We start from the raw sequence: 286965 nt of genomic DNA, 5'->3' as shown, positions 1-286965 counted from the left end.
GAGTAAGGTGGCAGAATCACGCCTCTTAACATTTTGACATTGTGTTAATGCGGTCTTTAAGCGGCACTGCGTCCATGTGTGTCGGCACAACTTTAACCTTTGTCCTATAAATACATACAATATCTGAGCCATGCTACTACAAATAGTATTACATTTCACTTTTCTATATTTTATTTTCTAAACTCTTTTGTAATCCACTTGGCTCTTCCAGAACTTGACATATATAAAGTTATACCAATAGACTTTTTACTGATCCAGGGTGGCAAATGGTAACTCTACATTTTAGAACCCAACAAGTATATGTTAAACAAGAATTTTACGATTTGGTAGCATCAGAGGACACATTTTTTGGGGAGTGTTACTGCGGTCGCAACCATTTGAGTGCCATCTTTTGGACCGCTTGTCAGCAGTAAACAGTCACTGGTTAGCAGTTATCTGCAAGGAGCAGCCGAGGCAGAGACCTGGGAAAACTTTTGATCAACTCGAGAGTAGCGAGTTCCCCGCGTTTTACCCTAATTTCCCTGCCCCCTCCACGATACCCCGTTTCCGGTGCGTGTTTACTTTTCCTGTTGCCATTTTGCAACAACTTCCTTGCAATTTGTTTGCCAAAGATTTGGTGGGTGCGGAAACTTTTGGTGGAGTCAGTTGCAGGAGCTGGCTGAGTTGCAGATGCCTTGCCGCTGCTGCAAGTAGCTGATAAAAATGCACGGCTAAAAAAGTGATCATCTTGCGACTTAGAAGATATATAAGGTACAACCACACGTGTTTCTGGTGGCTTTGGCTTTTCACCTTGCATTGTTTTGCATAGCTGAAAGATCCTTTTGTGCCTTTAGACTTTGTTATTCAACATTAAAGTAGGACACACTTTTTTGCAGTGTTCAAGTCTGCCGCATTCCGCCTTTCACGCTTCCGTTGCACTGTGTTTTCCGTTCGTCGGCCTTTTAGCCGTTTCCCCTAATTAGCTGCACCTATGGGATGTGCAACAGGAACTGGCAGCGTGCCGCATCCCAGCAGCAACATGCCACTTCCCGCGCGCAGGCTGACGTCTGCCTTGTGTAACACCGTATCTTTAACCGGACTGGAAATGCCATCTTCGTCCTTATTTTCAGTCTTGGTCACGAGGCACGTTTGGTTCCCTGCCTGCCACGCCTGCTTTTTTGTGCAACGCCCCCGTCATGGGTTGTAAACCGAACACACAGGAAATAAACGCAGCAAAATGACAAAAATCACGTTCGTTTGAAAGCCACCAAAAGAGTGCAGAGTAGAGAAAAGAAATGAAACCGACGAGCTTGGACCACTTCCCTAACAGATCCCAGCGCCCTTAAAGCGTCAGATCATTCGGGGACCTTATTATCCTTTCGATGTATGTCACTCACACTGTTTAGGTCCAATCCTGTGCCCGTGAAGCGCACTGCAAGCCGACTAACCGCTTACAGCACGCATGGGTTCAGAATTTTTGTCACCTTCGGCCAACTCGAGCTCTCCAAAACAATTGCCCGAAATGCGAGTCTGGTGCTCCAGATTGCTGGGAAATTTTTAGGGTGAAAACTGGGCAAATTCGGGGCGACAGTTGGCAAGGAACAGAGAGCACGTGGGCCAGGGGGCGTGTGGCAGCAGTGGCAGCAGTGGCAGGAGTGGCAGCAGCTGACGACGTCATTAGTGCATATTTGTGGCTTTGTTTGCCGCAAAAGCGGGCGGCTGCAGAGCAGGAGCACCTGGCCAAATGGCTGAATGGCCCGAAGGTGAAAGGTGAAAGGTTGAAAGGTGGCCGTTGGCCAGGCAGGAACATGCTCAGAATAATCATTGCAAAATTGCAAATCGCCCAGCGAAAGTGCCGAGGGACTGCAGGTCCTTTATCCGGCATAAATGCACTGAGGATAGACCCTAAATGTGGCAGGTTTCCAGGACTCTTCCCCAGTTCACGGATCCCCGATCCACATATGGATTAAAGCAGCGACAGTCGGTCCAGAAGCTGGACCTCAAAATCGGCAGAAGCTGACGACTTTGCCGTATTCACTCGGAAAAGTTATGCCATATATTCGAAAATTATGAAACATGATTCGAAAAAATGTAAATGTGAATTTTCAAATTTACTTGTCGCTTAACATTGCATTGCACTAGAAACTTTTGATGCATCTATTCAAAATCAAACAAATTAATTCACCTAATATTATTGTTTATAAAGTTTTAAATTTATATTATTTAAGGTTTGGAGAATGCAGATTTTAAATAATTGATCATGTGTCCTTCGGCGCTGGCAAAAAGCAAAATTGCAACCTAGTTATTTTATATGCATACATGAAATTTAAGAGGGCTAAACACAAGCGGCTATAGAGATAGTTGATGGCTCAGACAGAGCGCAGTCGGCCATGTAAATCAATTAAAATCCTCTGGCTGGGAGAGTCCTTGCGCCAGGACGAAACACGGAGTTGCACGCTGCCGGACCAGCAATCAACTATCAATGCACATGGCCGCAAATGTCTTAAGGGCAGGGGCAAGTGGGTAGAAGGAGAATAGATGAAGACAATGTGCAATCTGTGAGCTGTTAGCTGCGGGGCAGGGTACTCGCATTTCGGTCCTCTGGCAGGTTTTACCAGACCACCAATTTTGGTCAGGACCTCCCCCGAAATGCCAGTCCCTCCGGGACCCGGACTAAGTGACAATAAATACGAAAGTTGGGCCATCGGCAAAAGAGTTGTCAATGCAGCACCGTTCGACGTCCTCTGCATGAACTGCATTCTGATGAGTTCTGGAAAATGAGTGGAGAAATTTTGGCGGCGGGAAGTCGGGGGGAAAAGCGGAAAGAGCCAGGAGCGCACACCATCAAATTATGCCACACTCAATTGGCCCTCAAGTGCGCTAGCCAACTTTTGTTCTGCCCTCAAAGGGAGTCCTTTCTGAATGGCCGACGGTTGCCATATTGAAGGGCTTAGTTAGCATACAGAGCAATGTGTATAAAATATTATTAATAAACGTTATATCTATATAACGGCAGTCTAAAATTCCTCTTTGATGTTAATGTGCATTCATTTAATTTGGAACAAATATCATTTGTAAAATCGCTTTTGTTAACGGTCTGAAATAACAAAATATAACAACATTGCATCGCACAAAACGAGGTCAAAATATATAGTGATGGGGATATTTAGTTTCTTGGGAGCCCTTGGTTATTTGAGTTCTTCCTCCTCCCCGAAGGATCCCTCGTCCTTATCAGTCCCCTCGAGTTCCCGCTTGATCGGATTTCCGATTCGCACATTGATGATCCTCTCCTTGTCCTTGCGGCTGTTTCCCTTTAAGGACTTAACAGTGACGCTCAGGACAACGCAAGCCACAGTGGCCACGCCCACGCACATCAGAGCCTTGTGGGCGGGGCGCAGGTTGCCCAGATTATTGCCCAAGTTGCCCAGGCTGCCCAATCCTCCCAATCCTTTGGGCGCAACTCTAGGCAGAATAGCCAGCTGATCCGTCAGGTTGGACAGGAACTTTGAGTAGTCCGACATTCTCGACACTGCAGGAAAATGTAATCACCCAAATTAATGACAATCATTATGAACGGGAAATATTAGACGATTGATCTTTGACATGATCAATGAAATGTTTATAAAAACATCCTAAATGTGTTGATTGGGTTTGGTGAAGTAGAGAGCATAATTACTTTGACCGAGCTGACCAATCTGAGCCAATTTGATGGCCGATCGCTTGACAGCATTTGCTTTACTTGAACACCTCACAGTGCTGAGCCACCGAACTCATACCCAAACCTTCACCTCGTTGCAGTTCATCCGGTCATCCAAGTGCCGAATCAATTAGTCGGCGCACCACTTGGCACTGATGTCCAAATCGAGTGTCACGTCGAAGCCTCGCCCAAATCAATTAACTACTGGATTAAGGACACGGGTAAGTGAGTGCGAGCGGAGTGCCGAGACCGGTCTGCCGATACGTATATATAAATGCGAATATATATATATATGAATATGTACGGTCATTTATATACACATGTATATATGCCTATACGGACAGATGGGTACACACATCTATGCAGATGTCGGGCTCCGGGGCCGAACGCATCATTACTCCAACATCGATTCGAATCGAAGCGCTTGGCATTGTCATTAGTCAGTTGTCAGATTGCGGCACGTTCGCTCGTTGCAGGTGGTGCAGTTTGGTGGCGGTGGTCCGGGGACTTCCAGTACTCCGGGTCGGACTGTATCCCCCGGAACACCTAAATTTCAATCATTCTCAGTACGCCTATGCGTATTCTACACTAGACTAGTTGAAAGAGGTCACTCGAGAACTGATGCTTTTTACACTTATTTTGTTTAGTTTTCACTCACACAAGTTTCCACAGTAGAGTTTCCTTGGGAAAATGTTCTTATTTTTCAACAAAATTATTTGAGATGTGCACTATAGAAGAAAATAAAATGAAGTTAACTTTTTGATCCGTAAGAAATGCTAACATTTGACAGATTTCGATTCACAGCTTACTTTCTATTGATATGATTTCTACGCGAGTTACATTGTTAGCTAGGAAGGACAAATTATGAATCTATGAATGATGAATTGCTAAAACCGAACAACATATATTAAAACCATCCACCAGGTGAGATGATTGTGACATCGGGCAAGTATCATGTGCAGGAGAGCTCGCAGTCCATGTACGAGACCAAAATGTCAATGATAGTCAGGAAGTTCCAGAAGGACGATGTCGGATCCTATCGCTGCATTGCCAAAAACTCACTCGGCGAAGTCGACAGCAGTATCCGCTTATACGGTGAGTTTTTCAGCACCTCTCCATCAAAGTGCCATGAACGAGGGCCCAACAGCAGAGGTGTAACAATTAAGTGCATTCCTCCGGTTTGGTATAAAATACCGACATTTATAAGAGCAATATTCAAATGTATTATTTTATTCAGTTTGGCCAAGGAATATGACCGAATGATTTTAAATTGCTAATTTTCCTTTTGACATTGCTATTTACATGGCCTCCATTGTTTGGCCTGGAATCCGCGAAATGGAACGTATTTGCACCTTTGTTTCAATTACATTTTCTCATTCGCTTCTTCTTTTTTTCGTTTTTTTTTCACGCTGCCCTACAGAAATCCCCGGACCGAATCGTAATAAAAATCCGCTGAGCGGCGGCGGAAGCCTGGATGCGGATGCCAATGACATTTTGAAGCAGAAACAACAAGTCAAAGTCACCTACCAGCCGGAGGACGAGGAGCTGCAGTACGGATCCGCCGAGGATTTCGAGGCGGAAGGTGGCGAGGGCGGGGGCTTGACGCCGTTATCGCCGCACGTTTACTACACCAGCGGCAATAAACCGGCCACACATAAGCCGGGCAACTCCGGCGGCAATCAGCATCTACATCAGCAGCACCACCATCACCACCACCACAACAACCAGCAGCACAGTGGTGGGGCAGGTGGTGGCCCAACTGGCGGTGAGTCGGGGTCACTTGGCGGCGAAATGGGTGGCATCACCCGCAAGCCACCGCCATATTACGGTGGCAATACGGAAGTGCGAGGCCCCATTGACAACAACGAAATGAGCTCAGGCTCCGGAGACTCGCGATTGCGTCGAGGTCACCACTTGCCCATTCTCCTCCTCCTCCCATTCGCGCGGCTCATCCTGGTCAGGAGTTGGCACTGCCGACATACGTTCATAATGGGCTTGTCGCAGGCTAGCCTGCCCGGCCTTTTGCTCAGCCTCTTATAATACGCAGTCTAGTAGAACCACCAGTACATTCGACCGGAGAATCAACAAAGCATCACTGCAGCGAAGAAAGTCGTGGTCTTTGGGTCGGTCCCTACTACAAGACATTCTATCAACCGAAAAGCTAGTGGTAGTGTGCAACACTCAGTTTAAGGATATCAACAACACTTTCATCAACGCACATATGCATCCGAGAAACGCCTACAATGGAGTTAATTGAACGCTGTCTAAAAACTTCGGCAACAAAACACAACACGCATTAAGAGGTTTGCAATTCATTCTCGATCAGATAGCACAAATTATAGTGTGAAGGTCGAAGGTTCTAAGCATCTAACTACATTCATACCAATCGTTCAGCAGCGACATTTTCACAGACAGTTTCTCAGCCGTAATGAGATCGCGTACATAAAACAAACATGTTGTAGTAGAAAATGTTAAATTGTTTATAACGTAAGGGAAAAACAAAAAACAGGGATGGTATTTGCACGCATCCATATTTAGTGAATGTATTTGACGCAAGAATTTCTAGTGTTATTGAGACATTTTTAAGGGGGTTGCACGGTTAATGAATCACAGCTAGCCTAAGGTAAAATGGTTCCCTAAAGAATTTACGGTGAAGAAAAATCAGATTGGGAAATTTGGGATTTTTTTAGAGCTTGATAGCGCGATAGGAGAAAACGCTTTATTTATTGCTTTCAAGTCCACAACTTTGATTGCACTCATTATCAATCAACCCTTTTTTGTTGATTTTTCTCATTTATATTTGGCGACTGTCACACCTTCTTGCCAATTTCCAATTTCCCAAACCGATTTACAAAACTCTTGAAAGGTCAATTAATGTAGAAAAGTAACACAGAACAAGAGGAACCCAATTTCTTTTACTTTGCGTTTGTCATTCGTTGATTTGGGCTACTTCCAGCTGCCTTTTGTTGATTTGTACAACTTTGATTGACACTTGTGAGGTTCCGCGAAAGGGTGTGAGTTTATGATAAATAGACCCAGAACTTTTTCTAATTTATTTTTTGTCAGCAGATTTGTTAAATGCGTTGCTGCTGTACCTTAAAATATAAACACATTTCTTGTTTCGATGCAAATGGTTTACACACAAACTGCGATGCCCTTTAACCCCTTCATGCACAGCTTGTAACCCCTTCTTACCAACTATTTCTTGGTGTTTGCCAAAAGTTTTTCTTTCCTCGTGCTTTATTTCCCAAGTCTTTGCAGAGGAGTGTTTTTTTTTTCTTTTTTTGTGGCAACGTCTTGTCTTTGCAGCTGAGTATGTGTGTGTTTATGCGTGGTGCTATGTATGTGTGTGTGTTTTTTTTTCAAATGTGTGTGTGGCAGCTGTGGGGCACAAGTTGTGGACACAGAAAACTCTCGGCTCCCATCTGCGTTGCATTTGCTTTTGATGAATTACTTGCATGTCAGTTAACCACACACACATCACACCCACACAGCTACGTTTTTAATGAAATGAAAACTTTTTGGCAAAGTGAATTTCATTGTAAGCATACCCAAACCTCGAGACCCCCAAAAACCCAAAACAATCCGCTGCCAGAACTTAAAACTAAAATAAAAAAAAAACAACGGGACAGCTACAAATATACAAAACCGCCAAAAGCTGCCACTGATGATGATAATAAGACGCTGACAACCGCAGCAACAGCTAAATGAACATCGGCGGCAAAAGGCGGCAAAAGACCAAATAAACATGTCGCCAAATCCGAACCCAAATGTGGGGCTGTCTTAGCTACGTTGTTACACATTGCACGGACACCAAGAAAAGGAAGCCAAGCTGCAACGGAGAACATCGGGAACTAGTCAACCGGCAGCCACACTTTTCCTGATGTTGCAAGTTGCTGTTCCTGCCTCCATTGTCCATTGATGATGTTGTTGCTGCTCGTGTTGATGTTTGTCGGACTTCTCATGTTGCTCATGTTGCAGGAAAGGCTCTGCTCTGCTAACGCCCACGTTGGGCGCCAGCTGTGACGAACTGTTTTCCTGCCTTCTGCTCGCTTCGAATTGCCACGACTAGCGCAGACAGTTTGGTTGTTCGTCCCACCAAAGTTATGATTTGTGCGATTGGCAGACCAAACGGAAGTCAGGGTGTCAGATAAGATAAGCTTCATTGTCAGGACACTTCGATAATGGGCTCCGCAACTTCTCAACTTCTCGCCGTCTTCTGCGCGGCGTTACTTCTTCGTCGTCTTTCCCTCGTTGTTCCGTGTCCTCCTTGACAGCGGACCCCGTGCCGGCTAACTGACTGGTCTCGAGCTGCGCTTGCGCCGTTTCCTTATAGGCCGCGGGAACCCGGTCTTTCCCCTTTTTTTACTGCTCGGGTATAAGGCCCCACAAATTTCTGAGCAAACTTCACCCACTGATCCAATAGTAATGAAGACACGTCTCTTCAAGAATTCACCAGCCAGTCGCTGGATTTCCTCTGGAAAGGTCTCAGAAAACATTATAGTTCGATGCTGTGGACGACGCATTGTGTGTTCAAGCTCCTCACATTACTCCAATAGTAACGAATTGTTTTTAACATTTTTTTAGGCTGTTATAAAGCGTTTATATATCGCCTACAAAACTTCGTCAGTCCTAGTTGCCTAGGTTTAATTATTTGTATATGTATGCTCCACGATCCTTGATTATTCCCACTCCTCGGCAGCCTCGACGTTGGAGGCCCTTGTTCAGAAATTCGCCCGCCATTCTTTGTATATCTTCTGGAAAGGTCTCAGAAAACATAATAGTTTGATGCTGTGGACACATTGTTTGAGCAAGCTCCTCCCACTACTCCAATAGTAACGAAGACGCAACCCTTAAAGAATTCGCCAGAGGAAATCCCGAGAATGGCGGGGGATTTTTGAAAAAGGGCCATCAGCGTCGAGGGTGTCGAGGAGTGGGAATAATTTCCGAGAAGCCATGTCGATCGGTTTCGTTTCGTGGTGCATCCTCGTTATATTTGAAAACTGATTTTATTTTCTTGTAATTTAAAATCCAACATTTGGTTTAGAAATGTAAAAACATACGACTTGTAAGCGTAAATTTCATAATCTTTATCTTCTGATCTTAAGAGCTTCAATTGAACTGCGTGAACATGTAGCCTTGAAAATCAACATAAGAATTGAATGTATACACACATGCCTTTCCAATTTGGCTTGGTTATATCCAATATTAGTGCAGTTGTTGCCATACGGACTAATTCTAAGGATGGTGTTGCTGCGGGGATTCTGCAACTGCAACTGCGAAGTTGCTGCTGTTCGTTTCACTCGGGAAGTTGCTTCTGCAGCAGCTTCTTTTGTTGTTATCTCTGACGATGCTGCTGTTGCCACATTTGATGCTATTAAAATAGCGCATCCTTTGTTGTCCTTTGTTGCGTTGCGTAAATAGCACAACAAATATAAATACACAGCAGCAATAATACCAGACAATCATGCACAAAAGGACAATCACAGCGGGAGAAATTACGGTTAATTTGATTTAGTTTAACTGCTCCTGTAGGTTTTGCCAAATATTTTTCAAACATTTTGACTGTCGTTGCACCGCAACTCAAATTTATTGTACGAGTATATCTACTTGTAATATTTCATCCCTTTTTCCCAGTGTACGTGTGCATTTCGGTGCTTATGATTGTTATGGAGCCACAGTTTGAGTTGTTTTTTGGGGCTTTCCGCGACACTTGTAATCAAGTTTTCCTGCGCACAATGGTGTGTGTGTGTGTGTGTGCGTGTGAGTCCTGCCGTCTGTGTCAATCCAAGTGTTCTCTTGCTTCGTGGGCGGGGAAAACAGCGCGTTGAGTGGGCGTGGCGGGAGGAGAAGCGCTTAATTGCTCTATTTGATGCCGTCAAATTGTATTTTAATTTCGCATTTCCCTTTTTATCATTCCTGCCTGTGACTGCTGTCCTTAAGTTGGTTTTGTTTTGAAGCAGAAAATTGGTTTTAATATGCGACGTGGCATCTCGCAAGTGTGTCTCTGCGAATTTTTCCTAAAAAGATCGTTTCATAACAATTGTTTTCCTTCAAGATTTTTCAATGAATTTCCGAGTCAGGCTCTACTTTAATGATATTTCGTAGGCACCTTCCTAGGCCAACCTTATCGTGACTTATAACTGGCTTCGGCATAATTTTGGTGTCCATTCCTTTGGCGTTCTTTTTTCAACCGCCTTTGGTTTACTGCGGCTTATTGTGTTATGCAGTGTGGCGAACTTGTATCTATTTAAATTTTGTGTGTGGCAACATGTTTATTTTATAACCCCAAGGCAAGAGGAAAATTCAGGGGGAGTTTGGGAGTTTGCTTCATGTTTGACGGAAGTTTAATTGAATACACCGCTTACTTGATGGTGGCCGGGGATCGGGGCGTGGCATGGGCGGGGGAAAATGTACTTGTGTGCGTGTGTTGGCCGCAAAACATTTTCCGCATTTTCCGGGAAAAGACAGGACAGCAGCTCGCTAAAACAAATGGCAATCAAGTTGAATTGTTACACACACATAAAGGGGCGTTGGAAGGCGTGGGCAGCGGGGATGATACGTTGCGGAAAGTAAAAGGAAAATATACAGCGAAAATATGAGCAACATAAGTGCGGAGTCTGTCAGCCGCTGGCTGAAATTTACTCAACATTTTTGATTTCATAACGAAATGAGTGTCGTCTTGAATATTCCTTTAAGTGTATATGTATTACGCTGGGGGTGTGAGTATGTGTTGGTGCGCAGCCTGTTAGTGTGCGTGTATGCACTCTTGTATCCCGGTAAATGGCTTCGCTTTATAATGTCTCAATGACTGACAAGCGGCTGTCAAGCAACAGCTGGATAAATAAGTGAAGCACTGTTAAAAACTTTGCCAAAATTACTGCACGAGTATGCTGCATAGGAGCTGTTTACAAAGTTAAGTTGCCCAAATCGAATATTTGTTATGGTATAGTATAGCCCAGTGTAAAGGATCAGAATAGCCCGCTTGTCGATAGATTTATGTACTTTATTTTTAAATTAATTCATTGATCTCTTCTCACAAGGATGGTTCTCAGTTTATTAGTATAAAAACATTTATTTGCCGAGAACATTTTCCACTGATTCGGTTGGTTTACTTGCCTCTTCAATACGCTTCTTTGTTTGTTGCATCACGTTTTTAGACCCCCCTTTTTCTACGTGTTTTGGCTAAAGCCAATAGCCCAGCTTGAACCAAATTTTTGGCTTGCAGCCGTATCTTTTCATCAGTTTGTGATGACTGCCGGGCGGCCGAGCAAGAAATAAAATTAAACAAATACGAGATAACAAGCCACTCCAGCAGCAGAAATTCAATTACAGCTGCTTCAGGTTGCTGGTTGCAACTTGCTAGTTGCATGTTGCTCGTATGTGTGGGCAGCACTCGAAGAACGCAGGACGAAGGACTGAGTTTAGGACACTTGACACTGGGCCCCTCTGGCAACATGCTCGAATTGATTTAATTGAAATTTTATTCGAGTCCTGCTCGGACCCATTGTGCAACAGTTGTCCTGATGCAGTATCCTTTGTGCATTTGTTGCATTTTAATTAAGAGCTGCTTTGTGCTGTCGCTGGAACAATAAAACCAAATCTAGCCACAACGTCTAGCAACCCCCTGTGCGTATATATAGAAATTTAGGTGGTCATACCGTTGCGCTCCGAATAATAGTAATGCCCTAATAAATTGATTCAGTTTTTCTGAGATTTTTTAAAATATTAATTAAAACGCTATCAGTTCCTTGCAGTATTGAAAGTACTTTTTAAAGTAGATTGGTTTACTTACTTATTCGTATTGAAATGACCAATCATTTTTTAAAAAGTTTTTTAAACCCCTAAAGGCTAAAGAACACCCGGCGAAAAAAAAGAATTTAATTTAAAATGTTTCTTTTAAAGATGCACTAGAAATCCTTTTTTTTTTTTTGAAAACAGCAGCAGATGACCAGTTCTTTTGGTTTATGTATAAAGCAAATGCTAAATTCGTATTGGAACTTTGTTAATTAGGGCTTACATTAAATGCAAATCATAGTTATTAAAATGGACTCTACAAGAATCAGAGCCATTAAAGGTTGTTCATATGCTAAGCGGGATATATCTCCCTTTATGGTACTGTACTTATATCAAAAAATCGAATTACACAATAACATTATGTGCCATTATAAGCAGAACTAAATGCTGAACGAAAATAAATAAGATAAACTAGAGGAAATGTTATAGAATCCTGGAATCTTTCGACTTTTCACATTATGTATATAGTTTTGTTGTGGCTAAAATCCATTTAAATGTGTAACAAATAATTTTTCATTTCGTTGCTCTTTAATTACTGTTAGATCTTAAGCCAAAATTGTATATAAGACATAATAAAGAAAAGTTAAAGCTAAAATAAACTGTATATAGTCAACGACGATAAACTGTAATGTGTATTTAGGATGGATTTAAGAATCAATCAATTACGTTCACTCAAAACCAAAAACTGAAGCTTAATCAAAGTTCTCTTGATAAATCTCCCTGAAAAATTTGAGAGCCGCTCTATATAAACCAGCAGTAAACGCATAAAGTAAAGTATATCTTATATATAATAAATAAACAAGCATATATATACAAGACAAATTATATATATTATATGGTAAACGAACAAATTCTACAAATAAAGGACAAAAATATATTTATTAAAATTAATCAGAAAGTTTAAATTTTCAGAGTTTGGGTCGCATGTCAAAGTTTGATCCTAGGAGTTGTAAAAGCAGAATTTTGCATACGACGAGGGGCGTTTGAGGGGTTTTCCAGCTAACAACAGACAAGACAAGACCTCCGACCAGCTGCACCAACAACTTTTCCTCATCCTATCCTTATCTATATTTAGTTGTACAAATCCGAATCTCTCACTCAGAGGCAGGATATCCGTTTCTGCGCCGAGCGGAAGTTGTTGTGAAAATAACACAGCAAATAACTTTTGCCACCGCAATGAGCACTGCACGCCCCCCATCACCCCTTTCTCCATTAACCTTCCACCTACTCTTGGCCCCTCCGAAAAATCCCACGAGCTGCAACACACCCAAGTTGCATCAACTGAGTTGGCATTTATTGGACTTCTGCTACGAGAACGAAAACAATATGTAATGAACCATTTAATTAAATGTATAAATCTTATTAAACTTTTTCCCAGAGTATAGCTCTGACAAAATAAAAGTACTAATACTTAACGGGTTGCATTTTCATTAAAAGGTAATTACAGAACTCAATTATAATCAAAAGAAAACGCAAGACGTAAAAACATTAATTTGATTACAATAAAAGTACAATAATATGTTATGTTATATATATATATATTATGCATCGGCTTTGTGGTTTTATTATTTTATATTTGCAGTATGTGGAAACCAACAGGAATGATAATAATTTAATCATTTTCGCAATTGAATTGGTAGGAAATCTCAGCAGGTGTCTGCTGGTTGGGATTGCACCGAATTGAAAAAACATGGGGGGGGAGTCGCATTGTTATTGAAGCTACTATATACGATTTACACGAGATTGCACTATGTTTGGTTGGATCGTGCATAGACGATACCATCTCTGAGCAAGGAGCTCATCTTATTAATTGCTTACTTATTCTGGCTTCTTAAAGAATTCTCCTTAAAGCGCGCACACCTCGGTCCTGATAAGCAAATTTTCTAATCATATTTTAAATACTTTCACTTTCAATCAGTGCTTTTTCAGCGGCTCCCCATTATGCCACCCCTTTAACCCTTGGCAGCCGTTGCGGAATTCAATGGGCCATGACCGACCGCAGCCGTTGGCAAGAATGAAATGAAACAAAAATTATGCAGGGCAGATGGAGAAGTGTCTAAAAAGGGTTGAAGGTACACAGGGGGAAAATTGGGTAACTTAACAGCTTGGATTGCAAAAAAGAAAACATGGGAAACATTTATTTGTTGAATCATATGTATTTCGTTCGATGTCGGTCTGCAGCTTCAATTCTCGGTTATAAACATTTTTATAACGCGGAAACAATAGTTTTTCTGTCTGTAAGCCAGCCACAGCGTCTTTGCTATCAAAATTGACTTTTAATGAAAACAATTGAAAATTCTCGGTGTCTATGTGCCGGGTCCGAAAATGTTTTCCCATGCGAAAGCCACGGGGTACTTGTCTCAACTGCCGACGGACTGCTCAACTGGCCAAAACTGGCTGCGGTTATTAATTTCAATTAAAGCATTTAACCGGAGAGCCCACCGCCTTTTGTTTACCCAACCTGCCCCGCCCCCCAGCCAGCCTTAATTAAGGCGGGAAAGTGGCGGAGTTTCTGGGGAAATTCCAGGCCATAGGTGCTGTGCTAGGGAACGGACTAATAAAGTTGATTCGAGCGAGATTTTCAGGACCATCAAGCAATTCTCAAAGGAGCCGAGGATCTGTCAGCTTCCTGATAATATCGTATTTCACGAAATCATCAAATTAGCCAGTAGTCAGCAGCAGAGACTGCAGTGCCACCAGCATTTAAAGTCCGCCCAACAAACGGCACATAAACAAACAGATGCAGGGAACATTTGGAGGCCAATGTGCAGGGTGGAAAATTAAGGAATCGGGGCAGGGAAAATTCAAGAGACCATTTATAGGAAGCAGACAGCAGACGGCGACAAGAGAAAGAGTCTGGTCTGGGCTGGCTTTTCGGTTTTCACTGGCTTGGGCAGCAAACTAATGTCGGGCACGCGTATACCAAAGTAGATGCGGTTTATTATGGTGAATGTATACCTGCATTTTGTATTTAGAAATGTATATAACATGATTTCGCGCACTTTAAAAATGTTTCGAATATATTTATAAGCTTTAATAAAATGTTTTTCAGCACATGAAAATCTGTCCCCTAGTAACCCAGTCGATAACTGCAAAAGTTTCCCCAAATTTTGAATATTGCCAGTTCAAACCCATTTGTCTCTGCCGTAGAATATAATTGAGAGAAGACTGAGCCGACAAAACAACGCCTTAACCTTTAACCTCTTCTTTCGGTTGCCCGGAGACACCCACACACGAGTACACGACACCCACACATTGGCAACTGCTTTATCGATAAGTTTGTTTGGTTGTTGGACCGTAGGCCGCCAGAGACTCAGTTGTCAGGAAAGACCAAACCGAAGTGGTTCTTATTGTCAGCAGAGGAATCGTAAGAAGGAAGCACCGGCAGCAGTATGGTGAGCAATAAGTTGTTAAATCACATTAACAAAGCAGTGCACCCATTCGGCCGCCTTATGGCCGCACTGCTTGGCCAGCAGTTTCCGCCTCTATCCGATTTCCGGTTCCATGCCGCTGCTCCTTTAGTCTCAGCTTTTCAGATTTTTTCAGTTGCACTGCAAGCGGCGCATTCAATTTTTCATGCCAAGCCAGGCTGTTGCTGTTGCTGCATATACAAACTGCACTTTGCGAGTGGGCTACAGTGAAGCCTCGGCAAGGCTGTCCTGCTCCTGCTAGTCAAAATGTCAACGCTGGTATCACAGCATTCATTTCAAAACAAATATAGTAGTTAAATAGTTCTGCCTATATAAGTACATATATAGGGAGGACTTATTGATAACTATAAGATTCAAAGAATTCGAAAATATCCCTTTACAGTAGCTCCACTGTGTATTTATAGCAGTCAAGCAGGAGTCCTCCTCTCCAACTCCTGCTTGGTTGTCTATTTTCGATCATTTGTTTATGTATAGACCTGCCCCCAACATATATCCGCCTTTTTTCCATCGGCAACATATATTTATATTTATATTTATATATATAAATATATACATTGCGCCTTTGGACATGCGAAAGCGCGGTTGGCGACGGGCGCAGGCGGCTTCGAAAATTTTTGAATAATTTGCAGTCATAAAATATGCAATAAGCCAGCAGCCAACAGCCAACAGCTGTTGCGAAATTGTTTTGAAAGCCGCGCCATCACATTATTTAAAGCAACGATGGCAGTTGCCCGCTTTCTCCGCCTTTCGCTGCCTTTCTCCCACGTGAAGGGAATCGAATTAAACGTTGTTAAAGGATTTAAAGTGCGAAAAATAGTGGCGAGCTGCAGACGACAATTGCACAGTCCCCCATTTCCATTCTCCAGCGAGGAGAACTCTTTCAATTTGCATAGACAAATGTGGAAATTCTTTGGTGCAAGTTCAGCCGAGACTTCAAGTTGGGATTCCAGCTCGGCTTAGGTCCTTTAAATGAATTAAATAAGATTTTCTCTTGTAACGTGCGTTCTCTTCTGAGATTCTGAGAAAAAATCGGAATAATAATTTCATTCAAACTTATTTTCTTACAGCCGCCAAAGGGGAAGAAGGGCAAAAAAGGCAAAAAATTGCCAGGTAAGTAACGCCGAAGTAAACTGCACTTCAGCATAGATTTATGAACTCACAAATTTAACTGCTTTGAACGGTTATTGAAGTGGGATAGGATATCAGTAATTGTTGCAAAATTCATGCAGTGCCCTCTTTAAGAACACCGGCTGTTAAAGACCCTCCACGAGTAGACAAACTGAACAAGGACGAGGACTGCCCGGCAATTCATTTTCGGAACATTAATGGCAGCAGGGTGCCACTGGGTAGTTGGGTAGTTGGATATCTGGGCAGCCGGAATGGCGGACATTGGTCATTCAGGGCAATTTATAAAGGCCAAGCAAAACAATTAGTAAATAACGATAATCTGCGTGAGGAGAGAAGCAAAAGAGAAGGCGGGGCCCGGGTGCAAAAGGGACGGGAGGAGCGCCGAGGACAAGAAATTCCCGATGCAATTGCTCTGGCGCAGCCTTGCAGTCGGAAAATTTAAAGGCAAAAAATGGGGGGCCAAACTGACCACTTAATTCGCACGAGTGAGCACACTGCAGTTCCCCAAACCCCCGACCTTCCTTCGCTCTCTGGGACATCTAACGCACATAATTGTTTCTGTGCGTGCACTGAAAAACGCTCTTACTCGTGGTACACATGGAAACCCCTAGGTCGTATTATTCAGTTATATCTTAGATTTGTTTAGGCCCTACACTTATCTTATCACACGTCTCTAAATAGTTTACCCGCGCACCGCAACTTCATTCAATAATTACTAGAATGCAATGTCTTTGGTCTTTTTTCCTCCGTGTGGCTTCTAGTTCGTCTCCTGGTAGTCCCGGTGGTCCTGGTGGTCCTAGTAGCCCTTCCTAGGCCAAGTCCTGGCACCAGCCGGCCAACGATGCCAATTACAGAAAACAATTACAACACGGTCTGCTGTTGGGTCACATATGCGGGCAGTGGCTAAGGGAAGGCGCGCGGCAGGGCTAAAAAGGGGCTAAAAAGGGGCGAAAAAGGGGCAAAAGGGGAAGGAGAGGGTAACCAGGCGTGCCGCTCTCATAAAATAGCCATAAGGGCGGGGACCCCCAATATGCGGACTAAACTTTCAACGGACCCCTAGCCCAATATTAGAAAATAACCAAGTCAAAAATCCATTTGGTAATTAGCTTTAATGGGTGTACCACCGAATACTCAAGTCATATCCTTGTTTTCATTCCTAAATTTCTAAATTTCTTCTGCCTATGTTTCTGCTTAGTGCTCATCGATGGAGTGGACACCTCGGCGATGACTCGCGACCAGCTGGAGGCATTTGCCCTCCGGCTAAAAGCGGAAATGGATCGTGAGCGGGAGGAGCGTAACTACTTCCAGTTGGAGCGGGACAAGATCCGCACTTTCTGGGAGATCACGCGCCAGCAGCTGGGTGAGTGAATCCCAGGGGATTGCTCCGCCTTTCCTTTGGCTTTACTAATTGTATTTTTTTTTAGATGAGACCCGCTACGAGCTGCAGCAGAAGGACAAGGAGATCGAGGCCACGCAGGACCTGGCGGATATCGACACCAAGCATGTGATGCAGCAGATGAAGCATCTGCAGTTTGAGAACCACAATAGGCTCGGTGAGGTTCGGGCCGAGGCGATGACCCAACTGAAGCTGGCGCAGGAGCACCATGTTCTACAGGAAAACGAGCTTCAGAGGGACAAGCGCCAGTTGCGCCGCATGCTCCGCGAGAGAATGGAGATGAGCGAGATGCAGCTGCGCCAAATGGAGGCTCACTTCAACGAGAAGCTGCTGTAGGTACAATCGCAAAAACATTAATCCTGTTCTCACGTTTTTTCATTTTCATTTCATTTTCGTATTCTGGCAGAGAGCAGCGCATCACCTTCGAACGCGAGCGCAAGGACAACGAGATGCTCCACGAGGAGAAAATGATCGAGCAGAAGGCCAAGCTAGACCTTTTCTACGGCACACAAATGTTCGAGGTAGAGGAGCGGAAGAACCAGCAGATAAAGGACCTGCAGGACCACCACGACCTAGCCTTCAACGACATGAAGAACTATTACAACGATATCACGCTTAACAACTTGGCGCTGATTGGCAGCATGAAGGAACAGCTAGAGCATCTGCGCAAGCAGGCCGAGAGATCCGACAGAATCGCAGCGGACACGGCAGCTGAGAATCGGCGGCTGAAGGAGCCTTTGGAGCATGCCAATATCCAGTTGAACGAGTATCGGCGCAAGCTGGAGTTCTACGAGCGGGATAAGCAGCAATTGAGTCGCCTCAAGACGCGCAACACTCGGCTGGAAAAGAAGGTGAAGGGTCTCACTTGGGAGGCGGAAACTCTGATTCTGCGCAACGACTCTCTGGTGGCGGAACGGGAGGGACTCAAGGAGCGCTTCAACGACGTGATCGTCGAGCTGCAGCAGAAGACAGGACTGAAGAATGTTCTTCTGGAGCGCAAGATCGCCGCATTGATGCGCGAGGATGAGAAGCGCAGCATCGTCCTACACGAAACGATTGCCACCTGCGCCCCCAATTTCGCCGAAAAGCTAACCAGCCTGGACGAACGGGTGGGCAACATCATCGATGAGAAGAACAAGATCATCCTTGACCTGCGCTATGAGGTAACCAAGGCCCGAAAGGCCCACGACGATCTCCTGGAAACCTACGAGTGCAAGCTCAAGCAGTATGGTGTGCCCACTGACGAGCTGGGCTTTAAGCCCATCAGGAGTCGGGACCAACAGAAGCTGTACGTGTGCGGTCCTGCGGGAATAATCACCGAGAATAAGTAGGATCTGCCGAAGAAAAGTCAAATTCACAAGTCGGATCAAGAAAACATTTCGAGGCGGGCAAAGACGAGGGTACTTGAACCTAAAACCAGAAGAAACAAATCTTACTCAAAAACAAAATGAAGTTAAGGGGACTAGCTTACAACTCTAGAAGCAAAAAGGCAAAAAAAACGATCGAATTATATTTTTATCAACTGGAAAACAATACCGTGGATTAAAGAGAGTGGCAGGATGGAACGCATTTTACTTGATGATCATATAAATATACTCTTGAACGCAAATGGGGAATTTCATCAAGAAGAAAACGAGGAGGAGGAAAAGCCAATGAAAAATCCCACCTTGGTAGTCACAGAAAATGTAAATTGTTAGTGCTGCTTGGATTCTTTAAGAATTTATTCATTCTGTGCCTACCTGGAGTGTATTATGTAACTCAAAAATAATGCGGCAGCAATAAAACGTTTACCAACGTGCGTTGATTATTCTTTTCTATTTGCTTAAGATCTTACTATCTATATTAACTTAATATATCCTACTATCTATTAACCAAGAGATCAAATATACCCAGTAAATGCGAATGGTGAGTGCGGTTCGAATCATTCAGAATTTATTCAACGTTAGCCTAGGGTAGTGTATAAGAAGTATGTATACGTTTATGTATATGCTTATAAAAACCTTCTGGAATACGTTAGCAAGGAGTTGAACATTTTGGAAATTCGCGTACAATCCGAATTTCGACTAACACTAAAGACAGAAAGAGATACATTGATAGTGCGGGGCCAGGGGCGAGAAAGAGAGAGTCAAAGTCGAGCCGTATATTACTGATGATGTGGTTCTTACTAAATGGATCTGTGGTTCGGGATCTTACGTAACTCATCAACGAAAAACTATAAAAAAATCGATTTCGTCTTCGAAACTCCGTTTTCTGAACGCTTCGTGGCTTTAGGCTAATTTTACTATATTCTGCTTCTGTATGGTAAGGTCTTCTTTTAGTTTGTCAATCGATTTATTTTTGAAATAGATATCACATGATGTTTTGCTTCTTGTTGCTGTTTTACTACGGATTTAATTCAATTCGTTTCGAGTCGATTTCAGTTTCAGTTTTGGTTTTATTTTTAGTTTCCTTTAAATTGATTTGATTTGATCAACAACAATAATTTTCATTATTAAAATTTTCTCTAACTGAAATGTGTTTCCTTGGCTTCAGTTTTTTGTTTTACTTTTTCAGTGCTTCAACATTTCGGTGACTTTACTGTTGTTTGGGTGAAATACACTTTACAAACTGAATTGTAACTTTTACAATAAATAAACGCGTTAAATCTAATAATACAAAAATCAATACAATTTTTGAAATTGGAATGCGTAAAAATGTATGTCTCTGCATTTTTCTTACGCATACGCATGTTATCTTAATCGGCTAAAGCCGATAGCAAACATAAATGGATGTAAAATAAATAATAGGCGAGGAACAAATACGTTCGAATCCTTACTCATTTCACTGTGGAATTCTGTTGCGTATCTTTAAATAATTCTTAGGGTCAAAACGTTTAGAGAGGTTAGAACTTAGCCCTAACATTAGTAACAATAAATTCAAAGTCTGTAAAGTGCATACACTCTGCGGTAGTCCATAGATCCTCTCGTCTTCCTACCGACAATCTTATTCGGGATTTACCTCGGGCAGTTGAATACATTATCCGTAATTCTGTTGGGTTTTTGGAGTTCAATCGGTTGGCTCTGCAGTATCAGTTTCATTTTTAGTTTAGCTTTTGTTGTATAGGTACTTTTCGGTTCCGCTCCTAATGATTTCGAGTTTACAAAATATATAAAACAACTTATAGCTGCCTGTTGCGGCTCATGTTCCGGCTTATCTGTTTTTGTATCCAGTATTCAGTATTTAGTAGTTTGTAGTTTTGTATTTATGTTTTGTTTAAATCAAAATCTAAAGCGATCACAACGGTTTACTTCACAGACGCGTGTGGAAACATTTGGTTAGAAATGTCCGTGGAAATATTTCCTATTTTTTTGTCCTTTCGATTTCTGGTTAGTTAATTTTCGATTTCAATTTTCCTATTTTCAGTTGGCTTTTGCTTATCTTCCAAATCGGTTGCTTTGCTTTCTGTACAAGTAAATGTAATTTAATCGTAATTTGAGTATAATTTCACTTAACTAATTTTAGTCAAATTGGTAGCGTTTGCTTGTCGTTTCGTTATTGTTCTCTATTTGGTTTCGGTTCGGCAATTTTGCACAAACCTAATAAATATGTATACTGATCGAGTGTTTGGGGTGAATGTGTTTTGTGGGCTGTGGGTTGTGTATGGCACATTGGGAGTTTTTGTTTTTCCTTTAATTTTTGCCTTGTACGCGTTTCAACTATTTAGCTAATTTAATTCGATTCTATTCGAGCACAACAAAAATCTATAAAAGATCTGAGGCTATAACTGGATTTGCTTAGTGATTGGTGATTATTGCTTTGACTTGGACTATTTTAAAGTTACGTTAGATTAATATTCAATACATAGGCCATACGATTAGTTTATATTTAACTTTAACTTTATCTAAATGCCATAAATTGTGTTTCAGTTCCAGTATTCAATTTTTGAAAAAGTCTAAACTAAAATGAAAGTTTTACTAACATTTTTGTTTGTAAGGCAATTTGTTTGGTTTTTATGTCGGTTTTTTTGTTGTTGCTTGCGCTTGCGATTTTATTGAGATTGTTTTAAATCCAAATTGAATTTAGATTGAGTTCAGTTCAGTTGATTCAGTTTGATTTCAACAAAATTAATCCACCAAATCGAGTAAAAATTACAAATGCTAATACAAATTTCATTACACAAAACGAGCGATAATAATATCTTACTAGCCCGATAGGAATTATGAATTCTGGATTCCGGGATGCAACTATTACAATTAGTAGTACGTAAATATGAATGTAGCATTGAGTTGGCCTGGTTCTAAAACGATTACACACCAAGGGCCTATATATGTTACACGAAAGCGAACGACCAGGCATCAATGAAAGCGAGAGAGATGACCGATGGCAACTAACCGATGGCCACCGTCATTCAACAAATGGAACTGTTTTGCGCCTGCAGTTGTGCGATGAAGTGGTCGTCGGATTTTTGAAGTGCATTTCTCCGCCTAGTAGAACTTATTGCGGACAAATGCGTTAATCACACGCGGAGTGTGCTTATCCAGGCTGCACAACTCTAACAAGTTCTCGTTTCGTCGGCTGGAATATATCATGGAGCGTTGATGCTGCCGCAGGCTCACCATAATGAATCTGTGCACGGAAAGGATGTTAATCCATATTAATTGTAATTACCAATGCAAAACACTCACTTAGCATTGGAGCTTCGCTTTTCGCGATATTCGTCCATTAGAGCAGCCAAGCACTTTGAATTATTTTCCGGATTTCCGCGCGCGGCACCCGGCACGAGTACCAAAAACACGTCGAACGTATTCTGCTTATCCAGTAGCGCCCTGGACAGAATTTCATTTAGCGATTGCCTGACTTTGCCCACCTGCATCGAAGATCAATGGTAAAGACGGGGATCGTTTGTGCACAGTGATTACCTTCTGATTCTCGCAACAGGCCGTGGCCTCTGAAACAGACATCTCCTTTGTCCAAGGCAGCGCCTTCAACTGGCCACTGCGGTCGTGCCAAAACTCCACCGTCACCTTCGGGTCGCTGCGGAAATAGCCAAAAGCCAATGCCACCAGGGCGTCTAAGTACTTGAGCGAACGACATGGACCAGAAAGGTATTCTGGGGGTGTACGTTTGGAGTAATCTGAATAATTAATGAGTAGCCATTTGACTTACTGCCCAGGTAGGCCCGCTCCAGATTGAGCGTAATGTGCAGTCGCCTGCCGAGTGCCTTGTTCAGGCCAAAGGATATCTCGTAGACGCTATACAGGAAACTCGCCTTTTGGAACGAAGTTGGACACTGGAATTTAATTTTTTGTTTTGTTGTTGAGTGATGGATGTAGTAGCAACTGATTTATAGTGGCTTGGGGGGCACACTCACCTTTTTTTTGGGCTTCCTGAGACGCATATCCTCCAGCAGCAGACGCACGGGCGGTACATTGCTCGCCTTAAGCTTCTTCTGGTCCAGCAATTGCTCAGCAAAGGGGCGCACTCGGGAGTGCAGTCGCGAGAGGCGTGGCCATTTTTGAAGGAGTTGCTCGTAGCTCATGCGTGGAACGAGGAAATGCGCCAGCCCGGGGTCGTGAAGCAAATGGAATGGCACATGCTCCCAGCTCAGCGACAACTTCTTCACAATGGGGAGAGCCTGCCCGCGATCCTTGAGGAGCCGAAGCTTCACAACACCCTCAATGGTTTCGCGAAAGCTGGTCAAGGGCGTCAAAAAATCAGGCCACTGCGATAGCTCCTTTGGCGATGATGAGAGCAGCCTTAAGGCAGCAATGATTTCCGGTAAAAAATTGGCATGCCGAAAATGGCAGCGGTACAGCAGGTCGCGATGCGCAGGCCAACGAGTTCCATCGCCTACGGACCAGAAGTGGAGAAGGCGGTCAAGCGATTTCGTGCCATACCAGTTGAGGACGGCCTTCCGCACTGTGCGATTGAAGGGCGTTTTACGTTCGAGCACCTTCTGGACTCGCTTGACCAGCTGGACGAACAGCAGGAGATCCGATTCGCTGGTGATCAGGTCGGTGAATCTATTTCGCACTGCATTTCGCTTCTTCTCGTCTTCGCACGTGGCAAAGAAAACAGCCAGGACTAGGAGCGGCTCGTCGGGTCGGGGAAGGTGCTCCGTATTCGGTCCGCTGCCCAAAACGCTCACCAAGCACTCGACCAGCTCGTTTTCGCTCACTTGGGAGCAGAGTTCCTTCAGCGATGCGAAGTTGTTCTCGACAGCAAGGTCCAGTGCGGGCCTGGCATAGACGGGCTCGTCCGTGGAGCCAATAAAGCAGAAGCGGCGTAGTTTATCAATCGCCGGGATGGTGGAAATGCCAGTGCACTCGCTTTGGTTAGGTTCATCTTTCAATGGCTCATCGTTCAATGGCCGATTGCTAATCGACTCTGTTTCCATTCCTGCAGCTGAAGACGGTAAACTTGGTAATATTTAAATGTTCTTTAAAGATTTTTAAGTCCGCTTGAGTTTTTGTATTTGTGTGGTGTTTTGTGAAATATTTAGGACTACTGTGATTCTCTAGGAATAGGAACATGTGCCCTTTTGAAGGTATCAGCTTTTATTTGTATATTTTCGTTTACCAATTTCGTTATCACAGCTAGGAGTTAAATACTCCTGGCTAACCACACGTCCTGTGCTTCTATTAGTATGCCTACCACTGTGTTTGCATGGGAATGAGCACTTGTATCGCGTTGGAAGGGGAAGTGCGTTGTACTTACATTCCTTGGCATCCAGCGAGTCATCCCGCTCCGGCAGCTGCTTCTTGCCGTCCTGCTGGAACCCCGCCGATCCTGAAGAGTCCGCAAGTCTCGCGCACTCCTTGGACACCAGGACTGACGAGGATGGTCTCCCAGATGATTCCTTCGATCCAAGGGAGCTTGATCCCTTGCCCTTTTTCATGGTAGCGATTTTTGCATATTACGTTTACGCCGCGTCTTCTGGGGATTGGATGGTGCTATATTTCGATTCGCCACGCCCTCTTTGTCTCGATACGCCCAGCGTGCAGCTTTTATCCGTTCGTTTTGTGCTGTATTTAACTCGTTTCGTACATCACTTGTACAGAGCGTTGGCAATTCGCGATAAAAACAATTATTTTGTATATTTTGTCATCGATAATTTGCCTGGATCTATCGAAGGAACAATGTGGCCGTGTGTCAGACCACACCAATTGAGATTTCCCATAAAAAATAAATATATGTATGTTTTCAAAATAAGGTTGAACGCACAATATCTTAAAATTGTGCCACACATATTTGATATTATACAGTTAAATATAATTATTTTCGACTAATCAGGTGATATCGATATATCACCGTCGCGCCGATGATATTTTTCCGGCGCACAGTCACACTTAACAGCTGTTTTTTTGATTTGATAACTCTAGCACTTCAATTCCACCTGGTTTTTCGGGTTTTTTCAAATTGATCACTGAAAACCCGCCAGGAGATGCAGTTCCTCCGCGTGGGTGGTCGTATAACGGCCCTGCGTCAGAGATTGACCGACAGAATTCAGATGCCGGAGCGCTTCAAGGGCACGTTCGTGGAGAAGTGGGTGCAGTACTGGAACGGCCTAGTCAGGGACTACACGGAGGTGGCAGTGGGTGTTGTGCGAGAATCCTACACGAAGCCCAAAAAGGCGCTTCTCTATGGATCGGGAGTGCTGTTCATGTACCAAGCCAGTCTGAAGAACCCAGACGAGGAGGCCTTTATGACTCTGCTAAGGGGTGCCACAAATCGAATGATCACAGTGCCGGTAGAACTCCAGAATCCCGTGTCCGCCGACTATCTGCTGACCTTGGAGAGGGCGATCAATCAAAAGAAACTGCGTCTCCTTTCCCTCGGCATCTGCACGATCCTTTGGGTGGATCTATACGACGAGGACGACTGCACCTATCCGGCCATCTGTGAATACACCAAAGTGGGCGTCTTCAACTTCCACGAACGGATCATCGATGTGGGATTTTGGAATCAATACTGGCGACTCAATTCGAAGATGCGCAACTACGATGTCAACTACCTGTGATCCCACACCACAAAGCTTAACGCTTTCGTTATCCTCAGTACCGTGTTTGCTGCTTAAGTCAATCGAGGGAATACCAATATATGTATGTTTTTAGTACAAGAACATGTGACTAATTCTTTCTCATCGGATTGCGATATGGCTAACTATTTGCTATAAAAATAGTCAATATTTATTTTCGAATTTTAGTAGCGCATACAAATATTGTAATTCGACCACTCCAAAAATACTTTATTCCTCTGCCTCCAGCTGAGCTCCATTTGCAGGAGTGGCTTCGATGATCCTCTTTGGTTTAAACTCCGCCTCCAGCAGCTCTTGGCATTCCTCCAGTCTAGCCAAGTTGTTGATTTTTCCCTGGAAATTGCCCTCTTTGCCGTTTCCCTTGCCCTCGAGAATTTCCACGAACTGGGGACCGAGTTTCCCGACAATTTCTGGATCTCCGCGCAGCACCAGATGTCCCTTGGCACTGCTGCCAGCAAACACGCTCTCGGAAACGGTCAGAAAGTAGAAGATTTCCTCCGGAGCCACCCGCAAGAATGTGTTTATGAAGTCCACCTCGATGCCGTCGCGTCGGTGGAGAGAGAAATACTTCGGACGATCCTTTTTGGGCAGATCGCAAAGACGCTCGGCTTCGGCGGTGGCGTAGCGTTTAAGCAGCTGCTGGAAGTATTTCCGGCTGCCCTTCACATTTTGCTGTAGCTTCTGGACGAGCTCCAAGTGCTGACCGGGTCCACCTCTGTGAAATGCAGATGATTAGTTACAGAAAACTGGCCCACATCCTTGGGAGTCTCACTTTAAAGCCGCTGTTAGCTGCTGTTCGCGCTGAAAGACCTCGCCAAGCTTTACGAGCACCCTTTCGCCCACGACAAAGTGCACCAGAACATTCGACTTCACCTTCTCGGCGTAAAGCAGCTTAATGCACTGCAGCTGAGAAAGATTCGTGACGTGGGTGCCGCAACACATGTTGCTCTCGATGCCCTCGATTCGCACCACCCTGGCCAGACCCTCGTGATCCTTGGGTAATCCCCTGGGAGCCCTGGCATCCTGGAACTCCTGCGCCACCTCGGGATCCACAAGAAGCACCGTAACTTCACGGCCCTCGCGAATCAGATCGTTGGCCTGACGTTCGATGAGGTCCAGTGACTCGCGACTTATCAAATGAGGCGTACTTAATTGAATGTAGGAGACAGAGGATCCCAGGGACCACGAGGTGGTGTCGTACTTGAACTCCCTGTCGAACAGGGCGGTGATCAGGTGCTGTCCTGAGTGCTGTTGCATGTGATCCAGTCTTCTCTGGTAGTCTAGTGTCAGAAGGACTTCGGCATCCTGCTCGAAGCTCGTTGGGGACTCCACAAAATGAACAGCAGTAGAGCCCTTTCTCTGGACATTCTTTACGGGGAATCCGCCTAAGGTTCCGTAGTCGCAGGGCTGACCACCGCCTTCGGGAAACAGTATCGTGTCTTCGCAGGTCACATTGAAGCCCTTGAGTTTCTCGACCTTTCCACTGGCATCTGTCCAATCGAAGGTGGCAAACTCGCTGCTAACGATTTTTGTCTTGAACTGCGGCAAATTAAATCACAGTTATGTAATTAGGTACTTTGCGCTTCATTTGAGGGCTCACCTCCTTCAGGAAACTGTCCTCCTGGCACTTGAACACCATCTTTTCTATAAATCCACGCAATTCCCCGTTCTCGTGTCGAAATCATAAACAATTTATGAGAGGTATGTCGGCATGTGTTCATTAGACGGCTGGTTCACCGCTAGTTCATTTCAGTGATGAACAGAAATTCGCAGTAAATATATTAATATTAAATATATTAATTTCATTGTGGGAACTAAACCATTTTACTGAAACACATTTCGCAATTAAAAGTTTGTATGGTTTGTGGTTTTGAATATTTTATGTATTAGTTTTCGTCACTATGTGGATTGCAATCACTGCTAACACGAAGTTCATCGATAACACTTTCTAAACGAACTCGTTCGATGACCAGTTCATTTTTTAAAAATCACTAACGCTTTTTTCAATTGAATGTTGCAATTGGCTTAATTAATCGAATGAATAGTTCGACATATCTTAAAATTGAGATACTCGATTTTGGGCTTTAGATGGTATAAAATATAGCTGATTTCGTCGAAATTGTGAATATTTTTCGCATTATGTTTCTCCCTCTTTTGTTTACCATCTTCCCTCTCTCTTGGATTCACGTGGCGCGTGGCGCGTCTGCGCTGCTCTTTTCATTTTGCCTCCTTGCTCTCCCGTTGTCGCCTCCCCCGTTAACCGCTATGCTTTTCGTCCTGCCATTCGGCTATTACGTCCTTTGCTGCTCAACAGTTTCCTGCCAACGTCCCGTTACGACACAGCGTTACGTTATCCCAATCAGAATCACGGGATAGCGAAAGGAGCGACGGAATAGGCCTTTAAATAGGTTTTAATGCAACCACCTGCAACTGTTAATCCAAGGATAATCGAACAATAGCCCCCCCGCCCCGCGCCCATCGCGCCCCTTTGTTGGACTCCCTTACTTCGCTGTTTGTTTAAGTGCGACTTCAATTTTTCGCGAGTGTTTGCTTCGGTTATATAAGTGAGATTTCAGCGAGCAACAAAAAAGCCAGTCTAAAAGGATATAGCTCGCCTTTGAGAAGGGCACATACAAGTAATGCTGCACGCCAAAGATTGCCAAAATCAGTATCCTTAAAAGCATGCTCATATAGAGTAATAATGTAGGTCTCCATGGCAGCGATGTAAAGTACTCCCGTACTCCCATCGCCCTGGGAAACACAGCCTACACTAATTGCAGGGCCAAAAAGAAAGTGAATTCCATTAAGCTGCATTAGTAGGTGGGCGGAAAGTGTTCAGGGGGCGGTGGGTGGTTGGGCAGGACTCACTTTGATTGATTTATTGTGTGGACCTAGACACGCAAACCACGCACATGTCCTGCTGTGTGTGGGTATTTCCTTTTGCATGATTTGATTGATGGAAAGCACACGGTCAAAAATACCAGCTATTTGAAATAAGCTGACATTCTTTTCCTAACTATCTGTGTGATAGTATTTATTATGTTTAAGAAATCCATTAAGTAGCATATTTTCGTTATAAACGTTTGTCAAAAATCATTTCAGCGATTAAATAATTACAAAAACATAAAGAAATCCTAAATTGGTTTTTAAAATATGTTCTCTATATGTTCTTACTTTTCAAAATATATATTTTTTTCACTAAATTCATTTTCCATTCCCGTTTTCCTCTGTGCATGCATGCTAAGTACAGTTATTAGTAATACGTATTCCACTAGAAAAAGCAGCCTGCGGCACTGCGATGGCGTCTACTACTAATGCACCGTTATCACCTGCAATTAAGCACTAACAAAAGCACTAAGCCATAGAAAAAAAAAACAATAAAGCCCAGAAATAAACTCAAAGTAAACTGAACGCACAGCAAGGGGATAATAATAATGCGCGATTTATACAGCCACCTAAAAAAGTATGCTACGAAAAATGTCCAGTGAGTTGCTAGTTACCCGAACGCAACACTAGGTGGCGCCGAGGAAAGTGAAATCAGCGGACAATTCGAGAAGCGGAAGCACGGACTTAGAGCACTTTTAGGCAACCACACACACCCGCACAGCACCCACTCGTACACCTATAATACCCTGTAATAAATTGAGATCATAATAATAAAACACAATCATGGCCAACACAGCTCAGCTATTGCGGCGCCAAAGCTCCCGGGATATAATCCTCAAAAGCCAGAAGAGCATCGATCAGCTGGAATTGAGGGTAAGTCCACAGCGCGGCGGGCAGATTGATTGGTATTCAGCGCAAAAAAAAGTTAATAACAGATTAACCTATTAATAAAATATATTCACTCTGGGTACTTTCACTACTTTTTTTCACCCGCTTTGGAGAAAATTCCTTCTTTTTGGCGAGATTACTGAAATCAGTTAATTATTCCAGGAACTCCGAGGTCGCCTGGTGTCAAAGGAGCATGGCGTCAGCCACCACCACCACACATCACTACACCACCAGCCGCTCTATGGGGCCACCAACCAGGGCTTCATGTCCGACGCCTTCGACGAGTCCTCGGAACTGGAACAGGATCCGCCGCCCTTCGGATCCGAGGCTAGCACTTCGAAGGCCAAGGCCGAACTGGTGGCCATTGCGACTGCCTCTGCGGATCAGCAGGACATCGTCGAGGGCGAGAAGGAGGGCGAGGAGCGGGAGAGTTGGGACAGCAAGATCATGTTCCTGCTGGCCACCATTGGGTATGTTTCATAGCCATACGTTAGTAACTATTTAATTCGTTACTTTCAATTTCGCATAGCTATGCCGTTGGCCTGGGAAACGTGTGGCGTTTTCCCTATTTGGCCCAGAAGAATGGCGGCGGTGCCTTTCTGGTGCCCTACTTCATAATGCTGTGCATCCAGGGCATACCGATCTTCTACCTGGAACTGGCGATTGGCCAGCGACTGCGAAAAGGAGCCATCGGCGTTTGGAGCCAGGTGTCGCCGTATCTGGGCGGCATCGGGATCTCATCGGCGGTGGTCAGCTATATAGTGGCGCTGTACTATAACACTATAATCGCCTGGTGCCTGATCTATCTGCTGCACAGTTTCGAATCGCCATTGCCCTGGGCGGACTGTCCGACGAGGCTGTATAAGAACTTTACCTACGACCACGAGCCGGAGTGCGTGGCCTCCTCCCCGACGCAGTTCTACTGGTATCGCACCACACTGCAGTGCTCGGAGAGTGTGGATATGCCGGAGAACTTCAATTACCACATGGCCATTGCGCTAATCGTCTCCTGGTTCTTGGTCTACATCTGCATGGTCCAGGGCATCACGTCATCCGGCAAGATCGTCTATATGACGGCCATATTCCCCTATGTGGTGCTCATAATATTCTTTTTCCGGGGCATCACCTTAAAGGGAGCAGCAGATGGGGTGGCACATTTGTTTACCCCTCGATGGGAAACTCTATTGGATCCAGTCGTTTGGCTGGAGGCCGGCACCCAGATCTTCTTCTCGCTGGGATTGGCCTTTGGCGGTCTTATAGCCTTCAGTTCGTACAATCCGGCGAATAATAACTGCTACAGGGACGCCATACTCGTATCGCTCACCAACTGTGGCACCTCCATGTTCGCCGGAGTGGTGGTGTTCTCTGTCATCGGATTTAAGGCCACGGCGACCTTTGATCGCTGCACTGAGGAGCGTAATGGGCTGTTGGCCCAGAACAAGACGCACAACCTGCCTGTCTGCGATCTTCAAACGGAACTGGCCAATGTGAGTTAACTTTCTCTACGCATATATATGTATATATATATATATATTTTTACTATTTCAGAGTGCTTCAGGAACAGGTCTGGCCTTCATCATCTTCACGGAGGCGATCAATCAGTTTCCGGGGGCTCAACTCTGGGCCGTCCTATTTTTTCTGATGCTCTTTACCCTGGGAATTGACTCGCAGTTCGGGACGCTGGAGGGCGTGGTCACATCCCTGGTGGACATGAAACTTTTTCCCAACCTGCCCAAGGAATATATAGTGGGGGTGAGCTATTCGTGTACATTTGCCACTGCTTTGCGCTGATTTATTGACCTTTTCCTTGTGAAATTTATAATAATTGGAATCATTTCCTTCGCAGGCACTCTGCTTTTCCTGCTGCACGATCTCCATGTGCTTTGCCAATGGGGCTGGGAGCTATATATTTCAGTTGATGGACAGCTTCGCGGGCAACTTCCCGCTGCTGATCATTGCGCTCTTCGAGTGCCTTTCGATTAGCTACATATACGGGGTACGCCGGTTCTCGGACGATATTGAGATGATGACCGGATCGCGGCCGAATTTCTACTGGATGTTCTGCTGGAAATACCTATCGCCCTGTGCGATGGTCACCATCCTGCTGGCCTCGTTCTATCAACTTTTGACCGAGGGCAGTAGCTATCCTGCCTGGATTGGCTCGAAGGGAGCCACTGAGGGCATGGAGTGGCCCCACTGGTGCATCGTCGTGGCCTTCTTCCTCATACTCTCATCCATTCTGTGGATACCGATTGTGGCGGTGCTGCGGTAAGGAGTCAGCCCAATTTTCATGACTATTTCACACACATTTCGTATTTCAGTCTGTGCGGAATCAAGGTGGTGGAGGACTCGGACCCCGCCTGGTTTCCCGAAGCGGAGCTAAGGGAAGTCCACGGCATCGTGCCACACGAGCCAACCGAACTGGAGCGCAGCATTTTCTGCTTCAACATGGACGGTACGGAGGGCATGTGCTGCCCCAAGTACGGACTACCCGAGAAGTCGCTGGAAGAGGAGGAGTAGACAGGAGTAGGAGTACCAAAGAAACGTAGACAACAACGACAATAAAACCAGATGAATTCTTGAGCGAACCCAAACCGAACATAGATGCGGATGATGAAATATATAATGAATCTCGATGTAAATATGGACAATAAGTAAGCACTCACCGATGTTAGGCGGCGTCGATATCAAAACACTCCTATATGGTCCCAAAGACTGTTTGAAGATAAAACGAAAAAAAAGAAACAAAACCGAAAAACTATAATGCAAAGCAACCACAACAAGGAAAATGAAAATAGGAAAATGAAAATAGCAATACTAGGTAAAACTCGACGCTGGATGCGCGGTTTCATTCAAGCAGAAAGCTATAGAAAAGCATTAAAACAAAAAAAAAGGCCGAAATCAATGGAAATATTTCCGCATAACTTCATTAGCATGTGGCCATATATATACGCGATTATTGTTTTCCATTGCCTTTCTTCTTTCGGTTGGTTTTTCGAAAAGGGCAGGGAGAGCGTAGAGTTGTTATATGGCATATGGCCACCCTTATAGGGTCTACATATCCGATTTCGCTATCAAAGAGAAAACGTACAATTGGCCACAAACACAATTTGCTGACTATATACGATATATACATATATGATAACTATATTCGATAACTACGCTGTATCTAGACTTAATTCTTTGATTTGACCATATCATGCGAGGGACATCGGGGCACCACCTATATAGGAGATATATAACTATACAGTGACTATACCAACCACAGTTCATTCTCTGTTGTGATCAGCTCGGCTTTCTGTGTTTAATCCGCTCGCTCGCGTAGGCGGCATCACGAAATCATATCACATTCGAAACTATGCTTAAAACCTAAAAACCACTTTAAAGTCTCAGTGTTTTAGATAATTGATGGGGAGATATGTATATTGGAATATGTTTTATTGCAGTTATGTTTTGCTCTAATCGAAAGTTATACGAATAAAATTACTTGTTGGTAACCGTTATCATCGCCACACTCCTCCATTGTACTTATGGCCTATAGGTATATCTGTAGTTATACACATTACATTATACATTAACATTAAAAGAAACATTAACAAATCGCAAACGCAACCGTTCGAATAGGTGGAAAAGGAACCCTATAGAGATATACATATACATAACTGGAGATGGCAGCTTAAGGTTTAACGACTCATTATAGCATTGAAGAACTCTTATTATACAAATTAACGAATATATATACATATATTTATGTGTTTTGAAATGCAGCTGATGGGTGCGTGAATTCGTTTTGAAACACAGTTCTGGACACTTCTGGGCATTTTTAGAATCGATCAAAAACAACTTGAAAATAAATTCACTCCTCCATGCAGCAATGGATTGCACTGTATTATAAGTTATCCATTTCTTTACGGTATATTTATACATATACATCAATATATTATACACATCTATTTAGATCGAAAGGAAAACATATATTATACATGTATTTAATGTTATTGATGTTGACAATAAAGGAACCCCTACGAAACGAGTTTTAAACCAAAACGAAGGAGATGAGATATATGGGCGACCTTCGACTACCCGCAAAGAATACGCAGATGGAACACTCAGTTGCCAAACTAGCAAATGAATAGTAATATATTTACGATAAACAATAAAAATCACATTGCTAAAAAATCCGATTATTATTACAGAATTTGTTATCCTTATTTTGCTAGCTCGCAAGATACTTCTAATTGATGTAAAATTCTTTCATACGCATTGCACACATGAAACTATGATATAGATAATGCAACGTATCATTATTAACTTATGTTGAACTTGCAACTGATCAGTCATAACAACAATTGCAGCTAAATGACAATAAATAACAAAAACCTAGGTTCATATGGTATTTTAATTGGCCACACAAAATTGGGATTGTGACTCCTACGACTCCTTTACAAATCCTGAATTCATAACAGCTTCTCCACGATTCGTGAAGCTTGGCTAGTTTCTTTTCACTGAATAGAGGTAGTACACAGAGAAAAAAAATGGAATTAAATTGTTAAATGGAGATAAATGAATGGAGAAACATATAAAAACAGGGCTTTTAAGCAACGAACGGCGACAAAATTCCTTAAAAATGCATTTTCAGTGGCAATCAATGGAAGAGTGGCTCTCCTTTCTCGCAGTGCAGCAAAGTGTGTGAGTGTGTGCGCATGTGCAACGGTAATCTGCATTGGCCAACGCCTGCAGCAGCCCTTGTGACTTCAGCGGAGCGCAACAGGCGGAAACAAACTGGCCAAGTGACCGGCCACCGTGCTGGGCGGAGCGGTGCCCGTACCACTGGGGGCGGTACGGGTGGCGGCGGTAAGCACAGACATACATGCATGCATACATGTACATACATAAGTAGTCGTCATCGTCGGACGTCTCACTGCATCGAATTAGCGGTAAATTACAAGCTGCAGCGCCTGTTGCATGCGGCTGCTGCACTCGTACTTTCTGCATACTGCAAGTGCAGCTTTACATTCCGTTGATTGCACACACAAATTCGAGGCGTCTTTCTTTCGGTTTTTCTTTCCTTTGCATAAACACTTTGGTATTAAATATAATTAAAAGCTGAAACCCATTTGGCAATTGTTCAGCCGGAGCGACGGAGTCGCTTCGTGGAAAGTTGTTGCTTATGCTTAAATTGTACATATTTCCAAGGCGGAAATTTCTTGGCGACAAAACAGCATTTGCCCATTTGTGGGCCTCAGAGAGGAGAGTTCGTTTGAAATTAGAATCAGCATGGGGTCAACTCGTTAGCTTTACAGCTCCTCCAGAGATCCACAAGTGCACATGTATGTACATATGTATAGTATATGTACATATGTACATACGGACAGTTGGACGGACGGACAGTACTTATATTTCTTGGTTCGAACTGGACCAATTTTATCGGCGAGCTGTTTTGATTGCCAGCGGAATCGGAATTCCTGCTCGCGAGTTGAAGTCTCAATCGCGGCATCGTCGCACCTGAGCCCCTAAAAACCGTAAACCAGTTTGAGGCCTTGCCACATTCCATCCATGCCACTGTGCCCCGCGCACTCCCGATGTCCCACTGTGCAGCTGTGGCACCAAACAATTAACTTTGGCAACAAACGAGTACTGCGCCGCCAGCAGCAGCAGCAGCAGCAGCAGCAGCAACAATAACAATAACAAAAGCGGCGGACAAGTGCCGACGTCGACGTGGGCAGCGACTGCGGCAGAGGCAGCGCCGTCGACTGCGGCTGCGCATGCGCACGTAAACAAATTCTCAGCGGGGCATATTTGTTGCCCTTTTTCGTTGGGGTAAGGTGACTATTGCACGCATCCTGCAACATGGGCTATGTCAAATAGTTTCAACGCATTTCTGTGCATTTAATAATATATAATATATTAATAATATACCTTAAAAATAATTAGGCAAATGTGTATCAAGTAAATATTCTTAAATAATAGCGCAATAATTGGGATGTATTGTATTTAAGTGTATTTAAACCATCGCCTTGCGCACGCGAAGCGCTTTTATTTTTGTTTTAGGTAATTTCAGCGGCTGCTGCTTTTTTGTGAGTTTCTTGAAAGCAAAAATGAAAAAACCTCAACAACTGGCTTGAGAAAGAGTCGGCGAATGGGCGGCAGACAGAGAGGCAACTATGCGAAGTAGAAGAAGAGGTGAAAAACAATCCCTGGCGAAACACGCCAACCCAAAGCGACTTTGTTGCTGCGGCTTCAGTTGCCAGCGCGATTTTGAATGGGTTGTACGCGCGGCGAGTTCTCAAAAGTCGTGTTTTGTGTTTTCCAGCCGATTTCAAAATATATTCATACTAACTGAAGAATCCCAATGAAATCAGAGATTGTAAACACAGCAACGGAAAACCCAAAGGAAAAACAGACTGCGTGCGTGTGTGCGATATATGGAAAACGCAGCTCAATCAAAAAAATCTCTGAATGTGTAAAACTGTTTTTCCGAATTTTTTGATTTTTGTTTTATTTTTGTGTGTGTCTTTTGGTGAGCTACCAAATGAAAATTGTGTGCAATAAGCGGCGAATGCAGGCCAGCAGCAGCAACAACCACAGCAACAACAACGGGTAAGCGCCGCTCAAATATTTCCAAACAACGAATGAAAAAAAAAAAAAACAGAAATACCAGGTTCAAGTGTAACCAGTTTCCAGATTCCAAAGAGAAAAAAAAAACGGAAAAAACCAAAGTCAAAAATGCCGCGGGCTGAGCGCGCCCAATATTTCAAGTTCCCCAGCCATTTAAATGTAAATCCCGACTCGTTCTTAAGTTCGAAGAACATTGCCTGTCGAACCGAAGAAGTTGCTGCACTAACCGATCCGGCTTGATATGATATGATATCTGCAGCTGATTTCGTTAGAACAACTATCTTTTGTTTATACCTAACTTGTGATGTATCAATTAATTGCTTTTCTATGTATAGAGAATAAAGAAAAAATTAGAAGTGAGCCTCTGTCATAAGCTGCGCAAATTTCAGGGTGTTCAGGGTTTCCCTTTTGTTTACGGCATTCTTTTGCCAGTTCTGTCTGCGTTTTGCGGTTTCGTGTTTATCATTATTATGATTATTATTTTTTCTGGTTTCCCATCTGTATTTTTAGTACGCTGGTAAAGCCTTTAACATTTATATTCGGCATCATCTTCGACTTAAATGTCAAGCTCGTGTGGCGGCTAAAACACACTTAGAGAAATGAAAAGTCAGGCTTTCCACACGTTTTGTAGGGGATTTGTCTAAATTTAGTCTAATTTTTAGTCTAAATTTTAGTCAAAATTTTAGTCTAAATTCTACTTCATATTTATTTTATAAATCATCCTTGCAGAATCAACTGCAGCAACTGCGGCAACAGCAATTACTGCGATCGTATGCACGCGGCATTCTAACTGTAAAGCACTTGGCAACGGTCAACGGCAGAGGCAGCGGCAGCGGCAAGTGGCAAGTGGAACGCACAGGAGCAACATCATTAGCCGGCACTTGATTGCATCAGCTTGGAGCGGAGCCACGAGATATAGGCATTGGATATCTGCGATCGGATATCGACGACCAGATGCTGCAGAACCATGGCGGCAATCACTAGCAATGTGTCGCGATTGGAGCCAATGCGCGGTATTTCCATAATCATTGAATCGCCAGAAGTGGCTGCGGCAACACCACCAGCAGTGGCAGCAACCACAACCGCAACAGCCGCAGAAGCCGCAGAAGCCGCATCAACACAAGTAGCACCAACTGCCAAGAGCAACAGCAACACTGAAATGTCGCTCAAGTCCCAGGCTGGCATGTTGCTGGCATTTGGCGACACAGCAGCAACAACCAAAGATAATTTGGAAACTAGTTACGACACAGCAGCGAAGTCGGCAGCAGCACCAGGGACCACCAAAATCTATCCGCAGTTGCTGCTGCGCATTGGCGGAGAAATTGCCGGTGCAACAGCAACAGCAGCAACAACAGCAGCAACATCGCCGACCATAATCAGCTGCAATGGTGAAATTGCCGCCAGTCAGCCAGCAGCAACAGCAGCGGACACAGCAGCAACATTGCAACACAACAACACGGTGAAGATTCAAATCGAAAGCCAGGGTCAGCAGCGGACTCTGGGCAAGCAGATAAGTGTGGTGAAGCTGAACGAGGGCGTGGAGGAGATGCAGCAGCACTTGTGCTACTTGCTGGACACCAGTGGCCAGTACTCGCCCTGCGAGACCTTGGACAGTGGCACGGGCAGCGATCTGGAGGGTCATCCGCAGCAGCAGCAGCAGCAGCAGCAGCAGCAGCAGCAGCAGCAGCAGGTGAGGTCACCGCAGCTGGAGCTGCATCTGCAGACCACGCGGCTGATGGTCAAGGAGGAGGCGGACCACAAGCACAGCCCGCTGGAGACACCGAGTCCCGTTCCGCAGCGAGCATACAGCCTCACCGATGACAGCGAGGAGTGCGATGAGAGCAGCAACTCCTCGCTGAGCTGCGATTCCCTGCACTCCGGTGGTCTGCTGCCCACCACCCTGCTGAGGGACATTCGGCTCAGGGAACGAGCGTCCGGTCCACTGGTCACCAAAGTCGATGGCAGACCGCTGCAATTCGAATCGGATGGCTATTACACATTCCACGTGCGCGAGCACGAGAATTTCCGCAGTTTTGGTTCCAATTCCTCGACGGAGTACGAGGCACAGCCCTTTTCGGATGAGCAGCCGGGTGAGGACTTTGCCGGCTATCGGGACATCCGGACGGCGGTCAAGCTCCCCGCCAACTCTACGATTAGATCTGCCAAGGGAACCGTCCGTGGCGTCAAGAATCGTGTGCGCAATGGAGTAGCCGCCTTCTTGCAACTGCAACAGCCCAATGTCAAGGTGAGTTTTGCTAATGAGTAAGCAAGTAAATCAAGTTGAATAGTTGGTCTGCTAGTGCAATAGTCTTTTCAAATGGGAAAAACAGCGAAACAAAGCCCACTCAACAATCAAAAGGCAGGGAAAAGTGCAATCTGCACATGAGTTCGGTGAATGGATACATCAAGCGAATTCATTAATTGCAATTACATTTCTGTGTTAAGTGAACAATTTCAGCAATGAAAGTCATTAAATTCACTTGCATTCACCACTGGCACTCAAAATGTATAAAAAATAACAGAAGCGATGTCGTCAAACATTTTAGAAGAGAAGTTAAAGAAGCCTTAAATTAAATTATCAAACTTAAAAATGTTTTCAGTTTCGTTTGCATTAAATTAGCGCATGAGAAATTCGACGAGGCGTTTTTGAATACCAAAAAACTATTATGCGCCAACTTTGAATATTCCGTTTGGCCAGATGATTCACACAAACACTCACTCATTCAATTGCATGTGGGGGTTATTCATTGAGAAAGTTTTCGGCATCGTTATGGATTTCTTTTTTATTATTTTGTGTGTGTAATTTTTGAACATTTTTGTATTCGTTGTTTAACTTTTGTCTTTGGGTCGCTGACTTTTTCACACCTACACTGGCGGATTCAGAGATGCATTCGAAACTAAAGATACAAGTATAGCATGCAGTCAGGCGGCATTATGCAATGCCGATTTGTATGTATGTGTATATATATATGCATATATATTGCATGTGAGGGATCGTTTGTTGGCCTGTGTGAAAGTGAATCCAGACTTTTCGGTGATTCATTGCCGCCTTTTTTTTCTTGGGTTTTCATATTTTTATTTCATTACGATTATTATTGAGAAATTTCTTTCTCGAAAGACAATTAACACCTGACTGCCGCTGTCTATTTGCGGAGCTTGTTGTTGTTGCTTGATTCGCCATTAAGCGGCTCAATATGTCGCATACGCCCTTCATCTCTATATGGATACAAATCCGAAAAGGCAAAAGAAAGCTGAAATGCTGACGGAAGTACGAGGCCAGATAGTCGGCTAGATAAGTTATATAAAGTCCGCCTTAAATGATCCGCCACCTGACTAATTGCAAGTGTCTTTTTGTCTCGTTGTCTTATTTCTCAAACTTTTGATTTCGGGTTTCTCTTTTTGGGAAAGTTCTCTTCTAAATGGGGGTTCCAAAAACAAAACAAAAACCAAAATTAATTGACCCATTTTTCGGTGGAGGGGAAGCGCGTCGAATCGCAGTTTTATTGAGCCAGAATTGGCCACGCTCGCACTTCTGAAATACCCTCGATTTTTTGCCCTGTCATCGGGTTGATCTGGGCTATTGAATATCGCTTTTTTTCTCCCCTTTTAAACGCCTTTTTAATGTGAGTTTGCGAAATCAATTTACCAGTCAGGCGGTATCGAGTTAGCCCTGGAAATTGAGCAACTATTACATCTACCTAATATTGGTATCCGATCCGATTGGCTAAGTGCCACGCGGGCAAGATACAAGATACTTATTCAATAGTTTCAAGTAGCCGTACATTTTCGTTATCTAATTCTAATACCCAAGCTATTTACCACTTGTGTACATTCCAAAACCTCGTTGGCTTTAAACAACCTTCACGATTTCATATATGTATAAAATACGATAACTTTATCATAGGGCTGTCACCCCAATGACCCCTGAAGTTCATCAATATTTCATCCCAGACTCAATCAAATATTTGACTGTCTCATCGAGTTAAATGTCAACTTCTTGTGCGACTCAAACGTTTTTGTTTGGTGATTTTTCTTAGTCAAATTAGCAAAGCCAACCTTGAAACCAAAATCAATGTATAATTATTGCCAAAAAAAAAAAAAAAAATGAAAGATACCAAATTATTTGGCTAAAAACAGCTTGCATAATTTTTCAAGAAACACACAAATTATCATAATAAAGAGCCACTAATGCGTTAATTATGCAACAACAACAGCAACAAAATCGGATATACTGAGCAGACAGATCGAATTATATTTTATGGGCCGCAGCCGATTCCTTTTGCCTTTTGTTTCAGAGACGAGTTTTTTGCATTTGGAGTGGTGTCATTAAAATATCATTTAGCTAATTTCAGTTTGAGCACAGGCACAAACAAACACACACACATACACATTTACCAATATGATTTTGTCTAAGTTTAAGCACTAATCGGTATGGCCAGAAAACGAAAGTTTATGTGTGTAATGACCCGATGACAAGCCCACTTGCACACGAAAGGCCCCTTCCAAAGACCGAAATTGAATCTTTTCCCCAAAAACTGCTATAGCGTTGTGCAGCACTACAGAAAATGTGGCAAAAAGACCCTTCAACAACACGAAATAATATTTGAAATTGCTGGCTTGCCCCTACCACTAATTTTCATATTTAAATTGTAGGAAAACCTTTTAGCTGCTCCCAATTAAGCAAATGAACTTGATGCAGATAAAGAGACAATGGAGTAATATCGAGTCATAAATAGCAAGCTTCAAATTAGATAAAAAGTCATATCTTGTTCTGCTAATACTTATAAAAGTATTTGGGCATTGTGAAATTAGTAATCCTGCATTTTTTATCCAAACAAAAATTTGGTATTGAAGATTCACTTGAAAACAAAACAATCCCGTGTCGAAAAATGTTTTCATTCAAATAACAATGCATATTTCTATGTGCCTTCAAACGAAAGTGAAAATGCAAACGAAAATGTACGTGACTGAGTTTCAGATTTAAAGCATATTTTGGACGATCTTTTACGAGAGTAAAATATATAAAGATACACTTCGCGCAATTAGGCAACTAAAGCTTGTGGGGCGTTAGCTGCATTTCAATTACAATTTGCATTCAGGGCCAAAAGAAAGCCACCCAATTATTGCCAAATTGAAGCTCGTCCAGGGCATGGCGGCAAAATAACTACAAAAAATACCACAGCCTGGAAACTCTGAATACAAAAAACCCAATCCAACCAAACGAAAGTGAAATGTTTCCACTCGGTTCGCGTACGTGTGTAAATTTATGCAAGAAGAAATGGGTTTTGGTGCGGGGGGATGACAGCATATATTTATATATTGCACATATACATCGTTATATATATCGGGAGAGTTGGGTGTGAGAACCGACTTGTAGACAGATCATGGCGGTGCCTCTATTCAATTCAATGCCATAGGACACAAGTGCCTACGTTGGGCTTTGGGATTGGGTCAAAATGAAAATGTTGAATACTTGTTGAATAGATCGATGCTGTGCAAAAGCGAAAAGTGTGGCCGCTGCCCAGCGAAATATAAACGGCAAAAATCCATCGATGGCCATCCGAAGGTCCGCGAAAGTGTTATGCAACGCAGTGTGACGTATTAATTGAGTTTTTTTTTTTTTTGGGTGGGCACAACTTTCGGGGCTCCTTTGAGTCCCAGATCAAAAGCTAGAGATTGCCAAAAACCCTGCCTTGTCGAACAACTGACCTGCCTTCTCTTTCGCTGCTCTTAAAATACAGTTGAAGATAATGTTTTTTTTTGTGCTTGGAGTTCTGCAGAAGATGGCCATATTTTTGAGTTGTCATTTGGCCTGCGGTTCACAGTTCAAAGCCTTGATTTCATTCGCATTCACATTCATGCTTGTGCGCTATGTTTATTTACTTTTCCATTAGATTGAATGGCCAGATTTTGAAGTGATTTGGCCTGCGGTTCACAGCCTCATTCATATTCATTCCCATTCCGCTGGGTATCTCCTGCCGTATTCTCGCGAACATGTTCATTACACTCAGTGGCTTTGAACTCTCGTCGGCGGAGGAGCGACAAATGACGCTTAATGGCAAATGGCCACTATTAATGTACCAGTTTACCAGCTTAACATTTGTTTATGCCCCTCCCGAGCGGCGTTATGTTTGGATATTATATGCCATATATTAAATAACCGCCACCTGAGGCGATCTTGCGACTGGGATCCATGGGACCCGCGATCAAGTGGCAGGGGACTGGACATTCGACGCGGACTTGCAGCTTATGCAAGTGCAATGCGCCGATGCAGTTCGAAAAAGGCAGAGAAGTGGTCGACGAGTTAGGTACCGTGCAGTTTTTATTAGCTCATATTTCATATTTCTGGCAAATAGCTGGCTACAACACTCATTTCAGGATTCAGGATCACGCTAAAGTTTTGCAGTCTGAACTCAAATTTGAAATGTGTCCCAGCTTGCCTCTAAAATTTCGTATCGCATGTGTAATAAATAGCCTTCATTTGTTATTAATTAATTCCAATTCCCTTGTGAGAGTGCTTTAAAAGCGACATTTGCAATTAATTTGATGCCGTTTCTCATGTTCAGATCACATTTCACCATCATAACTCTCTGTTTAGTTGCCAAATGTCCTGCTCTATTAATTTATTTTTCCTAAACCAATAAATCATTGCAAAATTCGACAACTCACTGAGGCAACTAGTCGCCTCGGGAAATTCGATCGAGTTTAAGGTATCATCGACAGTCTTCGCCGATGAAAATCTAGTTAATCAGGCTGACTAACGGAAGAGACCCCCCCACCACCCCACCCACCAAAGGCGAAAAAAAAAACTTGTCGGCCAAATCGAGAAAAATGTTTCGCATTGTGCCAAGTTTTCACTTCGGACATTCATTTGCCGTTTACACAAATTGGCTATGCGTAATTTTCAATTGGATCCGTTGTGATTGCCGCCAGTTAAATTAGTATCAACGAATTATAATGGATGGCACTGAAAGAACCCGTCTGAAAGAACTCTCTATTCCAGGCTTTAAGTGGCATCCGCTAATTAGTATGGCAAAGCAACTGGCTCCGTTTCGTTTAACAAGTATTTTTGCTCGGCAATTAGCGGGCGATTTGTAACCACAATTCTCCATGTGGCTCAAGTGTTTTGGCCAAGGCTGTTACCATTTTGCGGCTCCGTGGGGGGAAGGTTAAAGACAAAGGCGATGGAGCAGGCCGAAGATGCCCTCGATCTATTGGCCTAGCTACAAGTTGGCTTTTGTAACAGACATCTTATTTGGGGCTATGAATCAGCAATCGAGCTCATGACAAAAATGAATGATGCTTATTTTGTTTCATTTTAATCATTAACTGTGCTAAACATTCGATTTTTTAGTTCGGTGGTGACCCCTTTGGCTAAACTTTACTAAAATTCCCAATCCATTAACATTCAAACCAAATTGAATACCAATTTCAGAACTATATGGAGAAGGATCTGGGCAAAGTGGTTTTGTACACCACCAGCATGGGCATCATCAGGGACACATATGCCAAGTGTGCCAACGTCAAAAAGATTCTGCGCACACTGCTCATAAAGTTCGAGGAGCGGGACGTTTTTATGAGCGTGGAGTACCAGCAGGAAATGCGCGAAAGGATGCACGACGAGACCATCCGGGTGCCACAGCTCTTCGTCGAGGGTCAGCACATCGGGGTAATTATATGCGGATATTCTTGAATGAAAATCTAGATCTTAACGGATTCATCATCCGCAGGATGCCGATGTCGTGGAGCGACTGAATGAAAGTGGCGAGCTACGACAGCTGTTGAGACCGTACAAAGTGAGTTCTACTTTAATACTTTCGCTCTAATGGGTTAATGAAATGTTTGGCCGCTTTTACAGTCGATTGCCACTGCGTACACGTGCCAGACGTGCGGCGGATATCGCATGCTGCCGTGCCCCGCGTGCAACGGATCCAAGAAGTCGATGCACCGGAATCACTTTACGGCGGAGTTCGTGGCCCTAAAGTGCATGAACTGCGATGAAGTCGGGCTGGTTAAGTGCCCGAACTGCTGAGGAAAACGCTGCAACGCTTCTTCTATCTATAGTGCTTTTTTTTAAATCTATATCGAAGACATTTTTTTTTTGTACGCAACTTTTGTAGTCGCTTATTATTAACAGTTGTGATATTTGAGAGCAGTTAGAGCCGGAAACGGATGCGAAACGAAAAGGATCGGAACGGAACGGAACGGAAACGACACACACACACTCACACAAAGAATAAAACAAGTTCACATGTGAATCGAAGAAATTTCGAAGAAATAAAAAACGAATTAGACCTTAATGACTTTAACTTTTGACGATTTACAGCAAGTTTTTGGGCACTCATGCAAAAGTGCTACTGCATTGGCCCCCAAACTTATGCAACACTTTCATACGGCTTAGGGGAAGTCCCTCGCAGAAAAGTAGGCAACACACTAGCCCAAAGCAAGCAGAAACGCTAGAGAAGAAAAATAAGTCCCTATAAAAAATTAAGTAATTTTGGTGTTGTTATCAAAAAAAAAAATAAACTAAATATCTTTCTCCGTTCTTAAGTTATAAACTACAAAAAATATAAGGGGAGCAGATATAGGAAAAGTATGTAAAATTCCCAACCCTTGAAAATCTTAGTATGCGTTACTTTCAGAGTCTATTTACCCCGATCATAGTGCCTGTGAAACTAAGTTCATTCACTCATTCCGCATAATCAGCTCAGCTTCTATTGTTCATCCAAAATTCGTTGTCTCTAACTTGCTCGTTAACTGCATTCTTTGGGCTATCTTTCAAGCCCGTTCGGTGGTATTGCATTCAGCTTCAATGGAACCAGATCAGGAGATATACTGCCAGCCGGGTAGTAGGATCAGGTCAGCAGAAGGTGATCAAGCGGAAATGCAACACGCCCTTGTCCTTGATATTCATGATTCAGATCATGCGGAGACGCGTGGCAGCGGCGGATCGAATCCCTTTCCGCAGGACTCCGAGTTGTCGGCTGCGGATGGAGAACGCACCTGTTGGATATGCTTCGCAACCAGCGAAGACAACCCACATGCCTATTGGGTGCAGCCGTGCCAGTGCCGCGGTGACACCAAGTGGGTCCACCAGAGCTGTCTGTACCGCTGGATCGACGAGAAGCAGATGGGCAACCGCCGGCAGCCGGTGATTTGCCAGCAATGCCAAACTGAGTATATAATGGTCTTTCCCCAAATGAATCCCTTGGCCAGGGTGCTGGAGAAGCTGGATTACGCAGTGAGGCTGACCTGCCCCTTTTTGGTGATCGGAATGTTCTTGTGCTGCATTTACTGGGTTGCCGTCACATACGGAGGCATCACTGTCATCCAGGTGGTGGGTCCGGATCGCGCACTTCAGCTGATGAGGAATAAAGTCATCCTGCTGGTGGGTTTCCCCTTTATTCCCGTGGGGCTGATGCTATTCCGACTGGTGCGCTGGAAAGATGCCGCCTTGAGGGCCATGCGCAGCGTATACAACATTCTGCGCAAGTTTCCCTTTTTCCACAGGACCGAGGAGCCAGAAGCTGCACCGGGGGACTTGGATGACTCGAGCGACAGTTCGAGTATATCGAGCAGTACAGGCAGTTTTCCACCAATCCTACGTAGTCCGTCCATTACTGAACCCTTCTACATCTCTCGACTTATTTGCGGAGCCTTCTTTCTGCCGACTCTTGTCACCACGGTGGGAAATGTGTTCTTCAGGAGCATGGACGATCCACTGCAGCGCACCATCTATGGCGGTATTGCCTATATCGGGATTAAGGGACTGCTGAAAATGTACCTCAACCAGAAGTTATATCTCCGCCGCCTAGGGCGTAACGTTTTGAACTACACCGATGGAAACGTAAGGATGGATGATCGGATGAGGGAAGACCCTGCCGACGGTTCCCAGAATCGCCAGGCCAATGCCGAATGACGACCGCCAGTTGGACGGATTTTATGAGAGCATGGATGACACCACGGACACTGAGGGTGGTGACGCGTCCGACATTCAGGTCGTAGTCCAATAAACTTTTATAAACCTTTGGACCAGGGAGATAGACCCATAAGTTTTAACGACGTTGGCAACGAGCATGCGTCATCAGTTTTTGGCATAATAAAGTTGAATTTCATTAACCAGAACTGCAGTAAGGGGGGAATTTCTCGTTAAGGTCCAAATGATTCCTGTAGAAGGGCGGCATGGGGCAGGTTCGTTCATCATCAGGACAGAAGTTGACGTCTATGCAGCAGCAGTAAGTGTTAGTGATCCTATTAGGCACTAACTGCAGGTTATCCATAAAGATAACTGATTGGTTGTGCAGACGGTGCAGGAATCTCTTGAAGCTTTCATAGGTCAGCTCTCGATATCGCGCGCATTTCCTATCATGATGGTGCGGAACTCCCTCGCAGAACACCCAATACCGCTCATTGACCGTTTTCTGTTCGAAGTCTTTTAGCATACGACGAACGGTCGTCGACTTTCGACATTCCGGTTCTCCAATGGCAATGATCGCCTGGCACAACAGTGTGCCCTCCCAAATCAAGGAGCAAATCTGTTAGAAAAATAATCCAATATATATTGCATTTCGAAATACCAATCGAATTGCTTCGTTTTCCCACTAATCAGACGCTCACCTCTGGTATTTGGGCAATCTCGCCGATGCGATCGTTTTCCGGCACATTGCAAATGGATCGACGCAACCAGGGTGACAGGAGTGCAAAGCGGACTTTTCGCATCACCATGGCCGCGAACTTCTTGCGCTCCGCCCAGGAGTAATCCAGCCAGTGGAAGGCGGCGAAGAATATCTCGTCCTCACTGTTGACACACAGCATGTCCTGTTCCAGCAAAGAGGTCACTTCATTGACATCGAACTCGAGAAACTCCCAGGATGCCACAATTGGCAAAAAACTCTTTCGCAACCGCGACAGCATGGCAGCCATGATGTCCTGGCAGCGGAAATCCCTGGCCATGATATAGGTTCGAAAGGCATTTATCTCCCAAATGTCGTAGTCTTCGTTCGACGAAATGATGTTCCAGGCCTGTTTCATCAGCGGCTTCACGCCCAAGCAATAGGCTGCGGCGTAGAATGCTAGCAGATTCTGTTTAACGAGGAAGCTTTCTTCCTCGTCCAGCATCCATTCGTAGATGCGAGCTAAAATGGCCATTTCGATTTTTTGCACTGGTATTTGCAAAAATGGACTCGACAAATTGCGAAAATTTCTGGCAAAGTGGGTGAACACAATACGGCTCACGAAAAGGAACCTCGACTCAATCTGGATCTCCAGGTCGTCGAACCAGCACATCTTTATCGCCTTCCACATGATTTCATTATTACCTGAATATGTGTTAGGTAGTAATCCTTGAATGTAACTAAGCATGTTGCGGAACTTACTCATCTGACCTGTGTGACTCCTTAAAATGTTCTCCGCCCAGGATTCGTCCAATTTGGCGCTCATCGGCTTCCAGATAACCTCAAAGTCGCGGAAAGTGCCCCCGGCTCGTAGGATGGGATCCCCGTCAGGGCACCTAGGTGGGATAGATTCCGCACCTAGCGGAGCGACGCCAATGGAACTGTATTTATTTCGAAAGCGTCTTTGTCGTGAAATATTCAAAACGACGCCGAAATCGGAATCAGCTCTTTTTGGAAACATTACCGGTGGCGGAGGACATTTGAAACTCTCGCTGCTCGCCATGCTGGCGACATCAAGCCCACTGCTTACCGAAATACAAAGCTTTGACCTCAAATTGGAGATTGGCGATAACAAATTGGATTCGGCGACCTGCACCAAACTACTGCTCATCGGGAGCGGGACGATCTGTTCATCTATATAACGATACCAATACCAGTTGGGGGTCAGCAATTTGTTGGAACCCTCCAGCTCATTCTTGACCTGTGCCGACGTCGTTTCTTGATCCTGCTCCGTCTGTCTTAGATACTCTTCCAGTATGTTATTCCACTGCCTTTTCTTCGACTTGTCCAAAAACATTATCACTTGTATATGAAACCAATGCACCAGCGAAGTAATATAAAATATATATATGCACTACAAACAATTTGTTTGTTTGTTTTATTTGCATCAACAGTTTTTTCAAGGCCAACTTTTAAGCAAACATTTTTCGTTTCGTCCTTAAGTTTCACACATGCGAAATTTTATTGCTTTGCACAAGATCTACTTTCACACAAGATATTTCCGCACATAATGGACAATCCATTAGCAATGCAATGGTTTAGTTTGAGTAGCTTCCTAAAAATTGGAATGGCGATTTTTGTAAACTGGCAGCAGGCATTGACTTTAACTTTGGGCTCTCCAGATTTGTCAGAGCTCCGTGTGGGGCATTATCACACAGCTCGTTCAACGTTTCGGTCGACACATTCTCGAGTCAAGCTGAAGCACTCTCTATTCGTAAAACCAGAACAAATTCAAATTGTAAATTTTACTCTGTCCCTTCTTTACAAGTTTTTTAGTTGCCTTTCGATAAAATTGCGTTGAAAAGTGTATTCAAACGAAACCACCGAACAACCGAGCCAGCAGCGGGCATTCCTCAACTTGCTACGAAAGCAATACGCGCCAAGCAAGAAAGCGGCGTTTCGCGTAACAAGCAAGATTGCCAAAGGTAAGTTCATAGCAGTGGTACTAGTACAAGGATAGATTAGTTACGAACTACGAAACCGATTAGCATATTCTAGCACCTACGCACAGTTCCAAGTCGAGCAAGACCGGTTGTAGTAATATTTTCGGGAGACATACTCAAACAGTGACATAACATCAGGATGTCTGACAACTCGGCCGTGAGCTGTGTGCTCAACGTTGTTCTCTGCGGAGCCGCGGGCTTTGGCTTCTACAAGATTGGACCCAGCGAACACCCTTACGCCTTCACAGCCTGTGTGTTCGGCTTCTGCCATGGACTCTTCGGTTTGGTGAGCGGTTTGACCGGCGATGACAATGCCAAGAAGGTCACCGAGACGACCACATCGATCATGGAGATCATCCCGCTGCCGCTGGTCAATGTGGAGCTCTATCTGGCCGCCGAGAGCAACAACATTGCCTTGGGCCATGGACTCTTCATCGTGCCGCTGGCCGTCAGCGTGATCCTGACCTTCTTCAAGGGCGAAAGCGGGGATGAGAGCGAAGGAGGCGCCCTTGACACCCTGAAGACCCTGACCATTTTGGGAAACATCACCTCGCTGGCGTATCTGGCGATCAATGAGAGCAGCTGGAACCTGGGCGGCATGGCCTTCCTGGCCTTCATGGCCAAGTTCGGTGCCAAATTCTGTGAGGAGCAGATCAGCGAGGGCAGCGGCGAGCCGGTGAACTATTTGAGTTGGTCGGGCTTCTACTTCCTCACCGCCATGGCCGTCTCTGGCGAAAAGTAGGCCGAATAGGGGAATCTGGGAATCTGGGGCATTCCTAGCCATCAGCTGAGTCAGCAGTAGCCCATGCATAGCCTCTTTTCCCGAAAGCTTTCCGCCTCTTCCTGGACACCAACACATTCGATCTTGGACGAGCAAGGTGATGAATAAATTATTGGACTGATGCTGCGCTGACTCGTTAATATTTCAATCATTTGGCTTTAATATTTAAGAAATATACATTAATTGGAAACTGGGAAATCGATTCGATGTTAGTTGTTTTCAAATGGGTAGCTATTTCGGCGCGACAAAGAGCGAACACTTTTAATTGAGGCTTGTTTAATTGTTGCGGCATTGCATTCCGCTCGAATCGATACGACTCGATTGTGACCGAGCCATTGGGCAACCAAAAGCCCATTGGCCACGCCCAGGGCTTGCCGCCCCCCGCCCGACAACCGAAGTACATAAGACCTACACCAGCCCGCCCCATTGACAATAAGAACTAATAAATTTTAAGACCTAATGTCAACAAATCGGCGGTAAGCAGGGGCACGCACAATCCGCACAGTGGAGCCCGGCTACCAGGGCAGCCAGCCCTGTCTTAGGGCCGAAGCAAAAGGCAAAAAGCAAAAAGCAAAAAGCAAAAAGCGTGCTCAATGAGCATGACAGCCACAAAACAAAAGCCAAATAGCCCAAAAAAAAAAAAAAAAGTAAAGATATAATAAAAATTGTTGTACATTTTTGGGCCGTGTCTTGTGTCTTGTTCATTGTTATTTTTATGACTTAGTGCCAATGGGTTTTTGGTATTTTTCTTTTTTTTTTTTTTTGGGGTGGGGTTCAAGCCGAAGTTACGTGCTAATTTCTGGCCGACTGACGAAATCGAAACTGAAACTGAAAACTCGGCCCAAGAACTGGTTGTTACAGAAATATTTGTGTTATCGCAGGTAATTGGCTGGCATTGTCTGTTTTTCTTTCGCTTTTCCCCGCCTCGAGAGTGGGTAGTCGTGGCATTGGACAAGTTTTGGAGATCAGGGACCCTGGGCGCACTTGCTATCTGCCGATCACATCCGCTTGCTAAAAATCAGATTGATTTGTGGAGAGCAGGAGAACGGCGCCACATCCAAACTCAAGTGGTATACTAAATATTAAAATGGGCTTAATGTGTGGTGTAACTCCGAGTTCAATAACTCCTTGTATTCGCACTATCCAGTCAGTTCTGTCGCTCGTTTTCTGCTCAGCTTGTTTATCCAAAGCCATTGAATGCGAACTGAAGTACTCTGGGATGGAGTGGAGATATGGCCAGTAAGTTGATTGGTTTTTGTGTCCGCATATGTAGATCGATCGATTGCTGGCTGCTCTGGGGGAAATTAGATTTATTACACCAGGCGATGATTAAGGGAATTTGCGGCAAGTGGCAAGTGCCAAGTGGCACTCCAGATGAGCCGGTGGCCCCTTCAGCGGCTCCACTTGCCAAATAAAGCACTGAGAAAGCCGCATTTGGCATAGAATTGAGAGTTTATCAAAATAAAAATAAAAAATAAAATAATATTAATAAAAAGCATTGCTCCTCAAAAGTATATCTAATTTGTATCTAACAACTTGAAATGGTTTACTATATTTTTAAAGCCCGCGCTTAGTCACCCTTTTTTCTCCTGGTGTACGGGTACTCCTTTGTGGTCTTTCCCACAGCCTCGGAGCTTGAATCTGAACCAAAATCAGAACCAAAATCAGCCTCAGACATCGGCTATATTAATCTCTTGTTATTGTTGTGCTCTAAACAGGCGGCGGAGATGATTAATCGCTTTTTGGCAGCGAGATACTTCGAGTGGCGCAGCCACTGGGCCTGTCTATCAGTATATCAGTTGTGGGCCTTTTGCGGTAATATTTATAGCACTGATCATATCTGCGTATGTCCAGTACATTTTGAAGTCCCCCTACCTCCATACCTCCAATGGCCCTTATCGAACCTGGTGAAGGGTTATGTGTTTATATGCCGCCCCCAGTTACACCTGTCAGCCGGGTGGTTATCTATATTGCTTTAGTATATCTACTCGTATCAAACGATTGTATTTTTCGTCAGTTGCATTCTCGTTTTCCACTTCCAGCTCCATTTTCACCAAATGAAAATACATTTTCCAGGAGCAAGCAATTAGCTGTGGGGAGCGCCATTGTTTATATTGCATCCACGCTTCCCAGTTACTTAATAATGCATAATACCTGGGGGCAATTAAATATTTTATTTGTGCCATCGATTTGGCCGCTTTTCGAACTCCGATCAATAGCTTGGGTTTTTTTTCAGCAGGGAATTCTTTAAGGTAGCGCACAGGGAGAAATAACTGTGAGACTAACTTAAAATCAATTTTATAATGTATTGGGTTTTCAAACTGGACAGCTATGCACACATACCAATTTTCATGCCGTTTTGACACCGATAACGGCCATTTCATCGCGGAAAACACGAAGTTAACCATTTTGCTGATACTCGTACTTTTTTGCACCGTGTGCGCTGCATATACTCACACTCGCACACACGGACACATTTTATGGGCCGCCCGAGGGGAAAATTGGCCAGGTACGAGGTATTAGCATTAGCATTCATCGGGCATTCAGGTTTCGCCGGAGCCGGAGCGAAGAATGCCGGCCTCCCCCGCCGCGCCCCCCTCGCCAAGGTAACAGGGTCTTGGTATGCGAATGCTGGAACTTTTGGAATTAGAATGTAAAGTGAAAGGAGTTCTACGGGTTAATGCCATGCCAAAAGAGTCCCCCCCAGCTACCGCCTGCGTGCCTCATCTTTGGTTTCTTCTCGCCAGTCTTCTGCTTCTTCGTTGTCTTTCTTTCTTCAGCGGACGCCATGCGACGTTTTAATGAATGAGGAATGACTGCATGAAAATTGCCCCGGCACGATACGTTCACGAAAGCAGATATATGAGATGTACCAATGTATATATCTTATGTTCGACTACAGCGGGATGCAGAAAAGATATACCTGCAGAGAGACCCAGACCCAGACCGAGACCGAGACCCTTGGGCTGACTGTGCAAATATGAGTGCCATTGCGGTGAGGCCGGCAGACAAATTATCGCCAGTCGGCTAAAAGGCAGTTAAAGCCTCAAATGGGTCGAATTTTTCATGGGGACACGGATGTGAGATCAGGAAGTTATGCTTATTTTTAGACGTGGGTGGAATTCTCTTCTTTAAGTGAAATAAAAGAAGAGAAAAAGAAATATACAATTGAGACAATGCCAAAGTATTTAAGGCCATCCAGGTTCCTAGCACTTGGCAACATGAAAATGTAAAGTAAATTCTCAAATAAGTTCCCTCGAGATTTCGGCAAATCAGAAGAATATATGCGACTTTAATCCCACACTTTCGAGGTAAAAAGGAGGATAATTGTCTAGCATCCGATCGGATTGGATCGACTTGGATCGGATCGCATAGCAATGAGTGGCGGAAGAAGATTATTAACACAACGAAATAGTTTTCGTGTAGGATTAGTGGGGAATATATTTAGACAGACAGCCAGACAGAAGCGAAACGAGCCGAGCCGCCACTTTGAGGAGGTGGAAATGAGTGGGTGGGATTGGATGGATGGACGAGACGCGGAGAGATGAAGATGTCGCCTGACAACCGCGTGCACTGCGCGAAAAAGAATCCGATTTCAATTAGTGCCAAGCAAGTGCTTTGCATCGTGTTTTCGGTATTAGCCTCAAAACTTAACTATCGTACATTTGATACGATCTTTGTGAATTATTCAAAGCTTAAACGTTATGTGCTAAAAATAAAGCTAAAAAAAAAAAAGAGAAAATTGTATGTTCGTATTTTAATATTTCGAGTGCAAAGAATCTCTTCGTTCTTTCTTCCGCATGTCTGAGTCTATTTTTAAGACAACTAATCGCCCAGAACGCCGACAGCGTCGCCAAAGGCCGCCAACGCAGTCGCAGCCGTTTTCCACATTTCCATTTTCCCCTGCCCACTTGGCAGCTTACATTTTCCGATAGCGAAGCGCATTCCACTTTCCATTTGGCCGAACTTCAATCTCAGTTGGCCAGGAAAATGTCTAGTTGCCATCGGACGCACATAAATTAATTGACATTTATGGGAACGATTTTCTTATCTCCGGGGGGAAAATCCGCAGCGAGGAAAAGCTAACATTGCCCCAAGTTTATTTTTACACTTGCATGGAATTTTCTATTTGTCAGCGGGGACATCTCATAGATACACCTCTCGGCGAGTTTTCCCCGTTTGAAAACGGTCTATTTTATTTTTATACAGCTAAATATTTTGTACACTGCTCCGCTTTTCTTTTCATTTTCTTTTAACGGCAAGGCGCCTTGGAATACACTAGTCAGCAGGGCTACTTGCCAATAAATTCCGTGGGATTAGTTGGAGGTGTCAGCAAGTTTCTCGTAATTCAATTTGTCCTTTTGTTTATTAACTTTTTTTTGCGCCACAAAAGTTGCTCTAATGGAATTAAACCATTTGCTTGCCGTCCAGTGTTGGGTTCATTTTGGCACTGGTTCTGCAATGCAGCAACTTAATTATTGCCACGCCTCCAACTCAGGCCATACCCAAACGCCCACCTCAGCCCCTTGTGTGTGTGCTTTCTCAGTTTGATCAAACTACACTGTACTTGTGTTATTAAATAATTGCGAGTGCTGGGAATTTTCAGAGGAAAAACTCCGACGTGACTTCCGTTGCCATGCGAAAAACTAACCCCCGCCCCTGGGAAATCGGGGGGCTGGAAAATCGAGGGGCCGGGCGGGACCCGGGGCTGTCAACAGGATATGTCTGCTGCGATGTCGTCGTCGGTTTGCTGATGGCATAATTAATGCCTTGCTGTGACAACGACTGCAAATGCAATACGGTATGTTTTTCCACCCCTTTCGGCTTTTGAAGTTTTCCTATTAACACACGCTTTTCCGGTTCGGCCCCAGCGCTTTCCACTCGAGGTGGGAAATGGTGAAATGGTAAAAGAGAGCGGGGGCCACGGAAAATTGAAAACAAAAATGCAACTTTGATTGACAGCAGCCAAGTGCTGCCCACATTTTGGCATGCCGAGTGCGACTTCCAGGTTTTTTCAGAATTTTCAGGAATTTGTAACATTCTCTAGCTTTGAACTCCGAGATGGCCAATTAAAGTGCGATGAGAAAACTTTTTAATTCGTATAGAAAATGATTATTTGAAAACATGCATGGTTTCTAAAGAATTACTATTTTAAGTTTGTTATAATTTTTTTTTGGTTGATAAAACCGCCTTTTGACCATTTCTGGCGAAATTAGCTTGCAAATATTTTGTGGGCGCGCCGCTTTTCCAGCGTTTTCCTCGCCACGCCCCGTGCTATTTTCCAGCCAAGGAAAAAGGGAAGGGCGAGGCCACCCACCAAAATGACTTCGGGCCGTCGAAAGTGAAATACATAACTGAGCAGGAAAATCGGCGTGGCCCAGTGCATAATAGACACATTTTCCGATCTGCCGAAAAACCCGTTTATGCGATCCACTTTGATTCCCAGTGATTTCGTTTCGTTCCATGCCATTTCGTTCCGTCGCTCACCAGACAGACCGTCTGCGGCAATGCGGATGCTTGGTGCGAAAGAGACGGCCTCTGACGAATGAAAAGAGATGGCCAGAGCCGGGAAAACTCAATGAATGGTAGAAAAAAAAACCCCTCTAGCTGAAGGCTGACTGCACTGCGAGAAATCAATGGACTGCAAGCAAGAATGGCCAACAAATGAATGAATATCGCAGTAGATATCCATTCCCGACCAATAAAAAGGCATTTCCAACACTGCAACTTGCGTCGACATTTTCTCTCCGTGTAGTGCAAGACTGGCTTGAATACTTGTACGTAGGCAGCGATTGAGGATCTCAAGCAAAAGCACCACGAATTGCCATGGCCTGTAGTTGGGATCGCTGTTGCAGCCGAAGCCGCAGTCTCTCTGTATCTTTTTCTATGCATCAGATAAGTTAATTGGCCGCTTTGGCCCAAAGGGAAACAACGGCAAGCGTTTTGGCCGTTGATGTTGCCTGTTGCCGCTGGCAAAACTTGTTGCTGCCGTGCCTCTCAATGTGCAACGCCAGCAATTGCCTGCAACTCGTAACCCAGTGACACAGTTTTGATTGAATTGAATTGAATGGAATGGAATGGAGTGGAGTGGAGTGGAATGGACTCGGTTTGTGCAGGTTGTGCGAGCTATGTCCCTCAGAAAGCGATCTGATCGAGTGCCAGTCGCATTCTACACAAGTGTGAATTCTCCTAGAACCAACAGCTATCATTTAAAACTGTTAAGAATGTTTACAAATTCCCTTAGTAATAGTAATACTATGCAAACAATTAATATCATTTTACCGCACTATTTCCCATTGCCCAAATGCATATGTATTTGATTTAACCCATCGCAAAGTACCTTGCCACAATCATTTATTCATCTGCCCGAAATTACCGCACACACACCCCCCACCCCTCGCCGTCGGGTGCGATAATTTAATTAATCCGACATGACAATTCACAAAAAGATAATTGCTAAATTGCCGCCAACAACAATGGCATGAGGCATGAACAACGACAAAAAATGGCACAGAAATAGCAACAAATGCAATGATAAATGATTTCAATAATTGACCAAAAAGGTAAACACAAAAAATTAGTTTGAGAAATTAGTTAGTCGCATGCAATTGCATTGATCGGGAAATCAGAGAGCGTATCACTCGGTGCCCATGTGTGGGCCACAAAAGGGTTAAGCAAACTGGCAAAACTAAGCATTTTTCCAATTTTTTGTTGTATTTCTTTTTTTTTTGCTCTCTTTGGCGCCACAGCAGTTTTCATTCATAAAGGCGTTGCGCGAAAGAGACAGCAGGCGACGTGCGCTGCTGGTTTAACGCACCGCTGAATTTGAGTTTGTGGCCAAAGTCTTTCGTTTTCGTTCCCATTCCTGACCTCGTGCTGCATTTTCAGCTTTTCATCGGAAATTCAATTGTCAACGGCATGCAAAACAGAAGCAGAGACACAGACAAAGACAGATAGAGCTACAGAGAGAGTGAGAGAGAGCACAACTGCCGCCGACAGAGACAGAAAACTGGCCATGCAAGCCGGCTTCAGTGTTTTACGTTTTCAGTCTCGTACTCTCATACCCTCGCAGAAATCATGCCCACATATATTTGTTTAAAATAATCATTTTTTCCAGCACGAATTAATTCTTTAGAATGCAAAGAATTCTTTTCCAATTGGACTCTCCGAAGAAATGACACAATGGTGAGGTGATAGGGTATGCAGTCGTCGACTAACGAAGCTTACTGCACTCGCTGCCTCTGATTTTTGCAGTGGCAGCTTACCTGGCGCTTTGCTCGTGACGTAATTCCAACCCAGGGGGGGAGGGGGTTGCAACTGCCACTTGGCTTTGACACATTGCCAATGAATTGCCAACTTCAGGTACCATCCGTATGCAATATGCCAAGGCGAAATGCAGATCTTGTGGAAAAATCATCTACGTCCCTTTGGTTTGAAGAATTCTTCGCTCGATTCGCTTAACCCATATTTTAATCAGGATTGGCGAACACTTGGCCACATACCACATCGTATCGGTCGCATAAATAACACTTCCAGCGCGTTCAAATGCGATTATTCATTGGTTGCATTTTGGAATGCCGCCGATATGCTAATCAGTTTAAATGGGTAGAAAAGGGTTTTGATGCCGGCAACTTTGGGATTGCGATTCAAGTGAATTTGTCAGTCAGTTTTTCTATCGAATTTCTATAGTAGTATTACATATATCTATTAAAATGTGCTTACAAAAGAAATGTAAATGCGATTTACAAGTGTAAGCTGTGTTTAAAGCTAAAATACTAAGTTTAAACCGTGCATAAATATAAAACAGTAAGTGTATGCTGTGTATAAAGCTAAAATGCTAAGTTTAAACAGTGCATAAATATAAAACAGTAAGTGTATGCTGTGTATTAAGATAAAATACCAAGTGTAAAGGGTGTATAAATATAAATTAATTGTAAAGTCTTAAGAACAAAACGGTGTGAGCGAGATAGAGGAGAGATAGAGGAGAAACGAGGTTAACCAAAAAAAATTGTGTTACATCTGTACATAAAAACCTACTAGTTTTTTTAAAGATTTTCTGCATTTTCATTTCATTTAGTTGCTATACATGTTGAACCAAATGAAATTGTTGCAGCAACAATGTTTCTAAACACATAGGAACACAACCCACTCAAACAACAAAGCAAAAGTACTCACAGAGAAACACTCAAGAGTTCAAAAGAGAGCGTGAAAATAATGAGAGAGAACTTCATATTATCTCATGCTTTAAAAACGAAAACGCATACAATGCGAAGCAGTATTGTTTTCTCTCTCCTCTCTTCGCTAAATTTGCAAAAGAGTAGAGGGATTGAAATGAAAAAAGCTCAGCCGGCAAAAGAAGCTTTTCAATTTCACAATTGCCATTTTCCAAATGACGCCAGGAAACGAAATTGAAATTTCTTTCACTCTACTACGTAAACCGTTCACTCACATTTCGAGACCGCGTAGAATTCTTTCGCAGATTGAGAATTCATTTTGTTCATTCTTTATCAGCTGCTCGGTTAGTTTCAGTTGTTAGGGAATCTTTCAATGTTTCTCAGTTTTTAACAACAATATATCCACGTACAAACTAAACGTTTTAAACGGTACTTACCCAATCACGCACATCATTAGTTGAGATGGTCCTACAATCCACTTGCTCCTGCAAATAAAAATATAGTTATTTTGAAATTAGAGAGCTGTATTACATGTGAAAATGGCCAGCATTTATAGAGCCATTAAAGCGGCAAGTGGGAAAGTTCTCCATGGATAGGGCATTAGGTATTTAGTTGGCCCTCGGCGTGGGCGTCGTCCGAAATGTCTGCGAATTTCCCTCTTTTCCGCCCGCTTTTCTGTTTCTGTCGGCCCGGTCGTGAACGTGAGTGAAAGGAAAACCGGCGTTACCAACAAAATGGGCCCATGAAAATACTAAAAAAAAAACAGAAAAAAAACGAAGCGAAACAAATAAAAGTTGGGGTAGAGAAGACGGGAGTCCCAGACAAATTTAATTGCGGCGGCGTCCTAAAATTTGAAAGGGGGAGGGGGGAGGGGGGAGGGTGAAGTTGGAGATCCATTGATTTTTTCCGCGATTGCCACGCCCATTTGGTTGTGCGAATATTTATGTTACAGCCGTCTAAAGATATACACATACAGATACGGATCGGTGCGACGTCGTAAAACTGGTCCAAATTTATAATTTGACATTTATGCATTCTTTATGATTATTTATTACGTTAATTTTTGATTAAAACTGGCGTCGACAACAACCCCTAGCTCGTCTGACGCCCAAATCGCCGCCCCATTTCCCCGTCCTCTTGATTCATTTGCGACATTTATGGCTCCGCATTCTGACTCAATTAGATGAACTCGGTGGGCCTGGAAGGATGAAGTTCGTGATCTTGAAATTGATTGAAGGGGGTCTTCCACGTATGTAAATACATACATATGTACATTCTGTAGCTTGAGTGGCCGTACTAAGATTGGACTAAGTTTTATTGCTCCGTATTAGGGTAGCATTCGCAGGGCTATGAAATTCTGCTAGCCACACGTGCTGCCACCAACAATTATTCTTACTTTGTATTTCCGAGCGCGATTAATGTGAATTTCGCATTCGCATTGGACTTAGAGACAGGCCAGTGGCATCAAGTGCAAATTTAGCCGGGAGGGGCGGTCATAATCAGCACCATACATAAATTATACAGACAAATGCACACCAGACATACATATACTTCAGCCATCTACTACAGCTACTCATACTATATAGAAGTCTATTATCGTGCATTCGAATTTGAGATTTCTCCCCATGCTTTTCGCTGATTTAATTATTTTAATTTCAAATTTCGCATACACCGCTTTTGGTTTATTTTTTGTGTTGTTTTTTATTTTTGCTTGCTTTATTGCCCGTCCAACATCCGTCCCCGAACTTTGTCAACTGCAGTTAAAATTTATTTCATTTAATATTTCGCGGCGCACGAAGGCTCCATCTAAATAAATTGTACATACATATGTATGTAGGTATGTAAAAAGCTCTCTAAAAAATTAAATGCCTGGCGCGTCTTTTTACATGCTATGCAACATGCGAAAATAAGTCGTAAAGTCATTTTTAAATAAAAGTGCCAATATAAGCAAATGTGTGCACGCTTTTTAGTCGTCGTTCGTTCGAAACAGCGAGTGACGCATGTACATATGTATGTACATATACGTACATCATTTGCACACTCGCCAATCGTGCCCTTGGCCCTCCACCAGTCGAGCCAAAGATTATGATGCTATGGTTAATGTTAATGGGATTATGTCTAGGGTTCATCAGTTCCGGGATACGACGATAGCTTTGCTGCAACCGAGCATTGGGTTCAGGAATAATATCAGCTCAACTGCGATTTGAATGACAGTGGCACTAGGGTACGATAGTTCGCAGATAAGATTACAAATCTAGCGAGATAGAGTTTTCAGCGAGAGAGGGAGAACTATTAGAGATGAGTGGTAGTTGCATAACCAGGATGGTATCTAGTGGAGTCATAATAGAATTAAACAATGGCTGTACTACCAATATAAGAGTCTATTTTTGGTAGCTCGATTGAGTCCTGGTATTATCTTGAGTACACACACACACACACACACAGTTGATACATTCCAAAGGCAGTGTACTGAAACTGAAACCTGATAACAAGTTCGTGATCTCACGCTCGGAAGCAGTGTGTCCAAAAATAAATTATTTTCATATCTGCAATTACCAATTTCCCATAACTCGTGCCCAAAAACTATACATATGCACATATGTATGTGTTATCAATAATGCAATAGTTCGTGGAATTTACACTCAAGTTGTCCCGATTGTTAATTGTTATTATTTTCGTATTCGCCGATCGAAGGTCCGATAAATGATTACACATTATTTTGATTGACTTGGTCCAGGCGCCGTGTGTACTATTATTATTATTATTATGTCTCGGCTGCGTCTTTGTTTATATTTTGTTGTTGTTTTTGCCCAATCGCGCGGCTATTTTCCATTGCAGTGTTTTTTTTTTTAGCATTTTTACGTAATTTTATTTCGCCTTCTACTTTGCCCTGCACTTTGTCACCTTCTATCAGTCGTTTTTTGTTTGTGTTTTTTTCCTGGTTCCTATTTGTTGTTTTCCTTGTGCATTTGGCAAATTAGCTACGCTGCACCCCCCCTTTTCCTTCAGTGTAAAATGTCAACACAAGGGGTGCAGTTATCGTAAATTTCTGTTTGTTTTTCTCGCCACCCATTGATTTTCATTTCCACAATGGGCATTTTGGACTGGGGTGAAAAACTCGATCAGTTTTAGAGCAATTAGTTTTGATATCGATAATAGTTTCTAAATTTGCTGTAAATTCTTAACAATTAGATGTAATAAAACGATTTTCCTAATCGGCTTCCAGACATTTTTCCCGTCGCAATTGCCCCTTTTAAACGGGATACTTGTATGTACATATGTATGTACATATATATACATGATACATACATACACATAAACAAAACAACGTTGGGGTATCTCCTTACTGGCCGCTCATTACTTGCACTTTTCCCTTTGTTTTAGACGCTTCATCAGCATTTCAAATGTGGGAAACGCCAGCGAGCGCCGCCCACCGCTGCTGTTCAGTGGGCGTGGCGATGGAGCGGCGCCAAAGGCAAAAAAAAAAAAATCAAGTGATAAAACCCGAACATTTCCTCTCAGTTACTCGGAAAAGAAAACTAGACAAACGGACGTAGGTCCTGAAATTTATTTTAATTGAATCACTAGTCCGGTGTTTTTCTTGCAGTGCAGCTGATAAGGCTGCAGTGAGAGAGGACATCTGTTAATTAGCCATGCACGTGGCTTTCATTTCTACGGAGCTTTGGCTTGGCGCCATTTTCTCTCGTTTGGGGAGCACGGCACCTTGGCCACGCCCCGCCCGCCGCCCACCGCCCACCGCTAATACAGTTTACAGTTACGCCGAGAAGCGGCAAGTAGTGTCGCTCAATAATCGCATTTTCCATTGCATTTGCACGAGCAACTTTGGCCCTTTGCTTATATGCAAATGCAAATGCGAATGAATAAGTATGTGCATAATATGCCCGCCAAATCGCATTTAAAGGCAAAAGCAAACTGCAATATTAGTTTTACACCGGGAAAAAATCATCGAAATTCATAAACTTTCGCAGCCCTAAGTTATATATTATATTTATATTTTATATTCTTAGTTATTTCTATGCAAATATTTCACTGTATTGATATGTATGTATGTATAATTTTGGTATAAACTTAACTTGTGTATTTTACAAGTTCCTTAAAACCTGCTTATAACTTTATGATGTGTACCTTAGAATACCCACCTCTTTAATGTATCCTATTAAATGTGTTTCAAGATCATTTTGAAAACCCACAGGTGTTCTTTCTGTACCCTTAAAGTTGCCTATTTTTTCTTTCCTACTTTTTGACTTTTTCCGTTTGGAAAAAAAAAAAAAAAAAAAACAATTTGGCAAACAGCATTTGACTACTTGCTGCTGATGCTTTCGCTGCTGTTTGCTGTAACTCCTTTATCTCTGGGCCAGCTACAATACAAATACAACCAAAGTCAAGTTCATAATTTCAATTTTCAAGGTTTTCGGTAAACATTTTGCAACAACAGGGGCAAAACAAAGCGGAACACCAGAAAAACAAAGTAAACATGCCGAAATAGCGCGAAAAGATGGCAAAAAGAAAAAAATGTGCAAAAAAGAAAGAGTAATGTGGGATCGTAAATGGTTGGGGAAATTCGGGCTTGTGTTTGTGTGTTTGTATTTTATTTGACTTGTTTTTTTTTTTTTTTGAATTTGTTTTTATTTTTTTTTTTTTGCCGGCTCCCATTCTCCACTCATTTGTTTTGCTTTGGTCTTTTGTTTACGAGTATTTTATGGCGGGCCAATAATTGCACTGCCACAGTTGGTCCTCGATATCAACGATTAAATACTATAACCACCTGATCTGATTGAACTCAAACAATAAACACAAGTGGTATTACATATGTAAATATGTATATCCGAATTCTCAGTGAAACAGAATTATTACTTAACCCATATCTCCGTGAGCGATCGTTTCGGCAGTTGTGGTTGGGGTGATTTCCCCGCGAAAGGGTTTCGTGGAAACTACTTTCTTAGATAATGAAAACTGGCGCCTGTCTTGCCGGCATTTTGCGATAATTCCCCGACAAGTTGAGAGGTGTGAATACGAGTATGTGAGTGGTGTATCTAGGAATTCGGGCCGAGGCGGAAGGGTATGCCAGTTTACTCACTGCGTTCCGCGGAAAAAACTCACACAATTAGCCAGCGGCTCTTTGAACCCGGCGATTTGATATGCATAAGTTGTATTTGATTGCTACAAAGATAGGTTTATCTATAAATTTGTAGGGGGATAGACAATTTAGCTGTAAATCGACACGAATCAAGATTCCCCCCACAAAGCTGCCAAGTCACTGCCATTGCATTTGTCAAATAAATGAATGAAATGAATTGAAATGAACTGAACTGAATGAATTATGGTTAAATATTTACATTCACACACTCACTGCATTAGTGTGTGTGCAAACTTTTTCATAACAGCGATTGCTACTGTTATGATATAAATCTGACTCAATAACTGGGTTCTAGGTCTAAGTCACAAAGTAACCAATATAGAGGCTCAATAATTGCATAATCCTGTGAACAACTTGATTCACATTTAATTTACGGCGAATAAAAATGTTTGATGAGTACTATTTGTAATCAGCAAGGTTGTGTTGGCTGTAATCTCTGAAATGGGTTCATTTCAATGCGAACTCTCACCTCTGAAAACTTTGTTTTACACAACAGATGCTCTGTCGCTATCTTTGCTTCCGTTTTTTTACATTTCTATATATAATTAGCAATATACATATGTACATATGTACATATATTCCCGATCCGATGCGCTTTCTAAGGCAACTGATAAGAGCCCAGCCCAATGGCAAATGAAAAAAACGCAAATGGCAACAAGATGCTGTTATACTCGCACTATATACTACATTATCTCACTATACACGAAGATGTTCCACACTTGGCTGTTTGGCTATCGCCAGATGAGGATGGCCATCCGCACCACGTCGCTTCCCCGCCGGTTCACGAATCCATGGTTCAACCTCGCACACGCGGCAATTATTTTATTCGCGTTAGTCACTTGCCGTCGCTCCTTTCCTCATGCTTTTACTTGCTTCTAATTTCTTTTATTTTTTCGCAAAGTCTTCGCTTATCAAAATTAGGTCAAACTTGATGTAGGTAGGCACTTTTCGTTGATTAGAAAAAAATTTAAAAAAAAAGCGCCAGCAATTTATGGCCAACTTTGTTACCATTCGCCATGCCAGCATGCCAACCATGCCTTCATATGATTGATAAGAGCGCGCGTTCTTATCAAAATACAAAAACGAAACAAATCAGTTCTACTTGGGCGGCGTCGAGTGGTTGCCGTGTGCGCGGCAATCACCTGTACACAAACCCAGTGTTGGTCAGTTCCGAAATAGTTTGCAATCTTTTTAGCGGATATGTTCGAATGATCTGTTCTGTTTGAAATAATTTACCCATTTTTGAAGTTCAAAAATCGTCTAAAAATCCTAATTTGTCAACTTTCATTTCGTTTGATAAATCTTCTATTACACTAAAAATAATATAAAAAATAACTATAAATTATAATGACTAAATCAGTTACAGTGTGCAAAAAAGTTGGTGCGGATTTAGTTTGCAAAATAGAGACTGGCTCCTTAACATTGATTTGATGTGCAGATAAAATATTTTTGCAATGCGCCCGCTTTTTGAGATAACGGTATAGCTATAGTATTATTTATAGGCTCACGCACACAGACGACAGTCACATGCACTAAATAATGAATTTTGATTGGTGATCATTTTCCGGCTTATAAATCTCGTGTCGAAGTGGGGATTTTTGTTTCGATTTGAAGAGGTTGCCTGCTTCAGTTCCTTGATTTCCTCGTGCAATTTAATTAAAGTTGTAATTCCAATTGCATACGCAACTTATGATGAAGGGCTCAAAATACCAAATCATAAATTCAGCATTGAAGTATACTTCTTTTTTTTTTTTGAGTGTGTGCCTTTGAATTTGCATCTATGTACTCCAGCTTACGTCAGTTATATAAATACATTATACGATTAAAATTCAGATTCAGGGGCACATAGTCACCCGTATCGATTCATATCCGGTGGTCAAAGCGGACAATCTGCCGAAGTGTATTCACGGTTGCCGGGCGGACTTCTCACTAAAATGGCACCCGCCGAATAGTATAAGTTATAGTTATAGTTATTGATCTTATCGACTGCCACACGCTGTGCGCAAAAAGTCTGGCGACTTCCAAGCGACCGAAGCTACAAAATGTCATATCATCCACAAATAATTGTGAAATTCCTCCTCAGAAAGGGGCAATATAACCGTAAAGGCAATTTATTGTTGGTCAAGTTAATCGCGTGCCTCAAGTGGCTCGGCCGTCTGTCAAATTATCAGTTGTTTCCCATTAATTACATGCGCCCCTATCGCTCCAATCGAAATTTCCCAATTTATCGTTACTCATACGCACCGTTGCTGTGCAAAAAAAAACTATTCTGATATTCTGATTTTATTCGCTCAGGGGACTTGCTGATTACGTTACGCACGGGTACTCGCAAATAGAATTTTTGAGCTAATCTCAAATGTTGAGAGTGTTGGAAGAGTGCGCCACTTGCGTAAATATTTCTGATAACGCAGGCAGCTGAGTATAATATAATTATGATTTCAGTCTTGGCAACCGTCGAAAAGACGAGACCAAAACGTCATCGTTATCAGTCGCCTATCAGCACGCATCTTCCACTTAGCTCACCTGCACGGCTTCAACTAGATTCAGCGTGATTCATCCCACAGATCTAGACTTCTTGATTTATCTTAATATTAATATGCAGATGTTGTCCCTCAGAAACAAAGTGTTTATATAACTGGGGTGGACCAGTCGGGTACCTCAATTGAACCATTTACGTACGAAAGTATTTCAAAAAGTATCTTAGCTTTAGAATTTGCAAGTCATCAGTATGCGATAATAACTCGCAGTCACATTTAGTTATCAAAAGGGCCTCAATTATATTCATTAAGTATAATATTTTTAAATAAAATACAATGTTGACTTATGAGGGATCTTAATTTTTTGAAACCAAAGATTTGGTTGGTGAATTAAATGTAACTATTATAAATGTCTCATGCCTAATCTAAAAATAAAAAAAAATTAAATAAAATAAAAAACCCAAAAATGGCTTTGAGGTAGGCAGTGAATTTCCCAGCCACGATCGGTGAATAATGCTGGAGCCAAGTGAGAAGTGATAAGCCATTTGGCGCCATTTTAAGTGGAATCGCAAACGCTGACAGGTTTGGACGATCGGCGATTACAACATGGGGCAATCCATTGGCAGTTGGTCTTTGGATTCTTCGAATCCCCGATCGCGAACCCGATTCCGATTCCGATTCCGAGTCCGATTTCGATTTCGATTCGGTAATGGAATGGATGGTGACCTCTGGGTACACCACAAGTCCCAAACTGACCGCATGTGGCTTCGTATCTGTCACTGCTCTAATGCATGGCATAAATCTCATTGCTGCCTAATTGAAATCATCTTTTTCGAGCTGGCGAAATTCAATTGCCGCAATCGACCGTCGAACGGATCGAAGCGAACCGAGGCTCTGGCTCTCCGCGGCGATAATGGCGGTGATAATGGGCCCCTGCCCCATCGGCTACATGGTCTTGCCCTTCGTTCCTTACACAACCAGTGAATGGGTATTAGTGTGAATGAATCTCTTCTATGGGCTCCTAATGAACTCATTACTTTGCTCCCATGGAAATAGCAATGTTTACAAGCAATCCAATAGGAGCGTATTCAATATAAATTGATTTGTATTCGCCGTTCATTTTGTTTCTAATTTATTGCTTGTCAGTCTCAATAGTTTCAAAGCGCATCTATGCATTTTCATTTGAGCAAGATGTGTAGTTATGTAATTTAAAATACAATTTATTTGGAGATAAGTGCAAAACAGGAAGAGTACTAGTTGGTCTACACCGCTTTTAAACATAAAACACAACATCTGTTTATTTTTACCGCCTCGTTTCACAATCGGCGCCTGTTCTTATCAGTCCAACGACTAATTTGCATTACACGCATTATTTGTTGCTAATGCCAAGCTCTCGGCTACAACAACAAATTGCTGCTGGCGATAAAGGAATACGTATACATAATAATAATTGCTCATACGCCCCACTTGCCAGCACTCTGAATACATAAATATGTATGTTTATAAGTTTAAATATAAGTTTAAATCCGCCGCCTCTTCAACGGGATCGGTTTCTTGCTGAACTGACGCACTATCGAGTGAGATCAATATCTATATCCTCGAGCAGAACCACTTTTTCGGTTGGAAAGGAAAGGAAAAGTGAAAGCCGAAGAACGCGTGTGACCCAGTTTATTTTCTATAATCGCTCAGCATATAGCCCCCGTGCATATACACAACACTACTTATATAGAGGGGGCCATAAATAAGATTACTGATTACCGCCGGTCGTCAGAAGCGTCAGCCTATGAAATCCAATAGCTTTGGTACATTCATAGGTGTGCGTACTGTATCCTAAAGGTATCGCAAGTCTCGAAGAAGGAAACAAATTGAACGGCTATCCATTGATTTGATTCATATTTCTGCACTCAATATGTTTTCGAATAAAAATCAAAAATTCGCAAATGCAAAGTTCTGTAAAATATAAAATGAATTGGAATTGAAAATGGGCTTCAGAAAGTGCATCTCTAAGTTAGAACTCGAACTGGAAAAATCACAATTTGCTATGCTAAACTATTCGAAGGTTGGGGTAATTAAGTGACGTTCTAGGCAATATAATATATGAAAAGTAGTCGAAAAACTTAGACTTAAGCAGAGTAAAGTGGCAATTTTCAAAATATTTACAACGCTGGGAAACACCCGATCGGCATTGCATAGCCATTAATAGATAAACCATTATAAATGGGCGGCAAAAATACAATTTCTGCGGGCACTCGGTACTCAATTGTTTCAAAACGCGACCGACTGACGAAATGACTGGCTGAATGAATGAATGAATGATTGCAAAACACTAACGAGAATTACCCGAATGGCGACGCTTTGCTCAATTTGCATTATGCAAATGACGCGTTAGGGGCCCCCGACCGACCCCCTGGCAACCCTGAAAAGTGCGAACCCCCAACCCCGAACCCCAAACCCCAAACCCTCAGGGACCCACCATTAGCAACAGCTATAGCTGCTAGGAAATATATTTATTTTCATTATTTTCGTATTAAAAACGAAAGATTATTGAGAAGTACGGGAAGTACTAGCAGAGTATCTGGGGCTTCGACCCACTTGGCTATTCACTCGCTTATGTTTGTTTTTCCGTTTAAATGCAAAATGCGCGGCAAATGCGACGCCGGCTGATGCTCGCCTGTTTTAGCTGGTGTAGTTTTTCTTTAGTTTTTCCTTTTTTTTATTGCTGTAATGTGGCAAAGGTCTCGCACGTGTACGCGTCGTACATACACTCAAAGAAAATCGCACACCCACAAGCAAGCACACGATTGTGGAGGCAGCGAAACTATTTTAAATGCTTTAGCTTACAATGTTGCCGGTCGGAAACTGCGTAAAACAATTTTAATCGCACATGCCAGTGGCTCGTGTTTGGCATTCGTGGGTGGGTGAATGGGTGGTGCGGTGCGTTGTGTTGTGTGCTGGTTGCTGGGCGGTGGGTGGTGGATAAATGGGTGGAGTGGCGGCTGAGGCCATGTTTACATCACCCAGACATCGCCATCAACGCGCGTGCAAATATATATTGGCGCATTTTGAACAAATTATTACTAGTGTGCGGCGTGAAATCATTTCGCATCATAATCAATTGCATTTCAGATTTGCTGTTTGCAACTCGAAACAAATGCCATGCAGCCATGAAACTCAAGAGTGCTTAACAAACTAATGTATATACATATATGCACTGATAAAATCTTGAAAATATACTCCTTTTTTTTGCCCGTTTGTCCGTGCCAACGACTTTTTGATTATGTTGAAAGTTTTGCCTCGCAGCACATAAATAAGTATATGTTCCCATGCCGACATCTCCATTTCAGGCATCATCATCATTTTTTATATTCCTGCCAACTGTCATTAGCTTCCTTCGGCCGTGTTATTTATCTGGCGGATGCATAATTGCGTATTATCAGCGTTTTACATTGACATTCTGTGCATTTTTAATGACTTCTTTTGGCCCGAAATAAAGGAATCGACTGTCTTACTGTCTGCCGACAGTATGGAGGCTCCCAATGGAGGGCATACTGTACCGAATGGAGGGATACAATCGCAGATAGCGAATAAAGGCTTAAGTGTACATCATTGACATTTGACAGGCAGACAGAACATTTATTTATATATATATCGTAAGCATATACATATAAATATGTGTACAGTTTGCCACCCTCACTGCCTTAATTTTATGCAGCGTCAAAGAACAACATTTTTCGTATATTTTTTTTGCTTGTTTTAAAATTATTTTTGACTGGATACCCAACTCAAATCTCTCAGTTCGATGATGGAACCTGCACATTTGACAGATACTCCTTTCCATTTAAGTGGGTTTATGCGACTGCAAATGAATTCAAATTAACGCACTTTGCAGTCAGATTTTTGTAGCTGGGTTTTTTGTTGAGCAAACCCAATATTTCGCTTAAGCCGATCATTATCGATCGTACTATAGAATAAAAACAAATTCGAATTTCATGATTGGGCGGAATTTGTTGTTCGCAGAATTTTCAACTCCTAACTTCCGCTTGGATCCGATCCAGAGCCTGAGCAAGACTTCCTGGAAATGGATCTTGGGCCACTTGAACTATATGTCTTATGGACGGCAGCCATGGGAACTGGATGAATGGGGATGTGTCGGCCCGGGCACAGCAAAGTGCCATAAATAATACGAATAATAAAGTGTCAAATCCTTGAGCGGCCGACAAAGCAAAATAAATCAAATCAAATGCGAAAAGAATGCCCCCAAAAATGCTGGATTTTTTATAGTGAAATACACATCCGCATTTTGTGCAATTTGCCTAAAGGCAAGCTCACACAATTGAAACCTATCTTATTGTTCGGTTTATTTTGATCTCGGAACTGGCGCTATTTATCGAAAGATCGGGGCGATTCCCCCGCCAATTTGGGATGCGGAACTACCGCCCATTATCAAGTGGTCGAATTAAAGATGCTCCTCGCAGTCGAATGATTAAACTGACTACTAACGATGTTCAAAATTAAGAACTATGTTTGGTAGCTAGCATGAATAACGATCAACAGCCCGATATTTGGAAGTGTGTTTGAACCAGTTCTATTATTTGCATTGGATGACTCCGGCTCTACTTGACATTTAAATGAAAAAGTTTCTTCGTCAGTTAAACACTCTTAATCACTGAAACATGAAAGAAATCCGAACGAAACACTTAAATTAATTGGGTGGAATGGATGTATTCATTCTAACATCAATAGTAAATCGTTGGATCCTACAATTTGGAGCAACTATTTCATTATTCAACTAATGCCAATATCATTGCCTCAAAAGCTCATTGACCAACTCAAATTGGCAATGGCAATTGAGGGATTTTAGTGCGTATTAATTAACCATTTCCTGTCACATTGTTGCACCAGCCTGTTAACACAACTATTCATTCCATCTGATAGCGCCGATCTTCAGCGTTTTTGGACATAATTTTTTTTTTTTTGGTGACCGCAAGTGTTTTGTATTTGTCGTAAGTGCAAACCCCATTATCCCATCCCAGCACCCGAATGAGGCAATCTGTATGTTGTATATGAATCACGGATCGCTTAGATCTGGAAACTTGTCCGGGGCATTTGCCATAAATCAGGCGGGGCGACAATCGTGTACAAAGCCATGTTGTACATGCCTCGACTTCGGTTTGCACTTGTCAAAAATTCGCACATTTCTGAGTAGCTGTGGTTCGTTTTTTTCTTTTTTCTTATTTTTTTTATTTTTTTTTTGGGCTTGATTTCTCATTTCTGGCTCGATCGGCCTCCAAAAAGTGCGTGCGATGGTGTGTTGTCATTGTCGTGTAGCCGGCAATTAAAATTGGTCCCCTTCCGCTGGCCGCCGCCCCTCGAAAACCCCTCGAACCGCCAACGAAACCCACATGGAAGCCCCTCGAAAGCCCCCCAGAAATTGGCCAGGGCAGCTGTTAAATAATTTATGAAGTGCGTAGGGTTTCTGGTGCGCATTTCAAGCAGCTCGAGAGCCCCAAACGCAGCTCATTTCATTTATTTCACTTCCAAAACTCCGGCCAAATATTTGCGCATCGCTCACGCACTTTTTTTGGACTGCCCCGATCAATTTGGTCGAGGCGTCTCCTTTGCAGATACCCTAATAATAAGGAGTATCTGTGCTACGCCAATCACCAATTTACAAGTAATACCTACGAATTTTCACTGGTTTTTGTGCATGTTAATGATTATATTGCCTAAATCTCCCTTTTCACCGAATTAAAACAATATTAATGATATTTTCAGCACAAATAGAAGAGTATTCACTACTCGACGTCACTATTGATTTGCATTTGTCGATTTTTTTGTTTGGCCCGTTTCAATTTGGTTTGGTTTTGTTAGCCGGAAAATATTTGGCCACGCAGGTTTTTTTTTTTGTCTTCGGTGCGTTCCTCATTAAACATTTTGGCCAAAAACTCACTTGCGATCTGCATGCAAATGCCGCTGATTAGCTGGGGCGCCGAGTTGGCCATAAATCAATAGGCCTTTGCTGCCACACGAGCCACAAAAAAAGTCCGCAAGTGAAGAGTAAACTGGCCCAGAACGGATCCCAAAAAGTCGGGCTCAAAGCCAGCTGCAGTCTGCGGAGAGCGTCTTCGCGATGGTCTGGCCTGCTTATGGTACGGTCTATTCCCCGCCAGATCCGGATCACGAATGCTCGCTCAACCTTGGCGCACAGTCAGGAAACTCCGTCGAGGGTCGAGGGTTGTCTCTGCACTGCTAGAAAACGGGGCTCTAATTGGGGGAACACATTCCCAACATGGAGCAGTATTCGTAACGAAAGCTTTGCACTTTAAGTTGTATGCCAGTTTTAAAAGGCTCTATACAACACTGCACACTTTTTCGCTCAGTGTGGCCAAGGGAAGTGTTAAGCTCGCCACAGAAAGTGGAAAGAAGAGCCTGATTAATTATGAATTGAGTGTCTGAGCCGAGTTGCCTGCACTTGCACTTCTGGCTTTTTTTGTTTCGTATTTTCATATTTTACTTGTTGCACTTGCGGCACTTTTTATATTTTTACGCTTGCAGAGCTCGCCTGCAGACTTCATGCTGGTCATATACATACGTACACATATACATATGTACATATATTGTCTGTGCGAGCAGGGGTGGGGGCCCAAAAAGGGGCGGAGCCGGGGTCAGCGGCGGGTTTTGCAAAGGGGGAGGCACTCGAGCAACAACTTTTGTCACGCCACTCAGTGTAGTTGAAATGAGGAGCGGTTCAGAGGATCGGGCATCTGATATCTTCAAAACTACTTAATTCTCAAGAGTTATGATTAAAGGAAATCAATATAAATAGAATTAAACCACAAGCAAAGGTAAAAGTCGCAACTGAACTAACAAACTGATTGCTGTATTTTCCTGTAGAACCTGGAACTTGGCCCCTGATCCGCTCCTGGCCGCGCTGGTGCACTTGCCACTTCACTTGCAACATGCACTAATGCTCAGCGGCACGTCCCAGTGTCTTTATCATATAAACGGTGCGATTTAAATTAATAATTAAAGCGAGCTTGTGGTTGTGGTCCCCGGTCCGTCTTCAATCGTCTAGGGTCTTAAGTCTCTGGACTTTGGGCTCCGAGTCACGAGACTTTGAGCCATCTGCCGCCGGCAGGTGGATCGCAGGTGGATGCGAGCGGATTAAGCTGCCCACCCTTGATGCCATAAATCAACGGGGACACTGGGCTAGGAGGTGCTCGCTGCTCTGTGCTCAGCCAGATGAGAAGTTGACCGGTCTGGTTCATCGCATCCCAGCGAGCCCATTGAAGACGAGCAAGAGCTCCGACTAGACCAATATATATATATATATATATATATGTACTTGATCTGGCCATTAAAGCTTATTACTCAAAAAAGATCTTGTTGAAGCATATCATTTGGTCAAGAATATCGCGATTTCAAGCAGTTTCTTTAGTTCTTAGCGAAAACCCACATGACAGTTTGTAAGGTTAGCTTTGCCTCTTCTGTCAAATGGGCTAAAGGCGAGTTGACTAGCTCAAAATTTTTCGTTCGTTTCGTCGCTCTCGAAAATCGAAAATCAGAGGGGACAAGCTATGTCAGAAGGGTCAGTTGAAGAGTATCCGATTGAAAGGCACTGAAACTGAAAACTAGAGATGCTGGTCATGGACGCGTTGTTTAACAGCCTGTTGGTGGTCAGTTCCGGCTATGCGATGTACACCCTTCACCCAATTGAAACGCCCTATGGCTATGCAACAGCGGCCTTGAGCCTGGTCCACGGAATTTTGGGGATGGTGCGGGCGGCGAGCAACGACGATGACGAGTGCAATCGGGTGCGACTGATTACGTCGGGCATCATGGAGATAGTGCCGCTGCCCCTGACCAATGTCGAGCTCTATCTGAAGTCCACCAACCCGGGCTTGGCGTTGGCACACTCCTGTTTTGTGGTGCCATTATTCTACGATATGTTGGCCAAGGTGCGTGACACCGAGGACACCTCCACGGAGACCCTGAAGGAACTCACACTGGTGGGCAACGTTGTGTCCCTGCTCTTTCTGGGCGTCAACGAGTCCAACAACATGTACGGCGCCATGGCTGCCATCGCTTTTGGAGCTCGCTACGCTTCCGCTTTCCTCGACTACTACTGGAAGGGACTAGGTGCCGAGTTCACCCTGCTGGCCCACTCCATGTTTGTCCTGCTGATGACCATGACCCTTTCGGCGAAATGAAGACCACTAGACCTCCCAGAAGATAACCTATCCGCATCCAAGGCCAGCGGTTAGGTTCGTTGGCTTTCCGCTCAATAAACTTGCAATTAATGTTGGCAAATTAAAATGCAAAAATAAACATTAATTGTTTTGTCACATTCGCAGCACGACCAAAAAACTTAAGTGTCTCCATCTCTTTTGTCTGCCCCTTTTGTCTCCAGCGCCAGCACTCGACCTCCATCATCCAAAGATCCAGAGAGATCCAGCTGGGGATAACATTTTAGCTTCAATTTACAACGTCAGCGGCGAGCCCCAAATGAGCCAAATGAGCTGATCCCCATTCAAAACCCAAAAAAATAAATAAATAAATAAAAGGAACTGAATAAAAGACTTGAGTTAAGATGGACGTGCTCTTAATATATACAATTAAATACAAAGATGCATGAGTAATTGGGTTTTGTTCTACCGCCTCTCAAATAATATTCAAAATCGTATCCAAACCAGTTGCTAAGAAGTGGGAAATATTTCCGGGAGCGACTCAAGGACATGGCCAAATAAATGTGGCCTACTTTTGGGCGCCGGGAGGCGTCAATCTCGGGGGCAGAATGCTAATATACCGGCGCCATTAAAAAAGAGCGGAAAAGAGCTGCGAACTCGGCGAATGGATAATAATTTATGCATTTTAATTAATTGCCAGTTGCGGGACCCCGTTGCCAGGTTTTTATGATGGCTCTGAGCGATCTCCGGAGATTGGAGATCGGTTTTGCCCCCCTTTGGCGCTAATCATGTCGTCATTTGCATTTCAACGGACTGCGGGGATTCCGAGGAAACCGGGGGGAGCCATATTCAACAGACAAACTCATTTGTGCAATTAAAAGGCGATCAATTTTTTTTTTATTTATTTATTTTTTTTTTTTTTTGAATCAAAGCTGAGCGCATCGAAAATTAAAGAGACAATGTCGCAGATAATTTTAAGGAAGTACGGTGGATAAACCGAACAGTATAGTCGAATATTTAATATTATTAAAAAATATATATTATATTTATATATTATTAAATAATATTAATAATAATATACTGTCAAATAACCAATAATAATGAATTGGTTGGGCGTACACACTGCGTATGCGTAATAAATAATATTCACTGGAAATACGTGCCTATAGAAAACAGTTTACTGTTACAATAATGCAATATACAAATCGATAGAGCTAACTATTTAGCTATTTTCCACTCTATCGACTGAGTACTGTACTGCGAAACTTGTAACCTCTGAAACAATCAAGAAATTTCTACATAAATGCAAAAAATCCAACAAAACACACAAAACAACAGAAAGCGCAAAAGAAAAGGACCAAAATAAAACAATTAAAATGCAAAAACATAGAAGCCAGGAAAAGAGCGCGCTGAATGCGACTGCGCAGCGTTTAGCAAGTTCAAAAACCTGCAGTGACTCAGTCGGTTAAAAAAGCCGGCCGGCATTGGCGCAGTCTCCGATCGGCAGAGCAAAAATAACAAAATAACAGAGTGAAATAAATAAAAAACGATGCATGCAAAATGAATGCGGACATGGGAGAGACGGAAAGAGTGCGAATACAGCTAATGAATGCGAAATGGAACACAGAGGCCACAAATGAAAAGGCCCAGCAACGCACCAAAGATACCCTCGAATGTAAGGAAAATAATAATACATTCTTGAACTTATTTTGGTAAGCAGTATATATCAGAGATGCAATTCTGAAATGAGCAGTGGCATAGAATCAAACTGCAATCCTTAAATATTATATAAAACGTAACTCTATAACTGTATGCTATGCACCAAACGACCAATAATTGAATATGCCCCGATTACCCCTATCCTTGTCGCCATATCTTTAATGAATGCCAGCCAATGTGTTCAAAAAGAAACGGTCAAAATGCGAGGCGACGCCAACGCAACCGACATCTCTCGATATGTGCCATATAGCATATATATATACTCGATCCGTATCTGCATCTGTATCTGTATCCGTATCCGTGTGCATGTGTATTGCATGCTTTGGCGACGGCGCGAAATTCAAAAAAGCTGCGTGCCGACGCAGCTGCGCTTGCGCATTGTTGTTTGACGTGATTTGTTTACGAATCTTAACAAACTGTGCACACAAAATGTTTTAAATTACCAAGAAAAGGCGTCGTCCGTTCAAATATTGTGCGCACACACAAAACACGCGGCTCAGGAATCACAGCTTGCCAATCTATTTGCACTGGCAAAATCAATAATTGCGAAATGATTGGGCGCTGCACTGGGCGAAAGCGATCTGGATGTCAGAAAACTTCAATCACAGCGTATAATGTAGGGACTTTCCAATAACGAATGCTTGGGATTGAAGATTTTTGTTTGTCTTACAAATTTAGCTACAGCGAAGTAGCAATATTTTCTCGCTGTGCAAGAAACCCGTTACAGCCGGCGAGTGACTCAAAGTCAGACACATTCAGATACTACGATGGCGTGGGAGAGCGCAAAAACTAGAGCTGCATTCGCATGAATGATGTGAACCACATAATACTACATGCTATATACACCCGAGTGAATCACTCGATTCGCAGAACTACGACGAATGCAGCTAAATTGATTGTCCGATCACGATGCCGACAACCTGGCCATTGCAAGTGAATGGGCAACCATACCGTGGGTATATACGCGGCTTTTCGGGTTATTACTTCAGATGGCTTTGTGAATTGTGAATTGTGAATGGAATGGCAATGCAGCGAATGAGTCCAATTGTGGGTCAACTAACTTGACCGATTCGATGATGTGCTGCTGGGCCGGCAACCGGCTAAATGGATCCGATAATGGCCATGATTCATTTACTACAATACATTTTCCCATTCATATTCATTCATCATTCATATAAGCTGCGTTACAACTTGAACTTAGGCCTAAAACGACTAAATCCGTTCTTATCAGGCGTATTTCTATGGAATTGTAAATATCCGAATGATATCTACATTTGCTCAATACGCTAATATTTTGCTGCATGATGAATCAGATGAATCAGAGATCCGAAACAGAACAAAACAACGCGAAATGGTTCTAAGAAATTCCAATCAACTTGTAACCCAGCGCCAATGAATCACTTTTTCTCGAGATCTTTGGATCCAAGATAGCAGATACATTTTGGTCCTTGAACGGCGATTTCCAGCTGCAAAATGAAGGCGCAGACCGAAATGCTCTTTACAATTAGCAAACGAGTTAAGTTGGGCAGTAATAAGTTGTTAATTGCGATCTCCCCTTCGAGTTCGAGTTAACAAACATTTCCCTAGCTCATTATGAGGGACCTGTTAACGAGGGAACACTGTGCCGGGCAAACTAGGAAGTTAAGAAAACTGACACCGAAAACTTGTTGCTAAATTAGTGCAAATCATTTGCATTGATTAAACTTAATTCATATCTGAATGCCCATTTAATTTGGCCGCACAATAAAATATGCATAATTTTGCACTTACAGAAAATGTTAACATTTTATAGATTTTACTAAAAAGAAATTCTATTTTTAGAGTAAAATGTACTAGCTTATAAATAGAAAGTCATTATGATGTTTAAAAATAATAGTAATAATCAATTTTAGGTGCGTAAAAATTAAATATTTCACTTTCATATTATTTGCAAATATCATATATAAACACATTTTCTCTGCGTGTATCCTATGTCTATGATGACCATGACGTCATGATTGTTGGAGTTTTTTGGGATGGGCCCTGCACCTGTCGCCAAGTTGGCCTAAACTTGAAACTTGGTTCGTCATTAGTTGGCCACAGTTAGCAAACGAGTTTTAGCGTTTTAGCGTTTTATCGTTTTATAGAGATATCCAGTTTTATATATATGTATATATATTTTTTTTTTTTTGGTCTCATCTTCGCGCTTGCATATTCATCGGCTGTGTGTATATAATTACGAAAATAATCATTATGGTTATGCATTAATTAAATTAGTTATCTCGCCACGATTGTCACATTAAGAATGCCGAACCGACTTTGCTTAAGTTTTCTGGGAATAGTTGTAGGTTTCTCTTTTTTTGGCAGACGAGCCTCTCAAACGCTTAAATTAGCATACATGCATTTATGTTTTAAAAACTTTTCGATGGCCATTAGCTTATTTGCAGATTAAATCTAACTTTGATCGTCCATAAAATGCCTAATTTTTTTAATTTATATTGGAATTGGTCTTGCTAACGAACTGAATATTTACAAAAATCTTTGTAATTTATCACATTTCTGTAAAGTTTCTGTCTTAGAAATACATAGAAAACATACATTTAGCGTTCTCCTAAGATCCTCCTATTTTCGCCGAATTTTCGCGATCTGTTCTTCTTTTAGCTCTGGACGACACTATACATATATGGCAAGTGAAGAATCTTCATTTTCTGTCGCTAGGCATTACACAAAAGGCATCTGACACATTTTCTACACGCCGGCACTTAGATAGAAACGAATGTGAAAAGCGGAAAAGCAGAAAAGCGGAAAAGCGCGCGATGGGTTGGGGAAAACATTTGAAAAGCATTTTCAGTTGTCAGTTTTGTGGGTCGCGGGTATAATATACATAGAATAATATGCGGAATGATGTAGAATAATATGCGTCATTATGACGAGCCTGTGAACCGCTCTTTTCGGCGATCCCAATGAAAAAAAATCTGAAATGGCTGAAATTCAAAACCCGAAAGACCAAAAGAAGCTCAAATCCTCAAAGAAGCCAAGACAAAGGCATTCTCCTTACCTGTACAGCCCAGTAGTTGAAGTGCTCCGCAAAAGGACAAACTTTCATTCAGTTGGCAAACAATAATCAAAGCGTAATGAATGGCCGGGAAACAAAAAGATTCAGATTTATCGAAAAAGCGAAAAGGTGGTTGAACCCCCTTTTTTCTCATCACTACGGAAGATGCTTGTCCTTGTGCTTCCGAGTAGGTAACCGAAATTTGGATAACAATAAGCCAAATAAAGGAAAGCCCTTCTAATGGTACAGTCCCGCCAAAGGCTATGATATTGAAATCACTTGACGGAGTGACATGGCAAATATTTGCGCCATTAATTTGTCTTTAGCTTGAAATTTATATATTTCTATTCCCATACGGAATGATATCTATTGTGAGATTAGATGCGTGTCGATTCCAAACGGGAATGAGACGCGATTCTTGTAGTTTGTACGCATGCCGCACAGTGGACGATCGATAAGTATGATTTAAAGCTAGCCTGCATTATCAAGTGGAAACCTATTGAACCTAAATAACTTAGCTGTATTCAAGTTATTAATTTAAATTGCAATACATCTGGGTTAGGGTTACCACTGTAGCTGCATACCAGCTTCAACTGACCACTTATTATCGAGGTGCCGGCGAAGGAGGACTTATCGCCCCCGGGCGATCAGAAGTGTAAATATTACCCAGACAAACTCGGAGGGTGGCACCCAATGTTTATGAAAACGGTCATAAAACATATATATGTATATGCGTATATATATATATATAAGTAATTTAATTTAAAATAGTCGACATCGTTTATCAGTGAGTTCCCCGAAAATGAAATACAAATATTTTGTCATTTACAGCCTGTATCGCTCAATGAAGTCGGGGTAGATAGCAACTGCCTTAGAAAAAAGTCTGTTTACCTGGTATTTTCATTGCATTCTTATGATACCAACATAGCTTATCTTGGTAGGTAGCAATTGCATAAAACCATGGCCCGAATATTGGGCATATTAATTATCGAAGAATTAATAGGCTTATCCCTAATAAGACATAAACCGAAATGGCTTAGGATCATGACACATGTATCTTACTTCAAGAATTGCTCCCAATCACGCATGTTAATTCCTTTGTATTTTTCCTCTGCGGCCTCTTTAAGTAGATCGCATGGTAGTAGTTTAGTTTCCCCCTTGCATTACATGACGCAATCCCACTCCAAATGCTAATGATCGTCTTTAGTATGGGTCACAGAATCGAAGAGAATTTTTATGACTCTAGATGGGTGGATGGAAGAACGTGCTGAATCAGGAATTCAATGGGTGACCATGGGGCCCAAGAAGTGATCGCAAAACCCATAAAGCGGCGAAGAGTCGAAAAAGGGGGCCTATGATCAGGTGTAAATATGTTGAGCTGCGTGCGGACAACTCGTTTTCGATTTGTCAATTTTTATGTTTCACAGTTACGTGTCTGAGTTTCGTGAACAGAAATCATGCTGTTTTTTTTTTTTTTTTTCGTTTTTTTTTCGAAAGACGAGATCGGCGGCGGCCCTAGAATCTCAACCTTTTTGATAATTCAACGCCCTGATTTTCGGCGGGTCGACTATGATAATGGGTAGACAACAAAAACGCGTCTTTTGCGCCGCCATAAATGTAATTGTATTTGTAATTGTCTGGATTTCTAGAGGCTGTACCTTTTGGCAACAAAAGTTTGAGCCCCTCCCCGCTTGATTACTACTCTTATTTGGGTTACAACGCAAATGCAGGAGCCAGACTACATAATTGTTAATTTCAGTTTGAATACAGTTTAATTGATGCGCATAATTGACCCTTGTCAGGGGCAGACATGTCGCAGCCTGTTGCTGCTTCTCTCTCTCTCTCTCTCTCTCTCTCTGTAGAAAGGGTGCCAGGAACCACCCCAAGTTATGCAATCCCTGCTCGAAATTACAGTGGAAAAGCAATGGTTGTTGAAAATAAATTATTGTATAACCACATTTTCATATTCTTGGAACAATTCTCGAAGCTTTCCTTAAAAGGTGCTCCCAATTCTCTGGTAATTACGCATGTTGCTTGTTGAGCACAGCACGTGCATTACTATCACTTTGAACATATGTACATACATATGTACATACATACATAAGTATTCAACGTAGGGACTTTCCCTTCGCGTATATACCGTTTTCGAGGACCTTCCCTGAGTGTTGTTCTTTTCGCTTGTGCAGATCCTCACCCCAGCCAAAGTATGACAACAAATAGGGGTTATCTCGATATTTCGATCGGCGACCCTTTTCACCTCAAGAGCGGAAGAACGAAGTATGTTTATAAATATTTGACGTAGGAATATACAATACAAACACAAATAAATAATCAGCTGAAAAATGCGTACGCGATTTCGATACTCTTACATGTAGCTGTCGAATGATTTTCAGGTAACAATTTTTCAAATCAGATTCTTAAAGTGCCTGCACTTAATCCAATTATACGGTATATCTCTAAATGATATTTGACGCAATTACGTAATCAAATTAAGCAGCTTATCTGGCATTTATAATGACAGAATGAAAGTAGTCCGCTTCCCACTGACGAACTGCACCACCACGCAGAAGGACATTGAGAGGCACCCACACATTCGCCTACCAAGGACCTTCGACGTCAACTGGGATTTCATATCTCGGCTCCCGCATGCAATTCGCTCTCTCACTCTCTTTTAGATGCTCTCTTTTGCTACACTTAAAACTACTATTTAATTCGATTTATAAAATTGTAGATTTAAGAACATATAGTCTTAAAAAAAAAAAAAATTAGTATTAAAAGTATAAACAACGCTTTAGACAAACTATAATATATAATTCATAAATATTCGAAATATTACAGTTAGTCCTTTACTCTGATTATCCCTGTCAACTAAAGACCCCGTTTTCGCTCCGTGTACTGGCTCCCATCACAGGCCTAGTGGGAGTGAGCGAGACGAACCGGACTATTTATAAAACCAGAGCCTGAGCCGCACTCCACCTCTCTCCCTCTCGCTTGCAGATGCGCCGATTTTCGGTTGCCTGGAATTCTGCAACAGCGCATTTATCCGGTTCTATGGTGTAACGGTTAGCACTCTGGACTTTGAATCCAGCGATCCGAGTTCAAATCTCGGTAGAACCTACCTAGTGGATTGATATATATTTTTGGCTGGGTTTTCCCCTTTTGTTTTTTTTTTTTTCTTGAGGGTCGCTTATCGGTTGGCAGATGATTGACAGCGGTTTGGACCCTCTGCTCAAATACGGTGATGATATTTGACTATATAGTTGGGGAGGCGGGAAGGTGGGCATGGTATATTGGTCAATAGTCGGCACTTCATTGGTCATTATCTCGTTAATCAAGTCGACAAACTTGTCGTTTCTATTTGCACAATTGCCATAGGCCAACCCCGGAACCATCTCCCATTCCCCCAGCGATAGAAAAGCCATTGAAATGAATTCAGGGCGACGTTTATATATATGTATGTACATATAAACCTTTTTTTTTTTTTGACTGCGGTGTGAATTTGATTTGTGTCACGTGATATGACAGGGGGCGAGATATGACATCTTTGTGAATGGTCAGCGTGAGAGACTGGGAATCGAATGGAGTCCGGAGTACGGAGTGTGTCGCGATCCGGGGCATTAACCCAACCGGATTGAAATCATGCAGGGTGGGGGAAAAGCACCGTGGAATCGAAAAAAAAAAGCCCATCGTTTAGCAGTACGGAAATGTAAGTATATTTTCTACCGATTCAATATATTTCTATTCAATATTCAAGAAATATTATTTATAATTTTTTTTTAATTATATAGAAATCTTGCAGCCCTTAATTTGTAAAAAAGAAAAAAATTAAATTCATATTTAAAGTCAATACTAACAAATTGAATTCACCAATATCAATGCCGATACTGTAGCAGATTCATTGAGAGTATCGAATCTTCGCTTCCTTTCGTGTTTGCTTGACAAACAAAAACTTTTTTTCGTTAATTTTTTCTTTTCGGTTTTGGCTCCATTTGTGCGGTTCCGTAATAAATTTTGTTTCTGTGTTTCTTTTTTTTTTCGGCCACACGCGCAAATGTTTGGGGCACAGTTAAGGCCGGCCTTCACTTAGGCTTTTTCTATTAATTTTTCTCGTTTTGCTGGCCTTTAAGCGGCCCTTTAATGGTGGCTAACTCGACGCGCTTGGCAACAGAGGGCCATGAAGGGCTTTGTTAAAAATACGGACTTAGATATTAAATTGTAGAAGCTAAAACAACAAAACCAACGAAAAGACACAACCAAACGCAAAGGCAAAGGCAAATGCGAAACCAAAACCAAAAAGTAAAAGTTGCCCGATTCTACAGATGGCCAGAGCTAAAACTAGGGCCGGAAATGCTAACACAAATTTTCACAAGCGATGGATGAATGGATGTACAGCCAAATGGACGTGGGGTTAAAAAAAAAAAAGCAAAAAAAATATGTACACTTTTTATTTACGCGGACTTGTCGCGGCTCAATTAGCGAAATGCCTACGAGCTGCTTTTGGCAGTTGGTAGAGCCCACTGGACATGGACATGGATGCTCGTCATTATGGATGTGCCACTTACCCCGTGGCAGCACGCGTTCATTGTCTGTCTGAGAAACATGATGAGCTACAATGGTACCTTGTAGAGCCAGAAGTCAGCCTGGAGGTCCTTCCATCCTCAATAATCTGGCAATCACTTTGACATCGACGAATACACCTAAAATGATGGATTTAGTTAGTTTAAATTTGTTACATGGTTGCATGTTTATGTGCGATTTTTTAATTAATTGAGATTTGTACGAATAAGAATGGTATTTTTTAAAGCCTATTAATGATTGCTCGACTTTTTAAGCCGCTTGCTGGGTATACCCCTATTTGGAGTGCGTTGACTGTGCGCCGGCAAGAAAACTGAAACTGGAAAACTAACAAATGGACAGCTGAAGCCGGGGGCAGCATCCCCATTCCACATCCACATCCCTATCCCCATCCCCATCCCAGACACTTGTTCGCCATGCTTTTTTCGTTTTTGGCCTTCTTGCGAGACAATTGTTGCGCGTGTGTCGCCGCTCCCCCCCTCCATTGAGGTCCCCCCCTTCGGGGACCAGTGGCGTCTGCCCGTTACAACGTCCATTCATTTATAACGTATTTCACCATTGAAATGTTTAAATTTGTTTAAGCAGCCAGGAGGAACTGGCGGCAGCCAGGCCTAAAACAAATCGTTCGTATGTTTCTTGCCTCATCTCCACTCATTCACACCAGCCGAACGCATACAGCTGTGTTCAATAACATAGGTATGGTCAAAAGAAGTATTGATTGCCTTGCCTCCGAGATTTTCGCATCTCACTCGTTCTTGTTTTTTTTTTTTTAAGGAATTAATAATACACTAGTGTAACATGTAATTCCTGTAGGAAGTACAAGAACTCTTGCCTGCCTGACCGCTGCTGTCAATATTTCTATGGACTTATAGTCATGTCGTCTGGTTGTCTGTCAGGGCCGGGTATACTGATGTCCAAAAGACATTAGTTCGTAACTTAATTAATGTTTTTGTGTTAATTGCCGGCAGCTACAAAAATTTAGAAAAACTCGAAAATGTTCGACAACACGAAAAAAGTGGGAATAAAAAAAAAATAAAATAAAATTAAATGGAAACTAAGCAGAGAGCTGTAGCACGGACTTGAATGAAGGCATCGGGAATTAAATTGTCAGACCATCGAGGAACAAAACCATCCAACAACTGCCCAAAACCAGCGAGATATCGATCGCGACAAGCAGTAGATATTCCCAGAAAGGCCTACATGGCCCACTAGGTGACCCAAAATGACAAAGATGATCCAAACACGCAGATGGACTGCTCAGATAGGTATTTTTGTATCTTTGGGTGTTGTAGTTGAGAACGACTTGGCAAAATTGATTCCCAAATAGATATTGTTAGGCGCTTTGATTTAAGGCCCCACTTCCTGTGCACATATGGGCCGTATATTTTTTTGGGGCTTTCTTCTCTGTCGCATTGAGACAATAATTCATTTGGGCATTAACTAGATTCGTTTAAATTGTGCCCATTTTTTCGAGGACACACATTAATAATTATACCTGGGATATCTTATCTAGTCCTATATGGACTTGTTTCAATACACATTTCTTATAGCCAGAAATCAGCACAGCTTAAACGCGATAAGAGTCCAAAAGATCTGTTTCAATTATATTGTTTCAGCCACTTAAAAACTCCACGAATCAATCAGTGGTATAGGCTTTCGGGTTTTCCGCGGGCACTTTGACACTTCTTCGCTTGACGCATTAATTTTACATGGCCAGAAGCCCCAGACAAATTAACAGATGCATTATTCATAATGCGGCTGCAGCGGTGATTTCCCAAATGCGAATGGCGGCGAGTGCCACCACCTATGGATATATCTGAATTTCAAAATTTCGGCTACTGACCGCTGTGGCGACGGCGCCAATCGTTCGCCCGATGGTTTCGCTTTTGGACATTGGTGTCATAATATTCGCAATGTACTAGATTCATGCTTACATCTCTTTTTTTTGCCTTTAGTGGTCTAAAAACAGAATTAGTGAGCGGGTAAGCATTGATTAGAAGCGCCCAATTAGCCGATACAGATTTCTATATAGACATATATATATATAGATATAGAATTTACTGTGGCGATGACTTGGCAGTTCGTTTGAACTGCACGCTGCCCACATAGTTGCTGAACTCGCGGCGAGTCATTGAACAAGTGGGTATTACAAGAGGTCGATCGCTTGATACCCAGATCACGCTTTTGGCCAAAGACTTTTTTAGATCTACATACATATATGTAGCAGTGTACAAAACAGCGCACAAATGTCTGGAAATCACTTTAAAATGTGCCTAAATCACCTCAGCAACAATATGCCCCACGGAGCTCTGGCAAAATACCCTCTGCGAATATCGATTCAATGCTGAAAGTCTGACTAAGCCGGCCGGCCGGTGGCGTTGACGCTAACGATGACGCCATCTGGTGGGCAACTACGCTGCCACTGATTTTTCCTTGCCCCCAACACGACCCCCCCCCCCCCCTCGATAGACCATGTTTTATGTAAACCCCTCTTAAGACATAAAAAAAAAAAAACCTGCTTAAGACATCGCTGTCGACGCATTTGGTGCGCAGGTTTTTCCTTTTGGCATGAAAATGCATTAGCCGCAGCGTATGATTCATGCCGTGGCAGTGTCAGAAAAAGGAGGAAAAACAAATGCTAGGAAAATAGCAAGTGGAAGAGCGCCGGCATATGGATTTTCCCTCCCGTTGCCACTGCATTTTGGCCCCGATTTCGCGGGCCAGGCCCAAAATTCATGTATATTTCTCGAGTGCTTTATTGTCTGGCCGGAGTTCAAGTGGATGTATCTACAGAATATCAGGGATTGCGGCTAAAAATGGGATTGGCAATGGCGCCGCTCGGCACTAAAACAGGTAATTTTTGCGAAAATTGCCTTAAATTGATTGAAGTACTTCTTATCAATTGAAACAATAGGCTATAGCAATAATTTACTAATAAGCCATATATATGTAAATTTAGTAACTATTCGAAAGTGTTACTGATTTACATGCAATTGCTAATGTCTGTCCTTCGCTGAATCTCTCTAGCTATTTTTGAGTTTCAAAGTTTTTGGCCGAAACGCTTTCCGCAGAAAAGGGTTTAAATAGATTCAGACTTGATAATGCCCCTGCACGTAGCAGAAAACACGCTCCAACTTTGAAAAACCGGGCCTGGCCGAGTGTCCCGTGTTTCTATAATTCACGGGCAATTAAAAAAACAACAAAGTTCTGTCCGGTCCGGTCCGGTGCGGTCCGCTGGCCTGGCAACAAGTTCAAAAAAAAGAAAAAAAAAATTAGAAACTAAACGTTCAGAAACTATCCGTAAACTTGAGTTCGGGCTGATGTTCATTAGGCGACGCATGCGCAGGTAGGCCTACATTTAATGTAATTATCAATGATTAATGAATTGCTTGAGCAAACATTGTGCGAACGAACCGATACCTTTGCCTATGCCAACAGCTTTGCCGAAACAGATACATTTCTGGGCAAACACATGTATATCTATGGCTGCAGATACAGCGGCGAATCTGAAAACTAGGCCTAATGACCAAAGAGCACCGAAGCCGACCCGGGCCCAAAACCTTCAGGTAGCACTCGGGACATGCAATAAAATAAGGTAAAATATCGAATCCGATTGAAATTAACACAAATCCTAGAGACGAACCGCTCTAATTTCCCCGGCTACAATTAGCGACCTGGCACTTTTGCCATCGTCTCGATATTTCCCACTAGATACACTTACTCCACTTGTGCACTCGAAGAAAACCTAGGAAATTACCATTACAATTACAATACAAAGCAAATATGGCTTAAATGCCAACTTCTTTTCGTGTGTAAACCAATAGAAATTTGAAGAGCTATCCGAACCTTTAGCGCTGCATTTCTTTGGGTGTACTCGGCCCGCCTGGGAGGAGTTAACCGAATGGTCTTAGAAACGCACAACTAATGATTGGAAAACGATTTCTGGGCCGCAATTATGGCAGTCAATTAAGCGGCGTGTGAGTATCGAGCCGTTAAGCTAGTGTCTGTCTTTCACGCCCCCAAACGACGCCGTCTTGGCCCAAAACGAAAATGTAAACCAAAATGCAGACCAGACCCACATCCAGCCCCTGAAAACCGACCTGGTGGCGTCATCCCTCCAACCAATTACAACTTCGGGTCCAAACAGCCGGCGGCCACCGGCGAAACAATCACCTTTAATACATATTTATTTATATAGATTTTGGGAAAGCCAATAATGATTTGAATTTCAAATTGCCCGGCAACACCTATTTATCATTCTCTATTCGCGACACGCGTTCATCTAAAGAGTTCGATTTGTCAAAGCCACAACTCGATTTTTCATTACCAGGGTCTTCTGCAGAAATCTCAGACGGCCTACGGGTTGCATAAATCACAATCTGTGAGCTATTTTTATAATCGAATTATAATTGCAATGAACATATTTTTTAAGCAGCCAGAAGGTAGTTTTTTTCTATCTCATTCCTATCATCAACGTTCTAAATACGTTCGTATAAATGCATATACTTAAGAAAAAGTTGGGCTTGATTTTCACAGATTTAAATTTCAAAGCCATTGGGCAAACCTGATCGAAAATCGCTCAGACATCTGGCCAAAACTACAATGCCCACAGACACGGGCAACAAAACTTTCAAAGAACTGAACGACAAAAAAACCCTATTAAAAATGCCACTTACAATTAACAAAAGGAATAGGAACTGCGTAATGCTTACTGGTTACTGGTTACTGGGTTCTAAGCACTCGTGTGCTGCTCAGCTGTTCAGAACCCAAAAAAAAAAAAAAATCATTAAAAAAAATCAAAAACCGAAACCAAAAAGGCAAAAGAAATACAATCTATCTGCGCAGTTACATAAATTTCTGGTGAGTAGATTGGCTTGCTCCATGAATGGTTGCTATGGATCGAAACGGGAATCGCGGGGAATATCTAAGTTCTGTTTCGCTCTTCGGCCCAACAATCTGAAGTCTAACGCATCGATGATGGAGGCGACAAAGTTGTCATGGGTCAGAATACATACGACAATAAAATTAAGTATCTGTCTTTAAATAAAGCCAGTTTTATGTTATTGGTTTTTTTTTTTTTTTATTTTTGTTTGCCCAGCAATTTAGTAGCATTTCGAATAAGAAGCAGTCATTAACTGTTGTCCATTATTGGTGAATATTTTTGTTAATGAACTTCTGAAAATGAAAAAAAAAAATCTGTATATTATAAGAGTTGGCTTTCGTCAGTTTCGTCGCCTGTGGCCAGTGACAGAGTGTGAATATGAAAAAAATGTGCGTGCTTGAGGTAGTCCAACATTCGGCGGCAGTCGGCAAATACGCATAACAAACGCAATTAAATTTTATAAATATTTAAAACACCCATTTACATACTCGACCCACACATAGATCAAAATGCGGGGGGAGGTGTTGTGTCTGGGTGCCCGGGGTGGTATACACATAGTTGGTCGTTTGGATCGCTTTTATGGTGAATCGCTGGGGGTCTCGGGATCGTATCGTCATGTGCCAACTTGATTTGTCAGGTTTTTTATGTACAAATGTATATAGATACATATATACGTATCTATATATGTATGTACGTATGCAGATACGAGGAGGTCTAATCAAACGACAGCGGGTTGACAATGAAGGGCTCGATTTTGGGCTCGACTTTGGGCCTCAAGCTATGTTTCTGTTTTCTTTTCACTTAATTATTTATGTATTTATTATGGGCGACAAGCGAGCCCTTATAATTATATGGTCAGATGTTTTATGTTTGCTCATGTTTGTACACATACCAACATTTTTGTATACATTTTTGTGGCCCGAAGGAAATTGAAAGTTATTTGCGTTCAGAATTTAATTAGAGAGACTTCGCGCTGAAAGCCACTTAAAGTTGATTTGTGGCCGTGAGGATTAACACACTTTGTTCCATCATAGACCCTAGATTTCTTTGGGGAATCGGAACATCAAGGCAAAGAATTGTTTAAATACTAATAAACTAGGTGATCGACATTCGAAAGGTTTGTCTCTTACTTCAACGTATCAAACAGTCAAAGTTCATTCGCTTTTATAAAATACAACTTTAAAGCTGAGAGTGGCTAACCTCATTTTTAAGTCCTTGTTATTTATGAGGCACAATTCCTGCGCGAGATTTTCGAGCGAAAAAATGCTTGTTTTCAATGCAAAGTGCTCTTCATTCACAGAACTCCCTCCCAGGTTAAATTTTTCTTTTTTTTTTCTTTTTCGCTTTTCGGGACCCTTTGTGGTCTCAACCTGGGTTTTTTTTTTTTGCACAACCTCAACGATCTTTCCTTAACGTCTTCGTATTACTTAGCAAATTAATAACCATAAAAATCTTAATGCCCAACTCGCTCAAGAAACGAAATCTTTAGCTTGCCTGTTGAATTTCTTACGAAAAACATTTCGTGAAGCTCACAGAAATCTACAAGGAAAAAATCACAAAAAGGCACACGAGACAAGAAAATAAATAAAAAAAAAAAATAAGAGCCAAGACACAAAACAAAAATTCAAAATAAATACAAGCTGAAGAAGAAGATTAACAGAAGTGCCGCCATTTAAATTTATTTACTTACGAGTGTGAACTTTATGCCCGCGGCGTTCCACTTCCCTTAACCCCTTGCTGGCCGCCGGCCCCCATCGTTCTTAACCCTTTTTTGCCTCAGAGCGGGTTGAGGTGGGGGGACGCCACCGTTGTCAATGCCAAATTGTGTGACGGTCGCCAGATCCCAAAACTCGATCTTAGTTCGCTTCCTGCCCCAAAACAAAAAAAAAAAAAAACAAAAAAAAAAAAGGAGAAGAAATAACTAAGATGCTCGCAGCCTTTTTTTTTTTTTTCTTTTCATGATCGGCAAAATATCGCGGCTAGGTATTATGGGCTCATTATGGGCTTGCTGAGAAAAAGTTTTTTCGCCTTTTCGTTTTTGGCAAAGCAATAGAAACTTTCACTTTGTGAAAAATTAACACAAAAATGGGGCTGGGCTTTAAGATGTTGCGAGATTTTGAAATTGTGTAATATGTGGAAAAAAGGTTTGGCAAACCACAGAAGCAAAACTTATAGTTTTTGCATTGAGAGTTCTGTGTTAAACGAATCTATGGCAGTCTAAGAATATCAATATATATCTTTAAGGACCTTATACAAGTAAATGCCGTAAAACCTGTGGGATTCGATGAATTTTGTCTCCTAGCACAAGAAAAAAAAAAAAGAATAAAAGCTTTTAAGTCATTTACTCCTTTCCCACAATCTCCATTTTGATACGGTCCATTCACAATTTTTTATTTGGCGACTCGCTGCTAGCCCTCATCATCGTCTTCATGATTGTCGTCGGTTTCGTAATTTGATTCCAGTTAAAATGGAATGAAATCTTGTTGCCCTAAAAAGCCAAAGCCCCAAAAAAAAAAAAAAAAAAAAAAAAAAGCGAAGACAAAACGCGAAACTCCTCGCATATCTTTCTGGCGTTTCCTTTTGAACTTAAAGACGACGATGCCGCGGCTGGAGACTTTAAGGACCGAAAGTTTCGAGGACCGCAGACTCCAGACTCTTTGTCCATACTCTGCCAATGGGGTTAAGCAGCAGTTGAATCATGAAACTGAAAACCGCCAGACCCCATTCTACTTAATTAGTTACGGAATATAGTTTTGTTACATAATTCATATTCTAGTTGCTCAACTTTTTAAACTTCATTCAATTAATATCGTTTGATTGTGCATAAGAGTATTGAAATACTCGTTTCGACCAGCCTAACGTATTCATTCCTGCTTCCTTATCACGACTTGCTGCTTTTTTGTGTGTGTTCTGCTGGCCGGATTTTATGGGAATTGTGGCAACATTTCGCACATATATCTTGGCAGTTACTTCTCTTGGCCTACGCAAAATGCCAATTTTCCCCGGACATCCCCCTGAAATAAAAAATACAACTCGTTTTCGAGCCGCACGTGCTGCTGCTATGCGGTCAGTTAATAATATTTGAAACCTCTTTCCGCTCGACTCCTAGTTGGCATTTTATGCTTATAATTTATGCGACGCCTCAAACGATTCATTTGCATACGAAATGTTTGAAATGGCATTGATTTGACAACAGGCAGACGAGACGGCTCAGGTGGATCGAGTCTACCCCAGAAGATCGAAGACTGAATATCGAAAGACCCCTTGGCAACAACAACTAGGTGAGCATATCGGGCGAAATCGCTGTGACAGGCATTCAAACACATTGACTAATTAATGAAATCTCAATCTAATCCGAACGATCGACTTGAATTAAAGTTTTTTTTTTGCTGCAGAAAAAGAACTACGAATAAGCGGTGATAGCGTGACACGATCTGTAGTTCACTGTAGTTGGATATACGAATGATTAATAAATTCAATTATGTATGTACATATGTGTACATAATGAATATACAAATGTGTTTATATAAAGATGATCTACATTGATTTTTGAAGAAACCCCCCCTAACCGGTTCGTTTAGATTTGTATCTCATACAGTCACGAGCATGTGGTATATAGATTCCGATCGAATGTTGGACATGGCATCATCCCTAGAAATCGTATTCAATGGAGATGTGCCGACAAAAAAAAAAAATAATAAAAAAAAAAATATATATATATCGAACCTGTCGCGTTGAATATGCTAAGCACATGCATTGAAATTCCTTAATTTGCCTAATAATCGACCCGTTAAGTTGGCCTAGCAACAGCTCAGATCAAATCGGTCGAAAATTGATCTGAATTCGGCTCGAGATCGAGATTCAGATCGAGAGCAGGCCGCTATAAAAAAAGAAGTGGCTAAAACAACAATCGCATATCGCTTTAGACACGGTTGGCAATCAGGAAAATAATGCGTATTTCTCTGACACTTTTCGGGGGTGAGCAGGTACTTACAATTGCCAACTAATTGTTGGGCCTAAGTTCGTTTGGGCCGCATCGAATTGCTTTTGGCCATATCTCTCTTTTCGAAATTTTGGCCAGGCACCACCGAATCAAGTGACAATTGTTCCAAAGTTCGCAGTTGTAGTTTCTCGTTTTTGATTGATTAATTGCCCATTTGATTTGATTTGACTCTATTTTTTTTCTTCTTTTTTTGCCCCTTTGACAATTGCCGAATTCTCTGATAAAGACTTTTGGCGACTCATAAGATGGCAAAAAAAAAAAAAAAAGTATGTATAAAAAATTCAGCAAATAATTGGGGCGGTGTAAGAGGCATACATAACAAAGATCGGCAATTATTTGACTTTATTCGATTTTGGCACATGGGAAAATTATATTTGGCCAGAAATCTAATGATTGTCACTTCAATATTGCGGCAGCAAGTTAACTTAATGTATTTTAATTTATTTATTTCATTTAAATTTATGTAACTGACACTTGTTGCAGTACACCTCGGCAACAGGCTTAGGTAACAGCAGCAGTAATTAAATTGTTTAACACATCTCATTCATTCATAAAACATCATTTATATAAACACACGCTATGAGCACCTCGGTTAATAATTTAGGAAATAAAGTAAACCACCGATAAATGGAGTATTAACACTATTAAAACAAAGGATTTCAGTTTATAAACCAATTGTCCCTACTTTTAAAACATTTCTCATTTAGTGAACAAAAATGTTCATTGGCTTTCTAATTCAGCGATATTCAGCGCTTAGAGGTATACAAACAAAAATTTCGGCAAGAACCGAATTAAATGTTCCTGAAATAATTTCAAATATTTTAAACAACTTGGAGGACAAAGCTATCGCTAGAAAATTCCAAATAATTTCTTAGGTAAGCCCCAACGAATTTAAAAAAAAAAATCGTTGAGTTGGGTTCACAGTTTGAGCTGGAAGTGATCACTCCACCTCCTCAACGTTCGCTGGTTTTTAAAGGAAGGCGCAGAAAGTCCGAAAAAATAAGAAATAAAAGGAATCCTATTAAGCAGGCAAAACGTAAGCGGAATTTTAAGTTCTTTTGCCCAGCAGAGCGTGCCCCGACTTTTATATGATGATTCCTTTATTTTTATTTATTTTTTTAACTCTTTTTCCGCAGTTGGTCGCCGCTCTATTTCATCACTCGAGTTCAATTTGGAAAATGGTCTACCATACATTAACTTTGCAAGGCAAGAAAGTACACCTAAAAATGATCCCTAATGTAGTAAAAGTTCCAGTTTTTGAACTCGAAATTAAGTGCCAGAAATCCACATCTTGAATGGCTCCATTAGCAGGCCAGGCTTTTGTTTCTGCCTGGAATCCATCTTGGAGAGTCCAACGCGGTGTGGTTCGTCGCCGAGGGAAGGCAACAGGTTGCTGCTGCAACTGCCACGCCCTCCTTTGCCTCCTTGATTTCGAGAAACCGTCGTGCTTTTAAATGCACGGCAGGAAGAGTTCCTTCACTTTGTATTCACAAATTAGACACAAGTTAAACATTTTTACGGTTTGTGAAGTGGAGCCGACGATGAGCGATGGACTCGTAGACATTGCCCTGTTGACGACGATGATAATGTTGTTTTTGCTGTCTTCGAGACCAAATGCACTGAGCGAAATTGAACGCTAGTTGGCCTGATATACGAAATCATGTTTCGATTACAAGCTTTCATTGGTATTAACCAGCACTGGACATGTGCAGTTTTTAACAAACTTAAATAAAACGCTGCTTCATAAACCCAATCAACTTCACCGAGAGAAAATAAAAACGCCTAAGACGTGAGATATTTTGCCAGTGTACTTATTGAGTTCCTTTTCATTCCAGCGCATCATTCAAAATTTACTTACCATGTAAAGCATGACCGTGTGAAACGAAGCCGCCGTCGTCTGCCTCTGGTGCTCCCCCTGCGACCAAGCCCCCCTACCCGCCCCTTTTCGCGACCCTGTCTGCTGGCCAAGCATCCTGGCCGCCCGGCCTGCCCCCCAATTCATTACCACACATTGTACTTTTATGGATATCGCATAAGTTCCTTGGCGCACCACTGCCAGAACCACTCGGCAGTCTTTTGGCCATGTCTGCGTCTGTCTGCCCCACCCAACGGGCACAGTGGTGCAAGGGCGCCTTAAAATGCGGTTCACAAATGTGCAACTTGAAGGTAAAGTGCATTATCCAGTTCTTGCTAACTATTGTTTTTACCAAATATAATGGTATTTAAAACTACTTAGTTCTGGTTCCTTGCCCCAATTTCCCTAAATGCTTCCTAAAGAATTCGCGTGCACAGTGTGCCAAAAACGTGCGGACAAGGAGTCGTCGTGGACTGTGGGCCGAGAAGGGGAGTCTTCTCTCGGTTTCTCTTTCTCTGATATTGTTGCGTTGCTGTCTACTTGAAAGTCTGCACGCAATGTGCTGTAAGATGGGAGTGAGGCGTAAAAGGGGGCGTGGTGGTGGTGCAAGCTGTTCCAGCTACACTGTGAACAAGTTATATATTATGTTGTTATATAACTATTATTGAATATTTCGCATCGAAAACAATGTCCTTAACGAACACTGTTCGTGTTTTGAGCAGCGTGGTGAAGTGGTAGGTATTTTTGCTCTGTGTACACACTCACATACTGGGGAATGTGCCGTGCCTCCCTGCCCCATCCGTCCCCCTCCAATATCATTCAAACCCACCCACCCCGCGCCCTTTTATCTCTTTCATTGGTATGTAAACCGCTGCCTCCGACTGTCTCCCTCCCTCTCTTTCCGCCCGTCTGTCTGTGTGCGTGCTCTCTCTGTTGTTGTTGGTTCATTGCCCGCCAAAAATTTTTGAAGGCCAAAATAATATGAGATTTTTTGTTCGCTTCGCATTTTTTGTTTTGTTTCTTTGCTTATGGCTGCTGCTTCTTTTATTTTTCTCTTACTTCAGTCATTTCAGGTTTTCCCTTTCTGGCAAAATTTGCCGCCCTCCAGAAACAAAAAAAAATGTTTAACGAAAAAAAAAATAAATAAATAAAGAACAGCGAAAACCCAAACAGAAAAAGTTCACATACTTGACTGGCCTTCCCTCTCGCTCGTATATGGTTGTCTCTTTCTTCCACTGTGCAATTTACGCACTTTTCGTTGACAAAAAAATTATTTTCCTGGGAATTAGAGAAGCCACCAAGATTTCCGATCAATTGAACTTCAAGCTTGGCTTGGTTTTTCGAATCGCTTATTAGATTATGGTCAAAGGGATTTTAATGATCACAAAGGCTGGGCGTAGAAGCAAAAAAAATATATGGTAATAAAAGACTAGAGAATAATAATATTAGGAATATTTTGAAATAATAATTTCAATTATATATCCTGCGCCTAACTTCCTGGCTTTAATTAGTTTTATTTTTACCATTTTTTTTTTTTTTTTTTTTTTTTTTTTTTTTTTTTTTTTTGCCAACTTCTTGTTATCTTCTTGTTGTGGGGGGTTTCCAAGAAGCCATCCCCTCCGGTGATGAAGAGTTTCGGGCTCCGATTTGCAGCAGAATGGTTTAGAGGTTCGGGGGGAAACTACTTTTCTGGCTCCAACCATTCAAGCAAAGAACCACTTGAACAAAGCTCCGAGAAACCGAGTATCTTTTTTTTGTTCTCTTCAGAACTCGCGTTGTTGGCCAAAAAAAAAAAAAAAAATACAAAAAACCAGCTCGAGCACTTGAGAGATCTGTTAATAGAGCTGATAAACTGTTCGATACAATTTCGAGGCTCGAAATTCAAAGTTGCCATCGAGGTAACACGCTCCACGCAGTGTCAAGAAACTCTCGAGTATCTAATTATATGGTAATACCAACACACAGCACACGGGTGTACACATAAATTACTCTTATTACTAGCACACACACTCGGGAAAGAAAACGCTTACGCAATACGCGATAAAAGTTAACCGCCGTCGATCTATGTATTACGCCATCGCCTTCGAAATCGTTAGTTTTCGGTATTCCCATTCTTATTTCACGAAGACCAACTAAAGGAGTTGATTAGTGCGCCAGTTTGGGGCCGTTTAGCCCACCCATATTTCCGTAACTCTCGATATGTCAGATCCATATTACTCACATATGATCTCTTTGTTCGGGCAGCTGATGATCAATCAGAAGTGATCTCATCCAGAGGCTGGGTTCTTTCAGCTTTCATATTGCTCATTTCTTCTGCTAAGTAATTAATATTGTCAAGTCGAAAGCTACACTTTGACTTTCGACGTATGTTATGTTACAAAATTCGTAATAAGAAATGGAAAATAAATAAATTGCATAGTTAATTGAATAATTATGCGATTAAATGGCAAATATCAAAGTAAAGAGATCTCAAAATCCACATGTAGAGCCAATTGGATTTTTGATCTAACCATATATGTACATTCATTGTTTTAATATACTTAACTTTTAATTACTCAAATTTTCTCAAGCAAGCCCATTCAATGTTTGAATCAGAACACATTCCCAGTATTTCCACGCTACACTAAAAGTAAACCAACCTAAAATAACAAATTTTCCCATTTTCTTTCAACACTTCATTAGCAGTGTTTGGAAATAGTTTTTGATCGGGCGAACTAATTTAAAATCGATTGTATATTTTGAAGCATTCGCGAGATGGCATTCCATCAAAATGGAATAATCAGCCAACAATAACTGAGGCGGTTTATCTCTGCATGGCAATGTATCTGAATCCAAGTATCAGTTTTGATGCCACGCCCATTTGCTAATTTCAAATAGTTTTCGCATTTCACTGGCTCCCGGGCAATTCATTCATAAATGCGAGGGATCAACTTGTGACAATGCGTAGACACACGCATGATGCCACATGATCGCATCATCATAATCATAATCATCGTTTACTACCGCCCATACGCACATGCCACCCCCCCCCCTCCCCCTAACCGCGTAGCCCCCAAAAGCTCCCCTTTCGAAGCGCAGCTTTTGAATTCCGTAAATTGATCGCGACGGATCCGAACCTCATATCAATTCGGGCCGAGAGGCAGCGAAATGAAGGGGCGGAGGGAGCTTTGGGCCCCACGGAGCCCCTCGTAGCCCCCTTAACCCCTTTGCCCACCCCACAGATTCGTTTATTTTGATTTCCATTTTGAGGCCTCTTGGCAACCCAAGACGAAGGCGGCAACTTGATTCGCTATATACCCTATACGAGGGGTATTATGACAATGCGAAACTCAAGACATAATATATATGTATTTGTTTTAAAGTACTTTTTTAGCCATTTTGCTAGTGAATCTGTGGGATAGAAGAGCTTTTTCGAATACGATACAAATGTCAAACTGACTTTGGTCAGTGTAAGGGTGTACTAAACTCTGTGGGGGGGGGTTGGTTCTTTCTTAAATTCCCCCTGTTTTTTATTTTTATTTCGAGTATTTCCTTTGCTTTTAATTTGTATGCTGCTTATTTTGATTTGTAGTTTTGAAGCTTTGTGTTGTGATTTCTTTTTCGGCACGCAGACAAATGCGTGTCGTCTAGATCAGCTATTCTCGTATTATTGTTTTGGCCTTCCATTCCGGGAGCAATTTCTTCTCTATTTTGATTACGTTTCCGACTTTACAAAAGCGTCGCACACACCTGCTCAATGTGGGTACATTCGTACACACCTATTTGCTCGTGTGTTTTGGGGAGCCTTCTTCCTTTTTATTTTGCTCTCGGCGTTCTTTTGTCTTGGGTGTTGGGTCAATGGGACAATAAAACTAAGGTGAAAACAGAGAAGAACCGAAGAAAACATCAAATCAAATGTACATAATTACGCAAACGAAGAATGGGCCGCGACTTTTAGAGTTGGTGTGTTTGGTCTTGGATTTTGGTTCGGTCTTCCAATCGGATTGCATGTGGGCTTCATTCACTTACTCACTCGCTCATTCAGCTTTTCATTCATTCATTCATTCATGGTGTTCGCGAGCAACGAGTTTCCAAGTTTTCGTGCCACATGCACACGATCCTCAACTCGCAGATCACTCAACCCTAACCAACTCGATCTTGGCCTAACCCTTTGCACTCACTCACCATTTCAATAGGACTCAATGTTGGAAAACAAAAAAAAAAAAAAAAAAATCGTTTTAAAACACTTGCAAATTTTAAATACAAATATTTTCAAACATTTTTTTTATATAATTTGCTTAAATTCTTTCAGCACACTGCTTCAAATGACTGATTTGGACCATTTTTGTGGGTGCTTTCGTTTAATTATAACAGCCCCAACAAAATTGGCCAAAGAAGAGGGCCAAATTTAACACCTACGCTGCCCGCGTCTCTTTTTCGACCTCTACTTATGCGGATCATTAAGTTTGCCGACGCTCCTTATATGTGACTTGGTTTCCCGAGTTTTGTCTGGCTTTAATGCGATTCTATGCGATCCCACACAGCTGAGGCGAAAGTAATAGCAGTTGGAAAATATATATTCTTGTGTATGGAAATAAATAGCATTTAGTGCTTTATTAATTTCAAAAGAGTATTGTTCACTTAGTATTTATATCGTTAAATCTAAATATACGTACACCATGTTTCAGATTTAATCTTAAATGCGACCCCATCTGTGCACTCAACTAGTAAATGGGAATGAATTGGTTGGAGTTGAAGGGGAAAAGGGATCATAGTTTACTCTACCACAGCAAAAGCTGTCGGGCAGTTAGAGGTTCCACTGTAGTCGGCCGAGCCCTGGCCAATTTGTCAATTTAATTTCATTTAATGCTATTCTATTTCAATATCCCTGCTTTATTTAGCAGACCATTTTGTGGCTTCTATTTCTTTCTCCATTATCTATTACGCGTGGAGTTTGGACTGCACAATAAAATACGATTCCTATTCTTCGATTCATTGATTCATTCATAAATCAAAGTAACAATAGCATTTGTGTATTTCTCCTCCTTCGCTTAATTGTTTCATACCCTGTAATTTGGGATTATAGAGGTATATGATCTTTATAAGGTTCTGCCTCTCTGTCCCAAAACTCTCTCTTGATATTATGCTCATTAAATAATACGAATTTGATTGGGTTTTTTTTAACTAATATCGAATATCGGATTGCCGGGTATTCAATAGTCGGGAGATTGTACCGCACGTTAGCCCTTCTTCGAATCACTTTATGGGTGTATTTCTGCTGTTGGCGGTGTATCGCAAATTGAAATGCGGCGCACGTGACGTAGTCGCAGACATGGCTAAAATCAAAATGCGTGGTCAAATTGTACGTACATTGGCCCCAACAGTGTGCGGTGCCCACCTGAAATGGCCACAACTTGAGCCGCTTTTGGCCACCACTCGGCGGCTTTTTGGCCTTTCCGCTGCGCGTTTCATTTCATTTGGTTTTTATTATTGTATGTTTTAGTGCCAAATTATTTGCCCCCACAAAATGTGGATGACAGCACCCACAGCAGCACCACCGCTCCACCAAATCGCACCACCACCAACACCACCACAGACGCTTCCCAAAAAGAGGATGTGGGCGGCGTGGCTGTAAAGCCAAACTTCTGGCTCTGCAACTCGATTGGATAGGCTTCCACAACAAAATCTAGTTCTATTTACAATGTATTTGAAGTGTAGTGAATAATAGCCTTTAGATACTTTAAATAGAATAGAACGCAAAGGCACCTGCACAACGAAAGGTTTATGGAAATAAATAAATGAATGCTATTAAATATTCGTTATCGTAATATTAGCGACCCCTAATGGCCAAAAATTTAAGAAACCCCTTTAGGTCTTCCAGCTCCAAGGGTTTTCCCCGCAATCAACCTGTGCCACCTTAACTAATTCTGAGCTGCGATTTACATAATCCCATCGACAGCGGACAACCGACGTCCGACCCCCGTTGATTTTAATATTTGTATACTTTTAACACGTTTGGCAAATGCAAATTTCTCTGGCCAGAATTCCAGCAGCCAAGAAACGGAACTTTTGTAGGCGGAAAACCAATTTTAATCGCCTAGAATGCCTGAAATTCCCAATGGATTGCATAAGATTGATCTGCTGCCAGCTGGATCGGAAATCGGAATTGCCCGCTAAACAGAATAGCGCTACTATAGAATATAAAGCGATATTAGCTTCGCTAACAGAATGCGACGCATTTAACAACATATTGGTATCTACTACTTATACCGATATATTGTTAGATGCTTGTATAATGTTTCTTGAAAGTTGGCTTCTACGAAACTTCTATGAATGAACGCATAGTAACACTAGTAAATTGCTGCAACTGACTGGAAAACTGGAAAACTGGAAGGGGGCGTTGTTGTCGGTTGAATTTGGCCAACAACAAATGACCGCCGACTCGACTCACCTTGCAAACAGGTAATGGCAAAAAAGTTGGCTAAATTGGCATTTGACACAATTTGCTATGGAAATAGTTCAGTGATTCCATGCCTCATTTAATTGCATGGCAAAAAACTAACTGGTTAATAGATTACACACTGTCTAAAAATATATCACAGCTAAATGGGCTGTTGACACAATTCCCCATAATTAAACTATTAAAAGCAACGGTAAGTCATTTACTTTATTCGATTCCCCATTGAATCAAATCGATTATGGCCCTTAATTGTGCAGTTGCTTTCAATTCAGAGAAAGTTGTTTCATCGACCTTCTGCGGGCGATTAAAGTTCCTGATCTTCCATCGAACCAAATTAAATTTGGCAAATTAGTGGTTTCGACTATCTATCGGCGATCTGGTTGGACCACTCTCCCGCTCCCGACGCCGATTCCCATCCAAAGTCGAAGGTGAAATGCTTCGAAATACTGCTGGAACTGCTGCGCCATTGATTGCGTATCAGCTCTTTGCGACTTATCGCCAACTTGTAGTCGGCCAACTCAAGGCTATTGGCTATAGTTTTTAGCGTTTTTTCTTTTTTTTTGTTTTTTTTTGCATTATTATTGTTATTGTGCGTCGCATTTTGTTTACCAACACACAGGTAGAACACGAAAATAATGCGAAATCCCTCGGAACCACAGTATTCATAGTGGAAAATTTGCAACAGAACAACGCAGTTTTTAAAATTATATATATGCCTAGGGTTGACTAACCAATTTGCGTTCTAACGTTGGCAAACGCATTTAGAACAAATACTTTTCCGTGCAAAATTGTGCCAAATTGACTTCGAAATATGATCGCAGTACGGTAACCATAATCCAAGTCGCTTAACCATAATTTAATTTACATGTTGTCGACCCACAATTATCTTTACATTGCCTCTACGACTCAATCAATTAGTGCGGTCAGGAGCAGCACCCAACGACACCTGTGACCACTCGAATTATCCTAAAGACTTTTTAATGCACGTGGCCATTGTTCGGTGTGGGTGATTCAGTAGTGGCCAATTTCATGCGTTAATACCTACGCAACGGACACGCGCCGTTGGCCAAAAGTCAGCAGCGCAGACCCACGGGATACGCATATTGAACGAGAACGACTTCCGCTTGATAACTGCCACCGGTTCCGATCCAGGGTGGAAGTGGTTGTACATATATGTGTCCATGTCCGCCTAATTGCCAGATTGGCCCACTGCATACATCACACCACTGTGGCTAATTGCCCGCCGCCAAAACTTTGCTCTTGGCCAGAAGCCAACAGGTTGATTTATCAGCCGCAACAGCCAACGATCATTAAAGTGTATATCAATGAATTATCGTTATTTATTTAACTAAGAAAAAAAGTGCACATGCTAATAGTGCACCAATAAGTTTCAGATACTGAAAAGCGAAAGCAAACACAGTATTAAATCATATGGCAGTGATTGACTTGCCAAACTGTGATGAATGCGATCAACAATCGATTGTGTATGAAAGGTTCAATTTAAATGTAATAACAATTGCCTAATATGATCTACATCAAATAAACACAATTCGATCTGTACATCGATCCATTTATCACGGGTCCCCCATGCGTACACACATGTACAAACATACTCGTATGTATGTACATACAAATGTACATACATATTTGAATTAACAGCCCCACACATAGATGTATAGATTGCGTATATTGTTTCATCACTTCTGTCAGCACTAATTGGTTTCCAATCATGTTATTTTAAAGGAAATTCAACACAGATCAATGATTAAATAAATCATTAAACCAGTAATCTTCTCATATTTTAGTATTCGTCAGATACAAGTTGTATCTTCTTTACCTACAAGAGCTGCGTATAGCTTACAGCCCATTATTACTTCCCCTAGTATTCCGATGTATCTTTAACAATGCCGCTCTATTAAATTGCCTGCTAGCCATTTATATGTATTTAGCTTGTAATGCGACACATTTTGACCGTGTCATGCGGCATAATTGTTGTCGAATATCTTCTCTTGGGAATTGTAAAGAATCTTTAGGGTTCTAAGTAGCTCTGCCCATCTCCCCTCTGGCACTTCTCTACCTGCCAACGACATCCGATTGTGATGATGGCTGTGCTCTGTGTGTTCTCTGTGTGTGGTTATCAGGGGCCATGATTCAATGCCAAACTACGCTGAAACTTTCCCCCACACTATCAGTATTTGCCAAAAAAAACCCCTCCCCCTGGACAACATCCCTCCCCGCCAGTGGCGCCATGCGCTATCAGTGGGCGTTGAGGTACGAGGAGCGTGCGCAACATGCGACCATGAAAAAGAAATTAAATCTACATATGTATGTGCGTATGTTATAAAATATATAAAAGAAGGCAAGGAAATGGATGAGAAACTATGAACCAAATCCCGAAGAACTATCTGCTTAAATGCAGATAAATATATACACGTTTAACAATCGCCGCAAGAGAGAAGAGTCCATAAAAAAGAAATCAATTAAATTGAATTTATTAGGACAGCAGCAAACGGGTATTTCCAACGGACAGGTACAGTGGAAACTCGCCTAGTCAAGTTCCCTCATTTTCCATTTTACATAATGCCAAAGCTATGCAAATTATTTCTGGTATGCGTCACAGAAATCCACATGCAAAGATTCAGGGTACAGGGTATATTCCTTATCTAAAGCATACACGGTACAAAGTAGTTAAAAGTCTCGTGATGATTGCTGCACGTAAATGGGATAGTACAGCTTGGATTTAAGCTATTTCGCAGTTGAGTAACCAAAAGATACATTTCGCAAATTACAGTAGCATGAAACATTTAACAAAACTTAAGCCTAAGTGATGAAATGTATATAGGTACGTGGTTGGAAAGGTTGCCTATTAATTTCATTAACTAATTCTTCTTCAGCAGTGTTTACTGTGCCGCACAAGTAACGCTATCACTGACCTTGCCAAAAAGTTTTTTCTCATTTTCAATTCTGGTGGTTGGATTTTTTATGCGCACAGCCCCGAAATCAAATTAGAAAAGCAAATACTAAATTTCCAAATTATGCAGAACGAGTAGAAAGCCAACTGAAAGGGGTGTCGTGGGGGCGGGGCATGTGGGGTGGAATGGGGGGGAAGTGGGTGGCAGGGGGCGGCAAAGGTGTTGCCAGGCCAGAAAATACCGAAACGAAATCGCTGGCAGCGCAGTCGACGTCCGACGCTTATCAAATGCGGAAGCTTTTGCCGCAACAAACTAACAAATGTTCGCCCCCTAAAAAACAAACTAAGCACCCTCCCCCCTCCTTCCCACCCATGCACACATGCAAATTTAAGTTTTACTTACACAAAACGAAAAACAGGCAACTTCTGCAGATTTGTATCTTAAATTACGCCTGCTTTTGTTCAATTGAAATAATATTATTATTGAATTATATATCTTAAATTTGCACAGCCATATTCAAGATTTATTTGGCCAAACTCTTGAATCGAGATTAAGTGGACCAATTAACAATTGTTTCTTCCCGTGTGGCTCCTTAAGTATCCATTCTTAAACGGGGAGAAACTTGGCCATGTGAAACACCATACTCGAAAAAAAAAGGGGAACGCATAAAAATGTGGAAGACGCAACATTGAAAAGTAGAACAAAGAAGCTTCACCTTTGTTTGGCCAATCAACCTTTGAATTCGATTAAATTCGATTGGAAAGGTTCTTGCTGAACGCGAGTACTCGATTTAGATCGGGATGATGTTGCAACTACTTGACTTATTCACTTGCAAATAATTAGCATGGTGATACATTTTATTTGAGTGTGGATCACATAACATTTTCATTTGATTTGTATATATTTAGTGCATAATACCAGATGAAAGCTGTATTGTGTATTATTGTTGAGCCCAGAACCCAATTATAATCCACCTACCATGGGATGGGATTACGATTTTGCAGGAAAACCCAGATATACTTGAGATACTTTGGATCGGTTGTGCTTGTGCTGAAGTATCTATGCACACGCACACACATCATCCAGTTTACCTTTCCACAAAACACTCTTCAAACAACAGAGGCAAAGACCAAAAACAAAAAGATCTCCGTTCAAGGGCATTCCGACTTCAACTAGCCATAAATCCCCAGCAACCTTTTCCACTCGACGTGACGCGATCTTTTTTTTTTCAATTTTGTCGAATTGCGTATCTCAGAGATTTCCGATTTCGGATCTCTGTTGCCAACCGATCGCGAGCAGTGTAATGACAGCAGCCGCAGCAACAAAGATCCCAGATTCCACAGCCCAGATCACCGATTCAATCCGATCCCATGCCCAATTAACAATAGCGATCGAGCTCAGGTAGTTCGGATCGGATTCTAAGCCTTGGTAATGGGATATGGCCTAATTTCAGTGCCACCGATACGGAAGTCGATCGATAACTAGCCAGGATATTGATATGGATATCGTTCACCAACACTACGATCGATTTCCCTAAATTAAAGGGAAAGTGAAACTGTCAGGCTATTTTGTGGTTGCGTCTTGAGGACAAGAGTCTTATTTTGTTTTGATTGCATTTAAATTGGAAAATCCATTTATCTTTATGATATTTCGGCATGGAATTGGAACACACAGTCGGGAAATAAAGTATTTTAAATGTATTCCCATTAACTTGACCCGTTTTCATTGAACCGATTGGAAAAGTGCTAAACAAAAGAATAATAAATCGATACAGTGCCAGGTAATTTGAATACCATTCAACGCTGCTCGAATGCATTTTCTGTGGAGGCAATGCTTACCATAGATTGGAAACGAGTTAAATTGCGTGAGAGGAAACACTAAGAATTTCCTGGCAGAAGAATATAGCGCATATGTTCGCCTAGAACATTTATGGCCCGTTGTAAATCTTCACACGACGTTTTGCTCAGTGTGCGGTTTGATTGATTGATTGATTGATGGCTCGATTGATATTCCCGTTTAGCAGCCACCCCTCAAATCATCCAACTGTCGCCGATTGTCAGGGGTTGTCGTAATTACCATAGTACACCAAATGTGTCTTGTGGCAAATGCAATAAACGGAGTTCTAAGCCAAATTTGTTTTCCATTTACATTTAGCGATGGACTCGTGAGTGGGAAAACTTATTAGTAACAAGCAAATAATGGTGATCTATAACAATAGAAAATAGTATGGTATCGTACATATTTACGATTTTATATAAAGAAATATCTAAAACGGAGACTCACGCGCGCATCTCCAGTTGACATGAAACACTTTCTAGTTAGCCTAATGTATCTGCATCTGCAGGATGGTCAGCTGTGCGGGCAATTACGCACACATGTAGATAGGATCGTTGCTAATCCGATCGGCCCTGCCTCTAATCCATATTCTCTTGAACTCGAACTCGATTCCAAGCCCATATCCATGTCCATGTCCATGTCCGTGTCCGTATCCGTATCCGCATCTGTATCTATACCCATATCTGCGCAGGCCATGTATCTTTCGCGTTCGCTAAAAATACCGTTATAGCGCTATATCAGCGCGTGTGACGGGCATCCGTGTGTTTATTCAAGACGGCTTCTATTTATTTTTTATACGTATGTTTTAATGTTTGCATATTGTACGATCTGGGCGCATAGCCCCCCATGGTATCCGTTCTATATCTATTTAATTTCGCATTTCTAATTTTTCCCCTCGGCGAGTAGGCGCTATTTTTGTATCGCTTCAAGCGATATATGCGCGCCAAAAAAAGTAAAATAGAATAGAAGCCGCCAAAGAAACAACGCATTTTATTCGAATAGAATTTTTAGTACGACCAGCGATGGATCGACTGAAATATATCCTATAACCTGATATATTGGAAAGTAACAGTTTATATTATACTATAATAATGATGACAAAAGTGTGCATATATCAAGCGAACTGCTTTTGTTTAACATAATTTAGAATTAAAGAATATTGTGTAACAAACATAGCAAGCCCCAAAATTACTTTAGAGTTACTTTTTTGAATACATAGTCTGTAACTTTGGAAATTAAATGTTTTTCAAGCGATGTCCTTTGAGCTAACAAATACATACATCCATAATCCTTTGGCCCATCGGTTTACCAATTTGATCAAAAAAAAAAAAAAAATAGTTCTTTTAATTATAAGGCGCTGTGCAATTTTAATATGAACCATCAAAATGTATGTAGAAGCCAGCGGTGTGCAAAATGAAGAAAAAGGAATTGGGGAATTGACGGAACGTGCGGAAAATAGGTCAAATCTATTTTGGGGGCCCAAAAAAAAAGGCGATAAAAATAATGGGTAGCAGCAAACGGTTTCCATCTTCTATATAATAATATAATACAACCTCCTCGGTTTTCTCTGTTTTATGCCGCCAACACCTTTTCTTGAAATTTTTGCAAAGAAAAAAATAGAACATAAATAAAACTAAAGAAACGTTTCTTTTTTTTTTTGCTCTCTTGGTGGAAAAATTTTTTGGCGTGTTGCTAGGCACTGGAAATGAAGATGATTTAGCCACTGGGACCATGGCGAAATTTCTACGGGACTGTGGGTAACGCCACGCCCTCATAGATCAGTGTATAATGGGCTTACACTGGGGGAAATGATCACGTGTTAAAATATTATTGAGCTATGATCTGAAATTAATAAAAAATATGCTCCGCCATCAATATGTTTTTAATACTGGCAAGCAGTACTTGCAAAGTGAAATTATCTATTAGTCAGTAATTTATATATATATTTTATTCTTTTTTATATTTGCAGTGCATACGTTTGCTGTCAATATATATATTTAATACCCATGCTTTCACAGCTGGCATCCCATTATGATTAATGGTCATGAGTTTGGGGTTGGGCTAAAGTTTTTTCTCCGTTCAAACTTCATGCAGATGCGCATCTCAATAGGGGTTTTTTAAATTTAATTATATTGATTAAAAGTATGCTCCCATACCCTTTCCCTTAGAACTACATCAAATGTTTCAAAAGTGTGTGTATAGGCTTGTTGTATTGTATCATTGTATCAAGTTCCATATAACTTTACCATAAATTGATTACCAGCAATAAACCATGTACACAAAGACATAAAATTCCCAGGCAAATCGAATACAAATTGCAGCTAGAATCTAGAACAATTCCCCAGGACAACGTATTGAAATGGCAGTGAAATCCTCGCACAGACAGAGACCCTTTGATCTGCTTTCCAGGAACCTGAATCCTTCGACTCCGTGATGAATTCCCAGCCCTTATGCCCGTCCACATTTATTAATGCCACATGCGACAGGAAACGCTTTCTTGGCCAAATTGCACTTGTCATGCTGCCAAGAAGCGTTCGAATCGGACCATTCAATTGACCAGGAGTCGTGACAAATGAGAAATCCAAGGGACCCGAGACCTTAAAACCTGCAAAGTGTTTCGCTTGAGTCAACAATGGCAACCGTCCACATCATCGGGCCATCAATGAATTATTGAATTTGTTGAATGTTGCGAGTGTGGCACATTCTCGTATAGAGTTTTCCGTCGACCAGCTAGCCCGCATGAATCAGCTTAGTGAATATAGTGGAATAGTGGCAATTACGGCCGGCAAAAAAAAAAATAACAAAAAAAAAGCGGAATTAAGCAACCAAAACAAAGTGTCATTAAAACCGTAAGCGATGCGATGGCCCACGCCATGTTAAGCAGGAAAATAGAAAAATTTATTAAACAAATAATGCCAGAGGGGAGGGGAATTGGGAAGCGGGCGATCTCGGGTCTTCAATTAGTCAGACTTTTACCCTGGTCATTTCCACCCCACACAGCAACAGTGGAAAAACTATCTATGCACTGAGAAAGAAAATCTGCTCACAAATGAATATGAACGATGGGGAAACTGAATCTCTATTTAAAGTCACATTAAGTTGCGTTACAAATGAAGTATCTTACTTTTAAACCTTAATATATTAATATTAATAATTCATTTAATTCTCTCAGTGTCCGAATCGCTCGACGAAAACTATCTGAGGAAGTGTAGGGCTATGTGGGGCATTGCAATATAATAATAATTATTCTGTACTTTCATCTGCAGTCGGGAAAACACCTGCAAATACGTGAGTACACACCCAAAAAATTGGACAGGTAGTTTTAGGGGTTAAGGGTTGACATATAGCATATAGAAAGGGCCTATTATCATCGTCTTCGGCTTATCCGAAAGATGTTTTTACGATCGCGCATACACTTTTATAGCAATGCCCAGGATGTCGCATTTTTATGGCACTTTCACCTTCGACCTCATCCGCAGATTTCCACTGAGTTAACGGAGAGAGTGTGCTAGGCGCCATTAAACCACCATTTATGTATATATATATTTGGTTCTTAGAAAGGCTTCTGATCGGGCGAAGCTATCCCAACAGGTAGTGGCTATGGAAAGGTAGCACTAGATTGAAAATCTCAGATGTTGTGCTCATCACAAGGGTCTCGAATATGTGATGGTTACCTTTGGCACCCATAAAAAGTACTTCCTGAGTTCAAAATGCGTCTATTAATGCACTTGTTCTCGAGTAATTAGACTCTGCAACCGTTTCGTAAGTGAAATAAGTCATTTTTAAAAATTGCTCTACCTTCGGCAGAGCCGTCATTCGAATCGAATCAGCCGGAGTTCGAGAAAGTGGAACTCCAAACATTAGATTTGCCAAATTCCAACACCAAAATGTTCGAGCTGCAACATATTACCACCCGGATCAGCACACTTTTGCGCAAGACCTTCCACCTGCCCGGCAATTATGACACGTACTCCATCTGGACCTTTTGCCCGGTGACCAACTGGAACCAGCTTAAGCCCGTGCTCCAATCCTGCAGCCTGTGCCGCGTCGAGTCGTTCCCCATTGTCTTTTGGCTGGTGGTGCTCCTCAGTGTCTTTGGAGCGTGTTTCAATTGCTATGAGCTGATGAAAGTGTGGTCCTCTCCCTGCAGCCAGTTGGCCATGTGGCGCCAGCGGCACTTCCATGTCCTGAAACACTGGGCGCTGCGAAAGGCCCGACTTCTGAGCTTGGCCATAATCCTGATGGCGTGGATAATGTTGATTTACGGAATCCTAACGGTGGGTATACGAATGCTTGCACTCCACAAAGAAGGAATCTTTTCGTTTCGCTGGGAAGCTGCGAGTTTGAATACGCTCTTATGATACGTTTCCCTTCGTCGAACTGCAGATCTCCCCCCACGCCATGTTGCCGTGGATCCTGGTGACCAGCTTCGTCCTATCGATGGAGTGCTTCCTGTGGTCCTTCGACGTGATGACCGGCCGACTGCCGCTCGACCCGCAGACGCTGCTGTCACTGGTTTTGCATGCGATCTTCGTCGCGATGGTGTGCTGCGTGAAGAGCGTGTTCGAGGTGGCGCTCGGCGCGCACGTCGAGCACTCGCTGCGGATCATTTGAGGACGGGACGCCGCCGAATGTCATCATTAAGTAAAGGTGCAGGGCCGGCATAATTGCATCTCAACCTGCATTAAGCCCAATTAGGTTGCCGGCGGCACGCACACCATCTCGCCCTAATCAGTGTTCGTGTTGCTCCTTACTTCTCCGTTGCCCCTATAAATACCCTATCCCCTATCTACCCGGCAGAAAAAAAAAGAAAAAAAATCATTGAAGTGCACTCATACCTTTATATGTTTTATAGTTTCCCATAAGTGTAACATTCGAAACAAATCGAAATTATTAGACAATTAATTAAACAACTTGAACTTGAAGTCGATGGGTTGGCTTCCGTTAATTCTCAGGCTGTTGCCCAGCTGAAAGGCCCGCATTCGTGGAAGGGTACAATGTTAATTCGCCTTCATTTCATTTCAACACTGTTAACTTCATCGATCGACGAATTGCACCTGTTGCAACTCCGACCCCCGATCCCCTCACCATTAAGACGCGCGCAAGCTGCAAGCCACCGAAATCTATACATAATTAAGAGGAAAAAGCACGCACAGGGAGGGCAGTGCGTTGAAAGTTTAACGAGATGGTTTGCCCTTACGAGTACGATATCCTCGTTCGTCCAGACCAGTTATGTGACATTCGAACCCCCATACAAAGGAGGTATGTACGCACATACATACATAAAAAAAGCCAAGAAACATAAGGGAAAAAGTTACAGCTGGCCCCTGGAAGACGCCTTCGAATGCATCTGTCCGCGGAAGAAAGAAATCTGCCTGGAGAACCAGATAGTGGATAAATACCCCGTACTCGCGCAAGGAATATGAACTTTAAGGACCTTTGGCAAGGGGTTTCCTTGAATTTTGTTAAGTTCTGCCTGCTTCAGTTAATCAACGGTTTCAAATTAAAAACTTAGCGTTTTTGTGTGTGTGGCTGCGCGTTTCTTTATTCAACTTTCTCCACATTTGCACATATCCTATATTTTCTATTCAATATTTACTTACAAAAGTTTTCTGTTTCTTAAGCTCTTCCTTTCGACTTTTTTCTTGTTTCATTACGTATACGCCTCGCTTTCATACAAATTTGTTAATGTTCTATTTAGATAATATAAATAATTTGTTGTAGTTGCTTTCTAAATAAATATATAATTAAATAATGTATAAGTATATCGTATATAATATATAATATAGAATATATTTGATTTCAAATAATTGGTAGTTTATCATTATATTGTTATTCTTTCATTATACTATATATATGTATAAATATGCATGTAAAACACATTTATTAAATATTTTCGAAAAAATACAAAATTTACAAAACATTTGTTTGCTTATTTTCGTAGTTAAACTATTGAAGCCTGTTATGTGTTTTTGGTTTTATGGTTAAAGCTGTCTATGTAAGCAGAGTTCTGTGTTTTTATTATCTCTTGAATCAAATATATGTATTTGTTGAAACTATTCTCAGTTTCCCTCTTTCACTATTTACACCCATGTTTCTATGACTATTTTGTACTTTTGATTCTGCATGACCTTTCTTTGTGTGTGTGTATATCTATGTGGGTGCGAGTGCATATATGTGAGTGTGAAACGACCTTGAATCCAGCAAAATATCAATTCTCAAAGAAATCTAAGAAATATGTTAAAAAAAACACTGTAAATCGCGAACAAATAAATAATTGCAAAGCAAAAAATATAAAAATAATTTTACTATTTACACGTTGATTAATGTTGTAAAATGCAAATTTGGTACACTATACTTAATATTAAATATGATTTTAGAGGCTTTGATCGTGTCATGAATAATATTTTAAACTGTACAACCATTCAATTATCATAATGGACCTAATTATTATGTTTCTTTAAAGGTAAGAGAAACATAACATATTGTTTTAATATTGTACAAATAATAATCTACCTTTTTATAATTTGCAATTAACTAAATGAAAACAACGTTTCATAAACCTAAATCTAACAATGAAATTTCTAAAAAATTAATATTATATGAAACAAATTTTCAATTAAATATGTTAAATTTCACTTAAATTTACTTAGAGCAGATAAAAAATGTTATCTAAAGTTTCCCGAATATAAAGAACACAATAAATGAAGATAAACAGAAGTGTCAGCAAGCAGAAACAAAAAAATAAAAACAAAAGGCAGCGCAGCCGGCGTGACCTTCACCCAATAAAGCGATCGACCGCGGTCAGAGTGTAAAAAAAAAAAAAAAATTGTTGCTGCTATTTCGTTGTTGCTTTTTTTTGCAGTTAAACAATTGTGCACGCCAATTTCGTTGTCTCTGTTTTGCTTGGCCCGCCGCCCTCTTCGTGTGTTTGCGAATTTGCCGGCTACTTATCTGTCTACCCTTTCTATTTAATGCGGCATACCCACTGTCATAATAAACTGCAAGCTAAGTTTAATTTAGCTTTTTTTAGGTCTCTCTTTTTTCATCTTCCGCACTAACGACCCAACTGAGCATTTGTAAAAAACTTTATGGGATGCATTAAAAATATATCCCAGCAATTCAAAACACTTTTCATAGAACAAGCATAAAGCACTATACAACACTTTTTATATATTATACATTCGAATAAGAGCATCGCCCATTTCGTGTAGTTTATTTCAGAAAGTTCCCTTTCATCTTTCGCTTTGCTTTTCTTTTGCAACTCAATCACTCAAAAAAAAATTAAAAAAAAAAAATTTCAACCAACGAAACCGAAACTGAATGATTGTAGTAAAATAATAAGCCAGCAAAAATGAAAGAAAACAAAACACGTACATATAAATAAAATGTTATTTTATGGCTATCGTCATGATCGTTGTTATTGTCATGGCGGTGACTGTATCCCAACCGGCTTCTCTGCTGTTGCTCCTTTTTCGTTGTGCTTTGTTGTCGCTTTGATTTCATTAAAAAAATTTGCCGGTAAAACAACAACAACAACAACAACAGTAAACAACTCTTATTGAATTAACTTAATTTGTCTGGTGGGCGCATGAGCGAGGCAACAACAACCCAGGCAACGAGAAAAAATACGTTGAACTGCCAGATTAGAAACGGCGACAAAAGCAATTTTCCCACCACCCACAAAAGTGAATCACTTCGAATGATTCACTGCGAATTTGATACTCGCGCGGTAGGAAAATGAAAGTGAAGAAAGGAAAGATAGTACCAAATCAAAAGGAAAAACTGTTAGATACAATACGATGTGCTAGAAATCAAATCAAAACTTTGAAAGTCGCTGAAAATAAATGAAACAAAACGAGGCGTCCAGAAAAGTGCAACAAAATTGCAAATATCCGAAAACGAAAACGCAAGTAACAAATCTGTCTGTGAGGGGAAATCCTTGTGCCAATTGGAAGATCTGGGAAGCTTCAGTGTTGCATATGTACATACATATAAACGGATAAGAATCAAGCGGAAAATAAAAACAAAATCAAAAGTAATTTCTTGGTGAAATATTTTTATTGTATAATGTATATAATTCCATTATCAGAAATTTTGAAAAAAAAAAATATTTAAACGGATTCTAATATATAGTAGTGTTGTGTGTGTGTATATATATAAGTGTGTGTTCTGTGTAATATATATTTAGTTTATATATGTAGAAGGTACATAAAATGTAATTTATTGTGTTTACTTTTCTCATTTTTTTTGCTTTTAATTTGTTTTTCATTAATAGGTAACTACATAACGAGTTAAAATTTATTAGATAATATATTAATATAGTTGTTTAGCTTGATTTGCCAGATATATCGATATAATTTTGCGATTTTTACACATATGTAATAAGCAATAACCAAAGTAAACAGAATTTTCATATCTTCTTTTGTCATCAAATCAAAAATAGGGATTTCAAATGTATAGTTGTCATAAGCGTATACGTTTTTGGCATACGTTTATGACTCAAAAAAAAGTTTAAATATACATGTAATAATTCAAGCATGGTCGTCTATAGTTTCATATTTTCCGTACGGCGTTAACAGTTTTTTTGCTTTCATTTCATGAGTTTTTCAGATTTTTTTTACATAATTTTTTATGTTATTTGTCTTCAAATAATGTGTTTTTCTTTTTTAATAATATAAATTTTTTAACAACTAATGCAAATAGTAGTTTGTGTGTGTATAATATAAAAAATTTCATAATCATAAAAATATATTTAAACTTAAAAACTTTTGTTTGTTTTTGTTATAAATATATTTTAAAAGAAAAAAATTTAATATTTTTTTGTTTTGTTTGCGAGGATTTTGGTTTTGGTCATAGTTTTAGTGTATATATTTTGTTTTTACAATGAAAAATTATGTTTAAAAATGCCCTTTCACTTGAATTTGTTGTTTCGTTAATAAATTAATAAAAGGACTAAACAAAGAAAAGGTTTGCTTTTCGTATTTTTGTTTCTTGTAAATTTGTACGGTTTTGTTTGTTGAAATTATTGAAAGAAAACATGGTTTTTTTCGTCAAACTATTTCTGGTTGTATGTACTATAGGAAAATAGGTGCATTCGTGTGTGGTTTTGTATATGTATATATATATAAGTGTGTGTGTGTGTTTTTGTTGGTTTATTGAAGTTTTGTTTTCGTTTCGCGTTGTACAATTCGCTTAAGTCTATTGCTTTGTGTTTTCTCTCCGGGTTTTTGTGTTTTCTATAAAAATAATTCCATTTCTTGGGTTTTGGGTTCGCTATTTTGTAGGCGTGTGTAACTATTATTTAACGAGATTGCTATTTACAGTGTGTACACATTTTTTGGTCGAAACAATACAAAAAATATACTCTTTAATTGTTTGTCCACGTAGATATATATCATTTTTTTCCATTTAACAATTGTTTTATAGTTGTTGTTTTTTTTTTTATTTAAAAAAATGAAGAGTTAAGTAGGTAGTTTTTCAAAGTTTTTGCGGCGGCGTACTTAAAAAAAATGTATAAGGTAAAAAAAATATTTCATGTGTTCGAACGTTAAGCTACTAGTAAACAAAAATATAAGAATTATATGTATATCTGGGTATAGGTATAGTAGGCATTATAGCCTAGAACTCACATGAAAAATTTCGTTGAAACGACGCCCTACACTATAGAAATTTTCACGTTATATATGTATACACCTATATAACCTCCCCCGATCTCATTCAAATTCTGGTCATCATATATATTAATCGAATATCCATATATATCATGGGTATTGGTGCCTAAACCTAAATAACAGTTGACATTTCTTTAGAATCCCGTTCGTGTTTTTCTACATATTTTGCATGCGGTTTTGACTTCATTTGCATTTGCCGTATGTTTCATGTCCTTTAGTTTAGTAGTAGTAGTTATTTAGTTGATACTTAGATGCGTGTAAACAATTGGTAGAATCGTTAATCATATATAACATATCGCCGGAAGGCTATAACTTATTAGCAAAAAATCGACAGTTAAACAGCTCACAAAAGTTTGAGTTTTCTTGGGTCTTGGGTCGTGGGTGTATATATCTCTCTGGGTCTCTTCTCTTAACTCCAATCACAAACTTTGCAGCCAAATTCTACACTCTTTCGTCCTCTCTCTTCCTATCTATATATCTCGAGAGGTTAATTATTAGGCTTAGCACTATTATATAGTTTAATGTTTCCTTAATTCCGTTTTGTTTTCGTTAAGTTTTGCGCATTTCATATGCATAGTTATCAGTTAAAAAATATATATATGTATATATCCCTAGGTGTTGCAAAAAAAAATGATAATATGATTGTAAAAAGGTTTCTATATATACACACGTATATATAACTATATTCATAATCGAATCTTCATAGCAAATAAAATGTATTTTCTCAATATAGGCAGTAGAGTTCAAGTTTTTGTTTTCGGGTGTATATAAAAAGCGTTTCTCTTTCATCTTCGCGTCGTCCAACAGATGTATATATATTTATAATCCATACACACATAGAAATATATGGGTTATAGCAGGGGATACCTGGGGGTCTAAGCAAAAGCATTGAGGTGTCTTGCATGCAGATGCATGCAGATACATTTGGGTTTCTTTTCTGCTCCAAGGATGCGTCTCTAAGAATATAGGACCCAAAAAAATGCGCATGTAAAAAACATGTCCATGGTTTAAATAGGTAACTTCTAGGTAAACTAGCGAACCAAGGTCGAAATAAATCGTGTTCCGTGTTGCTTCGTCAAGAAGTCTGGAACTATTTGAAGCCGGCTCATTTCGCTTTTTGCTTTTGGGGTACGAAACCAAAAGTTCTACTTTAAGCTATACTAATTTCTATATATAGGTATATAGATATATATATATATAAATATATCTCATCGTTCTCGCTTCCGACTTTGTGTGCTCTATCTCCTCTTTGTGGCTCTTTCGTTGTAACTTTTGTCTGTTTTCCGTATCCGTTTTTCTTTTCTCTTTTTGTGTTTCCCTTCAGTTTGTTTGTGTTTCGTTTCTCCGCTAGGTCTGTCATTCGAACTATTCCTTTCACTTTTCAATGTTTGGTTCTTTGTCCTTATTTTTGTGTTTTTTTAAATGTTTTCCTTTTTGTTTACTTCATGGTTAAGTAACTAATTCAAAAAAATAATTAAGATATTCTACTTCATATGTTATATACAGACCGCTAATTGTTAATTAAATCTAATCATACGTGTAGTGTATATTGTAATATATGCAGCAAAAAAAAAACACTTCAACTTGATTTCATAAAACCGCTTTCGTTAACTTCCCTACCAAATCAAATCGCGCGGAAAGAAAATCATATATATATCACATTGAAGAAATCAAATTTGTTAAATCACTCGTAAACTCTAACCCCTTGTATGGTAAAAAAAAAAAGAAAAAAGAAGAAAAAAAAAAGCGCAAGCAATTCGTTAAATATAACCTACTAACTGATATTGAAGTTCTCCACAAAAAATCATTTTTAGGGCTTAGTGTCAAGAAAGAATCGAAGCTAAATCAAAGTAAATCGCCAAAAATTAGGAGGGTATACAGATCTCGTATATACATTGGGGTTCTCCTAGCTCTACGCCGCCGCTTTAAGCCGATAGTATGAGACAACACTATCCACTAACCGAGCGCGATTTGTTCAAATCCGACTGGTAGCTGTCCAGAAGGTCCTGATGCTGCTTGAGCTGCAGGGACAAGAGCTGGCGCTGCACACTGAGCTCGTGCTCCTCCTGGGTCAGCTGGATGCACAGCTTGGCCGCCTCCCGCAGGATATTTACCTTGGGAGCCCGCTCCTTGTCCCTGATGGTGGGAATCTGTTTCTTCAGAGCCTCAAAGAGGTTCTTCAGACCAATGCGGCGCTGACGCTCCATATCATTGTGCTGATTGCGCTTCTCGATCGTATCGGCCTCGTCGAAGCCCAAAACAAAGTCCTTCCGGTGGGCACTGCTGCTGGAGGTCGTGCTAGTGGCAATTCCACCGCCGCTGCGCCGCTGCCAATTACGATCCATGGGGTCCACATCCTGGCCAGACGACATCGGAGATGTGTTGCCAGACAAGGTGGCCACCTTCTTGCCGCGACTCTTTTTGCTCATCATGGAGCTATGCGTCACTTTGTTATTGACTCCCGGCAGGTAGACGCTGCTGGAGGAGATCAACAAGCCTGGGTCCTTCAGACAGGATCGCTTGCGTCCCTTGTTGGAACTGGAGGTGGTGAAGCTTGACTGCGAACTGGAACTGGAGCTGCTCGAGCTGACATTTGAAGAGTCCACGGACAGCGGCGAGTAGGACGGCGAGGCGGAGGAGCAGTTCTGGTACGGTGTGCTCGAGGGCGACGGATAACGCGAGTTGGCCACCGATTTCACCGGACTGCTGCTGGCCGGCGTGTACGGCAGATTGAAGTTGTTGTAGCGTGGCTTTTGCTTCATGTGATCACTCGAGATCTTGTGGGCCATCTGGAACTGTAGGGCGCCCATCAAATGGCACGAGGGATTCGTGGGCAGCTTCTTGTCCGTATACGACACGACATCTATTTCCTCATCTGCACAGCGATAGTAAAAAAAAAATTTGTATTTTATATTAGCGAATGTGTTCTTTTAGATTTATGGACATCATCGATATCCTGAGCATAATGTGTTTTGATAATGTGTGTCAATATAGTTATGTTATGTAGTTATGTGTTATGTGGTTATGTATAGTTATAGTGATGTATTGTGCTGCAGCCTCGGCGTCTTTCTGCTCTTCTTCTCCATTTTCTTGGTTCAATGGTCGCAGCGGAAGCGGTAAATTAGCGAAACGGAGGAGTGAAGTACAGCAAAAGCTGCTCTGGGTTGTGCCCCCCACATCCCATCCAATGGATATATCGGGCAATCCCTACAAGCCTCCAGCTTTCTCTGTTGCCAGGCGGAATTGTGCGCGATGTGGGGAAGTGGGGGAGGGAGGAGAAGAAATGGATGGAATGGGGAAAAAGCATAGCAAAGCAAAACAAAAAGGCGGAGACAGACCAATGACGTCAACACGAAAGGGCGTCGTCTGTCTGTCGCCACGCCACTTGAAATTGAAATCCGTGCAAATCTATTGCTTCCTGAAGTCTGATACTCCAGATACGAGATATATGCGACTATGAGTATGGCAGAGAAACGAAACTATACCCCAAACGTTGACACACTAATCCGCTTTAGCTGATTTCTTCCTTTTCTTTTCTTTCACTTCATTTCCTTTACTTTTTGTTTTTGGTTTGTTTCTCCTACGCCCACCTAAGTCATAATTCTAGCCAAGGGTCATTCAACTTTCGCCAAAAGGAAAAACATTTGAGGGGCTTTGGCTTTCGAAAGGAACAAGAATTGCATGAGCATAATAGCCCACAGCAGACTTGTTACTTCTCTGTTCTCAATCTGTTTTCGATATTATTTTATGCATTATTGTATTTTATTTTATCGGCTAAAAATGTGGCCTTCAAATGAATCAAATTTCCGCGTTTTGAGTTCAAGTCAACTGTTTAAACATTTCATCTGTTTAGTAAAACAGGCAACTGTGCAAGCAAAGCAGAAGAAATGGCAGGGAAAAGACCAATTCTTCGCTTGGCAACAAGGTAAATGCGAATGAGAGCCGCAGGAGGAGGCAAACTCTGCTGAGCTGACAAGAGCAACAAGTTGCAAGTTGCAAGATCAAGTGCATGGGAGACTGGCAAAAATAAACATTGAATAAAACCCAACTGGTGGCAACCGCAACGAAATCGAAACCTGCAGAAGAAATGCCTGAGTGGGCATGAGTCAGATTCTTCCAGGAGAATCAACAGACCGACCAAACGAGAAGCCACAAGCGAGTTCTTGACAGGTTTTTTTTTTCTTTTTGCCAACGTCATCGCTTCACTTTGGCTAGACAACCAACAGACCACCAAGTCTTCTCCCCTCGACAAAATCTTGGAATGCAGCCTCATCGACGGCCATTTTAAGGATTTAAAAAAAAAGCCACAGGAATGGGCGCTTAAATGGGGAAATCCGGAGTTAATATTATATAAAAATGAAATAAAAGAAATTTTAGTATCAAATAAATAAATAAGCAGCAAGTGGTTCGAAGAATTTTGTCAGGCTAAAATTCTAGTAAACGCCACTCGCACCAAAAACCAACTCTCGTCTTTCGCTTAAAATCAATTAATATGCAAAGTAACAACTGTCAAGCGAGATTTCCAGCGAAGAGCGCTATTTCAATATCGAAAGGGGAATTTCCAGACGACTGGGACCCAGCCCACCGCGCTTTCGATAGACAATGAATGAATGATAAAAAAAAAAAACGAAAACAAAATACAAAAAACAAACGAGAGAATAACAAAAGTGCAAGCTTCCCTCACTTGTTTACTATCATCAAACTGCATCTGCATCTGCATCTGCATCTGCTGCCCCGGCAAAAGTGCATTCAATTGAGCGATACTCTCTCGGTTATAATAATAAAAATAAAAACTGGGGTTGTGCCGCAAGCTTTTGCCATAGTTTTACTAACGGTTATTCACTCGCACAAATCGGATGCTGCCGCTTGCTGCTACCATCCTATAATATATCTCCGCTTCTCCTCTCTCACCGAATTCGAATGAAAACCAGACAAACTCGTTTGCTGCATTAAAATACAAGAAACCGAGTAGCAGAAGAAGAAGAACGAACAAGCAGACAGACCAAACAAAGCAACTTTTATTTTTTTTTATTATTTATTCGCGACGGCAGCAGCAACTTTTGTTGCTAAGCGAACGAAGCCAAGATCAAATCGTAATAATAAAGCAAAAGCCGAGAGCAGAGTAGCGTGCAAGAGACCCGAGCACGACTATTGGATACCCCTCACCAAAGTTTGCAGACGACTGCAGAGATAAGGTTGCGCGCTTCAGTTTAAGTGTCACGATTTATTGATTAATAGTCCATAACCGCAAACAACACCTCACACCTCTTCGACGAATTCGAGTCGACCCTTTAGCTAGGGTATCGAATTCCAAAGAGGAAGCTGCCGTTGATTACAATTGCAAATAAAATGCACACAAGCCGCCACATGTTGCGCAACTTTTGTGCAGGAAAAAGGGGGAGGCGGTGGGCTGGGTTTTTACACACGATAGGTATACATCGAGTATATACAGACGTATATCTATCTATATACAAGTATGCATGTGTGTGATGATAAGCAGAGACGCCTTTTGCCCTATAAAATTAGCATAGGAACGAGGGGGCATGGTGAGATGATGCGGACAGACAGCCCAAAGGGTAGACCTTAAAAGAGGGATTTATAAAAAAAAAACGAAAAACGCGGACAAGTGCATCATCAATGCAACAACAGAAATGATGCAGCAGATGAGAATATTGTGAATATACGCGAACGGGTTAAATACCCCATATCTTGTGGGTTGAGTTGTGTCAGGCAAATGAAATTGAAATGGAAATGGAAATGGCAAATGATGTAATACAGGCAAGAATGTTTTAAAAAGCCTATAAAAATAAGAGAGCGACAGCGAAAAAGGCAACGATAAGTCGGCAAATAAAATACAGTGGGATACAACTGGGACCACTTGGAGACAAAAATGATTCGCTAGAAATTACTCATCAGCAGCCATCATCGATGAGGCGCAGGGCTCATTAAAACCAATTTATATTCGAGTAATATTATTATTATTTCAAAATGTTTCTAGATTCGAGTGTTGCTCCTTTGATTGGGAGCAACCACTGTGCTGCTGCCGCAAGTCGTAAAATTCGACAATTTCGACTTGGAGACTGCCGCCTACCAAACCCCCCCCCCCCCTTCCACCCGCCGCCGCCCTTGTGAATTTGTTTAATAACAAACTTTGTTGTTGCTGCTTTCTAAGCTCCACGTCTGCGACTTTAATGACACATCTCCGGCTCCGACTCGCGCCAATGAAAAGTGCAAATGCTCGACGGGAAAACAACGAGTGGATGTGTACGACGTGTGCGAAAATAAATGAATATATTTAGAAGAAAGTTCATTGGGGGGAGGAAGAATTCGAACGTTTAGATCATCAGTGAGTAATTTGTGCTTTTTCACGCCTTGCATTCTCGTGTTTGTTTACAAGCGCAAACGATTAACGATTTCGTGGAAGCCGTGAGAAATCAGGAATGTAAACACACACACACACATACCTAAATATGGATCTTCTTGGTTTTCCCACGCCTCACCACCCTATATTCTTGCGTTGGCATTTCGCATGAAAATCAAATAAATTGCAACTGCAACAGCAACACATGTTGCACTTTTGGCAAAGGTTAAGAGACGGGACAGGGACAGCGACGCTGCAGCAGCAGAAATTGCATCTCCAGCGATAACTGCAACAGAAATTGCCGCCGCAGATGCAACATCTGCTGGCAACATGTCGCTCAACCGCAACTTGCCACACCGCCGGCCAGCGAAATAGGTCACACACCCGTAACCCGTAACATAGGAACAATTCAAACTGCAGTCCTGCAGAAATAAGCAGAGCAAAGCAAATGCTTTACTGCTGTTTCGCATAGAGACATTCAATCAGAAATAATCAAAAATATTTGAACTTAAAAATATTTATCATATAACAGTAACCACCGCTGTGTTAAACAATTGCGGAAAAACATTGCTGCACTGTAAGATTTTCCCACGCGCATTTCTTGCACTTTTTCCTCCTTTAATATTATTATATATATATATATTTTTTGCCTCCGCCCATTTGATTTTCTCGGCCTTTCCTTTTCCTTTTTTGTGACGTAGTCAGTGGGAATTTCATCATCGGAGGAAAAGCAGGATGTGAGTCATCAAGTTAAGCCTTTTCCGATGGAAACCTCTGCACACTCCAAGCAAACCCCCCTTAAAAGCACAAAAATAATGACTAATGTTGCACAACGCCGCAATGCGACACATCGAACACGACGATCGGAGCCCATACCATATGGATATTAGAAAAGGTTCGGGGGACGACAACATCCCTAATGTAATAATGTGACTGGCACATAAATTATGAAAATGCGTCTGGCAACATTTCGCACTGGAGCTTTTGGCAACATTCTTGGGCGTGGATACATCTTCGTTGTACATACAGACGCACACACTTATTTATATGTATGTACAGGAAATCTCTCATGAACGCCAAAAGGGAGGCTCGTTTGCTAAGAAACAAAAAAAAAAGATAAATAAATAAAGCTGTGCCAAGTGCGTGAGAGCGAGAGGGGGGCGAAAAAGCTTTGCTCTTTATGGGCTTTTGGTTTTTTTTATAACGCCGACGTCGCCGCTCTTGCGACCTTGAGCATAACAATTTATTGCTACACGTGTGCGAATAAAGCAACAACAAGCCAACAACCACGACGCAGTTCGTACATCAGAAAGAGATTGCGCTATGTAGCGAGATAAGGACGGGGAGAGAGACGCCTAGCAACAGTCGAAGGAAACTGCCGAAATGTGTATGAAAAAATTGACAAAAAAAAAACTATAGCCCCAGCCGGAAAAAAGAACATACGGCCCATTGTTAAGAGCTCCCTTTTGGGCCTTTACAAAAGGGTGTCTTTCTAACAATCTACCACTATTTATGTTCTAGTCTTTGGGGTTTGTCTATTACTATTATTATTATCTACTACTTTTTCATTCAGTTTCTTCTTTCTTCTTGGGCGTAATTTAATTTAATTTAATTTAATTTAATTTGGTTCACATTTTCTCTTGACTCTCGATTGTTGCCTAGAGAAGAGCTGCTGAGATCGAAAGTGAAAAGCGAAGAGGCCAGAAAAGGAAATATTGTTTTAGCCAACTTGACTTGGCCATACGTTTCTTTTTTTTTTTTTGCCGCACCCCCACACCACTTTTCGGTTTCTACGCACTTTTTTTCCGGCTAATGGCTGACCTTGGTTCAGTTCATTAACATTTTTCCAAACCCACAAACGCACACACAGTCGCAAGGTGCGAAATGCCAAAAACCAGCACGCACTGCCAAAAGGTAAATACATACATACGTACAGCCAGCATGTATGTGTGTGTGCGTGTGTACGCACTTTTAGAGGCGCCAACATAGGCATGTGGCATCTGGTGTCTCGCTCACTCCCCCGTGAACCTTATCTATTTGCCGAATTTCGTGCGTTGTTGCCAACCACCCCTCTCGCTCGCACGTGACGCGCCCCGTCTCGCTCGCTCACGTAAGCTTTTATACTAATTAGAAGACTGCAGCATAGCGATAAAGAAAGCAACCCCCCTCGTCAATAAAGGAAAGAAAAGAATTGATATTGATACAAGTGCGTGTGTTCGAAGAGCGCCATCTCCCTCCCGCAGGCCTCACGGGTTGCGCGTGCGAGCAAGAGGGCAAAGATTTGCTAATCTGCGGCACGCACCTGATTTCTTTTTCCGTTTCTTCTGCTATTTCTATATCTGTTTCCAACTAGAATCGCGCACGCAAAAAGAATAGAAAGAACTAATCTCGAGCCACTTGTGTCAAGCTTTTAGTTTGCCAAATTAGCAGTGGAAAATTATGATGCGATTTCGTCACCAAACTAAGATGATGATAAGGTGATATTTGGTAGAATTGCCAACGTAACGCTTCTTGGTTACTAGAGCGGTTTTGTTAATGTTCAGAAATTTTGACAAACGATCATAAAATATTAGCAATTCTACGAAAGTTTGCCTTTCTGATTCTGAGTAATTAAAATTCATACATATACATGTAGACGAACACAAGCGTGGGCAGTTTTTCCTCAATTTATGATAAGCATTTTACATATTGCTCTTTTTTTTGACATTTTTATTTCTAGTTTGCGTTCCGTTCGTTGCGGCAGAAATTAAATAAATATGTGGAGCGCTTGGCAACACGAAGTAAAAGCATAAAAACACAACAAAGGCGCGCAAAACGCAAAAGCAGACAACACCCAAAAAGCAAAGCGCAAAAAAAAAAGCAAAGCATATAAACCAAAACAAACGTGCAAAAACCTTGTTGTTACTGCAATTTCTTGGTTTAACTGCACTCGGCAAATTGCAAGAGAGAAACGAAGAACCAGCGGGCGAGAGAGAAAGAGCGGCGCAGTCAGAGTTTATTGCTTTTGCTCTTGCTTTTGCTTTTGCTTCTGCTCTTGCTTTTTGCAAAGCACAACCGGTACGGCTCATTCGTGTTTAAAATGGTTCAAAAATTGGTAAATATTTTATAATCCAAGTTTAGTTTATCCCTTGCATTGCCCCACCACCAGCCCCTTGATTTTTCGCTATTATTTACCATATTTTTTTTTTTTTTTGAATGAGCGGCGGCAAAAAGCTTACGCCCACACCGGCCCCACAGCGTAGTAGTAGTAGTAGTAGTAGTAGTAGTAGTAGTAGTAGTAGTAGTAGTAGTAGTAGTAGTCATTGTAGTAGAAAATGCACACGTAGTTGCATGCGCAGTTGTAGTTGTAGCGTAAGACGTAGTAAAAATCAAGATGATTGACGTGACGTAAGCTTGCGAGGGTTGCTCAATGGATAACGATTTGCGCGCCAAAAAGAACGAGAGAGCCAGACATTGAACTCGCCGGCAAATAATAAACAAGTAGGACTACCATAAAAATATAGATATTAAAAGCACGTATTTTCTAGCTGGACTTTTTTAATGCAGTTTCCCCTTAAATTATTGAGAAGTACAATATATATATATTTTTTTTTTTCTACATTATTAATGGCATAATAAATCTTTTTGTGATGGTCAAGATTTATTCTTGTTTCTAGTCGCAAATACCCCCTATTTTCGGCGCATACACGAGTGTTATAGAAAATGCCGGCAAGGAGGTAGGAAAATTTTGGGGCTGTCTGCCACGTGGCCAGTGACCAGACATCCTTGAAATTCGCACAACAACAGCCCGGAAAGGAAAAGCCAAGTAAATTGGGGTGTTGGCCCAAAAGAGAGAGATTCTAGTACATATATATATATATATATATATTTTTATTCTGGGCGTAGTTCTGCGCAAGAACATCATCATCATCCCCCGGGTGATAAGTTTTTCGGAAGAGAGAGGATGACGCCATGGAGCAAATAAACACAATGAGCCATGAAAGCCACGCGCCAACATTTTCCCCATTGTGGGTGGCAAGTGGGAAAAATCATAAAGGAAAGTCCAGAGCAAGAGCTCAGAGCATGGAGTACATAGCACATCGCAGCGAAAAGCACAAAAATCAATGGGAAATGGAAAACCACCGCAGACAGACGCCGGCGTCGCGTGGGCGGGTTTCTCTCCCCCTTTTTTTTTTTTTTTTTTTGTGTGCAACGTAACAAGTTTACTACGTTTGCTGTTGACGTAGGCGTTTTCCGCCAATCGATTTTCCGGCTGCCTATGGTGTACAGTGTACTTGTGCGTTTGGGCGTTACTCTGCACCCACACGAAACGGAAGTGCGAACACTAGTTGAATGTGCAACACCCGAAGGATGGTTGTGCGGGTGGGTGGGTGTGTGTTTGTGTGGGCATGTGGCGGTTGTAAACTAATCGGCCGCCCCACGACGAGCTATTCTATTTCTGTAATTAGTATGCCACGTTTTGTAGGCGTTTAGACGACTGACTGAGGCGTAAACTACATTCTATGCATCCCCAGGGATCGGATCTAACTATCTAACTATGCTGCTTCGCCATCAGACCATTGTGTGTTGTTGTAAGACATTCGGACTTTAAGCACTTCTAGCACTTGCAATATTAATGAAAATGGGCATATGAAGGATAATATGGGCTCACCGGAATCTGAGGGGGTCTCCAAATTGGGCCCATCGTCCACCATATCGTTGCAGCGCGTGTAGCTGTGATCGGTGATGTGCATCATGTGCAGCATGCCGTTGCTGCTGCTTTTGTTGTTTTTGTTGTTCTTGGTGTTGATGATGATGTTGTTGTTGTTGGCGGTGCTGGCGTTGCTGCCGCTTTTGCTAGTGCGATGGTGGCGCAGATCAAAGTTATGCGATTCACCGTCATCGGAGTCACTATCAGAGCCGGTCGTCGGCGGAGAGTCCACTGTGCTGAGTGCAGTGGCTATATCGATGGCCTGCTGTTGCTCGTCCATTTGCTGTTGGTTCAACTGCTGTTGGCCACCCATCGAATTGGAATGCTGGGTGAGCACATCGAGGACATCGTTGATCGGCGGTATGTAACGCACGGGCAACGGATCCTTGCCGCTATTTTGAAGATCCCTGCTGATTTGCTTGATGTAGTTGACATCGCTATCGTTGCTGGTCAGCGAGATATTGTTGCTGCCCATCACGCAGGCACGCAAGTCGACGTTATGTCTGAACTCAGTGGCGGCCACCTCGTCGGTGAGACTGTGGGGTGTGTCGGGTCTCTGGTATTTAATGCTATCGCCGCCGCTAAGCTCGCCAGCTTTGCGGATGTCCAGTGTCTGGTTGTTCCGCTTGCGGAGCAGACTTCCGCCGGGCGGTATCAAATGGACATCGTCCTGGATCTGCGATTTCTTGTCAACGCCACTCAAACGGAGGCGCTTCTGACACACTATGTTGTAGTCCTGATCTACGAGCTCCTTCTTGATGATCACCGGCATGTTCTCGGGATTGGTGGCGACCTGCTGTTGATTTGACTGGGTGTTATCTGTCGTCTGCGATCGTTGATACGCGCTGTAGAGATTCGAAGTGCCGGAAACCATGGCCAGGGATACGGCACCGGTTTCGCTGTACGACGAGGCTGCACTGTCTCCGCTCTCCATTCCATTCACGTTTCCGCTGGTCAAACAGCTGGCCATCGCCGGCCACATGCAGTCGATGTTCCGGATCTCTGGCTTCATATCCTCCTCCAAGTCATAGTCTTGAAATACCTTTTCCATGTCCTCAATCTTCTCCAGATCACTCTGGATGGTGGACGACGAAAGGAGTTTGTCCATATCGTACAGATCATTGTCCATATCGAATATTGAAATATTTGAAAAAAGTTGGTCGTCCATTATAGAATACGGATCAGAGCGGTAAAGGGCCATTGCGATTATGTTGTCTGGGTTTTTTTTTCTATATATTAGTTCCTGAGTTATATGCCTGTCTGAAAAATATAGGTAAGGCGGAAATCGTTGTAGGCATGGTCTATATTTGAACTTAATTAAATAAATATGTCGGCCAATATCTTTTTATGCCGTCTTCGTCCACACACTTTGAACAATATCCTCGAAATAAGGATATTTTAACTATAAAGTAAGAGTAACTAAACTCTAATTATATTATTATATCAAGTCACGTTCTACTGTGCCAGATTTCACTTATAATGACGTCAGGCGACGTCGAGGGTTCAGCAAATGTTATCAAAAGCTAATTTAGCCTATAGCTTCATTTATACATTATTAACCATTTGAACCCAACATCGTCATTATTCGCGCTCTTGACAATAGCAGAAATAAACTAATAAAATAAACAAGGGCATAAAAAGGAAACGAAATATCAAATACCCAATTCAAGTTACTGAAAAATAAACAGTCCCTTTTACTGATAAACGCAGACCTGCAAGCTTAATGTGCTTTTCCCCTTTCGTAGAAACCGTTGCATTCCGGTAAACAAGTACGAGCAAAAACTAACGGGACACCTCTTTCGCAGAATCGAACGTAACCCGGTATATATATATATTTAAGTTCAGAATCATGGTTAATTGAGAAAATCAACATTTATTAAATCATTATTTAAATCTTTTTTTATTTATCATGCTAACATCTTAATATTTTATTTTAATTTTTTTTTTTTTAATTATTTTGATATTTTTGTAAAAACTTTGGTTCAATTTTGTTTAATTACTTTGGAGCCCCAGAATTCTGGAATTTTCGAACATTACCAACTCGTTTTAAGACCATTATGATATTTGCCAACATTGAGAAGAATTTCACAGAACTTTGTAGAATTTTGTTTTGCGGAATTCGGACACTTCCAGATATATACTTTATATTGCCTCACTTCTTGTTCTTAATTCTTAAGCACTTGGTTCTTAACATTCCTTTTGAGTTCCTAGAATCCGTTATGTCGTATCGATTTGTGCTGCCATGATCACTGATTTGTCGTTGTGTGTGAGAGCACCGTTAAAAGTTAAGCTATTTCTCCTTTCCCAGAAATTCTATTTTGAATTCCCCGTAGTGCCGCGATTTTTGAAGTCGATGTGTTCCGATAACTAATACGTACACATATATATATATTTTTGCACTCACCTCGCTGAACATAGTTCCCGTATCCGTCTATATTCAATTGATTGTAATCCAATTTGGTTAGCTTCCTTTGCTTTCCAGTCGGTTTCGGCTATATCTATTTCTATTCCGTTCCCGCCGCCAGCAAGTTGCGCACTTTTTTTGCGTCAAAGAAGGGGAAAGACGGAGAAAAAACACCAAAAAAAGGGACACAAAAAAAAATTCTTCCCGTTTATTTTGCACTAGCTGATTTGTTTTAAAAATCTTTTTTAATTCTAGTTTTTTCACAAGTTTTTGTTTCTGATTTGGAGAAGATTTTTTTTTATGTATTTGCGCGGTTTTTAGTCGGCTCTTAGGTTATTTCTGGGATTTAGCACTTTTGTAACTTGGCTGTGACAGTTGTGAGTAGTAGTTGTGTATTTTGAAACGTGTTGCTCCAGGTTAAACTACAGAACTATTAATATAGCGGTTGGTTTTTTTTTTTTTTGAATCGGGCGGAAAACAGCCAAAAATCCAATCCACAAAGCGAAGAGCGAATACCCGCGGTGAACTGAGCACGCGACGCCACAGAAATAGTGCCCGTTTCGTGCGGTCTGTGCCTTAAATAAAATTTTCAGCGTGCCGGACTGCCGCGCTGCTCTGCTCTTTTGCTCTCGCGCGCTCACTACTCTTTTCTAACTGTGCGGCGAGAGAGAGAGAAGCTTTTCGATTCAAATTATTGCATTTTGCAGCGGAATTCCGCTTTCTACAAAGTTCTGCTTTGACATTTGGATATTTCATCACAATTTGTTAATAAGAAAATAAGAATAAATAAAACGCAGTGCAATTAAAATGATTTTTGGCTCTTTGCCTCTCTCTCTGCTCTCTCACATAATAGCACCACTTTGCCGGTTTTTTCGAGTGAAAGAGAGTAAGATTTTTGAGTGGTGTTTACAATAATTGAGCGCAAACAAAAATTGAGACAAATCGCAAATTGCTCGGCAAATAAAAACATAAACAATTAACTTGAACTGACTCAAAAGGCTTCTGTGAAATAAATGCAATACGAACCCAAATAAACAATGTGTAGTTGACTGGAAATCAAAACAAAATTTGATTCATTCATTTAACTTACATACGGTATGTATAGAAATATAGAAATTAAAGTTAAAAATATAAACAATTTAGATGTATTAGGTATATATAAATTTCTGTACAAATTCACATTCCAAATTAGAGGAGTATAGTACTTAAAAGTTAGAAGAGTTCCGATGCAATAAAAAATATTACGTTTATCATATTTAAGTGCAGGTATAAATGTTAATCGGCATAAAACTACAGGTTTCAATTGCTTTTCCTTGGTATTATTGGGGATTCTTCTTTGCCGCATAAATGTTTCCTATTTTTAAATCGATTTATTTTAAGCTCTGTTCCTTTTTGCGTAGAAGTTGCGAGAAGTTCTTCATTCCCTCTTGCTTTAGCGCCTTACATTTCTTCATTTCCTCCTTGCCCTTTCCTTTATCTATGCATGCATTTACCGTACTTCTTTATGTGCGTGTGTGCGTGTGTGCTTTGTCACCTCTTTGTCTGCCACGCAACTTCATTTTCCGTTTTGTCAAGTTGATTGAACCTGTGAACTTTGTGGCGGCGAAAATAAACAATGCAGAATTGATTTAGCAATAATAAAAAAAGTTTCGCCGCAAGCTAGAAACAAATCAAGAGCCAATCATTTTTTTTCGAGTGTGTGTGCACCTAGTTCAAGTCGAATTAAACAATGCCAATGAAATGTAAAAGGAAAGGGAAAGGAACAAACACCAGCCAATTTACAAAATACAACAATTTACAACTATGGTAAGAAGTTGTTGACGAAGTAGTAAAGGGTAATAAAGTAACGAAGGGAAGGCAGCAAGGGGACCTTGAATGAAAAATAGAATATAACAGGCACAAGCATACGCACATACATATGCACATTCCAGCAAACTTCTGAAAATATGTATACATACATACATATTGAAAGGAATTAATAACTGTGCATATCGCACATATGCATACATACATATATATGTACAAATGTATGAACTCTTGAAAATCGACTTGAAAGGACCTGCATTTGCTGCGAGTAATGTGCATACATAATTTTGACCCTTTTAGAGTGTATTAAATCATCAGGTGGTTCCGACGCAAAGTTCCTCCCGATTTTGTTACGTTTCGCTTTGATTTCCATTTCCACAACTGTAAGTGTACAAAACATAGCGCTTTTGGCGCGTGCATCTGCCCTCTCTTTTACACGTTTGCACGCTTTGGATTTTGTTTTGATTTTGCAACGAAGCGAACCAGCAAAAAAAAAAATGCATGCGGCCAAGTCGCCCAAGAACTACCCTGCAATTTGCACATACCATAGTTAAGTACTAAAAGGCGACTTATTTTCCAAAAAAATAGTTAAATAGTTAAAAAAAATAGTTGATTCTTTTGCCAGCCCAACGCAAATTAATAAACGCAGCGAGAGTTCCGCTTTAGTATGCATGAGCACACAAACAGCCGTTCGTTGGCCGTAGCGATATGCTCCACTTTTACAGGGTACAACAAGAAATTGTCCCGCAATTTGCGAGCTTTTTCCAAGTTCTCGATTTCAATAAGCAATATGTGTTTCTTGTGTTTGGACGCTGCTTGTTTTTGTAATAGTATTACACTATTTCTGCACCGTTTTCGTTTCGCGCGAAAATGGAAAGTGTGCATGGCGGAATAAAACAACTGCGTAAATAATGCCGAGTTTCCATATCAAGTTTGTCCAGAATTTGCAAAGGTTTTCAAAAAACGGACGCAACGTAGTCGCGTCTGCAGTGCAATTGCAGTAAATCGTATAAACCGGCAGTGTTATGTGAAACATTAAAAAAACATAGAAAATAAACGCGGCACAAAGGAGCAACTTAGCAAAGTGAGATGTAAGTACATAAATAAATATGCATACATACATACATACATAGATATGTACATAAGCAAGTTACGTTGTATGCACGACCTTATTGAGTGTATTGCTAGTACTAGAATGCGGTTCATCCCATTCGCGGGCGCATTTGACCTGGCATTTAACGGTCTACACGTGCAGCAACAATGTAACTTTGACGCCAGCGTCGACAGGTGTAACCGGCGCAATTGTGTGGCGATGATAATGCCGGGGCCTTGCAGTTGCAGTTATGCTCGACGTAGGCCAGAAACTATCGCCGTCCATTGATAAGCCGAATAATCGTAAATTGCATTGCGCACTAGTCTTTCTATTGCAACAATGTCGCTATCTTCGACTTCTTATTTTTTTTCTCGTTACGTATTTGTGTTTGTATTTGTAGTTTACTACAAAAACGTAAAAATACGTTCAACTTGGAACTTGAAAATCACACCCTTTCTTTAAGTGTTATTTCAAATAGTAGGTATTTTTATTATATCATTACATAAATACTTAAAATATTTATACAAATATTCAAAAAAAAACTCAGCGCTTGCAAGGTGTACCGTACAAACGTGTATATGTATGTATGTACATATGTATTTATTTGTCATTCCCATTTTGGCGCCATCTATTTAGACGACAATCGTATTAGAAGATAACGAACGCATGTGCAAACCTTCAATTATAATTTATTTGAGGAGCTCAAGACTCGAGTATTTTGGCACAACTGATTCATAGGCGTAATTAACGGAACACACACTTGAATTATTGAAGGCCACAATCGTAATTCTACGATTACTGTTAGTAATGTGGTATGTGGTATAAATATAAATATTTATTCCATTTTTAAATGCTCCTTGATAATATTTAAATTTGACAAGAGAAATGAGAGTTTAAGTAAGTTAGTTCATAAAGTACATATGTACATACATATGTACATATACATATCATTTATTTATTGTGTGTAAGGTTTGGTAGTCCAGTTTCTCAACTTAAATAACAATGCAAATGTGGTCGACATTCCAATCGTCGCCTATTCCGCTTTGATTTACACATTCCTTTCTTACGAATTATTTCGTTGTCTTCCTCCTCTTTATCTCCGCTGTCGATTTTTTTTTTGCCGTTTTGCATGTGCACTTCCAAATTTACGCCTAGAATGTAAGTGTGAAGACAAACATAAGATGTTGGAAGGTGAATAGAGAGGGCGAAAACGGCAGCTGCAAAAACAACAAAAAGCTTCGTCACGAAAAATAAAAGGACAAATAAAGAAGACGCCGGTACAGTTGCGCTCACACACACACTCACATCTTCACACAACAAATTCGCCAAGAGCGTAAAAGGCAAAACAAAAAGTGCAGCGTGGCGCTTTTATAACGGCACTCTAGATGAACAAAATCAAAACAATGCTAAGCAAAAGCAATACAGGCGCAAAAATACAAAAAAAAACAAAATGAGTGAGTTCTTTTTCCGTTTTTGTTGCAGAAACACCGCGGCCAAGCAAACTCAAATGTTGCCGAAACAATGTTGATAAGAAATGTTGACGAGTAAAAGGTAAGAATGATTTCATATTAATGTTGTAATGTTAATGTTAAAACGCACTTAAAATAATGCAGAAGGATTTAGCATATTTGTTTTTAAAGCAGTATTGATTGTTTTAGAAGATATACTTAGGTATATAGGCTTTTTAAATGTACCCACCATTTAATTTTCGGCGAATTTTTAAGAACTAATGTGAAATGTTGATTCTCGCTCTACATGAATAGTGTAGCGTATTTTATTTGACTCTTTCGGAGGCGTTTGCCTGTAGCACAATGCCTCCCCCGACACCCTTTTATGCATCCCCAATGCCCACCCACCTTTCGCTTTCACTTTCACCTTCGCTTCGTACCCATTCCTATCCCCAAACACACATTAAGTTTTGCACAACAGCAAGGAATTCAAATGTTTAATAGTCTTCCCACTCCAGTTTTATTTTAAATAAAGTAAGAACGAACATTTCAGTTACCAACTTATTTTAATCGAATCAAAAGTAACGTATTATTAATAACAATCTAACATTTATGAGAAATTTCATAAATATCACGTAATAATATTTATATGATACAAGTTAAAATGAAGATACAAAACCTATAGTACATGGATTGCACAATTTTGTATTCGCATATGTTTTTATTTTTGTGTCTGCGGATGTTTTCTTCCCAGGACATCCTCTCTCTATCCTTATCCCTTATTTATTTTTGGTTTTTCCTTGCCATTTGCTGCCGTCGTCTGCGTATTTGGCACAAATTTCCACACGGCTGGGTGGGCGTGGCGCATTGGAGGAGGGTGGGCGGCTGTGGGTTCGGGGGCGTGGCGGTACTGTCTGCGACCTTCAAAACGATAATGAAACCCGGGCCAAAAAGCAAAACAAACTTGTCAGACGGGCAGAAGGACATTCAACCGCAAATGGGAAAGTGTGGCGGGGTGGTGGGTCGAGATAGGGGCGAAATAGGGGCGGCCTTAGGGGCGCAAAAGTGGGCGGGGGAGGAGGGCGTCGAGGAGGGCCAGACAGACACTTCCACGTCCCCTCCACCAGCATCGTTATCCTCTTCTTCTGCATGTCCTGCGCAATCAAGAAAACCTCCAAAGGATTCTGCGATTTCAGACAGGCATCCCGCTCGCTCCACTCGGACGCCTCCCGTCCTTTTTCCTCGTATTTTTTGTTGTCATATTTATCCTTTGCTGGGCTGCAAGGTCACGGCAGGTTCAAGGTCATTCCGTGGGCCAGGGTAATGTGCGTCTGGGTCGGGAATTCGGTATTGGCATCGCAATTGGAAATGAAAACGAAAATGGCCCGCAAAAAGTAAGTGGCTGGGGCAGCAACATTTATGGCCGAAATCGTTCTCCAGAAGAGTGAAGTTGTATTATGATATAGAGATAAGGAAAGAAAATGCATCTAAATTATTGTATTTTTATCACTATTATTCTCCCATCTTTGTTGTTGTTGTGTTTACAAATTGTATTATTACATAATATTATGTAATTTTTTGCTGTTTCTGTAAAAAAGTGTATCAATCTCATTTAATCAATCGATTCCTAAATTACTTAGCAAACTCTATTTGGGGGATCCTTCTCTTTTCCCTTGATCGCTGATTAATTTTGAAGCTTCACAGATTGAATTCGGTAGGGAAAAACTAAAATTCCCCATTCCCTGGACAGTCGTGCACTTGTGATCTCCGGGGAAAAGTGCCCGAAAAGTGGTGCACACACAAGTGGCACAGGGCAACATAAAGAGAAAAAGGACCCACTCGACAGGGGAAACTTGAGGAGTTCCAAATTGAAGCCACGGGGGAAAACAATCAACACCAAAAAACAAAAGAAAAATATTTATAAGAACAAAAAACTTTTGTCTCGACTAATGGATACCTTTTGAAATCATTTAAACCAGAATGTATCTAAAAAAAAAATTAAAACAGCCTGATCTTCGTGCAAATTGGTGAGTTCTGATGGAACTTAGTTATACTTTAAATTGAAAACTCGAGTTTTTAACCTATGGATACGTTTATAAAAAACTATATTCACCCCTAAGACCAACTACGTATGTATATCCGAAATACCCCTGAGTGGACACCTAAGGGGTTCTACAAAAAAGACCCCAGGGAAGAAGGAAATGGGACTGGCTATACCTGCTACTCCGCTACTCCTATACCGATACTTAGATACTTAGATACTTAGATACTTCTCCACTTCAGACCCCCGACGTCTCGTCAATGTTGCACTTGAGGTTATCGTCGGGGAAAATCGTTAAACACACGCACGATAAGCGGGAAAATCCAGCTCTCTTCGGCTTTCCAAAACTAATATTTCCACGTCTGGGTGCCGAGATAATATTCTTGTTTATTTTCGGATAACAGAATTTTCTTGCGCTTTCCATTTCTGTGTTTTCCGTTTGCTCTCTGTCACTCACGTCTGTCACTTGGCATCTGGGCGTCTCTTTCCTTCGCTGTGCTGCCGTCTCTTTCTGATCGCCAAGAGCGTGACCTTTATATATCAGCAAACTTCCCAAGACAGCACTAAACCAATAGCACTGAGATAAAGTCGGCAGACTTTGAAAAGAATTGTAATTGAAAAGATAGATCGATAATTCTAAGGTGTTTTTCAACACCGTATGCATTTGGTAATACAAAATGTCAAATATGTACTTCAATGGAAAATCGCCAAATTTCGGAAAACTTTAGCGTTTTTCTCTGTGCCTCAAATTACCAAGCTACACATGCAGATAGAGTTGGAGATGCAAAGATAGATGGACTATTTTTGGTCAGCCTTAGACGGGATTTTCTGGCCACCGAACAACTTTGGGGCTATGTTAATTTTAGCCCACCTGGGGTCGCTTTTCTATATACAACTCGCTGAGTTTTCTTGCGTTTGAATAGAAAGTTGAGGGAGATATTTAAGTCAATCGACTGCTAAATGTCAGGGTAAAAATCACGCCAAGGGTGATTTTTTTCACCGTGAGTTCAATATTTTTGTTACTTTACTAAACTTTAATTTCATTATTCATTTTAAATGGTGTACTTGAAATATTTGTTCTTGTGTGGGTAAAGATCCTTTGATTCGGTTTCGTAATTAGGCTTCTTATCTCAGATGATTAGTTAACTGAAGTCGAAAGAGGCTTTGCTGTGATTTCCCCTTTTTAATCAGTTGCTAATTAAGTTTCCCCCTTCCACTGAAATCTAGAAGAAATGCTATCCGTATCTAGAAACGTGCGTATATATAGTTATACATTTAGTTGGCAGCGCAATATCTATATCTGCCCCCATGAAATCTTATCAATTGTCACAGTCTTAAGTGTCGTAGTATAATTCAAACTAAACTAAACTAATTTACTATCACTTTTTCGTTTTTCTGAAATATTTTCATCGTTTTTCTTTCGTCTTTTTGCCGTTTTGAAGGCCTTTAACTTTGGTTGCTATAGCAGCACTATAGGTAAATTTAGTATATATATTTATAGTTATATATAGTTTGGTTATCAATCAAGGTCCGTATCACGCGATTCTGCAAAAGAAATAAATGCCGCGATAAGCTTTTAGCGTACGCCTTTTTTTTCACATTTCAAACATTTTTTTCTCCTCACGCATTTTTTTCGCACTTTTTCACGCTCAGCTTTTTGATTTTTTTATTAATAATATCGGACCATAAAAAATCCCCAAAAAAGAAGCAGCAATAAATTTTGGCCAACGCAAAGCAAGGTCACTATATGTTTCTTTATGTGCGTTTTACTTAGTCACAATCAAGAAGGGGCTGTTATCAGCTTCTAACTGCCAACTTAGCCGATCTTAAGTTAATAAAGATATGCACAGAAATTTACTAGATGATGAACTAAGGAAGTAGATTAAGATGGTCCCATAAAATATGTTAAAAAAGGTGAGCTAAATGTACTTAGAAATCTTAAAATGCGAAAGAATGTTTGAGGCTGCCGCGCAAGGGTTAAATCATCTAGATTCCATAAATTTTGCTGATAAAAGCCAAAATTCGAGAACGCAAATTTTAAAGAGATAAAAGGCATAAACGAAACTGCCAATTGGCTGAAAAAGGGAATTTTGGGCATGAAGAAAGATGAAAAAGAAGTTGAGTGCAAAAAAAAAAAATAATAACGAAGCGTGCAAAAAACACTAATAAAAAAAGGCGACGTTTAGAAGTTAATTAAGCAAATTGGAAGAACAAAGGCCACAAAGGGAGAGGGGCTAACCACTCAATACGAGGCGAAAGATTAATGGACAAATCGAACCGAAAGCCCCGAAAATCGAAACAAAGTTTCTACATAATGAACAAAATGAACAAATGAACAAGAGGCCATGGGAAATCGCGAAAACCTAAAGCCAGTTGAGCACAGTGGGGAAATATCATTGTAAAATATGATGAATCATTGCTTGCAATAATTAAAATCCCAAAAACATTATAAATTTTTTTTTTTCCATTATTATTTTATTTTAATTATTATTCTATTTATTATTATTTTATTTTTTTTTTTTTTAATAATTGTGTAAAACATTACGTCATGGCATTTCTTGCCCAATATTTGCAATGATTTATTTGACTAGAAACTAACTTCTTTCCGGGATCATTAAACAAAAAAAAAATTGAAAGATTTAAAATAATAGATGTCAGTGGGCTTAGATTTGGGTCGCCGATCCAGAAGGAAGAGTTTTGAAAGCTTACGAATCCAAAAGCAAAACAAAAAGATCAGCAGAAAAACAAACGCTTTGTGCTAAGAAAAGTGAGAAAAATAAAAAATAATCAAACAACAATAAAAACTCGAATGTGGCGAATGTGGTGGGCAAAAGAAAGAACGCCAAATAAATTAAAATATTACATCGCTGACCCTGAACCTCGTTTTTCGTATTGTTTTTTGTACGATTTGTTGTTGTGCGAACGTATGTTGCAAACGGTGGGCCGAAACCTATTTTTCGAGTAATTTAATACTTTATTTAAAATTAAATTTGAGAACGGAATACAACTGGTTATCGTTATACTGTTCTTATATTTCTGCTACTTGTGTAACGATTGTTGCTATGAATATATCTAAGATTTAATATAATTATTAATTAATATATTTCGAATATTTTGAAAACTTGGTCAAAATTACGAAACGTACTTATGTACATACATATGTACTTGCATTTCCTTTAATAGCGGAAACCTTCGTTTTATATAATCTCTGAAATTTTTCAAGAATGCAGATAAAAGCCAAACGCTTGACGTTTCGATATCAAGAGTACAAATAATATAGCAACTCATTCGAAAAATATTTAATTCATACATAGTTACAATTTAACAACCATTGCTGCTTGTTTCTTATCACAAGAAAATAATAATAGTAAGCACTGGCAATACAGATTGAAAGCTATTTTTAAATAATATGTTAAGTCACTTTTGTTGGGTGCGAACTGTAGATCAACCACAGTGTTTCCTCCAGCTCACACATTCCTTGATATTGCCACAAAAATGTATTATATTTCTTAATATTAAGCCAATCCAATCCATATGCAAAGCGGCAGTTGATCAATTGAGTGTGGAGCGTGGCCCACTGGTCCATTCCGGTTCGCAGCCCTTCAGAACGTACACCGTAAAAAAACTTTGGCAAAGTGCAAATTAAGAAAAAATACACACAATATAATGATATTTTTGAAAATAATGAAATCGATGATAACTTTGAAGCGAAATAACTAACATATACCCTTTTGTTTTGCAATTGAAATAGCAAATTTCTGTGTTTTTTTTCCTCAAAAAAAAAAACCATCCAAGTTTTCCGGGTTTGATCGCTGAATCGCGGCTCGTGACACGTGACAAAAGAGGTTGTAGACAGCCTAATTTGATTAGAAAGAATCGTAACGAATATAATTCGAAAGTGAGAAGATACCAGAATATATTTTTGAAGTTTGAAGTTAATTATGACATTCCTTGTAAGAAATTTAAGTATCTTTAGAATTAAAATTGCACCTCGTTCTGCAAAGTGTATGTCGAATGTTTTGAGGTGGAAAGAGAGTATCCAGTGTTCGTATACCCTTTTTTTTGCCAGTTAGAACGATGTTTTCCGTCGTTTTGTTTTCATTTTATCTAACTTGCTGTAGCAACAAGAAACTCAACAAAAACACGAGCAAAATAACAAAACGAAATAAAACTCTGCGGTTGAGTTTCTATTTTCCCACGCGCACAGAAGGCGAAGGAATATGGGAAAAAAGAGAGGGCCAGATAGGCGATGGAGGGTTAAGCATTTGCTGGCTTTTATCACATTTGTGTTTTGTCAGCTTTTCCACGCACACTGGTGTCCGATTAACTTTTAAGAAGTTTCACGCACTTTGCCCCACAGCCTTGACACGCATGACGAATCGGCTACAGATAACGATTTATGTTGGGGATATAGGTACATATGTACATACACATGTGCAGGGACCCAGAGATCCATCCACTTGTCCTTAATCGAAAAGTAACAGTGTGTTGCATAACAACCTCGATCTATTGCGTTGCATTGTTGACTTAACAACACTGTCTTTCTTGGCCAATAAGGCAGAAAGCCAGAAAAAAAACATTTGGCGCGTGGAAACAAAATTGTAAGACCTTCCGCTTTGTCCAATAAAATATTAAGAAATAAACAAAAATTGGCGAAAAAAAAGAAAACTCACGAAGTCAGACATTCCGGGCTTCTCAAATTCGCTTCTTGAGAACGAAGTTCCTACTCTAGAAAATCGTTTTTAATGGAAATTTAAAACGCATCGTTTTTTTCCGCTGGTTTCAAGTGCAAAGCTATATGAACATAAATATATGCTGATAGATCAAATCGAAAGGGGGAGCAGGGGGGTTAGCAAAGAACCACTTGAAATAATTGCGAATAGGAAGCAACGTAAAGGTTTTACGATTTTTCAATTGCAAAAATATTTTCAAAAGAATTTTAAAGAATATATTATCGTAATTTTTATTGCCATTATTTTTTTATTTTACTTATTTATGTGTAAGCTGCAGAGATACATTTTTAAATTTTATTAAAAAAAATCTTTATTGCTTTATGATACAGGGAAAATACAATTAAATTGTGCAACGAATTCTAAATATTTTTGCAGTTTTCTTTGATTATGCAATTTTCATTCAATTTCGTCTCAAAAACTTTTGTAAATCGTCCAAAATATTTTTGTCATCACCTTTCGAAGTATAAAGTTACAAGTTGGCGAATTGAGGTTTAGGCATTCTCGATTAATAAATGCCAAACAATATTATTATTGTTATTGAATTACAGGGCTCATTGTGTAGTCTTTTCAATAATCAATAATTCCCATTTCTCAAGCGATGTGAAAATTGAATTTCGCTGGGCTTGTGCATTTTTCTGCACTTTTTGCGCTTTATTGAACGGAAAAAAGTGTCAGCTAAAGTTGGCCAAAAAGCAAGGGACCAAAGTGTACCAAACTGCGCCGTAGACACAACAACCACCCGAAATGAAATGAAATAAAATAAAATGAAATCAAATAAAGAAAATGCTTCGAAGGCCGATTCTGCAGGAAATGTCACCTTATACGACACGAGAAAAAATATTCGTTGACACGGCAGAATAAGTTGAACATTTCTGTCATGGATTTGAATTCAACATCTACGCAGTTGCTTCAGAGTTCAAGTCAATAAAAAAAGGCAAATGGCATGGCATATATAATATATGTATGCTTATACATAATTCAGAGATATATCTGGGGAACTTGTTTCCAAGTTTGTGGAAAATTTTCCATCGGTGATTGTTTTTAAATACACAAAAATTAAGACAAGATGGCCAATAAAATACAGTACACAGTTTAATGAATTGCTCGAACGTTTTCTTCTTGTCTTGGCTTCGACGAAAAATCAAAAACTAATTTCGTAGTATACTACATAGTATTTCTGCCGATGAAAAGCCTGCCAGTTATGTTTCAAAATTTTCTTTTTAATTAAGAATAACTTTTTTTGGAAATTATGTACCTGTTCCTATGAGTATTCTCGAGGTACTAAAATATATCGGGTTGAAACTTGTTCAGACGGTAAATTTTCCATACAATAAAATAAAATAAATATATAAAACATACAAATAAAAGTGAACGCAAACGCAAATTAATGACACGTGTTGGTGATAAGCGAAGAAATATCCAAAAATATGAGAAAAATACAAAAAAAAAAAACAATTGGAAATATGGTGGAGACCCCTTTCCCACCGCCCCCTTTTCACCTCCCTGCCAACGCCCTTCACGAAATCCAACGAAATATGTATGCTGAGTTTTAAGCAGAATGTCAAAGATAAAGAAATTAGCATGAAATAATAAATTTATCCAACTGTTGCCAGAATTAGAAAATAAAATGAAATTATTACAAAGCCGAAAAAGTCGTGAAATCTTTTTGTTATACTCTCCTACCTGTTGTTGTTATTTTAGTGTGTTCCTATTTGCACTGTTGTTGTTCCTACATTTCGTCTACAGTTTCGTTTTTTATAAGTACGATACGCTACGCGGAAAAGGCGGGTCTTTTATGGTTCTTCAGGGAGTGTATGCAAAGTTGGGTGGGTGCTCCATCTTTACAAACAATAAATAGTAATCAAACAAAAATTGTGTAATACCTTTAGAAGCTTGGGAATATGGTAATCTGGCTTGTGATTTTTAGAGACCATATATCTATTAAGCCTAACCTGAAGTCATAAATAATATGCATTTCCAACACTAGTTAGTAGCAATATGTGCAACTACAGTCGTAAACAGTGCTGCATTTTATCTGATTCGTATTTGATTTTTAGATTTTCAATGTTTGTATGAGATTATTGCAGTCGGCTATGCCGCTTGATGATAGATAGATAGTCAGTCCGCAGTGAATGTTTTACTTTAGCGTAGTTTTTTCCGCCTCTGTTTAGTTTTGGCTCTTGACGACGAGTTTTCGGCGTTTAGATCATTGGCCCACCTATCTGCCCCAACACCTCCCCACCCTCCCCCCACGGACACCAGGCCCCCCCAAATATGTTTCACATGCGCCTATGCCTGTGTCTGCGAACTGGAAAGTCTTTAAAACTAATTTGCGAGCAAACATTATGGATTTTGGCAGCCCAAAGGCACAACAAAAACAAAAATAATAATAGAAATACTTGAAAGGGAAGCAAGAAATTCGCGGTCGAATGTTAATTGCCGATAAATGTTTGGAGTCCCATGGAATCTAATGAAATCGAAGTAAAATGAACCAAGGGGCTAAATTGATGTTACAACTCTATAGGCAGGCGGTTCGTGTGGCCAGAAAAGGGGTTAAAGTACGGCGAATTTCAGTGTGGCGGCATCACAGATTTTCTCGCTGTGTTCTAAAACATATTTATTCGGCGACATTTTGGCATCAAATCAAAAATTCGTACATAAACTATTTTTGAGGCGGCAGTTTCCCAAAAGGAGCGGTGCGGGGCGGGGGCAGGGGCATGGGAAGGGGGTTGAGGTTGAGTCGGCGACCGGCGACTAAAACGTTTTGTTTTGGATTTATGTGATTTTGATGGAATCACTTGCAGACAACGGCGACAGCGTCCAAAAATAAGTGTAACCAGGAAGCCGGGCGAAGCAGAAGCGAACGCCGCCTTGGGCACACTGATCAACTTCAAAATGACCTGAAATGAAATGACTTCGCATGTTAAATCGAATGTGGCTCAAATTGCTAATAAACAATTTAAGCTGATCCATTAGACTAACATCCAAATCAACATCCGCCGGTGTTGTTCTGTGCCGAAAAAGAGGCATACCCCAAACCATTTTCCATCGAGGGCATTTCGGGCGAATGGATAGAATAAATAGCCGAGCATACGAGTTTTCCATGTTAGATACTTAGCACGGGCTAAAAATCGTTTTGAACAATAGATAAATGTCATGCAGCTGGCTTCGGTTTGCTTTTGGATATATGCCTCTAATTCGACTATTCTAAATATACGCTAAAAACGAGAGGGCCCACAATGGAACTGACCACCTAATTTGGTGCGAACCCCCGAAATAAACAAGAAGAAAATCCATAGGCCGTGCAACCCCCGGTGGACGTGGACCAGATTCTCAAAGTGCAAACATCGGGGGCTCTTGGCATTTGCTCTTATCATTACCATGTAGCTATTACCTATGCATGCGTGTAGGTAAGTTGTAGCCTGAGGATGCCGATTATGATGATGATGGTCTCGTGCCACTGTCAACATTTGCATATCACTTTCGTTTCGGTTGTTGATACTGGTAATGTGTAACGAGCAAATGTGTAACGAGTAATGTGTAACGAGAAAAGCAACATTGGACGAGATCGTCAGCGGAATCATTTGTATTTTATAACGTAAGCCCATCACCTTTCGAACTATTTCATACAATATTCATTAAAATATTCACTTCATTCGATACTAACTATATAAACTTGATCTGTGTGTGAATGATCTCCTCTGTTTGACTTTCTTTCTGATTTCGAAACCGTTTTCGTATCTTTCGGGCAAATGGTAAATCTTGGGTGGATCAAATAGCTCCTTCTTTCCCGACTTCTCCTCGCCTTGCCCCTCGTCTCCTTCTCGTGTGCATTATCATTATCATTATCATGATGATCGTTTGTCGCCGTCTTAGGTTTTTTCGTTTCATTTGACAGACGTGAGAATTTTGTGAGCAAAGAAAACGGACAAATATACAAACACACAATGATAACAGAGCATATCTGGGCACACACACACACACTTGCGCAGTGGAAAATGTTTCAGTGTCGCCCAGATACATATACTTATATCTGTGTACCGTGTAAACATATCGCCCAAAATGTCAGTTGCAACGACGCCCGAAAGATTCGGATACAATTCGCTGAACTTCACTTCAAAAAAAAAGAAAAAAAAATTGTATAATTTAAATTTTTGGATAAGTGAGTTTTTTCTGTGGTTGTTCTAAATCAAATATTAAGACTGGCCCGTTGACAACTCGTGGATGTGGAATGGCTCAAAACAGCTGATATAAGAAAAAATCGCTTCGCTGGGAATTCCGACCTGCAGTAAAGACAAAAAGCGCGTTATCTCATAGATACACCCGTGTCTCTCACACATATCAAATGTGGCTCACACACAGACTAAATACTCACTCGCTGCTCTAATTTCTTGATTACACTCGACCAGAGGCTGCACTGGGCCAAAAACGGCATTTGTCCAAGGGATTAGCATTCCAAATGGATGGCAAACATGGTGCAATGACACACTTGAAGAAATTTTCGGTTGTGTTTCGCACAAAATGTCATTCGAAATAAATTTTAAAACTGTGCATGCATATTTGCCAAATGTTTTCAAAAGATATAACCATTTTTTTTCTTTTTTTTTTTTTGTCATGTACATACATATGTATTACCTACCGCCTCCCTCCGCTCCTTTTAACCTGTCTATCGGTGTCTACTGGCTCGGTGGTGATGACAATCGTGATGATGATTACACAAGTGCGATGACAACCAAACGTAAGAGCATCAAAGAAAATGCAAACACTGAATTGTGTGTAAACAGAAATTGATAAAGGAAAAAATAAAAAAACCGGGAACGCAGATAGAAGAAATAAAACTCTGCTGGATGAAGTGGTGCGTGGAGGAGCTCAATGGAGCAGAAACACCCCAGACACACAGTGGATTCTAGTTAAATTCATTAAATATTAGCTCGATAAACTCCATGGCTGCGTCAGCGAATCGTAAAACACTAAACACCTAGAAAAAGTTGCGGTGAAAACGAAGGCGGAGTAGTCAAACACTTTGAGACAGTTTTTCCAACAGTAAGTTCTCGTTAAGTGGGATGGTAAATGTTGCATGCACCATGATGGAATCGGCATTGGACACTTAAATCCCATTGATAACCCTTGGCCACAAAGACACTGTGCTGCCAAGTCAATGGGAAAGTCGAACCTTCGACGCTTCACTTTGGCTGCTCTTCAATTGGAATTGGGGGTAGCTGATATAGTATGGTTTACAAGTGAAAAACTCTTACCACCGCTGTGATCGTCGCTAGTTTTTAATTTTTTATGATTGATTTGTGCGCGCTATTAAGATTCCATATCGATATCAACGGCGACGCGAGTCTTAAGAGTCAAAAGCCCACCGCCATAAAACAAAACTCGCTGGAGAGGGGTTCTATATGTGTGTATGTATATGTACATAGCATAACGTATAGCGCAACAGGTGCGTATCAGGTTGCTAGGCCTATGCGCCACGCCCCCCACCCCCCACCGCCGCCCTCCTCGAAAGTCCAATTCCAATCGGGTTTTGGGTTGATTTTTTTTTTTTTTTTGTTTCATTTGGCTGGATAGTTTGCCTACGGTATTGATAAATTAGGTTTTAAGCCCTTTCGCTTTACGCTTTGCGAGTTACGTGTTAGTTTAATGTTTATAATGTTTATATAATGTTGAAAAAAATAGCTAATTTCGGGAAAGAAAATGTTTTCAGTAGTATTATTTTCCAGATCTGTTGAATAGTTGAATACTACCAACATACTAACTCATCAAAAACGTATTCTAATACAACTATATATTATTGGATTACCCATTATGTGTTTCTATATATACTGAAAGTAACATAACATATTCCAATACAACTATATATTATGGGGTTACCCATTATATGTGTTGCCATATAAACTGATAAGCGAGAAATTCCGTCTGCTACCCCGTGAATTATTTAAATTTGACGGAATTTTCCCCCTCGAGTTTTCGTCTGCTTGCGTGGGGGCGTCTGGAAAATTTTCCCAACCGATAGAGAAAAATAGGTTGTAACTTAGCGGTACACTTAGCGGTAATTAGTGACGAAAGTTGGACGCGCTAGTGCGGCCACTTGCGATTGGGGGCCTCGAGTGCGTGAGTGACTGGCCACTTATGCCATTGGATCCCGATCCCGGTACTCTGAGCCCCCTCCAAAGTTTACCGATCGATCCGGCTGGAAATCGGGGAAGGGTTCAGCCCCACTCTCTAATCTAATCGTGCAATTCCGCTGACCTCGCCTCGGTTTAAACTATCGTTCAGAATGTAATAAAAATCATAAAAAATTAAAAGTACGCACACAGATAGTGGTGCATACATAGTTTTTTTCATCTAGTTTCTAGTTTCGGGTGGAATTGAATTCATTGAACTGGCCGTGGGCCCCTTGAGCCATCCGAGATAACCGTAGTTATAGTAGTAGTAGTAAGGCAAAGCATTTCTTGATTAATTTTACGACGCGGCGTGTCAAATGTCAAGGCGTACTTCTATGTGGTGCCTAAGCTAGAGAATCATATTAGGGGGCTATATTACGATCGAAATAAGAGTCTGTTTTATATCGATACAATTATGCCTTGGATTAGCTTTGATCCACTTGACATGTAACTACGCAACGATAAGCTTGTTCGCAGAACGTTTCACTGGCGATCAGAATGTGAATCAGTGGCCAAACACATACATATGTATGTACATATGGCCCGAAAGTTCATGGGAAAAGCATTTAAATAATTTCGATTCAGTCCAGTTTAGCACGCGCAAAGGCAACCGAGCCGAGCCGAAAGAGAGGAATATCAGAAATGCCGAGAAAATTCCAAATTGCTAAACGACACTAATCTAAGTTTTATTTAAATGACGAACCGAAAAACCGGAGACGGTGAATGGGATTCGGACTCGGATTGGTTGACAGGGGGGATGGAGGCGTTGGGTACCTGTTGCCAAGAAGTCAGCCTATACAGGTGGAAGTGCACTGGCAGAAAAAAGAAAAGGGTTCAAGCAAAAGCGTAAAAAATAAAAAATAAATAAAAAAAAGAGCTAGCTGCACCTGTTTCGGATGCATAACTAATTTGCAGGATAAGTTGATATCCGCCGAAGTAGAATCACAACTTTTTCGCCAGTGTAGCCGAATGTTCCGTCCAAGTCGGCGACTCTCCCTCGGAGTCTTTGCATCTATTAGAATGTTTCATTAGGCGACCTTTAGCGGCCTCTTTTCCCCCGACTCTTTTTTCTTTTCTATATCTCGGCTCCATTGTTGTTGCTCCTCGGGTACCTGTTCTCTGATCCGAAATCTGGTGTTCAAACAGAATTTAGCCGACAATTAATACCAGGCTCGGGGTTCGTTAGTTTATTTATTTTTTGTCTCCTTTGGTTTTTTTTTTATTATTTTTATTTTTATTTCGGGCTGCACAGGTTTCGTTATGAGCGTTATGCTTATGAGCGTAGGGCCGCGAGTTGGAGATGCTCAGATACAGTATCTTGTTTTAGAGGCTGTTGTATAAATTTTAATGAATGAGTTAATTCCCCGTTTCGTAGAACTGCCAATAATAATATTTAGTAGCCGCAGAGCATTGAACCTACTCCCGTCCTCACCTGTTAATTTTTTGTGTGTACCACAAAGGGGTAAAAAAATGGGCAAAAGACGGAATACGGAACGTATTAAGTTAATGAAGTTGTAGTGGCACTCGTGTCCTCGCTTCGTAAACTCGGCCGTAAATGTCATGCGAATTGTAAACAAAGTGTTTATATCCATCCATATCCGCAAACAAGCCCGCATAGATATAGGTGGCCAAAGGTAACCCAATTTTCCATTTCAAATTTTCCACGGCTGCACACTGTAAATATTTACAGTGCAGCTGATAGGCTGACATGCATTCCTCAAATCATTTGGGATCAAATCATTTTGGAAGGTTGGCTCGGCTTATTTGTGATTATCTGAAGAAAATACTTTCAAATGTTTCAATAGCTATCTGTATTTACGAAGCTGTTTTTCAAATTAACGTCTCCGATTGACACTTTTGATTAGGGACGATTCCGGACGAAGGATGACTGGGATGTAAGTTGATGTAAAAGATTTGAAGCATTAGCAGAAGGTTCTACTTGGAACATTTAGTATTGCTTGTAACTGTCTTCATGAGGCAGTTACTCTTCACATCAATTGGGAAAGAATTCAACTTTGCTCGGTGATCTGTCGAAAGATTATTGAATTGCGAGCAATCGCCGTCTATTTCGGTCGAAGATGGGTGCTCCAACTGTCGGATGACAAACTACTTAAGAGCACAAAAAATGCCAGATGTCATTGGCCCCGCACCCCCCAATGAGTCGTGAGTGTGTGTGTGCTTTGGTCTCTGATTTTTCCCCGTTTTTGGACAGTCATCGCCAAGATCTTCGATCGTTTAACAGCAACTAATTATGAAGCAATTCCATTGCAATCCCCGCGATCTTCGCTATTTTTACGTTTATTTGCTCACGCTTGTGTTTGCTCTCAAACAAAAAAAAATAAACAAAAAGGTATGCAAAAAAAAAGGAAAAAAAACAAGACTAACACTTCGCATACATTTTACATTTATAGTTTCTAGTTTTTGTGAAGGTTGCCTTTGTTTGATTTTACGAGTCTTTCAAACATTTTTGTATTTTACGATCTAAGGCTGCTCCATCGACCAGTTGGATTTTGAATGGATCTTGATTGGATTTCTCCGAGAGTAAACCCAAGCAAGATTATCGGGCGGAGTTTATTTTTTTTGTTTTTGGGTTCGAAAGAAAGTCTATTTCTACACAGAAATTAATTAACATTTTAGTTTTAAATTTTTGTTCCAACTTTATAGTTCTTCATATAAAACCTAAAAGCCACAAATAATAAATTCAGCATTTTATAAGCTCACTTGCTCGTTGCCAATAGCTAAATACAAAACGAAAGCAATGTGAACGTATGAATTTCGAAATAAGTTTCGATATCCGGAGCATATCTCGAACTGAAAGATTAGTTATGCAGCGGAAATTCTGATGACGCGCGAATGAAACTTTCCAGAAATCCCCCAAGGAATTAAAAAGCACTAATCGCGGCCCGAGTAGGGACCTTATCGATATGCCTTAAAAGGTCTCCCAAATAACACGCTCCACTTCTCGGCCCCATGGGATGTTTGATATGTTTAGCTGGAAGTGCGAAAAAGGGGAATGAAGTGTAAACAAATCAAACAGGGGTTCTTGTGCGTAACCCCGATCGCCAATGCCCCCACCAATGGACCCTCCCAGCCCGCTCAGGCCCCCTTAAGCCTTCCACTTCGACCCTCTTAGAACCCCAGCAAGGGTCGTATTTGCGGTCGCAGTTTGTTATCCATTCAAAGCAGGCGTTTCCGCTCATATTTGCAATTACAAATCCAAGCCAAAAATGCTGTGGAACTGGGCATACTCTCTACGCAAGTCTTAATTTATGCATTTCCAATTATTATTATAATGATAAATGGTTATTGTTTATTATTATATTGGTTATAATGGTTATTAACCACCTTGTTATGCTCAATATAATTGAAATACAGCATGGAAATCTCTTATAAAGCCTTGCCTAGGGTATCATTAGGGGCGATAGCTGGGGGGGCCAGTATTGCGAATCGGTCTTTACAAATATAATAACAAATATAACAACAAATATAATAACAAATACCATTGGGCAGCCCACACAGAGGCCCTATTCATATTCTCAGGCTTCTTGCTTGGGCCCGTCAATGCCAAAAGTCAAAGTCTGACTCTGGATTAATCATCAATCAAAGAGCTGAAAGGCAGAGAGACAAAGCCGAGACGGCATAAATTAATCGCGAACTCGCGAAGACCCCAAGCGGGGTTCTCCTATCCGGATCTTGGGAAAGTATAGCACTGACGTCACAGCAGGCCCATTTTTGTTTGGGGGAGTGGAGATATCACACACCGATGAGCTCCACTCAATGGGCTCTCACTGTGGACTTCCGATCTCGCTGGTTATGTTTCTCTTCTGGGATCATAGGTCTGTATATGGCTCGGAACTTCGTTTAAGGAGTTCTCTGGGATCTTCGCTCTGTTCTATTCTATATCTTCTAATATCAATCCTTTGAGTTTTTATTTTACAATCCAGGTCACTTGCTAATAGTTTCAGCATTTTCGTTCTTTTTTGTCACTTTTGTCTTTTGGGAAAGTGTTGGATTTGGATCACGATCTTAACTTCGCCAAGAAGTGGCGTTCGTGAAGTGTATGCTCCAAGAAACACAAAATAATTAAAGGCACCCTCGATCGTGTCATAAGCATTTTGTGCTTTGTAATTAAACGAGGGGCAGAGGGGCAGAGGGGCAGAGGGGCTTCAGGGTAGAGGATCTGGCAGTTAATGCAAAAGGAGTCCAGAGTATGCAGGGTATGTGACAGTCTGTAGTGAAGTTTGTCTTTACATCGTTGCGTTGTGAATACAGCGAGGGAGAAATAACATACAAAATTGCAATATTTTTGATACTTTTGCTGGTATTTAATTGAAATAAATTTAAGAATTTGTTTCTACAAATACTCCAGTGCAAAATATTTGAAACTGGAAAATATCGTATTTTGCACTCACACGAAAAACGGCAAGGGTATTGCAATATTCGATCTGCGAATGGACTCATCCTTTTTCGTTGATGCTGCCGCCGTGCTGCTGCTGCTGCTGCTGCTGCTGTTGCTGCTGCTGCTGCTGCTGCTGCTGCTGCTGCTGCTGCTGCTGCTGCTGTTGCCTCGCACATAATTGAAAGGAGTGAAGTGGCTTGTACGTGCGCCACATGCTTGCCATATGCCAAAGGAAACTGGCGACCAATTTATTTCCAACAACAAAAATGCAGGTCACGAAATGTTTAACCCGAAAGCCAAGGCAAAAGCAAAACAAAACATATACAAATACAAATATAAATACATGTACAAGAAATGGGAAAATGAAAAGGCAAACATGCAGAGACATCGAAAGAAAGTCATTCATCCAGGCAGTTAGTCAGTCAGGCAGATTCGCCATAGGGGTTTACGGTTTTTGCCAGTCGGTTTTTGGGGTTTTTGGTTTTTGGATTTCGGCAAGCGTTGCATTTTTTTTTTATTTGGGATTTGGGAACTAACCCCCGGTGTACCGAAGTTCCCCTCGTCGCTCTGTGCAATCCCGCATTGCTGGCAAAAGGATCCCTAAAACGATGGACATGCGATGAATGGACCAACATCGCAGGAGTCTAGGGGCGCTACAGTGTGGGGCATGGATATAGTGTTTCTAATAATTCCCATGGCAGAAAACAAATAAAACACAATAGCATCTAATTGCAAACATATTTTTATTGAAATAATTACTATTCAAATAAAGTTGTTTATTTGTTTCAAAATAATGTACTTATTGTCAAGAATTTTGGCAATGTTATAATGTATTTTTTTTTGGTTCTAAGCTGATGTCGCGCGCTGTGCTGCCTTCATTGCATAATTACCCTAATGCAGAGTCCGTCCCCCTAGAATTGCCCCTCCTCTCGTTCACGAAAATGGTTTTTATGAATCATAAAATGCTTGTTATGCTGCAATTTACGTTTGTTTTTGATACGACTATTTTACGAGTTTTTAATTTAAGCACGCAAAGGGAATACTTGGCACCATATAATGGTATATCTGGGTATATATCCCCCGACACTCGTTTGATTGCCACTTAATTGGCGAAATACTTAACATCGGTCCAAATGACTGCATTCTCTATACATATATATATATTTTTTTTTTGCTTTTTGCTAATTATGCGAGTGGACAATTTCCACCCTTCTTCCATTATTTTCGGGTCTCATGAAGAGAGGTCTTCGACCCCGGGGAATTAGTCAAATATGTCATACGGAAAAACGCGAGTGGATTGACAGGCGGCGGCAGAAGCGAAAATTTCAACTACATAATATAAGACATAATATATGTATGCTAAAACTGAAACCCACTCATTTCTGCCGCCTTATGCAGACCAATTTATCAATCGGCGCCGGCTGAAAAGTAAGTTGTGCCAAGTGTATCGTCGCACTATATAACACTTGGCATTTATATAATATTTAGTCTCTTGTACCTGATAATAATCCTATGATGATAACGAAGAAAAGGTGGGATCAAAGTTGAAAATCATAAGAGTTTATCTGTTTCAACACAGAACTTACAGTGAATTTAAATGTGGTTAATAATATTCTTAGATTGTGGCTACCTCAAAATGAATCCCTAATATTGTCACCGCGACTAAACTATTCGAAGTCGAATTACTTCGCAGCAGCACTCAACTCAGTGGATCACTTAACTTATTGGGTATCGATTTGGTTTTCCTCTTTTTTAGTTTCCGTATTTTGGTTGGCTGGCTGGCAATCAGTTCAGTTCAGTTCAGTTCAGTTTGTGTCAAAGAAAAAACCAAACCACCGACAAAATATCGTAAGAGGAACATGGCAGGAAAGTGATAAAAGACATTTTGTGTGTATTTCGTGGGGCCCCTTTAGCCCCCTTAACCCCTTGCTGCCCACCACCCTTGGGCTCTTTGGGTCTCTCAATATTTCAATAACTTTTTCTAAGTTCAATGACTTGGCGGCTGCTACACTTTATTTTTTGTACTTCTGCCGCTTTTGTTGGCAACGCACGGTAAATTTAATCATCATTATCACTATCGCAAGTCAGCTGTTTGCCGCACATCACTCAATTAACAAGACATTCACAAAATAATGTGTCTCCAAGCTACAAGCTACAGATCCCCCAGGTTTCCCCACAAAAAAAAAAAGAAAAAAAAAATGGAATGGAATGGAAAACAACAGACCACACTAAACTAATAAAGAAGGCAGAAGATTTACCAACGCAAAGAGAAAAGAGGGGCCCCCGAAGAAAGTCTGAACTTCGCCCCCTATAAAAAAAATCTTGGGTGGGGCGGGGGGATGTGTCTATATAGTGGGGAGGTCAAGTTACAAGTCGAGGATCAGCGTGCTAATGACCGACAATTGCAACAGAGATGTTGCTTCTGCGGCGGCTGCCAACGCAAAGGTGCCTCAACAAAAATCGGGCAGGAATTGTTGCACTGAAAGAAAATCTATGCGGGAAATGTGCAGAAGATTATTGCAGCAATTAGTTGGTACATTTTGTGTGTATCTATTCAAGTTTTTCCATATTCGATTTTAATGTCTGGAAATAGCTACTAAAATCTGGCAGTAAAAGTGTTGATTTAAATAGCTATAATTTAGAAATTTAAATATTTACAAACATATTAGGTGTTTTGCAGTTCCCTAACCATATTCCCAGTGATTGCAAAATGCTGGAGCTTAAACCGCCCGATGTCCTGCGGAGAGGCCCCTTGAGATTCTGAATATTCTCTGTACATATCAGGCTGCTAATTAAGGTCACACTTCGCTGAAGATGACCGCAACATTTGTTGGAACGGGGATTGCCATTGGAATTGGGTTTTTCTCGATGTAACACCCGTCCTGACAACTCAAGTAAGGCGACACCCCAGGTAGGAAGGTAGGAAGGTACGAAGGTAGGAACTGGTCTTGAGTGGGTTGTCCTGGCCTCGCACTCGTTTCGCTCCCTCCACTGAGCGAAATAATGCCGTTAAATGGATGGGGGTAGATTGTTAGATTCTTGTACACGCGAAACATCTTGCGATTGCTTGATAGATAAGATTTAAAATAATCCAATTTAAGCAAACTATCTTTGGAAAATGGAAACATTTACTAGAAAAGAGTGAGCTTAGTAGTGCGTATATGATCGATCTGCTGGTCTCTTGATTGATTGTCCTCGGGGATTGTCCCCTTGAGTACTCCCTATTGAGTTGCCACCAGGATTTTGACTCGTGTCCTTGCAAATACGAACAGCTGTCTACAAAAAAAGTGTAAGTAATCGGGATTATGGAGAGGTAAAGGTGCCGAGTGCCAAAGAAACGTTCAACACCTCTTGGTCGAACAGGGGAAAACACCCTAAGTATCAGGCTTAAACCATCACAGCTTGCGGTTTCCGCCGGATTAGGAAATAATTCTCTTGTCAAAAACAAATAAGTTTGGGTTTTCTCCATTAACAGTTTCTTTCTTTTTTCCTTTGTAGGAAGAAGTCACAAAAAAACAAACAAACAAACAAGGATAAGAGAAAAAATCAGCGATTAATAGAGGACATTGGATACTTCAGGTAAGTGGGATAAATATTCTAAATCTAAGCTCGCCTAATTGGCCAAAGATGTGTATCATTTGTTATTATAAAATACTTTGAAGTCACGAACCAAGATTTTATATGCGATACAATGAGAGAAAGTAATTGCGGTTGCTGTTATCGAAGAGTTTTTAGATTATTATTTAGCCTCATTCACTGAAATCAAAACAACAAGAGCAACTTGTTTCACTAAGGAATTCCCCAATCAGTCCAATTGCGTGTGTCATTTTTGAGCAATCTGGGGAATATGAGATTTGTTGCTCAACTCTTTTCGCCAACTAATTTTTCGGCAATAATTCGGCGTAATCCATAAGAGATGATTATGATTAGGGGATCTTTTGATGTGTGCGGTGGGCTAAGGGCCACGATCACTTTGATGGCCAACTAGTAGCCATCTGGAGCAGGACACACGCACGACGAAAGCAGAGGCAATTTGCCCAAAAACAGTACGGGGAGTATGGGTATGACCATCATAATTTGGGTGCACGAAACGATCCGACATCCAATAAACGTCAATCGGCTCGGTTCCATGATTAGCGGGTCTGGAGAGGATGTCTTGTCTGTCTGGACGCTCCGGTCACTTTCAGGGGACCCCTGAACACCGAAACTCGTTTTCATCTGCGGGCGACAGCTGTTGTCGTCGTCCTCACTCGGTAATTGCCAAGTGCCAGGGCCTACTGTACTTGTGCCTCTGTTGCCATTTTGCAGATCACAGTTGGCATATACTTGCAGATTCAGGATTCAATTATATTTGAAATTAATGTCCAAGTTAAGGTATCGCTCTATGGGATTTTTGGAAATAGTTTGGTCACATTGGGTGAACAAACTGTAGCACGGTGATCTGTGTTCGGCATCCCGGGGAACAAAAGGAACTGGTATCCTTACAGATGGTTATTAACCCAGACGGCTCGTCTGTGTGATGTTGTTCCTGGTCATTTGTTGTTTGTCTAAAACAGGATCCTCGACTCAAAGGCCTCGTCGTGTTTCCAGTTTTCAAGATCTTGTATATTTTTGAGCTTTTGTTTTGATTCTCGTTTCTATACGCCGGCCACGCCGGCCACGCCGGCCACGCCTGCCCAAGTTCAAAGTTCCCCTTCGTCCAGACTCCTCTGCACTACTGACTCATCGGCGCAGACAGACGGGTTCAACTGTACTTGCCGCTGACGCTATAAATTAAAATTATGTTGTAAGCACACAGCCACGCATGCGCACACGCACTGGCAAAAAAGAGCGAAAGAAAAATAATAAAGCAGACAACGGAGTCCGGTTCCCTGGCAAGAAAAAAAAATGAAAAGAAAAGAAAAGAAAAGAAGAGAATATTGCGAAACTAAAGAAAAGAAATGCAAACACAAATGCAAGCTTACGCAAAACCAGATGCGAATTCTGGAGTCGAAGTTCGTAATACCGTGTAAAACCTTTTAAAAGAATTTCTTGTAAAGAATCTTCCCAACCTTTCAAAGAAATTCTTTAGACTGAATTTAGAATTTATTATTTTTTTTTTTTTGTTAAATTGATGCTTAGGGTAATCCTTAATCAGTCTTCAATACTCAAAAAAAGCAAAAGCAGATCGAAAGGAAGAAGGCGATGTATGCAGCGTTGCTGAAAATTGCAGCTTGCAACATTAACATGTTTTATGTGCCACAGATCCGATCCGATATCATCCATACCGATTGGAGCTTGAGTCAAGAATTGCGTTGCACGGAAACAAAAAAAGTTCAAAGTTCGATCGGATGTGAGGAAAAGACTCTCTAATGTTGGCTCTATAAGAAGATATATATCTGATATATAGCTGATATATAGCTGATATATGTTTCAAATTCCGAAACATAACCCAATTAAAATTGTTATAGGATGTCTGTCCATCTGATATTTTTCTCAGTGTTTCCGAGCTTTGGACTTCATTTAAATCGATGCAGATCGTTCTTGTTCCCTTTTGCACTCGCTGACGAGGGGGGTTGAGGGAGTGTGCCGGGTTTTCCCTTTTTATTAAGGAAGTCGTCTCGTCTCCTGCGGAAGGAAGTCGCGCCTGTTCCGCAATTCACTTGGGATAAGAAGTTTCACATGGAAAAAGATTCGCACCGCGTGAATGCAAATTATCGCAGAAATGTTATTGAACTTTTCCAAGTGCAAAAAATTAGGTTGCAAATGAGATACATACATACATAAGGGAGAGGATCAGAAGGATTGTTTATATATATGTATTTATGTATGTATATTGGTATCTGTTCCATGTGTAGGCAATAACACTGTTTCCTCGTCGTTTTCAATGCTTTAAGTGCTCCTGAAACGCCTACAAATGCGTAGGGGTAGTGACAGAAACGCGTTTAATTGCTTTATTTCTCTGACCAGACCAAAACCAGGCACATGGAAATGGGACGTGAGAGTCGTAATTTATTGCAAACAAATGAGAAGTATCCACTTACAGGGCATCCAATTGCCTTCGTTTCAATTGCCCATGCCCCCTGCCCTTGAAAATATTGCGAGGGAGTCATTGAGAAGTCACAGATGATTTGATCTTTCCGATGGTGTTGTATGTGCGGGTCAAATTCTCGGGGGGTAGGTAGAAGAAACAAAAAGATATGTATTGAACGGGAAGAGTAGTTGGGCAAACGGGGGAAATATATAGCCAAATTTGGCAAGCATCATATAAAGTTATTTGGCCTTATTAAAATGTAAAATCGAACGAAAAATCGAAAAAAAATTCATCAAGAAAGTAATTACCAAATTCAAATGCTCCCAAACCACCTCATCGCATTATGGCTCATTACAATCCCCATCGCTCGCAATTCAATTAAAATGTTGGCCCCCCGCACACAGAGACACTACAGTGATTCCCATGGCCTAAAGGACGAAAACGATGTGTGTACGTTTTGAAACAGCCATTACACATGTAAATCGGGAATCGGAGTCACCGAGAACAAAATAACCCCAAGGAAAACAAGCCGAGCGATAAGCTGAAAATGCACACATTTATATGTTAAAGATGGAAAACTGATCAACATATATAATTACCGAAATTTTCCATATGCAACGTGTGAACCGGGAACTGAAAACGGGATCGGGGACATGAACGTGACCTGCGGCTTCGGGGTGGGGGGGAAAATCGGAGACGAGGCGGGGACGCCAGATAATGTGGAGTAGGGAAACCGTTGACAACAACGCGGAGATTGTGAATGTCTTTGGTCATTGGGTTACGGGGGGATGGGGATGGGAAAGGGGACAATATGTGGCAGATCAGGGGTTAGTTTCGTATTAACATAATCAATGGAGTACAGTGAACGATCAGTAAAGGGAATAGGTGTGCTTACAGTAGTACGTGGTTAATATTGCTACTCAAATTCACAGTAATGTCTTGTTTTATTTACCATACTGAAGTATCTTGAACATTACTTCTTATGATCTGAGTTAAATTCCTTGGAGAACTTTCTCTACGATTGACCACTGTGCTCCCTAAGGGTTCAACTTGGCATCTAAACCGTACTTGAATGCACTTACGGAAAATCTCCAATCAGCAGCCACGACCCCCTACTGATGAGAGTTTCTTGGGCTCGATTTCGGTTGCTTCGATTCCGATTTTTTACGGCATGCCTGCCCGCAAAGGCAAGAGATACGGAGAGACAAGCGGATGGCCCTGGTATTGAAGAGATTTGTGCAAGAGGCAGGGGGAAAGGGACCTGGAGATCCTCCAGTGAAGTGGCAAAAGCGACGTGAAACATTTTTAGAAAAAAAATGAGAAAAAAAAGGATAAACGTTCCGGCCGACAAGCACTAACGCATATCAATAGGCGGAGGTCAGAGGAAGCGATTAACGCTAAACACTTGAAAGAGCAGCCCAAAAATCAAGAAAACGCAGAAACGAAGAGACCCAAAAAAGATCGGGGATGCATACTTATGGAGTGTGCATGTCTTATCTGCTAGCACATAAAGTGCCAAAAATTATGGCAAGAGGAAATTGACAGTATCGTCTGTCAAAGTCAGGCGGCAACGTGAGATCAAGGGTTGCATTGCAAGTGGCAAATGCTGGCACTAAACGAACATGGTTTGGCATAAATTCCATAATTATATAAAAAAATACATGATTTTAAATTGTATTTGAGTAAGAGAAATTGCAAGATTGCAAAAGATTGCTGTTTGTTAAAACTAAACAAAAAATGAAGACCGTTTGCTTTGGCTGTTTTTTAAAGTAGAAAGTCGAAATTTATACATGCGTTCTACACAACCACGCATAAAGCGCCACCTGTCGCTGGGAGTATGATTTTTGCTGCAATTTGCAGAATACTTTTGCGCTGCAGCAAATCTATTGCATGCTTTTGGGCCGCGCTAAAATTTAAAAATGAACTAAAAAAGAGCTTAGTTAACTATATTCCCCAACAACATTCAAAAGGCTAGAATTCCGAATTTTATAACCGCCCCCGCATAAATAAAGCAACTGGAATATTTTTAAATATTATCTTTTCATTTATTTGGATTTTTTAATTTTTCATTTTCATTTTTAGTCTGTATTCCGTAATCATTCAAATCTGTTCATAATGCCACCTGCTCATTTTTTTTGCCATTTATCATTTGCCATGCGGCCTTTTTTTAAAGCCAGGGAGTGACCTTTGTTCTTAGATTTCATTAATATTACTTACTCTTGCATGCAATTATGTATTAGACTTGGGGTTTTCTCTTTGTTTTCAGGTTAGATTTTCATTGGTTTCATAAATGATTACGCTTTTTCACATACATAACTACATATATATACATAGAATATACATATATATATATATATGCATATGGTAATTCTGAGAGAGGCAAAACATAACCGAAACAATACATAACTAAACAACAAAAGCCAGCTCGTTACTACATACATGTATATACCATATTTATTATTTTGGGTGAATCAGCCTGGGTATATTTTACCTATTTGGTACTATAGTACACCCGATCAGTTTCAGTGGTAAATAACTTGCCGATAACTTTCCGCGTTCTAATTTCCGTTTCCTTTCCCGGTTCGGTTCTCGAAATCCCCAGAATCTTGATCCGGCAAATCGCTGTCCGTGTACTCGTTAGTGTTTCCATGTATGTGTGTGTTTGTTTCTTCTGTAGTTGTCCTTGTTGTTGTGGGTGAGCTTTTTGTATATGTAATTGTATAAATTTCCAAAAAAAAAAAAAATGCCTAACTGTTTGCCCAGTAACGCCAGCGTTACGTGTTCTATATGTATATAATATCTCCCGATTCTCCACTCGATTGAAATGCCGACGACTTGCGAAACGAAAGGACTCGCTAACGATCGGCATTTCAAGCGGCATGTCCTTCTCTTTCTTTCTCTCTTTCAAACAACCGTCGTCGCCAGCGCACAATTTATGGTATTTTTTAAGAATATTTCTTGTATATTTTTTGTTTTGTGTTTGCATTTTTGTTTTGCATTCGTCTTTGGTGTTTTCTCATTTCATTATAGTACAAAACGTGCCATTTTCAATATCGCTTGTATTATTTTTTCTCTCTCTTCTTTTTCTTTTTCGATTTTGTTTTTTTTTTGTTCCGGTATTTTGTTTAATTTGTTTGTCGCCTGTTTTAATATATTTATAGATACATATATGGTAATACATATTTATATATATAGGTATTAAGTTATCTCAAAAAAAAGTTCTCATTTACGGCTAACAGCACAACAAACAGTTTTCATTTGGTTTTTCTTCGGCAACTTTACTCGTTATTCCCAATAAATTTGGCCAACCTGTGCTACAAATGCTGATCTCTCGTTACCCACACAAAGTAAATATTTACTTGCTTATTTCCCGCCACATATGTGTTAGTGGGTATCCTCAATGACATATGATGCTACAAAACTCTATGTGTGCATATATGCGTGATTTTTAAATAGTTTATATACACTGATATAATTGGCGGCACGTGGATAGGAAAAAATCGGATAAAGTACAGTAGTTGGGGAAGAAGGGGTATGGAATAGCAAGGGGAGGGGAGGGGAGGGGAGGAAGGAGTACGAATCGAGTGCCTCTACTAGACGATTCAATTTCAGTCAAAAATTGATTTGGGGATTTGGGGGACGGGGCGATAGGATAGATGCCTCTTTAACTCTGTGGTAACTTTCGGATTTACTTGGCATTTTCTAACAATTACATTTAGATACTTTTCGACTTTTTCACTATAAATTGCTTGTTCTTATGGGGCCCTCCTTGGGGTTATTTTCACGTGTGGCCTTGGACTTTAGGTTCATCGAATTACACATACACATACAACATCTGGTTAGGTTATGTTTCAAACTCGAGTATACATCAAATGTCCGTTACTGCATATATTCCTAGTATATATCTATATATGTGTGTTGGTATGCATATGCATATAAATTTAAATGTTCGGTTAATACTCTGGTAAATTACATAATCGTGTAGCTATAGCTACACACGCACCAGTGCCGCGGTTGCTGCGGATTCTCTGTAGGTTTTCATTTCCGGCTTTATGGTTGTTCTGCGGAAAGAGTTCACTCGCAGGAAAATTCGTGTTACAAATACAATACAATACTAGTTTATTTTTCTGTTTTTCGCTTTTATTTTGTGAGAGGAGAAAAAAGTCATATGGTTTTTGTTTTTGTTTTTTGTTTTTTTTTGTTTGTTTTCTTTCTTTTATTTATTTCACTCAATTTGTTAAAGTAGCTTTTGGTTTTTGTTTAAGTTTGCCATGGACTTGCCGTCATTTTTGTTTTTGTCGCAACTATGGTTCAATTAATAATATATGTTTGTATGTAGGTAATATATCTTGCTGTATTTGCTGAAGGTCGATTAAGTTTCGAAAAAAGTAGTTCTGAAGCGCACATTTACAATGCTGCTTAAATTGCTATAAAGTATCTTGTTCTTCAACTTTCCATCTCGCTTTTAATGATATTTTTAGACCATCAAGGTTCCACTTCATTTCATTACATTTCATTCACATATCATATTATATATATATATATATTTATATATATTTGTAATTAAAAAAAAAACACTATTTTATGCGCGGATCCTGCCCGCTTCAACACAAAAAAGAAATTTATAGCACTAGGTCTGAAAAAATAATGTTTTTGGGTAATAAATTAATAACAATAAAACATAATGTAAACAATAGTTAAATTATGCGCGTTTAGAATTTGGCCTGCCACATTGATCGATCCGCGCACCAGCGCCAGTATCGTGACTTTACATATGCATATAGGATATATCTATATATTGTATAGGTTAGGTTAAGTAATCATATTATAGCCAATGACTTTTTGGGATTATATCTTTTGTGTTGTTGTTTTGCTTTGCTTTGGTTTTACAGTTGGAAAACTAAACTGCTTTTGTGCTTGAAGAGTCTTTTTTTTTGGTGGTGTTCGCTTTGTAAATTGTGTGTGTTCACTAAATTCATGAAAGCTCCGTCTCTTTCTTGTCCTGGTGTCTTGTCTCTTTCGTTTTAAATTTGTGTGGCTCAGTAAGTAGCTTAGTAACTAGTAAAATAATGGTATAAGTAATATATAGCGAAAAATATTTGCGAAGACAGCGTTTGAAACTAATTTTCGGTTTATCTCCCTACGTTCTCTTGTCTCCTTTCATTCTTTTCTGGAAGCAAATCAAATTGCAATTCAAATTGAAAATTGAAATGGAAATTCTTTAGCTAATTGTACAATAGTTTTTCCTTTTCCTTTTCCACATTTTCCACTTAGCTCCCTATTTATGTGTGTTTTTGGCTTTGTTTTCCTTTTAGTTTAGCTGCAATGCAACATTTGCTAGCCGCTTGATTTAAATTCGAGTCCAACATTTAAATTATTTACAAATAATATTAAAAAAAATATTTATATCATATATATTACTATACAACTACAGTCTGGCTGTAGACTGTTCCTTTCTTTTCTTTCTTTCTTTCTTTCTTTCTTCTTTGTTGCTTGGGGTTTTGGGTTGTGGATTTGGATTTAGATTTAGATTTAGATTTAGAATTAAATTGGTTTCAACTCGGTTGGCTTTCAATTTTGGTTTAATTCACTGGGTTCTTACACTTTACATGGTTGATTTTCTTTCGCTTCTGTCGCTGTGGTCTAAATTATAAAAAAAACTCCATGTGTTGCTGTTATCGTTTATCGGTTAGATCTAGCGTTATCAATCAAGTAAAATAAATCTGTTTGGGCATGCAAAACATTAAAAACTTAATAACTTCTCTTAAGCTAGGTCATATTAATTATTCCTTTTCGTTCGCCTGATTCTCTGTTTTAAATATTTCACTTTAGTCAAGGGATTAAAAGAGGAGACTCAGCTTAGGGGCTTCCTCTGATGGATGTACTACTTCAGATGAATTTGACAAAAATCATTTACCTACACATGCAACAAAAATTGTATATATATAAAGGGCAGGGGAACGGGGATTCTTTGGGCTTGGGGCGGGAGTTTCGGTATCGTCTTATTATAACTTATCAATTTTTTCTCATTATCTTTGCTTTGTCTTGAATTTAGTGTGTCTATGTTTGTTTTTTTTTAACAATATGTACGATTTTATCTTAGTTAGCTCTGCCTCCTCCTCCTTTTCCGTGTATTTTCAACATCAATCTCGGGTTCCATTAAGTAAATTTCTAATTTCCTTTTTCGATTTTCTCTAGACTTTATAGGTTTAACGGTAGTTTTGCTATTGCTGTTTGGATTTTTGTATGCGTTTAAACATTGGTTTAATATTTCCTTACTTGGGTTTTTGGTTTTTTTTTGTATTTTTTTTTGCATTTTTTCCAAGAGTTTTTCTTTGTTTTTTTTTTTGTTTTTCGTTTTAGGTTTTTGTTTGGTTTTCTGTGTTAATAGTAGTCACTAACGTAATAGGAAAAAGTTGTGAGCCTTTTCCTGTAATTTGCGATAAATTCCCACGACTCTCCGTCACATTCCACCGTGTTGCGGTTGGTTTTGGCAGCCACCCGTTCTTGGTGCCACTCCCCCGCCTGCGCCGCCACCGCCCCCAGCCCCGCTTAGCGCGGAGGCGGCGGTGGTTCCGGTGGTGCCCGTGGTGGTGCTCTCGCCACCACTCTCGTCGCCCTCCTCCAGCTCGGCGAGGTTCTCCTGGTCGGATTCCTCAAGGGTTACCTATTCGTTGCACGAAATGCATCAAAGTTATTGCGAGTGTGACTCTCATTTGGTACTTGAATTCAGAACTGACATGGATTTTGAAAGCACAAATGCCTATATACCCATGTCAGTAGCTGATATCTGTACTTTCTGGGGGGGAAGGGGAGGAGGGGCTCACTTGAAAGCGTATCCTGTCCTCCTGCGGATTCTCATCGACGCCCGATGGCGGCGGCGAAGGCGGTATCATGCTCTGGTAGTAGTCTCTGTTCTCTTCAAGCGTGTCGAGTATATCCTGGGCATCCGGGTGCACCAGGTCCGCCCAGGTCTCCCATAGTGGGTGGACGATGTAGTCGATGAAGCCCACCTGCGACTTCTCGATGGTGGCATTGTGGCGATCGCACATGGGACTGATGTCCATGCCCGACTCGCGCTCCTTGTCGCCCTGCAGGAAGAACTCCTCCATGAGCAGGGCTACCCAGCGCTTGTAAAGCGGCAGCGGCTTGGTGGGATTGCTCAGATCGGCGCAGTGCACCAGATTCTCAAGCACCTGGTTGAAAAAAGGGAATAGTGTGAGCACAAGCGATCACTTCCTTCAAGTCCACCAACACTCTCACCTGTATGCGATCGGTGTAGTTGTCCAGCAGCAGTACTCCGGAGCCGGCCACCTTCTTGGTTTCCACCATTGTCTTCAGGTCGGCCAGCAGACTCATGTGCTTGGACATGTCCGTGGACAGCACAATATCAATAACCATTTTCCTCAATGTTTGGCGTTGTTTCCTTTAGAAAAGATTGAACGTGGCTTGTGCAATGTTTTTTGAGCATTTGGGTTAACTATGATGAACTCACTTTTGCATATTACAGAATATATCACATCCTTGATTTTGTAATAATTTAAAGGCAACAGCTAAATGATGATTTTCCAAAACAGATTCGTCATTGTACATTAATGCTAGTTCGGAACCTGCGGGCAAATAGATATGTTGCACAATCAGTTTGGATTATCAGATCGAACTGAGGTAATACGCACTTGAGTTAACCAAGAACTGATTGGTTAAGCCGGGATGATCAACATCGTGGATGCAGGCGGCGAACAGCGCCCCGCCCACTTCGAGCGGTGTGAACACGCCCTCCAGCGCCGGTGTATTGAGTAGCACGTTGGTGCTTTGGGTCACGTCGGCGGCATGCAGCGAATTGTGAAACGGATTGTCTTTGACGTAGTGGTCCTCCAGAGTAGACATAAAGTTAAGAAAAGTTTTCGGTGGTATCATAAGACTGGTCAGTAATTCTCTACTCTGTGGGGCGGAAATGAGAAAGAGAAGAAGGCAGTTTTCAAACAATCATGCTTTTGCTGCGATTTGCGTTTCTCGCACCTGAAATATGGTGTATGCCACACAGGTGAGCGGTCGATTGACGCTGAACTCGCCGATGCTGAATATCTGAATACCCCAGGTGTCCAGTTCGCCGAGCAGGGTGCCCAGCTCGTTCTCCCTGGGTGTCTCCACGCCGAAGGTGGGCAGCCGTTCGCCGGTGAAGCTGTTGGTGTGCGACAGCGGCCTCTTCACGCCGCTGATCTGCGACATGGGCGGACCGCGCGGCGAGCGGGAGCGCGCGTACTGTCCCGCGGACTGCTGGCCAGCGGCCGCGTTGGCGGCCACCAGCTCGGGGTTATCCTCCACGCGCAGCGATGGCAAGTCGAACTCCTGCTGCTTGTCTGCAAGGAGTTTGGAACGCAAGTCAGAGTTAATTGGGCGAATCAAGTGTACGATTTTCTATTCGGGATGGATATTAAATAGGTTGCGACATCACCGTCTGCCACAAACACACATGGGCCAGGGATCTAGTGCATGTATCTATCTACATCTGCATATTTCTATAACCGAATGGGGCAGGCAAATGTGGGCCAAGGGATGTGGAAGATGCGGAAGATGCGGATGTGGAGCAGCGACCCAAGTCCTTCAACTCGCATTGCTCAGGGCCTTGCTTCTTACTCGGTGCTTAAATAGCCATATAAATATTCAAGCGTTCGACGGCAAACAAGCAAAACTTTTGCAGTTTCCCATTCAAAATTCCATTGCCTACTTCTCGGGGCCGCAGCCCTTAACCCCTCGCAGCCCCATTGTTTTTGTTTGTTTGTCGCTGTTTGTGGCATGGAGAGCGGATTCAAATTCAAATTGCCTGTGCATAAATTAATATTCATTTCAAATTCCGAATTGCGTTGAATTTTCGTTGGCCGGTAGAAACTAAAGACTTAAAACTACACATCAAACATAAATAATGTTTTGTTTGCTAGCACAGCTTGTGTCCTTTTAATGTGGCTCATGTGTTGCCACATTTGATCAACTCTTGACAGCTTGCACACTTTAAGCCAAATTTTAAAGCACTAAAGTCAAGCTGGCTTTTTTTTTGGGTTTCCACTCCCTGCGATTCTTTTTGGCATGCTCCAAAAATCTCCTCCTTTCAACGGAAAATTTATTCACCTGATATGTGTGTGGCAGAATCTTGTTTTGCATATGCTGTCCTTACTTTCTCTTCGGTTGATTTTCTTTTTTTGAGATTTTCCTGCTCCTAGGGCGAATTTCAGGTGCTGAAATCTGTTTTGGCGCACCATAATTTTTTGGGGCATTTTCCAACCCTTCTTTCCCATTCCCTCTTCCTCTTCTTCTTTTTTTTTGACTTTCGAGGTCGAGGCTTCTGTTTCAAATGAAGTGTTACAAATGGACATTAGGCAGCCGTGTGTGTGGGGTGTATTTTTTCACTGTGTGTATCCCCCAAATGCGATTTTATGCTTGATAAACTACGACAACAACAAGTTAGTTGGGTTAGGCCTGAAAATTCTAGTGAAAAGGTGGGTTTAGATCCCGAGAAGGTCACTTTATCCCCCGGCTGGTGTTCCCCCCTCCCCCCCCTCTGTGGCCTCCCTTTCAGTGGCTGCTCAGTGAAGCAGAAATATGGACAAATGTGCAAATATGCCCGATATCCTTTCGCTCCCTCTGTTCCCACTTTTTTCTCCTACGCTTTTAACTTTTTTTTTTTTTTTGCTGCTTTTTGACTAGGTGCGGCCCCTTTGTTTGTCCACGCTAACGCCACGCCCACCGCCCACCTTGCACGGGAAAAAAATAATTTGAAATGTGTTAACTTCACGAAGTTGATAAGTGGATAACTACTTTGTTATCAATCGTGTTGAATGTTATTTTTTCTTTAGTTCTTGATTTATTATAAATCACAAATTCAAAAATAGTTTCTAATTTAATTTGTTTTCTGTATAAACGAGCGGTCACTTTTTAAACCTGGCACAAAGTGCCACCAAAACGGGAAAATGGGGAAAACTTTTCGGGGAAAATGAGGAACGGCAGTGCGCGTGCAGGGGTCTCCGCTTTGGGGGATTGGCTCGCAGGTTAAACAATGAAATTTCCACTTCATCTGTTTTTATGCTGCTCTGCATAATTTAATTTTGCACTTTCGATTCGAGAAAATTTGGGTAGCAAAAGCGAATGAACTATTGTGCCTTCGAAATCTATAAAAACATGGCAACTACAGCTACATGGAATGTAAAATATACATTAAATACCCTCGTTCAAGGGTATTATTTTCTCGACCTGTTTTCAGGCGTTTCAAATCGAAATGGATTTGCATAATTTTTTCGAGTTTTTCCGCTCTATTTTGTTGGCTCTGCAGAGCAGATTGATGGCTCGAGGCTTTAGCTACTTGAACTCCATTCTTCTGCTCTTTCCCGCCGCGGTGGCTAATGCGATTTTATTGCATACTTTGAAAAAAAAAAACGACGAAGGCAGGCCGAAACAAATTGCAGCCAGCGAAAGTTAAAGCCGCAAAACATCTTGAATAACTTTCGAGCCTCGAATGCGTGGCATCAGCGAGCTGCGGAGGGGCTTTGATGGGTTAAACTCATAGTTTGTGGCGTTGATGACGAGGCGGAATCGCAAATACGGGGTAAATAGAATTGAAAATCCGCGGGAAATGATTCGAGCGTTGGTATTGTTTTGCAAAAACTTTACAATGAAATGAATTTCCAACTTGAAACGAATCGATTGGGGGATTTCAGTTGAATTGCTGATTGGCTTGAGGAGGAACGGAGTAAACTTAAGATCTAGCGGTGAATAATCCAAAGTGCTGCGTATGTAACTAGCATGTCGAAACTCACCCAAAAATGTGGAACATATATATTCGGAAATCTGATTTCCCGATCTGCTGGACTCGCTGAAGTGCGACAGCTCCTTGTTGAGCATGCGTTTGAACTGAAAGGGGGGAAATTTGAGTTAAGTTAATCAAGTTTTGCTAATGAGTAAGGCCAAACTTAAAACTAACTAATCGTTTTGCTAATCGAACTTCGATAAACAGTTATTTTGCATCTACTCGCTGTAATTTGTAACTAGTGAAGTGAAGTGGATTGAGTGTTGGGATCCTACCTTAAGCGACGCCATGTCGGAGACGCTGCGATGGGTCTGGATGGTCTCCAGCTGGTCGAGGCACCAGTCCAGCTCCTCGATTGTGTCGGTGGCCAGGCGGGTGTAGGCCTCCTCGCCCTGGGACAGCGGGGCTCCTGGGGGGTTTCCCGATCGCGAGGCCGACGAGGATTGGTTGGGCCGCCTGGATCTTGATGGATTAATACACAGTTTTCCACACACACACACACACGCGCGCATACACATAGAGAGGGGGATTGGGAAATGGGCGGGGGGTAGGCGGTTGGGTTCGGGGTGCAGATACAACAAACGAACAAAATCATCAAACAAACAAACAAACAGACAAACGAATCAACAAACAATCGAACAAACATTTAAGGGAGCATGGTAAGCAAATATGAAAATTTAGACGATTTAATTGGCAATAGTTGTTAAAAATCAAAACGGTCAGGGGGGGGGGGGGGGGGGTGGGAGTGGGGAGTACGGATTATGGAGTACGGATTATGGTATATGGAATGTCACGTAGCATGGTGTGGGTGTGGCAAGAGGAGAACACGACATTTAGATTTGTGATTTTGCAAAAGTATCGGTGACACACATAGACGCATATGGAAATGGCAAAATCGGAAAGAGAGTTAGAGAGAGAGAGAGCGAGAGAGAGCGGAAGAGAGAGAAAAAAATATTTATATTTGTGAATTTAATTTTTTTCATTCATTTTTTTTTTTTTTGGCGGGGATGGTCGTAAGGGTTAAACTTTCTATTTACAGCAATCACTGAAAAGTCAGGGGGTATGAGAGGGTTTGGGGGCCTGCAGGGGGTTAAGGGTGTTAAGGTGTTAAGTGTTATGTGCTTTAACCCATTTCTTCAAGGCGTGCATCTTTTCGAACAAACGGATTTATTTACAATTAATTATATGATTAAAAGTGTTATTGACGTTTTCGGGTTAGTAAATTTGTTCATATATCGATTAATTTCTTCAAATCATCATAGTAAATTTGTTCATATATCGATTAATTTCTTCAAATCATCAAATCAACTAACAACTAACTTGTAAGCAGCAATCGACAAGACAAACATTTCTCGCTTGAGCAATTGTTCTTTGGAAAATTGACTTTTCATCGCTTTTGAACAGAAATGCTCTCTAAATTTAAGTTTTGCGCCATGGATATATTCCACGAAAAAATTCGTATAAAATTGTGATGCTGTCCCACTTGTTTTGGCGATATACTTGTTGTATTTTTGGAACATTTCGCGTCATTTCTGAAAAGTAGGGGGTTTTTTATCGAATGTCGTGCGTACCTCCAACCTTTCGCTGGGTTCTATTTATATTTTTTCATTTAATCTATTTGTGTTTTTGTTTTTCCACATTTTTTTATGGACCGACCATCAAAAGTTATTGTTGGAGGCGAGTGTTACTTTGTTTGTTGTCATTGTGGTCGCTGCTTTTGATTAATTAAAGTGTGAGACGACAAAAAACACACACCAAGACCAGAGCGAGAGAGAGAGAGGGAGATAGAGAGAGAGTGAGTAGGTTAAGGCGAGCAGAGAGCAGGCGGCAGCACACATAGGGGTTAAGGGGGTTAAAACAGAGCGAGATTTCATATTTTCGGGGTCAAGTACATTGCATATACATAGTACACAACAAATTGAATGCCTCCCGTGGGTTGCGGAGGCTGAGGGGCTGAGGGGGTGGGTGAGAGGGTGGTGCTAAAAGGGGCGTGTCAAGGTCACAATACACTTACTTGTTTGATGCTGGAACATTTGTCAGACTTAATAAATTGTTGCGCACTGAACGTAAGCTGGCTAAAATTTGGGCGAAAGGCGTCACAATGAGATCCTCGCCGTGGCTGCAAGAAAGTGTGAAAGAGAAAGTGTGGAGAAAGGTGGAATGTTATTAGTTTGAATTGAAATCCAGTGGAAATATTCCTCAAAATAAGCCAAAACCAAGAGGAGATAAGCCGTGTAAAGCCATGCAATTATATTACCCACTATGTAAAATATATCTAAGCTTTTACAATTATTACTATTATTATGCACAAGAAATTAAAGTTTCCCTTTGAAGTACAGAACATTAAGTATATCCAATGAAACACAATGACATTGAACATATTTTATTTTTGCAAATAAAACCAATCGAGGAAAAAGTGATGTTTGAATATCTCAAGAATGCTCAGAGCCCGCCGTATTAACACCTTTTGCCAAACTATTGATGTTTTTCTCATTGCGCTGTAATATGCTTTAATAATTGCATAGTGTGTTTGGAAACATATAAAAGTCGGTCAACCGAATACTCTTACATCGCACAAGTTTCTAAGGCTCTTTGATGCATTGCCAAAAGCTGCGAAAACAAGACCATAAATAACACCAAGAATTTTAAACGAAAATTTTGCTAATTTATTTAAATTTCGATCTTTTTCTTTTTGCTGTTTTCTGTCGAAACTATGTAATTTGTTTGGCATTCATTTTGAGTAGAATTTAAATGGCAAAATGTTGTGAAAATCGAAAACGGTGCTCGGAAGAGGTCAGCGAATGTCCCTCGAATAAAAAAGACGGGCAGAAAAAAAGGGACGCCATGGCGACGGCCAAGTTTCGGTTTCTATCCGCCGCCCTTTTTTATGCTGCAAATTCCACGCAAATTGCGGGAAACATGTAGAAATAAAAAGGGCACTGGAAGGACCTCCAAGACGTGGGCGTGGCTCATGGGCCGGACTTTTCCTACTTGGCCAAGTCGCTGAGATTTTTCGCTGTGTGCCAAAAATAAAGCAAAAGGAAGCCGAACATTTACGAAGAAATAGCGAGAATCGCATTGAGGAGCAAAAACAAGGAGACACGAAAAAAAACGTTGACAAACAAAAAATGGCATAAATAATTAAGTATAAAAAGCGCATACATATAGACAGATGTGTGTATAGCTATGTATGCGTATATGTATGTGTGCCAAGTTGCGGGGGCGTTCACATCGGTGCCGTCACGAGAATTGGTAGACAAATTAAACGCAGTGAAACGGCGCCAAAGAATTTAAATTAAAATTAATTGAAAGCAGAACGTGAGGGATGGGCCAACCTTTTTTTCTATCATTTCATCAAAATATAGATCAGCATAAAAGCATAAAAACCCCCAATTTCCACAACGTTCAATTGCCAGAAACGTAAGTCGAAAAGGCGCTGAGTGAAAGTACTGAGTGATATTTCTGTGTGTAAAATTGACCGCTTTACAACAATGAAAACGCACTTTTGGCACTTTTCACTTTTCTCCCTTCACTCGCCGCCTGTCGCACGCTATTTGCTTAACACACTTTTGTCCGGCTTGCCTGACTTTTGGCACGTCGCTCATAGGGCGCTCATTGAAATCGGGCAGAAAAATCGTGCCAGACATTATCCATCGATAACCGCAAACAACACTGGAAAACGGCGGGAAAAGCGAACGTTCAAAACAAATGGGTTGTTTGTCTGCCTTTTGTGCGCGAAGAAGAACTTTCATGATGGTTAATTTTTTTGTTGACACTGATTTGTCATTTCGTTCAAAGACACTGTGGGGGTGCGTCCACCCCTGAATATTTCTTATTATTCTGTGCCATTTCGCCAGCTATTTCGGTGGATTTATATTGCGACGCATTTTCAACACGCCCCCAAGAGATCGCCTCTTTAGTTAAAAACACGGCGTGACTCATCAAAAGTGTAGTAGACAAATGAAAGACTATGTGCATAATTAAATTTTAATCACTATCTATTGTGGCAAAGGCCCACTATTTGCAGCTGAATGACAAATCCAAACGGATTCTATAAAATGGGACAGCTTAACTCAAATTTCCCATGATGACAACTACTAAAAGCCTAATGGCAAATATGTATAGTTTCTGGGAATTTGTGCGAAAACCTATTTGAAACGCAATGACATTCAGTCAAATTAAAACAAAAAGTTTTTAGCCAGACGGTATTTGTCAGATTTAGAAAGGGAATTCCCGCAGAACGCAGGAAATCAATGTCCCAGCCAATAAAATGTTAATTAAAATTAAAACTAAATATAGTAAGTGGTATATGTATAAAACTAAAGCTGAGCCAACATATTCTCGCATGGAAATAAACGCGAGCCATAGATCATAATTAATGGAGGCAAATATAGAAGACACGCGGCCTGTTGGATGTCATTAAAATTGAAATTTGCTGTATTTTCGATAGATATGTATGTATGCCAAAAGATATATGTTCGCGTATCCAACATATAGAGCAGGCAAAACTATTTCGAGAGCTGGCCATAAATGGCCCTGATCGGGCCAGCATGTCCCTTGATATATACCTGCGCTGTGACTTGATGGAGAACATGTTGTCCCGATCGTTCAGAATGGTCAAAGCCAAATCGTCCTGCATGATCGAGGGTATCATATTGAAGAAACTGTGCACTCGCGGCAGAGACTGCGACGACGCTGAGTTTTTGTTCAGCATTTTGCTGGATTTTGCACAATTGGAACGGCAACAAAAAATAAAATAAAATAAACGCAGTGTTGTTTATAATAGACGAAATGAAATTAACAAGCACTTTTGGCCCCCATGGGCCCACTAGTTCGAAATTCTGTGCTCCGCTTGATGAAAGTCTTTGAGTCGCCTGTTTATTTTTCAGTTCTTCTGCGTTTGAAGCAATCGGTTCGAGATTTCCGCGGCTAGTTTCAGATTTTTTCGAAATTTCCACGAGCAACCGCAGAACGAGAATGAAGCGCGTCCCGCGGCAGAAAAATACAGAAATCAGAAAACACAGTGGCCAAACACACGTAAAAGAAAAATTATCGCAGACGAGTCTCGCGAGAGCGGAGCGCACAAATTATATTCAACTTATGAAAAAAAGGAAAAAAATATTTCTACTTGTCGCTCGTGAGAGTGTTTTTTCTTATTTTCATCTCGCTTAAGATTTCAGCTTGCTTTTCATCTTCATCAGGCGCACCGAGCAGCAGTTGCTCAATTATGGGGATACAGGGTGCGAATTAGTGCAATATGTAAATGCCGTACTTTGAAGTCGGTTTGTGCGGTCAAAGTGCGTGCAATTTAAGTGCAAAAATGCCAAGAGAACGTGAGTTCTTTTTTCTTTTTTCTTTTTCCAATTATCTCGAAGCACCCTGTTTCTGGGAATACGTCCTTCTCTGGCACTTCATCATTATTACCATTGGCGTCGTCATAGGCAACGCAACTATGCTCATGATGAGCACTCGGCATGAGAAAAGATAGCTACGCTCAAATAATTTAATTTTCATTTGCCATGCCCCCCCCCATTTCCCCACCCCCCTTCTGTCGACGCTTTTCCCATCGCACTTACCTACGCTAATGCTTAATAAATTCCCCCTCTCTATTCTCGCTGGTTAATATTAATAGTATTAATATTCTTGTTGTTTTTGCTTCTGCAGCTGTTGGCATTTGATTAACGCTCATTAGCGGCAGCAACGAAATAAATAAAAATCAAAACAGCGTCCACATTCATTTTTAAATACGGCAATGAATTTAATATCTTTCGCATGATAGGGGAGAAATTGTATTAAAGAAATAGGAAAACGAGCGCATGAAAATAAAAAAAATTTAAACAGAGAATAATGTTACAGGAATTCTAATAATACAAATTCTATGAGCGATTTTTGAATTTTGCCTACGCAGCACTCAAGCTGATAACCGGGTAATGAGGACCACATTACTCATGCGCACCGTGCGCCGAAATGGCGTTTTGAATGGCTTTGCATTTATTGCATTGACTGAGCGAATGATTGCAGTCATTACAAAGCTCAAACGACGTCTAATCTGTACACGTAGAAAAATTAGTTAAACTATTCACGATAAATCAAGTCAATTTCAAACAATAAATGGTAGTTTAGAGCACATTTAAATGCATATATGCACCATTTAATCAAAACTTGATTTTTTTCTCGAGTGCACTCATAAACAAAAGCTCACTCTACTCGAGTGCCTAAGCAATTCGAATAAACATTCTCGGGGAAATATCTTCGGGCATTTGTCTTAATCTGACTGGTGGCAGAGATTTACAGAGATTTATGCAATCAAACAGTTGCTGACCACATTTCCACATTTCACATTTAGCTGCTGCCTTGAAAACCAGTCAGCTAAAACTATAACCGTTTCAAATGTCCATTAATTCATATAATGCGGAATGAGCTTTGCTGCTCTAAATGTTGTGAGTGCGACGCTGGTAATACACTCCGCGAATTTTGTGTCTTCAATTCGAATCGAACTTTAAACTTATAATTTGTGCTTATAAAGAATTCTAAAGAGAACACATATCCTTTTAACGAGGTAAAAAACAATTCAAACAAATATATATACATATAAAGGTTCAAATGCCTCAGTGGCGTCTAAAACTGCCTGTCGATCGGGAACATAGAATATATTTTATATTTGGCCCTTATTCGTTTTGGCTATATCATGGAAGAATGCACTTCGAGCTGCCGATATTAAAGCACTTAATTTGCATTTCACTTTTGGCTCAGCACAGCCGTTTTCCATTTTCCATTTACCATTTTCCGCTTTCCCCGGCCAGCCTGCCATTTCCATGCCACACACACACACACACACACACACACAGCTATAAAAAGGAATTTCTATTTTTTCGCCGCTGGGTGTGAATGACAAATCTGCAATGTGCGATGCATTTTTCCCGTATATACATATATATATATATACGTGTGTATATAGTGTCTCGCATATGTATATTAAAGCTAAAATTATGCGCCCGCAATCACGAGCACTCACGAATCATATTCAGGCACTCACAGTTTATTTTCCTTCTTTTTTTTTTTTTTTTTTGAGCCAATTGAGGCACTGGTGGCAGAGCAAATTTAATGCACGGCAAAAATGTATTTTATTTAGTTGAAGATGAGGCAGAGGCATTCCTCTTCTGCTGCCTCATCTTGGGCCATATTTTATGGGGTCTTCGCGTTGCTTTTTGTCTTGTTTCGTGCGCCAGCGTTTCTTCGGTGTCACGCTGCGTATGAGTAATGTGAGGAACGGGAGCGCGCTACGTATACGCCCGGTGGTACGGCACTGCATGTGGCAACTAGACTGCGACCACAGCGGGTGACTTTCGAGAGAGAGAGTTCCCCCTGATTGACTTCTGTCGGCAATTATTCCGTTTTATTTATTTTCTCTATATACATTTCTCTTTTTTTTCTTTTTTTTGGGCCTTGGCACTTGGGGACAGGAAATAGGAAATGTTTTTCATATTTAAATTAGCTTGGCCTGCACTCAATAATATGCCAGATGTCAGCGTCATTCGATGTGCGAAATTCCTGTGCAACTCGTGACCGTCCAAGAAAAATGGGAATGACTCAACGGACATGGCGAAAGATTCGATTCTACGTGGGGTAAAGTTCAAAGTTCATTGAACCAAGGAATATTACAAAGTACAGGAGCATATTCAAAAATATTTCCGAATTCTAAACTGAAAAATTGTTATATATTCCTTAATTTACGTCCTTTTAATAGAAAATAGATTTCATACATTACCATTGTTGCTTACAACATATGTACATTGAACGTACCCAGTAAACACTATGATTTAATCTATCAGTGATTGCAAGCAAGCAACGCAAACAAATAAAATGTGGAAAAATCGGGGAAAACAATGGAAATCCATGATAAAATAGCTACAAATTAGCCTTAAGAGGGCCGCAAACAGAATTTCGCAATATGTAATTATATGTAATTATCGGGTATTCAAGTAGCGAAACAAAAACCGCATGCAAATCACAAAATGCAGGACGACAGTGGCAGAATGAAAAGGACAACAAACATACAAACATCAAATGCAAAGGCAGGCAAGACATAACGATAGAGATAGATAGATAGCTAGATAGAGAGAGACAGAGAAAGAGAGAGCGATATAGGCAGATCAATTCTCTCGGCATACGTACGATCGGTCAACGAGTATAGAGGCTTCCTGTTCTTTAAACCTGGAAAAAGGGTTACAATCTTAATAAACAACGAGTATACAGACAACAATCATAAGAATTGTACTAAGTACTAAGTGAAGGAAATAGAGGGAATATAGGCTAGAATATGGGAAAAATAGGCGAAACTAGGCGGTGGCAAACAATGAACGCAGGAGGGAATACGATGGCAAACTAAACACGTAAAATCAAATCACAAAATCATAATAACACAAATAAAAATACGAATAGTCCTTAAACTTTTAATTAAATGTATAACACGTACTTTACTCTACAGGGAATGTAAAACTGTTCAGCTCTTTGCGAGATTACAAATGGAAACTAAGTATTGTTGTTACCTGAAGTCAGTAAACAAGAAGTCCGTCCGTCACACCCGTGTAATAATTCGAAATGCATCCAGCTTTAGCCCCAATTGTTTATGTTTCGAATACGAAACTAAAACGAACAGTTCGCACACTAAAACCACTTAATATTACACTGATTAATTGAAAAGAAAACTGTGTTGTTTATACCGAACATCGAACAGAATCACTCTCGATTATTTCATATATGATTAAACTGGAAATCTCTAATACAACTTTGAATGCGAAAATTCTCTCCTGAATAACCTATATATAAATGAATAAAACATTTAAGAGTGAGTCCCTTTTCTCTGCGTGTATTTTCCCGGAGAGACCAATTGATGCGTCACGTGCAGCCAAATGCTAAGTGGGCGAGCGGTGAAAACCGGGGGGTTGGAAGCGGGTGGCAAGTGGGGCGGCAATAACCGACGACTTTCGCTGACGCAGACAATGACCCCGCCGCATAGATCAGTGCAAATCCAGCGTAATGACGTCATTCCACCACGTCACAACAAACAGACAGACAAACAAAATGTGGGGAGCAGGGAAGGAGCTGGGCTGCACAAAAGTCGAAGTTGAAGTGTTGACATTTAAGCACATGGCCAAAAGGACCCCCCAGCCAGCAGCCCCGCCCCCTTTGGCAACCGACTTTGCCGCCCATTTGTCTCCTGCATTTAGAACTTTGTGTGCAAATGTCATTGGGCGCAAATAAAGGGGCGGGCGCAGTGCAAAGGCCCTTTACATAATAGGAGGTCAACTAATCGGACCTCTGGCGACATTACGTTATCTAACTTTGTTTTGTTTGGCAATAGAGAGAGCTCGTCGTAGGATTTATTTTGTACGGCATTCGTTCATTTGAACCTTGGCTGCCATTAAATTTATAATATTGTTTGTTTCTTTGGAGGAATTATAATATCGCTTAACTTAGTTGGTTTGCCAGCACCTCAGTGTTCAGCGCAGTTAACCCGAAACTAATCCACAAACACCGCAGAAGCCGAAATCCAAGGAAAAGGATTTCACATCCCATCCCCTGCACTTCCTTCAAACTCTTATTCCAATTTGTTTTCTATTTTGCCATCTCTCAGTAGCAAGTTGCAGCCAACAGGATGAATTTCAAAAGGAATTTGCATGGTTGGCTGGACGAAAACTTTCGAATTCACCTGACTCAGTTTTGGGGTTAAATTAAGGCCAGAATTTAGGACTTCAAGGGGATTGATTCGCGTAGAGGAAATGCTCTATTGAATCTTGTTGCTACTTTTTTTTGCAGTGCACAAGTCTTGGAAATCCTACCCCACTACAAGAATTGTTTTCTGCCATTTGCTGAAAACAATTCCACTTAACTGCATCTATTATTATTGTTGCCATGATTATTTTCTCGTTTTTCGGGGTGGCTGTCCGAAAATGTGAGATGGAACATCCCGATATGCCGACAACAAAATATTATGACTAATTGTGAGCTGTTTTGCTCGAATGACGACGACCTTGACATTTACACGGAAAATAACAAAATCGCCAAATGGATGGATGGGCTGTATGTGGGTGGGTGGGTGTTTTATGGTGGTATGCAAGACAGAATCTCGGACAGTCGGCTAATTATTTGTTATTAGTGTTGAAATCTTTATGAAACTTGGTCGGTTTCAGTACTTGGGCATGGTGCTCGCTCCGCTCAGGATTCCCATTCCATCCATAAATACGTGTGTGTGTAATTGACAGCTCATCAGGAACATTGTTTGAAAGTGGCAGCCCCTAGAAATATTCCAACTTGATTGAAAGCAAACGCAGCGTGCGTTGAAAGGTGAAGATTGCCCCCTCTCTCTGCTCTTCCCACCCACACGTCTCCGTCTCCTTCTCTGGCTTTCCCACGACTCTTTCCCCAGGGGACGAGGGGGCGGAGGGGAGGGACAGTTTGGCAGGCCGAAAAACTTTGAAGGCAGACAAAAGTTTTCGGCTTCCATGCCACACCGAAAACAAATGCAAATTGCGTTGCTGTCGCCTGCCAAAAACATTTGACCGTAAAGGGAAAACTACAACAACACCTGAGGAAAAGCAACCACAGCAACAACAATAGGGATGGCCAAGAAGGAGGTCGAGCAACTGGGGAAAACAAAACGCCTATCGCCTATATCAACTAAAACTGAGTTGGTTCTACTTGAACGAATTACACAACAGATACTACAAGAATTTCTTATGATTTCCCGTTTAAATTGCTGTACTAAATATAACCTATTTTATTAACAGCGTTTTTGTTGTTAAAATTCAGCTTGTTAGCCATATTGATTGATTGATTGAGTTTTCCTTTTGATCGCAAATTTTCTAGCGACTCAAGATGTTTTCCGCCCTGCTTTTAAGTGTTCCATCGGTCCAAATATATTTGCTTTTGTAATTTTACAGCCATAATTTGCGCCATACATTTAAAGGTAAGAAGGTGGAAAAACTGAAAACTGAAAAGTGGCAAAGGCAAAGCTCACTTTCGGCGCTGTAAAAATGTAAATATTTTGCCAGCCTTACTCGCGATTTTCCCCCGCTTTTCCCATCTGTTCGTGGTGATCATTAACCACCTCCCACTTTTGTTGTTGTTATTGCAGCTGCATGTGTAATTAGGGGGTATTGTTTTTGTGCATATTACATATGTACGTGTAAGTTTTCGGTTCGAGTGTGTGTGTGTGTGTGTGAGAGAGGGAATTTCTCTTTTGTCTGTGTTAGCGTGGCCCCATTGCCGGTGCCAAAACGGCAAAAAATAGTGGGAGTGCAGGGGGTGCACTCAAAAATACAGCAGCCAGAATGCTAGCCAAAAAAAAAAGACTGACACTCACTATGAAACACATACAGCAACACAAACGGAAGTAAAAAAAGTGGATTTCCGGCCCCAGTGTTGCATAACGCGATTTTGGCCATGCATGTGTAATGACTGTTTTTTTTCGGGAGAGGGAAACTACTGTGACTAACTAATTGAAGTTCAAGCCTTAGGCGCCATAAAAGCTGTGCACAAAATATGCCCAGCATCAGCCAGCAGATGCAGTGCGAAAAATGCATCTACATAGAGATTAAATTTAAGGTTGTACGGTTTAACGAAGAGGTCGGAAGACCAGCCAAGTCACAGAAATCCCACAGAGTGTCGAGGAGGGGAAGCAGAGGGAAAAATTTGCGGGGAAAAAATGGGCAGCAAGCTTTGGAGCCTTAAATGCCAGCAAAGTTGTTGCACTTTTCGCCTGTGTGCGTTTGGAATTTTGCTGGCTCTTTGTAGAGGGTCAGTTCCCCTGTCAGCTTCGCACCTCAGATCCCTTCATATGCCATTCCGAATTCAAATATCTCTCGTCAAGTTCATGTGTGCTCTAAGCGGAAACGGCTAAAAATCCTTTAAACACCAGCTTAAAACGCATTAAAGCCTTGTTTATTATAAAACTTATTTCATAATTTTTGAATTGAAAAATATAAATGTAAATTATAAAAGAATGTAAAACCGAAAGAAAGCTTAAACTGTATTTGTTTCAAAAAGAGTAGTAGAAATTATAGATAGGGAGCGGAAATGGAAAAGCGAGTCATCATAAAATGAAATATTTTCTATGTAGTGCCGGTAGAGTCGAGAAAAACAAGACATTTACAGAACAGTAGGAAACCATCTTTAAAATAGATAGAGAAAGACACGCTTAAAAAATAAGGAGAGTACAGGCATAAACGATTAAATGGTGTTGGTAAAGACCAAGTAGAGCAGAGAAAGAAAGTCAGTATAGAAGGGGGCCCCCCGCAAAACGAATAATGGTATCGAATTGTATAGCTAACAGTGTAGATAAACACCACAGAAAACAACACTAAACGGACTCATAGTAATCATAGTATCAGAAAAATGGCCCAACAAAGCAAAGGAGGAACCATAAGCGAAAAACGATAATCAAAGCCGTTTCGGATAAGGGGGAGCCACAAACATGGAAAAGGTGTCGAAAATGGCCAGCATCATCGTTATCTGAGCTCCAATTGGACAGGTGAATGTTCACTGGTTGGCATTCACAAAATAATAACGGGGGAGAAATCAGCTTAAATATCCAACTCAAAACTTATGCAATAATGAATTATATATAGATGGGGGAATGGGAAATCAAGTGCTGTGCAAAGCCTTCGTTAGGAACTTACCTTTCGCTAGCGATGCTTGAGTTTCGGGACATGGACTTGGGCGACATCTCAAAGTCCGAATCGGAGCGATATAGAAACGATTCGCGACGCTGCGGCAAATTCTGTAGTACCAAACCGGCGCTGGGAGAGCCGCCCTCGAGCGGTGATCTAGCGCCCTGGCCATTTTCTACATCGAAACTGAAACGATAGTGTTAGGAAAATCAGATTAGCATGCTTTTGCAATGTCAATTAATCGTAGATGTTGGTATAAGTTGCTACAGACCCATGACACATATCGTTAGTCGGAAAAGAAATGGACCTAAAATGTGCGGGCAAAGCCACCGGAAACGGAAGCGCGCCTAACAAGGCACATTTAAAGTTTCATTTCGTTAGTCATCTCTGGCGCTTCCTCTTTTTTTTGTTCAGCTCAGTTGTCTGCGGCATAAAGTTTTTCTGGCTGGCAGAATTCTTGTAACAAGTTCGCCCCCCCTCCAAATAAAAGCGCAAAAAAAGCAAAAGTCAGTCCAGTCCGGTTTGCCAGAAAATGTGAAAGGAAAGTTTAGTCAATTCGGGGGCCAAGACTCCGAGTTTTTGGGGAGATATTAAAAAAGTAAAAAAAATTAAATAAAAGAAACTCCCTTAAAACTGCCGGCTCATCTTGACCAAAAAAGGGCGTGCTTCAATTTGCCGCTAGGTGGCGCCTTAAAACTTATAATCAGCCTCGGTTAAGCCGCCACTTTTATTAATGCCAATTTAATCTGGCATCCAGATGCGAGAGCTTAACCAATAAACAGGAGTAACATAATCAAGAAACAGACTTCAATAAAAGTGAAGTGAAAACTAGCCGAATTGGTAACGGCAAAAATATCAATTCGTAGGGTTCCGACACTTATTCGCAACTTTCTTGTTTTATACTGCTGAAGAGCACCACCAGCCCACTTTTTGAGCTTTCCCAACACCTCCCTTTCATTTTCCTCGCCAGGCTGAGGAAAAGTCGTAAAGAAAAATGATGTTTTAAGTAAAATTTATACCGGGGTCATTAAGTAAACTTGGCACAAAGTTGTTGCCGCTTGTTGCTACTGCCACTGTTTGGTTTTTTCTTTTCTTGAGTTGGAAAGTGCTGGGAAAATGCGGGGAAAATGCTGGAAAAAGGGGGTGGCGGCGGTGAGCAACAATGTCGCCAGATTCCCTGGCATACTTTGTGGCGCTTTCCCGCAAAAGTTATGGCAACAGCAGCGCCGGCGACAAACTGTTTTTAGTTTAGTTTCGGTTTCCAGATTCGGGCATACACTTTCCCGCCATTCATTTTGTCAGTTTTTGTATTTTTAATGGTGCTATGAGCAATCTTTATTGTTGCTCTACATTGAAGTCTGTTTGTTTCGTGTTTTAGACAGTCAAAACAGTTGCGAACGCGAAATAGGAAAATTTCGCCATTGTTGATTTGGTTCTCAACTAGTTTTCTTGTGTTCTATTTAGTCTAAAGACCAACTAGAAATGTACACTTTATAAAATACAATTTTATTGTTTTTCTGTGTAGCATGGCAAAGCGAGTTGTTTTTTGTTAATAAAAATTGAAAACCACACAAGCCGAATGAAAATAATATAAATTCATTCTGTTCATTTTACCAAGGTATTTAAGTATTTAAAATCTCATTGGATTTGCGTACCAAATCCATTAATTTTATATTATATTTATTAACTTCTTCCACTCTTCGCCGCCATTCACTCATCCGATTGTCGCTCTGTTTTTGCGCCCAATATTTATTTAGTTACTTTGTAATGCACTCGTGCATTCATTCGCACCGTGAATGCAGCATTCATTCCCTTCAAAGTCGCCGAATACTTGGCGCCTGCTTATCCTGACGTTCCAAGGACCTGTCGTAACACTCGGAAAGAACTCGCGCAACATGGAGACAAAAAACAACACTCGAGCTCATAAAGCGTCCTGTCACAGGCAGCGCACAAGAAACGCAGATAAACCAAACAAAAAATGTGAGCAAGGCGCGAAGAAAGGCCAAATAGAAAACAAAAGATGGGGCGAGCAAGACAATTATACGGCGTGTGAAAGAGAGGTCCAGCGTGGCCAACGAAAGAGACGGCAGTATTACAATGAAGCACCATTGTCCGAACTACTCAGCTCTTGGAGAAACATAATTTGGAAAATTTAAACTCGCTACACTATTTCTCAAGAGATTTCGTTTCATCCCGAATACCGAATATCCTTGCGAATTCACTTATCTATAGATTCGGGAATTCGGGTTGAAGCTACCCACTATTTAGCGACTGGCTAAAACACATACGTCTTTATCCTTTGAGCAACTTCCAGAGACTTTCTTTATTTATAATTGCATACTTGCAGGCGCACCCAAACACAATTACGTACGAGTGGGTGGGTGGTGCTGTTGGGCAATTTCTTTCATTCTCTCTCTTTTTTTTTTGGGTGGCCGAGTGGGTTTTCCTTCGTTTAAGCCGTGACGTGCTTCCAGCCACACAGTCGCACTCAAGCCGGATGAAGGCGAAAGTAGCTGGCTGGCGGAAGATTGGCATTGTTGTTGTGCCGGGGGAATGCGGTGGGGAATGGGGCGGATAAGCTGGAGAAGGCGGGAGGGGGGAGGACGAACAGGAAGTGGCAGGATGGAGGAGTCGGGTGAAACGGAAGTGTGCCCGACGGCAGCTCTTCATGTGCCTAATTATATGTGCAAATAAATGAACGACGCATACTGATTGTGTGGGTGTGAGTGTGCCTGTGTGTGTGTGCGAGTGAACAGCCCTCTGTGTGTTTAGGGTTCGTGTTTATGCACAGCTCTATGCTTGTGCGTGTGCGTGTGTGTGTGTGTGTCTCATAGATGTTTGCCAAAGACAAAAGGTTGGCTCTTTCGAATAAAAAAGAGCGCTAAGCTCAACGCCCAGCGCCAACTTAATTAGTTTGTTAAACTCGCAGCTCTCACACACACAAACGCATGTGCACTCAAAGGGTGTCTGTGCGAGCCCTTTGGCAGGAAAAATGGCGCGCCATTCCGGGAAAACAAAGGAAAACAGAAGCATTTTCAACAACAGCGCATGATTTATAAAGGAAAATTGTTTTTCTGTAGTGTTTCTGAAGCAATAAACTATGTTGAAAGAGTTCATAGCATTTTTCATACCATAAAAATGAGTGAATTTTATGCTGATAGTATGAGCCTACTTTTTGCACCCCTTTCTTTTAGTTGAAATCACATATCCCAGCGTCTCTTGAAGGATTTTTCTTAGCCACAAACACACCGAGGGCAAGTGGTAAGTGGCCTCTCACTACCACAACACATGCACCAAAATACCGCCAGTCGAAAGACCTTGAGGCAAATGGAAGCCCGAAAAGAATTCGAAAATAAAATACCCAAAAATCCAAAAACCAAAGCAAAGTGCAGAGCCTGAAAGAAAACTGCAGGCGAAAGAGACAGGGCAACGAATGCAACTGTGGGTGCGAAAGGGAGGTTGGAGGTAGTGGGTGGATAGTGGGTGGCTCGTGAGAGGAAAGAAAAACTGTCACAAGGCCATTAACAAAGCCTGAGACTGACTGCCATGAGGTTGGTTGGACGATGATGGAAGACAGGGTTGGCAGGGTGGCAAAAAAACCAAATTAAAATTGCGAAGCAAAATAAAATGGGCACAGCCACCCGTGAACCAACACTTTTCCACAGAGAAAAAGTTCTCGAGTGCCTAATGCAAACTTAGTTACATGTTGTAGATACTATTAACACTAGTCATAAATGGTATTACAAAATAGTACTTTAGAATCACATAAATATAGGTGCCTACACTTCACGAATTAAAAACAGAAACTCACAGGTTTTTCCACCGTGTGATAATGTTTTTTAATGTCGAGGTGAAATGGATGGATGGGCTGCAAATGGAAAATGCGGGCGATGGGCGGTGGGCGGTGGGTGGATGTTGCATGTGCATGTTGAATAATTTCACCTGACAGGGCGTGTCTCGTCCGTGTATGTGTGCTTGTGTGCGGACAGGATACGCTGATTTTCATTTCATTGCGTTGTGCATTTGATTAACCATCTGGCGCCGTCATCTCTCGCCAAATTGAGCATGTTGCCAGCTCTTGGCAACCATTTTCGGCGGAAAAGCGAGGGAAATGCGAAATGGAATAGCAGGGAAAACCCTGTATCGAGTGGAAAATGCACAACGAACAATTAAGTGCACTAACCAATTGAGAGGACTCAATTGCGGCCAACTGATCCGGCAATTTGCGTGCCATGGAATTGGATTAGTTCAGAATTTGTTGGGTAAACACTACAAGCTCAGAGTAGAAAATAGTGAACGGAAATCATAGAGCTTAGGGCAGTTAGCAAATAAACAATATAACTTAAATATTAAATTATTAGTTAGTCATGTTCTCTTTGTTCGGTTGCAGCTGTTTGAACCAAGTTAGCATCATGACAATGAAGAAACCACAAGTCACTCACTGCAAGTATTAGATTTTAGTGGTTTTCCTGCCTCACCCTGCATTTTTAATTACTACCCATAGTTTTTCAGCTTTATTATTTCCAGTGGTTGCCTTGGAAAATGTAATAAAAAAAAAACGTAACATGGCAACCCCTGACATTCGTTATGACAACCCAGTGTTTCATTTTCATGGAAAAACTATTTCTGAGAAGCACAGACAGCCAGGAAAATTACGCCAGATAGTTGATCAAATTGCCGGGGCTCAGAACAACCGAGAGACCACATCCCAGTTGTACGCGCAATTTTCCCGGAAAAGCCTCTAATGAAGACCCAGGGAAAATACGGAGTGACGGCCACGGCGGCTGCCCAGGTTCTTTGCGAGGATGTGAGAAATTTCAGCACGCGTCGCCGCAATATTCTCTACCTAATGCACCGATATCTGGTGGAGAATGGATACTATGCGAGCGCCGAGTCCTTGAAAGCCGAAGGACGTCTTTCCGACGAGTACGAACTGTGCGACAATATCGATCTGGATGCCATGTACCTGGAGTATGCCACCTATTACAACATGAAATTTGGCAAATACCCGAAAATCCTTAAAAGAGTGGGAGCCAAAATAAAGGTGGAAGTGGGTGGAAAGGCGCAGGAAAAGCCGGCGGCCAAGGAGTTGCCCAAGAAACCACCGACCACGGACGCTTCTCTGGCCAATTGGCACATAGGTGTCGGCGCAGCCACCCAGGCCCTGAGTAACGAGCAGCCGTTGCAGATAAAGAAAATGGAAACCACAACGGAATCGAATGGCCAGGATAATGCTTGTGAAATCGAACATGGTCATTTGGGAGGTGATGATGTTCTGTTCTCCTCCCTGGAGTGGCAATCCCTGGCGGAACTGGTCAAGACTTCTATATTGCAGGAGAATATAAAGATCAAGTGGTCGGATGTTTGCGGGAATCAGCGAGCAATTGAGTTAATCAAGGAGGCGGTACTAACGCCCATTGAGTTTCCCCAATTGTTCGCACATGGCCTGAAACCCTGGAGATCCTTGCTCCTGCACGGACCACCGGGCAGTGGAAAGACCCTTCTCGCCAAGGCTTTGTATTCCGAGACACAGGGTCAAGTGACCTTCTTCAATATAACTGCCAGCATAATGGTCAGCAAGTGGCGGGGAGAATCCGAGAAGATCCTGCGAGTTCTCTTCCACATGGCTGCAAAACGAGCGCCATCCGTAATATTCTTCGATGAAATCGAGAGCTTGACCTCGAAAAGGGACAGGGCCACGGATCACGAGAGTTCCAAGCGCTTCAAGAACGAACTTTTGCAGCTTTTGGACGGTATGGAGCACTCGTTGAACGGCGTTTTCGTCTTGGCCAGCACCAACTTGCCCTGGGACATTGATGAGGCCTTCCTGCGGCGCTTCGAGAAGAAACTGCTGGTCCAGCTGCCCAATGCGGCGGAGAGAAGCAGCTTGATTAACCGACTTTTGGGCAGCAGCATATCGCTGAATCCACGACTCCTGGAGCGGCTGGTGGAGATCTCCGATCAGTTCACCGGCGACGAAATACGTCTGGCGTGCAAGGAGATCAGCATGCACCGGGTGCGTTGTGCCACCAAGATTGGAGATCGACCAACCGGCTTGCTTGCTAAGGAATCGCCGGCAGCCATCGAGGCCAATGTGGAGAAGGCCTTCCGGCAAGTGCGGCCTTTGGGCCAGAAGCTGCTGGCCAAACACGAGCAGTGGCAGCAGGAAAACGGCTCCTAGGCTGGACTATCGGGATACTGATATATTTTTTAAAAGCAACTAAATAAATATATTGTATACTTTTTTTTTTAGTTTACAATAAAACATTTAAGCCCATTTGAGTAACTTGAGTAATGGAAAATGTGTATTCCTGTGAGCTAATTCTTATGGAACATGTCTAATAAATTGAGTATATATTGCACATCAACAGCCTTCATTTGTTACCTGCCCGTGGTGCGTCTCCTGGCACCGGCGATCGTCATCCGGGAGACATATCTACGGATCCGTCCGCTCGACCTGCGTTGCGAGGTATTCCCGGTGGTCACCGACTTGACGCTGTACTCCGTGGCCGTGGAGCTCCGGCGATCGCTGGTCATTAGATCGGAGCACATGGATGAGGACAGGATAGAGGCAGCCGATCTGCGCTTTCCGCCTGTAAAGGTTCCACCGCCGCTCGACGAGGTGGTGGTGGCGGAACTATCCGATCTGGAGAAGAGCGAGGACCTCTTGCTGCGACTCGACGATCCGGTGCCCGTGGCATCCTGTATATTGCTGTAGAACTCCTCGGTCTCCCGGTCGTAGGTCTGATCCTCATCGTCCTCGTCCATGGGATCCACGTCGAACTCCTCGCCCTCCGCCTCAGTGGCCATGGTATCGCTTCTCTGGCTGAGTCCCCGATTCCCACGATTTCCGTTCGATAGGGACGACGAATGCTGTTGCAGTTGGTAGTACTCGTGGCAATCGCCTCGGGAGCCGCGGGATCTACTGCTCCCACTCAGATATCGATAGGGTGCCGAGCTGGAGTTGCTGGTGGTGCTCAAGGAGTGTCGTTTGCTGGGGCTTACATCCAGGTTGCCACCATTGATGGCCTCGCCGCCACCATCGCTGTCGCCACCGCCCACGCTTCCACTGAAGGTGACCTCATGGAATTTCGATGATTTTCGACGGGTCCTCGGCGCCATTGCCTCGCCGTTGTTCCCCAGCGAAATCGAGGGTCTCGGCCGGTTGTTGTTCTCACCCTTCTGATTCAGATCGCCGCGCTGATCCTCCCCGCGATAGTCCTCCCCGCCCTCTGGCATCAGGGTCAAGGCCAAGGCAGGTCGACCTCGTTTTCTGCTCCACGGAAAGGCGCGAATAAATGCAAAGATGATGAACAACGTGGCTATCATCTTGGCACAAAATCTCTACTTCTTTCCCAATGGACTATTTCGTCCTCTAGAAAATGGCGCGCACATCCTTGGGCATTTTGATTTCGGCGTCGGATTTTCAATTTCTTAATAACACTTATGTCGTTTTCTAGCACTTGCTCTTATTTTAACTAAGTTCGTTTTCGATTTTCTATTTTGCAGAAAGAGAAAGAGAAAGAGTAAGATGCGAGGCGAGGCGAGACAGAAGATGGTAGCGTGGAAAATTGGAGCTGCAGTTGACAGACACGTGGCCCGAATGATGGATCAACGGTCAGCGCTGACAGCCCAGGAAAATAAGGGAAAACAGGAAAGAGAATCGCAGTTCCAGGCACTAATAATGAAGTTTAAATTAGATTAGATTTGAAAACAATAAAAAATTGCACTCAGCAACACATTGTACATTCTATTTCTCTTCAGGTTAGGTTCTTAATCGTTGCTTAACTTTTGAGCGACTAGGAAAATCGGTCTAACACTCACTGAATATTATGTTTCGTTCCAGGAGGAAAACCCAAAAGGACTTGTTACATTTTCCAATCTCTGCGTCTGTTTGCCGTTTCCTGATCCACGCTTCATTTCGATATATATACATATATATAAAGTACAGATATCGCATCCTTCGTTTCGTTCCGTGTGACTGACAAACTGGCGGATAAACTGCTGGATGGACGCTTGTCTATCTGGCTGCGAGTGAATTTCATGCGCAATTTTGATGGCGCTGCGAGCGTATTATGATAATCAATGCACAATTATTGCACACACACATGCACACACCAGGACATAGCGCATAAAGGACTCTAAGTGCAGGGCAACTTTTCCTTTCTCTTCGCTTTTTTCTTCCTTCTCGAGTAGCGTTTTCGCTTTGTAAAGGTTCCCACATCTCGTTTCTTTTCTTTTTCCCTTGTTAGGAAGACAACAAAAATTGTCCATGTTGTGTGGGGGAGCGCAGGACAACACCAACAATAACAAGGACAACAAGGACCAAGGGGGCATTAAGGACACCCAGAGGAGGCATTCATCGTTGCTGGTGTTGTTGTTGCCTGAGCGGCTTACCCAACTGATGATGCTCCTTACTGCTATCTCAGTATCTTCTCCATCATCCTGCACACAACCCTGCCGTTGACCTAAACTAGCTACTTTTTAGTTCAACCATAATTGAAATGATTTAACAATGAGCCGGCAATGCAGCAAAGGGCCGACGAGGGGAGCAGGAAAGCAGGAAAGCTAAGGATGAGGGATTAGGTGGGTTTTTAGATTTCCGGACTGGAAGGCCAAGGAAAGTTTCACGTGCCAACTTCTAAGATATTAAATAAAAATAAAAAGCATTTTACCATGTACACCTTGAATCCAAAATATACCGTGCATTCCTTAAAACAAAGCAGGCAGCTAATTCTTAAAAGCTGGTATTTTTACAGCCAATATTAACCTAACTCAATTGCGATTAATTAAAGTTGTCATAAGGCTACGAGCGCAGGAAGCATAACGAATTCTAATGGAGGCAGAAGTTGATGAAGCTGCTGCTGCTGAAACCCCCGTGCAATTTCCCCTTTATGGCACGCACTACTTTTTAATTTGTTTAAATTGCATTAAAAAAGAAAAACCCGAGAGGTAAAACCTGGAAAACTTGACACGAAGGGGCAAAAGGACAAGCGGGCAAGATGTGGCATCCAAAGTGAATTGAGCGCAGCAGCAAGAACACGTTTCTTATTCCTTTTTCTAAATAAATGTACATATATACCGGTGAGCGATGTCCAAGAAGGGGTTTGGGAAATAATTTAAGCAGAATATTTCCATTTAATTAGCAAATGAGCCCAAGCTTTAAGTAAGTAAAGGTATTCCCTAAGGAATATTGAATGCAACTTTGATTCAATTCGGTTTTTCGTACGTGTATTTAAGAATTAAAGTGACTTCAAATACTAAACCATCTCTTTTAAAAACTTGTGCATTTTTAGAGGGACTAGCTGGTTTTTTAATTGCAATTTAAAACTAAGAACGTTGTAGTTCAAGCATGCTGTTCTAAGATCCTGCAGCATTTAAGAGTGCTACTACATACTTCGTTTAGCTATTTCCCAGTTGGCATTGCAGCGCCATCTAGCGTGAGAGGCCTGCGTCACAGGTGGCACTGCAATATCCTTCGAATCCTTGGCTTCCAGGGTTCGCCTCCTTCTGCCCTCGAGACCCTCCTCAATCTCCCCATCTGCTCAACTCTTGTGGCCCCCATTTTTCTAAGTGTTGCTAAACAAGCTGGAAACAGGGCCGCGCTTTCTCCGCTTTCTTCGCTTTCTCCTTTCGAGCGTACATCAGCCCCTTTTTCAAGGAATGCCTTGGGCCCTGTTTGCTACTTTCACAGCGACTGCGCCTGTTCAGCCACACACACACACACACACATTTTGCCACTGGTCCACAAACACAAACACAGACACCCACACAAATATTTCCTTTCAATTCTTTTTTCCAGCTCTCTGTTGCTTTTTCTGCTTTTCTTTTGCAACTAATTCCACTCTGGCTAGGCGCATACTTCTACAGCAGCGGTCAGTAGTTCAGACGCCAGATTTTCAAAAATAAAAGTGCAAATGAGTTTAAACATCTAAATAGGTCTTAAGACCTTATGACAGACTACGTTTTCCAACACTGCAGCTTAAATTCAAGAAATAAGCTCCTCTTCTTTTAGGTAGTTCTACTGTCCTGCCCGCAACTGTTTGTGTATGAGTGCCGTGGCTTTTGTGTGTGTGTGTGTGTGCAGCATCCCCTCCCCCTTTTTCCAGCCACCTCCTCCTGCTTGTTGTTGGTGGATCCCTCTCGGGGGCTAAATTTAAGTAGCAACAAATCACTTCATTGTTTGCGTGTTTACATAATATTTATACATTGTACTTGTGTGCGCAGCCCTCTTGCCTCTCTGTCGCTCTCCATTCGCCACCTCGCTTCCTCGCAGAGTGTTGACACAGTGTTTCATTAATAAAAATGCTGCCTCTGTCCCAAAAAAAAAAAGGGGACAAATCGAAATACGAATCTCGTCAGACAACAAGAAAAACTTTCAGACTGCACGGCGCCGCCACACCGAATAGAAACAAAGCCAAAAAAAAAAAAAGAAAGGGGGAAAAAGCGAGAATAAAAGTTGACCAAATCCACGCAGACAGTCGAAAAAGAAAATAAAACTTCAAGAACTGAAGCGGAAGACTGGAACAGTTCAAAAGTACCGAAGAATGCGTCATGATATTAAATTGAATCAAGTAGGACTAAGGCACACTCAATCGAATGCGCAGGGATTTGTTTCCCAGCTTAAGTTGCTTGAATCCAAAATAGCCAAGTCAAATTGATTCAAAATTACTCATCCCAAAAGCTGCTGCACTCTACTTGAACCCCGTTAAGCCCTTAAGGCCCCACTCGAAGCCCCCATAAACCAGCATCCATCACTCGAAATTTAGTTCAAACTACTTGGCACTTCAAAGTGTGTGTAGAAGTGGAACTCAAGTGACGGTTGGGGGTGGGAAGTGCACTGCCTTCCATTAACAACATCATCAACGCAGCACAGGGCAGAGCCATAGAAATCATAATCGCCATCGCAATCATCATTATCATCAGCCCTAATATCCGCTGCCAGCGACGTCATAAATAATGCTACCCCTCTTAATGCAAAACATCTTTCAAAATATGCGCATAGTTTGCGGGGAGGGGGGAGGGGGAGGGGTTTGGGGCGAGGAACAAGGGACAAGGCCAAAATGCATGGCGTAATGGATAAAATATTTGGCAAAGCATTTAAAATCGGGGGCGAAGAGCTATTCCAAAGCAACGCTGCGTATGCTTAATGTGCATGGGGAAAACCTTCAAACTTCAATGATTGCGTTTCGGATTTGCTTGCGAAATAGTACAATTTCATGCAGCAAACAAGCATAACTCTCCCCGTCCCCCTCTCACTCGCTCTGTATCTGGTTTCCTTTGGAAAAATTGCAGGAATTGCATTCATTACGCACTTTTCACATGAGATGATTTCCCAGGCATACAAAGCATTTTTCCAGCAAAAAAAAAAAAAAGGAGATGCCCACGACGACTACATTCACAATTCACCTACACACTTGCAGTCGGAATATTTCAAAAAGGCTCAAATAAAATTTAATTAAACGAAGAATGTGAAACAAAATCTTGTGACCGTTACGAAAAAGAAGTACAACTAACTGGCAGAGAAAATAATATATACATACGAAACATAAAACGAACGTAATGGATTTAATTATCCATCAGTAGATTTTTCACATCCAAGTGTTGCAATAATGTGACTGTCGAACAAGCAGTCGAAAACAGGCGAAAAATAGTTATTCCGATAATTCCGATATTCCGATAAGTCATAAAAACGATTAGATATCGAATTTCTCAAGAAATAATAATATTTTCCTGATGGCCAGCACTTATTCGCCCTGTCTGTTCTGCACTCTTTTTGGCCAGCTAACGAGCCCCAGAATGGCCAGGAGTGAAGGTCCCTAACTCCCACTTCACTTTCCACTTGCCTTAACCCTCGGATGGGCCGCATGGGCTGCATCATTTCCTGTTCGCATTCCTGCCGAGTCTTAGATGTGTCAGTTTGTTGGCCCAGCTGCAATTTGAGGCTTTTGTGCTGGACAGGATGGACAGCATGGATATGGCATCCGAGCGGGGGGAGGGGCGTTGGCGGGAAAGGTGATTGGAAATGGAAATGCAAATCATGATAATACCGATATGCTGATGATGGAACCGATGATGTTGACGATGGCCTTTGGCGAATGCCATTCTCAATGGGTCTCAATGCAAATGCTGACCAAATTAGTGTCAAAACGTATTGACTACATAGTGCATACACACACACACACGCACGCAGCACAGGGATAAACACACACACGCGGACAAGCCCCGTTAATGGCGTTGCAATTTGCATATGTGTGTCAAATGCCTGCTCTCCCTCGCTCTGCACTCAGAGAAAAAAAATCGATTACCAAATCACAGATTCGGATGCATTTATTTCACATAAATAAGTTATTAAGTACTTCAATATTGCTAAATCCTCATTAACATGACGTTAAATAATAAATATGCCCAGCTATGATCCGGCGTCAATATGCCATGCTGCAATATCATATATTTTAATTTGATGTTCGCCGTGCAATTCCGTCTCTCTCCCTCTCTCTATCTCTCTCTCTCTCTGTTTGCCCTGCATTTTTAGCTAACACACTTAACCCACTTGCCACGCCCCACTTGCCACACGTAACCTAAGCGCCCCTTTCCCTTGCATAATTCACGAAAAATGTATTTTGCACTTTAAGGAGAATGCACACACACACACACGTACTCATCATATACTATAGGCAAATAAAAAGTAGCAGAAGAGATTGCAATTAAATTATGTAGAAATATAATTAAGACTAAAAGTGTTGGCAAATCGGGTTAGCAGTGGACAAGAGTGTGTGTGTTTGTGTGTGTGTGAGCGTTTTAGTTTGGCCTGCAAATTGTGTTGCCTACTTTTAAGCTGATTTAGCCGGAGGCCGAGAAAGTTTCTGAGAAATTTATTACATTAAAGCTAAATATGAAACTCAATAGAATTACGAGCTAACCCACACCACTTTCACCCATCATCGATTGCCTTTCATCTCGCTTTATGAGCCGTACTTCCCTTTGTAGCTGCAAATTGAATAGCAAACTGATGACGTCAAAGCGGACTCGCACATTGCTTGAGTTTTTCTTTTTTCTTAACGCTGAGAAGTTTATTGCCAGACAGCTGACTTTCTATACCCTCGCAAAGCGTATTTTTAGCGAGCTGTGACGATTTTATAATATGATTGTCGCATGTATTATTTAAACATGAAAATCAGAGATTTAACTTACTACTAGTAAAGGATTCACCTTTTTTAAAAATCTAATTGCATGTGATCTAATGGGTATTCCTTCTTCTAGAGAAGGTGTATTTTTTTTTTTGACATGGAATTAGTCCGAAAAATTGCTTGGATCGCAGCATATACATATGACGCTCGTTTTTGGGCACATCCCCTGGTGGCAAAAGGAACGAAGTCTTATGACAATTAAATGATGCCAACGAGCACAATGAAGGAAATGGAGTGGAGGATGGCGGCACAACTGGCACAGAAGAGGCGCAGCTGTGGAATCTTAAAAATGCTCATCGGATCCATGGGGAGGGTGCTGTAAACGACGTTGCTTTTAGCGCCAGCCAAGGGAAACTCAATTAAATGTGACAGTGAAAACGCTGCCTAAGAGTATGCTTCATATTAAGGCCAGGAGATCTGAAGGCCATAAAAGGGGAGGACTCTAAAAGTCAGGTGGGTGTGGGTGTGTGTGTGTGCGCGAGTGGCGTTCCATCAGCGAAATTTGCTCTAATTTCATCAAGCGTCCAAAGTGTCACCTTTTGGCCGAGGAAACAGCACTCTATAAAGATAGGCTGCGAAAATTGTCCCACAAAGCAAAGTTTTAGTGAGAAGAGAATATTTGTTTCGAGAATAAACTCCCGCGAAAACCTTTAACTGCGCTTAAAGTACTTTCCGCAATCAGGTGGATTTTTCTCTTTAGACTTTCGTTAAAGCGGAGATGGTGAGAATATCTCCTTCTCTTTCTCTGCCGCCCCACTGCTGGCCGTCTCTTTCGCACAGTTGCGCCATCAGCGTTTTCATCTTTATCGCTCGACGATGGCAGGCAGCAGCTGCCAATAAGCAACGATTATGCTTGTAGCTACAATCGACTGCCTATGCGTGTGTATCTGTGTTCCCTCCAGTATCTGTATCTGTATGAGTATCTGTATCTGTATCTGCCTTTGTATCTGTGTATGTATGAGTGCGTTTGGATGTGCTGCCTGTCTGTCCGTTGACTGAGTGTGCGTTTGTACTAATGCCGGAGCAACAAAAATGCATAAGCACTCAAGTCAGCCTCAAAGCCAAAGCCTTTTTTGTGTGCGTGCGAATCTGTGGGCTTCGCTGTATTTGTGTGTGTGTGTCTGTGCGCGTTTCGGTATCTGTGTGAGCACATTAATGGCACTTGCGAGGCGTTATAAACTGCAAGTAGTTAGAGCCAGGAAAAAGGCGGAAAATAACAACGCTCGCGAAACGTAACATACGGAAAAACTCATCCTAAAAACACAACTTCAGTTGGCCAATAGGAAGTACTTTATACATTTTCAAAGAATTTAAATCAACTTCTGGGCAATTAACTAAGAGTATTAAAATAACTTTCATTTTCGTAGCGGATTTCTCTTCATTGTTCTGTTCTATAATTTACCTTTCCCCAAAGAACTACAATTTGTTCATTACGCTGAAATGCAACGAAATTGAAACCATTTTGAGCTTTTCAGTCAACTGATCGCTGATACAGGCGACTTAATGAGTTGATAATCATTTAATGCACCTGCGCCCAGTGGGTTGAGTGGGTGGACGGGTGGCTTCCGGGTCGAATGGCCAAGTGAATGGCTGGTTTTTCTGTGCGTGGTGTGCGGTGAACTGAGATGCGACGAGCAGCCACAAGGTGGAAGTGATGGTAGTGATTGTCAGTGTGTGCATAAATTAAATTAAAATTAAATGTTTAAAAGGCGTTGATGGTGACGACCTTGGCGGCGAAAAAGGAGGACAGGGAAAATCCAGGTAAAAGCGTGTAAAGCTGGCGGCTCAAGGCGGGTGAAGGAAGCAAGCCAAAGCCAAGTCAATTGCCTTTTACCTTCGGGCATAATTATCTCCGGCCCGGCGATTACATATTTAATGCACGCACGCATGTGGGGATGCGGCTTAATGCCCTTAATTGATCGTTATATCAACACTATAGTGTGGCCAAAGCCCCAAAGTCTGCTTTAAAAGCAAGAGCGCGATGATTTGTGTAAGCCGCTGAGCATTTATTAAAATTAAAAGCAACAAGGGAGCGACGTCTAAAAGTGGGCCAGTGGCAATCTCGCAAAATCCGTTAACAGACACAATAAAGACCATTACACAACATCCACTTGCTTCATCCTGCTTATGGCTTTTCATAGTACGTTGATTGCTGGGCAAAAAACGGAAAAGGCAAAAAAAATACCAAATAACGAAAATGAAAACGGCAAAATGAAAAGAAATTGAAAATGCCCGGCGAGCAGCAGAGCAGAATGATATGATGAGTGCGAGTGGAGTGGACTGGGCCTTCTCCCCGATAAGTAGGTGAAATCCCTGCAGGATTTCGACGCAAACATAAAAGAGTTGCCACCACACACAAAAACACAAAACGGGACAGACACACAGCACACACAACCGGTACAGTTTGCGCCAAAAGGCGCAGCAAAGTAGTAGTAGTAGATGTATTTATTCACATACCTTAAAATACACTTAAACGTATCTCGATTATTAATCTTTTTTAAAATATATTTTTAATATGTGAATTTACATAAGTACAAAGCACGAAAAAAGTTGCCTAAAAATATTTAAATTTTTATTTTTATTTCTGCCTAAGATGCTCTTTATTTCTTGTACTTCGTAAGCAAATCGATTACGCTTTCCATTCACATTCACATCATCGCAATTTTGGTTGGCCATATAAAAAATATCGTATAAGAATATTTCAGCCGCCAAAAGGAAAGCGATGGAAGTGCGTATGAAAATGGCATTAGAAATACAAAAAGCGAGGGACGCAGCAATAAACGGAGAAGCCAAACAAAGAGGGCCAATAGAGGCTGTTAAAAGGGCCAAACAGGAAATAAAATTCCACTTTAAGCGTTTTTAATACAAATGCAAATACGTGAAAGGAGCAAAAGAGACAGCTTGACAGGCGATGTGAGCGATGGGGGAAAGCGAGAGGGAGACAGGAAGACAGTAAGACGTACATAAATGCGGTCACATTGAGGTATATTAATATATATTTCTGTTTGACGGCACTCACTTCCATGAAAGGGTTAACCACCCACTCACAATTCCCTTTACGACGTGACTACAAAATATAAAAAATATGTGAAGGACAAAACTGGCGATTTCATTCGAAATGGTTGGGAAAAGTTGCATCGGAAGATTCGAATTAATATTAATTTAAAAACATTAAAGTAGTAACACATAATTTCAACCGAATAAAGTGTAATTTAAAACATGTTTCCATGCATTTTGTTAATAACATTTCGCAGCTTGCTTTCAGTTTTTCTCCGTCCGACATTCAAAGGGACACAGAAGCAGAAGACAAAGAAATGGCTGCAGGCTTTGAAAAAGATGAAAAGTGGAAAACCTAAGGCCCGCAAGTAAAGTGGCAGTCGCAATCCAATCCAGCCAACAATATGAAAAATAAAACACACACAACCGCACACACACAGGCAGGCAGCCGACTGCATATGAAAGAATCATAGCATAGTTTAAGGCGCCGCACACAACCGACTGCGGAAAAGCGGAAAAGCAAAAGAAGCGCGCTGAAATCGCAAAAGCGGAAGTGTAATAAAGTGCAAAAGTGCAAAAAGCACAGATAGAGCCGAGAGTCAAGTGAGATAAGAACAATGCGAAACAAGAAAAGTCAAGTGTAAGAACGAGTTGTCACGAGTTGTTAAAGGGAAAAGCAGAGGGAAAGTCGGGTGGAAAAGAAGGACCCGGAAAAAGGTGAAATGTGAGATGAATTGAATTGAGCGGATGCAAAGCAGATGAAAATTCACGAGAACACGCGACACAAGACGAGCTAATGGAATGCGAAATATGAAAGCTTTGAAGTTTGGAAACAAAATTTGGAAAAGCTGAGCCACCCGATGGAGACTTAGAAATCATAATACAGGGTTAAGATATCTATTACCTAAATAAGATCCTATTTTACTGCCAAGATATGAAAAATTTAGAGCATGAGCAGCCACAAGTGAGGGAGAATTCAAGGTAGGCGCACAAATCAAAAGGCGCAAGTAAGCCTGTGTGTGTGTGATTTCTGCTCATGTTTTTCCAGCTGGCCATGTGTGTCCATGTGGACGCACACAGTCAAAGCAAGCGTAAAAGTAGAATGAACGGAAACGTTACTGGCACAAGGACCTCGAAAAGTATGCAACATTAAGTGTTGTCGTTGCTTTTTTGTCGTGCCTCCTTTTATTCTCCTTGAGCCCCTTGGAAACCACTGAGCCACCCCTGCCACCTGAAGATCTGCTTCTTATGTGCCATTTTTGCACAAGTTTCGCTGGCTGTCAACGTCCTGCGGACACTTGGGGCCCACATGCATATATTCAACTTAAATCTGTCAGGACTAAATGGAATTAGTTTGAGCAATATTACTTTAAACGAAGTAACTAAACAATTTGTGAAAATGAATACTGATTTATAGGTGTCAATTTCTAGGCACAAAACCTGAAGTGTCTGGCTACCTTATTTAGCAAAATAATTATTTCCGACAATAAGAGCATTCAGCAAAAGCATTCTGTTGCCAGAAAAACTCAAAAACTGTATCCACTTCGTCTACCTTTTTCCTTTACTTTCCAACAACTCATTAACAAAAATGCGCAAAGAAAATAAAAGCATCAAGTTGAAGGGAAAACAACGGCAAAAAACGTGCTTGAGTCTCGCTCATCTCAAAAAAGTCTCTTGAGAATAAACGAAGAATGTCTCGAGAAGAATATAAGAAAACAAGGGAAATGAGGAAAAATAAAGAAATGTGAAAATGAAATACAAGTTTTCGCACTAATCAACTTTCAAATGAACTGTAAGTCAAGTGTTGTTTTCTATATGCATATGTTTTCATTCCCTTTATTCATTTTTTTTTCTTTTTGGTTAAGTAAAGTTAAATTATGAAAATGTCAAGAACAATGTACATGTGTCGCATGGAGACCGGCACCCACACATATGAATGAATGAATGCCAGGAACAATTTACATAAAAATATTTGTGCCGAAAACTTTTCAACACCCAGAAAGTGAAGGGAAATTTTCCATATGAAAAACAAAGTGTGTGCTCTTGGCGGGTAAGAAGGGGGATTTTCGGGCAAGTTTATCAAGTGAAGCATCGCCTAATCAAGAACTCGGGATCCCGAAACGCCGACCGCACAATTTACAGCTTTTCATCCCCGCCGAATGCCCCATTCTCCCACTCCGAGTGCTGTGTGTGTTCTGTATTTGCTCAAGCTGAAATTTTCAATTTGAGCACACAAAACTCATTAGAAGACAACTTGTAAACCCTCAAAATTATAACATTAAAAAGGGGCAATACATTTCGGGATGAAAGCGAGTTAACCGAGTTCTTTGGTAGATACTTTTAGTACACAAAAGTATACAAATATTCCAAAGTTTTGTCTAAAAAAAAAAGAATTGAACAATACCGCAAACTCACATCTCAAATGTGTTAAAACAAAGAAAGAAAACAAAGAATATAGATTCACAACTATGCACAAAACTTGTGGCATTGAAATGAATATTCCCATCCCTAATTTGTGCGGCTGTCACGCGCCCATCTCTAAGCCTCACGTAATGCTCAGCTCACGAGTGCGTTCGCTTTCGATTCAATCAATTCTTTATGTCTTTATTAATATTTATGCGATGCTGCCGACAATCTGCGTATCTGTGTGCGAGCTTTTACGTCAGAGAGCTCATAACGCTAGCCCCGCCCCTCCGAATCCGTACCCCTCCCCTGCCCCAAAATGTATGCAATGAAAATGTTGTAAGTGCTTTAATTTTATTTGGAGGATGATTCGGGTTACGCCACGCCACTTCGGCTCGTGCATTTTATGTAATAATTCGATTCGAATATAATTTGGCTTATCGCTGCATTTACGGCTTTAATTTCTCGTTCTTAAGAAACTTTTCTCGACCACTTTTTCTATATTTTTGCAGTACTTATTTTTTTTTTAGCTAATTCGCTTTGCGGCTATTAATGGTCACGCCCCCCTCCCATTTCCAATCCACCTTTTCATAAGTCAGATCACGTATTCGGTCATTAGATCAACTTTAATGTAATGCAGTCCACGTTTTTATTTACTTAGATCTTCTGTCTTTCTTTCATCGGCCGTCTCTGTCCCACTGGACCAGATATGATGGGAAAGTAAGCATTTCGAGGTGGCGAGATGAACAGAACATAGGAAATAACGTTGGCTTTTCAATAAGTTCAAGCGACGAATGTGGTAAGACCGGCAACTACAATTAATTTAGAAGGGCTTTGAAATCAGCTTTAAAAGAAAAAGATCCCTGAGCCCTGGCATTTTTATCATGCCACTTCGCTACCAATCGAATTTCCAGCCCTGCTCCTGCTCCAAAAAAAAAAAAGAACAGAAATGCAAAAGAAACAACTTTAATTGAAATCTTGGCTGTGAAAGCGACTTTATGCAATTTGAAAATACTTCCTGACCCAGGAAGAGAAAAACCAGTGGCGAGGACCGAAAAGGGGAACTTTGCTTTGGCTGCTGTGCAAAAGTTTTGCCAAACAACTTTGGCTCAAAGACAAAAGCACTGGCAGTGGCAAAAAAAAAAAAGGAGACAGAGGGCCAAAGAAAACAAGAGTACGAGGGAAATGGCAAATGGAAATGTGTTTTGCTTTCCCACCAGTCAAAAAAACAAGCCAGCAACTAGAGTGACAGTTGTTGCGCCCTAACACAGACTGATGTTCCCCCGAAATGGTACAGTTGCGCTCAAAAGGTTCACGACTCACCTTTTGGGCGAACATGAAATTGCATCGCGCCACGCCATATCGCTAATTGTATATTGGGCAACAGATATATAGCAGAAATGATCGGTCATTAAGCCATAAAGATCGGGCAATTAACTCGGATCGGATCGTAAAACGGCAGCCGATGAGCCCGGCTAATTGGGCCCTCGCAAAATTGGTTCAACAATAATCGTAATCGTGCCTCGCAGTTGGTAAACAAATGTGCCCCTAAAATGGAGGCTTCGGGAGCATAAATAACCGCCAAATGGTGAGACATTGTTATATCAACTGATAGTTTAAGACTGAGAATATCGCACGATAAAATATGCAAAGCAGGTTATCAAAGTTATAGAACGTCAGATTTCAAAACACAAAGGAAATCACATTCATAATATGTTCATAACTCCCTCGAAAACCAGACCTTATAAATAGCATTTATAGGGGGGGCTTATGGTCTGGTTTTTCCACAACCATAAAACTCAGACCAGGTTCATAAATGGTGTTCTGTAAATTGCGTCGCTTGTCTAGCAAGTTCACTCCATTCTCTAGATTGTAAAAGCCCAGCGTTGTTGGGTGCAGATATGAGGGCAACCAATTTTATAACGATCATGAAGACGGGGAAAAAAACAGCCAAGTAATGAAATGGCAAACAAGGAAATTTATCAAAATCTAGTTTTATGGATTCGGTAGCACAGAAATGTCTGGGCCAATGGATCCAATGTTTATATTAATAGATAGATGACGTGACATTTTAGCATTTCATTCACTTTGCGATTGAAATCAATGTCTCTCTTAGAGACAAAGACACATCCGTTGGACGGAGCACAAATCTTTGACGTTGATGTGGATTTTCCAGGCAACATGTGACGGAAAGCGGAAATTGAAATCCATACTTTCCAGTGCCAGGATATAAAATTTCTGGAATGTATCCGCTTCAAAAGTTAATTAACCACAGGTCCTTGAACGCGATTAAAGACTTTCCGGCTCCTATTTAAATATTCCTTTAATACCTCTCCGTTTCCAAATGATCTTTCTTTTTTATGCCCCCGGGCGATTTATTTTCATTCCGCAAACAGTTTTATGGCTCCCCAGCAGGAGCACACACACGCAAATGGAGTAAAAAATGCAAACTTTCTTTTCCACCTGCGCTGGCAGCAGCATAAATTTCTCATTCCGCCAAGGATATGGGGAATGTACAGAAGTGGAGCGAGCAGGCGACCTAGTTTTTCCCGAGCATTATTTTTGGTTAATTTTTTAAGAAGCAACAGGAAGCATTCACTTGATTAAAAAATATAAATGCCAAAACATTTTCTCAGATATTTTCAATTTGATTTGGTTCAATTATGTGTGTTCCATGGTATTAGGCAGACGCCTACTTATTTTACCACGCTTATGAGTTCACGCACACACACACACATGGTTTGAAACCCACATTTTCTTTCGCATTTTCCCTAACGGTTTTCCTGGCATTTTGCAATTATTGCTCCTGCTGCGTCTGCTCCGAGAATGTTGGGATAAATTCTACATGCACAGGAATTTTCAATGTAAATAGTGCTTCAAAGCACTTAGGAGGCGATTTTAGCCAGGGTACAGAAAACAATGCAATGATATAGAAGAAAATCCATAGAGGAGCTATTAATTAGGTGAACTGAAGAGGCTTGTAAAAATATAAATATATTTAAGCGGCCTTACCAACTTGCGACCCAATTCTTAATAAATAATGCATGTGTATCCTTTACTCCTAATCTGTTAGTCTGAAAATAGTTTTGACCTTTCGAAACATTTGCTGCTTTTGATGCCTTTTGCTTTTAAACTTTTTGTTTCCCCTGCGACCTTTCGCAAGCAGCTATCGCATCGAATTAATCAAAACTTTTGAGTTATCCAATTAGCGCGCGTCGAAAAGTTTATCACCTAGCCCATAACATAACCTCAAACCTCTTAACCCCTCGTCGCCCCAATCGCATTCCCCTATTTGTCGATGGAATGAGAATCATAAAAATGAGAAACGAGCCAACGAGGGGCCTTTTCAACGATAGAAAGAGAGGGGCGGGCGAGTGATTGCGGTGAACTTCATACAACACGTAATTGCTCCACGGGAAAGAGACGGGCACATGGGCACTAGAAAGCGACGGGTATACAGATTCCCATTGCTTACCGTTATGGAGATTGAAGATGCGAATTGGGCGGTGGATGGGTCGTAAAGTGTAGCAGCTGTTTAGCAGGAAGGAAAGCATAAATGAAAATCAATAAATACAAAATTTATGGTTCGTAAGAGGGGGGCAAAAAAAAAAAAAAATAGAAGAAAAAAAGAGGCTTAAATTAACTCACGCACACATCGCAGAAAGAGACGGCAACTCGTTTGGGGCAGGATAGGGAGTCAGACTTTTAGAAGCAAACTGCAAAACCGCCAAACAAAATCGATAAATCTGCAACCACACAGTGCGTGCAAAAAGAGGACGGCATGATAATGCAATTGGCCAATAAATCATCGCATAAAACTACATTAAAAAGTCGGTACACGCACACACTGGAAAATCTCCCAGGAGGGTTACACTGCATCGAAAATAGAACAATCGTCTTATTAGGCAAATCATCGTGTATAAATTTGATATTCGAAAATGCACTTCGAATGGAATTAATAAACTATTGAATAAAGTGTTTTCAATCTAAGCTGCTTGCTTTAATCGAACTTCCCAGTTTATTTCTCTCCCTGCACAACTAACACGATGGAGACCCCCCGGCTTAGTCAATCACAGCTGAGTGCAGCCAGCCATCAATCAATTAATCAATCAAATAAATGTCCGACACCGAGCGGCCCTCAATCGTTTACATCAGTCAGCAATTTGCTATCAATTAGATAATGGCTTATCGTCAGAGCAATTCTAGTGACGAAAGTAGCTCACACCCCTTCCTTTTGCATTTTTTGTATTTTCTCTCTCTCTCTCTCTCTCTCTCTCACTCTGTTTTTTGCTTAACCCACTAAGCACACTTCAGCATGATTTATGGCTAAAGCGAGATAGCGCTAGTAAACCTCTCGAGAAGCCGAAAACTTGGAGCTACCAAAACAATCGCTGGGACACATATTAGCCATAAATCTGTATAACACTCGCGGCCATAAATCAATATTCAAATGCTAATGGAAAGCCACAGCTACAGCAACAATTGGCCACTACAGCGAGCCATAAAAGCCAAGAAACACCGCCGATTATCTCGGAAAGTCTGAAGAGACTCAGACGGCGCCAAACAAAACAAAGCGATCCAATCCAACCAATTGGAATCGAAATCAGATCGCATCTGATCCAAAACGATCACTTGAACTTTGCCCTTTTGGTTTTCCAACCATGCGATTGTGTAGTGTAGTTCACAGTGGCGGTCACAAATCTATATTCTTCGAAGCAGTCATATTTTTTTTTTGCACAGTGCATGGCGAACATAAAAATGCAATCAGCCCATACTGCAACTATTTATAGACTTCAATAGCTTCATAAGACTTTTGATGGGCCCAAAGCAACTGCACAGCCATGGCCATAAAAATATAACCACTGCACGATCAGCGAGGCTGCAGAATTGGGTGAGTGTGTTGGGCACCAAGACGCCTCGGAATTCCGTGGGTTGTCTCGGGGGTTTATTAATAGCCGATACGTGACTAGAAGTACGACTTGGAATTATTGCCCATTTTGTGTGTGACCAAGCAGAATGTTATGCAACGTTCCATTGGACGGGGCCACAGATGGGGAACTGAAGGCAGAGCTTTCTAAAACACATCCTAAACAATTTGGTTGCAACTCAATATTTAAACGTTTGTGGAAAAGAATGGAGCGTATCTTATAATAGATAGTATCGTGATAGGGAAAGTCGATTGTGGGGCTTTATCTCTCGAACTTAAAGATCAATTATTAAAAAAATAAAAAAATATATATTGGAACGCAGTTCTTGATTATTTTCTGTTCTGAGTGTGAGAATGTAGGCTTTCAAGGATTTTGTGATGCCTCGCCGTTTCAACTGGAAACTTTTGATTTGTTTAAGCCGAGAGTTGTTGGACTTTATGCAAAACAGAATGTTTACTCCGGACTTTCAGCCACCCGTTTGTTTACAATTTTCCTTTGATTTCGATTTGCTTCGGCCAAGCCAAGCAGCAAATAGAATTTTGCCTCGCAAATAAATAGAATAAATGTTGGGGGCGTGGTCCTTGAAGGTCGGGAAAACCAGGAAAGCGGCAAAATCGGGAACCGGGAGTCGGGAAGGAAAAACGGATCCGAACGCCGGACCCGTGGTAAATTACATTTAAGAAATCAACGCGCGATGGCCGATGGAGTTAGACTTTTCGCAGTGAAAAGTGGCAACGTCGCAGGCGGCAAGGAGATGCGGATTGAGCGAGCGACGGGGGGCAGGGGCAGGAGGAGGAGGTCTGAAGGATCCCATTCAGTGGAAAACGGGAGCTGAAAATTCAATTTGATTTGATTTGATTTTCGTTCTCGTTTTCGTTTGAATGCACAACAGAAGCAGAGAGGAAGAATAAGATGATATCAAATTAGTTGAAAAAGAAAATACAATCAAGGACTCGAGACGGGCAAAAGATGAGTACCACCATTCAATGGGAATCGCAAGTTATTAAAAAACCGATCAATAGAGCACAACGTGATCATTTCTGCCCATGTGTCAGCTGGGCGAGTTCAAGGTCACATGAAGCTCTCATTAGACATACACTGGAAATAATCCTGATCACATATTAAAATAAAAGAGCTAAACATAAAACAAATATGTCCTCCAAAAAAGATTTTTCCCATTTACTTGTGTGAGTGTTGTACTCTTTTTTCGGTTCGCAGTTGTTGCGCTGATAAAAATCAACAGTCGCTGCTCTGCCGACGTCGACGCCGACGTCGGAGCCGTTTTATGCGGCCGGCGAAAAAATGTTTTTCTTTTTTGTTTGTTTTTGGCGCTTTTGGTTTTTTATCGCCACTTTTAAACTGGGCCGCAGCAATTAATTGAAAACATTAAAATTTGCCAGAGGTTGGGTGGCCTTTTTTGTTTTTCAGCGGTTTTGTTTCTATTTGCTGCGATTCTTTTTGGCATTTTGTTTTTCTCAATTAATTAAGTTTTTTTCTGTTTGCGTTACCTCAGGCTTTCTCATTTTCCTAATCAATTCATATCTACATATTTGGTTTACTTTGTCACCTGCATAACTGTGTCCTTTAAAAAAATTGTTAATAAATTTATGTAATTTATTTATTGGTTTGGATTGGTATTAATTTGATTTGTTATTGTTGTGTGATTTCAACTTATTTACAGTTGTTTTTGTTTCTTATGCACTAGTTTGCGCTCCCGCTCTCACTCTTCCTGAAATTCTCTCTTTCTCCTTTCGCTCTCTCTCTCTCACTCTTCTTCTTCCTCGCTGTTTTGTTTATTTGTCTGTTCCACTTGTTTTCGCCTTTTGGAACTGTGCTTTTCATCCCATTTTCCCTCCTTTTGCACCGCGTCCTCTTTCTCTCTTCCTCTTCTTCTTCGCCTTAATATTATGCACACACTACGCTTTCGCCGTTATATTTTGTTGATTTTTCAGATTAATCCGCGGTTTTCGACCGATTTTTTACCGTTTCACGAATTGTGCACGATTTTCGCGAATTGCGTTTTTGCGGAATTTTTTAAACGCAAATTGTGTGTGCGGAGCGAACGGCGAACGTTGTTATATGACGGAGACGATGAAAACGATGAAAACGATGCGAAGCGAAAGCGAAAACGAGACCCTGCGCCGGCGTCGCTGTCGCCGCGGGCAGAGCAGTTGGCGGCGAAAAACGAACGAAGCGAGGCGAATAACGAATTCGAATTGAGGCGAAGGCGAGCCAGGCGCCAACACAGCTGGGAGTGCGAGCGAGAGGGGGCTACGGCACTGAGAGAAATACTTGTTGAACTACTGAGCATGCCTTCTATCGCTGTTCCAAATCCAACCAATTAAACATAATTAATAGCTGAACTATAGAAGGCAATTGAAGATGCATAAATAGACACTGATAACTCGCCATTAAAGGTTGTAAAATTACGAAAGTTATTCGCAGTGTAGCCTAAAATAAGAGCCATGCGTGAGAGCGTAGATGCTAAGCATAATGCGAAAACGAGAGGGCGAATAGAAGCGAAAGAAGCAATTGAAATTGAAAGTTGTAATGAGACAGCGACTTGAGATTCATCATCAAACAGCTGCCGCCGCCTAGTGCCCTCTCACTCGCACAGTAGCGCCCTCTCCCTCTAGTATAGCCCTCTCCCTTCAGCACACAGCGGAAATCCAATTATAAGCAGATCGGGCAGACATAGCGTCGTCGTTGCTTTTTTCATTACTTTTCCATTTTTTAACTTCTTGCACAAAAACTCAAAAAAAAAAAAGAAATTGCCGGAAAAATTGGGGTGCGCAAAAAAGTCTGGCGAAAACATACACATACATATATGTAAATGTAAATATCTAGATATATAGAAAAAAGAGAGGGGACTTTTCAATTGTTGTTTGGGGAATTCAAATTCAGACACATGTATAATCCGCATACACACATGTAAGTACACATGTGTGATTTATGCAGCCATAAATTCGGTGTCATACTTTGCCAGCTTAATAAATTAAGCCATTTTCTGGTTTTTCTGCAATCAAGTCAAATGCGCAATCAATTTAATGGTCATTTTTTCAAATTAATTAACTCGCAAAAGCCACTGTTTTCGAAGTTAGGAAGTAATTACGCAGCCACCAAACTATATATATAAGCTATAGTATGTTTCGATCAGCAGCAAAGTTCTGATGAAGAAAAACAGTGAAATCCTCAACGGTTCATTCCTTTGGTTCGCTAATCGCTTGGCTGCTTTCCCATATTCATTTATCACATGTGATAAAAAATAAAATCGACAATAGCCTCGACTTTATTTGCTTTTCTGGGGGCTTTCGGTGGATTCTACAAAGCGTGCCGACTCTTTGGACCCTTATCAGTTTGCAACTACAACAACACCAGCCAAGCTCTTATCTCAAAAGCAGCAAAAAAAAAGCGCTAACAATGCAGACCGGCCCCCTTCAAATATAAAAAAATAAAAAACAAACAAATATATGGAGCACAAATAGTGGACGGGTCCAAAAACATTGAAGCCAGTTTTGAGAATGCTGTTTAGGTTTATGCCGCATCTGCAGCTCATTGCTACTGAATTACCATTATCGTGGAATTTCCCGTTGCACATGGCGTATGCGCAATATCTAGCTTACGTTTACTTTACTTTGATTTCCCGATGAAATAGGCTTACCAAAGATTTTCGCTGACAATAAAGATAGGCACATAATCGACTTACCTGTAAAGAGAAAGGTGAAAGAAATAATCAATTATAAGGTTCTAGATATTGCAAAAGCTTTACTGTAGGATATTTTGAAATGGTGTCATTCAAGAACTTTGTTGATAATACAGATAATAATAATAATGAAGGGGTATTTATAGAGCAGGCATTTCGAGGCACCACTGTGCATCATCAACGACCTTTGAAGTGGTTGAACTTGAGGAGGGGAACACGACGTACTCAGCTTCCCAGTTGGTTTCCCAACTGCTTTTGCTTATTCCTCTGGGGTTTGGGCGTTTGAGGTTTTTGTTTGCCTTTGTTGTTCTTTGCTTTATTTCGGTGACAAGTTGAGCAGATTAACATTTTACGCAATTAATACGAAGGGAAAATAACAGGCGTTAAATGCTAATTGCCAAATGTGAAACAAACAGATGACGGCGAAATGGGGAAGGGGCGCTGGGAGTTGGAAAATCAACCCCTCCGTTTTTTGGGGGTTTGTGCAACCTTGAACTTTGACCTCGCAGCATTCTAATCTGCGCCTAAAATTTGATTGCTCGGAACACCAAAAACAAAAAACAAAAAAAAATGAAACGAAAATAAAGAAAGAGGCCTCTCTATTCGCTTCGCTCTGCCGGCGCCACAGCAATGCCACCTGAGCAGAGGCCACATCTGCCCTCTCTCTCTCTCTCTCTCTCTCTCTCTCTCTGGCGAGCGACAACAGCAGTTGCCGTCTCTTTCCTTTGATTTCTGAAGGATATATGGCAGGATGGCCAAGTAATAATTAGTCCCAAGTGGGTTTCGCAGCAAGCAGCTTACCGATTGCAGAAAACGGATAACGGGAGGTGGGCGATGCGAGTGGTCGAATCATTGAGGATAATGGCCAGCAGGATGCTATCCGCCTGATTGGAATGCCTTGAGTCAAGTATTTGCTGGCAAATCTACTCGTAATTGAGTTAGTTCATTAATTCACATATTCATTCGATAATCGCCTAACTTCTAACCCTTCACATCTGCAGTTCACCCAATAGAGATGCGAAAAAGTCGATTGTGATTAAGATCGAAGCACCAAAAAGTGGGCTTCTTCATTAATTGATGCTTTGATCAACTAATGAACATCACATGCTCTGATTGATCCTCTCGGTGCTCTGCATCGCATGCGCCAGCAGATCGTGTGAGCTATCAAAATTGCCTGCAATTTGAACGTAGCTTTTTTCACTCTTTGCTGATTTCTGTTCGCTTTTGTTGTCTTTTTTGCTGTTAGATAAGCTTCGCTTTGAATGGGGACTCGGTCATGCTTTATTAAACAAATGGCACAACTCGCGGGTAGATGTATAGTTTATGAATAGAATTCTAACAACTTAATTATAAATATCGCTGGAGAGAGATCCCCAGGGAGAATGGAATGGAATCAGGGGGTAATGTCAGCACTGAATATGCTATAAAAAGCATTGACAAATTATTGGTCGCAGTGGCAGCGCAAAGTATATATATGATGATTTGTGCAGCTCCATCTATGAAAAATTCGCTCACGTTTCGATAAGTTATCGATATTCTCGTAAGAAAGTAAACTTTCGCTTTAAAGATTCCGGGACTAGCTCAAGCCAAAGTTGCAAAAAAAAGAAAAAACGGAAATCGCGATAAATCGCGATTACTTATCGATAGGCGCGGCTTCTCACCTAGACGGCGAATTGCGAAAGTTGTAGCAACAGCAGCAAAACGAGCACACCATATACACCAGGAAGTTGATGCTGCCGCACCACGTCGACGTGGAAGTATTGCCGCTGCTGCCGGTGAGCGTGCCGCTCGAGTTCTGCTCCTCGCTGGCGGTCGCTGCGCAGCTGCTGCTGTTGTTGTTGTGCAAGCCAGCAGCGCCCGCTGCCGCTGCGATGATCGAGGCCGCCGACGATTTCCGGCGTCCTGTTTCCGCTTCCGCTGTCACCACAGCCGCTGCTGCTGACGTTGCAGCGCTGCTGGTCTCACTGCTCTTTTGCCGCAGAAAGCGCCCCAACCGCGGCGGTACGTTGCTCTCGAGGGCGGGCGGGGCGCTGCTGGTGGAGCGTTTGCGCTCCGCCGACGTCGCTGCTTGCTTCAAGCGTTGCTGGTCGTCGACGAAGGAGATTTGCTTCCACTTTTTCTTCTTCTTCACTTTGGCGGTGGCTTTCAGCAGATTCCGCGATCTATATGTTGTTGTTATCGCTGTTGGTGTTGCTGCTGTTGGGGCAGTTGCAACTGGTGTGGTTGCTGCGGCCCTGGTGGCTGTTGTTGTAGTTGTTGTTACTGCTGCTGCTGCTGCTGCGGAGGCGGCGACTGCGGCTGAGGCAGAGGCAGCGACGGCGTCGTCAGTTTTGGTCGCCAGTTCAGAAGCTCACACGACACACATGAGTACTAGGCGCACGCACAATCACGCACTGCGTCGACGTCGCGGCGGCGGCATTCTAGAACTTTACGAAAGTTGGGTTTTTTTAGAGATTGAGCGATTTTCGATACTCTTGTTATATTGGGCGAATTAAAAACTTGATTTTAGAATTTGAAATAATTTAATTGAAATCTTTTATTTATTTTTAAATACTTTTTTTTTACTTTGAAAACTGTTGAAGAATTAATTACATTTTTAAGAAGACAATAGGGAATTTTTGGAATTTGTTTTTTAATTGTTCTTGGGAATTTTAACTTATTAAATTTGCGTGCTGATTTTTAGTTCTTTCGAAAATAGATTTTAATTTTAATATAATTAGGTTTCTAAATTGTCTCTCTCTTTTCTAAAAAAAAAAAAAAACATTTTCTAGCCCAATTACCCAGTTTTTAGCAGTTTTATTAATAATAGTTGAATAATTTCGTTCATATCAGACTGAATATGAAAGTCGTTTGGATTGTTTGTGGATTTTGGTATTATATTATTTGTAAGAAATGGCCCATTTTTATCGTCTAGTGAGCTCTCTTTTGACAAGATATTTATCACTAATTTAAATTGGTTTCGTTATACACATATATTAAGATCAGTTTTTGCGGTGGTTTAAGTTTATTATATTGGTTTTGTATTTGTTTTGCATTTTCACGTATTTACTTCGTTTTGGGTCAACTTCTGTTATAGATTCCAACTATGTTGTTATTTAACTATAGTTATTCAGTACGAATTTTAGTATTTTTTTTGTGGCTACCACTCTTGCATTTTTTCTTTAGTTCCAATATGGAATTTTACCTATTTCTTGAGAATCTTATATATTTGCTTTGATTAATAACATGTGTTGAATACTCACTCGCATTTACTATTATCTTTCTTGTTTTCAATATTTCTTTTGAATATGGTCTATTTTTCCAAATACAACTATCTGTTTATTCGTGTATTATTTTGTTATAATGGAGCACTCCAGATTTGTTGTATTTTCACTGAGGGTTTTTATTGTAACACACATCGAAGTTTTGATTATTTGTATAGTTATTATTTTTGCAACTTTGGCAATTTTCTTGGCTTTACGATTTTAGTTGGAAGAGTTTTGGTAGTTTTCAAGTATTTTGTTGCTATCAGTTTTTAGTGTTCACTTGCGTGTGCTTTGTTAGCACGCCTTTTGCATTTTTTGATGCCGCCCTTTGTTTGGTTTTTGTTTTGTTTATTTTGCACTAACTTTTAAACGACTTTTGCATATATTTTCTGTAATTACTGGCCATATTTTTGGTGTATTATTGTGTAGCTTTATTTTCCGCCGCTTATCATTTCACTCTGTTATCTTAACTTCTGCTGCTTCTTTTATGTAATTTACAGCTTCTCTTTCTCTCCCCTTCTCCTGCTTTTTGTTGTTGTTTTGCACACACGTGCGAGGAGCACTTAAAAAAAAGGTAATGCACAAGAACAAAAAATTCACGGGCAACGCTGTTTTGTTAAGCGATTATTTAGCACTTGCGACCACTGCGCGAATTTATTGTTTATTATTATTATGATTATGGATGTGGTGCTTCTTTATTTTATTATTTTTAGGCGGCGCGCGCGCACACACACGCACCCACACGCACACACACACACGAAATGCGATATGCGTTGTGATGCCGATGCGATGCTCTCTGCTGCAGCGACCGCACTACACTGCCGCAAAAAGCAGCGGAAAAGCAGAGAAAGGCAGAAAGTGGCGGCGAATTGCGCCGGCAGCGACGGCGACTTCGGAGAGCAGGAGCGAAAGAGCGCAAAAAGAAGATGAACAAAATGAACGCGTGCGCGTAAGAAGTGAATGAATCTATTTTGTCTAGTGTTGAATTCAAATACGCGTTCATCAAAATACATAGTTGTTGACCGCAGATGCTAAGTGTATACAAATCAAATTAAATTATATCATTGCCCAAGGTTAATATAGAAAGCTTGTTTTTCGCGAGAGATATATTAACTGTATGCCCTTAATATTAGTCCAAAATGCTGATCAGAGCGCCAACACAAATGACTGCGAAATTTACTTTTTTTATGCTCACTCAATATTTGCAGAGTATTTAAGGTGCGGTGCGACCATGACCCGCCTTTTCTACTGAATGAAGTGCGCAAAGTAGTAGTAGAGAGAGCACCATTATCGGAGTACGGACCAACTTGAAGAAATTCCTGAGAAATTAGGTTCTCAAAGAATTGCTTTTGTCAGTTGGCGGAGGAAACATTGGTGGTCATCAATTATTATTGTTTATTTGCGCGACCATTAACTATTATTTACTGTTTGCTGGAGAGAGCGGACATTTCAGAATTCTCTTTTGCGCAGAAAGCTGCGCGCTCTTGATTCCAATCAGCCCTCTGCTCTGCCGCCGTGCATTCTTATCAGAACCGCGCTGGCGACGTCGCTGCCGTTAGCTGTTGTCTTTTTGCTGTTGTTGCGCACTGCACTTGAAAACTTCATTCACGCATCTTTTCTCCTTTGCAATTTGCATTTTGGATATTGGCAAGACCTTATGATAATGTGTTATGGTGATAACTAATCTGGGGTCAAGTAATGGGCGCGGTGGCAGCGACGCCGGCAGAGCGGCAATTGCAGCGTTCGACGGCGAACTCAAGTGGTTGACGTCTTCACTAACACTAGACTACGCGGTTTTGGACTTGCGTCAAATGTATAGGTCTTCTAGCTACACTTTTATTATTATTTCAAGCGTTAGCATCAGCAAATCTCGACTCTGGCGTCCACTGTCTCTGTGCGACTATCGTACTTGGCTCTCGTACTTGGAACCCGAGGCGTCTTTGATTTCCAGATTAGATGACCCCCTGACTTGACCCCACCCATGAGCTCAAACTCTCCGACCAGCAAACACAAACACAAGCACACCTCGTGCTGCACTACTACCAGTACTCACTGCCGGCATTCCGGCATTTCGGCATTAGCTCTTAAGCTGCCCCAGGTGCCCCAGGTGCCTCAAGGTGCTGCACGCACAAACAAGCGGAGAATCCGGGGTCGGGGGCCATCTAAAAGTTTCAAATTTCTGTCGGCGAAGGTGAAAGTGGCCTGAAAGGAGCCCCGGGCTCGAAGTGCAATTATCCTGCGAGAGTTATCCATCAAAAATGCCGCTCGCCACTCGTTCTAATGAAACTTTGCTGCTGAGCTGGGTGAGGTTTTCCAAAGGACCGCTAAAAAGGGAGAACAGGTGGAGCCCGAGCTGCTTTCGCCTTTTTCGGCGTTATGGTTATGACCGCCGCCAAACCAGATGGTATCGCAGCTCTACAGTTCCCTGTACATTAACAGCGAAAAGGAGATTCATCCAGGAAAGGAAGTGACTCTCGCAGCGAGGGCTGATTTCAGAGTTTCTTTCAAGTCTATATAGCTCTATCTATCTATCATTTAACCAATTACTAATGCAAATGTATACATTGGTACTAACTTATTTTGAATCCGAAAAGTGTTGTCAATTAGAATATTCGTAGGTGATATTTAATCTATTTGCACCTCGCTTTTTGTCAACTCTATTTCACAAAAACGTTATTAATACCCCGTGTGTCAAGGAGCCCCCTTAATCTATTTCCCCGCTGGCCTGTGTCCACTTTTGCTTTGACAAACAGCCACAACAATAAAAAAGGAACAAAAAGTGCAGGGGCGGGGGAAAAGCAGAAAACTAATGGATGGGCAATGGGCAATGGCAATGGCACCCAAGGGGGCTGGCTTTAGAGATAGGCGGGATGAGGGGGCGTGGCAGGGGTCCTGGGTATCTGGGCATCTGGGAGATATACATACATATAGATATACATATACATATATAAATAACACCCGGGGAGGGTGCTCAGTTCGCTGTTTATTGGAGAGATTTTTTTGGGGAACGCCGTGAGTCAAATATTTGTGACAAAAACGGTGGTTTTGTGTTTCTCGACCCGGGAAACTCGAATTTCATGAGGCTCATGAAGGTGAAATTACCTGAATGGTTTTGTGTTTTGTTCTTCACTTTTTTATTGGTTCAATTAATGCCTTGAATAGAAAATGCCTAATTTTGTGAGCTGTCACCAATACATTTCATTAGGAAACCAAAACCGAAGACTTCCATTCCTGGAAATACTACTGCATCTTTTTGCTTTTGAACGCGAACGTTTTGCTATCGATTGCGGAGAACTTCAAACAAGCTAGTTTGTAACCGAAAACATTTTTCATTATTTTCCTGCTCCGATTTTTTTCGTGCTTAATATTTTTCAATTTCCTGCTCTTTGAGCTCCGCTTTCGCTAGAGATTTTTCGCCCCGCCCGCTGAGCGTGTGTACCCAAGACCAACAGCCACGCCCACGACCACGCCGCCCCATTGACGCACAGTTAACGGTACAGCCAGCGGGCGGTTGGGCGGCTGATGGGCCGTGGGCGATGGGCGGTGGGCGTGGCGGGCGGACAAACAAATTGCACGCGTCTCTCATTTCTCATTTCCCATTTCAGTTGCCTGATGCATTTACAGTTGCACTCGCAGCAGCGCCAGGTGGGCGGTCTGCCACGCCCCTGCGAAACGCACCGCCCTCGTCTCGCAAAGCCATACATATACAAAAAAAGTTGATGATTTTCGAAATATACACTGTACTGACTTCATAACACCAATTACATTACAAATGTGTCATGGTTATACCCACATAGTGATTAATTCCACAAAACTATATATTCCACGAAAGAATTTGCTATAATATATAGTTTTTTTTTCAGTGCGTCAGCTCTGTTTCCTTGTCTAGCCACTGCACATACCGAAAAGTTAATCATAAAAACGCCGAGTGAAAATGCCAAGGTTCAACGTGTTGCTGATTGTTTTTTCTCCTGGGTGTCAAATTGTTAAAACGAAGTGGGTAAAGGGATTCAGGAGAAACGTTTGAAAAAAGGGCGGACCGACACGCCCACCAACCAGTTGCACGCCGCGTATACGCAATAATCGCTCGCACAAAGCCCAGAGCTTTTTTGTCGAGCGTTTAAAGTTAAAAATATGTTCCATGGCCGAAAATTCAGATGCAATCGAGCTTACCCAAGTCGCTTAATTAAAAACGTATCGTATGCATTCAATCAACTTACCTGTAAAGGAAAAGAGACAATACGATAAATTAGTAAGTTGAAATTATACCTTATTTATCTTATAGCTACAGAAGAGTGCAAACAATCCCATTATAATATCACTTACAAAGCTTTGTAAACATTTTCTTATTTTGGTTTTTCCAGATTTTTTTTTTAAATCCTGACCTTAAGCAACAAAAATAACATTAAGCAAGTTTTATTCAACTTTCAAAGCTTTAGACAGCTTTTCCAGAAAATTCAAGTGTGGTGAAAAGCTGTGGGAAAAGTTGTGAGCAATTTTCCAAAGCTCTGGGTTCGTCGCATTGCTATTGAGCTTTCATGGACTAGATTCTTTCTAAGATGAATGCCTCATTGAAGAAAGTATGCAGGTTTCTTTGAACTTTTTTCACCTTTTGCATGGAATTTTTCAGGAATTCCCTTAGAAATTCCCGTAAGGAAGCATTAAACATACTAATTAAATTTGCCAACAATGAGGCACCGGACTAATAATTCTTTAGCTCCCTGAGATCTCCTCTCTTTTCCTTCGCTTCCTTCAGCTTTTTGTCAAAGTGCAGCAAGGATTTTAAAGCTCAGCTGGTGAGCAGCTCAGAAAAAAAAGCGAGGATAATGGAAAAGGGAACCGGTCCAAAAGTCACTGCAAAGCTGAAAAAAGCAGTCAAAGCGAAAATCTTACCCCTTGGGCCAATCCACGGATTTTTGGCAAAAAAAAGGGAAATTTTAAGGAAAAAAGGAGGAAACAAGAAGGATTTAATTAGGACCAAGCAGTTCAGAAAACCAAATGAAATAACCAGGTTTATTGCAAAAATAAAAGCTGAACAAAATGTAATATTGTTACGTCTTCTATAAGAAAGTGGACACAGATGTTGTGCATTGTCAATTTTTTTGAACCGAATCTCACTCCATTTCAATTGGCTTCTTCATTCGACGCTTGCAGTGCAAATATATTAAATTCCCCAACTCTTTCCTCGTTCGTTGCTCCTTTCTTTTTAATGGTTTTGAGTTTATTATCATTCCTTGGCATCCGAGGGCTCACCTTTTCCGCCTGCTTCTGTTTCTCGCCCGTGCCTGGCATTTTCCCATCTCGGATTGCCTTTATCTTAGGGATATACTTCAAATGGCCATTCGAGATTCCGCTGCCTTTCTTTTCCCTTTTTCAAATGGCCTTGCAAATGTCACACGTGTCGTATGCATAATATTATTCATGCTATTATGTAATGCTCGCATTTAAAGCGAAAACCGTCAGGCAACAACAATTTAAATAGCAGTCAGTATGAGCACAATAATGCATGATGTTTGCTAATTATTGCATTGGCTCGAATTTCATGTGCATTTTATTTGCAGTGCCCAACTAGTAACATTCATAGTTTATCTTATGCCTCCTAATTACTTAGAAAATCGAAGTAACGTATTAAATATCGGAACTGTCTAAACTAATGAGTTGCTTACGAACTTCAACTAATATCCTGACAATAATAAAGGTCCTGGCGGCTCTCTGGCTCTCATCTTTTGTTGCGTAAATATACCTTCATTAGCGCCTTAAAGTGGGCAACACTCGACTGAATATTCGCCGGTGGGGAGGACGAAGAGTTCCAAAATAAAATATGCAAGCAAAGGCACGTTTTAAAGGCGAACAAGGCCCATATCCTAACCGACTAAGTCCCCTTTAACCACTTTTTGTCGACACTTCTTCCCGAGGGAAAACCGACTGCCTGCATCTTTCTCATTTTTGAAAAGGGGAAACTTCTGAAGTTCCTCGGGGAAACGACTGTTAGATGACTATTACACGCATGAAAAATAATATGTTGTAGCAGCTTAAAGTTATTTATCTGAAATACAGCATGAAGATACCTCAATGATTTTCAAAATTTGTACATATACTTTAACAATTTCATGCTGTGTAGAGAAGTGCTTGCCCTAAAGGGTTAACTAACCCAGTTAGCCGACAAGAGTTCAATGGCTTAATTAACAAATTACGTGTGCTGATTGATTCACAGAAATTCAAAACAATTTTGAGGCCTGTCCTTAAGGATACAAGACCCAAAAGTTATTGGCAAAGTGTTTGGTACATTAATGGGAAATTGCACCCTGCCATTAACCTAGATATTGGTTAACAACGTTGAATCGACCTAAGGCGATTCGTTTATTTTCTGAAAATAGGAGCAATGGCCAAAAAAGGAAATTTAATGAAAGGGACACTTTACCATTTTGTTAGCGTTGAAAGTTTCACACATTAAATCTTTCTAAATAAAAACTTGAACTTCCAGCCGCGACAGTTATCACATTTTAAATGTCCGAAAACTTTTGTTCACTTAAATCTTTTTTTGGGCTGCAACTTCTGGCGCTCTGAAAATCCCTCAATGCCATTTAACCCACCGACAAACAAGTCGGCAATCCGAAAGCGCCGGATTTCCTTGGGGGAATACCCCTTTCTGAAGTTGTTAAAAATGCGGGCTGCGTCACCGAGCCGATCCCCTGATAGCTTAAAGATTGGAGTATAATTTATATAGACATTAGCTCGCCGGCTTGGGGCGTCGAAATTTTCAATTCATTGCCAGCCAAACCGCCGACTTTGACATGTCATATAAATGAGGAGCACCCCCAGGACTTCTCGTCCTGCCCACTCCATGCGCCCAAATCCCGGAGAACTGTATACATTTTTGTGCTGTTGTTTTCTTTTTTTTGTTATTTTTTTTTGGCCTGTTTGACTGAGGCAAACAGCAACAATAATAAACATTTCTTCTCGGACCATTTGTCTGTGTGTTTTTAATAATAAATAAACTGTAAACATAAGTCACGCATACCGAGAGACCGGCCGAAAGTTGAGCCTTAAGCTTCAGTCCCGGATTTATGAGGGGGCCAGGGGTCAGGGGTTCGGGGGGTTTGAGGGGATGAGGGCACCCAGGGGGGGTACCCTGCCTTGTGGCCAAAGCTATGCAAATGTTGCGGCCTGCTGGCGAATCTGTGTGGATTTTTGAAGCCCCTCCCCCTCCTATGCCTTCAGAAGAACAGCCAAAATTCCTTGGCTCCTCCACTATGTAACTTCCCATTTTTCGGCTAATTCCAAAGGGAATTTTTGATTTGGGAATTAATGTTATGACTGAAGTGGAGGACCGACTTGTTGGCCAACTGATAAGAAGCCACCGCAGAATGGCATGTTATCCGTGCGATTTATTAGATTTTATTTACGGGCTTAGGACGAGAGCATAAATAACTTTAGACTTTAGTTTAAATGTTGATTAGTCGAATGTGAAGAGTAGAAGGACATATCTGCACATTTGGGCATAAATACAAAGAAATACACCACTATTTATTTTGAAATTTTATTTCTGTATACATTGAGTACTTTTACCACACTTTTAGTCAGTTTCCGACTTACCCCTTTTTTGTTATATATACGAGTATGCACTGTCTAAAAGTGTCTGAGAATTACGCTCGACATTTGTTTGCGTTTCAAAAACAAATATGCAAATATTGAGCAACAACTGTCAACTGGTTAATCCCCTCCCTCCCCCTCCTTCATTTTCCCTACGCTTCAGTTATTTCGTGTTTAACCATTAGCGCGTATAATGCTTCATAGCGATTTATTTTCGGAATACACAACACTCACTTCTCTCTTGGCCCTATTTGCATTTCGTTTCCTTCGCCCGCCATTATATTTAAATACATTTAATGGACGTAATTCCAATAATTGTTTAAGTTTCCCTTTCTCGATTTCCTTTGCGCTTTAAAATTTCACGGCCTGGCAGCTTCAATTGCCCCGCGCCCCCTCCTTCGTCTCTTTTGGGGGTTCATTAAAATTATTCTCTTTATTTTCAAATTATTTTTTTCTGTGCCTGCTGGTATTAACATATTTATATATATTTATATATATATATACCTGCTGTCGCTGCCAGAAAGAGAGACAGGCAAAGACAGAGAGGATGCGGAAAATAAAAAACATTTAAATTTAATTATACGACTATGACAAACAATTTTGGCATTTTGACAACGCTTTCGGGGCAGGCGGCGTCTCTGCAGCAATTCTCGTTGTGATGAAAGGCCCTTACCCCCCTTACCCCCACCCCCCACAACTTGCAACAGCAAGTCAACAATTAGCAGCGGGTTCAATGTGCCATCAGAGTCCAGGACACGGGCAAGGATATAAACAGGTTCATTAGCAAAGGGGAAACTTGGGGCCGTGTCCTTTGGCACACTGAATTCGAGCCAGCACAATGGGCGAATTTAAAGCAGGCAGAATTCAGTGGACAAGCTGACAAGCTTCATAGAAATTGAATTTAATGTATTTCCTCTTTGCTAAATTACTATTCCAAAGGGCGGAGAACATTGTTCCAGTTATATGAACTCACCCAAAGAGGTCCGAATCGCTGCCGGGGAAGCTGATCCTGGGCGAGAGCGGCGATCGTCCTTGGGCCCGCTTGAGCATGTCATGCAGACCGGGCGGCGCGTGAATGGGACTCAAAATGGTTATCTTGCGACTGCCCGGCGGCGCCAAGAAGCCACCGCTCAGGGTCAACTGGGTGCGCATGCCCGCCGACGAGCTCTTCATCTCGATCGTTTCGGCCGACTTGGAGATCAGAATGGAGGAGGACTGCTGCAGGCCCAGCTTGCTCATCGACAGCTGCATGGATCCCCCGGTGGCGGAGCTGTCAGTTAAGTTTCCGGCGGACTCCACCACGCCGGCCACACTGGCGTCGTCGATCTGGGTGGAGGCGCTGCGGATGCACTTCTCCGGCCGTGCCCCAGCCACTCCGGCTGCCGCCTCCGAGTGCGCCGACGTGGAGCGCACAAACTGCCGCACGTGCTTCTGATGGGCCGTCAGAAAGCCGTGGGCGCCCTCCGGCTGCTGGAGGAAACTCTGGAAGCGAGTCTTGCTGCTGGCCGAGCTGGCCGAGTTCGAGTTGCCGCCGGCCAGGTTGCTGGAGCCGCTCGCTATAAACCGGGTGCTGCTGCTGCTGCTGGTGCTCGTGCTGGTCCTCTGCTCGCTGCTGGTGATGATCGAGGTGGAGCTCTGGGCCTTCAGCTGCTGGGCCAGCGAGGCCGCCGCCGAGGAGCTCAGCATCTGGGCGGCTCCGCTCGTGATGGTGGTGGCCTCGCCCACAATCGTGCTGGACTGCAGGCTCTGGCTCCTCGTCGAGCTGGATATGATTCGCTGGGACTGCTGCTGCTGCTGCTGCTGGAGCTGCTGCAGCTGTTGGAGCTGCTGGACTTGCTGGGCGCTGTCCTGTTTGCTTTGCTGCACAGTAGTGCCGGCACTACTGCTCATCGAAAAGGAGTGGGTGGCCACCTTGGTGGTGCTCGACGTGCTGGAGAACTTTTGGCTCTGTACCTGCACCTGCTTTTCGGGGGATCCCAGCTCCAAGTCGGCCATGGAGCGCACTTCGTCGGGATCCACCTCGCTGGGTGTGGTTATTATGTATTGTGGTGGCGCTGCTGCTCCGCCTCCTGCTGCTGGGCCACCATTACTCTCCTGGGACATGGTTTCCTTTTATTTCACCTTTTTTTTCGCGTGCGTTTCTGGGGAACAGAATTTATGCTTTTAATTTTCCCTGCGCGAGTGACAAACTCTCACTCTTGCCTCAATGCATTGCATACTTTTTGGGTCGCGGGTGAATAGTTTGGGTTTTGGGGTCGTTTGGAGCTGGGCTAAGTGAATGGCACAAGTGGAATCTCCGTCTGTCCCCAGATCCACCAACCAAAACACGAGAGAACAAAGCCACCGCAGGAAAGAGGTGATGTTTAATTAAGCAACAAAAAATTCCCTTTAAATTATAGCACAAATTTGCTATGGAAGTGCAGAGAATTTCTACCGAGAACTTTCAATGAGATAGCTTTATGTTTCCCTACAATTATGTTCTCTAGAAAACAGACAACAATTTGTCTCTAAGGACTAAGGACTTTCCTTATTATAGGAGTATAAAGTTAATTCATTATTAGCTGTCCAAAATAAAAGCATTAACTTTGCGCCGATTTTCACACATTTCAGAATAAAATCATTTCGTTAAACCTCATTAGCAAAGTTCGTGGAGCATTTCCCGAATGGCCAAAGTTGGCTTCGAACTCGAACGCAACATGTAGTGCCCCCGTTTTTCGCCACCCCCCCTGAATTTTCCACCCCCCCTTTTGCCGTTGGCGAAATTTTCTTGTTTTCCACTTTCTTTCTGATTTTTTTGCAGGAACATTTTGGTTTTCTCTTTTCATTTTTATTTTTTTTTGACTGCGTTGTTTTTTGTGTTCTTTTTGGAGCGTGGCTTTTTTCGCTGGTGTGCCTTAACAAGCTGCATAATTAACCTGTGAACCGTGACCGTGACTCTGAGCCACCCCCTTGCCAATTTCGCCGCCCCTGTGTCTCGTCGCGGTCATCCCCTGTTGAGTTCCGAGCTCCGAGCTCCGAGCTCCAAGCTCCCAGCAGCCAGTGCACGCTGAAAAGCGAATTATTATTTGAGCTGGCCTTAGCAAACTAACAACAATACGCTTTTAATTTGGTAAAAACAAACGGAAATGCACGAGCTTGTGTTTCATACCACATCTCGTCTTTTTCTGCAGAGCCATACTTAATTAACCGACATTGATTACAACCGTGACTTTGTTTTTCCGACTTTAGATTCCGGCCCTTGCTCATTTCACCCCTTCCGTTTGAGAAGTTCCCTTCGATTGGGATTGAAGTGGAACGGGAATGGAAAGCAGGAAATGGGGCAACAGGATTCAAACGCAATTTTTCACGAGATTTCTGCGCGAATGTCTGAGGTCCTTTTTCCCTTTCCCTTTCCTTTTCCCTTTCCGCTTTTCAATATTTACCGGAGAAAACCAATCAGATGCAACTTGATTTCATTAGCGGAAATGCATTTAAAAGGAAGCTTAAGGTCAAAGAAAAACCATTGCCGGTCATCAAACATGTGATTTAATCTATTAATCCATTAAAAATGCATGTTATTTTCTAATTACTTGAAATGTGTCAAGTGCTTAAAGCTTGAAAGTAATTAGCGCTACCCTCTGATCCTTTGTCCATAAAAATGCTTACTTAAACTTATTTGGTCAGCGATTTGCGGAACTCCTTTCACTATTTCGGCAAGTCACCCAAATGGTCGGAAAATTGAAGGTCGGGACTCGTTAAGTTGCAATGACTGTCACATAACAACAAAAAGGGGCAACCAAAGAGGACAACGGCCAACATCTTGTGCAACAGCCACGCACACATGGCCAATTCGCTTGCAACACACACACACACACACACACACAGTGGCCGAAAGGATGTTACTGCAATTTTATGCAAATGGGTACCTTTTGCTCGCTTTGTTGCACGAGAAATGGAACGACAATGACGACAATTTACACTGAGAGAAAACGCGTTAGCAGTCTTTCAACAGATTTTCCTTTCTGTGAATTGCGAATGAGAAGTTTGAAAATGGGCTGGAATAGATGAAGTTCCTGCTACATTCATGTGTGCTGACTGTGTGAAATCCTTCGAAATCGTTCGCTTCGCTCAGTGTAGAATAGGAATTTACCACGAACTGAAGGCTCGCCTGCCAGGATTCTTCTTCCCAACTTATCTCTTTGTGCATTCCGTTGACACTTCACCTATTCGGGTTTTCTTTTTTTTTTTTTTGGGGTCCTGCCACTCAAAGTAATTGCCACCAAGCGGGCAGAAAACTGAGTTTTGTTACCCTGATTCGATCAACTCAATTGCCTGCAATCGAGGTTGAGTTGCACCAGAAATTTCCTATGATAATAATACTCTTGCAATCGATGCGATTACCTAGATTGTTCATTTGCAACGTTATTTATTACACCTTGACTATATAGAGTGCATATTTGATTTGATTTGCCCGCTTCGCTCGCTTTCCTTTCCGCCAACAAACAAATGCGCGGCAAGGGGAACAACAGAGCGGCAACAAAACCAATTTGCATTTACGGCAAACAAGGCGAAAGCAATAAGCTTCATGTGTTGATTGCCACGCCCTCGCCGCCCTCGTTCTGCGGGTGTGCATGTGTGAGTGTGTGGCATAGTTAACAAAGCCTTTTCTCCATACCCATGCCCATGCCCATTACCCATACACATGTCAACATCATTAGCCATATATCAACTTCACTTTCAATGCCTGCCCAATGAATTTCCTTAGCAGGCGGCGTGCTAAAAAAGGCAGGCCGATGACTTAAAAATTTCCACAATTTACGACTTCTTGACTTCGGGACGCAAGTTAAAGGCGGACTTAAAGCCACTTTTAAATTTGCAAATATCTGCAGAGATCTTTTACAATCTAAAACAAACTAATCACTATTCACAATGCAACATTCCATTCGTTTATCTTGAAGATAATTTCTAAAGACCTCGCTCGGAATAAGTTTAGGCCTTAGAATTAGGCCTGAGAACCATTTTATGTTTTGCCATTTCCTACTGCCATTTCCTCCTTCCCCTCGAGGATTATGGAAGAGCTGTCGAATGAAAAGGAAATAAATTAACCTTCAACCTGGCGGCTTTTCCCTAACATTTTCGGCGTTGGTTGGAAAACCGGGCTGCACAGCCTATATTTGCCAAATAAATTTCCGCACACATGCCCACTTCTACTTTCGATCAAAGGGAATTCACGGCCAAGGTCATCGGTGCTGACATGCATTAAAAATAAATGTACTTTAAATTGACTTTGATAGCGGCGGCGTCAAGCGAAAAAGTGCATTATAATGTAAAAAAACGATAAAACCCAACGCTGACCTTTCTAGATTCAGTGCATACTCATACCGCATAGGAAAATGGGAAATGGAAAATCCTCCAACTATCCAACCAACTCAATTAACGTCGTCAATAATGCACTATGATTGCCACAATTTCCCACTGGCGTAATTGATACGGAATGGTGGTTATGATCGAATTGGATCGAATCAAATCAAATCGAATCGAATTTATGTAATGGCCCAAACGTTATTTCCCATGAAAATATTAGTACGTGAAAATTTTAAATTGCTTGTAGACAATTAAATGCCAGAGGAAATCATAATTAGACTACTAATTTGCTGCTGAGTTCCCAATTTAAGTGGCTATAATCATAAGACGAATGAAACTACCTATACAAAACTAGTCTTTAGAACTGTGCCTCTTTCGGCCGTCGCGTCAGTCGAGTCTAACTGAGATCACAATTCGTGTTTCACTTTTCCGCCCACTTTTCCGGCTTTTTCCGCCCACTTTTCCGGGCTTTCCCGACCGCCCTCGCGGGCTTATTGCATCATTGTGTGCTCATCATGCCGGGCTAAGTGAATTTGGCTGGTGTAAGAGAATTTTAATGCATTTTCCACATAGCGATGGATGGATGGCATGGTTTGCCATCTCTAGCCTAGCGGAAAATCGAATTTTCCGAGGGAGGCGCAGGTGGAAAATATGGATGCCGAAACGGATGCACTACTCGCAACGGCTAATTTGTGTGAATTTGTCAACAAAAAAATGGGCATTTTTTGTTTTTATTTTTTTCTGGGAAATGTGGAGAAGGGCTATAGAGATAACAAAACAAAACAAAAGAAAAAAAAAGAGTGGACGATGTAAATTGGCAGTCGGAAAAGGTCAGAGAGGCTACTTTGTGCCGGCAATTCAATCAAACTTCCATTAATAATGGAATGCGAGTGAAAGGAAACTGAAATGTTAGAAGCTTTAAGCATTTTCCATTTTCCCCACCGCCACCCGGTTCACCACCCACTTCCGGCTACATTACTTAAGCCTATTTAAGCTGCAGGCACAGAAGGCGGGGGGCGTGGCACAGGCCAGTACGACAATCAAAGACACAAAACAGAAGACGAAACTAAAGGCACAAAAGCCGAGCGGAGAATCAGGAAAGTTGCAAGTGCGACAAGGCCGTTTTCCCTTAAGACCATGAGCCAAATAAAAATCAACACGCAGCCCAAGAAATTAACAAAACTTTTGCGATATGAATCTGGCATAGCTCTTAAAAGTTTTGATTTAATATCATAACTTCTTCACATGTCCTTCGAGGCCAAAGGGGTTACTCAACATCCGCATCCTGCTTCCAGCGTAATGTTTGCAGCTTTCCAGCTGGAAGATGCGGCGGGTTAATGAGAGGTATTCGGTATTCGGTAGGTGCGTTTTTCGACTGGGTGAGTTCCGCCGGTCGACCGGCCATAAATTTGCTTAATTTATTTGTGCGTGCCGTCGCTTTAAAATCGCTAAATTGGAAGGTCGAAGACAATGAGGTGAAGTTTGCGACCCTCTGAGCAGCCGAACCACAAAGCCACAAAACCAATTTGATGATTACAATGGGTATGGGGTATGCGTATATATTCTGACTTGGGGTTGCTTTAAGCTAAGGAGTAAATAGGTTAGGAATTGGCGAAATTAGGGCGTCGAGGAAGGTGAGTTGGGAGTTTTCTCAGCACAGAATAAATTTCGATTACGGCCGCTTTGCGCCTTGTCAGAGACACACGCCAAAGTTCAAAGTTCAATTTGCAAAATCGAAATGTCGTAAATAAAAAGGGCAACCAGTGGGCAAGCCTTTACCATTTAGTTGTGCCCGCGAGTGACAAAAAATGTATTAAGGCCACTCGAATGCGGTTATGTTTTGGTTTTTGGTCAAAATGAAAAACAGCCCTTTCGACCATTATTTATTGCTCTTTTCCCAGCTTGTACACATTTCAATTTACCCACTGCTATGCGAGATACCCTTTTTGTTTGCCTCCCGGTCTTTTGTGTTTGTTCAAGGTTTATCAGGTTTTCAGGAAAATGCTGAGCCTTCTGGCAAACATTAAATAAAAGGCATTATTTTAATTAATATTCAGACACACTTCATTTCATTAATGTAGTTTAAAACTAGTTGGGTTGAGTGTGAACAAATTTTAATTTATTGTAAACTATTTGCTCACTGCCAATCGATCTTTAGCCCACTTGCCTTTCATGATAGTTGCCATTAATTTCCATAATAGAAACATTTTGGGGAATTGTGAGAATGGCCAAAACAACTTCTTCGCACGCAACTTCCGCCCCTCGCCGACCACGCCCCTAATCAATCAGTCATTCAGCCAGTCAGTCAGTCACTCATCCCCGCCCCATTGAGTTTTCCCGAGTTTTTCCCCTAAAAAGTAGGTGAACGAGAGTCGGGTCACAACATGGCATGCAACATTTTTCGGCAAGGAGGTTAACAATTGAGAAAAGAATAACGCTGGGTTCACAAAAAAGCTGACCCCAAAAAAAAAGCGAGTTCTTCCGGCGAGAGTGTGGGGTTGAAAAAATGCAAAATCGATTGGGGAAATTCGCCCTGAACAAGAGAGCTTTAAAGAGTGGGGCGGTTCAAGTTCGCTGGGGGCATGTGTTGATCTTTTGCACAAAAGAGGAAAGTCTGAGGGCTAAGGGCGGGGGCATCTGGTATCTATGACACACACACTCACTCCAGCATTCACACACACACACAGAGAGACACACACACACATATGCAGGAGGGGCAGTCAAACATTTGCCTTGCAAACGGGAGAAAGCGGTCTAAAATGAGCAGGAGTGCGCTCGGGTCGAGCTTTTGTGGCGAATTGTTCCGTTAGGACAGGTACAGTAAACACCACAAAAAGCTGAAAAGGAATGCCAGAAATTTCACATTTGGCTACATTCAAAAGAGATTTAAAAAGCCAAAGTAATTTCTGTGCTCCGCCATCATTCGACCGACAGCTGTCAATATTCCCATGGTTCACTTTTATGGCCCCCCATAAATAGGCAATGTTTTTTAGCGAGTGCCGCCTGTGGTGGCCTTATCAGGTGGCTCTGGCTGACTGGGAGAATGGACAGGTGAGTGTGTCTGCCTTCGGCTTTGCTCATTTTTCCAGTTACTGCTATCAAAATATTTATAGGCACTTCAAGCTCACACATGGCCAACCCGATAAATTGTTTGCCATCGCTGCTCTTTCACGTTTTTTAAGGCGATTTAAGGCGAATGCTGTGCCGAGGAATCCTCGGGGGTCCTGCTCCCCATTGGAGGCAATTACATAGTAATTCAATGAATAACAAGGACTACAGCAAATATAAATATGAAATGACGAAGAAGTGAACAATCCTGCCGGAAAATGCGCAGGTGATAGGCGGAGTTTTCCCAATGCCCCACCCCCAATTTTCCCGCTCTAACACACACAGCAAGCTGAAGATGCATGCTCTGTTGGCCAAAAAGGTGAATGACAAGCGGTCGGGCGAGATGAAAGAAAAAGCGAAGACAAAGAAACGAGACGGAAGAACTTTGTCACGGGGGCGGGGGGAGTGAAAGCTGAGGCAAAGTTTGCTCCTGTTGTTGTTTTTTGTTCACTTTTTGTTTTCACTTGAAGCGTTTGGCTTATGATCCAAGCAGAACTTGCGGAACTGATACTGTTCCTTGTTCGTTTTTTGTGGCCACTCAGGTTTCATTGGCAGCTCAGCTTAAAAGTAATTGTGCCAGTTAAAGATTCCACATTGAAGACGCTCAGATTTCCCAAATGCTGTATATTCATATGAGATTGTAGCCGCCCAATTGTAAGTTTATATTTATTTATTTTTCCACAACAGCTGTCCTTCAAAAACATCTAAGATCTATCAAGCGGAAAATTGAGCAATTATAATTATAAAAAATCAAGCTTTCATTTTTTCTTTCGTTTGTTTACTTTCCTTGCTCTGTAAGAGTGGCTTATATTTTTGCAACTTTTATTATTTATTTGTTTATTATATTTATTATTTACCTTCTGCTACTTTTTTGCCGAAACTATTCGCCTTGAAGGTGTGCGAAATGGTTTTTTTCTTTTCTTTTTTGGCCTCGCACTTTTCATAGGATTTTGCTCCACTTTAATCCGCTTTTCCATTTTCCTCGCCTCGAATTTTCCTTTTGTTGCTCGCCTCTTTTCTCTGACAACATTTCATATTCCTGCGCTGTGTGGTCGTCTGTTGCTTTTCCCGTCTTCTGTTTATGTTTCTATGTCAGTGAGCGGAATTTTCATTTGCTCTTCGGCCACGCCCCCATTTCCCGATCTCCTCTTCAACCCTTGAGGGGAATGGCTTTCTTTGTTTGCTCTTTATGTTTTGTGCGTGCTTCACTTGAACGTGAGCGGGATTTGTTTTTATTGGAATTATTAATTGTTCACTTTTACCTGACAGTACGTGGTGCAAAAAGGAAAAACGATTCGTAGTTGAAATATGTATGGCCTGAAGCCCAAAAGATACATTCTTTTGACTTTGCCACATCTTTCCACCTGCTTCTCCAACTGCATCGCTACTTGGTAAATGGGAACGAGGCTGCCAGCACTAATTAAATTATGAAGTGTTTTTTGCCACATTTAACCATCCCTCCACGTCGGAGCCACTTGCTCAGCAGCGTGTCAATGTCAGGCGAGCGAAACAAGTGCACTTTTCTTTGTAAAATACAAATTAAATAAATTTCGAGTCTTTATGCAACTCTTGAAACTCTTCAAAAGTTGGCGAAAGTTATTTTTTTCTATTTATAAAAAAAAAAACATAAAAAACGGAAAAGAATCAATTACTTTAGTCAGAGCTCTGAATTTCTTTCCATGTTTCCGCAGTTGTTGTGGCTCGTGTGCTCAGCGAGCTGGGAACACTTATACACCAGACTTGCCCTCCACGGGAGGTAAACAAATAAGCAGGAAAAAGCGGAAGCGGAAGCTGTTTGAGCATTGTTAGGGGAAGTGGCAAGGGTTGCCACGAAAAGGGGTGGGTGGGCTAAAGCAGAGCTCACTGTGCCTCACTCCCGAAAACACACACACAAACAAAATATTCATACAAATTAGGAGGCAAATTAAATTCACACACACACACGCTCGAGGGTCAGCAAACGGACCCATTAGTTGGATGTGAGGGGGTGAGGGGTGAGGGTGGCTTGTGGAAAATGGAAAGTGGAACCCAGGGAAAACAGGTGAAAGACCCAGGGGCCATTCGACAATATGAAAACTGATTTGTGCTCGTTATTGTTAACGATGTTCATTAAAAAGTTATTGTGTGCCCGGAAAAACGCAAGGAAGGCAAACATAAAGAATTTTCCCGGCCTTTGGATATACGTTTATGAGAAATATGAAGAGTTTACTACCGGCTTAATGGTTCGCAGAAAATAAGAACTACAGGTGTCAAATCGAACTTAGCATATACTTGCAACACGCAAATAACATAAATTAATATTTTACATTTTCAACTGCAAGCATATGAACTTTGGAGAAAAAGTAATATATCATCTATGGATTTTTGTTAATAAAAACATAGTTAGGGAGAAAGAAAACTGAAAAGCAGATGTTTTTTTTTTACTGTGGACATGTTTAGCACCGTCTTCTATATAAAGGTTTTATGTAAGCCAAATATGCTGGCGGCTGTCAGAAGACAACCTGTTGACAAAAATTGCAGGAGCATCTTGTTTGTCTTATACATAAATACCGCCATCACAGTTTATTTGCAGCAATTTCCTCTCGAAATCAATATGAAGGCTAGGAAAAACATAAAAGAGATACTGAGGGGTGAAATTACCCTCAGGTGAAGTAAAAGGGAAAAGAATATGCGAGTATGGCCCGGAATCATAAGTCGTTATGAATAATGTCTTAAAAGCTAATGTGGCAACACATTACATTCTCATACTCCTTACAAACAAGAGTTCAAATTACAATGAAGTATGTTTGCTTTAATGACGGAAAAGCTAAGCGGAAGAAAGTGTTTGCCAGGGTACTCGACTCTTCATAAAAAATAGTCGGGCAACATGGCTAATATTTTTAATTTATGAACATTTTTCCCTTTTTTCCACTCAAATTGCAGCCATCACCCCCGATTCAATCGGTTTTTTACGTTCTATTAGATTTTTTTTAATTTCGAGCGTTCTCATCTGGATTCTGGGTTGGTTTCTGTCCCACGTTGCCGTAACGGTAACTGTAACCTGCAGCCATCAAAGAACTCTTGTCAACAATTTTGCGTTGCGCGGAAAGCCAGCCCATCCCCTCCTTGTCTCGCCCACCTTTAACCCCTGACCCCCGGAAAAGCGTGTAAACTCGATTAGCTGCCAGAATGCAGAGGCAGCAATTGAGCCTAGAGCACTTGGGCTAGCTGCTCTGGTTGGTCTGCTCTTTCAAGGACTTTATCAACAATAAAATGTGAAAAAGTGAGCTGGTTCAAGGAGACATTTTTGGAATGAGTTGCATCAAAAAAGTTGCAAATTAAATTAAAAATTCCTATCACAAATTTTCTCTTTTTCGACCAGTGATTGGCCGACTAAAGTTGCAGTATGAAAACATTTTCACGGCCTTTTGAAGCCGAAGACATACGTACATATGTAATCTCATCAAACGAGCAGTGCACCCAATGGCATTTACCACGCCCACTTTCCCTTCTCTGTTGAGGATTTTCCGGCGGTCGAATGAGTATTTTTATTTGGTTTTTCTGTATTTTTTTGTTTGTTGCTCTGATATTAAGTTGTCAACATGGCAACACAGTGGGAGACTGTGGGGCGGAGGGCAAATATTTTGCATAAACTACAACCAAGTGGAGGACAAAACAGGAACTGGAACAGAACGGAACAAAAAACAGCGAGAGGAAGGACAGCGAACGAAGGACCAACGAGTGACAGCCATCCAAACTGTCGACTTTCTGTCAATCGCTATCATTTGACGAATGAAAACGAAAGGCCAAAACCAGAATACACTAACAGTGTTCATAGTGTGCATCTTAGCTAGTCATATATTATTGCCTCTAGATATTGTTTTATTGAGATTTTTGGGTGACCTTTTCGTGTGTACCCTTTTGGTGAGTGTAGCTTCATTGGCGTCGCTTGACATTTGCCAGCCATCCGCTGCGAGCACACTCACTCGCACTCTCGCTAACTTCTTACGAAACATGCGATAAGGATAATAAGCACACACATAAATATCTCAGTCTGTGTTGGTATCTGCGCGAGGATGTGGCCATGTGTGCGTTGGCATTAAGCGCATCAACGTTAATGGCTCCAGCAGAAACTCAGAAGCTCGCCAGCTCAGAAACTCCGGGCAACAGTCAGCAAGGACATCGCATAACAGTCGAGGAGCTTAGTGATCCCAGCTAGGAAGTGGACACTTAAGGAGACCCCGGGTAAGGACATGCCCGGGCGAAGCAGCGAGCACAACGGCGCGACGAAAACAAATATGAGTGCACGAGTTGTTTCAACATCGCTCATACGCACTGTGGCCCCGGAAACAATAAATATGCTTATTGCTGCCTGGTTTTTACTATCCTAATCACTTAGGCTTTGTTTGCATTCGCGTTTGCCAGGTGTGTAAAATATATGCTTCTTTATATTGAATTATAATATAGAAGGCTAGTCACTGGCGAACTACAACTACTTAAGTCCATTTGGGCCAGCCATTTCGTGTGCCTTTAATTGCCGATACTCGCGGCACAAACACATTCAGCACAGCTTTCCCCGGATTTTCCACCGCCTTTTCTTAGTTTTTCCTTCATGCCTGGTTAATTTGTTTGCCGAACGCAAGTCCAAGGTCGCAAAAACCAACTCTCGCACTGGTCAGGCAAAAAGCAACTTGATTAGGCGACATAAAACAAGTTAATGACAGTGCTCATTATGTGCTCGCTCAGGGTAAGGAAAATTCAACTTTTCCAGGGGCTGAACACACGCCATTAATCATGTAAAACAGAAGAAAAAGCGCCTCTCTTTAACTCAAAAGTGTACATACGAAAAAATGGAGTCTCAAAAATTGATAAATCGCATATAGAGCATTACATAATTCAATGTATGCCTTGTATGGTTATTTATATTGAAAAAAATGCCGAAAGATTTTTCACTCTAAAGGTAATTTATGGCTTGGCTCGCCGCAAGAATTGATAAATTTTTGAATACGCTGCGGGCAGCCAAAAATAAAATAAACGAGGTACCGAATAAAAATGATGAAAGACTTGCGGGCCACATTGCGTATAATGATGAGAGAAAGCCCAATAAAATGTCGACAGAAAAGGCATAAAAGCTTCACGAATCAACAAACGAGCAGCGGTGAGCCAATGAGCAGTGCGGCATTGAAAATCTAGGCAGAGAAAAGTTTTCACCTCTTTGAAAAAACTTCTGCAAGTGCCATTCATTATTAAATCAAATTGACACGCGTCCATTTGCCCCTTCTTTTGCACCTTTTCCACTTGCCCTGCACTTTGCAATCGAATGATCGATCAGGTGAATCCAATGCAATTACACCTGCTCGAAACTTTCATTTCGGCTTTCGTTAAGCGAAAAAAGTATCCGGCGAATGCATTTTTTAACAGCCCTCGCTCTTTGCCATTAGAATCAGGCAAACTAAAAGTAATTTGCGGCTTGCGAAACTTTTGTTTTCAAGTAGTTGCAAATGGAGTTCATTTATCATAGAAGAAAGGAGTCCACAGCATTTTGCGCAACTTATTTGAGTTTTTGCTTAGTGGAAAGCATTAAGTCTGGATGTTTAAAAGATAATTGAAAGCTATTTAAAACCGTTTTTGGACTCTAGAAAGTGCAACCAATTGAGTTTTTAATGCTAATCCAAAAACGCAAAAATAACGTCGAAATTCAAGGACCCTCAAAAATAAAATCCTGCTTACCTAAGGCAACCAGTGAAAGTCGATTATCGAACTTGATTGAAGCTACCCCTTTAAACTTTTCTCGCCTCGAAATTATAGTTGCCAAGGGAGGCGTGGCAGGTTGCGGCGGGCGGTGGGTGGTTGGTGGCTGGCTGGTAGCAAAGTAATCATAACGTAACATGCAAAAGGGCAGCGAAACAATGGGGCTCTTGCGGCCCCCTTAACCCAGACCACTGCTTTCGATTGACACGTAAACAGGGCCAAAAGCCGGGCTAAGCGAAGCTACTAGAGCTGAGTGGAATTGTCGACGTGTGGTTGAGAGGCACCACCCACAGCACCACCCACTGCACCACCAGCTGTCTGCAAATGAACGCTGGAAAATTGCTCGAGACCCAAGCTCCTGCTCATAATTGGCTTTCGTCCTAACACGTAGTCGTGTGAAAATGCATACATTCAACAAGCAAAAATGGTATCGTATAATAAGTACTTGCTTTTGTCTGGTTGACACTGATTTTAGAGATATGCTAAATACATGTTAAATATATTGTAGCGAAGTTAAGTTGTTGTACAAGTCTGATTCCGAAATGTCAGTGCCTAAAAGTGTGCTAAACAATGTATTGCATTGTCAACTAAACAAAGTACAAATGTCGCAACTATTTTGAACTTAAAATTGGCAGGCAGCACAAAATATGTAATAAAATATTAGTGTTTTTAGTTTTTAATAGCTGACAAATATAAATATTTTTAAGATAGTTTCCATGAAAAGGTTACCATTGTTTTGTTACTATAATTAACCAAAATGACGATTATCCTCTTAATTTGTTAATTTTTCATAGTGCATTCAGTTATGGGTGCAATGGCTACAATAGGTTGAAAAGTTAGTTGAAGCTGGTCAGTGGCTGACTTAATTACATGGACGGTGTGTAATGTTGTTGCCACCGGCAACTCAGCGGCAACTTTTTCATTTTCTATTTTCCATTTGGCACTTTCCCCACCAACACCAAGGACCCCCCTTACCCCCCACCCCCGATAATTCAAAACTTTCGCTTAATTCAATTAGGGCAGGAAAGTTGCACTCTACTTTGTTGCATTTTCAGTACTCGGGATGCTTGTTTGCGGCTAAAACTTGGCAATTATTTGCATCACAAAGTCGAGACTTACGCCCACCACTTGCCATCTCCTGCGTGGGCGTGGCCGGAATGCGAAGACAGCCGAAAGGATGCGCCCCATCGATTGATTGGAATGGATAAATAAGGATTTCGGCCCGATTTGTGGTGCTGTGCAATTAAATTGTTTTCCCAAAGAGAAACGTTTCATTTTGCTCGAATAATCTTAATAACTGCAATGCGCAATCCCTTAAAGCTTTAAATTGATTCTCAATTCATGAACGAAGCATAAAATTAAATCAGCTTAAAGTGTTGGAAAGCAGCCGATGTTGTGTGTAAAACAACAAGTCAATACTTATTATATTTGATTTGACCTGTAATCTGCAATAATATTCGAAATGAAAGCAACAACTTTTCATGCAAGTCCGAAATATCTCCAAAATATGCATAGGCAATCGGCAATGCTGACACGTTTCCGATTAGTTTACAATTATTCTATTTTGTTCTTCTTTTTTTCACAGTCTAGCTGCGATAAGTTTATGGTCTGTGTCCTATAAATCACAATCAAAGTCATGTTAACAAGTTATTTGTACTCGTTGCTTCTTTCGCAGTTGCTTTTTTTGGTTTCCATTTTTTTTACAGCCCTTATCTGCTTATCAGCTTATTTGGAGAGCAGCCGAAGAAAAAAGGAACGACGCGGGAAATAATAATAATAATAATAACATGCACATCAACCGGCTATCGCATATGGGCCAAAAATGCGAGGGCGATAACTCTTACTGGATTAGCTGTCGCGCGGCATTATCTCTTCTATAATTCATTTTCAGTTTGGCTTTGGATTTCACTCGGATTTCGTCGCCATAATGCCGGCCAAGATCCCTGAAAATTCTGTCATTGCTGCTAACACATTTCACATTTTCAGCTTACTGGCTTTTAATAGTTGTTTAAATATTTACTGGACACAATCGAATTTACCTAGTATTTTGCATTGCCCTGTTGAATATTTATATGACAAATTAATTTCTGTTCCCTATTTGCCAAAATAAATGCTGCATATTTGCAGCTCGCCACTGTAAATTCGGTTGTGTTAACAAAACATAAATTCGTTGAATCTCTTTTAAGCGTTATTAAATTGTAATTTCCCCTCTCTTTGCTGGTTGTTTTTTCCGCAGAATGAAGTTTTCACAGACCAACTCCAACCTAATTAATTATTATCACAACTTTGTCCAACTCTGCAAAATGCATGATACATACATATGTTTTATTTCGCATATATCCAACACTGCTGACCAAAAGCCAAGTTGGCACACAGTCTGTGGTGGGCTAAAACTTTTGCATTCTATTACAGTCTCAGGCTTATGGATGTCGAAAGCCAATCAAAAACTCATTCAAAATTCATACCCAACAGGTAGAAGAAACATATATATGTATGTATTTATAGGCTGTATAAAATCCAAATCAAAATCCAGCTGGCTGAAGGGAAAGGGTTGACAAATTCCGTTCACAAAACAAAAGGAATTCAGAGTGGGCAATGGGGAGAATGGCTCTTTGGTAAAGAGCCAAAGTTTATGCAAATCATGGGACGGCATTAAGATACTTTTAAAGATTTACTGCACAGACCCTTTGCCTCAACATGAAAGTAAGTTATTATTATTAAAAAGGCAAGCTCATAAAATAATTTTTTGAGATTTAAGAAGCTTCCGATTCTTGCGATTAGTGAAATCCTTCACATGAACCATTGATGTAAATTCATTGGAATGCCCGACGATTGACATCTGTGCTATTGACACATCGCCATTGTAATTATTCAGGATTTCAACGGGCATATCTATTCTCGTTTAGAATTCAATTAGAACTTTGTATGCTAAGGTCAATTGCCACATGCGAACTTAGGGAAGACCTAAGACTCTGGGGCTGAACATGCTAGCTTGATGCGTTGCAAATTGCATTGCATAAACGCAAATTATTTTGGCCACAAAATCAGACCACAATTGGTCCAATGTGCGTCTCCATGCGACAGCTGCGGCCCATTTACATGCTCCCAGGTTCGATTATTAATTTCGACTGACAACTGCACATGTTCCTGGACGAGTTTCCTCCCAAACGATATGATTAGGCGCGGCTGTCCCCCATCCAACGGCCCAGAAACCGTGCCCAATCAAAGACCCTTTAATTTGGAATCGACCGGGAACCGATGCCCCATGCCCCATGCCCCATGCCCCAAAGCCACAAAAATCCAAAATGCGAATCTGGACGATGAATCCTAATGTAAATTTGATGAACATGTGTGTCGCATTGTCTTTCCACACGTGACTGCCTTCGAAATTGATTTCAAATTGCAGATCAAAAGGAAACAATCGAAAGCGAAATAAGCGGAGCGCACTTAGTGCCAATTTTGTATTATAAATAAAGTATAACGTAACATTTCGTTGTATTAATGTTTTCGAATTATTTATTTATCAAATGTTTTTTGTGTACTCAATAAAAATTAATTTGCACACGTTTATGCTAAAAAAGAACCTTGTATTTTCGCGTCATTTTCGGTTGTTAATTATTAAAATCGAAACAGAGACAAGTGACATGACCTGCATACCCCACTTTTATTTCGTTTATTTGTTTTAAGCGACCCAAAAAAGAAGGGCAAAAGAAAAAAATATATAAAAAGGGAGGCTATCCAAATGGGAACGAGGAAAAACTGAGGCCCAGCAGCTGGAAAATCGAAAATCGATGGCTCAAGTGGAAAGCGAATCGCTGAGGGGCGAGTGGGCGCGGCAAGGGGGCAGACGGTTGGGGGACATGGCTGGCAAAAAAAATAAAGAAATTCGAACAATTTTCACGCCGAGAAATCGATGGCGAAGATTCTGTGTGCTGGGTGTAAAAATCGCCATTGAATAGCAGCTGGAAAATCAAACAATCGAATTCAATTATTTCGTTAATTCGAGCAGATAACAGGTCGTATGCGCAATGTCAGCTAGCAATCAAAACGGAAAGCACTCGATAAACATTTGATGGATGGCCACTTTCGTGGAAGATAAAATAGCCACTCGAAATCTCTTCATGCACATTTTTAAGACTTTCTGAATTTTGAAAAATTTTAATTCGATTCTATTTTATTAACCACATTTTATGGGCAAAATACAAAAAATATTTCCAAGTGGCCAATAAAATGGGCTCCGAACTGTTTAAAATAGAATGCTCATTATTCGGCACAACTCTTTTTTTTTATTAATGGCTGTTTATGTTTGGTTATACACAAAAGATGAAAGCCTTAATTGTTTATGGCTGTTTATGTTAGTACTAATGTGTAAAAGAAGTGAAAAATCTGGAAAAGTAATTGTGAATATAAAGCTAATTAAAAACTGTGATATTGTCTATAGTTTTGGTTTTTTCACCTTTAAATCTAAAAAAAAAACTTTTAAACAACTAACTATACCCCGTGACTTTTCAGATATTCGGTATTTGACTTTGCTCGGCCCAAGTGCAAAATGCATCCATCATTTGCGAGTGCCACTGACCAGTTGTCACAAATTTTAGGCGTTAATTTTAACCATTAGCCAGCAGAGCCAAAACGGAAATGGCTTCCAACAGATTGTCAATTTCGATTTGTTCTTGACTCCCTATGCAAATTTGGCTCATCGATAATGGCGATAATCTATGGCGTTTGGTACACCGTCCGTTGTCTTGGCCAACGGAAAACAGAACACGACACAAAATGTACATTGAATATGAATGTCAATGATTGATTGAACTTGTCGCCAAGTGGCTCTTATCAACGCATTCGTTTGCTATTTAATTACAAAACTTTTCAGCTGATTTGAAGTTAGACAGCGTTCTTTGCGAACTCCACTGGGTGTGGCAAGTAATGTAAAATATACAAAATAAAAGCAGAGCTGTAATGAAATTCCCCTGGCGTGCTTAATAGTCTCACACAAATAAAAGCGAAGGAAAGTCGCGGGGAGAATGGGAAAGTACAGCCGGGGCGAGCTCTGAAATAAGTGTAAATTGAAATATTACGTATACGCACAATTGCACACACACCGAGAGCAGAAAAATTTAAGAATTACTTAATCAAGACACAAGAATACTCTTTTCCTCACAGTTCGTATTAACTATTTGTAGTTGAACAGTTTGAGAGTGTTTTGAAATATAACGTATACGCACCATGTACACAATAGCATTGTAACTTAGCAAAACAACAAAATTCTTTTTACTTTTATTTCGCATTTTAAAGGGATTTCCACGAACTGCTTGTGCCAAAGAAAACCTGTGCGTATTTAATTTACATTTCTCGACTTCAGATGTTCATCAACTTAAATTCCGAATTTCCTGGCGAAAACCCTATTAAAATGTCACCCAAAAACAGGTTTCCCCGGTCCATAAACCAAGGAATAAAAGCTTAGCATTCCGCGGAGGGTATTTTAAGTTCCCCCCGTCATGTTGACAGAGATTATGTGACAATAAGCTTAGATAATTCATTTGCTAAGAGGAGCAGAGCACATGGAGCAGCCTCACCAGCACATATCCAATGGGTGGAAGCCGGAGGGGCAAAGCGATGAAAAGGAGGGACAGGGCCAGGGGCAGGGGCAGTGGCAAGGGGAAATGGGCACTGAACAGAAGCAGCTGTCAATTGTGTAAATATTTTGTGGCAAAAGTACAAATAGAAATGCTGTCGATAAATCGAAGCACATGACTAGCCTTGCATTAACAGCTGCGACTTGTATCGTGGATATCTGTGTGTGAGTGTGTGTGTGTTTCGATGTAAAATGGGGGTTCAACTGGGGGAAGGGGGAGCGAGAGCAGGGGGTGCTACTTAGGGGAAGCTGTCAATTACATTTCAATCAATTGGAGTTCGTGTCGCATGGGAATGGGTATAAATGAACCATCAAACGGAGAATGTCCCATCAGCAAAATAGTCAAAGAATGGGTAAAGGATTCAGTGGCTAATGAATGTCTGCATAATTGGAAATGCTGTTAAATATAAGAAATGAGTAAAAAAGCTAAGTGAAGGAATGGGAATAAGCTTTTGGGCCTGACTTTTTAAAACCGATTCTGATATTCCGCGAGTGATTCATTTGGAAAGCATTTTCATTCAACTGCAAATAAATGAATAGCTTGCTGTTTTATTTGCCTTGCAAATGTGATTCATAAAAGCCAAGAAATGTAAGCAAAAAGAAGTTTGCATCGAACATTTCCACTTTATTTCCATTTAAATGCAAATTGGAGACACATGTGGCAGCATTTATTTTCCCTTCTCGCAATTATCCTGTTGTCCTTGTCGCAGACATGGCCCCATATTAAAATCGCCTTAATTTTCCAATCACATTTATACATGTGCTTTTTTCTCCAGCTTAGCTCTAGTTAGAAAAGCAAAACCGTTCAGTGAATGGAGAAATTGTAATCACTAATCAATATCTAAAGCTGTAGAACCAAATCTAATCGATCTAATCGTCAAGATTTTTATGGGTTCCGTCTTATGAATAAGGGGTAAGTAAATTCCATTGGTTCTCGCAGTCGCAATGTCGCCAGGGAACAGGCACACGTCAATCAGTTTCTGATCGAACTACAGTGGACACCCGGTTATGTCACACGCTCGAATAAACTTCCGCGTTATCTACTGTTTGCATTGTATAATTCTCTTCTTTTTTTTGGGAGGGGGGCTTGTAGAGCTCTTGTCCCCGGAATACCTACTTCAGGCCTTAAGTCGTCGGGTCTCTCTATCGCATTTGGGCTTATCTTATCGACTGGCCAGCGACCACCCCCATCCAGCCAAGCACCTATCCTATCCACCGATCCATTATGAAACATTTCTCATTTCTGTTTCGTGATTAATTTTGAATAAAATAGCCGCGGCGAGGCAATGGCAGAATTAAAAATAAGCTACGCCAATCAGCAAGTGAGATATTTCAAATAAGCGATGCGAAACACATTCGCTGCCGAAAGTCTTCGCTTTCTTATTTAATATTGTACCTACTTTGTATCTTTATCAACGAAACTCAAATGGACCAAATGCTCAAAGTTAGTGACTCCAATACGTTTTGGACAAAAGGAAGCCTAACTGGGATGTCTAACTCTTTCGGAAATGTCCGGTTTGTCCGGTTCGGGGCAGGCACTGTGCTGCACGATTCAATCGCTTCCATCTCGAATGGCAGACACTGCTGCAGATGCATTTCTCAGATAGGCCTGCAGGGGGCGGCGCTGCGGTTGCCATTGCAGGGGGCGTGGCAGCGGGCTGGTGTGCCTCAAGAGCCCCTCATCGAGTGGCACATTCAGACGAGTGGATCCGTCCGAATGAGCAGTATATATTCGGCCAATTAAAACCGAGTCTGGCTGGCGTGTGGCCCCGAGGCAGATGAGCGTTAATATTGATGAACTGGGATATGGGCATAAATGCTTAATTAAATAGTGCAGAACAAAGGCATTTTAAGGATCCGGGATCCTTGGGGAAATTTAACAAAAATTAATTACAGCTCTCTTTGCAGTTTGGTTACTATTTGCAATAACAACTCGGCAATAAACATGAATTAATCTAACCATGAATAATGACCGATTTAAGCGGGCGAAATAAACACCTGGCCTAAGACTAATTGATTAGTTATTATTTACATTTACATTTGTTTTGAATGCATTTTTCCAGTTGATGTACTTAATGTTCTGCTGACCCTTGACCTACAACTAATATTGATTACTAGCCGGATTATGAAACACATTTTATGTGGGCATCAATAGTTTTGCGGCACTTGAAGTATGATTTTTAATAACCCCAAACTGTTTAAAAACCATGTAAACTTTTTGATTTTCATAACCCCCTGATATTTGTAACCCGCTGAAATCACGAACAAATGTGCAAAAATCGCCGCCATTAATTATGAATTACTGAGGAGGACTTTAGTACGTTGAATTAATTGGCGAGCTTCTGTGAAAATTCGCAGCTGCAACTAATCCGATGAAATGCGTTTATTATGCCCAGTCCACTCTTGAGAAAATAAATAAATAAATAAAATCGCGCTCAACAAGTTTTGGCTTTGTGTTTGCTTTGTCCAAAAGAAATTGCAGTGAATCGCAACGAGCGAACCTAAAAAGTCAAACCATATTTAAATACGCATTCAATTCCGGCAATTCTGTGGCCAAAAACCAACGGAGCCTGCCAAAAACAACGTACGCACAGCTGTGCGCAAGACACTAGGTGCGCTTTCAAACGAATAAGTTAATTATTTATATTATGATTAGTTTATATAAAAATGGAATATTCGGAAATATTACAACTATTAATGCAGTACTATAGTAAGTATTTTTCTACTCTGCCTAAAATCTGGGAATAATACGACTAGTATCTTAAACACAGTTGTGTTTGTAGCGCAACATTTGAACCACAAATCGAATCAAATGCAATCGACTGCAAAATAATATATACGCTTCAAACATATATATGTGTATATAAGCTTATATATCGGGGTTTTCGGGGAACCAAAAGTATGCGGCAATGAGGCAAGATTGTTTTTCGTATGAAATATTAGCTTAATAATTCCAGATTACCTTTTGGGATCGGTGGGTACGTTGTCCTGCGGATCCTGCGGTGGTTTCTCGTGTATTTTTTTTTTTTTTCAGTTTTCAGTTTTCTTTGTTTCTTTCTATATATAATTTTATTTTTTTTTTTTGCGGGCGACTGGGCTGTAAGCCCACCGACTTGACTTACGGCACAATTTGTTTTAATTGCTTTTTAGCCTTAACTTTTTTCTTGCTTTTCTCTTGAATTTCCCGGCGTTTTATGTATTTATCTCTGCTGCTGTGGAAATTAACGCGCAATGCAAACAAAAGGAAAATTCAACATTTTCAATATATGTATACTTTACACCTTTGCGACTTTTCGTGTTTTTGCGTGTTTTCCTCTTCTTTTTTTTTGGTTGAAATACAGTTTTGTCTCGTCCGCAGTTTGGTTTTTGGTTTATTTTTATCGTTCCGTTCGTTTCAGGGCCCAAACGCAAAAAAAAATATAAAAAAAAATAAATAAATAAAGTACGGGAGCGGGCAGAAGGAGCGGCATATTCATCCACTCGACTGCTCAGTTTTATAAATAAGTTCTGTGTTTTCGGTCTTGTGTTCGCCGCTATTTTGTTGCCAGCGAAATGAATTTTAAGCCCAGCTAACATGATGATTATGTGACCCCCATCCTCATCCTCGTCCTCATCCTCGTCCTCATCCACATGCACAAGCTTAGATATATATCTTCGAGATCCAAGATACCAGATACCTCATTGCCGTACACCGTTTATTGCACCAGGGAATGCGTTAATTATGCGAGACGAGCACTTAGACAGCAGACTCACAAGCATTTCAATTTTGACGAATTCCTCTGGCTCCCTGTCGGTTTTCATTTATTTTTTGGTCTTTCCTTTCCGGCACTGGCTTGGGGCATCTTGGCTTCTCTACTGGATTAGCAAAGAACTTTCTTTTCTCGAAATTCTCTTGGGGGATTTTTGGGGCAATTGACTTGTGGCAACTGCCAGAAACTCTCTGTTTTCAGTTTAATATCTATATTAGTAGTTAGCCCAATTAGTTAATAGTTAGGCTTTTCTAGCTAAGAGCAGAGAATATTATGCGAGAAGGGCACTCCGAATTCGTTCAATTGCAGGTGTCCCATTTAGTTTTCTTGTTTTCTTGGTCGCGGGCAAGAAAAGACACATTTTTAAATTGTTTTGCCAGCCGCACATAAGTTCGTCAAAATGTGTTAATTTTCATAGCCCATTGTGTGGCACTGTTGTTGCCATCGGAGGCTTTCTATATGGACGACGTCTAATAATTTTGATTGCTGCCAAAAATTCTTAGACAGTCGGCCGCATTTCGCATTTCGTTTGGCTGACTAAGTGAGGGCAAAGTAAGTGAAAAATAATAGAGAAAAAAAAATAATAAAATAAATAACAATAAAACAAATGAAACGACACACAGAAGCTCCCAGAAGTGGACTTCTCAGTTAATATATGTTCCCCTCCCCCCTTCGAAATTCACCCCCCTTGGTATCCGGGTCTAAATTCGACACATTTTTTATAGAGTTTATGCGTTTATAACGCTAATTGTTGTTGCTGTTTTGCGAACGATAGCAAGTGATATGAAAACTTTGACTAGTTTCTTGTCTTTTGTTTGCTTTTAAGCAATTGTGATTTGTTTTTGAGTCATCGAAACTTTTGATCGAAGTTTAAGGGGATCAAAAGGAAACCCGCTCGAATCGAACTTTCCTTTAGTGCTGCAAAGTGTCAACATTTACAGTCTATTCAAATTAAAACTATGCCTTCCTTTAAACTCATTTGTTCAATTGTAAAAGGTATTTTGGTTCTATACAGAGGTAAGTTATATAATTTATGAATTATGATTCATAAAGTAAGTGAGTGTCTTGATATGAACTTAAATATTCAACAAAAAGCATCCCGGTTTTGCATTTCCGTGTTGGGAAATCTCTGCTAATCGCTTTTCTTCCACCCAATTTCTTTTTCTCCACCTCAACCTTTGATCTCCAAATCTCCCTGGGGAAAGTCGCCTCTAGAGCCTTTCCTCTTGCCCCTCAACCACCTTCGTTAATCACCGAGCACTTCTCTTTGTTTTTAACAACATGTTCGTGGAATAATCAGCGAATCGCTTATGGGAAACCGATGATAACTATCTTGAAAAGCGATTAATTTCATTTCTTATTTTCATACATATGTAGGTGCTATTTATGGCATTTTGTCATTTGGCTATTCTTGATCTGGCTTTGACAAACTCGACGACGCCCCCGTACTTTTTTATTTGTTTTCCGGGGCTACCTTTTAAGGTTTTATGGGGGCCCTGCAGCAAGCATTCTGGTTTAGTTATAGTCCGAGTCTCAAGTGTTTCTACGGCGATCACTTCACTTCACTTAACAGTTGTGCACTTTGATTTGCTTGTACTATTTCTCGTGTGGTAAGCCATTATTTTCGCAAAATATTTCGTATTTATTCTTACGATTTCGCGAGCACTTTCGTTGCGCACACTGACAAAAAGTAACACTGGTAAAAAAAAGACTGCTTTTGCAATGGAAACGCACTCTGGGGCACACGTGCTGATGTTGCTGCGCTGTGCTGTTGCGGTTGCCACAGTGATGTTGCTGTTGCTGCTGCTGCTGCTTCTGTTGCTGCGATGTTGCTACTGCCGCTGTGCTGTTGTTGCTGCTCAGACGTCTGATTCGCAACTGGCAGCTGGCGACGCGATAAGCCGCTTCCGACTGGCAATCGGCTGCGGCACGAACCACCGCACCATCGCACCACCAAACGGTGGTGGTTCGATTCAAACTTGTTGCGGACAAGAGCGGGAAACATAACCACCGATCTGGTGGCCAAAAATTGGCAGGCAGTGTGTAAGGCCAATCAAACAAATAAAAATCAGCGAAGCGAATGCCTAACACAGTAGTGGGGCCAAACGAAAATATTACGAGAAGTACAAAAAAAAAAAACCTTAAATCTATTAAATCTTTCATGAATTAAAAACTACATGTTCAATTGTGAAATTTAAATGAACCGACCAAATATATGTACGCTCCATAGCATGAGAGTTTCTTTTTCACTTTGTTTTGATATTTTAAAATCAAAATCTTTTTCTACTTTTGTTTTTTTCTTTGATTTTTCAGTGCCTTGGCCACACTGTGCCAGTTGAAATAGCCCGGGACCGAGCCAACATGTTGTCGGGTGGTTGGCGATGAACTAGGCTAACATGTTCGCCAGCTGGGCATTCAAATCTCACGGAAAAGTCGGAAAAGAGGGGAACAAAGGCTAGAAATACGGCCGAAACTGCACAGTTGGAACTGCAAATGGTGATAGGATTCGTGCTTATGATGGAGAGCTGCCTCCTAATGCCTGGCCATGGAAAGGATTCCCCCGGGTATCGGCAGACAACAATGGACGCAACTTTGTTTCGCTTCCCTTTGTGAAGATGGGCAACGCGGCGTATGATTAACGAAATTAGCAAACATTTAGCAGCCGCAGCAGGGAATCTAAAATCAAATAATACACTTGCAAGCCAGTTAGAAAGAAATTGAAAGTGTGTTTGTCACAGCTTCTGGCCCACTTCCGCCCTCAATTTTCCACCTTCCCTTATGACGGAGTTAAAGTTATGTAGTTTGTTTCGCCACTCGAAATTGTTTGCCTTCTTTGTTGGTTTGGAAGGAACGTTTCTTTTATTTCCATTTCAATTGAGTTTGTGCAAGTGTTTCGTTTTGTTTAATGGCAATTAACTTGGCCAGTTGGGCAAAGTTTCGTAATGAACTCAAGCTAACTTGAGCGATTATGCAAGTTTATTGTGATATTTAACATAAACACCAAGTAATTCATAATTTTTGAGCGTATTGAAAGAAAATTAGTTTTCAACTTGGATACATTGCAGTTGTCTCGAGAATTTAACAGTTTCTCTGTGTTTACTTGCACATCGAACAACATCAATATCTAAGAAAACTATTTATCACGATGCAACATTTTTTGTTGACATCAGGAGATGGCAAATACCTGAGAGGCCAATATGCCAAAAAATGTTCGATGTATCCACTCAGTGAAACCTTGCACGGATCTGCTTTATATGCATAACTTGTCCGATTCGCTTCATCTTCATTGATTGCAATTGCACTTCCTTTGATTGGCTTAGTTATGTTTCAGGCGAGTAAGGAATGTTTTTGCAGGCGCAGCAAAATGAACCATTTTTTGATATAATTGCTTTCTTTTATACGTTATATGCACCGCTGGCTGCATACTCATAAGTATTCGCGTCGGAGGGCGATAGAAAATGCCAGTTCAATTGATTGAACATGTCGAGAAAGGACCTTTAACCCCATCCACGCCTATTTGCCGGCATTATCCCTCGCCGCCCTCAATTATTGACGGACTGACAGTTGTGCGATGCACGTGGGAAGGAGGAGAAACGGAAAAGAGCTGGGAAAAATTAAAGCAGAGCCACCGAGTCCCTGATGAACACGGCAAATGTACTCTTTTTCCTTTTTTTTTTGGTAAATGAAAAGTTCTATATGCCCGATACAGGACCTCGATTGGTAAGCACATAGTTAATGCCTAACCTATATTACATAACCACGTTTTGCAGTAAATGCATTAAACATGAGCTAGCTCTTCAAATTGCCATAAATTGTTTACGCAGATGTGACAACTATTTGTAATTTCCCTTACTTACGATTTATACAGCGCATTATAGATATTAAAATACTGTCAAAACATGGAGAACTCACCTGGAAGAAAAGAAAACAATGGTTATTAATTCACTCAGCGGAGTAGGTCATATATTTCTTAGGAAATTCATGTGGAATACGAAAAATGTTTTTTCCACATTCAAACGTCTTTTCGTACGTAAGGTGAGGATAAACAAATATAAATGGTAGAAAATTGACTCATGAATGATATATTCGCATGCTCATTAGTATATATAAAGGAACCTGACTCTTACTTGGAAATCCTGAAAACTCTAATAATTTATTTGAAAAAATGAACCTGATAAGCAAACAGAATTTTCATGAGTGCAACGCCAGAGTGGTTTTGTAAGTAAACTTTTCTGAATTATTTCGAGTGCAAGCTTACTGCGTAGAGTGGTAAACTTCAAGAAGATTTTAGTATAATTGTTCTGCAGATTAACATAAAACATGAGCAGCAACAATTTCCGGCTGTTCACGCCAGAACACCTTCTCCGTTTACTCAAAATGCACGGCTACTGCTGAGTTAAACTTGAACTTGAGCTGATTTTGTAAAATATATCTTGGAAGGAGGCGTTACCGACCACAATATCCTGTTCTAGCCAAGTTACCTGGCAGCTGACAACCGCAGAGCTGACTGTCCACTCAAAAAGTGGGCACAAACGGAGTTAAATATCCCACACTTCCTGCGAGTAACCTTTGGTCGAGACCGAGTGGGCACTCTGCACAGCAGTGACTGAAGTATTATACCTGGCTCAAAAATAAATAATAATTGGAAACAAACGACTGCATGCCAAATTATCCTTATATTTTTGATTCAGATTAAAGCATAAGGAGAATGTAGGTTCATATCACGAAGATTAGTGATGATTATTTTCCATTTGTTCTGCTACTCCTAATAACTCGAACACAACTGTGTACCGTTTCCGGGCAAGATTCTATTTTCCTGACAGGCTTCGTGGTCGAAGGTTAAGAAAGGAACCTGGAGGTCTTTAGATATGTCTTATTGCAGCCAGAGATGTCAAGTGCAGGGATTGCGCTGAGCTTAAGTATACGGCAAATGTCAAGGGCAACTTCTTTTCGATTCTCGGGAATCGCCAGGGGATAACAGGATATATTTGGCTATTTGAAAAGGAGCTTAAAAGCTCGCAAGCTTGTTAGGGGTTGAATTGCTTGCTACAAGCATCTGGTCATGGTGAAAGCTTATTTCAGGTGAAAGTTCTGCTGTTATAATGGCGAACATTCGAAAGCACCCACTTATCAAGCTTTCCAACATCTTGTGTCGTTGCTTTTATGCTAAAGCTTTTTTTGAACATTTTAAAGCTGCAACATGGCGTATACTTGATGTTCAATACGAAATCAGTTTAGCGGCAAAGATTGTGCAGGTTATTTGTAAATTAATGAGCTTAACTTATTTAAAATAAAATTGCAATGTGCTTTATACATTTAAATTTAATATAATGCCAGGCAACAAAATTATTTCGCATTTTTTTTAAATTTTCCCCATTAATACAATTTAATGTTCGATTGCCGAAAAATGACCAGCACTCAAGACCTGCTTGCTTATTGATTAATTGTGAGTTATTTCAGGATGGCCAGGTGCGAGGCCTCTCCCTTATTTATAAATAATATTAACCCAACACCCAAGTGCCCACATTTCCCTGAAGTTCAATGACTAGCAACAGCGGAGCTCCACTCAGGCGTGAATTATTGTGAGAGAGCCCATCCCCATCCCCATCCCCATTCCCATTTTCATCCTCGATCCCAATAGCAATTCAAAACCCGAACCCAAGACCCATAATGTCACAAAAGAGTTGGATAATGCATGCTTGGTGGTTGGGGTTGGGTTTGGGGTCATAGGGTTGTGCGCGCAACAGTTGATTGCCATCGGGGAAGATTATGTAAATCAAATTGTAGCAGAAGAATTTGCCACCAAATGGAAGCAATTAAAATGGGGGAATGGGGGATTTATGCACATGTATGCAATTGGTTGCTCTTGGCAAAATGCCAAGTTATTATGTACTTTCGAACCATTGCCTCCTAACTGACATAATTCGCACGAACGCAACCTTAAAAAAAAAAACGAAAAGACATTTGAAAGTTGAAAGAAGGACGCAGGTCTGGCAGATTTTTTGTACTTTTTGCAAGAGGTAACAATTTCAATAAAATTAAAAATGTGCTCTTTTGAATTCGCATGGAATGATTGAGTACGAGTCACCTCAAGGGTTCTACCGTGATAAATTAATACACCATTTTCCACTCACTAGTACACACTCATAGTGCATACAAGCGCACATATGGATGGGCTAATGCACTGCAAAAAAATGGATAGGAGCTTCCCAAAACACTTCGATCAGATTCGCAAAAATCAAAAATCGTCTGGTTGTCAATTAAAATTATAAAAACCATTGTATTCCTAACAAATGTTTCAGATTCTTTTTCAACAAACTTGCAGGCGCATCAAGTGTGGATGGAAATTTCTTTTGTGTATCTTTGACTGCATTGTCAGCAAATTCATTTCCGCTGTGGCCACACAAAATGGCGTGCTAAATGCAAAAACAATGGGTGCGAAAGAGAGGGCAGTCGCCGGCGGGAAAGAGACGCAGATATGTGCTCTCGTTGATGGGCAACATTAACGCACGCGATGTGGATGTGGATGTGGTGCCACAGGATCTGTGGGATTGTCAGCATTCAGGGAGTTTGGACAGCGACAATTGCATGTGTAATTTGTGTTTAGTGGGCTGGAAATAAATTACATGACCCCAAACCCCGTTAAGTGGGCCGAACAAAAGAATTTCAGGTGCAACTCTGGAATCCCTGGAAGCAGAAATGGCAAGCGATTCGCACAATAAAGCAGACAATATCCACACCACATTCGAGGCACTAAGGAAATGGCGATTCGCTTTATGGTAAGTTACATGTTTCATGTTTCTTAAAGTGGCTCCAAGATTACGAAATCTTCTTAATAATGTTCAAAAAAAAGGTAACGATTTTATTCATATTCAACGGTATTTGGAACAAGTTTGCTGCTTAGCAACCACCGTTTTGTGGCTGGGTCTTCCGTGGTTTCTTGTTGGGGTTCTTCTTGGGTGTATCGCACGGAGTTTTCGGTGGGGCTTTTGGTTTCGGTTCGGGCTTACACTTGGGTACAGGCTTGCACGGGGCTTGAGGCTTCGGCTCGGAATTGGGGCACTTCGGTGTTAGCAGGTCCTTCAAAATACACCCGCTTCCTCCACCTCCCGACTCATTCTTCGATCCACAGCCACATCCCGGTGCTGGTTTCGTTCCCGGACGGTGATGATGATGTACTATCTTTTTGCTGGATTTCGATCGACGACGCTTGGTTCTTTTTGTGCGCCGTCGCTTGATGCGTTTCGTACAATGCGATTTAGGAGTATGCTCTTCACAGGGAGGCTTGGTATCGCATGTGGGTGGTTCGGTGTTGCATGTGGGTGGTTCGGTATTACATGTGGGTGGTTCGGTATTGCATGTGGGTGGTTCGGTATTGCATGTGGGTGGTTCGGTGTTGCATGTGGGTGGTTCGGTGTTGCATGTGGGTGGTTCGGTATTACATGTGGGTGGTTCGGTATTACATGTGGGTGGTTCGGTGTTGCACGTGGGTGGTTCGGTGTTGCATGTGGGTGGTTCGGTGTTGCATGTGGGTGGTTCGGTATTACATGTGGGTGGTTCGGTGTTGCATGTGGGTGGTTCGGTATTGCATGTGGGTGGTTCGGTGTTGCATGTGGGTGGTTCGGTGTTGCATGTGGGTGGTTCGGTGTTGCATGTGGGTGGTTCGGTATTACATGTGGGTGGTTCGGTGTTGCATGTGGGTGGTTCGGTGTTGCATGTGGGTGGTTCGGTGTTGCATGTGGGTGGTTCGGTATTACATGTGGGTGGTTCGGTATTGCATGTGGGTGGTTCGGTGTTGCATGTGGGTGGTTCGGTGTTGCATGTGGGTGGTTCGGTATTGCATGTGGGTGGTTCGGTATTGCATGTGGGTGGTTCGGTATTGCATCTGGGTGGTTCGGTATTGCATCTGGGTGGTTCGGTATTGCATCTGGGTGGTTCGGTATTGCATCTGGGTGGTTCAGTATTACAGCATGTAGAACATGACGGCGAAAGTGCAGCCAGCCCCACCAATAACACAACCAACAACTCCAAGCGCATCTTGACTTTGGAATTCAGTACCGCATGATGCTCTTTATATACCCACTGCATTTTGCCATCGACACATCCAACAATTTCGGATACACTCAACAAAAATACCAATTTCTTCGTTTTAAACTGAATCATGATACTCTTGTCGAAATTGTTTGTGAATTGTAATTATTAATATTTTTGTGGAGTGTAGGGCAGTGCGGGTGCCTCGAACTTGTCTTCCACAAATATTTACAGAATAGAAAGGTATGTTTTCCATTTTTGGACCGGCGGGTTGGCTTAAACCAACTTGATTCGAGCACCACCTCGAGTTTACTTAACCGCAGCTGTTGGAGTCTTCCATATTGATCGTGGTTTTGTTTTTATTATTTTTTTCTCGACTGATTCGAGTTGTGGAAAAATTGCGTATACTAGTGGTGTGAGCAAATCAAATAGTTTTGCTCAAATCGTTTTTAAGGTAAACATTTTATTACGAAGATTCTTGCTCATATTTCTATCTAGGATTCCACCATTAAAAATCGTACGACTTTGGAATTACCCTGTCATTTGCCAATTAGATTCGGGGAGACCAATCACCAGCTCTATTGTTTTCAACGTTATTTGTTCCGAGAGATTTTATATTTGACTTCATTTTGGCCTTCGCTTGGGTAAATAAAACGTGGTCTGGAGCTTCTACTATAAATGGCGACATGGCAGTATCGGATCCCTCAGAGTCAAATAGAATATAGTGTCGAAATGAAGTTGACAAAGTTAATGTTGCTCTTCGTGTGCCTGGGGCTTTTCGTAACCCTGGTGGTGAGTGCCGATACGGACTCGGATGCCGACTTGGATTCGGCCGCCGATTCCGATGAGGATGCAACCGCATCCGGGTCCACAGCAACCTCAACCACAGAGTCCAGTGCCTTGGACAGTTCCGGTTCCTCAGATGATGCTTCTGGCAGTAGCTCCGATGTGGACGATGGTTCTGATGACACTGATTCTGGATCCGACTCGGATTACGATACACCCACTACAGCTCCAGTCGTAAAAAGGAGGGCCAATAGGAAGAAGGCGAACAACAACAAGAAGAGAGCTGGCAACAACAACAGGAAGAAGGCCAACAACAACAGGAAGAGGGCCGGCAGCAACAACAATCGCAGAAGGAGGGCGTCCAACAACAACAACAGAAAGAAGGCATCCAACAACAACAACAGGCGCAGGAACAACAATGCCAGGAGGCGTGGTTAGAGCACAAATGGTTGCCACAACAACAACATGAGGACTATATGCATAATAAATATTTTTTTTTCATGATTCAATAATTGATTGGTGCATCGGTCTGATTCGAAAACACACAAAAAACCCTGTGTTTTTTCAGTGATTTTAAAAAAAGCGGTTGGGAAGAATTGCGAGGAAACCCCCCATTCGGTTGAAATTAACAAATGCAATCTGCATGACCAATTCGTGTGGGTAAACACGAAAGGTTTGAGGCAAAAAATGCGGATGACTGTTTAAAGACTATGCTCTCGTATTAAAGAGATACATTTGGAGTGCAACAATACAAGCACTTTTCAACAAAAGCAGACATAAAAACCAAAAGAAATATGTGTTACACCCTAAACGAGAACAAAAGGTGCCCATCGACGAGCTTCAATTTGAAATCACAAAATATTATGAACACAATGCACACAGAATGTGCTGCAAACTAGGCAACCATATTTTTACAACAATGTGCTGTGTGTAGTGGTGTGTTGTGGTGTGTTGTGGTGTGGTGTGCGTTGGTGTGGAGCAAAATGCCTGTCAAAATCTCAACAGGTGTCGATGACTTATCGATGGCTGGCTTTCAGGCTAGAGCTTTCAAACCGTCCACAATCTACTCAATTATCCAGGCTATATAAGTTATTCAGGCCCAACTGACACAAACACACACACACACACAGAGACACACACACACGCACGCACACTTTGGTACGGGTAAAATGAAAATCAACAGCTTTTCTCCGTTGGCCAACTTCCTGCGGTGACTCAAAGTTTCTGTCACTTTAACTTTTCTAATTCGATTAAGTTGACTAACTGCAAATTGATTTCATTGTAAGTCGCTAATTGGCCGACTTCATTGGCCTAACTTTTAAGTTGGTCCGCTTAAAATTGGTTGCCACTAGTCGGTTTGTATGACGCATGGGTCACGTCGGGGGTTTGATACGTTAATTTAGGCAAACAGTTGTACAAACATTGCGAAACAGTGAAATAATTAGTCGGGCTCCGCTCGCCAAGCTCGCCAAAATTTATTTTTTGTTGCGGCTTTCGCTCTAATTCACTTTGCTGTCGACCCACTTGAAGGCCGACTGTTTTGTATTCCCCCGTTCGAAAAGTTTCCATTGTATTTTAATTCCGCTGATTAAGAGCTTCAAAGAGCTGGGAGTATATTAAATGCGTGGTAGTTGAAAGGCTTTCTAGCTTTTAATTCTGTTACTATTTCATTCAAATGACATTGAATGACAAGCGCGAGAATGCATTATATGTACACGTAAAGTTCAGATAATACGCTAGTTCTTAAGGTGCATTTTATCAAATTATATTGCTTATCTTCTTAGCATTTTACCCAAAAAAAATACTCTTTCAGACAACTGGAGCCCAAATCTAAAGATCCTCATCAATTTTAAGCTCGTTAAAAGAAAATTTTGTTCTTCGCCAAATTTTTGAATTTTTTATAAGGAAAAAATTCTTGGCATATTCACTATTTTAGGCTGGGTTTTTAGGCATAACTTGACTAAATATGGTCACAAAGCAAAAAGGATTGCCATTTTAGACTCCTTATTACCAACACTAATCATCCCTATCACTTCCTAACGGATTTTATGAAATTAATTTTTTGACCAAATTTTCGCACTTTTTTAAAATTAGCAAAAAAAGGGAAAAACTTAAAATTTTTAAATTTGAATGTGAAAAGTTTGGAAATTTAATTACGAATCAGTGGAGGTATGACATTCCATATTTGGTCCATTTTTATTAACTTTATGGAAAAAATACTGACCATTCATAGTCGGAAAATCGGAAAAGAAAAACTAGCCAAAAATGAGATTTTAAATGGGATTTTCCATTGAAACTTGTCTACAAATAGATGGGGGAATCATTTTATACATTTAGTATCAGAACTCACCGAACGTTGGCCAGAGTGTGGCGACGATTCTTGAGGTACCGACTGTGGTACTTCTGCAGGTCGCCGATGGACCCCTGCTCCGCCTGCATCTTGCTGGTGGGCAGCAGCTGCGAGTTGCTGGGGTGCGAGGTGGCGAGGGCGGAGGCCGACGACGAGGTCAGCCGGTGGTGCGCGGCAACGCTGACGCTGCTGCTGTTCTGGGTGGTGGTGGCGGTGCCGCCGGTGGTGCTGCTCGAGGCCAAGGTCTCGTTCGAGTTGCTGCCGATGACAGTGGTGGCCGATGAGGAGCCACCCGCCGATCCGATGGGCGCAAGAACGATTCGCGACCAGCAGGACTTGTGCGGCTTGCGGAACTTTAGTTTGATGCGCGGCGAGGGCGTCGAAGAGGTACCTATCGGCAATAAAAAGATGTACATTAATCACGGATCTTATCTTGGATGTAACCGACCCACCTGCAGTGTACTCCTGAGTTTGCTGACCCCCAGTGGGCACTGTGCCCGCCGAAGACGAGGTTGCGGATGAGTGATGAACGCTCTCGCAGCTGCCGCAGTAGCCAGTGGCTATGGTGATCGGTGGCGGGAGAGGCTGATGCTCCTTCAGGCTCGTCTGGTGCTTAAAGTTGGCCTGATCGGACTCCTCCTCCTCTTTGATATGCGGCAACGGGGAAGTCTGCGGCTGGCAACTGCAACGCTGTTGATTCTGGTTCGGATTTGAGTTTGGATTCTGGTTGGGATTGGGATTGGAGTTTTGGCCTTGATTCTGCACTGCACTCTGGCAGGGATTCGTCGAGGGATTGCTGCCGCTGTACAGGGTGACCTGGCTGAGGATGTTGCCGCTGCTGGGCACAAAATGTGGTTGTGACTGCAAGAGTGGTTGCTGCAGCTGCTGCTGCACCACCGCGGTGGGTGAGACACTGGCGTCGCTCAGTGTTTCTGGTTCCGCTCGGCGGGCAACCAGACCGCTGGCCAAACTGGCGGCTGCTATATCCGCCGCACTCAGCTGCTGGTCCAACTCCTCGTCGACGTCGTTGATCAGGGTCTTTAGGGAGATCGGGGTGGTCACCGACGTATCGATGGTGTCTGCCAGCGAATGCTTCTTCGTACCGCCGCCGGCGCCGCCGTATAGATCCAGCTCAGATCCGGATCCGGTGCGGTTCAGCAGATCGTCCTCTTTGTTGTTCCGCTCCTGTAAATCGCGCTTTTGCTCCGCGGACTTTTCCAGCTTACTATCCTCCGGAATGACCTTGAGCTCGTCCGGCGTCTGGGCTGGTGTTTGGGGCGGACTTGTGGCGGGGGCTGCGGAGCCGCCCCCGCGACAAGGGAGGCAACACCGAAACACTGTGCCACCGAAGCACTTTGTTCTTGCCTTTGATTTCCGCTTGCCACTCCCACTGCCACTCCCGCTGCCACACCCACCGCCGCCGCTGCCACTCCCACCGCCCCCTCCAACGCCGCCACTGGCTGCCAGGCCGTTGGCACTGCAGCTGCCACCTAATCCCTGGCCGTTTCCGGTCCCGCTTCCGTTTCCGGTGCCGTTGCTACTGCCACTGCCGCGATGCTGAAAATGCAGGGAAACCAAATTCTATATCAATAAATTTTTCTTTTTTCTACCATATTTAAGAGTGGCTTAGTCACAAAATATACAATTCCTAAATCAAGCGGAAAGTTCTTTCATGATTTTATTATTGTATATTTCGTAGCAAAAAGCTAAATTTTAAATTGAAAAAGAGCATTTGAACGGCTGTTTAAAATCCCATTCCCCCACCACCTTGGCCCCATTCTTGTTAAACGAGAAACCCTGCGTAAATCGCGCCAATCGCATCATTCCCACTTCGGTTGGGAGCTATCTGTTGCGCGAAAACATTTTTTTCTATCAAGCCGAGATCTGTAAAGAAAGAATTGGGAAACAGCGAATTAGGAAACAGTTACTACAAGCGTAATTTATTATAATAAAGAACTTAAATATTTTAAATAACTATGTGTCAATCCTTTTACTTGGCGACAAGACTTAGTAGAATATTTAATGTACATATATATATCCACTTCCCTTACTGCATTAACCGCTTAAATATTTTTTTTATGGCAATTTTGGTTAATATTCCGTTAAGCTTTACATTCCCCGACGCACTTCTATGTCAATTAGCGTTTAAATTCGCATTTCGACTTGGCCATAAGCTTCGGTCCCCTCCAAAAAGGCCACTTGCTTTCCCCCGTTTTCGATTTTTTTCTCCCCGCCTGAAAGTATTCCACCTGGCTGGCTGTGCGGATGAAAGTGGGTTAGTCACATATTTGAGCTTGCACAGGGACAGACGCCAGCTGCACAAACTGACCCACATCCTGGCTGTGTGGCTATATAGCTATATGGCTATGTGGAAGCTTTATCCACTTTAGCTTCCCCTTAATTAGTACTCCGTCGGTCATCGCTGAAGCCGCTGTTATTTTGGGCGAGAGATAATGGAATGGAAACTGCTGCTGATAGTCCTGCCCTGGCTGCTCGTCTGCAAAATTTTTTATAAGGTCGAGGACTTCACAGAGCCTGATGTCGTTTACCAAAGCATTGACTATCATCCCGAGGACTACATTGATTCCTTCACCGACTTCCAGAAGCATGACTACTTTCAGTATTGAGAGTATGCTAGTGTTACCTTTTTGTTTATATTTTTTGTTTGTTAAAAAGTCTTGAATAAAGCGTTGTGCATGTTGAATGAGTCTGTAATAAACTTATGGGCAAAATTGGAACGTCATGTTGAAAAACATGATCTTACTCAAGTTTGGGTTGCATTAATCTGTACGATCAAATTAAAAAATCTCTAGCTAATTGAAAGCATATTTAAAGGGTAAATATTAATCAATAGATTGAATATATGCTAATTGAAAGCATATTTAAAGGGTAAATATTAATCAATAGATTTAAGGGGTAAATATTAATCAAACGATTGTTTGGCAAAAACATTATCCTATCATCAGACTATTAATATTTAAACAGCCTTGTGGGAAAGACCAAAGTGGTCATAGACTGGAAACCAGCTAAATTTATACCACGCCACAAAGACAAAGCATCTTTGAACAAGTGAAAGAGAAAGTCAGCATACATTTTTGCATTTAAATATAATCTAGCAAAAATATTCAAATATTTAAACAATTGACAGAAAACCCATTTGCAATGGTCCAAAATATAGTATTCATTTGTTGAACTCGAAAACGTAGCAATCTTTATGCTACAACAACAGTTTGGCAAATTTTTGCATTTGGATATTTGCAAAGTCTAAACATGAATGCTATTAAATCTAAGATAAACAAATTACGTTGATCTCTATTTTTGTTTGTTCAAGAGCAGAAAGCAGCACAAAAACAAAGCTCTCGGACAGCGTTTTTGTAGCACACTTTTGCGGTTAGATTGTTTATTGAATCTTTCATTTTATAAGTGAAAAAGTTACTAACCTAAATGATATATGAGCGATAAATCATACAATTCCAAGAATATTGAAAATGCAATTATGTTCAGCCGTAATTGTACTTAATTTAATATATATAATTAAGGTGTTTGTAAAACACAAAGTTTTTCAACTACTATAAACATTACATTCAGCCAATTTGAGATTGATCTGTCAAACAAAAAAGATTTCAAACTGATTTGAAAAATGTAGAAATTCAACATGATAAATACTATTTCATTGATTTATATATTTGCCTTATAAACGAACAATATTGCTATTCCTATAAACTATGCAAATTTTAGTGCTATGGTTGTCATTGGGTTGAGCATCGAGAGTGGCGTGGATTTCCTATTGGTCCTGGGTCTTTCATTCATCGGATCTGCGGTTACTGCTGCTACGACCTCTGCGGCTCCTGACACCCCTCCTCCTCCTGATTTTCCTGACCTTCTTTGGCTTCTTGACCTTCCGCTTATAGTGAGTGACAGTCTTCTTTTTTTTGGAGCTTGAAGGTGAGGCTGTTGTGGTCGTGTCCGAGGAGGAAGTAGTGGTGGTGTCCGAGGAGGCAGCAGTGGTGGTGGCCGAGGCGGAAGTAGTGGTGGTCGCCGTGGCGGAGGTGGTTGTGGTGGTGGAGGCCGCCTCCGACTGGTGGATCATCACACAGCCGAGGATGGTGGCGAGGAGTACGAGTACCAGGGTGATCTTCATGGTGAGCAAATGCTGGATGCCTTGCTACTGATGCTGTCTTGGAGATCGAAGGCACGCTTTTATAGTAGACTGCTCAACTGGGTTTACCCTCTTTTGCAAATTTGTGTCAGCAGTTTTGGCCAAAACAAAGAGAGCGTTTTGGCAAAACAAAAAACACGAAAGATTGTCAATTGTTTATTGTGCCCAATTGTTCAAACAGCCAAGTAAGTTAAGTGCAAATATATATTATAACTTTTATGAAATGCCCAATTATATATGTGCAATTTATATTCGTTACGCAAAAGATTTGAGAGATTTTGTTACGTAATTGCATAACTGTGATAATCAGTATAAAAGACCATGGCCTCTGGCTGCAGACATCAGTTGTCCAGCCACTGGCCATCCACCATGCGCTACTCCTGTGTTCTTTTGCTCCTGGCCACCGTTGCCTGTCTGCTAATCGCAGAGACAGGTGGCGCCTCGACCACCACGACCACTTCTGCTTCGGCTACCACCACCACTTCCGCCTCGGCCACAACCACCACCGCGTCGGACACAACTACAACCACAGCGGCGACCACAACTACCTCCTCCTCCTCCTCAAAGAAAAAAAAGAAGAAGAGGACGGTCCACTTTACAAGTCATGTGTATAAGCCAAGGCGGATACGACATTTCCACAGGCACAAGTCCGACGAAGAAAGCTCCACCGATCGCACCAGCACTCGCAACCGTCGTAGCAGCAGTGGCAGCACCAGTAGCCGCAGCAGCAGTGGCAACAGTCGCATCCGCCGCAGGAGAGCCCGACGTGCACGGCGCCTGTGAGCATCTCGTACAACAATCCAACTGATCTGATCCTGGCGTCTTTGAAAACGTAGTTTTTCTTTATGTTTTTTTTTCCGTTCAAAACACTTAAGGCAAATAAAATTAATATTTCGATATTAGTTCATTCTGTTTTTCAATACCGCTTAAAGCATAAGTCAAAAGAATTGATCGAGATGAAAACATTAAAAAGGCATCACTTTTAGTTTAAAGTGTATGCCAAGTTTGTTGCAACTAATAATTAGCCATTGAAATTTTGATCAAATAGTTACTTCCAGAAAATATAACTGGCATACTCTTAAAACAAATACTATATATTATAATCTTAAGTGTTATTATCTACTCCAGATGTTATTTAATATAGTTAATAATAGCGATTTCCTAATCTACATACACAATGTGTTTGTTGAAATTAGTAAATTCGTGCGTAGCTATAATTCAGGCAAGCTACCAATGAAGGTAAACAATTTATGGCAAAATCATTTTAATTGGTTGAAATTTTTCCATTATTTGCTCAAGAGAATAAGTTTAAGGCTGAAGTGTTCCGTGTTTTAAAAGTCGTAGTATACTTTTCAGGGGAAATTATTTAAATGGCAGATTAATATAAAGTTACATTTTTCTGCAGCTTTAACAATACGTTGATCTTATTTAGATTAAACCTAAATCATTTGCATTTATTCCATAACTAAGTAACGGTTGACAAAACTAGATTTTTGTTGGCATTATTGGCTTAGGTGATTTTTATAATAACAGTCAATAAGTTTTCCCAAAATGACAAGCTTCATACAAAAATAGATTATCATGCCTCTTGTACATGTGCAAATTTGATCTGTTTAAACAATTGTGCCAATACGAAAAATAGCGAATTTTTGTTTGGCCAAAAATAACTTCTTTTCTTTGGCTGACACAGTTTGGCCGAAGAGGATAAACCCAGAAGAGAAGTCTACTATAAAAGCGTGCCTTCGATCTCCAAGACAGCATCAGTAGCAAGGCATCCAGCATTTGCTCACCATGAAGATCACCCTGGTACTCGTACTCCTCGCCACCATCCTCGGCTGTGTGATGATCCACCAGTCGGAGGCGGCCTCCACCACCACGACCACCTCCGCCACGGCGACCACCACTACTTCCGCCTCGGCCACCACCACTGCTTCCTCCTCGGACACCACCACTACTTCCTCCTCGGACACCACCACCACAGCCTCACCTTCAAGCTCCAAAAAAAAGAAGACTGTCACTCACTATAAGCGGAAGGTCAAGAAGCCAAAGAAGGTCAGGAAAATCAGGAGGAGGAGGGGTGTCAGGAGCCGCAGAGGTCGTAGCAGCAGTAACCGCAGATCCGATGAATGAGAGAACCAGGACCAATAGGAAATCCGCAAATTTAAATCCAATGACAACCGTAGATCCAATTGTTTTCATAGTTTATAAGATTAGCAATATCGTTCGTTAATAAAGCAAATTAAAAAAAATATACAACAAAATTGTTACATTTTTAGGGAAATTGCACCCATTGTGATTATGGTTGTGCGTTATATAAGTAACGAAAGTAAAAAATTAATATTTATTTTATTTTGTTTCAATGTGATTCCATTTCATTAAGCCTATCAGGTCATTAAAGTTGTTATAATCATAATGATTTAAGGCAATTTAAGAATGAATAGATCCGATATATAAGAAAAAATGTATTATTAAATATTTAATCAATAATGATTTTTATTATGAAGATGGCTTACATTTCAGGGTAAGTCCAGCATTGATCTTAACACCACATTATATAGCCATTGAAAAGCTAGATGTTACCAAATGCTGTATAATGTTTAAATATGGCTGTAACGTTAATATCATGTTACACACATAAATCATCGATTAGTATCGATGTTTCCTTTGAAAAGAAATCGAAAATCGGTGATCACTGCATTGTGGAATGAGGAACTTAAAAGAGTCACAAACACATTTATCTTTTTTTATGATTTTATAATTGACTTGTCAAAGAATTATTGTAGTATTAGTTAAGCTTATGGACTAAGAACAAAAAAAGAAAACAGTTGGTTTCTGGGGTTCAGCATCGAGAGTGGCGTGGATTTCCTATTGGTCCTGGATCTTTCATTCATCGGATCTGCGGTTTCTGCTGCTGCGACCATTGCGGCTCCTGACACCCCTCCTCCTCCTGATTTTCCTGACCTTCTTTGGCTTCTTGACCTTCCGCTTATAGTGAGTGACAGTCTTCTTTTTTTTGGAGCTTGAAGGTGAGGCTGTGGTGGTGGTGTCCGAGGAGGAAGTAGTGGTGGTGTCCGAGGAGGAGGCAGTGGTGGTGGCCGAGGCGGAAGTAGTGGTGGTCGCCGTGGCGGAGGTGGTCGTGGTGGTGGAGGCCGCCTCCGACTGGTGGATCATCACACAGCCGAGGAAGGTGGCGAGGAGTACGAGTACCAGGGTGATCTTCATGGTGAGCAAATGCTGGATGCCTTGCTACTGATGCTGTCTTGGAAATCGAAAGCCAGCTTTTATAGTAAATTTCGCACCTGGATTTTTGCTCTTCAGTCAAATGGTGTCACCGCAGACAAAGAAGCAGCTATTGGCCAAACAAAATTTGGCAACTAGTTGTTTTGCACAATTGTTTAAACATTTGGAATGCCTGTACTTTATAAATAAAAATATGATGCGCATAATTGTGTAAGTTCTTGTATATTATTTTTAACATCTTTAGCGATTCAGCTAATAATTTTAAATAATTAGTAAAAAAGTATTTTATTCATGATCATCTGAATGTCAATGCGAAATCTGAAATCCTTTTTAATAAGTTGATTCAAATGCAGACGAGCATTAAACATTTATTCGTCAAGGCTTTTCTGGGCCTCGAAAGTTGCGTTTCCATTGAAATCCATTAGCACAAAACCGAACTCGAGGAAACCCGCAAAAGCCCCAAAAGGAAAATTTTGCAAGCGGCAAAATACTCGTAAGCAAAAACTTTTCAGCCCAAAAAAGTGAAGGGGAAATTCGAAAAGCTGTTGGCATAGATACCGCACATGTGTATGTGTGTACATATGTATGTATGTGTGAGGAAAAACATTAAGAGAAAAACGGAAAACAACAGCCACGAAATTCCATAACAAAAGAGGCGTCAGGTGGTGCCCAGAATATTTGGAGCACGAAGACCACTGAGCAAACAGGCAGATAAAACTCCACTCGAGTAAAACTCTTGTGAGTTGCCATTCCGCAATTAATTATTGTCATTTAATTAAAGCATAGTTTGCGGACTAACTTAAAAAGCGGCCCTTCGGATATGCAAGAAATAAACTCACAGTTTTTGCAGCCATTCTAAAAAACCGAGAAACTTCAAAATCCACATAATCTTCAGCCGACTTCAACACATGAAGTACATGGGAAAATCTAAAATCAACACAACAATTTTTTGGCCAACAAAATGATAAAACGATAGCCTAAATCAAGAGAACACATTCTGCAATTTCAACAAATCGAAAGACAAGTCCTCAATCATTTTTTGCCAGCAAACGAGCTTTTTTGCTACACAGTACGCCCGATTGAGCCATAAAGCAGAATATACGTATATTTGTTATTGATTTTTATTGAGACATTTGCAAAATTAATGTGTATGATGCGGGAGGGCATTTCCACTCGGGAAACTTCCTCGACTTGTCGAATGATGACCGGCATTAATAAATCAATAGCGTTTTGATGGCAAATAATTCGAGATCTGCTCCGGGGATGCAGCCATACGCATTGGAGCATCGATGGCCCACATCCTGCGTATCCTTTTGCCACATCCTCGAAATTCCCCACCGACCTTTGCCCTCTCGACCGCGTGTATGTGTGTGTGTGTTTGGGTCTTGGGTCTTGATATGCGACTTCCAATACCCAGGGGCAGTATACACAAATTCGTTACAATAGACCGAATACAGTAGTTTAGTACTGTGAAGAATTGAATGTTTTATCGGTCAAATTTATATATGCAACGATATGCTGACCATAATTAAAATATACAATACAAAATAACACAATCCTGTAAGGTTGGAATGATGTATCTGCGATTTTTGATGTGTATTCATGCTTCATACAAAGTTACTCCGCAAACTCGTGTCGAGTTATTTTATTGATTGATTCGAGCAAATCCAGTTCCTGTTACTCTTGCGAAAAAAAAAAAATGTATATATATATATACAATAAAAAGAAAACAACCAACAAGCGAATGCCATTAATTTTGCTGGCAAGTCCCTCACAATGGATCACAATAAAAACACTGACTTGCTGCGGACGCACCGCCGTGACATAAAGGTCGATATGGGAATGATGGAATGGGGCAATGGGACATCGCTGAGCTGCCCCCCAACCAAAATGGGCAAAATGTCCTGCGCCCACTGAATTAATGAACAAAGATCCAAGGCGAAGTCCAAGGACTTGAATCGAATAAATACCCTACCCTACAGTTGGTAAGTTTCACTTAAATAGTAATGAGACATAAATCGTGTTTTTATTTAGTTAAGAATTATTTTTAATATTTGCGAAAATGATTGCCAAAGTAATTTGCCAAACAAATTCGCAAAATACTGACAGGCAGCTGCATTGCAAGCCAGAAATTTCCCTCTGTAGTGTGCGCGCGTTTGTTTGGGCCAATTAAATACGCAAATACGAGGATGAAAACCAACTTGCATGGGCAGGAAAATGCGACACGTGGACCCATATGGTGTGGGCTTGGAAGTGGGAGTTAGTTTGATTTATCCAGGCGGTGCCATGTGGCCAGTTCACTTGGTTTTCGAGCCGTCTGTGGAATCTGAGACCGCCTGTGGATTGCCGGCGTTACTTTGGGCCTAATGAGCAGTTTAATTATGCACGTTGATTGATTGATTCTAATTGATGGAAAGCCAGCAGCCTCAGCAGCCCCAGCAACCACAGCTCGTTATCGTTCAAGTTAAAGTTGCAGTGGGAATATCCAGTGCCATTTTCCTATTTCACTCATGTTTTCATTTCCGTTTTTGGAAGGAACAATTACTACAAGCGCATACATTTGCACAGAAAACAAACAAGCGAACGAAACTGCTAAGAGCTATAGCTAAATATTTAATTGTTTACTTCAGAGTATTTTTTAAATCTGGCAAAAAATAGCAAGCTTACTGAATTGTTCACATAAAGTTGAATGAGTCTCATTTTTTTCATCAGCTTAAGTGACTTTTATGTTTCTGAAATATTTTGTCGATAGTTTTTAGAACGATTTCGAGATTATATATTGATTGGCTTCAATTGGAACTCCGTTAACTTGATCAGGGGGTTGTTTGTGCATTTAAATAATTAAAGACAAATATTTAGTCTTCAAAAAGTACTTTAAAACATATGTGCTGGCACCTCGAAACGTTTCATTCTTCTAATATATAACAAACAAAGTTCACATTCAATGCCGCGTGAATTGGCCTTTCTGTTTGACAACACCCCTTTGTTTTAAGTCAGACCCAACACTGGCAGATGTTCACCTGTGCACAATGAAATTCGATCAATGAATATGGCTGGGAAATCGATTAATGAAGATTCCCCGCAGAACAAAATTAGTAAATAGTACGCGGGCAATGCGAAATATGTTGGCGCATGCTTGCTTAATATAATTGCGACTTTTGGCCGGGCAAATAGTCGGCATTTGTGCAAATAGCTGTTAAAGAGCGAGTGTCACCACATAAAAACAAACAACAAAATCCGAATTTGCTCTAACGTATGTTGTTTTGTTAACATTGTTAGGCCTCAATGACGCAGAGAGGCCCATTGGCACCTATAAATAGGGTAAACGGAGCCTGGACTAGACCATCCAGTCTTTCGATTAACTCTGACTCAATATGAAGCTCCACTGGCTGCTATTCGCAGTCGTACTGATCTGTGCCCTGTACAGCACTTCGGGCACGGGCAGTTCCACGGAAACCAACACCAGCACCGAGTCCACCACCGTGGCGGGCAGTAGCACTTCGACCGCCTCGTCCTCCTCCTCCACCTCGGACACCACCGAGGCCAGCAGCAGCAGCAGCGATTCGTCCACCAGTTCCAGCAGCTCGTCCTCCAGCTCCAGCAGCTCCTCCAAGAAGAAGGCTGCCGCCAGGAGGAAGAAAGCCGCTCGCAGGAGGCGTCGTGCCGCACGCAGGAGGCGTCGCGCCGCCCGCAGGCGCGCCCAGCGCAGGCGCAACAGGGGTTAGACTGGAAGCCGATTGGGAATCCACTTATTCAACTTTTTTTTTTCCAACACTCTCCGTTGATCCTCGGATCGGCAATTTAATATATTCCCGGCTATGGTAATTGCATGAAAAATATTCAAAAGCACTTTCAATTTATTTGTGGTCTGGTCTGGCAGCAACAAAATTCGGATGGAAGGGGCAGGACTTTAATTTAACGGCACCATTCGAGTGCACTGAATCGGTTAGCTTGATTGCTATTGTTGTTGCTCCAAGGGTGACGGGTTGAAGTTACGCCCAGAAATGAACTCATGCCCACCCTCGTCGCACGGGGCTGCAATAAAAAAGCAACAAGTTGAAGGACCAGGCAAGCAAAAGGCAAAAGCCAAAAGCCATCAAGCTGCCCCATTCCGAGTCCCTTTCCATTTGCAGTGCTCATTGTATCCCATTGCCAATCCGAATCGGAGACCTCGACCACCACCGAAGTCCATCAGCGATTCGAGCGCATAAAAAGTGGTTATGACCCAGCGGTCGCGCCCACCATCCAAGTAACAGGTACCTTATAGTCGAGTTTCTGGCGATCTCCCTTTGAATGCACAATACGCTTCAAAATTTTATCATCTTGAAAGCAATACGGCGTACTATGTGGCGCATAAATTTAGGAACCACCTATATTGTTCTCAAGTCTTTCAGTTCTCTATAATGCGTACACCTGTGCACACATATCCTTGGAAATAGAATGTGTGTGAGTATGAGAAACATTGTTGCTCCTTCATTTCTCCATCGAAACGACAGGAGTAAGAAAAAGAAACGAGAAATATGCGTGATGGTGACATTCGTCTTCTGGCAAATAAAGGAGCGTTAGAAAGAGACAAAGGTGGAAGCGAGAGGGGACTAGAGACAGTGGTTGCCAAAAGGCAACTGCAGTGTAAAAACTTCTTCGATAACTTCAAAATTTCCCCTGATTTGGAGTCGTCAAAAACATTAGTGCCTTAAATTGCTGGCATAATCTCAAATAAAGTTAGACCGAAGTTATTTATTGCATTGCTTCATTTAATGTACATCCCAACCTGTCCGTTTCCCCGAGGACAAACTGTACTTATGTATATAGATATGATGCGCTTTGTGACCATTGATGTTGATATGCTCGACGTGACTCATGTATATTATACGTACGTACGCTCATGCACACGAATAATACGAATAAATGTGTTTCGCCCATAAACCACCCAGAAGAAAGAGACGGCTATGTGGGCGTGGAAAGAGACGGGCATACAATTACTCCTTGTTTGTTCATGTCGGTTATTCCGTACTTTTTATTTTTGGAAAATTTTGGGAAATTTTCAATACCCTGCAATAGAATGTTAATAATGTTTTCAGTAGTGTGAAATTCTGTTATCTACATATCTAAAACTGCATCTGTAAACTAGATGTAGATTTATTAACAATTTCTCAAATTGTCTACTTGGCCCATCTTTGAATACACCCTCAACTTCAGTGCAGTTCTAGTTTTGTTTTTTTTGCCAGGATTTCCTTCCTTTTTTTCCTGTCCTGTTTTGTTGTGTTATTTTGCTGGCATTGCCTTTGCCATTTCCTGAATGTGCTAAACCAATAAAGGAACTTTTGACATGTCTGCCGGCTGTTTGAATTGCGTCCTAATTGTGCCACTCAGTGTGTGTTTGTGTCTCTATAACCTTTCGTCTTTCGGCCAGAGACGACACCCACTGAGATTTTCATTCTCGCCCGGCATATTTGTCGCCGAATTTCGAAATTCCTGGTAAGGTGACTCCAATTATGCTGGCATTTCAATCGATGTCAATCAATCAATCAATTAGCACCGCGCCTCGTCTATGCATCAATCAAATGCAAGACCCAAAAAGCCGCCTCCAATACAATAAGGATCAATTTTCCAGGCTATCCCCGCCGACTTGGCTTCAGTTCAATAGGACGACTGCGGCATGTCCCGAATTCCGGGGAAAAAGAGGTTGAATAACATTCAGCTGGGCTAATTATTCCCTTTATCACCCGCCCTTCTCTCAGTCAACATCATCAATCTTTCGGTTTCCCCAGCAATTTGACAGCGATTGCGACATTTACAACTGTTCATCATCAGTGGATTTAGCCCCGGCTAATCTCTGCCACATTTAAGAGAATTCGAATAAAAACGATTCCGGGGATACGAAGAATTAGGCGGACTTAGCAAGGATTTTACGGAATGAGTCGGCAGCAGGTGTACTTATGAAATTTATGGTATATTTTAAACAACTCTCTGCCACTGATCCCAAATTTCAAAGCAATTTACAGCTTAAAGGGAAAATGTAATTATCTATATTTTGGCCGTTTCAAATCTGAGTGCTCCCCGTTTCTTAGCTATAAAATACTAACTCATTACCAATATTTGCCAACGCGTCATTTATTTACCCTGCCGCTTTTCCGGCAATTTTCCTTTGCACGTCTTGGGGTCAGAATGCCATGCACTCAATGCGTTGACAGGTAAGCGTGGCACGGGGTCATGGGTTAGTTGGACCTTCAACAACAACAACAACACCGCACCGCAAACAAAGTGATTATATGTACGCGTACATACTTTTTGGAACATTTTACTGCACGCAATTCCGCAGACAAGACCACGGATTAATGGAATATATTATATGTACTGCTAACTAGTATGTAGTTAGCGTGTCTCTCCTATTGAAATCTGCGCCAGCTAACTATCATAATTATTATTGAATTAATCTATTAGGCGAGCCCCAAGGACTCCGTTATGTTGGCAAGCCGACCCTGAATGTATAATTAACGTTGCATATCTTTAGTCGGCGCTCCGTGCATTATTTAGTTTTAATTATTTAATGAAATAGTTAATGTCACTTAATGTGCAATTAAATGCATTGCCATGCGTTTGTTGTTTGATGGATTTACCTTTTAACGGTTTCTTAATTGAGAAGGTAAGCCCGGCATTTTGGTCAATAATTTAAAATTAACACCTGCCCCCGCCCACACATTTTCCCCTCACCATTGGTCTATTTTAGTGCGCAAACCCACACACGAGGCAATCATTTTCCATCTCTTTCCGTTCCGTTCCTTTGTTTTTTTCTCTTTTTTTTTGTTTTTTAGCCAGGTAAACCACATTTGTTTGTGGCTGACTGAAAATCAATAACCCAAGCCTCACCCCTTTCACCCTCTATTAATAGATCGAGCTGATGCGAGCTGCTCTCTTCTGGCCATGTTTCTATGGCCATGTTTTTGGGTCGAAATTAATGGCCTTTTGCCCAACCCTCATGGCCCATGAAACACAATTAAAGCGGCTTTGAGCTGCATTTTAGGGATTTTCCAAAGTAACCGAGACTACCGCAGCTGGATTGCTACATTTCTGAGTGGATGGATGCACCATCATTATTCAAGTTGAAGCACTTGAAATGCACTCTTCGATTAGAAAAATTTCTCAACGGCGCTGCAGTAAGTTTTCGATATTTATTTTCACATTTCCCAAAAAAAAGATACTTCTAATTCCACTGATTGCCAAAATGCTTAGACCATTAAAAAGCATATAACATTTTTCTCAGCTTAATAATAAAGGGGTAATGTTCGAGCTGCTTTTTCCCGCAGATTGTCCATCCTTACGAGGTAAATGGTGACATGTTTCGACTCCGACTTGGCCTCATCATAATGTGGCTGGATCTTGTCACCCAGAGGCTGCCACAAATGGCCTGGTTATCAAAATAAGAACAACCATTACACTGGAAAATAATATCAAACTCTAATTAGAGCTTAGAGATGAACAACATAGAGAGTTTCTTTGAGTGCAAGGTTTCTCGTGTTTTGGAAAGCCTGTTGAAATGTGTGGGAAAATGAAAATGGAGTAAGAGCCTCTGCCGGGCATACAAATGGCTTAATTTGACGAACTGGCGAATTTGCCATTTGCATGCGTGTCTAAATGTGTACAAATTTTTGGGGATTGGCAGAGGGCAGTTTGCGAGTGGCCGAGAGCTTCTTAAACCACTTTTTATGCCAGAAAACCATATTCCAGTACTGGTTTTTATTTGCCGATGTGGTATTTTTTTTATGGGCGATCCAATCGTTTTTATGGCGAATACGAAGCGAAAATCACAGAAAATATGATGAAATTTAACAGGGCAGGAGAAATTAAATAAATGAATTCAGAAAATTAAATAAACAAGTGACTGAGGCGATTTGCAAGTTGCTCTCAAGTGTTAGAATCAATTGCTTTATGTGTTATTTAAATAAATATATAGTTTAACTTTTTTTGCATTTGAACTTACTTAAATTGTTCGGTTTTCTTCGAACGAAAACAAATTGGTACGAAGTGGTATAAAAGTTTTAATAAAATTGCCAGCCGACGAAATATTTCCTGCTTATTCTGCATTGATTGATTTCGAAATCAATTTCCTAATCCTTTTTGGGTCGAAAACCAATAGTTCCCGCTCGTTTTCAAGTTCTATATGTGTGCTGTACATGTGTGGGCTCCTGTTCTAGTTATCCTTTCAGGATATTCGGGCGTGTTGCTGTCGTAAAGTTGTTCGAGTTCTGTCCAAGGACACCCGCTTGGCTTCATAAAAATAGTTGTAAATTCCCAAGCAGTCTGCATAAATTTAGTGCGGGTCCCGGAGCTCCGGATGCCTCAGAATCCCACTCCCCGTGTAAACATGCCACCCCATCCTCCCCCTGTCCGTAACTTTCACACGTCGTTTCATTTCTGGGCAGCTGTAAAAAGTGACGCAACTTTCGTACACATTGTCAACAGTCGTAAATTCTTCCCGCTCCTGGCTAAGCTTGATTATCCTGCTAGCTGCTCAACTAGGGGAACGGCTCTCAAGATGTTGTCCTGTTTCCATCACAAAAGGACACTGGCAGAAATAAGGGAAGGGAAATCCTTAGCAAGAACTGATTGTTCGTAAGTATATGTACTTTGTAGATGTACTATTCTGAAAAACCACCCAAAAACTCTCACTACTCCGTTTTGGGTAATTATATTTTGCCCCGCTACTTTGGACTTGCGAATTGTCCGGATTCCGACATTCCGCCGGAATTGGACACCTGTCCGCAAAAGTGTGCAATGGTATTTTGTGCAACAGTTTGCCACAACAACACGATGTCCTTGCTGCTCCTTTCGCCACTTTTCTTACTGCCCCCCACCTTCCCCGCTCCTCCACTTCACCGACCTTCTCCTGACCACACCATCTGTGCTGCTCCTTGCAATGGCATTTATGATTTGTTGGCTTCCAACTTCGTTGGTTGACTTGGGTTCTTGGGTTGCGGAGCGGGTCGAGCGGGTCCACCTGCCGCTTGACAGCTGTCACTGGGAGTCCATATGTCCGCTCACACGCAGGCGGATAAATAGACGTGCACAGCGAGAAAGGCAAGCAAATTCCCTAGCCAATTCATCAATTCTTTGATAATAATTCTTTCAATATGAAAATAATGGCAAATAATAATAAATAGGACTTCAAAACTTCTATTTCAAAATTGTAACAACCCACTCATGCTTGTTCGCAGTGTATAAGCTGGCTGATATATGAGCAGATACAGTCATTTTGCCGGGCTGGCAATTCCATTTTCACTTCTCGACAGAACGAATTCAATTACAAGCCAAGCAAAATGTGCGAGAAAATCCAAGGAGGGGCGGTAAAATCTGGGCAGGGCCAAGGAAAACCCAGCCAATGTCCTTGCACACATACATCTGTTTAGCTAAAATTAAAATCATATGCATGAAATGAGCGCGAAATTGAAATGGAATGAAATGAAATAAATGAGGAAAATGGGGCGAGCGATGACGGAGACATTCCGGCATTTCCATCTTCGTTTCTCTCGTTCCACAGCGTTCAGTATCTGTATCTGTATCTGAATCAGTATCAGTGTCAGTTTCATTTTCATTTTCATGTCTCAGTTCAGCTGCTCTTTAATCTCAGCATTGGCGACATTGACACAAAAGTCAGGCGCAAACTTCAAAACAAAGTTTAACGAACTCGAAATGCTCTAAAGCGTGATGGAAAAACTTTGTTGCACTTTCCTGAAACTGCGAAATTGCAAAAAACCTGCGCAAGTAGAGTGCCAGCTAATTGGCAAGCGCGGAAAATTGAGCGGCCAAAATAGCCGTTAAATGTAAGCATTTCCATAGAATGTGTTCTATTTCGTATGAATTATCCACTTAAAGTGCTCTACATATCCCATATACGGAGTTTTCACTGTCAATCAATATCATTTCTTACTTTAGCTTTCACCTCATGGCATATTCAGTTAGCTTATCTTGGCGCGCTCTTTGCCACTTGATGACATTTTCCCAGGCGCATCTGCCCGAGAGGATTTTCCAAGTGCGTACTCACTTACATTCACCGCCCATTTCCCAGCTGCTTTCGCCGCATTTTCCCACCAATGCGGTCGCATCCGTTAAAGCTTTAACTTGTTGTTGTTTGCCTGTCGCTTTTCGGCATGTGCCGGAAAAACCAACCACCCACCCACCACCCACCTGATGGTCGCAGCCAGCCCCCGCACCTCCCCCCACCGCTACCCCTCAAAAGCAGTACATCTCCGCAACAGCCCCTAAAACTAATTTATTTACCTAGAACCCAACTGCTGACGCCTATTTGTATGCAATTAATTTTCTTGTGCCCCTCACCCAAGACAAAACAAAATTTAGAAAAAAAAAAAAAAAACAGAAAAAAGAAAACCCAGGGTCGTGGTCTTGGGAAATGATCAAAATTAATGGCTGTGGTAATGCGTAAAATACCAAATGGGGACTTGCAATTATTATATTTTCACAGGAGCGAATAAAATGTATTTTAAATTATTGCATACCGTTTCAAAAACCTCTGAATTGAATGGAATAAGGCAAAAAAAAAATTAAAAATTAAATTAAATAAATCAATATAATATATAATATAATAAATTATATAATATAAATAAATATAACTTTTATATATTATTATAAATATATTTTTTGAGTTTTACGACTTGTTCAGTAATTATTGTAAATTATTGATAGAAAATAAGAACCTAAACTACAGACTTATTTAGTTTTTACTAGAATTCAGTGTATTTCCATATTTACGATGCCTTTGTCTGTAGTCAAATCAACTAAATGGCCACCAAAGTCCCGAAAAATGCCCATCCGCCTGTCAGAGATCTAATGAAAATTGATGTTATATGATTTACACTTTTCTGCGGCCATTTTATTGTTTTTCCCCCACCCCGCTACTTTGAATAGAGGGGAAAAAAACGCAAATGAAATGAATGTTTGTGGAGTGGGTGGGAGTATCAACGGAAATTAATTAATTTCGCGGAGCGAGAAGGATACTCATTAATTGATTGCCTGCTGGGAAAAACTCCTGTGTAGTCACCTTTAAAATTCTTGAAAATTAAATATAATGTTTAAATTGCAATTTACTTCTTTTTGTTAGTTAGTAGTTAGAGTTTCATTTTTGTAGATTTTAATGTTTCATGTTTCATATTCATGTATATCATACCATTATAAATTTATGTTGGCCATTGTATTGAAACAACTTACCTGAAAAGACAAGAAAAAATATCAGTTACAGAACGCGAGGCAAATGCATAATTCAACTCTTGATGATGGGCACTTAAATAATTTCTAATGGCGCATTTTAATGGGGCTAATTGGCAGGGATACTTTATATTTCGCTTTATAATTTCCGCACGCCAAACCCATTTCATGTATAATAATTCTCCTACTTGTTATACGAAAGGGGGGGCTATTAACTGTCGGTGGCATACGTGGCATACGGCAGTTGAATGAAGGTTGCGGTCAAAACAAAGCCACGAGCCATCGGGGGAAATGCAAGGAAATGGTGGAAAGCCGGGTGGAAAATCAAGGGAATAGTATGAAGTTTTAGAGGGCCCCCAAACAGTGGCCATATCCTGTGGTCTGGCCTTCGGTTTGCCGGGCCTGTTGCTTTATTTGTGCATTTATTATTTGTGGAAAACGCTGCGTATACGCAATCTGGTTATACAACCCCTTTCGTCGAAAGGAAGCGGAAACCCCCCTCCGAGTTTTAAATTGTCAAAAGCGATTCACGAATTTTTCCATATTCCCATTCCCTTATTCCGTAAGTTTTCCCTTCTTTCTACCCGTCCGGCAATTCCATTTGCCCCGGATTATTATTCAGTTTCATTTTGCATTCTCCTGCGCAGAAATCAACAAAGTACCAATGGGGCAGGATGTCAACAATTCAGCAGATGATAAAATGGCATAAATCTTTAAATTGTCCAAAGATCAAGAAAATGAAACGCATAAGCAAGTAGCAAGGCGCTGAGTGGAAAATGGCTACATTAAAGTCAACATAAGCGAAAAGCTCTTTAATTATTTACACAGCCCAACTTGCTTTTTTCGAAAACACTTTTTAGTTGGAATTCAGACATTGTGCGTGTTTTCCTACCTGGGGATGAGTTCACAATCGATGGCAGTCGGGAAAAGTCAGTAGTAGTCGGGAAAATATGCCCACATTCCACATTTTCAGTCACGTTTCGTTGTTAGCTTTCCCATTTTATTCCATGGGCTGAAACATGAACAACCCCCAAAGATGGACTTTAACCCTTTGCGGAATTAACTAAATGAAATTCGAACGTGTCGGCGACCGATTAACCCTAAACTCGTGGCTTGCTGGCTTGCGGGGGGTTAAGGCACCGCGCCTTGACAAATGATGCACTCGAATGTCAACATTTAATTGCATACACGTAACAAGTTGAAATTGAAAATTAATGACAGCCTTTCCGACCGCAAAATTGACATTCGATTCAATCGGGCGACAAAAGCTCATTTCGCCCATTGAACGCCAATAATAAATAAATAAAACGCGTGTACTATGCGCCGATTAAAGTGATATCGTTTTAACAATTCACCATAACCGCAAAACAAATTGCATTCGTATGAAAATGGAATTAAAAATACAATTTTTGATATTTTTAAAAAAGTCAAATTAAATCTTAAGACAGTAGTTTAAGCAAATGCCTTGCATATAAAAGAATTAAATTACTTAGCTTACATCGAGTTTTCCCATTTAATTAAAAAACAAAAAGCATTTTGCTCAAGAAACCTCGTTTCGCATTAAAGGTCTTGTGCCGAAACAAAGTTCCACTCAAATTAAATTAACAATTAAAAGATTTGCTTTGAACCCCAAGAGTCGGTGAAAAGTTTTCGAAACTACCGAAACTTCCACTTAAAATCTCGCCTTTGATTAAGATTGTAATCAGTAATGTAGCTGATTATTAGGGGCAATGGTTAAGCAAGTGGGTAAAAGGGTTAAGGTTATTTGAGGTTTTCCTTTGCTCTCCGGCGAATTTAATGCGGAGACCCAAATCGCATGACAAACCACAATTTTTATTACAGGCAAGGCGGAAAAACGTAATACAGCCGAAAGAACTTTTCATTTACTTCGCAATGACGTCACAGTTGAAGACCCTCTCTCCACCCATAAAATTTAATACTAGCAAGAAATGAGAAATGAGCGTAACAATAATAACATAATAAATGTAAATTAAAGTTTTTCTTGCCAGTTTTGTATTTGTAGTTCTACATAATATTATTTACTATTTATTTAGAAAAATGTGTGTTAGATTAGCTCACACCACGCATATTAGTATTATTTGATTAAGTATTTATTTATTTTTCCAGTTACATTTCTTTATATATATGTCACATTATCAAAGGAAAGCAATTTCATGGGCCAACACAATTTAAAAACTGCGGTTATTTTCCTTTGTCTTTGACTTTGTTGCCATCTTTTTGGCAGGGCTTAATTTTCTTTTGCACCGAATTATGCCGAAATCGCTTTGTGTTTCCTTGTTAACTTTTGCATTTCATTTTCCATTTTTGTCCATTTGCGTTACAAGGAGTTTGCCTTGGGTTTTCCCGGCTTCTTCGTGTTGTATTTTTGAATTTCATTTTTCTGTCAGCGGCACTCAAGTGAAGCCCCGCGCTTCTGTGCCTTGTGTTTTGTTCTCGACAGAAATCCTGGGCGCATATCCTTTTAATTGAAAACACTGGAGGAGCCCGCGGCTGATGGCGAATCCGCGGACCGACTTTATATAGAAATAATAACAATAACGATTTAAATTAAGTGCACAGGGCCCGGAGTTCGTTCTCCACTTTTTGTTTTTGAATAAGTAATCGTTTTTAATTTAGCAAGTACGTGACAGTTGCGACTCTCGACCGGATCTCCTTTTCGCACCTCAGTCGAAAGTCACGTGGGCACATTAAGTGACAAATTTGCGGAAAATCTAAAATCTAAAATCTCAAATTCCAAAAGAAGCAACACGCAGCACGAGCAAATGAAATGGAAACAAAATACTTAAAGTTGAATGTTAATTTTCACCGTGCCTTGCAGGGCGGTGGAATGGTAATTTCCATTGATTTTTCCAACCAATTGAATAACGGGGAGATTTCCACGACTTTTTCATTTGAATGGCGGTGCTAAATTTATTAATTGCTCATCTGGTTGCCTTAGTTAACAATGATAAGCTGTGCTCCTTTTAAAACAAATTCATTAAAAAGTTAAAGAAGTAAATAAATTATCGGTCTCTTTCATTACAGTGCTCACCTTTTAAGAATGTAAAAGAATATTTTAATTTAGACTAAATAGCACCCAAGGAGTACAAAAAGATGAGCTTCATTTTTGAGAGCCTGGCATACCGAAAATCATTTTTAAATGCCCCAAAAGGCAAACGAGCGTAATTTTATCGATAAGAAAGCCACCCAAAGGGCACTCAGATGGGTGTGTGTATATATATATGTATATATATATTATTATGTTTATTCCTTCTCACTTAATTTATTGTAAAATGTTAAATTTCACGAAGCGGAAATGTTTATTAGAGCGGAAATTGTTATTTTTAGTGTGATGGGCAGGTTTGTGGTTGGCTTGGAACAAAGGCGACAAGACCGGTAAAACAGGATTCCGAAAGGATGCCCAGGATTATATGTATGGGTGTGTGCTGCCTTTTCCTCGCTCAGCTGCCAACAATTAATTTATTAATATTTTTCCTTTTCAGCCCACGTGGCGTATGCTCAACTTATTAAGTATACGAAAGCCAAAGGCCTCGTGCTCAAAACGATATTCTGCCTGCCTGTTAATTAGCTTTCTCCTTTTTTCACTTTCACCGCCTTAATTAAAAAAAAGGAAACGCATCATTTTTTTCACAGTTTTCGCACAGAAAGAGGAATGGGAATAAATAAACCTATAAATTTATAAACGCTATCATTTAAACAATAAAAATCAAGTATTTAGGGACAATCGATCATTTATGTTGGCTATGAGAACTTTCGTTGGATGCCACTGAATTTTTCAGCTTGCAATTTACATATTTATTCGGTTACCATTTTCCCCCTTATTCAGCACTTGAATATTTATCGAGGCTTAAGCCGCTTTCTGCATTTTATAGATCTCTCGCCCATATTTCCCATTTGGTTTTCCCAGCTGCGACCGAGACAATCGGAATCTGCTTAAAAATGTTCGTTTAAATTCTTAATGCAAAATAGCCGCTTGCCACAAGGAAACACTTCACTGCCCGTCCGCAGCATTTCAAATTAATGTTACAGCTGCCAGTTACCAACTTGAAGTTAGTCGTCCTTGGGCCACCTTGCGCTATAATGAAGTGGCAAATAAATAGCCATTCCCCCGCTCTGCTACCCCTTTGCCACGCCCACTGCCAAATAGTCCGGGAAAGCTGTGCAAAAACAAGTCGGAAAAGCTGAAGGCAAGCCCAGAGTCCAGACTTCCTTGAAGAATTGCCTAATAAATGCGACTGGTTAGTTTGCCATTTATAATGGCCACTATAGGGATTATTCCCTAGCGTAAAGCATGCCGGTTATAACCTATTTTGTATATACTATATATTTTCCATTTCATTTTTAAGCGTACCTAAAAACCTTGGAATGTTTATACCACAAACTTTATTTGAAAGAAAGGGTATTTATTTGCATACCTTGAGCCAAGCTTTTTTCTAACAATTGCTCCTTTTCTGGCAATTCTTCACCGCGACTTTGAGACAGAGAAAAATAAACCGCTGCATACTTATCTGGGCAAAAGCGCAGTTCCCTGCACAAATTTACATGCAAATTAAATGCAATAAATTCGTCGTCGTTATTGTTTGTGCTCTCTCATCTGCGATGACGTCATCCGCGGCGGGAAAAGTTACCGTAAAACTGTGGAGACGCCCTGCTGCTGCTGCCGCTGCTGCCGAGCGTCTTGGCCAATTTACATAAATCAGACTCTCGCCACTTTCTCCACTGGCCATAATGGAAACGCCTTAGCCTGCCTGCACTTAATGCGAGTTAATTTGATTTCGCTTTGGCATAAAAGAACAAAATAAATAGCAAGCGATTAATGCTCCGCTCGCCGTTTATTCAAGAATTGCAATTTGCCAGCGGGTCAATGGAAATACCAATGTCCAGGAAATGCGGCGACTGATGAGGTCAGAGTTCGATGTGGCATGTAAATACGTTCAAAGCTCAAGGAAAACAGAAGCGAAAGGGTAACTAACTAAACACGACAGTGGGATTATATTATATCTGCATAGTTAGAGTAACTACCATAAATGTTACAAATAGTTATACAACTTCAGTTGAATTTTGTTACAAATAGCTCATGTCAGTTCAGCACTATATAAATTGTCCAACGATCAAATCTCCATGGTCAGCTGCTGAATAACTCACGTTCTTTGATTGGTGACAGTGGGGCGATGCTTTTGTTTCCCCGCTGTGGCAATTATATCATTTTCTCAATGGATATACAAGAACAGCCCGCACTCCACTCCTCCCCGTACAGATTTCATTGCCAAGGTATCCCACTGTGCAATGAATGACAGCAAAATAAATGAAATTGAGCGTTCAGCTCACGCCTTCCAATTTCACCCGGAAAATTCGCCGTTTTTACGGCGTGGAGACGGCGAGGAGAGGGTGAAACATGGAAAATCGGTAAATAAAAAAGAGGACAAGAGCCTGGCAAAAAGTTAAGGAAAATATTTACAAACGAATTAACGTAATGAAAGAAACTAGCACAGATATAGCACAGCCAGGTTCAAAATAATGGATCTAGGTAAAGTAAGTTGATTAACATTCATAACTATGTTATATATCTTTTTTATAAAAACACATGAACATTAGTATAGTTTTCGTTCCTATCACATACCGAACAATAACAATAATTTCCTTTTAATTATATTGTAATTACTTGTGATGGTGGCAGCCCTATAGATCCATAAACAGATAAATGCGCATTACAATTCTGATTTTTTCCGATAACAGACTATTTACAATTGCGCTGAGCAATCTGACGGGAACAATTTACATTGACCTTGGCCCACAGCTCTCGATGGAACCATCTGGTCATGTCAAAAGCCAAACAACCAACTTGAAGAAATATCCAGAGGCGAAACTAAATTTAGTATTTTATGCTTCTGAGGAATGGAAAATGAAAATGAAAATGAGGCGAGGTGAGGGAAAACGTCAAAAAGAGTATTGATGGAAAAATTTTGAAAAAAGTGTTTATCTTTTCAAGGGGAAACGATCATATACATATGATGTTATGTGTTTTGGCAGCAGATGATTCCAGACAGTGTACGACGCATCATAAATTTCCTAGCTTTTTTTAGACCAGCTGACAAAGTTTCAGATATTTAGGATTAATAATTTATTATACGTTTTAATATACGTGAATTCTTGTCTATTTCGTAGACATTATATACTCCAAATTATTCCGCGTCTCATCGCTTTCAATCGAATATCCCTTCATTTTGCCCACTACTTTTTTTTCCATCCGGCAACTGTGCGTATACACATTTAAATACGTATACGACATGCTGGCTCTTTGAAGCATTCTTTAAATATTTGCAGACAAGACTCAAACAAAACTCTTTGACCATCCTCCGATGTATTTATCGCCCACTCGATTGCCTCCTTTCAGAGCTATTTTATGGCTGTTATTGTGCTTTTTTAATGCCTCGAATATATGCGGCTATATACACGTATCGATTGCAGGAACAATGCCAGCCCAGCCGATAGAAAATTCCCTTTGAGCCCGTCCCAAGACCAAAACAAATAATCTTCTGCCACTGCTGCTGCCGCCGAGAAAAGGCTTATCATATTGTATCTGAAAGTCTAATTTCGAACGGCAACTGGAACTGGAGAATTGGAACTGTCGGCCACTTTAGTTACTTTGCCTACATTGGCTACTTTGCCGGCATTAAAATTTCGTTTATTGCCAACCGGGGAGCTGTTAAGTCGTCAAACGGAAGGGAATATTCCCATTCAGTCCTAAATAAAGTATCTTCCTCTGTCCACGACGAAGCTGATAATACTCTTAGAGCTTTTCGCCGTTGGCCTTGCCAACGAAAACGATTTGCAGCTCAGATTCAGTGCCATACTATTGGATTGCTCTGGTTAAATGTGGTAAATTTAATATATTATTATTACATTTTATGAATCATTTTAAAGCTGCATTTACCTTTGTTTACTATTAGCTATCATGAAAACGCTCCAACACGCTCAAAAGTCAAGCTATCCCGCAGTGAAAGTGTATTTTTTTCCAGCTGGTCTATTGATATGTCTGATGAGAAATGTTGGTTAAGCGTTAGACACATGTAGCAATGTGTATTTTCCTTTTTTTTTTTCTTTTTGTTATGCAAGCTCTGGGGATTTTTGGTGAAATTTTACCCCAATGACGGCTTTTCGATTCATCAGTTCAGTTGCCGTGTAATGAGCTGCTTCTAAAAAAAAATTACTAGACTAGAACACAATCGGTAGATACGTACGTACGTACACATGTGGACGCAATTGATTTAATTGAGATTAGAACACATCTGTGTCCGCAACTGAAAAACCCCGTTTGATGGCCCCCAATTCTATTGATACAGCAATGAAAATGCAAATTGAAGTGCACAGTCCACAGCTGCTTTGAGTGGGGGAAAATGCTCTAGCAAATGAAATCGGAGAAGCCAGGGAATTAGGGGCTACAGTGAATTAAGGGTGCGAGGTAACAACTAGCTGGCATTGCAAATCGGATTTGGAAACAAACTCCATTTAAGCAGAGATAATCGTACTGATCCACAAATTGTGCTATGCAACAAATTATAAACAATGCATAATAACATTAATTGCATTATGCCTCCTTGACCAACTTATCAACTTTATGCGAATCAATCTCTTTTCCAACGAAAGGTATCATCTGCTGTGATGCTCCCACTTTTAATCCATTTTGTTTGCGAAAAGTTTTCCACTGCAAAAGTCCATGGAAAACACAATGTCATGGTTAGCAACACCAAGGGATGAAAATCTCAATTATTTTCAGCATTAGAGTAAAATAGTGAGGGTTAAGTCTTGAAGCCCACTATTTGCCGTGTAGAATGCACCGCTACCAACAAGTGTTTTCATTGCAATTAGCGATGTTTCACCAGCCGGCAACTAGCAGCTTCATTCTTCATTATGCGCAAGTTGATGGTGGCCCACTTTTCTTGGGGCTAACAGATAGACGTGCCCATGACACGGCCACGCCCACAACTCACGCTTGACATTCAACGCCCCATTCCCAGTGGATCCTGATCCTGTGAGTGCTCTGGATTGTATGCACACACTGCAAGAAATTACGCGGCAGGCGAGGAATTGGAATTTTGCAAAATGTTTTTATTCAAAATACAATATTTTTATTCATTCCATAGAAAATGTTTATTGGTGTACGAAATCTTCCTAAAATACTTCCAAAGCGAGTATATATTTTTTATAGATATTTATGATAGATAGTTTCGCGCCAGTGTAGCAAGATGGAAAATGAGCAGAAGAAGTCGGAAGTGCTGTCACTTTGTATGAAAAGTTTTGCTGGCGTGTTTTTGAAATTTTCCCCGACAGCACAGAGAAAAGGGCGGAAATTGTCAGTGCACAATATCCGTTGATTTGTGCAGCATGAAAATGGGTTAAAAGGAGGAAAATCCATTGACACGAAACTGCAAGTCGCACAGCCCGAAAGGCCCAAAGGCATTTCAGCAAATTATGCATATTCCAAGGAAATGGATGCCACGCCCCTTTCGCCAGGCCTCCGCTCACCTAAGGGTCATATCGCATGACCAATTAGCAAGAGAAGTCCTTTTTTTCTCAGAGACCCAACAAGTTTCGAGACGTGAAAAGGGTTTTTCGGCTCGTCATTCGTTATTTACTTTCAATTCCCCAAATAACAAAGCGGAATTTTCCTATTTTTCCGCACACAAACATGCCGACAAAAAAAAAGAAGAGAGAAAAGCCCTTTGCGGTTCGCCTTGCCATTAACATAAAGCGGGAAATGGAATCGAAGGACTCTGCACATGGTGGGCCGAAATAAATAAATAAAAAAATAATATCAACGAATCGTGGCTGGGAGAAAATGTCTTGAAAAAGCTTGTTGCTATTTTTCCACAGCCTTTTTCTTCTGCTGCCTCCGTTTTTCCTTTATTTTTCCAGACCAACGCAAATCTCTGGGGGCCAAAACGTCCCAGAGCCCTCAGGTGAATGAAATAAAAAAGTATAAAAAATGGTAGAAGAATATAGAAGGGATGATGATATGGGGCTTACGTGGCAGGCCCACGTCCATATGGACGGCTGTCAGTCAGAAATCGAGTTTGGCAAACGGGAAAATGACTCGTGGATGCTCTTTTCGGGGGAAATACTGACCATACATACAAAAAATATGCATGAACTCAATAAAACAATAGCAAATCAAAAGGGAAAAAGTTTAAATATTTGATAAATAGTCCAAATTGGTAGAGAACCTTCAAGTTGAGGCATTGGGCATATAGAAAATATGGATTGCCTTATTTGAGCCATTTCCTTTTTGAACTTTTTTTGTTCGTCTTTGGCAGCAACACGTCGTCGTCATGGCCAAAAACTCATAAAGTATATTAACAAAATGTTCGATTGCACTTTACCTTTTAGCATTCTGCCTTTGCTACATTGCTTTCCTTTCTTTTGCCAGATTTTTTTCTCCCTTTTTGTTGCCTTTATGGGCTGTTGTCTGGGCTCCGCCCCCTGACTCTGCCACGCCCATCGCGCCAAACGCCTTGCATGACTAACAGATATCAATATGCCAGTCTGACTGTCAGTCTGCTTCCACGGGTTGCCATGTGGAGAAAACACACTATAATATATAATAAAAGAAAAAGGGTCCTGGCACAAATTCTCTTGTTCAATTTTTAAAGAGTTTCTCGCAAGAAATGCGCCTTATTACTCTACATATATGTATGTACTAAACCCATCGCAAAAATCTTAGCTACAGGGAAGTTGACCTTTTTGCCACCCAGGCGGGGAAATATGAGGCAGCTAAGGAAATTTGATATACCTTTAGCTGGGAAATTCGCTTGATCGCAGATAATTGAATGAAATCCGAGTTCATTTCAGCCCAAGTTAGCTGAGAGTGAATTTTATTCAAATTTAAAGTATTAAAGGGAATTTATTAAATTGGCAGAGCAACAAACGGCATTTTACTGTCATATTCTTCTCACATATCATTCCTCACATAACCGATTAATTGATCCATTAAGAATCGCCACAATCGATTCACGCCCAGTCTGGTCGATTGCTATTACCTCAACCATATTTTTTGTTGCGGAGCAATTCAACAATCGCACTTCTGTCATCCATGTGAATGGATTCGTTGCTCCAGTTATTGAATGGCAAAATGAATTGATTTAATTTGTGGCCAAAGTGTCGCCCATTAAACTTCGATGCTAACGAACTAAAATGTAGCTCTAAGCGAAAGGAATGTCTATGTCTGTGTTCGTGAGTATCTTGGGGCACGGTGTGTGTATCCGAGTGTGAGTGTGAGTATCTGTGTGAGTGATAGAATGCGAGTGTAGCAATCAAACTGTTGATTCCCGCCCAAGGGGCCAGCAAAAAAAATAATAATAAAAGTGGCATCCGCTTTCGCTGTTGCTTTCAATGTCCGCTTCTTCGCCCGCTACCACCCCGCTTTTCCCACCCCGCTTTTCCCACATTTTCCACCTTCCCCAATGCCATTGCCCCAAAGCAGCGCTGCCTGGTTGACAGCAGCAGGAAAATGGCGAAATAGACGGGCAAATAGAGTGAATTTATGCCAAATTCCTTTGCACTGACGCCAGGCAACCCACAATTCGCATCTACTTCAATCGTTATGGGTTATCAAAGGTTACGCAATATTTTGCTCAACTTTATGTTTTCATTTCGAATGCATTCGAAAACTATACTTAGTTGTAGCAGTAGGACAAATTCAGGTAAAAACACAAGATTGAACGATTTTTTCTCAATTGTATTTTGTTTGAATTGTATAAGTCATTTTTTGATTTTGTTATCACATGTTGTGCAAACTTAATAAAAAGTTCATCCGCAAGTTTTAATTACAATTTTAAAGCCCTAATACTTGATTTTCCCGCTATCGAGTGTCGCAGCCGTCAGCTTTTGGTCTGCTGTCCAATATCCTGCTGTGATGACAGCAATTTTAAAGTTTGGAAAACAGAGCTCAAAAACTTTCGCAAGCTAGACAAGTGCAAGTCGAAGTAAAAGTTTTCCAAGGAATGTGTGTGGGATGCACAGAATATGGAGCCATTCCCCTTTTGGAGCTGCCCCAAAAACCAAAAATAAAACAACAAACAAGAGAAGAGTATAGAAAAAAGTATAAACACATGCAACAGCTGACGTTGGCGTTGAGTAATCTAATTAAAAGTTTGTTGCAACTTGTTTTTTAATGATGTCACGCCTAGCGAAATTTGGCGCCAACCCCCCTTTTTATCAGCCCTTTCGAGGATTCTATTTTGCTTTAATTACAATTTATGGATGCTTCAAGTTTGCCGGTGGAGCAACAACAAGAATACACGAATTACGAAAAGGTAAGCGGCAGTCGAATGGGGTCAAAATGCCAAAAATGGAAGGAAAATTGCTCTCTTCTGTATGTAATTACATAAAAGCAACACCGAAAGAACACAGAGAAAAGCAAAGTTTAAACAACGAATTTTTCTACTAATTTGTTCATAACTTTCGTTAATTTTTCAATTTTATATTTGAAGAATGAAAGTCGACGGTGTTTTAGTATGTCTATTAATTAAATAGTGACTGATTTATTTGCTTAGTATTTTTCTCAGTGCACAGGCAGCTGGAGCTGAGAAGTCCGCCGTTACAAGGGCAACGCACGATGAAAATAACGGTGAAGGACCAGAGCGGGCTGAGAAAAGTTGAGTGAGTTCATTTGAGCGGAACTCACACACAAATACAAAGGTACAAAGGAAGCCGCCGGAGCGAGAGAGAGAGAGGGCGAAACGCCTGCGCAGTGGGTGGTGGCAGAGAGAATGGGCCGGCAGGACAATCCAAGCGGCAGGATTACAAAAGAGGCACACTGACTTGGAGAAATCAAAATTAGAAAATTAATATTTTGTTCAGTTTGGTAAAGTAGTTAAATCAAAAACCAAACATGTCTGAAAAACACCGATAAAATGACCAACTCAAGTGTAAGCTTGTCTTAATTGGGCAACATAAGCTTAGCTTTTTGCGAACCTTGAACCACTGTGCGCTGTGCTCGAAGGCATTGACATTGGTCGACAATTGTGTCAATCCAGGACACAGTAGTCACATATGCTGGGCTGCTCCAGCTGCTCAGCTGCTCGAGTGGCCAAATGCTATGGCTTTGCCTTGCTTTTGGCCAGATGCCCTGCTCTGGGTCCGAGTTCCTTCTTATGTAAGTCGCATCTGACAGCCGAAATAAAAAAAGGGAATGAATTAGGCCCTCAGCAGCGAAGTTGCCATGCTAAATTTGGATGGGGATTACATAGAGCCAGCTTTAATTGCTCTTGTGGAGCGAAGCTAACCGAAAAAGAAACAAAACAACATAAAACTGTGTAAATCAAAAGTAAAGAACGCACGGTCATAATTTAAATTACCTAAACAAACCGAAAATTCCCGAGAAAGAAGAGTTGGAAACTTTGCTGGCAATTAATAAAGTTTCCATCGTTGCCGGATTTTTCTTTTTTGTAAATATTTAGAAACGCCATCAAGCAGCTCCTTTGATATACTATATCTATGGGATAGAGCAGGATTTTATTTTACTTAAGTTTATTCTTATTTTAAACACACGTTCTTGTTTACATTTTGCGCTTGTTTGCTTGTTTTTTGTAAAGTTTAAGAGTTTGTCTGCAATAGAAAGTACACAACACATGCACGTACGTACATATACGTACATATATATACGAATTTTCCCCTTCCATTTTTTGTGGGGCACAAACATTCGCCTCGAGCAGTTAACAACGGCAACAAATTGAAAGGCTTTTGGCCGAAAAGGCAAACTATTTGATGGCTTAAATGAAATGAAAGCAGGTGGGTTAGAGGGTCAGAGGGTCCTTGGCTGCCCGAGTAAATATCCTTTGCGCTCTGATCCGCTGACCAGTGTAATCTGCTCAAATTTATCGCAAACTTGTTTTCCAAAAATCTGGCTTTGAAGCATTTGTGGTTTCCCAAGCGCCGACTTCTCGTCAACTGTTTGTGGTTTCTGCTGGGATATATATACAAATCTTTAAGAGATTTCGCATTCAGCTGAGAATGGCTATTATCAGTCTATTATTCTTGCAATTTACTAGATAGTCTCGAAATGCAAAATCATCAGTAGCAACAACATTATGTGTATACTGTAAAATGTTTATTTCATTGAGCTCGTTAAAAAGCATTCTTTAACACGTATTTTTCAGCCTGACAACGTCAAAGCAAATATTTCAATTAAGTTTCGCTGGCTTCAAAAATAACAAAAAAAAAATCTTGATGAATTTAAAGAGGACAATGTGCGTCTGCCAAAATATTAATAGAGCAATAATTCCCGATGATTTCTCTATTCGTTTTTATTCTGGCACAAATTGCCGACAATTATAGAGATGTTTGAATGTTTATTTTTGTCCCTGGCACCGAAAGTAATATTTTTTCGAACATTTAATTAACAGGCCGTTGGAATGGCTGACTAATAAAGATTTTCGTAAACAGAATTGGTCTGGTTAACAAGAGTCAAGGAAAGCCCGCCAAGAAATGAATGATGAAAGAATTACCCAAATTGTTTCCAAATGTTTATTTTTGTGTCTTGCGCAGTTTTCAGTTTGGCAAATTACGCATATTAATCTCGTTGATGCTTTTGAGTTTTTATTGTGCTGCCTTAATTAATGTTTTCCGATTTGAATTATTTCGCTCCGTCGCTGTAATTTTCCCCATGTCTTTTTCTTGCGCGGTCAGCGCTTTTGATTCATGTTTTCTTTGACTTTTATGCTCTGGCAGGTGACGAAGGGAAAGTGTTTTTCCTGGCATTGGACACCAATTTCTGCAAGCTTAAGATTGGACATAAAAACAAGTAAATGAAAAAAGAAGCTTGATTATTTGTAATCAATTTCGTAGTTTTGAGTATATTTCTTTAAAATTCTTTTCTCTTCAAGTAGGAGCAGTCTTACACAGCTGTTTACTTATAAACAATTAAGTTGATTACGCTTTATGAGCAGCCAAAGAACTTGTCTTAGTAGTAGTATTAAATGTACACCCACTGCAGAATTTCTGCGCAGACCAAAAGTGACAGACTCTGCATTTTAAATCGTATATACAATTTATTTAAGTGCCGCTGTGCTTTTGACAGTTTACGCGAAAAAAGGCAAACAAAACAATCGGAAAGTTTCGTTGTTCGTCCAAATTGCAGTTGTGAATTTGCATTGGCTGAATTATGCATGGCTCGTCCATCATGAATATTTTATTGCTTAATTTGTTCGCTAATACGCTTCATTAGGGCGAAGTTGGCAACACAAACTAATAACGTGATATATGGCATGAAAAATGCAACAATGTATTTTCAACGTGTTTTTTCCGCGTTTTTCGTCTAACAATGCTATCCAATCATGCTCGCTGGTTCACCCACCCTTTTCAGAGTGCATTTTCTAATTGCAACAAAATCCTTTTCAGTAATAGGAAAATTGTGTTTCGCCACCGCCATCAACATGCTCTTGGCAATTTATGCGTGTCGCGCAACGCGCTTTCACCCGTTCCCCCATTTGCCCAGTTTCGCAGCTTTCCAGCACTTCTCCTGCACCCTTCCATTTCCAGCACTGTTTCGCTGTAGTGCGCAAAAATCCACTACAAACCGGAACGTGTTTGAGAAAAAGACAATTTGCAGTTCATTCTAAGCCATTTATGAATTAAAACCACCAGTTCCAGTGCAGGGATATTGATTACTGCAGCTAGCATAAAATTGCGGCAATTATTTAGGCATTTATTTGATTTAGAATGCATACGAAAATGTCTAAATATAGGTCAGTATGAATTTCTAACCCGAAACACTCGGGAGAAAACTGCACTTGGTGCTCGCATAAAACTGAGATAGCAATTCTGCTATCAGCCACAAAAGCTGGCCCAATTGCACATGCAGATGACAATAATTTACTTGCCAGCTGCTGTTGCTCGAACTTTGTTTGCGTTTGGGCCAAATATTTGCTCAGCTAAGAACAGAAATAAAGGATAAAGGGCACGGGTATTTCGGGCCCACATGTGGCTGAGATTCGTTTTTGTGGTTACGGCGTTAAATTTCTGGCTCTGTAACGCAAACAAACGCATTTAAAGCCCGAACACAAATCGAGCACTTGAGTAAATAGCATTTACAGTGATTATTGTCTAAAGTGCACCAGCGGTTGGGGAAAAAAAACCATTCGGCATTTCCAAGCGTTCGGCAAACATTGGCCCACTTCAGAGATCAAAGCCGTGGCAAGTATAATGCAAACTCCAATTGATCGCCTTTCGATTTAGTTTGTTGATCCACTTATTCGGTTGTTCCTAAATTATGAACTAAATGGGAAAAAGTCCTTGGATTTAAAAGCCGTTTGAACCACTTGCCGCCATTCAGTGCAAATGAATGGGAAACATGAATAGTAATGCAAATGAAGGCTCTTAATCGGGTAAATAGATTGAAATCCCTTTAAACCAATTCAATTTGATTTTATTTCGAAAAGGTAAAAACTAGATAAGCTTATATTTGTTATAACGGATTAGTATCCATATGCAAAGGAAGACTGTACATTGGCATTTTGTGGAAAATAACGCAACATTAGTTGAACAACTTTCCGTACTTATGATATCGCATTATGGGCTACTTGGTTATGAACAGCATTTCAAGAGCTATTTATAGTATGTGTGCAGTACAGTTATCGAATGTGTGGAAGGGGCTATGTACTCGTAATTGTTATGCAATAGTTGTAGTACCTAATCAAGTTGTTGCTGCTGCGTTTGTATCTGGCTTTTGTCTAATTGCATTGGGGCCCCCATTGCATGATACTTAAATGCATTAAAGCCGACTCCCAATGGAATTCCGCAGTTCGACAAGCAACAAGGACGCAGGCAGGCGGACACGATGATGGAGTGGATATACACAGCATATGGGCAGGATATGTCATTATCCAGTTGCAATTGGTGAATTAAACAGCTGAAAGGATAGTCTAGATTGGCCAATAATAGTCGCCAAAGCCGGAGAGTTCCTTCCCAGTTGGGAATCGAAGATGGCACAATACCGGGAAAAAATGTTAAAAATTACAACTTTAAATATTATTAAGACCAACGGTTTCAACCAAAAAAAAATCATAATCATTAAAAAAGAAGAAGCTCTTGAATAATATAATTTAATTACTACCGAAACTACTAGAATTTTTTGATAGGCCTATTATGTAATACATTTCCTGAGCAATAAGCAAGTGCAATGCCCCAAAATTCGACACTTGAGGTTGTGCAGGTATCTCCGTCAATTAACCCATGATGAATCATACGGGCACCGAATCAATTAGCAGTGAGAGCTTTGGGTTGCTTAATCAGTTTGACTATGCACTAAACTCGGTGGTAATGGCAATGGTCGTAGCTAGTAGATCCAGCGATAAAGTGGCAGTAAAACAGTTGCCGTTTTGCTGTAGAAACTGTAGAAAATCGAATTTTACACCCTGCAGTCGTGACAGTCTGCCATTTTCTTGGCCTAAGCCTAATAGCCTCTTTTTATCTGGCTTTTATGCTCCTCTGCATATGGCCAAGAAAATCATTTGGATATCTGCCCTTAAACTTCCCTAAAGGCACTCTTTTTCCCTTTCAGTGAGTTTCTTAAATGGCTTTTCAATTGCATTTTAACTTGGCTTCCACTCTGTCAGCCATCCGCAGAAAAAAAAAATGTATGCGAAAACTATCTTGCGGATGCATATTGGCATCAGATATCAGAGAACTGCAGCAAGCCACTGGCACTCTAAGTGCACGGGTGTTTTTCGACACTCTACTTGAGGCAATGAG

At 41.3% G+C, this 286965-nt stretch overlaps 24 protein-coding genes, 1 long non-coding RNA gene and 1 other non-coding gene across 41 annotated transcripts in view; 16 read left to right on the top strand and 10 right to left on the bottom strand.

Moving 5' to 3' along the window:
- The window catches only part of LOC117148770 (lachesin), a 17152-nt gene extending 11265 nt beyond the window's left edge, over nucleotides 1-5887 (top strand). The window contains exons 7-9 of the mRNA XM_033316368.1: nucleotides 3778-3897; nucleotides 4601-4771; nucleotides 5097-5887. Of these exons, the coding sequence (XP_033172259.1) occupies nucleotides 3778-3897; nucleotides 4601-4771; nucleotides 5097-5716 (911 nt within the window). The 3' untranslated portion in view covers nucleotides 5717-5887. The remainder of the gene's footprint in view (nucleotides 1-3777; nucleotides 3898-4600; nucleotides 4772-5096) is intronic.
- LOC117148771 overlaps nucleotides 1-82674 on the bottom strand; it is a 97009-nt gene extending 14335 nt beyond the window's left edge. Inside the window, exons 1-2 of one of the 2 annotated variants that reach the window (XR_004459924.1) lie at nucleotides 82545-82674; nucleotides 57846-57893 (exon numbers count right to left, since the gene is read on the bottom strand). This is a non-coding gene — a long non-coding RNA (uncharacterized LOC117148771). Of the gene's footprint in view, nucleotides 1-57845; nucleotides 57894-70993; nucleotides 71214-82544 lie in introns of those variants that run through there. The other variant, XR_004459925.1, reaches the window with a different exon arrangement.
- On the bottom strand, nucleotides 3020-4572 carry LOC117148769. Its single transcript, XM_033316367.1, has 2 exons — nucleotides 4335-4572; nucleotides 3020-3508 (listed from the first exon to the last, which is right to left on the bottom strand). The coding sequence occupies exon 2, from the start codon at nucleotides 3498-3500 to the stop codon at nucleotides 3168-3170; it is 333 nt and encodes a 110-aa protein (XP_033172258.1). The 5' UTR covers nucleotides 3501-3508; nucleotides 4335-4572; the 3' UTR covers nucleotides 3020-3167.
- Nucleotides 14526-19226, top strand: LOC117148763 (dynein regulatory complex subunit 4). Its single transcript, XM_033316359.1, has 5 exons — nucleotides 14526-14868; nucleotides 15972-16014; nucleotides 17228-17392; nucleotides 17457-17760; nucleotides 17835-19226. The coding sequence occupies exons 1-5, from the start codon at nucleotides 14866-14868 to the stop codon at nucleotides 18757-18759; spliced, it is 1440 nt and encodes a 479-aa protein (XP_033172250.1). The 5' UTR covers nucleotides 14526-14865; the 3' UTR covers nucleotides 18760-19226.
- On the bottom strand, nucleotides 19339-24558 carry LOC117148757. Of its 2 annotated transcripts, XM_033316351.1 has the most exons (6): nucleotides 24125-24545; nucleotides 22779-23812; nucleotides 22574-22697; nucleotides 22327-22517; nucleotides 22093-22274; nucleotides 19339-22033 (listed from the first exon to the last, which is right to left on the bottom strand). In XM_033316351.1, exons 1-6 carry the CDS (start codon nucleotides 24303-24305, stop codon nucleotides 21892-21894), a joined length of 1854 nt encoding a protein of 617 aa, XP_033172242.1. In that variant the 5' UTR covers nucleotides 24306-24545; the 3' UTR covers nucleotides 19339-21891. The 2 variants fall into 2 exon arrangements, with proteins under 2 accessions (XP_033172242.1, XP_033172243.1); XM_033316352.1 differs by lacking the exons at nucleotides 19339-22033; nucleotides 22093-22274; nucleotides 22327-22517 and having other exon boundaries at nucleotides 22579-22699; nucleotides 22780-23812; nucleotides 24125-24558.
- On the top strand, nucleotides 24752-25529 carry LOC117148767 (mitochondrial import inner membrane translocase subunit Tim29). The gene has a single exon (XM_033316365.1). It carries the CDS (start codon nucleotides 24852-24854, stop codon nucleotides 25425-25427), a length of 576 nt encoding a protein of 191 aa, XP_033172256.1. The 5' UTR covers nucleotides 24752-24851; the 3' UTR covers nucleotides 25428-25529.
- Nucleotides 25574-27189, bottom strand: LOC117148764 (alanyl-tRNA editing protein Aarsd1-A). Its single transcript, XM_033316360.1, has 3 exons — nucleotides 27046-27189; nucleotides 26218-26984; nucleotides 25574-26160 (listed from the first exon to the last, which is right to left on the bottom strand). The coding sequence occupies exons 1-3, from the start codon at nucleotides 27082-27084 to the stop codon at nucleotides 25656-25658; spliced, it is 1311 nt and encodes a 436-aa protein (XP_033172251.1). The 5' UTR covers nucleotides 27085-27189; the 3' UTR covers nucleotides 25574-25655.
- Nucleotides 28620-33617, top strand: LOC117148756 (sodium-dependent neutral amino acid transporter B(0)AT3). Its single transcript, XM_033316349.1, has 6 exons — nucleotides 28620-29204; nucleotides 29382-29689; nucleotides 29749-30706; nucleotides 30768-30971; nucleotides 31066-31487; nucleotides 31541-33617. Exons 1-6 carry the CDS (start codon nucleotides 29115-29117, stop codon nucleotides 31737-31739), a joined length of 2181 nt encoding a protein of 726 aa, XP_033172240.1. The 5' UTR covers nucleotides 28620-29114; the 3' UTR covers nucleotides 31740-33617.
- Nucleotides 35457-44137, top strand: LOC117148758 (glutaredoxin domain-containing cysteine-rich protein CG12206). Of its 2 annotated transcripts, XM_033316353.1 has the most exons (5): nucleotides 35457-35819; nucleotides 36567-38082; nucleotides 43273-43506; nucleotides 43568-43633; nucleotides 43696-43869. In XM_033316353.1, the coding sequence occupies exons 2-5, from the start codon at nucleotides 36805-36807 to the stop codon at nucleotides 43867-43869; spliced, it is 1752 nt and encodes a 583-aa protein (XP_033172244.1). In that variant the 5' UTR covers nucleotides 35457-35819; nucleotides 36567-36804. The 2 variants fall into 2 exon arrangements, with proteins under 2 accessions (XP_033172244.1, XP_033172245.1); XM_033316354.1 differs by lacking the exon at nucleotides 35457-35819 and having other exon boundaries at nucleotides 36805-38082; nucleotides 43696-44137.
- Nucleotides 44499-45967, top strand: LOC117148765 (E3 ubiquitin-protein ligase MARCH5). The gene is given in 2 exon segments (XM_033316361.1): nucleotides 44499-45750; nucleotides 45752-45967. Coding segments are annotated over 2 exon segments (1200 nt in total). The 5' UTR covers nucleotides 44499-44649; the 3' UTR covers nucleotides 45851-45967.
- LOC117148759 lies at nucleotides 45856-48118 on the bottom strand. Its single transcript, XM_033316355.1, has 3 exons — nucleotides 47213-48118; nucleotides 46455-47155; nucleotides 45856-46372 (listed from the first exon to the last, which is right to left on the bottom strand). The coding sequence occupies exons 1-3, from the start codon at nucleotides 47805-47807 to the stop codon at nucleotides 45953-45955; spliced, it is 1716 nt and encodes a 571-aa protein (XP_033172246.1). The 5' UTR covers nucleotides 47808-48118; the 3' UTR covers nucleotides 45856-45952.
- On the top strand, nucleotides 48161-49376 carry LOC117148766. 2 transcript variants are annotated; one of them, XM_033316364.1, is made up of 2 exons: nucleotides 48161-48435; nucleotides 48509-49376. In XM_033316364.1, exon 2 carries the CDS (start codon nucleotides 48593-48595, stop codon nucleotides 49193-49195), a length of 603 nt encoding a protein of 200 aa, XP_033172255.1. In that variant the 5' UTR covers nucleotides 48161-48435; nucleotides 48509-48592; the 3' UTR covers nucleotides 49196-49376. The 2 variants fall into 2 exon arrangements, with proteins under 2 accessions (XP_033172255.1, XP_033172254.1); XM_033316363.1 differs by having other exon boundaries at nucleotides 48499-49376.
- On the top strand, nucleotides 72529-73561 carry LOC117148768. Its single transcript, XM_033316366.1, has one exon. It carries the CDS (start codon nucleotides 72681-72683, stop codon nucleotides 73251-73253), a length of 573 nt encoding a protein of 190 aa, XP_033172257.1. The 5' UTR covers nucleotides 72529-72680; the 3' UTR covers nucleotides 73254-73561.
- On the top strand, nucleotides 81028-81099 carry Trnaq-uug. The gene has a single exon. It is a non-coding gene; the product is annotated as a tRNA-Gln (tRNA).
- A 25361-nt stretch (nucleotides 82675-108035) lies between the features above and the next one.
- LOC117148369 lies at nucleotides 108036-109402 on the top strand. The gene is made up of 2 exons (XM_033315726.1): nucleotides 108036-108761; nucleotides 108871-109402. Exons 1-2 carry the CDS (start codon nucleotides 108372-108374, stop codon nucleotides 109096-109098), a joined length of 618 nt encoding a protein of 205 aa, XP_033171617.1. The 5' UTR covers nucleotides 108036-108371; the 3' UTR covers nucleotides 109099-109402.
- Nucleotides 109403-113622: 4220 nt separating this feature from the next.
- Nucleotides 113623-128172, bottom strand: LOC117146532 (myc protein). The gene is made up of 3 exons (XM_033312801.1): nucleotides 127614-128172; nucleotides 125171-126469; nucleotides 113623-117033 (listed from the first exon to the last, which is right to left on the bottom strand). The coding sequence occupies exons 2-3, from the start codon at nucleotides 126408-126410 to the stop codon at nucleotides 116108-116110; spliced, it is 2166 nt and encodes a 721-aa protein (XP_033168692.1). The 5' UTR covers nucleotides 126411-126469; nucleotides 127614-128172; the 3' UTR covers nucleotides 113623-116107.
- Nucleotides 128173-159827: 31655 nt separating this feature from the next.
- LOC117148073 (cAMP-specific 3',5'-cyclic phosphodiesterase) lies at nucleotides 159828-253435 on the bottom strand. Of its 12 annotated transcripts, none has more exons than XM_033315271.1 (14): nucleotides 253344-253435; nucleotides 252029-253133; nucleotides 251577-251967; nucleotides 178795-178971; nucleotides 174290-174328; nucleotides 168129-168233; nucleotides 166390-166576; nucleotides 166125-166218; nucleotides 163336-163676; nucleotides 162993-163257; nucleotides 162812-162926; nucleotides 162580-162742; nucleotides 162144-162512; nucleotides 159828-161983 (listed from the first exon to the last, which is right to left on the bottom strand). In XM_033315271.1, exons 1-14 carry the CDS (start codon nucleotides 253398-253400, stop codon nucleotides 161780-161782), a joined length of 3612 nt encoding a protein of 1203 aa, XP_033171162.1. In that variant the 5' UTR covers nucleotides 253401-253435; the 3' UTR covers nucleotides 159828-161779. The 12 variants fall into 12 exon arrangements, with proteins under 12 accessions (XP_033171162.1, XP_033171163.1, XP_033171165.1 ...); XM_033315272.1 differs by lacking the exons at nucleotides 251577-251967; nucleotides 252029-253133; nucleotides 253344-253435 and adding exons at nucleotides 217818-218985; nucleotides 239623-239872; nucleotides 242144-242235; XM_033315274.1 differs by lacking the exons at nucleotides 251577-251967; nucleotides 252029-253133; nucleotides 253344-253435 and adding exons at nucleotides 217818-218985; nucleotides 239623-239872; nucleotides 242144-242235 and having other exon boundaries at nucleotides 166390-166570.
- LOC117148074 (katanin p60 ATPase-containing subunit A-like 2) lies at nucleotides 183335-185071 on the top strand. Its single transcript, XM_033315282.1, has one exon. It carries the CDS (start codon nucleotides 183530-183532, stop codon nucleotides 184964-184966), a length of 1437 nt encoding a protein of 478 aa, XP_033171173.1. The 5' UTR covers nucleotides 183335-183529; the 3' UTR covers nucleotides 184967-185071.
- Nucleotides 247246-248446, bottom strand: LOC117148086 (salivary glue protein Sgs-4). Its single transcript, XM_033315293.1, is given in 2 exon segments — nucleotides 247246-247680; nucleotides 247957-248446. Coding segments are annotated over 2 exon segments (861 nt in total). The 3' UTR covers nucleotides 247246-247309.
- LOC117148077 (pre-intermoult gene 1 protein) lies at nucleotides 249163-249693 on the top strand. The gene has a single exon (XM_033315284.1). It carries the CDS (start codon nucleotides 249173-249175, stop codon nucleotides 249662-249664), a length of 492 nt encoding a protein of 163 aa, XP_033171175.1. The 5' UTR covers nucleotides 249163-249172; the 3' UTR covers nucleotides 249665-249693.
- A 594-nt stretch (nucleotides 253436-254029) lies between the features above and the next one.
- On the top strand, nucleotides 254030-254203 carry LOC117148085 (protein new-glue 4). Its single transcript, XM_033315292.1, has one exon. It carries the CDS (start codon nucleotides 254030-254032, stop codon nucleotides 254201-254203), a length of 174 nt encoding a protein of 57 aa, XP_033171183.1.
- Nucleotides 254204-255239: 1036 nt separating this feature from the next.
- LOC117148082 (protein new-glue 2-like) lies at nucleotides 255240-255732 on the bottom strand. Its single transcript, XM_033315290.1, has one exon. The coding sequence runs from the start codon at nucleotides 255715-255717 to the stop codon at nucleotides 255379-255381; it is 339 nt and encodes a 112-aa protein (XP_033171181.1). The 5' UTR covers nucleotides 255718-255732; the 3' UTR covers nucleotides 255240-255378.
- A 372-nt stretch (nucleotides 255733-256104) lies between these two features.
- Nucleotides 256105-256587, top strand: LOC117148078 (protein new-glue 3). Its single transcript, XM_033315285.1, has one exon. It carries the CDS (start codon nucleotides 256105-256107, stop codon nucleotides 256516-256518), a length of 414 nt encoding a protein of 137 aa, XP_033171176.1. The 3' UTR covers nucleotides 256519-256587.
- A 927-nt stretch (nucleotides 256588-257514) lies between these two features.
- LOC117148083 (protein new-glue 2-like) lies at nucleotides 257515-257865 on the top strand. Its single transcript, XM_033315291.1, has one exon. The coding sequence runs from the start codon at nucleotides 257527-257529 to the stop codon at nucleotides 257863-257865; it is 339 nt and encodes a 112-aa protein (XP_033171182.1). The 5' UTR covers nucleotides 257515-257526.
- A 708-nt stretch (nucleotides 257866-258573) lies between these two features.
- Nucleotides 258574-258969, bottom strand: LOC117148081 (protein new-glue 2). Its single transcript, XM_033315289.1, has one exon. The coding sequence runs from the start codon at nucleotides 258955-258957 to the stop codon at nucleotides 258619-258621; it is 339 nt and encodes a 112-aa protein (XP_033171180.1). The 5' UTR covers nucleotides 258958-258969; the 3' UTR covers nucleotides 258574-258618.
- A 3370-nt stretch (nucleotides 258970-262339) lies between these two features.
- Nucleotides 262340-262700, top strand: LOC117148080 (osteocalcin 2). Its single transcript, XM_033315288.1, has one exon. It carries the CDS (start codon nucleotides 262350-262352, stop codon nucleotides 262698-262700), a length of 351 nt encoding a protein of 116 aa, XP_033171179.1. The 5' UTR covers nucleotides 262340-262349.
- The last annotated feature ends 24265 nt before the right edge of the window (nucleotides 262701-286965 follow it).

Source organism: Drosophila mauritiana, chromosome X (assembly GCF_004382145.1).
Source record: "Drosophila mauritiana strain mau12 chromosome X, ASM438214v1, whole genome shotgun sequence".
NCBI classification, from domain to species: Eukaryota; Metazoa; Arthropoda; class Insecta; order Diptera; family Drosophilidae; genus Drosophila; species Drosophila mauritiana.
The sequence above is the reverse complement of the archived record's forward strand: the minus strand, read 5'-3'. Positions and strand labels throughout refer to the sequence as shown.

Bases quoted from the DNA above. Each gene is read 5' to 3' on its own strand.
- LOC117148763 (XM_033316359.1), top strand. The intron at 16,015-17,227 runs GTAAGTAACGCC...GTTTCTGCTTAG, and splicing joins AAAAGGCAAAAAATTGCCAG to TGCTCATCGATGGAGTGGAC. The intron at 17,393-17,456 runs GTGAGTGAATCC...ATTTTTTTTTAG, and splicing joins GATCACGCGCCAGCAGCTGG to ATGAGACCCGCTACGAGCTG.
- LOC117148758 (XM_033316354.1), top strand. From the start codon at position 36,805: ATGGCGGCAATCACTAGCAATGTGTCGCGATTGGAGCCAATGCGCGGT. The intron at 38,083-43,272 runs GTGAGTTTTGCT...TACCAATTTCAG, and splicing joins TGCAACAGCCCAATGTCAAG to AACTATATGGAGAAGGATCT. The intron at 43,634-43,695 runs GTGAGTTCTACT...CCGCTTTTACAG, and splicing joins AGCTGTTGAGACCGTACAAA to TCGATTGCCACTGCGTACAC.
- LOC117148074 (XM_033315282.1), top strand. From the start codon at position 183,530: ATGAAGACCCAGGGAAAATACGGAGTGACGGCCACGGCGGCTGCCCAG.
- LOC117148081 (XM_033315289.1), bottom strand. From the start codon at position 258,957: ATGAAGATCACCCTGGTACTCGTACTCCTCGCCACCTTCCTCGGCTGT.
- LOC117148766 (XM_033316364.1), top strand. From the start codon at position 48,593: ATGTCTGACAACTCGGCCGTGAGCTGTGTGCTCAACGTTGTTCTCTGC.
- LOC117148073 (XM_033315271.1), bottom strand. From the start codon at position 253,400: ATGATGCGATTGGCGCGATTTACGCAGGGTTTCTCGTTTAACAAGAAT. The intron at 174,329-178,794 runs GTAAGTTCCTAA...CCCTTTTTCCAG, and splicing joins TCAAGCATCGCTAGCGAAAG to GTTTAAAGAACAGGAAGCCT. The intron at 168,234-174,289 runs GTACGTATGCCG...ACTTTCTTGCAG, and splicing joins TCTATACTCGTTGACCGATC to CCACGGCGAGGATCTCATTG.
- LOC117148757 (XM_033316351.1), bottom strand. From the start codon at position 24,305: ATGAAAAAGGGCAAGGGATCAAGCTCCCTTGGATCGAAGGAATCATCT. The intron at 23,813-24,124 runs GTAAGTACAACG...TACCGTCTTCAG, and splicing joins CTCGCTGGATGCCAAGGAAT to CTGCAGGAATGGAAACAGAG. The intron at 22,275-22,326 runs GTAATCACTGTG...TCTTCGATGCAG, and splicing joins CCTGTTGCGAGAATCAGAAG to GTGGGCAAAGTCAGGCAATC.
- LOC117148768 (XM_033316366.1), top strand. From the start codon at position 72,681: ATGCTGGTCATGGACGCGTTGTTTAACAGCCTGTTGGTGGTCAGTTCC.
- LOC117146532 (XM_033312801.1), bottom strand. From the start codon at position 126,410: ATGGCCCTTTACCGCTCTGATCCGTATTCTATAATGGACGACCAACTT. The intron at 117,034-125,170 runs GTGAGCCCATAT...ATCGCTGTGCAG, and splicing joins GGAGACCCCCTCAGATTCCG to ATGAGGAAATAGATGTCGTG.
- LOC117148078 (XM_033315285.1), top strand. From the start codon at position 256,105: ATGCGCTACTCCTGTGTTCTTTTGCTCCTGGCCACCGTTGCCTGTCTG.
- LOC117148080 (XM_033315288.1), top strand. From the start codon at position 262,350: ATGAAGCTCCACTGGCTGCTATTCGCAGTCGTACTGATCTGTGCCCTG.
- LOC117148077 (XM_033315284.1), top strand. From the start codon at position 249,173: ATGAAGTTGACAAAGTTAATGTTGCTCTTCGTGTGCCTGGGGCTTTTC.
- LOC117148767 (XM_033316365.1), top strand. From the start codon at position 24,852: ATGCAGTTCCTCCGCGTGGGTGGTCGTATAACGGCCCTGCGTCAGAGA.
- LOC117148083 (XM_033315291.1), top strand. From the start codon at position 257,527: ATGAAGATCACCCTGGTACTCGTACTCCTCGCCACCATCCTCGGCTGT.
- LOC117148769 (XM_033316367.1), bottom strand. From the start codon at position 3,500: ATGTCGGACTACTCAAAGTTCCTGTCCAACCTGACGGATCAGCTGGCT.
- LOC117148369 (XM_033315726.1), top strand. From the start codon at position 108,372: ATGTTCGAGCTGCAACATATTACCACCCGGATCAGCACACTTTTGCGC. The intron at 108,762-108,870 runs GTGGGTATACGA...GTCGAACTGCAG, and splicing joins TGATTTACGGAATCCTAACG to ATCTCCCCCCACGCCATGTT.
- LOC117148756 (XM_033316349.1), top strand. From the start codon at position 29,115: ATGGCCAACACAGCTCAGCTATTGCGGCGCCAAAGCTCCCGGGATATA. The intron at 29,690-29,748 runs GTATGTTTCATA...AATTTCGCATAG, and splicing joins TTCCTGCTGGCCACCATTGG to CTATGCCGTTGGCCTGGGAA. The intron at 30,707-30,767 runs GTGAGTTAACTT...TTACTATTTCAG, and splicing joins TTCAAACGGAACTGGCCAAT to AGTGCTTCAGGAACAGGTCT.
- LOC117148759 (XM_033316355.1), bottom strand. From the start codon at position 47,807: ATGTTTTTGGACAAGTCGAAGAAAAGGCAGTGGAATAACATACTGGAA. The intron at 47,156-47,212 runs GTAAGTTCCGCA...ACACATATTCAG, and splicing joins GAGTCACACAGGTCAGATGA to GTAATAATGAAATCATGTGG. The intron at 46,373-46,454 runs GTGAGCGTCTGA...TTTTTCTAACAG, and splicing joins AGATTGCCCAAATACCAGAG to ATTTGCTCCTTGATTTGGGA.
- LOC117148082 (XM_033315290.1), bottom strand. From the start codon at position 255,717: ATGAAGATCACCCTGGTACTCGTACTCCTCGCCACCATCCTCGGCTGT.
- LOC117148764 (XM_033316360.1), bottom strand. From the start codon at position 27,084: ATGGTGTTCAAGTGCCAGGAGGACAGTTTCCTGAAGGAG. The intron at 26,985-27,045 runs GTGAGCCCTCAA...AATTTGCCGCAG, and splicing joins AGGACAGTTTCCTGAAGGAG to TTCAAGACAAAAATCGTTAG. The intron at 26,161-26,217 runs GTGAGACTCCCA...TGCATTTCACAG, and splicing joins CAGCTAACAGCGGCTTTAAA to AGGTGGACCCGGTCAGCACT.
- LOC117148085 (XM_033315292.1), top strand. From the start codon at position 254,030: ATGGAATGGAAACTGCTGCTGATAGTCCTGCCCTGGCTGCTCGTCTGC.